This window comes from Plectropomus leopardus, chromosome 3, assembly GCF_026936395.1.
Source record: "Plectropomus leopardus strain MGB_pleo_1.0 chromosome 3, ASM2693639v1, whole genome shotgun sequence".
Classification (NCBI taxonomy): Eukaryota; Metazoa; Chordata; class Actinopteri; order Perciformes; family Serranidae; genus Plectropomus; species Plectropomus leopardus.
In genome coordinates this window covers 36,891,569-37,179,926 of record NC_142178.1, presented here as the reverse complement: position 1 = coordinate 37,179,926, position 288,358 = coordinate 36,891,569, and the positions used below count along the sequence as shown (strand labels likewise).

Genomic DNA, 288,358 nt, shown 5'->3' with positions numbered 1-288,358 from the left:
AGCAACAAACAGCACACAAACAAAGTCAGTGACTAGCTGGCGAGCACCTAGTGTTTTTCCACCACGCCCACTTGTGCATGACAAAGAGGCCGCTAACTGTCGAGATGATTGGCTGCCAGCTTACCGTGTAAAATGAGTGCTGGCTCAAAGAGGCGTCTAAGTGTTCATCTATAAAGTTCACTAGTACCAGTAGCCTTTAATCACTCTTTTGACATTGATATGAGCTATTTAAGCTGTCATATTTCACATAGACGGACCTTCAGTACATGGATGGATTACTGAACACCACTGCGCACAGGCCCAGAGGCCAAGACTGTCAGGGGACCCCTGGCCTTCACTTGCAAAATGTCACTCAAATAAACACCTACTGAACAGGAAGAGACACAAAATCACAGCAAAGAAATGCAAAGACGCACACAATAAATAAAATTCACACATAAAGCACAACTAACTGACACAGAGCAATGACAAGTAGACATAAAGTGACTGTTATGTGGCACAAAACGACCAGGAAAGACACAAAATTAGGGCCTGATGTCTGGCAGCCCAATTTCATCATACGTAAGTGGACAAGGTTTCATCTGAAGCGGGTTGGAAAAACGTAGCTTTTAGCAGCAGCAGATATTTCTTCAGGAGTTGGTGGAGACCAAAACAGAACTAAAAGAGAGTTAATATTTAATTTACATTGACTCCAATTGATGCTCATGTTTTTCCGTGACTCCTGGATGTATAAATAAATTATTGTTTGCTAACTTGTTAGCTGTGTCAACTTTACAAGGTCAAATGTTTGTGTGATGTTTAAATTCCTACTTTTTTGCACTTACGTTTACCGTTCTCTTTCTTTTTCAATCTTTTTTTGTGTCTAGTTTGATGGTGCATCAGAAATGTACGACAACGTCCTGAAGTACCTGAACATCGTGTTTACCACCTTCTTCTTCATGGAGTCACTCCTTAAGATCATCGCTTTCGGCCCTCTGGTAAGACGGAGAAAACATCCACAAACACGCAGCACTGTCACAAATATACACACACATTCCTCATCGAGGTTGACCCAGTCTATATGCTTCAGTGTTTCATCCTATTATTCATTTATAAAGCGGGTTATTTTGGTAGACAGATCTAGAGCATGTTCTTCCTGTCCCTGAAAAACCCAGAGCATACCGTGTCGCACAGCAGTCACGCTATCGGCCTCCTCCCAGCCTGTCTCCACGGTAACAACACCACCACTGGCCCGGGGCGTGTCCCTTCCCGGCCCCCGGGTGCAGTTGCGGAAAGTCGCGATTGGCTACTTTAACCGTCTTTTCATTGGGCTCTCACTTTTCTCTCGACAGAATTTCTTCAGAGACGCCTGGAACATTTTTGATTTTGTCTCCGTCCTTGGAAGCATCACAGACATTTTAGTGACAGAACTAGGGGTAAGTGCTCTGGACGAAATGATGGTTTCAGATGTCACATTGTGAAACAGGTTTGGAGGATTTACAGGAAAAAATCTCGCCCTATTGTCAATGTTTAAACCAGCCTTTTGATAGATCTTGGTTTTATTTTAGTGGTCACTTTTCAGTAAATAAACATTTTTGAATTAATTTAGAGGAGTCACATAATGGAATTGGAGTTGTGGAGTCATGATGTGACCCACTGTGTAGCTCTTTTTGGCTTAAAAAAAGCACAAAACTTGACACCTTCCCTCAATGTCAAACATTTAAAAAGTATGCCACGAATAAATATGCTCTTCATTTCCTGAATGAACTCATGCCCAGCGAGTGGACATTTGATTCCCCCAGATCCACAGATGCCAATTTGACAACATCCAATCAAGTTGCAGGAGAGAACCATGAAAAACTAATGTTATGTTACTTAGCAACAGTTTGAAAATATTATACTAAAGATAAATTGGTTTGCAGAGAAAAAGTGGTCAACAAAAAATGTATTGCAGTTTGCAAAACTGCAGGCTGAAATTTTTAGACCGAGACAAGACAACTTCCAACAAACAAGTTTAAACAAATAAGTACAAAGTTTAAAAATCCATCCTTTTTAAAAAAAACAACTGTGATGTTAAAATGACATCACATTTGAGGTGCAGAGTGCATAAAGAGCATTTAGGATTTGGTACTTGATTTGGGACTAGCCTGTTTTGACTTGAGACTTGAGTAGAAAGATTTGAGACTTGCTCCCATCTCTAAGTGCAATACTGATGTCAACCCAAATCCTACAAATCTTAAAATTCCTCTTTTTGTAGCAAAACCTGTCACACAACTTAATTGCTCCATTTAAAAAAATAGGCTTGGTTTAAAACATTTAAGAACACATTGTGCATCTGAAAAATAAAGATATTTAATATATATTTAATATTTAAGGTATATAACAGATTTCAATAAGCAAATTACAGCTGGTAGTTAAGTGTAACAGTCTGATATTTGGGGTTAAAGTTTAACTAATCACAGTCTGTGCCTTTAATTTACTGTTGTATTTAAACAGTCATGTTTATCTCAGTGTTAACTGTGGATTTGTTGTTTGTATGTCTATCAGTATGTCTGTTTTATTCTGTGCATATGAGCCTAATATGATTATAGATGCAAGACTCAATATTTGAGAAATTCTCTTGCAGCTTCAGCCCCTCTCTGTTGTGCAGTTTCTGTATATATTCATTATCTTACACCAAACAGCGATTTGAATTTTGTGTCTTTTTTCATATCTTCCTCTCATTCACACTGACTTGATTAGGACTATGTGTGGTAATTACTGCAAAACAACTGCATTTTGAGATGATTAAAGACGCCCTCTGGCCGTGTTGGAGGTGCTAAATTTACATCTGAGCTGTCTGAACAGACAGTAATTGGCATCAGTGGTGTTTTCAGCGGAGAACTGATCAGGCCAGACGTCCCATCGATTCTCTGTCAGCTTGTAGCAGCAAAATTGCTGGTTGAGCACGTCTGATCTTTGCACGTCAAGTAAAAGCTAGTCTTAGCATGGGCTAGTAAACATGTTGACGTTGGCAATGTTTTCACCCAATATCAGGCAGAAGTCATTACATTTCAATCTCCTGTCTCACATTGCCTCTAACTGATTTTTGTGGGAAGGGAGGATTCGTTTCTCCTGAAACAAATCCTGATACCAGACCAACATATACAACTAAATCTAATACATTTTTCCAGATACCAGAATTTTAAACATTAATACAGTGCTAAAAGCATAGAATAACATTTTTTTTTTTAAAAAAGGCGCTACTGTCTGTACTACTGCAAAATGATCAAAAAGTAGTTCTTGGGAAAATAATAGTGTGTGTGTGTGTGTGTGTGTGTTATTTTTAATTAACAACCTTCAGGTGCAGAAAAGTCAATGGACACATACCAATGCATGTGTAATTATGCTAATATCCATGCAGCCTTGGAATAAAAATCTGATCATAGATCTGGTTTTAGTTTTTTTTGTTTTGTTTTTTTTTCATTTTGGTTCATCCGAGCACAGTTTATCTTTTCTATTGCAGTTGTCATTTTTTAAATAACTTACAAAATTTAAATGCTGATTTACAGCTGTCTCTTTCCTCATGTGAGTCAGCGGGGAAAAAGCCACAACAAAAATTGGCGTCAAAGCCTTGTGGTTTCCTAGGGTCCAGTTTGACCTGTGACGGTGACTAACTGCTACAGAAATACTACACATCACTACTACTGCTGATACATGGTGTTAATCTCACAGAAAACATCCACAATTAATATAAGTTACTAGAGGTTGCCCGCTGACACTGATCTTGTGCAAAAAGGGATAAACTCTACAAATACAATATGTCAAAAAAATAAAATAAAATCTGACGATAAATGAACGGAGAAAAAATTCAGCAGTCAAAATAAAAGTATAAATATATGTGAGTTGAATGGGAGGAAATATTGCTAAAAAACTTTGGGGTTTCTCATTTAAATTAAATATACTTTTTTTAAAAAAAGCAAAATTAGATTGTAATACATCTAGAAAAGCAGGTGAAATAGAACCTCTGCATGGACCCATTTGGAACAAGTTTCTTACTATCTTATGCTCAAGTTAACCAAATAAGAAAGCGCTGCATGGTTTTAACGGCGCTGGCACCAAATAGGGGCTGAACACATCTCAGATCTCTCTCACTGTTGTTGTTGACTTGAAATTGTGTTTCACTGCCTTTTTAATGACACCCATAATGATTCCGTCTTCCTCTTCTATCTCTTTACATGCTTTCTTTAAACCTCTCTGCTTTGTTGGCGCCCTACGCCCCTCCCCCTCCCCCTCCTCCTCTGATAAAAATCCATCCAATCAAAATGCACTATGAAATCCTTCATCGTGTTCTCCATCCGTGCTGCGCCATGACATGTGGTGGTGGTGCTGTGATGATGATGATGATGATAATGATGGTGATGGTGTGCGTTTCGCCCCATGCCCCTGCCCAATAAAACACACGACCAACCCCACCTGCGCCCCTGCCCCCCCCCCCCCTTCCCACACACAAAAATGTCTCTCACCCACTTACAATGTACTTCAACTTACCCAAAAAAACAAAAAAAAAACTCCCTCCCCATTCATCTTTCTACATCTTGGCACATGTAGAATCTGGTTGGTTTGTAATTTATCTCTCAAAGCTTTCTGCTGCATCCTCATTGGTCATGCGTACCCCCGACCCATTCCTTACCCCGAGTCACCCGCTCCCCCATGACCAGTCTTCACCTTTGACCCCAGTGCATGCGCTTCATGGATGATGAACTTTCAACTTTTTGTACTCGATGACACAGAGAGGTTCATTATTAATTTAGAAGTACTTAGATGTATATTCAGCTCAATGGAAAGCTCTAGAAAACATGTATGATTTTGCACATGTATAATAAATTTACTTTTTCTACGATCTGTAAAATCAGAGTGTTTAAAGGAAAACGTCACCCCAAAATTATTATTTATCTGCTAATTAATCATCCTGTGTCACCCTGAATTTGAAAATAAAACTTTTGTTTTCTTACACGCCTTCATGTTGAACAAAGAATCCAAAACTGGAGAAAAATCTTCATGAATTTAGATGTGGAGTCTGTGTTTAACCCTTTTAAACCTGGGTTAACATCACTTTTCTTGTGCTGTGTTCAGACACCTTTCACTTGTATTTAACCCTTGGAAACCTGAGCAAATTGGTTTAAATTCTTTTGAAAACAACAATGAGCAACTTGCCAAGAAATGTCCTGCAAATTGCAAGAAATAAGTTGATTTAGAAAATTATTTTTAAAAAAGCTAAAAATTAAAAAATTATCCAGAAGATTCTATTATATTGATCATAATCATCAGTATATTTTGAATTATTTTACAGAATATTACTCTTCAAACACATTTTTTATACCTACATTTTTTCAATTTTTTTAAATTCATCAAGAATTTTCTCCATGTTTGGGTTCTCCTTCCCTATAGAGGCATGTACCAAAACCAAAATTTTCATCCCAAATTCAACATAACACAGGGTGAGTAGTTGATATACAAATGATCATTTTGGACGTGAAGTATTCCTTTAAGTTATTCCAAAGATCACATAATTTTTCATCCAGGTGGATTGGTTATTGAGAATAGGGTGTAAAAATGTTATCTGCTTATAAGCTGCCTGAGAAGGCAAACAAAATATCTGGCAGCAGTTTTGTACTCTACATTAGCCGTACTGGGATCTGATTCAAGTGTAGCTGAGCACTTGTTGCCATCTTTCAGCTGATATATCTGCCAGTGCAGCTGATCTCAAAGATCACATTTCATTAAAGAGATAGTTCAGGATTTTTTGAAGTGTAGTCAGCTTCAAAAATCCTGTACTGAATTTTACAATTAATTCATACTTTTTGCAACAGTATGAGGAAAAATGAGGATTTTTGTTATAATGACTAAATGAATAGCTCATGTTTACCAGGACTTGGTTCATGTAATTTTTTTTAACAGTCTGATGCAAACTGAAAAACTAAAATCTCTTTAGTGCAACTAAACACGTGAATGTGTGAATCGGAGCTTCGGATGTGCTCGGCCCCCACTGGCCCTCACTGGTCTGCATGTAGGCCAGTTCTTTCCTCAGAAAGTATGCTGCCATGCCAAACCATGCCTGCACTGAGGCTGCTCGCTAGTCCCTCCCTCCTTCCTCTCCCTCCTTTTTCCTCTTCATGCTCCTCCTCCAGCCTGGCCTGTCAACCACAAAAATGCCGGGGCCTCACCAGGGAGTTTGGCTGACACATGACATTATTCTCTATGTGACACTAAAAACCACAACAAGGAAAATCAGCAGGTTACTAGGCCGGATCCATGTGGACTTAGTGCATTTTCACACTTGGTCTAAACACCGAAGTCTACAGGTGTGTTTCCTCTCAGTTTTTTGGGGAGTTATTTGCACTGCAGGATGAAGAAAACCGTTGTGAAAGAAACGTGGCGATATCTTTGGTCGTGGCTCTGAAACAGCGGTCCGACGTCGCACAGTGAGAGGTTCAGTGATGGCTGGTGTTGCAGTCAAAGACAAACTGGGATAAAATTCTGACAGTGTCAGAAGTTTGGGATGACCGTGTCACTGTGTGACTGCTGTTACCACCTGAGCAACCAAAACAATCACGAAATGACGCATTGATCAGCGAGACTAGTGAATGCTAAATGCTTGTAAATGCACGTGGCAAAGTTGGCGTGCCAAGCTGCCGCTTTTCTTCAGCCACAACTGCATCCACATTCTCCTCATCCTCTGCCTCAGACTTTTTACAAAGCACACATAAAGGCCGCTATAACGTGGGCTTGTTTTGTTTGTTTACATTTTGCTCTTACCGCTACGGCAGCGTAGATGGATCACTCACGCCGACGACGTTTTGTTCTGGCACGCTGACGTTGATGGACGTAGGTTGCAGCCTACGATTTAGTAGGCGCTGTCATTGTCGAGTCTGCATAAATCAAACTTGATGTTTAATAGATCCATGTCGCAGAGTGCAGCTTGCACTGAAATTAGAAGATCGCTAAAATCTCAAAGTCTGTAGGAAGCTTAATCGAAAACGCACACCGAAGTCTCCAGACCTGAAAAAAAACAACCTCAATCCAAGTGTGAAAATGCTCAAAGTTTATCCGACTTTAATAAACAATGGCTGCTGTTCTCTGGAGATGAGAGAACAGATTTTTAAAAGAAAACTCCCCAAATTTTAAATAGTTAGGTGTCACAGACAACCCTATGCCATGCTCTTTGGGACACAGAGAAATGTGCGTGCGTGTGTGTGTGTGTGTGTGTGTGTGTGTGTGTGTGTGTGTGTGTGTGTGTGTGTGGTTGACAGGCACAGTGCACTGTGCTCCATCTTGTGTGGCCTGCTTGCCCCCCAGAGATCAGTGCATTTGGTTCTTTAAAAAAAAAAAAAAAAAGCGTTCTGCTGTACCAGATTGGATGATGACCTTTAGACTCTTTGAATTATGATTTTCTTTTTTTTCTTCTCTTTTTCCTTCTTTTGTCTTTTCTCTGTCTTTCTCCCATTTATACTTGTATCTGCTATAAGAGCCAATATGTTTGCAGTTGTTTTGTTGGGTTTGATTCCCCTCCCCCCTCTCTCTTTCTCTCTTTAACCTCTCTTTCTCCCGCTGTTGTTTTTGGTTTTTGTGTTTGGTCGAGGGAGGTTGTGCAGGTGTCGAGTGTTTGGTGGGACTGACTGTGTTCTCCGTCTGTGCTGTAGAATAACTTCATCAACTTGAGCTTCCTGAGGCTCTTCAGGGCAGCTCGTCTCATCAAGCTGCTGAGACAGGGAGAGACCATCCGCATCCTCCTGTGGACCTTCGTCCAGTCATTTAAGGTATTCAGCCCTTCGCAGATACACACATAATGTACATATAAATCACAATACACGTAACGGTTCTCACAGGCACTTGCTCTCTCTTCATCTTCTGTGCTAGGCTCTGCCATATGTGTGCCTGCTCATTGCCATGCTCTTCTTCATCTATGCCATCATCGGCATGCAGGTGAGTACTTCCTTTTTTGCATTATTTTGGGGGGATTTTATTGCCTTTATTGCAGTGCAGCTAGAGAGTGACAGGAAAGCCACCAGTCTCTAAAGGTGCTGCTCAACACCATATTCAGGATTACCCTGATAACAGTGAAAGTGCTCTTTTTTTTTGCTCTGTTGTCTTGGTCTCTGTTGTCTTGGAGCTGCAGGGTCACAGTACCTAGACTCTGTTATAAGTCTGAGATTTAGGAAACAGGATTAAGGACCTTTTGAAGACTGAATGCACGTGTGGTCTCTATACGCTGCTAACTGGCTGTTTGTTTTGTGTGTGAATTTTATTGCTTTTCACTGTTGCTGTCGTGTTGTTAGTCGACTCCTTTGAAAAAGAGATTCTGAATCTCAGTGAGACTTTTCCTGGTTAAATACAAGTTAAATTCAGTAATTTAAAAAATGGAAAGTCACCATAATCTACTTATTTTGGGTGTTTTTATTTTTATCATAATACACAACAACATTGTAAATTTATTTATGTTTATAGTTTATTTGATAGGGACAATGTGAATTAACGTGCACAACTTCCACATGTGCAAACAAGCTGATGTTTCACATATAGAGATTAAAGCTATTTCCAGTTTCTAACTCTTGTCACTAGTTGGGCTTCTAGTAAATAAAAAGAAGAAAAAAAAAGAGAAGATATCAACATTACATACAATAGTGTGCATACAATAACAGTTATGGCAAAAAGAAGACAAAAGGTATATATTAACATTAACATTACATAGAATCACAGCATACAGTTACAGTGAAAAAGACACAAATATCAAGTTTCACACTCTTACAACACTCAAGAATAAGACATTATGATATAATTAAAAATGCTCACATTCATGATTTTGCTTCAGCCAACCTTTAACACATTTGTATATCATCGCATCCCTAGTTTCATTGTAATCATTTTTCTCATTTGGGTTGTTTTTTCCCCCTTTATTTGTGCGTGAAGCTGTTTGGGAATTTGAAACTCGATGACAGTGAAGACAATGAAGAGAGTGCCATCACTGAGCACAATAACTTCAGAACCTTCATCATGGCCCTAATGCTGCTGTTCAGGTGAGTCTTTGAGCATCTGTTATACACATTTACTGCATCATATATGAGGCCTTTGTGAACATCATATATGATGTTCACAAAGGCCTCCTGTCTCTGAAAATGTGAAATTCTAACCCACAGAAGGAGTTTTTCATCTGTTAGCCTTTATTAATTGCATCACACACTGTCCACTTTTCATTTTTTTGACCTGTGACACTGAAATGCTTCCCCGTGTGTGCTCATTCTTCCGTTTTTTGCAATGTGTTTGTCCATCACGCAGGAGCGCTACGGGTGAGGCGTGGCATGACATCATGTTGTCCTGCCTGGGTGGTAAGGAGTGCGACGAGGAGTCGGGGAACACCGAACCCGAATGTGGCAGCACCTTTGCCTACACCTACTTTGTCTCCTTCATCTTCCTCTGCTCTTTTCTGGTGAGCAAAAAACTGTTCAATAATCAAAATGTGCTAATGTGTCTCTTCTATCAAATCCAATACCTTCTCACTGCAAGAGGGTATACACAAAAACCTGAAGTGAATAATGTTCCAGGAAGGATAACATGTTGTGTGGCCATTGGCACAGTTGTGTACTGTGTTTATGTGCACACTTTTTATCAATCTGATTTTCTCAAGATTTCAGGTCAACTTACATGAGATGTCCTCTAATACGATGTGGTTATGTAAACCGCATCTTATCCCAGCAGCTGAGTGACATGCACAAAAATGATGATTATAGCTGCTTGACAGGGCTGCCAACTCTTGAACATGAGACACACAATTGACACTTTTCACACACTCTCACGCCACAAGTGCATTTTCTCGCAGTGAAAAAGAAACTGATAAATTCTGACAGCAGTACAGCGCTCTCTCTCCTCCTCCTCTAGAGCACCCGGGCGCGGGTGAGTGAGTTGCTATGGTTACGGAGTGTCTTATCTGAATTTTTTTTTTTTTTACAAATGTACAGTTTATCTTGATAAAGAAAAAAACAACTGATTCTTTGTGTATCATCCTTTTGTACTTAATCAATATCTGTTTTATGTTATTTAAAAAAATGCACAATTCCAAATAAAAAAGGCAGTAGAAAACAAAATGAAAATGAAACTTCAGCCAAACAGCATATACACGACAACTCAGCATTTCTTCTTCTAAATTTATATCAACTCATATCAACTTTCAACTCATCTCAGCTGAGTTCAGAGGGATATTCGCTTTTTAGTTAAACTATATAAAACATAATTCTCAATACTGTATTTACATTTTGTCGTTCTAAATGTCCACAGTTTTGGTTTGGTCTGTTTATCACCAGTTCTGCTCTGTATACTGAGTCAGCTCTGAACACAGAAATGTTGATTTTTTTCATTATGAAGAAAAACCTCATCAAACCTATAGTTACTAAACAATGCATCTCTTGATCAAAGCCTAGTCATGTGCATGTAAACAAAGTGATTGATATCTCAGTTGTTCTCAATACTGACATTTGTATACAAAAAACTGTCAACATCTAAAAAAGTCACAAAAACAGTTCTCCAAACCCGCTCGAACATCTGTCTTAAACCTTACCAAGAAAAACGTTTGCAGTGAGCTTGTTTTCCTCGTCCTTGTTCCAGATGCTGAATCTGTTTGTGGCTGTCATCATGGACAACTTTGAGTACCTGACCAGAGACTCCTCTATCCTGGGGCCGCATCACCTGGACGAGTACGTAAGGATATGGGCTGAGTACGACGCTGCCGCCTGGTGAGTGACACACACACACACACACACACACACACACACACACACACACTGCAGAAGTCACACACACACAAGAAAAATAGAAGCAGAAACGCACACATGAAGGCAGCAAATACACAGACAGGCAAACTGCATCATAGACAGATGTGTAACTGAATTTTGCAAACCTGAGCGTGCCTACGTACATTTTATGCTGAATGTAAAGTAACTCTTAACCCCTGACTTTCTCTCCCGTCCCAAAACGGGGATAAAGACTGGAGTCATCCGAGAAGTGTAATCGTGAAACAGGATCTACGTCATGTGGTTAAAAATGGGTTGGTTAAAGCTGGCCTGTCTGAGCAAAGAGTTCTCCTTTCTCTCTCTATATATCTCTATCTCTTCCTCTTTCTATCTGAACTTTTCTTCCTTCTTTCTCAAATTGCACAATAAGTGCACAGTTGAGATGAATGTAACCCTCTCCTCTTCCTCCTCTGCCCTTTGTAATGAGTGTCGTAATGTGGGCATGCATGAGAGGAAGGTGTGTTACACCTCTGTTTCTCAGTGTAAATAAATGCTCTCTCCTCTTCTCCCTTTCCTTTTTCTTCCTCTCTATAATCTAATCTCCTCTCTCTCCGCTCTGTTAACTTCTCTCTGTGTTCTGAATGTTCCCTCAGCTAACCTCCCCTCCTTGTATTTTTCTTGCAGCGGGCGCATACATTATAAGGATATGTACAGTTTATTGCGAGTTATCTCCCCTCCCCTGGGCCTTGGCAAGAAATGCCCACATAGGGTGGCCTGCAAGGTTTGGACCAAACCCCTAAAGCACAAACTTAAATGCAACCTGCTCGCCTCTAAGAGACTGGAATGAATGTCGCTCTTTATCACTTTTAAAACAAATTCTTATCAACTTCAACTTTTTATTTCATTTGGTTTGGTTATTTTTCGTTTGCATTATTCAGTTGTTTTAATCTCATTTCACCATTGAATCATTTCTTTTTTGGGGGGGAGGGGGTGGGGTTCTGTTGTATATGCATTCTGAAATGACGATGAGAATGTTTGGGACAATGCAGAAATGCACACACACACTCTTGTACACTCTCTCACACACATACACCGACAGCGGTGTGTGAAGCATGAGGTGGTGCACTGCACTTGCTATTGTCTTCTGACTGAACGCTGGGAAAATGACACTGATGTGTTCACTTTTTAATTCAGTATTTTATATCAACACTAGAGTCTAGACTCCAATCAGCCATTGTCTTTTATTTCTGCTTGCTGTCTAATTTTGCCTGGGCAGAAAATGGTCGAGCAATGTGCATTGTTCTTGTTTGAGTTGGGGTGAGGGAGGCGGGGTTACTTTAGTACAGAGACTTATGCAGAGAGGGCTTGGTCTGATAACTGTCACCACCACGCTATCCGTCATGGCTGTTAGCTGGGCCAGTGTTTTCAAGCCGTGTGTCATCAAGGCTCAGGAGTCTGCAGGCTTTATTAATAGTCACACACACAAATAACTCCACATGTCAGAGGTATACTATGCAGGAATTATTGGTTACTGTTTAAAAGCAATATCGCCAGCTTTGTGAAAGTGAAAAACCAACCCCAGACTTAAGCTTTTCTTTGTATTATTGGTGTTTTTTCTGCACTGTGATTTTTGAAGCCTTTTCTTGAATGGGTGCTGCTTAGAGTCTGGCGCATGGTCGCTACCTTTTTATAAAGTCCTGACCTCACTTCCACACTTTGCCCTGCAACGTCCTGAACACAACAAAATAAGAAGAAAACTAGAATTACCGCCTCACGGTTACATGCCTCCAAATTAATTTAAGGTCTTCTTGAGATGAAGCATTCATGAGAATGAAACGGACAGAAGATCACATTGACTTTTGACCAGCAAAGTCTAATCAGTTCATCGTTGAGTCCAAGTGGACGTTTGTGTCAAATTTGAGGAAATTCCCTGAAGGCCTTGAGACAGACGCAAGGTAATAATGACCTTGATCTTTGAACAGTGGACGTTTTTGCCAAATTCAAGGAAATTCTCTTAGGTGTTCTTGAAATATCGCCTTCAGAAAAATGACTCCAATGCAAGGTAACAGTGACCTTGACCTTCTCACTACCAAAATGTAATCAGTTTATCATTGAGTCCAAGGGGACATTTGTGCCAAATCGGAAGAAATTCCTTGAAATGTTCTCGTAATATTATATAATATAATTCAAAAGAAAGCGACCTGGACAGTGACCTGGACATTAGACCTTCAATCACCAAAATATAGGCAGTTCATCGTTAAATGCAAGTGGACATTTGTGCCAAATTGAGAAAGTTCTCTCAAAGTATTCTTGAGATATTGCATTCATGAGAATAGGATGGATGGCTGATAGTGCAGGGTCTCTGCAGATAAATACACGCTATGCTCTTCTGTTAGGTGATAATAAGTGATGTTTGAGAGGGATTAATTTTTAGTTTTTACCTTTTTTTGGGTGGTTTGTTTAGGGGTGTTTTTTGTTTAATGCAAATCCTGCATAGTATACCTGTAAAGCAGGTGATATCAGCACTGGTTGTGTTTGGTTGGAATGAAAAACTACAGATTCCTGTGCCTCCATGGCACATGTATGTGAACCACTGAGCTAAGAAGACTCTAATATTTCAATTTAAATGTTAAAGCCAGTATGTGTGCCGAAAGTCTGAATCTTAAAGTCCTAAACGTAGTGGCTTTAAGGGTTCAAAAATCAAAACAAGTGTCTGGCCTGTTACAAGCTCTTCACAAAGAATGCACACAACAATGCAAAGGGCAATGCTCAGGGTGTTCGTTGTGCAATAAATTATGTCTTGAGTTCAAAATTTTCAAAAACAATGTTATTGAAGCAGCAATTATTATGTTATTTTCTGCAAAACAATTTCATCTTGCATTCCCAAACTTACACTGACCTACTTTATCTTTACAAGGAACTCTTTTGTGAAAAATAAAACCATCTGCTTTTCCTCTTTAGCCATTTTTATGATAAATACAGCCCCAGATCTCATTGCTTCCCCTTTGCGCATTTGTTATGTAAGCAGAGAGCTTGTGTAGCCCACATGCTTGTGTTGGCACACTTTGAGTGGAGAATGTAACAGGCCTCATGGTACCAGTTTACATTTACTGCTACCTGAAATATTCTGATGATATGGCCAAACCTGCTCTGTTTGCGGCTCTGGTGTATGGGGAAAGAAGGAAAGGGGCAGGGTGTGTGTGTGGTTTGGGGCACGAACTCTGGATATGAAAAGGTCATGTGTCCACCAGGTACCTCTTATTAACCTGCTGTGTCGACAGATGCTTGTGGGAAGAATCGTTGGTGCTGATTTACTTTTTTAGGTGCTGCAGTCTTTGGCATAGATATTAAAAGGATTAAAGGGTCAGTTCACCCAAATCATGAAAGCATCATATTTACAACTTCCCCCGGTGATATTTAGCCATACACATAGTTTCAGTTGTATACGCTGATGTTTTTTACCAATACGTCGCCGCATTTCCTATTAGCATAGTGCTACAAAAAGAAGTTCTCTGTTCGCTCTGTTTCCTGCTGGTATGTTGCCAAGAAAAGTGGCTGGTTTTTATACAGTCATTTCTGCCTTTCCAGTCGGGGTTATTGCAACAAAAAGCAGTTGTTTTTACCAAGATATTGTGGCGTTTCCCTCTGGGAAAGTTCTAATTATGTGACTGGATGACAGTGTGTTCATTAATCTTTACGCCCCTAGATTTATATCCCCCTTCATCAACTACATGAAACAAAGTAGCAGGTGCACTTTGAGACTTAAATATATCACTCTGCACTTGCTGTTGCACTTGAATGATTTGAGAATTTTACTTATAAAGCCCATTATCATAAATCACAATTTGCCACAGAGGGTTTTACATGCATACATCCCTCTGTCCTTAGAAGGAAAAATTTCCCAAAAAACCCTATGATGGGGAAAAAATGGTAAAAACCTCAGGAAGAGCGGCTGAGGAGGGATCCCTCTTCCAGGACGGACAGACATGCAATAGATGTAGTTAAAAAACAATTAAATTACAATAGATGACAATATGATATGAAAGAGAAAGAGGGAGAAAGGGGAACAGATAGAGAGGGAGGAAGAGAGAGGGGGAGAAGTGCACAGCAACAATAATGGTTACAATAAATGAACATATGACAAATTATAATAGACATAAAAATAATAAATGGGATTTATGAAGACATGTTTATGTAAGTGGTGGTGACAGTCATGTGTGTATATTAATAGTGGAGGCATGACGAATAATAACGGCAGTAGATGTTGGCTTCGAGTTGTATCACGGCATCAGTACAGCCAAGACACCACATCAGACAGGACCACAAACACAACCATGACCACGATCCAGGCTGAGCAGGAGGTAGGAACACAGCATCAGTTCAGCCACAACACAGGCGCAGCCAAAGGCAGGATCACAGCATCGGCACAACCATGAACACAATCCAGGAACAGAGACGAAGCATTCAGTGATGAGGGTGAACTGACTTCCTGAAAGCCAACACCTAGCTGTTAGCACTGTCATCGCCAGGGAGGGCTCCCACGAACATCTGGAGGCGCAGCTGTGAGCAGAGTTCCCCGGTGGACGCGCAGCCTCAGTAACAGACTGCATTGACTTGTCATTGTGACTCACTCCGATCTCTGCAGCGGTGCTTTTCTTTGCCTGCTAGAAGCCCCGCTGCCAGTTCTATCCGAGCGGCGAAAGAGGGCAAAGACCAAAAAAAAAATCCCAAATCCCCTTTTCACCTCGCATAGAACGGTATCTCAACAACTAACTAAACTAAATAACACCTCCTCCTCCAATCCTCCCCTCCTTCCCCAACCTTTCTCCCCCCTCCCTTCCTCTCCTCTCCCCTACTTTATGATAAACCAGACTAGAAGCCAAGTAACACACTCCCTCGTTCTCGCTCTTTCTCTTTCTTTCTCTCTTTCTCTCACCACAGCAACCACATATCCACAGCGATCAAAACAATAACCTCTGTGTATTTGTTTCCCCCCCTCTTCCTTTCCTTTGTCGGTTTCTTTCTTTTTTCTCCTCATGTCTCCTCCTCCAAACACACCTCTGTGTGTCCACGTCCTCCCCTTCCCTAACCATCGTCCTCCCTCTCCCTTCCCGTCATCATTTTCCTTTATTTCGTTTTCACGTCGTCCGTCTTTGTTTGTTCTGTGTGTGTGTGTTGACGTGTGGGTGAATGCATGTGATGTGTGTGTGTGTGTGTGTGTGTGTGTGTGTGTGTGTTTGTGGCCACCCCAGCGGCCGGATCAGTTACACAGACATGTATCAGATGCTAAGACACATGTGTCCGCCGCTAGGCCTCGGGAAGAGGTGTCCCGCCCGGGTCGCCTATAAGGTAGACTCGCCCCCCACCTTACCCCTCCAACCCCCTCAACCACCACCTCCTTCTCTCCCTCCCTTCTCCCATCACTCCTGTCTTCCTTCCTTCTCTGCTCCCATCTCCGTCCCCATCGGAGCCTCCCCATCGCTGGGGAGGAGAACCTCTCCTTTCTCTCATCTGCTGAGACCTCCCCGTCCCTTTCTTCCTTCTCCTCCTCCTCCTCCTCTCCTCCACCCCCCTCCTTCCCTCCTCCTCCTCCTCCCAGCGGTGTTCTCCTCATTGTCTGTTAGTGGTGGTTGTGGTGGTGGTGAGCGCTGTCCTCTCTTCTCTCTCTCCGACCGCGGGGATGGAGGGATGGGCTTTTGTCGTGCAGTGAAGTGAAGTGATAGTGGAGTGGTAGTCAATCCTCTTTCTTTTATTTCCTCCCGTCAGGCCGCAGGAGTAAGGGAACGGAGGAGGCTTTGCCAGTCCTTCTGCAACCTGCACGGACGCATGCACACACCAAAATCAAAAAAAAAAAACATAGAAAGATCCTAAAAAGATTTTCACCTTTCCTTAAAAAAAATTAAGGAACTTTTGAAAAGTAAGACAACTTTTGTTTTTATCATAATGACTCTTAACGTTTACATAAATGAAATATGATATTGGCTTGTACTCTAAGCCTGTCTCTAAAGCCTATTTTCTAAAACCATTGTTGAGACTTTGAAGTGATAAAAAGTTATATTTAAAAAAAACATGTATATATATATATATAAAACATTTTTCGACAACATTTTAAAAATATTTCAGAAATGTCATCCTTTAAGTTACAACCAGTTGCTTGAGTTCACTACTGATATTCTCTGTTGGCATATATATTGAATTATGTAAACACTGTTCTTTCAAAACAAGAAACTTAATTAATTTGATGTGAAAATCTCTAGTTTAAATGCAAACAGACTTAAAATGTGCAACTCTTTGCTTACGATGCGGGTACAGAAGGACCAGCAAGGGTGTCTGTCTTCAGTTCTCTGCGTCTCTTATTCCTGTGGATGGCACTATAGTGCACACACAAACATGCCCACATTTTTGTACCACACACAGAAACACTGTGCACATAACAATGATTATAATGCATAATGAAATGAGTAGGAAAAGTTCTGGCCCTTTTAGTTTTTTATCTATTTTTCAAGGTGATTTTTTTGATTCCCTAAGGAATTCGTCTTTGGCTCCTCTTTGTGCCTCAGACCACCAGGATTTAAGATTTGGGTCGAGCATTTCAGCATCTGCTGCCTCGTTGTCTTGTTGTTCACCTCTTTCTTTTCACCTCGGTAGAGCTCTACTCTGTCTACTCTCTCTTTCGTTCTCTTTCTTATTGACATCCAGATTCAGTATTGAAAAGCTGATGTGGGGCCATTGCAAAGAGCTCCTTTATTTTTTCTGATCATGTTTGTGGTGCCTTGAAGCTCTTAAAAGTAGTGACACAAAGGAAAATATCCTATAATTACCCATAAACAGTGTGAAATGTGTGCATCAGCTGTAAAGCTAATATACCTATACCAGTTGGACCTAGATTTCAAAAGCTGTTTCAAAGCTGTTTTGGGGATTGTTGTGGTCTGAAATGTCTGGTTTCAAGGCAGCTTTTCTAAAAACAAAAGCTGCTAATAATAATATTAAATAATATTCAATTAATAATTTTGATTAATTAAAGAAAATTAATTTTGATTTTATTATATCAAGCATTCATGATGAGCTGTTGCGGTTAGAAAATAGCACTGAAAGACTGGGCCCATGAACTGCTCTCCTGCTCTCTCTGCACGGTAAGCACGAGCTTACACAGCACAACATGATCACATCCTTAGTCTTCACATTTTGCAGCTAGGGCAGAAGCCTCGCAGCAGCCGCTAACATCCGTCACTGAGCTGTTAATCTCCCACTGACACCAAAATGGCTTCAGCGCTGTCATTTCACCTGTTATGCAAACAGTAAGCCCTGTCACCTTTGGTGACTTTGCCCCAGGCGGGAGCTCAAACTCCTGCAGCAGTGGTTTTATTATGAACAGAGACGGAGATAGATAAAGAGACTTTATTGTCCACTTCAGTGGAAATTTGTCTTTGGCTTCACTTAAAGATACATACAACACATAATTAAAACCAGTACAACATTTTAGCACACAAATGTACAATACACAAGAGACAATCTTGCAAAAAGGCAGTCGGAGTGATAATATATATAAATATAAATAAACAGTCAAAGAGAGCACAAAATATTAGTTCCCCCAATACAATTATCCTGTGTTCATCACCTGAATGGCATATGGAATAAAAGACTTCCTATAAATGTATCGACTGGTTTTTCAAGTGGCTGAGCGAATCAATATGCTGCATGCAGCTCTACAATGAAATCAAATTTTACCTGTTTCTAATACTCAAATTGCAGTAAAGTCGCAGTGTAAGGACAAAATTGCAAAGTCGCACAGCATTCACTGGGATTGGCCCACTTTGAGTAATCTTTTTTTTTTGTGCTATGGACAGATTTTGATTAGGTGCAAGCCTAACTGGCTCGTGATATTACGTGTATAATAATAAGTATTCTGAACTCTGCTGTCAACAAGACAACTTTGATCAAATATTGCATTTTTTTTAATTGATTCTGGATGTCAGTCTGCCATTTACTGTCTCTTTCTAGCTTTTCTCACTTTTGTCTTTTTCTCTCTTCTGTCTTCATGTCTGTCTTTTCTCCTAATTTCTGTCTCTTTTTTCCTACCTGTCAGTTTTCTCTCTCTGTCATTCTTCTGTCCTTCCTCCCCTGCATCCACTTGTTTGTCAGCAAACAGCATCCATCTTCATCCCTTCATATCATCCCTCTGTCCATCCGAGCCCGCTCTGTCTCTACCTCTCTCCTCTCTGTCTTCTTTCTCTCAAAATGTCAACCTGTATCCGCAGTGGTCCCCATCACATACTTCAGCCATCAAAGCCTTCCAGTATCCATTGATACAATTTCACAGAAAAAAGTCCATTAAAGGACATTTTGAGATAAAAAAATCCTCAATGTTTCTTGTCAGAACAGAGAGGGGAAGGTTAGACATCTTGGACATTTTTTTGACACTCTTAATGCTTAGGCAAAGTTCTCGATTTTTCCTTTACTGGACACTAGGCCTCACCCTTACTGGAAAAATTAGTTCTGATATCTGTGTATCGCTACTGACCTCTTCTCAGAAAACTGATGTCAGTGTTGTTTTTAGTCCTCGTCTTTTATCTCTTGTCTTGTTCTGTAATTTTCAGCCTCTCTCTTCTTTCTTTTCTATCTACACACACACACACACACACACACTCCTCTCTCTGTTATTTCCAAGTGACCCACGTTCTCTTTGATTCCTCTTCTCTTACTCTTTCAGTGTTTTCACGGTCTTCCTCTCCCTCCTCATTCTTCCCTTTTTATCTGTAACTACATCTCATGACCAAGCTTAGAGCCGCCTAGATTAACTCCACTAACCATGTCCCTAACATGTGTCCCCTTTTGATAGACCCCGTCCCCTTACCCTACACTACTACTACTAAAGTCTGGTTGGTCCAAAACAAAAACAGAAAGAACTTCAATCATCTCTTTTTGATCTTCTCTATAATTTTTTTTCTTCTTTCAGGGAATGCCACAACTCTAATCTTCTCTAACTCTGACACCCCCTTAAGACACTGCACCCGTTTGGCATTGAGAGAGATCTTGACTTGATATGAAACCATCGCTGTCCAATTTGACTTTGATTTAAAGGGAACCATGATTGCAAAAAAAATGTAGAGAGCAAAAAAAAAAAAAAGAAAAAAAGATGAGAAATAATCAGTAGGATCAATCCAGTTGGATTGAGGATACTCTCTTTGTGCGGATGCACGGCTACTTGTATTGTGAAAGTGGGTTTCGAGGGAAGTCGGGGGGGGGTTATTGGGCTGGGTAGGTGGGAAGAGTTGGGGCTTAGCTATTGGGAGTGAAGTAAAGGCATGTTGCATGCTTTGTGTGTCCGGGTTTGTGGGATTTTTCTAGGGGGGTGTTGTGTTGCATGCAGTCCTTGCACTCTCTGTCGCATGGCTATGGGCGACATTGAGCCTGCCTGCTGCCTGCCGAGCGCTGTGGATGTTGGCCGATGCCCTCCGCCTGCCGCACACTTGGCTTTGGGCATGCCTGACACTCGCACACACTCAGGAACACACGAGCATGTACACAAACCCCACCGCCATCGTACTACCGTGCTTGCCATCGTGAGTGCCCAACGCTCATGTTCGTAGGTAAATTCAATGGACGCCAACTGGTCAGGATAGGAACGGCAAGTGGTTCGAGTCGGCCCAGCTTGTTTCGTTCTATCCGCAGGTTTCTCCATTGGTTTTACCTGGTACTGTATAGACTTGTAAAGACAGGGAACCTCCTTACAGGTAGGGGGAGCTCTATAGCGGATGCCTAAGTTAAATAAAACTAAAGCAGTCTCCTGAAAAATAGCAGAATTACACCAGTGATACTGTTATTGTTCTCCAGTCGGCCTATTTTGTCTTCCAAGGACTCCAATTAAGCGCTCTTAATTGCAGTCTGTGAAAATAATTGTGTGTAAGTGGGCGGGGAGGGATGTTGGGGTTGGAGGTGTGGGGGGTGTGGGGTCGGTGTATGTGTACTGTTTCATATATATCTACATGTGTGTAACAACAGAGATGTGTAAATGCGCCAATGCATTCACACATTTAGGGAACATGGGCACAGGTTGGGTCGGAGGCCATTTCGGCTCCGATTGTTCTTCCTTGTGGTTCTCGGCTCTCACAGTTGCTTAGCAGCAGATGGCCCTCATTGGATAGCTGTGCTGTTTTGTAGAGTATCACTGGAAACACAGGAGACGCAGAGACTCGCCTATTCAGGTTTCTTTTTTTGGAAGCAAATGCTCTTGCACTTGCAAATGCATGTACAGCAGACTTAACACATCAATACTTGTCAGTCAATGTAGTACACATTTATTATCAAAGGACTTTTAAAGCTCAAGTGCCTCCAGTTGAAATTCATTGACTTATTTGGCTACATTAATCAGCACTGAAAGAATTATAGTGACACTTAGTCAGCTTTGCCTTAGCCCCTAATCTGTCTCGGGGACCAATAAATAAAACTGGACGAATCCAGTCCAACTCTAATTGGCTGTTGTCTATGGAGCTCTCTCAACCCCGCCCCCAACCCCTCGCCCCCTCCCCTTCCTGGAGGTTCAGGCACGCCACACTTTAGCAAGGACACACCCTTTCTCATCCTCTCATCCTGACTGGCTCTCCACAGAGGCTGCTGCGCATGGATCTGCCGGTTGCGGATGACAACACGGTGCATTTTAACTCCACTCTCATGGCTCTGATCAGGACAGCTCTGGATATAAAGATTGCCAAGGGTACGGCCCTAAAGTACTATCATCAGTTTGCTCTATCTGTCCATCTCAGTTACTCTGTCTGACATTTCTGGGTACTACTGGGTAATTTATGGGTTTGACTTTTTGCCTCTATATATCTGTCTGCTTCTCTGAATGACTGTACATAAAGATGGAGAACGTGTCTTTACTCCCTCCCACTGAACAAAGGTGAAGCCATAATAAACAGGATAGAGCCGCTGCTGTCTTGTGCTGGTGGCATCATTTGAAGTCTGGGCAATGGCTGCAACTTAAGCACATGCAAATAGACAAAACACAAGCAAGTTAAGAAAACATCTTCATTAACTTGAAGACACATCAGCAGCATTTGGAGAACACGCTGCAAATTAAACAACACAGTTAGAAAACATGCTACACAAAGGAAGGGTTTCCAGAGGACACTTATTAGTGATGCACACTTCCTGACATGCTTGTTTTGGTTGCAGTTTAGGACTTATGTTACTGGAGTTGGCTATCCATCAGTATTGTTGGAACATGAGATAAAGTGCAAGTTTTTTATTGCAGTCAAGCCAGCCTCAATATAAGAGCTGACTTCAAAATAAGAGCTTTGTTCCAGTGAAAAAGTCCTAAAAAAAAAAAAAAGAGCAAGAACAAACAAGGAAATGACCTAACAAAGAGCTGAAATAGTGATATATATATCTTCTGTAACATATAGTCATACAAAACATTTTTTTGGATTTTTTTCCAAAATTTTTCGGTATAATATTTGAATAATCCTCCCCTCTGTTTTAAAAATATTTTATGTACATTTCTTGTCACTTTTTACTAATTTCTTGAAATAATATGCTCAGGTTTCAAAGGGTAAAATAATTTGTGAGAAGGCGCCTGAATCGCTGATGGCGATCCAGGTTTCAAAGAGTGAATGTGTTGGCTGATTGGTGTACATCAGAGTGATGAAAACTATCTAAATTGACAAAAAAACCATCTTTGAAAAACAAAATGATTTCACATGGATTTTTTAGTTTCGCCCACCATGTCCGATCCTCTTAACGTGGATGGCGCAGAGTTTTTATCCTATAGTGCAGCCAGTCACCAAGGGGCGAACAAGATATTTTGGCTTCACTTTTGGGGAGCTGTCATGTTGTCTGTCTTTATTATACATCTATGGTTTCTCTTCTATAGATATTGGAAATGTAGATACCTCGTTGGCTACTACACCCAATGTTGGGGAGGTCAAGATCCACTAGTAAACAAATGCATGAGTATTTAGAGATGCAGATTTCACAACAAAATTGACTGTAACTTGCTTATGAACATTGGAAAGTGAACATGACAATGGTTACTTGTTTGAATTAATTTCAGTTATTGGAGGCAGTCTGATCAGCTCTATGACAAAACGTTGATCTTCTGAATAGCCTCAACACTTGTACATGCAGTCTCCAACTAATGAATAAGCAACATCCAGTAAACTTTATTTGTACAGCACCTTTCATACAAGAAATGCAGCCCAACATGCTTTACAAGAAAGAAATGACATGCACCAAGTGTGACGTACATTTATTCAAGTACAGTACTTTAGTACAGTTTTAAGATACTGGCACTTTACTTGAGTATTTGCATTTTCTGCTACTTTAAATTTCATGCAACTTCATTTAATGAAATGTTATACGTCAACATCAATTCAAACCAGTTACACTGTGTCTACATTTCTAATATCTATCTTCTCGTCAACAAGACTTTTCTAGATTATTGTAGCAAATATAACAAAACTGCCAATTCTGACACTAACAAACAATCTTTTTGTTCTGGGTGAATGTGTGCACGCATGAATGGCTAAATATGTTTCTTTTGGGATTTTGTGCCATGGTGCCTTCCGTTTGGTCTCGACCTCCTTTGCCCTGTGTTTATGTGTGGGGGGTGTTTGCGTATGTATGGATGTGTGCATGTTTGTGCAAATGTTCGATGGGTGTGTGGGTTTTTCGGGGGCCACCCAGGCGGTGCAGACAAGCACCAGATGGATGCAGAGCTGAGAAAGGAGATGATGGCCATTTGGCCAAACTTATCCCAGAAGACACTGGACCTGCTGGTTACACCGCACAAGGGTAAGTTACAGAAAATCACACATAGTGGTGTGTATGTGTCTACGATCACCAACTCACCAAGAGGACAGCTTCTACCAGCCAGTGTCATTCACTGCTTTGCATCTCCTGATCCGGCTACTACACTATAAACACACATACTGTACATACAATACATACATGCACCAGTGTAGATTCTGCACATCCATTTACGATTTTGTCGAGAATTGGAATAAAGAAACAAAAAAGTTGATTGAATTTTCATTAACGGAATAATTGTGAAAATTGTGTTGAGCAGCACATACACACAAATCTCAGTCTCTTAAATCATCCAGTTTGATAGCATTTGGAAAGTCGTTTAAGCTAGTGAAGCGCTAAACCGGAAGTCAGTTGCTCTGTCGGCGGAAGTTACCTGCTCGAGTACACTCGGCTGCTCTCAGCTGCCGGAAGTCTCTAGTGCGCATGCCTCATGGGCCCGTGAATCTGGGTATTTTACACCCGGAAAAAGAGCTTTTTTTGCTTCATGTGCCAATGAGCAGCTCTCATAGAAATGACCGAGGCCCCGCCTCCATGGCTGTATCCAGACTTCCTGTAATACTATAATAATAATAATCGATGTATTAAACAATCATGATTGCACAAAAGGAAGCAATCATCTCGTCATGATAGCTCAAGACGTAAACATTAATGGCGTCCTCACAAGCTGAGCTGTTCGCAGCAGTGTCACTTACCGTATAGTTCTGCGCTGTACCATACATGCACTGTAAGCACACAAGCACATACATGTACACAGACACATGTATCACATCACAGTGGACACAGTAGCACACACACCCAAACTGATCTTTTCACCCATTCAGACAGTCCTGGTATCAGGGGGTGCCTGCTATAGAAGATCCTCTATAGAAGTCTTTTCACTACAGGAAGAATTGAACAGCAAATTAACTAGTAATATAGATCTGAACTACTAAGTTTATATGAAATGATTGTGATTAATCACTTTTTTCAAGTAATTCTGTTTAGAATACAATTATTGAAATGATTAGAGTAAAGGCATATAAAATACTGTAATGATGCATGCTTAGCGAAAGCATCAAGTTGTTTGGCTAAATGCATGGCAGCCAATAAAAATATTACACACATAGGAATGAGATATGTGTGGTCATATCATATGTTAATGTCAGTTTAATGCTGGAAGACTTGTAGCCATGCCACTTTGGAAAGAGCCACTCATTCAGTAAGAACTTTATATGGATTTATTTGACAACCAAAACAAAGCTCAATATTTTTCTGATTTTTAAATGTTTACGTGTTTCACCCAAACTCTGGGGATACATGTCCAGAGTTTTTAGAAAAAAATTGAGCTCCTGTTTTCCAGGGATCATTTGACTGAGGTGTCCTTGTGTTTCTTAGTGAGGTGGCTACCTGGTCCTCAGCCTTAATGTTAAGGTTAAAGATTCAATATACAAAGTTTTGATACCTAGATGGTAGTTAGAGAATAGTAAGTTAGTAAGAGAATGTTAACTGATATTGTATGGGTACAGCATCTGCCTGTGAAAAGACTACTGGCTTTTTGTGTTAATGATTGTACAGTGTTGTATAATTGTATTTGTTTGTTGTACACCAGTGAGCGAGCTCAGTTCTGTTTCAGTTGAGACGTGATAACCACTTTTCCTTAAGAGCAACAAAAGAGCATATTCATTTCTTATACAATGAGTATTAACTGGTTATTTATATTGTGCAGTTTGTATACCTCATTTCGGCCCCCAAAATTGGCAATTTCAGTATTTTCTTGGAGGTAAATCAAGAATCGGTGTGCTGCACTTGCAGTGCTTAAAAATACATCGTCAGCAAACAAACAGACCTTTTCCTTTATCTTGCCTTGTTATACATATAGTTATAAAAACATTAGCTTTTTAACAGGATTGTTTGCTGCATGCGCTTTTTAGATTTTTAGAGCTGAGCTTCATGAATGAAAATTAACATAAGAGCGGTATCATCAATGCATTAAATCGGCATAAGCCCTGATTTGGAAACGTATCAACCAATGAGAATGAGGTTTTGAGAGTGCACACAAGCATGATAGTACGTGTGTTTGCATGCATACCACCGACCAAATATTCGGTGAATTTTCCACTCTTAAGACTGAAGCACCTGACCGAGGAATGAGCCTTTAGTGTAGATTCTTGATTTTTAAACTCCAGTGGGTTGTCATGAAACAGAATAGTGCAAACTGCTGGTGTACTCTGCATGTGATCGTGAATTTCTCTGTGTCAGTGATTTGTGTCTCGTCCCCCACTCCCATCCCCCCACGGCTCAGGGTCCCATCTCACTCGGGTCTAATCTTGCAGGGTAACTTGTCATTTTTTCAGCAGCCACAGACTTGACGGTGGGCAAAATCTACGCCGCCATGATGATCATGGAATACTACCGGCAGAGCAAGATGAAAAAGCTGCAGGCACTGCGAGAGGAACAGGTAGACTCCATCACAGAGAAATTCCCCGAAACGCAAAAAGTATTACTTTTCCTATTCCTCTTCCGCCTCCCTCTGGCCTTCCTTTTTTTTTATGCCACTTCCACAAGTCCTTGGATTGAATTTTGCATTTTCTATGAATTTAAAAGCATAAGAACCATGTCTTATACATTTAAATCATATTTAATCTCCCAGCTGCACTTCCAAACGAACCCCCTCCTCCTCGAGTTTTCTTTTCATCACCTGTTTCCCCAAACCTTACCTCCCTTTCAGCCTGCGCTATACCCTTTTATTAGCATGCTACCTGAAAATATGCGTCTTTTTTCCAGCCCCTTGTTGCTCCCTCGGCCAGCCTAATTCCTTCTGCTTGCTAACAGAGCTATTAAGATATTTTACTTCCTGTAGCCAGTTAGCAACATTTCCCTTTCCCGCTGCTTTCCTTGTTCTTTTCACCTTGAGCTGTTTGAACGTTGTGAGGAGGGTTACAAAGGTCCACCAGTTTACAACTGTTTTTCTTTGTTGTTGGTAATGTTCTGAGCAATGATGATGATGATGATGATGATGATGATGATGATGATGATGATGATGATGATACCACATGGCCTTACCTTTTGTTCCCCAGTGCTCTTCCCCTCTTGTCAATGAATGCCTTTGAGATGCACTCGCGCTCGCTGTCTCTGTATTTTCAGCCCACACTGCGGACGTGTGGAAACATCTCTCCACTCATGTAATACCTTCTGTTTGCTGAAGCAAGTCATCCAGTTGTATAAAGAATTGACTCTAAATTTGACGCAATACAACGCTGTCGTGGAATTGGGGCCAGCCTTGTCTATGTTGACTCAGACATATTTCTTAAAAGGGAATTTCCATTTTTCACAAAGGAGTGCTTTCGTGGATGGAGAGCATGTTAGTCTTTTTTCAAACAATGCAAATACAGTATGTGTTGGTATGTTCCTGAATGCAGCCATCCCATTGGACTGAATGGACAGGTCCACACAGGCTCTCTCAACATCAGCAGTACACAAGGACTTTAACCAGTCAGTGTGTCTGTCAGTGTGTCCCGCCATCTCTACAGTCTCACTTCATCGTCCTTCTCTCCTCCACTTTGTTTTTTTTTTTTGTTTGTACCATTTTAAAGGAAGAATCCACCCAAAATAACACTGTTATGAAAGTTTAATAGATCTTGGCGGTCATAGGTCTTAGGGTCAAGCTCTGTGTGACCTTGTCTGTCTTATTCTTGTGAATGCGATAGCTCAAGAACACCTTAACAGGTTTTTTTTTTCTTTTCAAATTTGGCACAAACATCCCCTTGGAGTCTACTATAAACTGATGAATATTTGGTGGACAAAGGTCAAGGTTACCATGGCCTTATGTCTGATTCTTGTGAACCTAATATCTAAATAGTAATTTGAGGGAACTTGTCATACTTAACATAAACAACCACTTTGACTCCATGATTAGGTTACTTTGGCCTTATATCATTATGAACACAACATATCAAGAGGGCCTTGAAGGCTATTTCCTCAGATTTGGCACAAATGTCCACTCGGAGTCAAGAATTACCTCATTTTAATTATGAGGTTATAGGTCAAGGTCACTGTGGTCTTATATATGTCCCACTGTGAACGTGATATCTCAAAGACACATTTAGGGATTTTTTTTTAAATTTGGCTCAAACAGTGTCTTCATATTTGGCACAAATGTACACTTGGACTCAAAGATTAACAGATTATAATGTGGTGGCCAAAAGTTAAAGGTCACTGTGACCTTACGCAACATGTCTTTTGCTATAACTCAAGAATCCATGCACTAGTTATGACATAATTTCACACAAATGTCTAACAGGATATAATGAAGAAATGAACTTGTGCGAACAAAAAGAGAGACATTTGGTCAGATACTTATATAATTTTGGGTTAGGGTAGGGTGTTTTTACAAACATGGATTCAATTCAAGTTTATTTATAAAGCCCATTATCACAAAACACAGTTTATATACTATAAATGTGAATTGCCTGGTGCGTGGAGGCGTGCAATAGCGAATAGCTTTATTTAGTTCTGTTCTAACCCCGACAACCAAAATCTGTAGAATATTGTGAGAATGCAGGCCATATTGATTTTGTTTTTTATGCACTGATGTATACTGCTAAAGGCTGCATATTAGTTTTGTAGTATTGTAGTATTAATACTACAATTGTAGTATTAATTGTACTATTAAATTTTAGATTTAAAATTTCTTCTAGACACCTCCCAAACTGGATGCAAAAAACAGACTTTAAAAACACGTAGGGACATAAGGAATGGAACACTTTTAGACTGCAAATTGGTCTCATTTAACAGTGTAAGAGAACCAGGGGGTGGATTTTTTCTTTAGACTCATTTTTTGTTCCCATCTCCTCCTCTTGTGCATTACTTCCTAGTTGCGTCTAAACCGTCCTTTTCAGTGTTTGTTGAACTGTTGTTGTGTCTCAAATATTTTGTCTGCTTTTGTATGTCATTCTCCTGTGTCTTTACTCTGTTTTGGAGTCTTTTGTCCCTCCTCCTGTCTTCCACGTCGTCTCTGTCCCCCTGATGCTGTCCCTTTATCCTTCCAGGAAGAGATGAGACCTTGACTCATCAAGCTATCCCTATTTGGGCAATCCACGTCGATTGTCTGCTCTAACCAAGACCCATTCTCTCCAGTCTGTGTGTTCATGAATCTGTCTGTTTGCCTGTCTGTCTGCCGTGGTGGTTGGTGGGATGTTGAGTGGAGGTTCCTGTGACCAGTGGCTCCGTATGTAATCAGTCAGTCCTGGGACCATTCATTGATACATATGCCACTGCTGAGACATACCCCATTGAAGCCGGCGTCCGTTAGGTGTTTGCTGTTCATGTTTTTGTCGTTATCATCTATGTATTATAGATATTATATATTTGCACCATGAATTTTTGCAGTAGAGCAAGCCAGAGCCAAACCAGACTGATCGGAGACGAACGTGAGCCATTTACCTCTGTGACACAGGAGGCGACAGCTGGAGAGAAACTCAAAATCTTTAAAGCTGTGGCGTTTACATTATATTTGAAAAAAAAAAGAGGAAATAGAAATTTGGAAGCAATTTAATGGTAACAGATACATTTAGAACATATTTAGGAAGCAACTGCAAAAAACCTCGATCACCACCTCACAAGCCTCTTGTTTATTGTTTCTAAAGATCTATTTGACTAGTAAAACTATGCCTTTCAATAATTTTGATGCGAATTGTTGCCAGACAAGCTTCCTGTCCAGCAGGTGAGCCTGATGTGTCAGAGGTTTGGACGTGTGTCTGTTTCTGAACCGGCCTCGATCCATCTGCACTCATTTAGCATTCAGCCTCTAGCTTCCAGGCTGTGCAGGGACATGACCGAGGCTGTAGCAGTCATGAACCGTCGCCTTTTAAGCCGCTCCCGAGAGGACTCCGTTACCCAGGATCCCCTGTGAGGAAAGCTGCCTGACCTCTGACCTGATGGAAGCTGTTTTTTAATCAGGCTCAGATGTCCTCTTCCAACAAAACGGCATATTACTCAAAAGATCTCGGCAGATGAAGGCTCACACAGATTATGACATGATGATTTTTGAGTAAAATGTCTTTTTTTTGATGATGTGTTTCATGGTAATCTGGTCCTTGACCTGTGATTTAAGAGCAATCTTACCTTAAATGCCAAAGGTACAAGTTCCCCTCTGACACAGAAATGAGATCAGCTTTCTGTCTCTGAACATCAGCCCAAACTGGTAAAAAAGAAAAAGTCAAAACGCCCATTCAGCGTGGTTAGCAGATCCCAGATCAGTCGTCTGTCAGGGAACTTTACCTTGGATACTCACAGCCATGTGTTTGCCGATGGCGCCCCCGTGTGCGTGCATGCTGCGAGTGCATCCTGTGTTTGTGTCCTGTGTCTGCCCCCTGAGTGTGCCTGATGCCAGCCTGCAGGCCATGTCATGTATCTCACACAGAACCGACCGCCATTAATGTTTCAGCGCATGGAGCCGCCCTCAGAGGGAGGGGGCACGGACGGCCAGGGGGGTCAAGGCCTCAACGGCCTCCCCAGCACCCAGCCTGACCTCAACAGCATGTGAGTACACCGGGCAGGGAGGGGACGTGTATGTAATGCAATATAACACATGAGGAATGAATACTTACACACACACGCACTTCCTATGCATGTATAATGTAAGCATGATATGTACACATAATATTACAATTTTTGCCTATTGGTCAGACTTTAAGGGGCTTCTCGCTTCTTTTTCAGGACAATATTCTGTAAATGTGACACCATATGTTGGAAAAGTAACTTGGCAAAGAAATGTTACTTTTGCATCAGCTCAACTCCTAAATCTGATAAAAATATTGGTTGTTTTTAGGTTTTGTAGATGCAGTGGTTTGTGCACGTTTCCCACTGCGTCTCAAGCTTATCTTTAGTTTAATTTCGTGCGTGCGTGTGCGCGCTTCTCTGCTGTCCATTTCGAAAAGCCTACTCAGTTGCGTGTGAGCATCAGTTACATTTCCTAAAATGTCTTTTGGAAATAGGACAAGTGCTGTTTATAATGTTAAAACTGAGCCACAAATGTACCCAAATATGTATGTATATGAGAGTGCAAAAGTGTGTGTGTGTGTGTGTGTGTGTGTGTGTGTGTGTGTGTGTGTGTGTGTGTGTGTTGTCCTCTGTGTGTATGTTAGTCAGTCAGAAAGATTTTTTGACAGTGATTTATTTTTGGCTTTAGGAATGGCGACATAATTTTAGCATATTAGGAATAAGAAATGAAGAAAAATCATTGCTGGCATCACAATAATCACAAATGTACTTAAATTTTTAATAAAGACCAGATTTTAAGAGATTATTTGGCATGTCAAAATTAATATACAAAGAGATATAACAATACTCTATTATACTATTTTTTTTTTTAAATTAAAACAGCCACTTGGTTGGTCAAAGACACCGTGCAGTAGCTAGTCCACAGTGAATTTCGTCATTTCTTCGATGTGTAATCCCTGACTCGTGTGTGTGTGTGTGGGTGCCAGACCTCCTGAGGGTGGCATGACTGAGAGCCAGTCGTGGGTGACGGCCAAAGCCCAGGAAATGTTCCAGAAGACGGGTAACTGGAGCCCCGACAGACCCTACCCTGACGATCTCCACGACAACCGTCACAACCCACAGGTAGGATGAGCACTGACACGTCATGTGATCGCCATGGTAACATACAGATTCAAGCCAAACCAGTTTCTCTCACACGAACAGTTTGTCTCAAACAACATCTTTTCCGTTCTGGTCCAGTAACAATAGCTGAGTGTTGTCTAAAATCAATACCATGTTGTGTTCAGCAGGTATTTTGTTTGCAAGAAGCATTAAAGATGCTGGTGGGATTTTGCTGTTGCAGTGCAGATATCGAAAACCTCTCTAAAGCATCTCACACAATCATAATAACTGATGTAATTAATTTAGGGGTAAATAATAACCTAACCGCCACCTGTTGCACTATCTGAAACTGGAAATTCACAAAAAATCCTCTTTATATCTCAGTTCCTTCACAAACTTGTTGGCATAAATTGCCATAATATTTTCTACTGTATTTAAGGCCGTAACACTTATTTGTCAATTAAAATTACTAACTGAATTTTAGTGATTTTCACGTCCATCCTTAAATAAAAGTTTAAATATTTTAAAGAGCTTTCTGTATTAGGGGTAGGTGGATCAATACAAAAATATTGATACTACAGATACTGTGTTTTAATTGTGTTGATCGATTTAATTTTCAATAGGATTGAAAAACCCAAAAAACAATTTTCTGTTGTCACGAACACATCTCGTGCATGCACTATTTACTTTTCTTATTGCTGTTGTCTTGCTGTGTGCACATAGACAAACATATGTGCCAACACACAGCAAAGTGTGCGACCTGACTAGTGTCGTCCAACACATAATTGCAGTAGGCGAGTTTCCATCAAGCCTCAAATCAAAATTCACCTGATGGAAACACGTCAGTTTTGAAAAAACTTCAGTTCATCATAAAAAAGTTGTATGCTCACGTAAGAGTTTATTTCAGGTGATTTGAAAAAGCCATATTTAGCAAAACTGTTTTAATACGTCATCATTAGCTGTAACTTAAGCAGACTGATTATTACCCTAAATGAAAGTACATAAACCGCTTTTAGTATTATAAAGTATCACTATCAGTGTCAGTATTGTTGATTTTACCCCTGTATTACTTCAGATCAAAACCTTTTTTTTTTTGGTATCACCCAACCTTATTCTATAATTTAGCAAGAGTCAGAGCTTCGATGCAAAAGCACAGCCTTTCTAAGTGGAAAAAAAGACAAAGTAAAGCCAGTGTTTTAAAGCCACTGACTGAGTGGAAAGTAGAAACCCATATTTCTGTGCCGCTTCAGGTAAGTACTTTACTTCACATTATCTTTCTGATTCATATCTGACCTGGATGGATGGGCGTTTTCGGGATAAAAGATGATCGATGAGAACCCACAGGAAAAAATGTGTTTCTAATTGGAGACTTTGGAGATAAAATCTTGAGGCTTTGTCAGACCTAAATCCTGTTTCCTGTCTCTGATATGAAGAGATTTGACATAGCTGCAGAGGAATTTAAGAGCTTCACCTCAGCGCCCTGTTCAAGTGTCCTCGTGAAAAAGATTGAGAACTATTAAATCTACTCCGTCATCCCTGACACCGACTTCTCAGCAACCTCCAGTGAATTCGTGTAGAGTTTAAATCTCTTCAGTATCTGAAGTGCTGGATGTTGCTGTAATTACTTCAGCCTACTTTTTCTATTTTTCTTTCGTCTTTCTACTCAAAGTCCACGTCTTCTCTCAGTCTCACCATCTTCCTGAGTTTTCCTGTTCGCTCTTCAGCCTCCTCTTGAGTCAAAGGCTAGGAGCCGGTAGATGTGTTTTGTGATGTACACCTTCTCCTCCTCACTGCCCCTTACTTTCACTTGTCTGTTGGGACGTCCCTTCTCCCCAGCCCCTCATCTCTCTCTTCAGCCCCATGACAAATGTATAAAGGCGTGTATGGATTTGGAATCGTGCCACAAACTCTTTGGAAAGAAAAGGCCAAAATTTTGTTGATTTTTGAGGCGTTTCTCTGCCCAAATTTTGGATTCTTTGGTCGAGAGATTCAAAAAAAGGTCCCAGTGTTCCCAAAGAAGCTTCTTCTAATGGTCAGAGCTGTACGTGCCCACAATCCCGTCTGACGACAGTCTGATGATAGTGTGTTAGGGTAGTCAATACACAACTCATTTCAATGTTGTGTAGTTTTTAACACAGAAAAAGCCCAGTCCACACTTCACATGATTATTTTTAAAAACTTTGCTTGGTTTGTATATGTTTTGGCCTTTCGTGGACATGCAGACTGCATTTTTGTTAAACTCTTCCAGGTTGAAGATTTTTGGCAATTCTGTTGTCAGTGTTGACGTGTGCTCATGCAAAACAAAGTTTTGGCTTGTGACGTCAAAGTTTGCACCGTTATTTCCTTTGTGATGCGTCACAGATAAGGTGGTATTCTGTGCATTGGTGGGTGTGACCAAAATAGTGCAAATGCGACTTTTTATATGTTTACATATAATTACACACAAGTATCTGCCAATACCGGTTTCTGATCCAATGCTTCTGTTTTACCAGATAGTACAGCTGCACTTTAAGCATATTAAAGTTATTAAAGTCAATCCGTAAAGTCAAATTAATCCTTCTACAGTGCGTTCATACAGTAATAAATTGCCTGCATCCTAACTGTTCTTCAGTTGTTTTATTTTTTGTGTTTTATTTTGTTTGTTTTACTGTCGGCAGTGAAACACAATGTGCCACAGATTACAGCAAAATGCAAGAGACATTCACACTGAGCCAAAATGAAACTAAATCTCATTACTCAGTCATAACAACAATAAATTAATGCGTTTTGCTGTCGTTAATGGTGCGTGTGGTGTTTCGCCACAGGAGGGGTTAAACCCCTGCTGTTACAAACAGAGCGGAGGAGAGACAGACAGCGGAGAGATAAGGACGGCTGCACTCGTTGCAGAAAGTTACACCTGTGTGACAGCTGATGTAAAACAAAGGATTGGATCAGGCTCTACGGAATGATAAGGCCAATCCCAGTCAGTTAAAAAAAAGCCTTGATCGGGCCCAATACCGATTTTTGAGATCGTATCAGCACATCTTGGTTAGGGTTATGTCATTGCCCGTTGGCTTTGCATGCTCTTGGCAGAACTTCAGTACTAGTTTTGCATTTTCATTTAGACAGACTGTTTTAAAAAACAACAAAAAACAGTGCACAGTTCGGACGGGATTTTTATTTTATTTTATTTTATTCTTAAGAATTCAGGATTGAAATCCCTGTTTTCAAAAATACCCATGTAGATGTGGACTAGGCCAAAGGCTGCAATAGTTCTGAAGTTGAAAATAAATTTGAAAAAAAGAGAAACTTATTGAATTTATTTCATGTTCCTTCCGCCTCAGTTAGCGCCGCCCTCGTTTAGTCAGTGACGCCTCCCTCTGTCAGAGCCCCCTCCCTCAGCAGACAGTGGTCACGCCCCCTCTCGTTGTGTTTTACAGACGGTAGAGATGAGGGAGATGGGGCGGGACGGGTACTCCGACACTGAGCCCTATCACCCAATGGATGGGCATGGGCGGACCCTCTCCATGCCCCGCCTCTCGGCAGACAACCAAGTGAGCACCTTCATCCCACCATCCTCACCACCACCATCATTCTCCATAATTTACCTGTTAGCAGTAAGGACCGTTGAAGTGAATCGAAAAAGTCTCCTTGCATCCTGAACACAGAAGAGAACTCTAAAATGAACCACACCCTTTTTATAAAAATAAATACCAAACAAATATGAACAGATATGTTTAAAAAAAATACATATTTATTGATTTGTTTAGGTATTTTCTGCCTGATTGATCAAATAATTTGATTTGATTTTTCATATTTTTAGAAACTAATATCTCTAAAATACTTTCAAGTACTTTTACGTTTGTTGGTTTTTTATTTTTTATTATTCATCATGGCTCTGGTTCTCTGCATGGGAAACATGGTTCACTTCTTACAAAATGTTTTGACCAGGATGCAAAGAAACAGTGAGACTTTTGTAAATTCACCTCCCTCTGTCCGGCCCTCCCCTCCCTCCCTTCTCACCACCACTCCTTCACCTCCTCCTCCCTCCCTCTAAGCTCACACTCATCCAGCGCCGACCCGCCGCAGAGCTCCTCTCTGGCCGCGCTTAAATTGGAGCAGCAAGCAAAATGGGTCGGAGTGCTGGATGAGTGTTTTAGATATGTACACAAATACATATCTAGAAGACATATATATTTATAGAATATCTCGTCACCTCCAGCTGTTCCCTTTTCCATTTCCATTATATCCTTGGTGTGTCTGTCCTGTGTAAACTGTGGCCAGAGTTAGTGTCTCACTTCAGAAATGAAAATGAGAAAATACTCGTTTGTTGTTATTCCATAAACTCATGTAAAACAAATGCAACCACATGGTGGCCAGAGGCACATAAACTTTAGTTTGCCAATTCTTTTTATTTTGAAATTGATATCAGCCGGGGCAACTGCATCACTGGCTCAAAGCGACACTTTTAAGACTTTTTGGATGTGAGTGAGACAGAGACAGGTGTGGTAGAAGCTAACATAGATGATTTTGTGCTTAGATCCAGTTTAACACTTTTTATAGGCTTATTAGCTTTGAAATTACTTTAAAATCACTGAATGAGAACAACAGCAGATTAGGAACAAACAAATTTTGAGTGTAAAATCCTGTTATGTGCACTCCAGGGGTTTCATATAAACAGTGTGGGAAACAGCAGTTGCACTGCACAGGGAGGAGCCTCACAGTGTGTTAATACACATTTGTTTAAAAAAATTGCCATTTGCTAGAAAAGCGCAACCCATATCTGTCATGGTATCCATTTTTCTTTTTCTTTGTAAAATAGACTAAAATGATATGTTTATTCTACATACGCTAGAAAAAGTATTCAAATAAATGACAATTTCTGACTTTTTGTGGTATTTTGGCCATTCACAGATGAATACTGTCGGGTAGTAATGTATGTTGATCTTGTTTAATCTCAAGTTTTTATTTGGTCGTGTACTGCACTGATGCACACTGACTTAGAAATCTGGTTTCAGAAATTTCTCCAGCAGGTTTGTCGGCTTTAGACAGCAAAAAGGCACTTGTAAAGCTTAACCCTTTGAAACCTGGATCCACATCCGTTTTCTTGTGCTGCATTCAGGTGCCTTTCACAAGTTATTTGACCCTTAAGGACTGAGCAGCTTGGTTTGATTTCTTTCAAAATCATAGGGAAAAAAGGCTCGGCAATTAAATGTCCTACAGATTGCAAAAGATTAGGAAAAGGTGACAAGAAAATAACATGTCCACTTCCCATATTTCACATCTGAGGGCCATTAGTTCAAAAAACATGCTTTATGTGCTGCTGCACATTGATTCCTGCTCTGCTCTGTTTTGTACTTGATCTATATATTCTTAAGTATTATTTTTTCACAATAATATAACAACAGAAATGTTTAAATATATATTCTGATGCACAGGAAAAATATTTTCCATGTGAAAGCCTCTGGCTGCAGTTGCGCACACACTCACACACACGTCCATCCCATACTCCGACATGTCACTGCATCCAGTCGTGTTGCTCTCACTCTGGTATGTTGGTTTTTGTATGAATATTTTGGGGATAAACTGAGGTGTGTGAAGAAAGTAGAGAAGGTGTCAGTAAACTCTCCACTCATTTTTAGTGTTTTAGGTTTCTAAGATAGGTGGGGTTGATAAAAGAGTATTTTGGAGAAAGAGTGTAAACTTTTCTTTTGTGAGTGTGGAGAGTTAATGATGTCTAACGATTAATATATATTATGATGGTACTTAGATTGTTTTACTTCGACTTACCTAGTCTTGCATTATCTTACTTCCTTGTCTTACTTAAATATACTTTACAGTATAAAAAAGGTTACAGTTCACAAGTTATATGATGCAAATAAAACACCCCAAGCACTTTTCACTCATTGTTTCATTTTTAGAGCACAGACTGTATAAAAGAAGTGAACATAGCCACGGCGATGTCACCCACTGAATTGTGGACTACTGTTTTAATGCCTCGTTTTGCATTTTGGCTCATGCCATCTTGTTTTTTTTGTTTTTTTTTGAGCCAAAAGTTACCATATTTGGATGAGAGGGCGGTGCATGGTTGAGGCAAATGGTGGATCTGACTGTGGATCAGCAAGCACTAGCTATCTTAAATATCAGTGTGCATGCATAAATGATATTAATTATGGTGTTAATTGGGATGGTAATTTTGGCAGATGAAAAGCTGTCTAAAAACAGTTATAGTGTATAGTGTACTGAAAAAAAGGAACAGCTAACTCCTTTAGGTACAATGAACAAGGTATTTTAGGCAACCAAAGTCTAAGCTTCCATTAGATATGACACACTATGAAAGTGTGTTTTAGTTTTTAGACCAAAGAGGGTCAACACCCAAAACGAGTGTACAGCTATTTAAATGTTCACAGTGCCGTGGTTACTCATTGCTGCGCCTTCATCCTGATTGACAGGTCACCCTGCTACTTAAGTATACTCTGCTTTATCTTGTGTTTTACTCTAAAGCCGGCATTCGCACCCAGGTCAAATGACTCTGCACGAAACACGGGTTTTTATTGCCTCCAACTCTGATTGGCATTGACGGAAACGCAACATCCGAGTAAATACGGTAATTTCAGCTCCATAACTGACAAGATGCAGTGATGCACCGTTGCTAATTACTGTCCCTCGCCTCCTGAGCCGCGCTAAAACACTGATCCAAATACATCTGCACCAAGTGTGAAAGAGAGACTGAATAACTAAGAGATATATAAAGAGAAGAAACCACTAAAAAGTTTTCAAAGACCTCTGTCCTTGCTGCTGTTTACTGTTCACCTGCTTTCCGGCCTGTCCCTGATGTCACACAGGCACACCAACAAAACAACCCACAAACACACACACAAAAGCTGACAGAAAGGCAGACTCATATGCAATGGTGGGGAGTTCACTGGCATTGGGAATGCAGTCTATTTACTGTATTCAGCGGGTTTGCTTGAAAAAAAACCTGTGTGCACATGTTAAATTTGGTGGGAAAGGGAGACCAGAATTGATAAGATTAATATCATGGTTAGAGAAGACTGAGATTGACATAATAAAACAAGAAAGAAGACGGTTCCTTTTTTTCCTTTTCTCTGTAAAATTTGACTTTGTTTTACAAACAGTAAAGTTGCCCCCTGCTGGCCATTAGAAAGAATGCAGGTTTAAGGCGCTTCAGCATTGGCTTCACTTTTAAGACCCGTAGGCTTCGTCCACTTCTTTTATACAGTCTGTAGTGCAGAGTCAGCACAACAAAAAATGTTTCCAAATATTCTCAGACTGCAGTTTAGCTATCACTCTTTGGATTCCTGTCTTTTTAAATGTTGAGCGGATAATCCGGACTCTTTACTGATCTTTATATTTTCATTTGATACTCCACGCTCATTAAAACAAACACAGCCTGTACCTGTAGTTTTGAACACTAGTGTTAATATAAGTAAATATAAACCAACATAAACACAAGTAGACTGCTGTGGGTGTGTAGAAAATGTCTGTGTGTGTGTTTCTGTGGGTGTTGTGTATACAGTATATATATGTGTGTGTGTGTGTGTGTGTGTGTGTGTGTGCACTGTTACTTACTGCCTTCTAACACTGCTCTGCCTTACAGAGAGCTCATGCTGTTTCGGTAAGTGTGTGTATGAGTGTGTGTGGATGGACATGCATCATATGTTGTCCTCTGTCCTCTCTCGCTCACTGGCACACCCACCTCGCTCTTATGTGTGTGCACTGGCCTCCTTTAAATTAACCGAGTTCTCTTTCTCTCTTTCTCCTTTCTCTCTGTCCCCCTTTATCACTTATTTATTCATTTTTTCATATTTTTTACCTCCGTACTGTCTTTTTCATTCTTCCTTTCATCTTCTACTCCCATTTTTACATGTCCTTCATCCCTCTCCCTCTGTTTTTCCCTCCAAAACATATTTATCCACTCAAAATAACCTCCTTATCCCCTCTTCTTATTTTCTTTATGCATTTATTCATTTCTGTCTCTCTGCCTCTTTTCTTTCGGTCCTGGCGGCTATGCTTTGTCGGGCCTTTGCTCTGTGCGTGTGTGTGTGTGCGTGCGTGCGTGTGTGTGTATGCTACACTGCTCTGCTCTACGTATCATCTCTGTGTTTGCCTGCTCTGCAGCGGAGGAGACACAGGCCTCGCGGAAATAACCTCAGTGTATGTACCTCTCTATCTCTCTCTCTTTCTCTCCCTCCTCTTTCTTCTGTCTCTCCTTCAGTCATTTTTCAAACTGGATCTGCACCAAAATGTAGTTTGCTGGTTGTTTTGCAAAGCAAGAGGCACCATATCAGTGGGGTTGAACTGCAGTTAGTGGTGATAGTTTGGCTGGTCAGGTGGTCTAAATTTTTTAATCTCTGAGACAATTTAGTATTACAGTCATTTCAATACTTTTTATGTTCTGCATTCTTTTATCAATCGCTATTCAACATTTGTGCATTCTTTTGATTTTTTTGACATCTGAGCAGGAAAGGCAAGTTGGGCGAGCAGTTTCCTCACCAGTCAGTCAGACTTCAGTGTTTGATGTGCACACACTTGCACAGCCCGTATGAGCTCAGGTTTTGTAAAACATTTCTCTTTGTGTTTTCAGTCATACCTCTTTTCCTGTGCACTTATAAAAAGTGTTGGATGTCTAGTAAAACCATAGACTGTAGAAAAGTGGACACAGCCATCATGATGTGGTTTTAAAGCCCAAGTTTGGCGTTTTGGCTGTCGGCATTTTAGTTTTTTGGTGCCTGTATCGATCGTATTTGAACGAGAGCGTGGAGCAAGAGAGGGTAAGCATTGCTATGCCTCTATTCTGAATGATAGGTTGCGATGGTAGCAGCATGTTGGTTACAAGGCAGCCACGCCCTGTCTATTTGACACCAAATGGGGTAATATTTTACAAAATGAAAATCATGCTGTATTAATGAAGACTTGTAATTAGAGATTGAGACCATAAATATTATTGTTATTGTATTTTATTGGATGTTATTTAATCATTGGGTCCACCAGGCACAAAGTGGCGCACATCGCTGCCCAACTGTCATTCCCAGTTTTATACCAACACAGTCATCATTTTCACAGTCAGCAACCACATTGGGTAAGCAGTAAATGTACTTGCAGCCATCTGTGTGATAAGGTGCATTGTTGGAATATATTGCTATTTGGAGGCAGCAGAAAACGATTGCACCATCGACAAACAAAAACCTGGTCTGCAGTATTTTTACATACACAGGGACGCATGGATAGGTTGCAGGTGGCTGAAATAATGAATCATTAATGAGGGAAATATTAACTATGATTTCTAAAATGTGAACATAGCAGAGAGCAGAGCAGAGATGCTGAGCAACAACACATTAAGAGAGACGCTGTGCACATTTACAAATAAGCAGCAGCCCAACTTCACTGATTATCTCAGAAGCTAAAAGTTTAGCTCTGTTTCCTCTGTCAGGTTTATGACTACAGTTTTTAGTTTTGCTGCTTAAATATCCTACAATGTTTTCTGCAGTGACATTACTGCTCTTACTGCGTTACTCTGAGCAGAAAACTGCTCCCAATTTGCCAAATAGCAGTTCAGCAGGTGCAGGCGTACCTGGCTTTTAAAGGGAATGGGAGATGACACTCTGGTTGGTTAAATTCATGTTACGTCAAAAACACGCACAGACTTGTGCACAATCTGACTTCCTTTTTCAACCAATGGAGTCACTCCCTGCTGGGCATTAGCAGGAATGCAGGTTTAAGGCACTAATGCATCAGCTTCACTTTTCCAACCTTCAGGTTATGTCCACGTATTTTAAACAATCTAGTGAAACACAAAGAGCACCTGACAAAAATGCGTGCAAACTCAGTTCTTTCCTGCAAGCATGTCTGCAGCCGTGCACATCCAGTATGTGTGAAGTCCTTTTAACACCAAATACTGGAAGGAATAAATGAGTTGACTTGCAAATGTTGAATTTGTGCTGTGTCACAGTTATTGCAGGAGACAAATGTTCATATTTTATGTGATCCTCCCTCTTCCCTTCAATCAAATATTTGCATATTACTTTTATGGTTTGCTGTTTTGACAGCCCGGATGTCATTTAACTGTAATTTTCTGCGACTAAAAACAGACACCATCTGCGCTGATGCAGTGAACCCCACCCACCTGGTGCTTCAAGCTCTTTAAAACCAACGGTGGCCTAACTGTCACAGCTCAGATCTACTTTGATCACCTCCTCCTTTTTCTATCTTTCCTGTCAGCTTTTCTTTGAGCTGTCCTCGTCTCTCCTTCTTTCTCTCTCTCTCTCCCGTGTCTGCTCATGTTGAGGTCGCTCTGCTCTCCATCGTTTGTTCTCTGTGATGAGTTTCAGTGGAGTTCTGCTTGTGTGCAGCGTGTGTGTGTGTTCCTGTAGGTGTGTGTGTGCTACATGTCTGTCGCATTGCTGCAGATCGGGTCAACAGTGTTTGATGAAAGCATGGACTGGCCTGCTGTGTGACTGTTGGCCTGTACGGGGGTTTGGCAGCGTGCCGGCATGTCATTAGTCGTGCATGATGTGGCAGAGCTGTGATGGAGAGGAAGTGTTGTACTGACAAGCAAAAGTGTTGCAAAAGTTAAAGGCGGACAGATAGAGAGTGGCCGTGTGTTACACGTCTTTCTTTCTTTAGTTGGATGACGTTTTTTGTAGTTTTTCAGCGTGTAATTTGTTACAACTTAGCGTGTAATGTAAAAATGAATTCAGACAACAGTTTGTGTCGACACACGTGTATATAATCATAACCTAAATCTGATATGTTCAGGAATGTCTTTTATACCTTTTTAATGTTAGACTGACTTTATTTCAAAATAACACAGCGAAACAGCAACTATCTGTCTGTAAAGTTTGTGCAAAGTCATACAAATGCGTGTCTCTAAAACCACACTTATTAGCAATAGTATTAGTATTAATATTCGTAGTAGAAGTAGTATTAACAAGCATTATAAGTTCCTTCTTCCTTTTTTCTTTCAAGTTGTTTCAACTGTCTGTTCATGCGTTAAGCGTGTTTTTATTTCTTAAGTCTCTCCTGCATGTTGAGTTGAGCATCTTGTATATAAAGTTATTTATAATTAATCCGTCTATCCATCCATCCATATTCTTCTGCTTTTCTGGAGTCGGGTCGCGGGGGCAGCAGTCTAAGCAGGGAAGCCCCTCCCCGCCCACTTCGTCCAGTTATTTATAATTAAGTTAATTAAAAATAATTAGACTGAAATGCTATTTGGGAGTCAAACTGCAGACTGAAAACACAGACAATTCAAGTAGTATGACAGCATAGTGGGGACATTAATATTCTGATAAATAACCTCAGTATTTCTGAGATTTAAGTCAAAAAGTAAAGGTATAAAAACTTAATAACCTAAATATTCTCTGATATCATGAAGACACAATTGTATAAGAAAAAGTGATTATAATCATCAAGATTACAAGAAAAAATTCTTGAAAAATCACAATAAAATCATACATCTAACTCAAAGTATAAAGCTGTAATGGTGCAACAATGGATTTCTAGATCTCTAGTTAATAATCTCTAGTTAATAATATGGCGTGGCGAGAAAGGCTGATTGATGCACAGAGGTTTCAATAAACACGCATGGTAGTTTAACAAACATATTTATTGATTGTTGTTGTGTTCCTACAGTGGCTCTAATACTTGATCTTAAAGAAGTCATTGATTACTTTTACAAAATCATGTGTAGAGCTCTAACACGTGGAACAGTGAGGCTTGTTGTCAACATTTTGGAAAGAAACATTTACGTGTCATTCCAAAATAAACGCCCAGAAAATCTGAAAAGTAACACGTCCTTTTCGGTGTGAGTGTGTGTTTACATATTAAGTGTGTGAACATGTGTGGTGCTGTGCTTCCAGCAACCCAGAGGGCGTGCATGGCTTGTGTAAGGCTGCTCGGAGTGTGTGTGTGTGTGTGTGTGTGCGTGCGTGCGTGCGTGCGTGCGTGCGTGCGTGCGTGCGTGCGTGCTGCAGCTGCTGTCAGGACGGTGAATCCTCTCTCGTGTTTGTCTGAGTCGTTGTCCGGCCTGCTGCTTGCAGACTGACGTGTGCTTTGTCATCAGGGTGATGTGAAGCTCTCTAAGGGGTTCAGAGTGTCAGCAGGGTCCCGTCCTGGTCACAAGAGCCTGATCATGAACCCAGCATGAAAATCAAGACTGGTTCCAGAAAAAAATGTGTAAATGGAGCGAGTTCCTTCATAAGATTAACTGTGGTTTACTGTTTACCTGCCATGTTATCTGTGGAGTGCCATGATGCAAAGACATGGCCAAAAACAGGTTAAAAATGAATAATATTTGATATAATAATATCAATATCAATATCATAATATAATAATATTTGATTTCTCTACATAAATGCACATACAGTACCAGTATAGACAAGGTTCCCACAGTCATGGAAAACCTGGAAAATTGTGTAATTTCACAATCAAAATCACATTTTTCAGGCCTGGAAAAGTCATAAAATGAGTAAAAAATTATTGGAAGTTCTGGAAAAATCTGGAATTTTTGTGTGTGTAATGAAATTTTTACAGTAATCTTTCATGGATAACCTCCCACATAATGTAACATAACGTCAAATTTACTTCCTGGCGCTGATGACGTAGAGTATCTATAATATTCGTTGATATTTGACAATATTTTGTTTACCATCACGTACATTTCTTCGTGTTCTTCTTGCATTCTGTCTCACGTATGCCAGCTAGCTGGAGTTTTGTCTAAATTTGATGTTTTTTAAAAATGTGTGGAAACCCTGGATATAATACACAGGACAGGGAGTTACTGTGATTTTTTTAAGGCCATCAGTGAATACCTCAATGCACTCGTCACCAAGACAAGTATAACAACATATTCTAAATTAGAAATTAAGGCCAACTGCATTGATCAAGAGAGTTGTGATTCTGGCTTTGATGTATCAGATATGATTTTAACATGTAAACCCTTCAAAAAAAATATTGTTGAAAAATAATAATCAGTTCTGAAGGATTTCTCTGTTGGGTTCATGCAGAGCGTTTTGACCCGGCTCGAAGATTGTGGAATATGAGTTTACCTTATCCACATGGCTGCCATATTTGATTTATCTCACAGTGTTTTACATTGTGTTGGACAGCAATACCTATATATATGTGTACATATATATATATATAACACACATCCCCTGGCACCCATCCTCTAATAATATGATAATGATAATAATGATAATAATGATAATTACAGCGCATGTTTCCTCGATCTTCAGGTGATTACAGGCCTGGATCGCATCCCTAAATGATGTCAGCAGTTTTCTCTGCTGTTTCACTTTGTGTCAGTTTATGTGTTAAAACTCGTTCTAATCTCCTCAAGTTTAAATTGAGATTATTATTTTTGTTTTTCCTTTTTTCGAATAAAGAACAAAAATCTGTTTATTTTGAATATTGGCAAAATAAATGCAGAAAAATAACACTAATGTCAAGGCCTTCGTGAGATCGCAGCTCTTCTTCGCTGGTTTGGTGATGTACAAACTTTGAACTCTAGATGGTAAAAAGCTTTCCAGCCTGAGTGATTTAAATGAAATCTGGCTGCCATTTGGAAAAGTGCAGTGGGTGCATGTGAGGCATGGTCTCTACAGCCCTCCTTCATGCTTGCTCTCTGTCTCTCTGCCCCTTCTCTTCTCTTCCTGTCGGTTCCCTGTTTATCTTGTCTGTTTCATCCCTCCACGTCTTGGTGAAGAAGCATGGTTTTACATGTGCTTGTTGAAGGCTTAGCAGGGATTTCAGGTGCTGTGGGTCGAGCTAGTTGAATGCAAAGACAGTGAGCTGATGTATGATTTAAAACGGGTCAGATTTATTTTAGATCAGATGGGTGGAGGTCGCCACACAGGACAACATGAAAAGCTTAAAATGTTCATATTATTGAAACAAAATGCAACCGAAAACCTGACTTGTCCTTGTGTGATTAACCCACCTGTCTGACCGTATTTTCATTCAGTTTGCACATAAACACACAGAAATGCACAATCTGACAATAGTGTCATACATTCATTAAAAGTCAGAAAAGTGTTTGTCGAGCGTCTCACAGCTGAGGATGGCTCCACCGGTCAGAATGCATTAAATCTCACTTTTTTTCCTTTTCCTCTCTTTCTTTCTTTCTTTCTTTCTCCCCCCTCCCACTTTTTTTAAATCTCTTTTCTCCTCATTTTATCACATCCTCTCCTTCCTTCTGTTCTCTGTCCCTCCTTTTTTCTGTATCTCTGCTCTCTCCTTCGTCCTCACAGACCATCACCGACACCAGTCCGATGCGTCGCTCCACCTCCAGCCTGGTCCACGGCCGTTCGGGCCGCGGCGTGCGGCTGGACGACTACTCCCTGGAGAGGGTGGTGTCTGAGGAGGGGAGGCACGGAGGAGGACGCAGACACAGGGACAGGAGTCACCGGGCCTCACAGCGCTCCCTGACCAGATACACCGACGCTGACACGGGTGAGTCGCTCAGAGTGGACGGCGACAGTCTGAACTGCTCTTAATGTCTACATTACACCTGACAAGCATTATGTGGCACAAACTGGCATCGAAAGGGTTAATATTCTGAAAAAAGAATTAATATTTGGTAGTTATGATCATGACTGTAGTTGGTTAAAAGATTTAACTCAGTGAAAGGTGAAAATGATACTAGTAAATAGTATTTTTATAGCAGTTTTAAGATATTTTTGTCCTCTAAGGTATCACAGTTTTTTTGTTGTTGTTGTTTTTTTGTACTTCACAAATAATTAAAAACGCATCAAATTCAGTGTTGTTTCTAACAGTTGACATTCCCAAGACTGTCAAAAACTGACAATAAAAATTCACCTTAGCATTTAGTTTACAATATATATATTTAAAATAAAAGCATCATATTTTTATGGAAGCTTTTTTTTGTCCATTGATGACACAAATTGAGGAAGGGGTTAAGATTTTCTTTCCCAAATCAGTGACTCGACAAAGCATTTGACTGATGATAAATGTTATGATTTCTTTTGAAATTAGACAGTGAAGTTTGAAACATTTATTGTAGCCACGATTTTAGACTTCCGTAAGTTTATAAAGCACACAGCAGCATTAGCTGCCTCGTAATGACGTAACGTTGTGGTATAGTTGCAGTTTATTGAGCTGAGAGAGCAGAGAAGTCATCATACTCACTACATTTTATGTGAGCCGAGTTTTTTCACAAAGTCCTTGAAACGAACATTGTCCACTTCATCACTGACTGCGGGTGCAAATTGCATGCTTCGGCCGTGAAACAAATGCAACAGCGCTGCCACAGTTAAACTCGAGATCCTCTTCATAAATTGGAAAGCTCTCTAATCTGATGGAGAGGACTCGCTCTGCTTCTCAGACTCGGTACTGATAATGGTGTTTGTGATTAGTTTTCTTTTATCCATATTTGGATCTTTGCATGGATTTTTTCTTCCTTTTTCTGTTTAATGTCAGTTTCTTTAGAAGCTGGGACCAGATTTCAGTTGTTTAAAAAGTCAAAAATGTGTTATTATCCTCTTACTTGTAGCTATCTATCAGTCAAGTGTTGGAGATATCGGCTGTAGAGATGTCTGCCTTCTCTCTAATTTAATGGGACGAGGTGGCACTCTGCTTCTGCTGCTTTACGTGCCAAAAAATACATTTCTAAAAGTCAACATCAAATCATGTCACTGTTACTCAAGATAACTATTTTCTTTGTACTGAACTACGCTCACCAAACAATTAGTCGATTAATTTACTAGTCATTCATCAACTACCAATCTTAGTAATAGATTAATTGTTTCTGTAATTTTACAAGTAAAAATTTCTGCTTTTTATTGTCATTTATGATTGTAAATGACAAGCTTTTGTTTTTTTGACTTTTGTTTTTGTTTGTTTATTTCATAGACTTGAAGATAAGTTGTGGAAATAATTAACAGATTATTCAGAATGAAAATAATCTTTAGTTGCAGCCCTAGCTCATGACAGCATGAATGAATAAATGAATGAACGAACTTTATTTAAAAAAGCATCTTTCATGCATAGACTGCAGCACAAAGTGCTTCACATTCAGCAGCAGAAACAAACACAGCGAAGAGTGAACGAAAGAAACGTACAACTGTACAACACTCGTTCATTAAAAACATCAGAGACAGTCATACAATAATAAACACACACAGCTGGAGTTATGGGCTATATTGAAAAAAAAAGATATGTTTGGGTTTTTTTAAAACTGCCCCCTGAGCCAACAAGTCCAATAGTTACAGGCTGAATATTTCACGATTTTCGGGCGTTGACGCTGTACGAAGCCTCCCCAGAGGTTTTTGTTGTGACCTTTTGAGCAGCTAAAAGAGCAGCAGCGGAAGATCTCAGGGTTCGTGAAGCATGACGTAAACATTAATGTGGAGACGTAGTGAACTGATACGGCTGACAGGTGTAGTTTGGGGGAAATAAAATAGTTCCTACATGAAACTGCTCACAACAAAGTCTGTGGATTATCTTGACTAACCTGATCATGATTTCTAGAAACAGACATCACTGTTGAGTTTTTCGTTATGGTGATTTTAGCACTAAATCTCCCACACTAACTCACACCAAAACTGAATTGTCCCTTTAAGCTTGTTTACAGTTTCATTAAAATCACTTGTGACCTGCTTTTCATTAAAAGGATCTTCTCTTCACTATCCACGTGTGGGGTTGTAATCTTAACTTCCTCACCTCAGGTAGCCCAAATCTTGACGACGTAACGAGTTTCCTTGTTTTTACAAATGTAAACTGAGACATCTCCTTGCTAGGCCTGGGCACAGACCTTAGCACCACCACGCAGTCGGGCGACCTTCCACCTAAGGAGCGCGAGCGGGACCGCGGCCGGACCAAGGACCGTCGCCACCACCATCACCACCACCACCATCACAGCTCCATGGATAAGGAGCGCTACGGCCCCGACAGGCACGACTACCCCCACAGGCATCCCCACGACCGCCACTGGTCCCGCTCACCCAGCGAGGGGCCTGATGGACGAGGACACAGACAGGTGGGCTCCACAGACACAGATTCCCAACACTGTCCAACACTGTCTTTCCTGCTCTGTCGTCTTAATTTCCATATATATAATTACATTATATATTTTACACAATGCATGGTTGGATAAAAGCCCTAATAGTCTCGAGGATGTTTTGTAGACTGTAAAAAAAAAAAAAAAAAAAAAAATTGTCGAAATGCCTTCAAATATTTGGTTGACTGAATTTGAGAAGAAAAGTTAAATTAAATTAAATTTAATCATCTAATAAACTTAGTGCACTTAAATCTGTTAGTTCCTGAGCTGTAGAATTTTATTATTTATTTATGTACAACTGAATTAAGATCAAGTTTGATTAAAAAAGTGTATTATTTTTTTATTATTGCAAAATTAACTCAATTTCAGCCAAATCAAATTCTGAGGGCAGCCCTGAAACTAACATTTTTAAGTCAAAAGAAAATTGTTTCTTTTTACACTGTCTTTCTTTTATGCTTTCTTCAATTCCATATAAGTAGATGACATTATATATTTTACAACAGAGATACTCAACTTGTTTTACTTGGCGGTTGCTTTTGCAAAGTGACAGGAGGCCAGTCGGAGCAGCCCCATACGTGTTTCTAGTATTTTAAATCATTTATAAGATTACAGGACATTTTTAGGATTTTAGGGTATTTCTAGGATTTTAGGACATTTACAGGATTTGAGGACATTTCTAGGATTTTAGGATGTTAGGGGCTTAGCTAGGACCTCTGTTGGGGGGTGCAGGGGATCCTCAACTGCCACTTTTTTAATAAACAAGCTCTGTTTTGATTATTTTATGGACTCTGGCATTTTATGTATACTAAAAATACAAATCTTTTTGTTTTTATAATGAATTGGGGAATGGTTGGGGGACATCCTGCACCCTATCAGGGACAAGATTTGGCCCCTTAGGCCATAAGTTGAGTATCACTGTTTTACATAATACAGGTTGGATAAAAGCCTAAATAGTTTTGAGGATGATCTGTGCTCTCAGGATGGACACTTAAGTGCTGATGGTACTTAACATCACACATTTCGTGACATTATTCTCACTCTTATTGTCTCAGTAGGCTGTCATAAGTCATCAAGTGAGCTGTTTTTGTCGTACGCTTGATACAACTTTTGAACCTGTACACCTGTTGGTAGGAGCTGAGCGCAGAGGTGAATTATTCGTTATTTGTATAGTGATATTGCCTTTTTGCACCCACAGCAACTGTTCTTTCATCCAGTAGGAGTTCACACAAAGTCCTACACCTACTTATGGATATCAATCTCTCTTTTTTCTGTTATGCTTTTTTCTTTATCACTCTCTCTGTCCATTTTTCTTCAATGTGACGTGTGGCTTCTTGGTGTCAATTTTTTGCCTCATCACTGTTTTGAATGATTTTCAATGGTGTTTATCAATCTATCTATCTATATATCTATCCATCTATCTATCTATCTGCCTGTCTATCTATCTATCTATATATCTATCCATCTATCTATCTATCTGCCTGTCTATCTATCTATCTATATATCTATCCATCTATCTATCTATCTATCTGTCTATCTATATATCTATCCATCTATCTATCTATCTATCTGTCTATCTATCTATCTATCTATCTGTCCACCACTCTGCTTTATTCTGGTCTTTGTTGTTGTTGTGGTGCGTTTTGATTTTCCTTGTTTACATTTTGCTGTAGGGCAGTAGTTCGGTGAGCGGCAGCCCGGTCCCCTCCACCTCGGGGACCAGCACTCCGAGGAGAGGCCGTCGCCAGCTGCCCCAGACCCCTGCCGTCCCCCGTCCACATGTCACCTACTCCCCCGCTGTCCGCAAGCCCAGCTACGGCCCCCCGGGGCCAGGCCGACTGCGCTCGCCCTCTCCCCGACACTTCTCCCCACCAGACCACGACAGAGGCTACCACCACAGACCCCCGTCACGCCAAGCTTCTCCCCACCACGGGGGCTCCTCCTCCCGGCACGGTTCGCCGCGCTCCCCTAGGCACCAGTCCCCGCGCTCGCCGCTCCACGGCTCACCCAGGTCCCCTCACCGAGGCCGCTGGAGCGGGCCTCCGCCTGGGGACAGCCTGGAGGGCGACGGGCCCTTCTACGAGCGTGACTACGAGTACGAGCGGCACCATGAGCCCCCCGCCTACGAGCAAAGCCTCTCCCACGGCAACCCACACCCACATGGGGGGAATCCTCACCCACACCCACGTTCACCTAGGACTGCCCGCCACGGGCCCCCTCCGCCCCCTCACCCGCATCCACGTAGGGTGCCCAATGGCTACCGCTCATCCTCACCCTCCCCACATCGGCGGGGGCCACCTGGGGTACCCCCTCATCCGCATCACCGCCCCCCACATGTCCGAGGGCCCCGCAAGGGCCTGCATGAACCTTATAGTGAGACGGACGAGGATGACTGGTGCTAGCAACCACAGGGAGCGAGGGATAAGGGCAGGAGAGGAGAAGAACAGCAGCTCCGGTGCTCTGGCCTTGGATATGTAGACTTTTAATAAAGCAGAGGTGATAAAAATGTTGCGTGGGGTTGGACGCCCTCCGAACCCTCTACCTTCACCCCTCGAACTCTAAATGAGAGGAAAGGGCAGAGGGGAGAGGGGTGAAGGTGCTGCAAATCACCTTTTTCAGATTTTGACTGATGAAATGAAAAAGAGACAGCCAAGACGACCAGGGCGAGGCCCGGGCACAGCTTACCTCTGCCTCTCTCAGTCTCAGAACTACACTTCCCAGAATTCTATGCTTGACCAGCGAGGCCAGGCTGCAGGAGGAAGAGAGAGGTGTGGGAACAAACAAAAAAAAAAAGCGAGGGAGGAGCATGTGAAACCGCCGGGGATGATCGCGGTTTATGAGGCCTATAAGAGCACTTCTCCCAGACTGTCGTGCGATTGGTTCGTTTGGTCAGATGCGTGTCATCTGTCGCTGATGTAAAAGCCTGAAAACGAGCTGATCACAGAGTCCAATGCTTTGACTCTGCTCCTCGAACAGATAAAGAAAAATAAATTAACAAAAAGCCAGGACCCCCTAACCCTTACATGCCAAGCTATGCCTCCAGAAAATCAAACTTGAACAATGAAGAACAAAATGAAACTTTACGTGACAAACAATGAAAAGAAAAAAAAGGGAGAACAACCACTTTATCTTTAACCTTTTTCCTTTCCAAGGGACAGAACCAGGAAGCTCCGCCTATACTGCAAAAACCAGCCAATCACAGCGCTGGCTGATATTTGATGAGTTTTATCATCTCTGTTTACTGTTAAAGACTCACTTAAAGCTGACGGAACTGGTGTGAAATCACTTCCTGTCTGGCGGTGGTGGTAGTGCAGGGGAGTGGGGGCACGTGGGGAGGGCTCAGATAACTAAGGAAGTCGGACACTTGGTCAAGCCCCTTCCTCCTCGGTTACTCAAGATGACCTGACAGGAAATGACATCACACGGTTGAATGGGGCGGAGGAGAGGAAAGGAGGGATGGGGAAAAAGACTAATTTCTTCAGTATTTCTTCTATCAATTACTTCTCCTTCTTGTTCTTCTTCGGACATTGGAGCTTGGTTCTTCTGTTGCATTCGCTCAGCCTCCTTTGATCTTTTTCGGAGTCCAAAATTTGATGGAAACCTGCATGATTGATTAAATACATACTAGAGAGGAAATCTAACTGGTGTGGGTGGGACCTGGGGGCTTTATAGGAAACTTTGCATTTAGGTTTACAAAAGAAGTTCTCTTCTTTCGGACTCTCTCTCTCTCTCTCTTACATCTCAAATGTAATTTTTAGTTTTTACCGGAAACAGGTTTTGACAGTCGGCTGTTTTGTTTGTCTCTGCCGATTTGGTTCAAAAGCTGCGTTTCTACGACCTGTTAAAAGACACTGCAGGATTAAAGTTTCCTGTTGTGCTTGAGAGACAAGAGGGAGAAAGAGCGGAAAGAAGCGGACTTCTACCACACTTGATTTATTATTGTTAATGATGATAGTCTTATGAATAATGATATCAATGTCAATGCAAAATGACGATGACAATGATGATGATACTGATGATTGATTGATGGAACTGTTGCTGTAGATTTGTTGTCATGTTATTTGGAGTATGCTATGTCCATCTTGTTTACATCCGTTATGTTTTTATCCCCTTCTCCCCCGTTCAATGACGTTTACCGGGTTCCTGATGCCTTCCTGCAACGTTTCGGGGCAACGATGGCTTGGGAATATTCACTTAGCAGCGTTGCGTGTTGTAACGCAACTCTTAAGATACACTCTCTGTTCAGAATGGTGGTCAGGGATGCTTCGGTACCTGACCTGTAATGATTCGTGGGGTCAGTGCTCTTGTCAACCCAAAGATCAAGAAGTCAGAGGATGGGGTAGACCAGATTATTGGAATGTGGAAGAGTTCGTCTGCATTTTACACTGCAGAGGTTTCAGACAAGCCTGTTTTACTGAGGTTAACCAAGAATTCTTCCACTTGCAGCCAAAAAACTACGAATCTCAATCTTCTCCCCCTGTCTGGCTCTGTAGTTTTGTAGTGCGATCGGTTGCCGGCAGTGACAGCACAGTATTGGTGGTACAGTGTTGGTGTCAGTCAGTATTAAATGGTGGTGTTCTCTTTTTTTTTTTTTGCCACCAGGGGGGGAAGTTATCAGCGCACATAATCCGCCCTGCCTTCCCCCTCTACAGGACAGCCTCCGGGCCACATTCTGTTTTGTAGACCTGGAGTGAGACCTTAGTTGCTTCTCAAAGTCAAGGATGCTTCCTCGGTACGATGGTTCCTTCCAAGTCTGGTCCTACAGAGGCTAGGCAAGACTACTTCATAGCTTTCAGTGAATTTACATTAGACCAGGTTGGCCAGTGCCCAGGTGTCATTGAAGAGGTTTGCTGTCAATTCTGGCAAATCATTTGAAAATAATTATGCCCGCTGAGGATACTCACATGCATCCTTGAAAATGCTCAGAAGGAAGGACTCTGTCCTCTGTAGAGTTTGAAGGATCCTTGAAATCAGAACAGTCCTTCAGCAGAATTCGATGATGTACTCCTAGAAAATCAGCCATCCTCCCTTGACTTTGAGATTGTCTCTTAGACCCTGTTTAGACCTGGTATTAGCATATGCTTTGGTGATCCAAATGCAAGTGGACAACCAAAAAAACATCACCATTTATGCCTGTCCCTCTCATGCGTCTTCAGCTGACCACTTATATTCAGAGTTCATTACTGCCCCACAAACAGGTGTTGCGTCCACACTTTTGCTAGCTGCTCTGTAGCATGCTTGCTACTTTGCAGTTGTGTCAGGACACCTGAAAATGCTGCTGTCAATATTAACAACGCGTCTCCTTTCATCGGGCAAAATGAGGGAAGGTCACGCAACACTTTGTCCAATTCGACATACACTGGGTAGGTTACAGAGCATTAGTGCGCTGTCACCAAAATAACCACCATGACCTGCACTAATGATGTTGTTCTTGTCAGAGATGCATCAGGACTTCTTTTGCATTTATCCTACAAAACATGTGGTCAAATGCGTCCCAGACCACCACAGCAAGTGGCTCAAGTGATCAGATGGGAAGTTTGTCTTGGTGGCTGTTTAGTATTTAGTGCTATCCAGTTATGATCAGATCACCCAAGATGCTGATGCCAGGTCTAAACAGCGTGCTATGTCTTTGTAAGATATATAGATGAGGTCCAGTCCTAGTCAGGAAACAAGGACATAGCCTGAGAGACGCCATATCTGTCCGTTTGTCGGCCTGTCCCTCTGTCTGCCTGTCTGTGCCAATGCTGACCCCCCACTCTCCAATCCCTTCTCTCAGGTCTGGATAACCAGAGAACAGTCACCAAAATCACAGATCCAATCATACGTGAGGTTGTAGCAAAGCTGAAACTTTCTCTGCCAAAACCCACTTCAGTATCCACCAACCTCTTTCCTCATCTTTCTTTTTCTGTCCATTTGCTTTGACATCTTTCAGCTTGCCAGAGAGACACAAAAAGGCATCACAGGACAGAAACACTTAGGACTAATAATTTCATCCTTATTGTTATGAGGGACAACAATTATTGAATATTCAATAACTCTAGGACAAGATGATAAAGCATAGATAAATATAGATGATAAACATATAAATCTAGATATGATACAGTAGATGTAGTTATAGATAACAGAGTATAATTAGAGTTTCAGATATTTATTTATTTTGCATACCGTTCATGCTCATGACACGGTAGACGATCTAGCTACTCTTGAGAAACCTCGCACTGTTCTCTTCGCAGTCGCAGAAGCCAGAAAACAAACCCCAGTCCACGTGTTTTGACTCTATGCAGACCTCATAAGCATCCTCATCGTATTATTTCGGAGGAGAAAACTGCAACGCTGTGGTACTGTAAAAGAACGAAACAGGAGCACGCAGAGCTGAGAAAATGTGAAGATCGACACCACGTTTGCACACGTCTCTTGACATCGCACACATACAGTGAAACCCCTTCCTTTCATTTGTCCCTCTCCCGGCTGATCCCTCCCCATCTTTCTCTCCTCTCCCGAAATGTGTTGCCTCCAGGCCTAGTAGTTGAGCATAGCGTAGTGAAGTGGGAATAGGGGGGGTTGTTTTTTGTTTGTTTGTTTGGCGGGAGACGAGGGGCGCAAACCCTTCTGCCAGCACCTCCCTATCAAGTGAGGTCACGGCAAGTGGGGAAGCTTCCCCAAAACCCCCTACAGAGCCACAGTGCCTTCTGTATCTGAGTCACATTTGTCACCCTCCATTCTCCTCGCCCTTTGCCGCTCTCGTCCACCCCCCCCTTACCCTCTGTAGTAATCAAGATCAACCACACTACGCCTTAAAAGTCGCGTCCCACCGGCTCCCATGCTAGCATATAAAAAGGGAGAGCGGTGATTTTGAGACTGGGCCATCGGTGAGGAAATAGCCAAGAGGCTAGCCTTGAAAAATCAATCAGTGTGTTAACATGTACATGAATAACCTGTTTATGAGGCTTATTCCGGTTATGGTTTTATTTGGGATATGGTGTTTAAATGAGCACAGAGAATTCAGGTAATTCATATTCCCTGTTTACAAGATAAATAGTAGTCCTGGGTACTGATTACTGCAGCGTTAATACAAGTTAATCTGACATTCTCATATCCTGTAACTGTAAAATAATTTGATTGTGGCTTAAAATGAATCCCCTCTCACTTTTAATGTATTTAGCACTATTAAATGCCAGCAGAGTTAGATCTTCATTTTGAACATAACAAAATATAATAAAAGCCAGAGAAAAAACACCAAAATGCCCATCAGACATTTTCAGAAAATATATGTAAATATTTCATGTCCGAAAAGAAGTAGGAGGAAGTGAATACTTACCATATCCCACCCACTTTTTTGGGGGGAGCAGTGATTGTGACTGGTGGGATAGAGTATAGTCATGATTGAGTTCACTGATTCTGAGTGGAGAGAAAATGTCTGCATGAGCAGCGCCTCCTTTAACCGCCTCTGTGGCATAGTCGAGCCATTCATGAGACTGTAGGAATAAACAGAACGAGCACCACTTCAGTGAGAGTTTCCAGTTTGGGTTTGCAGAAGTACCGTCAAGAAATCTGTGTATGCATCCGATGCCAAGAAGCCAACGTCCACACCACTGTCACCTGTGCTGGTGACCAAGGAAGTCGTCCAAAATTTTGTAGAACTTAAAAGTTGGTGGATCAGAGCAGCTTCTTTGGTTTTTATGTTTGGCCGCGTAGTGAAGTTTCTTCAGTATTTTCCACCATGACCTTAATTTTGGAATACTGTAACTTTCCCACTACAGACTCGAATGGGTCAGCATTGCCCGTCCAAACTACCCATAATATTTAACTTTTCATTACAGAAACACAAACTCTGTCTCCTCATTGCTCCAGAAGTGAAACGCTTTCGCTGCTGCCATTCCTATTACCATGTAACCAAGGCAGTCATAGACCTTGCATTCTCATAAACGTGATTATCCTGGTTTCTGTAAAACAGGATGTGGTGTTTACATGCTCAAACACATAAATGTTAATCAGCGGGTTATTCCTGTACATGCAAACACAATAACACATCCGGTATGGGCTTGATTGCTTAAAAATCCCATTCAAGCCTACAAAGAGTTTTTTTTTAGTTTTCAAAAATGAAAAGGGATCCACTCAGTTTGAATCACCGGTTTTACTTTATAAGCCTCAAATGGTTGGCGTATCGGATGCCTGCTACAAAGCTAGCCCTCTTGGCTTCACCTCCCTGTTCGGCGTGGCATTTTGTGTCCATCCCAGAAATGTTGTGGGTCCAGTTTCAAGCGGTGTAGTGAGCGGTTTACAGAGGTGCAAAGCTTACTTCTCAGGTCCCTCTAGAGTTAGGTAGCTAGTTAGACAACATAGGGAAGCTACAAAACAAGCAGGCCTCGGATTGAGTTATTGTATGGTTTTACCTGGCATGGCGTCAGACGTTGTAATATTGGCCCCCGTCCTCCTCCTCTCTCCTGTCACGAACCCACATTACACACTCTGACCCTCATCAGCAGCCTGCCGCCGCACCAACACCAACACACCGCCAAGCGTGTTGACCATAAACTGTTTATAAAGATGGATGACGTGTCCCCACTTACCCCCGCTATGCTTAAGTGAAGCCAAAATATCTGGGATACAGCAGCTGCCATCTTGACGTAATTCGGAGCTAGAGACTGCGCAGCATGTGGTTATGTTTAGGCAACAAACACCGAGTTATCAACAAATGCACATGCTGCCACGGATAGTTAGGTTTATGCAAAAGGGGCACATGGTATCTTCTCAGTTGGTGCTGCCCGTCCAAGAATCATGCCGGAGTGTCGTATCGTAACATCGCGACTAGTTCTGTCTGGCCGCTTTCTTAGCTGATGCCGCCCAGTGGCGTATTATGCGGATGCAAAAGTTGGCTTTTGGCGTTGCACTCTTAATGCCAAAAGCAATGTAAAAGCAGGGGTATTTTACAAGTTTTGAATGAGAATTAAATATACGGCCGCTGCCATTTGTGCTTGAGACGTCAATTGAAGACAGAGTCTCCGCAGTAGCGATCTCAGTGGCGGTGAAGTTCCTGCTTAAACGTTTGTCCAACCAATTATTAGCAGCACCACTGAATGCAAGTGCACAGGTTAGAAAACAGCTGTTAATCATGCTGGAAAATCTCAGTCAAACATCAGGGTGATGAGAACTACCAGTAGGGACAGAAACCATCTTTGGGAAAAATGTGTTTAGCGCGTACTTTGAGTTTTTAGTTTAGCCTTTGTCCCAATCTCTAATGTGGAGGGGGCGGGCTTTATGGCCTATGCTGCAGCCAGACACCAGGAGGCGATAGAGATGTTTTGGCTTCACTTTGGGGGAACTGTCGTGTCGTCCATCGTCATAAACCGTCTATGGTTTTGACAGACAGGCGGGAAACTTCCATTTTGGCTCCACGACACCACTCGCTTGTCCAGAATTGTAACAGCGGATCCAAAATGGCCGACACACAACACTGCCCTTGTGTGAAAGCATGTTGTGTGTGTGCTTTTCTGAGGACCATTCTTTGGGGGGGAAAAAGTGAACATTTCTTTGTTTTTGTGGTGTTTGGTTACTTTTAGAGGGTTGGGGGTATTCTAAGGTTTTTGCTAAGTCACCACGTCTCCGCACATCTGCTGTCCGTGTCTTCACCTCCGGCTTCTGTCACCCATCGGTCTCAACCTGTGACTAATCATTTCTTTTTCTTTTCCTCTTCGCTTTGGGACGAAGGAAAAACTAACACCTACCCATCCACCCAGTCGGCTGTGAAATTGTGTCAGTGGGTCAGTCGTGAGGCAACGTGTCGACAAAAACACGAATAAGGGCTCTCTTAAAAAAAAAAACTACACAGTGGGTTTTAATGTACAGTAGTGCTGCCAAAAGTTGTGCTTATGTAGCTGAAGCCACGCCGTGGTCTCCCCTTTGTACAGCACTAGATGTGTGCATGCGCGTGTGTGTGTAGGGGGGTCAAGAGCGAGGGAGGGAGGGAGGGGAGGGTGAAAAGGCAATGAGAGAGATTTTAATGTTGTAGGGGGTCCTGTTTGGGGTGGAGGTGGAGGGAGGATTTTGGGGAGGGTGGGCAGCAGCAGCAGCAGAGTTCGTAGTGATGTTAACACAATTTCACAATGGCACTGGACCACTTTTCGGGCTCATCTTCTTGCTCAGAAGCCATTTTGTCACCATCACAATGTCCACGCTTGGTCCCACTGTGAGGGGGGCGGGGCTACTGCTGCGACAGGGAGACATTTACTGTGTGTGTATGTGTGTTGGTGTGTGTGTCTGTGTGTGTGGGTGGGTGTTTTGAGTGATGTGTGAATGTGTTTAGGGCTGAAACTGATTATTTTCATTATTGATTAATTTGGCATTTTATTTTTTAGGATTAATCAATTAGTCATGTAGTCTATAAAAGTTCCAAAAATTGTTTTGAAAGTTCAAATTTTCATATATTTATATATTTTTAGTTGTTTTCGGAATCTGGGTGCATATTAGCTGTTGAGCTGAACCCTTTGCTTTTGCATACTTGGTTTCCATAAATTTTCAAGATCAAAATTTCAAAACTTCTCCTTGACTTTTAAAATAAAAAAATATATAATATAAAACCATAATAAAATGTAATGGCCGTTTTCAGTATATAACATGAACAGAGTGTTATGGTATAAATTACTCTAAATGTTAACAAATGTATGAAAACTAAACATTTTCAGTATCTAATAGTTAGTTATATTTGTTAAATAGTACTGTAACAATAATTTTAATTACACCCAACAAAGTTCCATGACTTTTCCAAAACTTTTAGATTTTTTTTTTTACGAATTCTGAGACTTCTCCAAAATCCTCAGTGATTTTTTACCAAGTCCATGACTTTCCACATTTTCAGACATTTTTACTAATTCCATGACTACTAAAAATTCACGATCAATAAACTATCTTATCCCTTTCATTAAGGGAAGATAAGATAGAATTTAGGAAATGTTTGTACCCAGGATGCATAATATGCACAGTATTTATTGGGATGTCAATTAAAATCAAATCAGAGTAAAACTAGAAAAAAACTTTTCAATAAAGATGCTTAAATGGGTTAAAAAGTGCAGAGTATGGTTAATTTTTGACAAGTTGCAAGCAATGAAAACACTGCACAGAAAGGTGTCCATGTAACTATATAACTATGAAACTGCTTTAATTAATGTTCATTAATTCCTCTGAATGTAAACAGATAAGTTATAATAAACTTCACGAGTTTTGAGAGTCCAGAAATCAAATGACAATCAAAAAGCCAAAGATATTTAATGATATTTAATAGAAAAAAAAGTAGGAAATCCTCTTTGAACCAGAAAATATTTGGCATTTTTTGGTTAACAAATGACTTTATCATCATGTTGGTTTTTTTTTAAATTTTCTATCAATTAATCGACTAATCGTTTCGGCACTAACGGTATGTGTGCGCATATAAGAGGAAGCTATGTGAGTGAGTGGACTTGCATGTATTTGTCAGTTTATTATGTGTGTGCGTGCGTGTGTGTGTGTGTTTGACTTCGTGTGTGTGTGTCCTGACACCATCAGCTACAGTAGGTCACCCTCAGTGCCTTACACTGTACAGGACACGATGATTTTCCTCCTCTGAGACAATCACAGCACACACGTGAGATTTTAAACGTCCTCATCGCCATCTTCATCCCGTTTCCTCCCTCCCTCACCCGCTCCTCACCCTCCTTCATCAAGTCGAGCCTGGACGGGCGAGGCGTGGAAGTGGAGGGGAGTCAGTAGATAACCATGTCCTTTCTCTCACCCATTCTCTCCTCTACCGTCTATTGTACATTTTGGCTGAGTAATTCTTGTGTATATAATCCATAAACTTTCTGAAAAACTCATCATCTGATGTTCTTTCTGTGTTTCATTCTTTCTTCTTCACATTGTCTTCTTGTCCTTTTCTTTCTCCTCATTCCTCATGTAATACTATCCGTAAACACAAGGTGGTGGGATTGAGCTTTCCCCGTGATCGCTCATTATGAACGGTGTACTGTATGTCTATGCATGCTGTAGGTTGAATGAGTTCATGCTTACGTGTGTGGGCGGGTGTGTGTTTTTTTTCTGTCTGCAGTCTGTGTGCGTCTTTGTGTGCGTCTTCAGCTCTTTGTGGAGTCCAGCATGGTTATCAGAGGTGAACTTCTTGATGATTTCTGCACATTAATGTAGAACTTATTCACTTGAATTAATAATTTGTTCTCTGATTTATTTATTTTTGTCCTGTTGGAACAATGTGTACAAACTATGTTCTTGCATAAACTACAGTATGTTTAAAGGCCCAGACACAAAAACTGACATCAAAGATCTAGTGGTGACGACAGGCGCCAAAAAATTAGCACCTAAACACACCACGAAGGCAACAGCCAATGGCCAACAACCATGTACATTTTGCACCTGCAACAGAGGAAATAATTCAACATACTAGCAGGTGGCGGTTGTTTGTTCTCAAAAAGAGAAACTGACAGGACAAATTAAAGAGGCTAATTATCCAAATAGCACGACAACACAACCTGATGTTGAAAGAACAAAGAATATTTATGGTGCGCTAACAATCTGGTGCCCTCCTGGCTTTTGTCGTTTGTTTGCTTTCCTCACTTCAGTTTCTCCTCTCATGCTCTGAGCCAAACTTCCAATCAGGCATCAGTCATTTCTCTCGCTATAATAATAAGGCCACATTAGATGAGGGTGGCATTAAAGAAAAAAGGAAAGGTCTTTCTTTTGGTGTAAAAAAAAAACTCTGAGTTTATTTGATAACATTGTGAGAATGAATCACGTGCACGTCGACTCGCAAAAACAACAGAAACACTGTCACATGCATGCCAGGCCAGAAGTTGGCAGTGTAACTTTGTAATGACACAACATAGAAGAACACCACAACTCCATGCACAAAGTGTGGCCGTGACGTCAAGAAGTTAAATTCCGAAAACGTAGTTGTCGTGTGAACGAAGTTTAACATTTCATGCAGGAACCATTGCCATGTAAATGGCCCCTAAATCATGACCCAGTTTAAAAGTGAATAGGTTAAAGATATAAGAAGCAAACTCTGTTCCATTTTCACTGGTCTCCATGCTGCTTTCTGCTGTTTACTAGCCACATGTTCTGGTGCACTTATTGGAGACATATTGCATGACAACCCGGAAAAAACCCCCAAAAATGCTCAGTCATCTACTTGCAATGAGAAAGGAGTCTATCGCCTTTATTGAGAGGGTTTTTCTGCATTAAAACAAATCTGTATGCAGCCTATGCAGTCATTTTGGTATGAAAAGCAGATTTGTCTGCAGTTTAGTGTTAAAACAACTTCGATGTAGCATCAAAAATGGTTGAGAGCGCATGAACAGAACTAATTGTCTAAATGTGAAAACTTGCTCATACTTTGATAGAATAAGTTAAGTATTTTTTTGTGCACCCGAAACACAGCTGCTAGCCTGACGCTAACACTCTGTTTCTTGCAAAAACGGTTAATTTCAAAGCTCAACTTAATAATGCGAGAAATGACTTACTCATTTTTGTGCACGTCATCAAAACTTTCATCGCTGATACTTGCTGGACTCTGTGCGTCCATGTGCTGGTTTACAGTAACTCCTCAGACACAAGGGTGAAGTGTCTCCTGCTGTCGCCATAGTAACCCCATGGTCCCTCTCACTTTTTTCATCCATCTCTCTCTTCTCCATGTGTTTCCATCACCATCAGCCCACCCAGTGGACACGAGTTGCTTCCGGAAGATCAGTCCTCACCTCTTGACGTCAGCGTCCCGGACGCTGGAGGCCGAGCTCTCCCAAAACATCTCGAGGTGACATAATATTTGGAATTTGTAGGGTCTTATTTTTTTAACCCTTTGTAGCACAGATTTGATTATTTTCCAACAATGAAAACATTCGTTATGTTTTTTTTGTGATTTGTCAGAGGAGAGTTTGGGGTCCTTGAACCAGAGAAAGTGACACATCTACAGATCATTGCAACAAAAATGGATACATTTTATTAATTTATCTTTTGTCCAAAAACAACCATTAGCTCCGTTTTTTGAACAAAATTTTGGTAACCTATCACTTGATGAAAGTTTAAATTGAGGTGTCAGAAGAAACTTGAGTTCAATCCCACCAACTTTAGCCAAAGATGAGTCTCTGGCTAACAATGATATAGGGTTCCCTTGGTCAGCTGTTTGATGCCTTTGATAATTCTGGGTAATATGGCAAGACCATCCAAACCTAAAAAAATGAAAAAGAAATGGCTCCAAACATGCTTGTTTGGAGCATAAAATGCAGCAAAACCCTTCTGAAATAATTAGATTAATGCGGAGCCGGCCCCCATCCAATTATGAAAAAATTACCCAGCTACAAAGGGTTAAATACAGTTTAAATGGATCCAAACATCAGAGGAATAAATGTTTTGTCGATGCAGAGATGCATTGGGGAAACTCTGAAGCAACTCCCGACCATCCATCTCATCACCACGCAAACCATCGCACACTCGACCCAGTAGAAACCGAACCAGTGCCACAGTAGAAAACCATACAGGATTCACTCAGCAAGTTGGGGAAAAAAGAGAAAAAAATAAACATACATGGCAATTTAAGATAAAAGAGAAGTATTTAATTACAGATTTGCATGTGCAATGTGCATGCCACTATGTGGGGTAACAAGTCAACTTCAGGAATTAAAAAAAATAAATATAAAGAAAAAAGTATATATATGTAAAAATATATATAGATAGATGTTTTTAAGAGCAATGTGTTTCTTTTTTCTTCTATTTTTAAAAACAAAAAAATAAAAAAAACCTGACAAAAAAATGAACAAAAATGAAAAAAAAAAAATCATCCTGATAAAAAAAAAATGGAAATGACTTTGGTGATGAAATCAAAGAATGTTTGTTTGTTATATTTGCCAGTTAAATCACGGGGGAAAAAACCGTGGGGGAGCAAGGATAGATAACACTTTAACTAACATTACAAAAAAAAAATTAAAAAAGATTTTAAAAAAAGGGGGAGAAGGAATACAAAACTTTTCCTCGATGAAAAACAATCCCTTTGAGAGTAAAGAGCTGCCTGAACCTGAATCTGGTGATGTTATTCCCGTTTATTCCGGCTATGAAATCCCTTCTTTCTCTCTCCCTCTCTCTTTCTCTCTTTCTCCGACCATCTCTTTCTCTCCCTCTGTTTCTTTCTCTATCTATCTCTGCTGTTTCTACCAGTGCATTTTGTAATTTCAAACAGAACTCTTCCTAAAGAACCTGAATAAACCAGAGAGAATGCATTCTACCCATCCTCTTGTCCGTGTTATTGATCCTGCACCCAAAAACTCAATGATTAAGTTTTCAGAGTCTGATTACAAGTGCTAAAGTATTTATTTCACCATTTCAAACTTGAGGAAATTGGCTTGATTTCTGTCAAAAACAAGCCAGTGAGCAACAGAAGAACTTACCTTAAAATTAGCACAAACAAAAGTAAGAAAATTACCAGAAAGTTAGAGGAAAAAACTTCATGTGCTTAAAAATTATGATAATTCTGTAACATAATTTTAAGTAATTATGATCAACTTATATATAATAAATATATATAATTAAAAAAAACATTAAAGACAGAGGGGGGAAAGAAGTAACATAAATATGTAATTGTATTTGTAAATATGGTTTTTGCCTAGTTTTTTTCAAAATAATTTTCTGAATCTACAAATTTCTTGCAATTTATGGAACAATTCTTATTAAGTTGCTTAATGCCTTTTTCCATGTTTTTAAAGAAATTGCACCCTTTTGCTCAGAGTTCAAAGGTTTAAATTTTGTTAAGGAGTATGATAAAAGCATAAGAAAAGTGATGTCGATCCAAGTTTTAAAGAGTTAAAGGCAAAGCCCAACATTTTGGAAAATAAGCAAGAGAAGAAAGATACTGCTCCTATTTTTTAAAAATTGTAAATATGATATTCCGAGTTTCTACTAGTTACCTGGCAAACTTGGGGTGATGACAGCTTTTTTTTACACTTCAGTTTTTGTGTGCATCAACTCAGCAAGATAATTTATGTTAATTTATGTTAATTAGTGAGTGTTAGAAGTGCTGTTTCCATTTTTACACCCCAGTTTTACTCCCAACGTGTCAGATATCGCTGCTTGGTCAGTGCCATTCACGCCTAAATATGATGATATCTCTCTGCTGCTGCTGATGTGGACAGTGTGTCCTTGTATGCCCTTTTTTTAAATAAAGCTTGAATAATAAAGGTAAGAACAGTAACAAAAAGCAAAGAATGAACAATGACACAAACATGCAACTTCAGGGGTTACGAGCAGTGAGATTAAGAAAATATAAATATATTAAAAGTATATATTAATATCAGATTAACACATTTGTCTTTGCAGCTTTTATACTTTGAGGAAGATGATGTTCCTGTTACACACATACTGTCCTTTTCAAAATAAACTTACAACACCTTGTATTTACATTTATAGACTTTCACCTTGGGCCCACTGTTCGCTTTCTCTTTAAATGCTGAGAAAAAAACAACATTTATTTTTTATAAACCTAACCACGTGCTTTTGTTGCACAAGAAAATAAATGTAAATACTGTTCTACCGACATTGTAAGTTTATTTTGAAAAAGACTATGCACGTAATGATCAGAAAGTGTACATTTCCTGTGAAAAGGGAAGTGTGTTTTGAAAAGATAATGCATTTGGACGTAAATTGACACTTTGTAACAGAGCGTCAGGAGGATACGTAAAGCGTCGTATTTTGACGTGAGCGGCACCGGTAAAGCGTCGGTATTTGACGCGTTGAGGGTTTGTGCTAAGCTAACCGCCTCCTGGCATCTTCATACTGAGCAGGAATTATTCTACTGAGGACAATTTGAAGTTTTTTGAGTATTTCCAGTTTATGCAGCTCTCTGCTGGGCCTCCCCTGCATTTCAGAGAGGAGGCTGCGTTACTCAGCAGGACACCAGAGGGGCCACGAGCCCACACTGTTATTTAGTCGTAAATGATTTGATTAGTAGTAAATTTGTGTAGGAATGTGCACCACGAGGAGCGATATCAACAAAGGTGAGTCATGCTTTACTTGCTAATCTTGTGGCCTTGGCTGTCTAGAAATCAGAGTTTGTCTTTTTGTTTTGCTCATGTTGTAAATAACCAAATTCATGTGCAACAGAGCTGCCTCAAACTAAATAACTGCAAAAACAAAGACCACGTTATGTTTTTCAGTTTAGGAATCTTGACTCTCTCCATGGTAGGAACTTGGATGTGATATACACAAAGTACTAATGACCAGACACATTCACAGGGAGATATTGTAGTTTTTACACAAACATGACACCTGTAGGTACTTTTTAAGCATTTTACACACAAAAGTAATTTATGATAAAGTCACAAAATATGATTCATTCTTACAGATTAAACGTGACCAGCACCTGAACCACCTACGACATCGAAAGAGCTGTTTACAGGTTAGTACTTTTACAGTTTATTTACATTTCAGTTGTTTCAAAGGAATATTTTTTTATTGCAGGAATTTTTGGTGTTTTTTTTTATTGTTGTCCCATCACTGCAGATTGCATAAATTACTCTTTTTGTTTGACAGCTTTGACAGCTTTCTGACATGCAGTGACGATGATAGCAGTATTATTTATCAATAATTGTTATTCAGCAGCGCAGTAGTGACAATAACAGTTAATGAATTCACACCCCAAGTGACAAAGAGCACCCAGTCACGTGCAGCAGGTTACGTCACAGTAAAAGAAAACTGCTTATCATTTAAAGTAGCACATTACGTGTAGAGGGATTAAACTTTAGAAATGCGATTTTATCTTTCATCAAACAAATCTCTATGTGATACAAGAACAAGCACAAAAAGAACAGAAATTGCTGTTAAATGCAGCTACACTTATAAAGCTGATCATGTATGACAGGATTATATTGTAGAAATGTCATAAGAAAAACTCCAGTCTCTAGTTAATAGAACAAACCCTTACATGTAATTGCAAATGATATTCTGATTTAATAATGGTAATTGGTTGTGCTAATACTGATATTAATTAACAACGGTTTAAGAATTAGATTCCTTATTTTTGCAGCTATAATGAGTAAAAGAAACATCTGATTAAGATGGTGACGTGAATTTTATTCAGAAGCTGTGAAGGGATTGACGCCTGTCACAGGTATTTATACCTTTGTGAGAAAATTGGCTTGATTTCTTTCTTTTTCTTCAAAACACGGGAGGAAGACAGTGACAAACTTGAGGAGAAACTACCCAAAAAATAAGTAAGAAATTACTGGAAAAAAAAGAAAATTACTTGAAAATAAGCAAAAAAACCTCAGAAACAAAAACAAACGAGGAAATTACTTGCAAAATTTGCCTAAAGAATAATGTATAGTAAAAATAACTAAATATATAATTATGATAATTATAAAGAGTTTTCTTGACATTTCCGCCCTGCTTTTATTATATGAATAAATCTCTAAATCTGCTAATTTCTTGCACTTTGGAGAACATCATTGCCTTTTACTCAGTGTTTTTTAATTCAAGCCGAATTGCTCACAGGTTTAAATACCTGTGAAAGGCGCCTGAGCAGCACGAAAAAAGTGATGTCGATCCAGGTTTCACGGGGTTAATGAAGCATCTCAAAACCTTTTATATGTGTAGTTTTTTTGTTTTTTAATCATCCTTAAAGCTGGTTATAATGTCCTGATTTTGAATGCAAAGGAATCTCAAATATCCTGACAGCCTGAAGGATGATTTTCTTTCATCAGTCCCTGAAAGAAATGAGATGAATGCAATCAGAGGCCTTTTTTGTTCTTTTTTAAAATCTAATAAACTTGTATCCTCCTCAGTCCGTTCTGCAGACGAGTGCATCTGTCTGAGAAGTGATGAATGAAACATTCGTTTCTACGGAGAGTTGAAAACGCTCAGAGGCAGCCGACTCATCGCAGGTGAGACGACCCTCAGAACACACCGCTCTGCTTCTCTCTCGCTTCTGTTTGAGAATTTAAAACGTGTTGAAATGAGACGCCCCCGTGCTGAGCATCCTCAGTCTGCTTTCCTCTTCATCCTCCTCCTCCTCTCAGTCTACGTCTGACACTACGTCACCAACGCGGGCTGTGGAAGACACACTTACACACACACACACACACACACACACAACCTTTTGCTGTGTCCTACACTTCCCCCCTCCTCCCTGTGTAGTCACGTTTTATTGACATCCCTCCTCCTTCTCTCTCTCCTCTTCCTCTCTTTGAACGCCTCACATCTTTCCTTCCACCTCCTCCCTGTCTGTCTGTCAGTCTGTCTCCCACCTCCACACACACACACACACACACACACACTCTCTCTCTGGATAGCACTCGACTGACACCTAAAGAGGCTGAAAACACAAGAACAATTATGTCCTGATTGGATTTTTGTGACAAGATGCAATTATCTGCAGGCGTTAAGGACGTTTTAAAACACTAAAAGCATCACCTCTGGCCATTAGCCTGCCTACTGCATCATGAGCACACACACACACACACACACACACACACACACACACACACACACACACACAAGGCCAGATGTATTGGAGAGCTCTGTCCTCCTGCAGCTGAGTCTTAAAATAGACTCCTCCTACACATTCTGTCGCCCGCCTGCCGGCATCAACGCATCACTTCCTGTCTCTGCTCTGTGCTGCTGCCACCTCACACACACACACACACACACACACACACACACACACACACACACACACACATTCTTACTCATTCACATTCATAGCTGGTCCTCTGCTGTAAAAAAACGCCTCAGTCAGCCACACAATAGGCGCTGTGAGAGGTATGAGGTCATGTGTTTGCAGCCTCTTGACATGTGATCATCGAATGACTCCACACACACACAGCACATAATGACTTCCTCTTCATTTCCACAGAAACACAGGAGCCACTTTGTAGCGAAGTTACAACAGAGCGTGACCTCCCGCTCCCACAAACAAACACTTGAGTTTGATCAGCGCGGGTTTTTGGAGGTTAAAATGGATTCTGATCTTTATGCATTTGAAGTAATAGACTGATATATTGTGGCAAATATCTAAACTATTTGTATGTAAGGTAACAACAGAAAACAGTTCTTTAATTAGTGGGCAAATAAATGTATCGTGATAATCACATTACCCCTGTGAAACCAGAGCAAATCAGCTCGATTTGTCTTACTTTCACAAGAAAGAACCAAAACTTAGCAAGAAATTGCTAAGAAGTTACAAGAAAATTACCTTTTAAAAAAAATGTAATATAGAATTAGATTTTTTTTCCAGTTTTCCGGACATTTCTTGCCAAGTTGCTCATTGCCTTTTCCCCATGTGTAAAAAGAAATCAAACCAATTTTCACGTGTTGCAGAGATTTAAATGCTGTTGAAAGGCGTCTGAACCACCATCAGGGATCTGCAGGTTCCCTAAATGACGTTGTTTCCTGCAGCGTTTTAACTTCACTCCTGCAGCACTTCAAGTGGACACAACAGGCTCCGTCTGGTTGTCTGCCAGCATATGATGACACCGCGAGCGTTTCTTTCCGGCTGTGTTCTAACTTGACTCGTCCGACAGCGTTTCTTGTACACACGAAAGGTGGCTTTTGGCGTCCCAATCTTACACCAAAAGCACTGTCAAAGCAGCTGTATTTTATGGGCTGGATTTACTTTTTCAGCCTCAAAGGTCGCTGATTAGGGTAAAATAGATGACGAGAAAAATATTTTGGATGGATGAATATTTCAGTCATTAGAAGATCTTTATATATTTAAGTCAAGAGTGATTTCTTCCTTAACTGCTGTCTGCATCATAACAGAACATTTAAAAAAGAGGATCTGTAAAGGCCCGATCACGTTCCATATTTTTACCTGTATCCCTCGTTTTTGAACTAATTTTAAGCATTTCAAATCATTTGTAGTCTCTCAATATATACAGTAGTCCATGCATATATAACTGTGTGTTCATACTTACATGTAATTCACTTTACCTGTGTAATGCAGGAATTAATTACATTTTAATTTAATTCTCATACAAATACACAGTCAGCCCACGATACAGCCGTCATAATGTGTGCACCGTGACACATATGATCAAAGAGTCTGTATTGGCCCCCGCACATCTGCGCACAGCTCCCTCGCTCTGATTGGTCCCACAGTTTATCTGCCTTCATCACAGGCGGCGGGAGCGCGCCGGTCGATGCATGCATGCATCCTGTGTGAAGACATTTCCTGTGCTGTTCTTTTTTTAGCTCTGAGCTGCTGGAGCTGGTCGTCACTGTGACTGTCGGGCCCCTGCACTCCGCATCTTAATCAGGCTGACACATATATGGCCATAACGGTGCAGGATTGGTCTGGGAAAGCATGCACCTATTATTTACTTTGCCGCTGTTGCCACAGTATTTTTTTTTAAAAATAGAAAAAGTATTTGTGCAGCAGGAAATGTTAGAGGATTGATGTTTTTACTCAGGAAATTCTGTATTATTCTCATTATCATAAAATCCCATCAGAAGACCAACAATGAACTAATCCTACTATCAAGAATTATGTGTTTCCAAAGCTTGATTTATCTTTTTGCTCTGTGTTATAGGGCTTCGCTACTGTCCAAAAATGATCATTACAAATACACTGTAGTTTATTCTAACTCAGTCTAACTTCTGCTGGTGGAAATTCATTTAAGGGAGACCCATTTTCAATTATGCCGAGCATGAACAAAACAATAAAGCAATCAACAAACAAACAAATTACAGTTGAAATAGAAATAATATCATACAAAACAATAATAGCTATGTAAATAGCTTAAACAGACACGTTATGGTGTAGAAGTAGTATTAAAACGCTCTTCTGCTCAATTAAAACAAGATCTGAAATAAGGTATTTGAACAGCCGTAATGATGGAAGAGCGTCCTGTTTTAAGTTCCTCTTCACATTATTCCATATTTAAGGTGCACTGAGGGTGACATTTTCCTAGTTCACTTCTGATTTAGGGAATTTAAAGCAACAACTTTGTGAGTTTAGAGTTAAAAGGGATGAAATATAGGGAGAAAACAAATGTTTCAAAGCTTTATAGATGAATAAAAACCAGTGCTGGTCCCGCCTCACCAGGACACTTAATGTAGATTAATCTGCAGTGGTAAATTACATACAGTCCACGCAGCTATATAAAAATGGGCTGCAGGCGGGCGTCTGCATAGGGGTCTTCTCAGACCTTTGTGGGCGAATAACGACCTTTGTAGTCCTGCAAAGAGGACACTGAAACTCAAAATTTTCCTTTAGTCTTGTTGACAGTTTACAGGTCAAATTGACTAAAAACATTTATTCTTAAGAAGTTACAAGGACAAAAAGAAGTACAGTGTTATAAAGCTGTAATAACTTTCATCCGTCAGTTCACTTAGATCCATTCAAACACCAAGTAACAAGGAGTGGAAGTTGAAAAGAGCAGAATCATTAGTCCGTGAAATTGTGTCCGACTCGCTTATTTGCTGTAGCAACAGCTTTTCTTTTTTTTTTCTTCAGTATGCATTAGAGCAGCAGTTTTTCTTGGAAGCGCTGCAAAATACTGTGGAATAAAAAGAACAACACAATCACAGCATCAGTGTCCTTGAAAGGAAGATTTGCACCTTTGGCTCCATTAAGGTCCGTCTCAGCGCAACATTAATGCAAGCCTGCGAATAGATACACAAAATAATACTACCAGAACCCCGTGTCCCCGAGCTACGAATTCTGTTTATCAAATAGGACATTTGATCCAGAATGAGTCTCTGTTAAAAATATGTTTGTTTCATTTGAGCACATGTGCTGTTCAAGGACATGTTGTATTCTTATTCAAGTACTGCGTGGAACATTATGTACCGCTGCTGCCGTGCCCGTCTGCGGATACCTCGCAGCTCCCCGACAAGCAGCCGGCGAGGCTCAGCTCTGAATCTCTCCAGAGCAGTTAAGTCGTAGATGTAATCGATCCAAATCAAGCGTTAATGTGACACATCTGAGGCTCCTTGAAAACAAATTTGGGGGTAGTTACATATCACAGGATGACCTAAATGTGGGGGGGGGGGTGATGATAGATGCTGATGACTCAATCGAAAAGATTTCTGCCTTTCAAAACTTACTTTCCCGCCTCTGCTCAAACTACTCAACAATGAAAGATGAAGCTGATTAATTGATATATGAACTCAGAAAAATACTGGCATTGTATGATTCTGCAAACCTCCGATTTGTAACATTTGTACGTTGTTTTTAAGCAGATATGTGGAAACTTAACGCTTCTTTACCTTCAACAGTGCCGTTGTTAACATTTGGTTATGTTTCAACCCCAAACCACCTGGTTATGGTTGGGAAAAGATCATGTTTTAGCTTAATATATCCACTATGGTTATGGATATCATAACTGGAAATGCTCCCTATGTCTCACTGTAAAACATCTAGATTTGTTGGCAAACTGTGGCTGGAAATCTTGCTGATGTGTTGCTTAAAAAAAAAGATCTCTCGGTGAAAACGCCTGTTTTCAATGGCACAGTCACAGCTGGGAATATCGCGGATTACTTTCTAAAAACCACTTCGTTTTGGCAAAAACAAAACTCCTGGAAATGCTGCCAATGTCTTACCAAAAACACATTTATTTGGTGGCACAATTGTGTTTGGAAATGTCTTCCATGTCTCAAAAAAACAGCAAGTTCTGGTGGCACAGTCACCACTGGAAATGCTACCGATATCTCAATAAAAACGCCTGCTTTCAGTAGCACAGTCACGGTTGGGAATGCCGCCGATGTCTCTCTTAAAAGCACCTAGTTTTGGCAGAAATACTGCTGGAAATGCTGCCAATGTCTTACCAAAAACATCCATTTTTTGTCTTGATAAAAAAGAAAAACAAAGTTCTAGTGGCATGATCACCACTGGAAATGTTGCCAATGTCTTGTGTAAAACACTATCAATAAAAATATTGCTTTTGGTGGCACAAGCCACAATTTGTTGAACAATGGTTTGCAGCTTGGCAATCGTGACATCCACAATCTCAGAATTGCATTGCTTTAGAAACATTCACTTAATCTAAATGAAATGTCCAAATGTAAAATAACTGGTTTGCAGAAACTTACAATGCCAACATTTTCTTCTGGCGACTGGGCTGGACACATTGATGAAATGACTGCTGAGGAGCAAAAACCATGCGTCATTCTCATTAAATTTTCAGTGCCAACTCAGTTCTCACCTCCGGCCACCCAAATTCTTTTTTTTTTTTTCCTGACCATCATTCATCCCTTTATCGTATGACTGATTCATTTCACTAAACTCATCTGCATATATAAGTGGCCTTGTCTTTGTTATCAAAACCAATTATGGTGCTTTTTAAAAGGACGCTGCGTGACTTAAGTCCTTGTTTTGTGAAATGATAAACACGATTACAGCGGGAAATCCTCTCGAGCTGAATAATTATTGCTGCTTAGAGAGGATTTATATATAATTTTAAAAATGAAAGCCCCCATATGACCCAGATTTTTTCATGAGAAGCCTGTGGTGTGGTGGACAGATCAGGGTCACTGTGATAAAACTCCTGTGGGGGTTTGTGTGTACATTCATATGCTGTGTGGATATTATTAACACAGCAGTGTGACGGTGCAGCTGTTCAGCCTCTGATCTATGAAAACAACATCTGTGGACAAACGAGTCATAACAACAACACAAAGTGTGTGACGTCAGCACTTCCCAACCTGGAATCCCCACAGAAAAATCTGAGTGGGTCTTTAGATGATTTAACCCTTTGAAACCTGAACAATTGTCTTGATTTCTGTCAAAAACATAGAAAAAAGGCAATGAGCAACTTAACAAATACTCGAATTTACCAAGAAATAACTAAAAAGTTATAAGAAAATCACCAGACCAAAAAAAAAAACCAATGTTGAGGTGAACTGTCCCTTTAAGGCATAAGAGAAGAAAGAAAAAAACCCATTTTGTTTTGTTTTTGACTTTAAAAAAAATCCTCATTTTTTATGTTTTGGATCACACACAAAATAATTTAAGTCAGAGCAGTTGGTCAATACATTGATGAGATAACCGACAGAAAATAAATGACAACTATTTTGATAAATGACTAATCATTTCAGGCATTTTTCAAGAAAATATAGCCTAGTAAAAAAAAAAATAGGGCAAGCATTTTCTGCTTTAAACCAGTCTTTGTTATAGTTAATTTTAAATGTTTTTGGGTTTTGGATTCTTGGTCGGACAAAACAAGACTTTTTGCGACATTTCATAGATTAAATAATCAATTGATTGATTAGAAAATAAATCTGCAGATCCATTGATAATAAAGAAATGGCACACATGATGAGGGTTTAACAAACCAGCCTCCGTTTACCTCCCTTATTCCAACCGCTCTATCACACAGCCTTATCAGCAGACAGCGTTTGTTCAGTTGCCATGGAGATGTTCTGTTGACACACAGGTTCATAGCAGCAGTTATGATGTCATCCATAGCTTTTGTAGGACATCTTGTCCGCTCTGGCCAGTGACCTTGAGCTGGGGTTGTTTTATGAAACTGTTATTTCCAAAGTAAAGAATGACGTTTTATTCTGGGGGATGATGAAGATGACGATGACGTTGACGATGAGGATGATGATGATGATGATGATGATGATGATGATGATGATGACGATGACAATGGTGATGATGGTGATTATGATATTGATGATGATGATGATGACGATGGTGATGATTGTGATTATGATGATGATAATGACGACGATGATGATGATAACGATGGTGACGACGATGACGATGATTACGATGACAATGGTGATGATGACGATGACGATGATGATGATTACGATGACAATGGTGATGATGATGATAATGACGATGATTACGATGACAATGGTGGTGATGATGACGATGACAGTGGTGGTGATGACGATGATTACGATGACAATGGTGGTGATGATGGTGATGATGACGATGACAGTGGTGGTGATGACGATGATGATAGTGATGGCTAGAATAGTGACAGCATCATCATTTTTAGTCCTTTATTTATATTACTTATCTTTCTTATTTTCAATGTTTTTTTTAAATAGTGATTTAACTTCAGTTCCATTTTTTTGCTTTGTACATACATACATTTGTTTAGGAAGTACCGAACATACGACTAGATAAATGAGACTGTTTTTTCTTGAGCTGCGTTAGAGTTTGTAAGCGGATGTTTTGACATGATTTTGCTGTTGTTCATCCCCAATAAATCAATCAATACCTTTGCAGTTTTCTGTGGAGGCATGTGAGAAAAACAAAGAGTTCTTCACAAATTAAAGGTATCACGTCGTGACTTATTGATTTACAAATGCTCGTTTTGTGGGTGAGGTGTTCCTTGAACATCCACCTCCCCGTGGACGCAGTGTAATTTGTTGAATTTGGCCGGCAGCTCTGTAGCTTGCTCTGCCGGTCGGTCGGTCCGTTGGTTGGTCCACATAAATTTCCCCACACTTTGGCAGCTGCAGCTTCTGCCCTCGGGGGCTGATACAGGCATGAAAGTCAAGTATGTGTCTGTGATGGTGTGTGTGTGTGTGTGTGTTTGTGTTCGTGCCAGTTGGCTAAAAGGACGGGGGGTGGCTTGGAAGTGGCCTGTTGCAAAAGGTGCATTGACTTTTATGTGGAAAGACTGATTGTAAGCGAAAGCAGTGGCTCTCAACCTTTTTTTTTTAAGTAAAGCTTCCTTAAAATGGAGATCACTGACCCCGTTTTGATAAGATTTTGGCTTCAGGGACTTTCGTCTGAAAATATTCTGGTTGTTATGTGTTTAGTAACAGCACTCTTATAGTTCAGCTACAGTTTAGTTGATGAACATGGAGGAAGTAAAACCTATGATCTTCATTTTTGGATATTCCCCTGAACTCCCCTAAGTATCCCCCACTGACCTTAAAGGACGGACGTTTAACTGTTAGTGCCACATTTTAAAAAGGTGCAACACACGTACTGCAGCCGTTGCAAATGTGTGCTTGTTAAAAGGATAGTTCAGATTTTTTTGGAGTTGGGTTGTATGTGGTATTTATCCATGGACAGTGTGTCACATGCAGCAGATGTCTTTATTGATCCCCGGGGGGAAACTGCAGTTATTTAGTTTGTGTTATTGTGTGACATTGATGAATGTGAATTAACCCTTTTAAATGCCAAAGTCACACAGTGACACAATGTTTATTATTTTGAGGTTTTTTATGTTTATTCCTCTTCTTTTTTTAGGTAATTTTTGTTAATTTATTTTTAAAGTTTGGGTTGTTTTTTTCTTTATTTTATTTTATTTTTTAAATAATTTGGATTCTTTTAAATTTTTTTAATTAGGATTATTATATCCTAATAAAATAATATATTATTTTATTTGATTATTTTGAGTTTGGGGTGTTTTATATGTATTATTAAAAATAATTTGTTTTTTTTTTAAAAAATCTGCATTGGGTTCTTTTACTTTAAAGTACATTTTCCTAAATACACTAACTTACTTTTACTTAAGTATCATTTTCAATGCTGGACTTTTACTTGTAACAGAGTACTTTCACAGTGTGGTATTAGTACTAAGTAAAGGATCTGACTGCTTGTTCCACTTCTGGTTTAATGTGAACAGTGTTGTTACAGCTGAGAGAAATGACGAGCACAGCGAAGCTGCAATAAATCTAGAGTTAGCCTTATAGGGAGACTGAAGAAACCATTGCAACTTTTTAGGGATGAAATCATCATCATTCCTCAGTTCTTCGTCATCTCTAAAGCATCATTTTTTCATTGTTTTCATTTTTTCCACTTCTTGACTCAGATGCTGCTTTATTGTGTAAAAGAAAAGAGGATGATGATGGTGTGGATGACTGGAATCTTAACACCAAACACAAGGATGATGATAAAAACCTGAGCAACCAGTACAACCAGACCAACACCGCTGGGTGTCAACTTCCAGTCATCTGGCAGGAAGCTGCTGCTGCTGCTTCTGATAATGATGATGACGATGATGAAGAGGTCCTCGGGGTGTAAACACAACCTGCTGCTCTCTGTGTTACTCGGCAGCGGTGTTCGGCCCCCAGCTGCTGCGACGGTGTTGCGTAACTCTTTTTTTATCCCTCTGTGAATCAGCGTCAGGTCATGTTGGGAGGGAAGGATGTGATTCAGAATTCTGAAATAATCCGCAGGAAGTGGTACGACCCCGGGAAGCTGCGTGTGTGTGTGTGTGTTTGTTTGTTTGTTTCAGTGTGCCTCACTGTAAGCATGAGATTAGCGGCGGCAGGCCAGACCGGCGCTGGGTTGTACCAACATCCTCCCTCTTATAAAGGATTGACCCTGTGAACTGTGGCCTAATATAGACCAATCGCTCTTTAAAGGGATCGTTTGGATTTTTTCTAGCGGGGTTGAGTGTGGTGCTTGTCCGTACTCAGTGTGTTGAATACAGTAGATGTCAGTCGGCATGCTCCAAATTTGGAGAAGCAGGCAGGAGTGTGACACAGAAGTTAAGCAACGTACTGCTGTGGATGGGGGGCAGCAGCAAAACAGATTTTTAAAAAAAAATAAAAATCAATATCAGTGTAAGTGTACGCCATATTGAGAGTATTTTAACTGTTTTACCTTTCCGTAAGATCGCCTGTACTGGTGGGAAACCCATTCACGGCTTCAGTTCTGAGCTCTCGTAAAAGCCGTCAGTCTAAAACAAAAACAGTCATTTCAGCTCGCTGAATACAGGAGCTGCTGGTCGACTATGGCCTCGATCAGATGAAACCTGAGCAAATTGACTTGATTTCTTCCAAAAACATGTGAAAAAGGAAATGTGCAATGAAAAAAGAACTGACCTAAAAATTAGTAAAATAAATAAATAAATTAATTAATTAATAATAAATAATAATAATAATAATAATAATAATAATAATAATGATAATAAAAAACACAAGAAAATAATTGTAAAATTAGTTAAAAGGAAAAATTATAATAATTTGTAACATCATTTTAAATATGCAATTATAACTATATGGTGTTTCCCCTCGCTATATTTCCCTTTTGTTGACTAATGAAAAATAAACATTTTTGTAATAAAATTTTAAATATACACTCGTAATAATTTTAAATATAGTTTTGTGTACATTTTTTTGTAATTAATTATTTTATTTCCTTTCTCAAGCTAATTTTCAGCTAATTTTATTGTCACCATTTACTAATTTTTTGCAATTTGCCGGACATTTCTTGCCAACCACGTTTTAAAAAGAAATCAGTATTAATCATCAGCCCTAAACTTTAACGTCAGAACAAAGACAGCAGGACAACTGAGTGCACTTTTTCACCATTTTATTAAAAATATTTACACCATTAAATTAATCACACGGATTTAAAAAAGCAGCTTGGAATGTGAGGTATTATTTTTTTCACATAACATTTCAGTGACACAAAACACTGGTTTTCCAACACCAGCCTGTTTTAACGCAAAGCACCATGTGAACAGTTTCCAGGAAAGTCCCCTATAGCAGTAGTATTGATTTGTCAAAGTCCACAGCAGCAGTTGAATGTGTGTCAGTCCAAAGTGTCCTCTGTCTCTCTGTGTTGGTGTAAAGGCAGGAAATTCCCTGAAGTCCGAGTTGTGTGTGTATCTTTTTTTTTGTGGTTTACCACTTCACTTCTCCTCTGACTGACTCATATCACTCTCTGCTGATTCACACATACACACACTTTGAGTCAGCGCCAGTCACTTGTTTGGACTCATTTTACTGACGGTGAATCACCGGGAAACAAAACCAGTTCCCCTTCAGTTTCTTCCTCAAACTTTCCGGCCTTGTATCTCCCCTCAGGCCTGCTTCTTCTCTTTTTTTCTGCTCTCTGTTTGGGGCTTCACAAGCCCGGCGGGCGCACTGGAGAGCTCGCACCATGGCCCCGGTAATCCCTCTGTCCCGGGACGACCGATGTAGGTCAGCTTCTTGGTGCGCAGAGAGGGGGGTCAAACCGCCCTTGTAGGTTAAGTTCAGAATCACTCCAAAGTCTCATTGGAGGCTATTTTCTCCCACCATCTGCTCAGAAGGCAGGTATAACCCGATTTAGAGACAAAGCAGTCAGGGACTCCCCGGCCCCGGCGCGACAGCTGCCCAGCGGGGCCGCATACCTCTCCTCCCCGGGCTCCAGCCTCGCCCTCTTGCTAGGAAGGAAGTCAGGCGCCGCCGACGCCTTGCCCCGGCGTTTCCTGGACTGCCGCGTCGGGCTCATGTTCTCTTTGTCCTCTGTGATCTCACCATCGCACCCTTCGTCCGCGCTCTCCGGGTCCTCCAGGGGCGGCTCGGTTGAGTTCAGAGCCGGCTCTGGCTCTGGCTGTGGCTCGGGCAGCGCGCTCTGATCACCCGGGCTGGAGCTCGTATCCATCGGCTCCTCTGATGTCGCCCCGCTTGGCCCCTCGCTCTCCCGGGAGGAGTGATAGATGTCCCGGGCGGACCTCATGACCAAGGAGAGCAGGAGGCTCCGGTGGAGTCTCAGTCCGCCTCTCTGGGTCCTGGATGCGTACAGCTTGCTTATCGACACCGCCAGTATCCGTCTGGCTTCGGCGTTCACTTCCATAGCGGCTGTGGCACTCATTGTTCTTTTTCTGTTCTTATGCGTAATTACGCACGGTTGTTTTGGCACTTTCACCAAAAAAGGCTCAACAAGCAGACGAGCTTTATCTGTCCTGAGTTAGACTTGTTAAGTTTCTAGTTTTGGTCTGTCTAAGCTCGGACCTCAGCTGTTCACCAGTTGTTGTACTCAGAGAAGTGAGAGAGTAGAAGTGGCAGGGTGGCGTTTTATTTCCTCTTTGACGTAACGTGGACTTCATTCCTCAGTAAGTGACAAACAGGCGCCGCCCACACCTGCTGTAGCTGCCGCGGGCGCACGCGCGCGCGCGCACACACACACACACACACACACACACACACACACACCATCTGTTCCGTCTACCGTTTTTCTCACGGTTGATGTCTTTTCATTATTTGATTTCTGCTGCAAGTCATTCTTAACACTGCTGCCTATTCGATAAAATGCTACAATCTTATATTTTTATGATAATTTCTCCGCCAATTTTAGCCTTTTCTTTCTTACAAACACGATGGAAGATGATAATTTCCTTTTCATTAGGGGTATGTATTTTGAAATCAAATCTTATTTTATGTACATATTACTGTAAATTACTTCTCATAGCCCATTAATAACATAAAATATCGCTCATATCAAGATAATTATAAGCAAAAGGGCAGGCAAAACGTTATTTATGGCACATTTGTATTTAGGATAGGCCTGCAGTTTCATAGAAATGCTTAAAGTAGGCTTATAAAATCATACACATGTAGTGGATCAGCAAAAAACAGTATCCTGTGGAGAAGGTAAATTCAATTTTCTATAATATTTCCTATAAATCAAGTGTTTTTAACGATTATTTTTCAACAAAATATAATTTAGGCCAATATAATAACTACTTTATTGTATGGTAAGGTCTCAGTGTAATGATGGATTTTTATTCATTTTTATTATAGGCTATATAGTCTGTTGTCTGTGTTTATGTAGTATGCTGGTATGCAATGGGCCATTTCGTCAATGAAGTCTTAAAATAATAATAATAATTATCATTGTAATAATTGTGATTATTATTATATGAAAAAACAACTATGATTGAGAAATTCTGTACAATTTGGTCAGATTTCTGTCTCAAAGTCGATCCTCACAATAACACCAGGACGCGGTGTTTCGGGAAGTGTTTTTGGTGGATGTTATAAAGTGACTGTGAATGTGAGAAGCAGCTCTGAGACGTGTGGAGTGAAATTATGACAGTCACTGTTTACATTCTGGTAAAAACTCCGCCGGCAGCAGTTCGAAGAATTTACGTGGGAGAAGGAAACGTGTCTCCAATTTCTCGGGAGTTTCTGCTCTCTCTCTCTCACACACACACACACACACACACACACACACACACACACATATACAAGATCACACACACTACGTCACTCACTCGCGCGCTCAGCCTCCATATATGGTCCATCCGGTAGTAAAGCCCCGTGGGGACGCGCACAGTGGAAAAGCCATGACGCGAACGCGCAACCGCAGCCCCCTCCCCCCTGCCTCTCTCCCTCCTCCCTCTCCTCGTGCCCGGGCACAGCGGTGATGGCGTCATCTCTGCACCATATATGGAGTTGTCACCGGTGTAAATTGGGTTACTTAAGCAGCCTCGCGGCTGAGGTCAAACGGCAGGCAGCTGTCAGTCCCGAGCACTGTGATGATGCCTTCACGTGCCGTGGGAAATGTAAACATTTTACACAAAACAAAGCGGTTATTCTGCAGCCAGACGTGACTATCGGCATTTGACGTCCTGTTAATGTGAAATATTTACACCATTAACTATTCATGTCCACATTTAATTAGAAAAGAAAAAATATAAACATAATTGGCTTTGTGCATTTTTTAGTTTTGCATGCTGATATAAACCCAACTTTAATTGATTTGCAATTTATCAGAAATATTATTTTTATATCATAATTTATCATGTTTTATTTTACTACTATTAATAATTATAATGATAGTTATTATTATTTATTGTTATTGTTGTTATTTATTTATTTATTACTAATGGTTCATTGATGCTCATAGTAAAGTCATTCATTCATTGTTCATTGTTTAAAGAGTCCACCGTAAGAACAACAATATGCTTCCTTTCATTAGTTTCCCTCTAGGTTCTATTTATTAATTATTATTATATTATATTATTTATTTATTTATTTATTTATCTATTTAGTTGTTTAGTTATTTATTATTAATTTGTTGTATATATTTATTTTAGCTGCTGCAATGCCACATTTGCCTCATGGGGATCTTAAGTGGCTTTTTTTTTGTAATTAAAGCAAAGGGGCAAAAGTGAAGTGAAGTGAGTGAGTGCTGGGAAGTCCATGCTACATTTTAAAATTCAAAGTAATAACATATGTGTTTCTTTTTACCTGTACAGCTAAAAATCAAACCCATCATAACAACTTAAGCTTGAATTAGAGATAGGAATTTCTCATTTTCTAAAAATTCTGAAATATATGAGTTTGCAGTTAAAAACAGCATAGGAAATTTTTAAAAATAACAAGTGCTGAGGACTTAAATCAGCCAGTTTCCATTTTCAAGGACAGTAAAATGATTCTATTTTGATCACAAACCTTTTTATCACCCACATGACTAACCACTCTGCTCGTTATACAAGTGTAACTCAATGCTGGAACTGTTCATTCAGTGTGTAATTTACACTTGTTATCAGTCACACTGGCAATATAGCAATCACGCCCCGAGTTGTCAGATGCTGTAAAAACACACACGCTGTAACCATGGAAACCGCTCCCATCACTTCTTTTCCTTCCCACATGACGTGAACGTGGCATCAGAAACACTAACACTATAATGGATACCAAATGTCTGAGCAGCAAGATGCTACGGCACGTTTGACAGCAGCAGTCGTGTTTAAAAAAGAAAAATACCTTATAATGAAGATTATTGATAAAAAAGAGTAACTTACTCACCAGAAATGTTTTGAAAAGTATCTTAATATGTTTTAACATGTAACACATTTAAAACAATCGATTCCAACCAGAACTTTTTACACATCTTTTAAAAACTAAATACAAAAACATTGCAATGCATTTTGATCTCATAAAAATGTTATAAAAGCAGAGATACTGAATACTTGGGCTTTAATCAAAAATGTCATTCTGGTCATGAGCAAAGCAGACAACCTCACACTTAAAGGAGAATTTATGCCCAACACTGTCTGCGCTCACTCTGCATTTGGCATTAACACCTGGAGACCTTTTACTAACATTTAAAGCAGTGAAAACTGAGAAAATTGGTTTGATTTATTTTAAAAAATACAATAGAAAAACATGATGACACTCTTGACAAGAAATGTCCCACAACCTGCAAAAAAATTGCAAAATGTGACCAAGAAATGACCTGAAAAGTAGCTGGAAGGATTATTAGATATCAAAAAAATAATAGAAAATATTCCAGAAAACTATATTTATTATTTTCTTATTATTTAAAATTATGTTACAGAGGGGAAAAATAAAAATAATGTCATTTTATTATTTATTTTAAGTTTTTACTGATTTCTTGCTAATTTTTTTGGGCCATTTCTTGTTAAATTGCTCGTCGCCCTCTTCCCATGTTTATCAAAGAGATAAAGCTAATTTGCTCAGGTTTCAAAGGGTTAAAGGAGAGCTTGTGGCATGAACTGATCTCTTGCTGCTGGTCTGTGTTGCAAGTCTTAAATCCAACTAAACCACAAACCACTTCAAACGCACGTTCGATGAGCGCTTCTATATGCCGAGCTGTTCATAAGCAAAGAAAACAGCCAAACATGACTTCAAGTCTGCACCCGACTGGTCGCTATGGTGACTGTGTTATGTGTGATTATACTTACGCTGCCTCTGCCAGAGGCCAAATGGGTGGTGGAGTGTGTGACTGTGTGCTAGGCGGTGTGTGTTTGTGTGTGCAGAGCGGAGGGTGGGGCCTGCTTTTTCTCTCCTGACCTACAGTATTTCTCTATAGCACAAACACTGGTTGGTAGGACGGGGAAATGACCTAGTTACCAAAATATGACACTTAAAGGCCGAGAGCATAGAGACTGTTGCTACAATTAACATTTTATAATGGTAAAGATGATCTGGTTTATTAACGCTTTAAAACCTGGATTGACGTCTCTTTTTTGTGCCACTTTTCACAGGCGTTTAAACTTTTAAACCCTGAGCAAATTGGTTTGATTTCTTTCTGAAACAGGAAAAAGGAAATCAATGTTTTACGAAACATTATTTATTCTAATATTGCAGTGCACTTTAAAGCACTTTGGCAATGCACTTTATCCTGTGAACTTATGCAACAATAAAGTGAATCTGAAATTAGTAAAAAAAAAAAAATAGAATTTAAAAAAAAAGCGTGGGAAAAATGTCCTAAAAACTATTTTTAAAATTAACAAACTTATATATTTAAAATTATGTTGCAGAACTTTTTTTTTTTAGAAAAGTGTTGTTTTGTTTTTTTCATTTACGTTACCCTTTTTCTTTTTCTTCTAATAATTATAATTTTATGTAATTTTTCTGGAATTTTATGTACTGATTTCATGCCATTTTTTTTAAAGTAGTTTATTCTGAAATTGCTCATTTCCTCCGTCCCATGTTTTTCTTTTTTAAGAAATCAAGCCAGTTTGCTCAGGTTTCAAAGGGTTAACAACTTGTGGCATTTGTGGAGTGTGTTATGACTACAGTGTGCTGGTTGGCAGTGTGTTAAATCTCTTTTCAAGAACCACAGCAGTGTGTTTGCAAGTTTTAACTCCTGAACTTCAGATCATATGGCTTTCATTTTTATGCTCGTCATTTTTCGATGCATTTTTAGATTTTTGGATGTGTTTCAATTTGCAAAAGGCTTTTGGTCTCCATTATACCAATAAAGTTTAAAATCGATTATAGATTTTAAAAAAAAACTATGTGAAATCAATCACAGTAAAACTGCTATAATCAATATCTCACATATATATACAGCTACTTACATGAAGTACTATCAAATCTTCATGTATATAGCTAAATATTTCTGCGTATATAAATATGTAGTTAGAGATAAAAAGGCAAAATTCCCTGGTTTCAGCTCCTCAGATGTACAGGATTTGATGCTTTTACTCGTCTCACACGAAAGTATCTGAATATTTTTGGAGTCTGAAGTATTGTTTTAACAGAAATAGACATTTAAAGATGTAACCTTGAAAAGTTAGAGCTTATAGGAGGCATAACGGTTAATCAATTAACTAAGTAAACAGTCAGATTTTAAAAAGTTATATAAAAAGTTATTTAGTCTGTAATCTATCAGTCTGTAAATGAGCAATAAATGTTTTTCACTGATTGACGGTGAAAAAAAGTTCCTTAGTTCCTTTTGTGCCTTCTTTACTTTTTGCAAATTGTCTAAAAATGCAAAATCACTGGTAACAAAGTTTAATGAATGAACATGTTTCGCAGGTTTTCAGAGTTAATACAGAAATGTGACACTGGCTGTCAGTATATTGCTTTTAAATTAGAACTATTTAGCAAATTTTAACGCTTTAATAAATATTTATTTAAAACAGTGAGAGTGTAGACTGGTGGTTAAAGTGGTTGGGCCTGTTTAACCCTTTGAAACTTGAACAACTTGTCTTGACTTCTTTCAAAAACATGGGAAGAAGACAATGAGCAGAAAAAGAAGAAATGACCCAAAAGATAGCTAGAAATTACTAAAAGGTACACGTAAAATTACATGAATATTGGTTAAAAAATGTAGAAATGATCATAATGATGATAAAACAAGGACGTTACCTGGAAAAAGTGTTTTAAAAAATTACAATAATTTTGTTTAAACATGTAATTATGATCATTATAAATATAGTTGTCCCTTGCTTTATTAAAAAACAATTCCAATGATTTACAATTTACAAAACGTTCATCACCAAGTTGCTCATTGCCTTTTTTCCCATGTTTTAATTATTTATTTTCAATTTGCTCAGGTTTCAAAGGCTTGAATATGAATGAAAGGCACCTGAAAGCAGCACAAGAAAAGTAATGTCACTCCAGGTGTCAAAGGGTTAATTGAGCTGCAGCTTTATGACACGCGACTTGATGTTTGTTGTGTTTTTCAGTTGCATCCTGGCATCGTTCGCTATCGTCATTAACGTCATGACGTGTATTTTCTCCTCTTCCTTCCATGTAACTTCAGCTGTAAACGAAAAACAGCAGCAAATCACCTTTTAAAGCAACATTTTTTTATACGTTATTCTGGACTGATGCATTACCATCAGCAGCAGCTACGATGAAATGAGGTCATCCTCACAAGTAGCACTTGAAGGCATCACGGGTCAGTGTGTCTATTTTTAGACCCAACATGACTGTTTCCTCCCGCCTGTTGACTTTCAGCCAGTTTCTTTTGTTATGCCAGAGCGACTCGCTTGACTTCAGACTTTGTTTTGTTCCGGCAGAGAAGATTTACCTGCAACATCACGGCGTTTTAAACTGATTCAGACTTTCCACTGAGGCAGATCTGCAGTCAGCTGAGCTGGACAGTCGATGAGCAGCACAGATATGCAGCAAATATAAATTATAACTAACTACTTTTGAGATTCAAAAAAATACCTTAATGTTTTCTCACAAGCATCTGTTTATACACAGGGTGATGTTTTAACCCTTAAACACCTGGATCAATATCAGTTTACAACTTTTTCTTGCATTTAAACCCCTGTAACCTGAGAAAAGTGGTGTGATTTCTTTCAGAAATGTGGGAAAAACATAATGAGCAACTTGACACAAAATGGCAGAAAAATACACACACACGCACAAAAAAAGGTGACAAGGAATTAGCTGGGGTGGGATTATTAGATATTATTAAAAATATTTTCATAATTTTCTTAATTAAAAATCTAAAGTTATGTTACAGAAGATGTAACAAATGTTTTTAGCACTTCTTTGAGGATACTTTATTGTTAAAGTTTTTTTGGTTGGCCTGTTTTGTTGGTTTTTTAAACTTTTTTTTTGTTGCTGATTTTCAGGTAATTTTCTTGTAAAGTCTTTCATATTTAAAAAAAAAAAAATCCAATTTGCTCAGGTTTAGGGTTAAATAAACCAAACTGCCCCTCGGGGACAATAAAGACTTTCCTGTCTTCCTTAAATATTTGTGTCTGATAGACATAAAAAAAAACCTGCAAAAGCTTGACTGATCCAAAAAGAGTTCACTTTAGATTTTCTCTTTGATTGTAGTTTATATTTGTCTGCATTATCATTTGGCTCTTATATTTATGTTGCCTCAACTTTCAGGTGGAAAAACATGTTCACCTGTATTTTAAAAGTCCAGTTTAAGTTGGACTAACACAATAATTTGACTTTTTCTAACCTGTAAACGTACAGAGTTCGATCCAGTTCAGAGAATCTTAGCATTTCATTTGGGTGGTTTGACATATTTACTGAACCCAAAGGAGCTCCAGAACATGAAGATGCAGCTGTCTGTTTTTTGTTGGGCTTTTTTTTTGGCCAGAGGAGAATTGATGCCAGATGTGGCAGCAACTCAAGAAACTGACACCAGCACTGGAGGAACTGAAGTTGAAAAAGGTTGAGGATGCTTTTTTTTTTTTTTTTGGTCAGAGGTTGAAGAGGTAGAAGTTAAGCTTTTTGGAGCAGACAGTGGCACCTCGCAAAACCAGCCCAAACGCTGTAACCATGGCAACTGACAACAGACTTTTGCTCTGTCAGCGTGCACACGTTCATTGGTAATTACTTAAAGTGTTATACTTTTTTGAGACAGTTATGTAGTTCATTTTTGACTGAGAGCAGAAAGTATTATTCCCTGTATATATTCCCTCTTTTACCGAGGAAATACCAGCCTCCTGCCAATGCTGTGACCTCCTGAATCCTCCTCAAGAATCAACTTTAAAGGCATAGGGGACAAACTTTTGTTTTGTCCCCCATGCCAAATTAACTAGCATTTCTAGTGAAGTCTAAGTGAGTTTTCATTTGATTTTACAGTTTAAAACAGCAACATGATGGCTCATTGTGGTAAAAGAGACTTGATTGTGCGCACGATTGTCCTTCCAGCAGTCCTGCAATATTCCCATAACCTGTCCCTTAATCGAGCCTGTGAAGCACTCTGGGCTGTATAATTGTATGAAAGGTGCCATAAATCAAATTTTCTTTTATTTTCTTTTATTTGACCAAAGAATTATTATTTTTAAAATTTTGTTTTTATTCATTAATCCTAGTAATTTTTGACCTCTTTAGTGTGTCTGTGTGTCAAGAGTGACGTTTTATAACTCTGGCTGTGAATTTTCACGGCACAGGAAGGCAGGAAGTGGACTGATGCAGGAGGGGAGGGGAGGAAACAGGATGAAGACAGGAAGGAAGGAGCTGGACAGGACGGGGTGGGATTGTAAGAAAAGTCCACAGGAATAGAGACAAATGGGTGGGACAGGAAGGAGAGCTGTAAAGAGATCATGCTTACATTTCAGGGGGATTTGCTGAGTATGCTTTTTTTTCCCTCTCCTCAGCAGCACTCTACATTGATTCAGCCAGAGGATCCATACTGATTCATTTTTAATGCAAGCTCTACATTTTCATTTCCTTTGATTGACAAACAGATCAAATAATTGTTCCAAGATCTGTTTTGAGGAAGGTTGAGAAATCCGAGCATCTACAGTAACATTTTGTTGGACAACTCATCATTTGAGGTTTGCAAAAAAAGGCCCAGACGCAACAATATTTAAATGTGCACAGCAACAGTTAAACACAGTACAAGACACAGAAATATATCACATAAAAAGACACAGAAATTATAAGAAAGATGATTTAAAAAAAGACATTTAACATTAAAATAAAAACTGTGATCTGAAACTTGATATGTAATGTACATTAGTGAAAGCACATATCATTCAAAAAAACGATATAGTTATATATCGTGCATGCAGGTTTTTGGTGCATTTAAGCATGAATGGATTACTGAACAGGACTACCAGGCACAAGGGCTCAAAGGGACTGGGGCCTCCCCGGCCTTCACCTGCAAAAGTCACTCAAATTAACACAGAGGGACCAGGAGGAATCTCAACGTAGCCACAAAGAGACACGGAAAGATCTAAAAGAGATGTAAAGAGATACAAATTAATTGCAGAAACAGACAAAACAACCTCAAAGAGACACAAAATGACTACAGAGAGACATAAAACAACCACAAGGAGACACAAATGATCTACAAAAACTGGCAAATCAACCTTAAAGAGACATAAAATGACTACACAATAAAAATAAAAATAAACAAAAGGTAACAAGGGCTTATTGAAGTCATGAAATTACCTCAATAAGAATAAAAATCACCTCAAACAGAATACAAAAACACACAAACTACCACAGACAAAGTGATTACAAAGAAAAAAAAGAATAAAATAAAAAGATACAAAAATGGCTACAAGGAGATGCAAAACCACCACAAAGTCTGCGTGTCTTGCATGCTTCTAGCAGAGGAGGTGGTGCCCTTTGCATATCTGTGTCCAGGGGCCCGCAGTCTCATCCACCCATGTGTTTAAGTGTCTTACTAATGAGTATCTTAACTACTGTTGTTAACTTTATTAACTAAACAATCTTTTACAGAAAAACAAAACTTTTTCAGAGCCTCCAGCTGCAACTGTTAATTATTGCCTGTTATTTTTCATATTTTGGACAGTTACTGTTTCCTAGGTCAAGAATAAACAGTCAAAATCAGGGTTAGGGCGACAGGCAAAGCCTGTAGTCTATTGTCTTTGTACTGCGCTAATTTAGTCTCATAGACTGCAAAGACAGAAATAGAGCGTATATTTTGGACAGTGAAAGATCGTTTTTCTTTTGAAGTTGACTAAAGAATCAATCATTAGGTCCATTTAGTAGTTTTGGACTTTTCTATCACATTATATCATCTACATCAGCAGATGAAGTTTGGCCAGTTTTCATAAAATTATACTTCAGATAAGATTGTGCATTTTTCTGTGTGTGTATTTTCTTTGAGGAAGACGCGGTTAACTGCGTCAAAAATGTTATTTTTTTCTTGCTTGTTTTGTTTTGTGAATATTTCACCACCATGATCAGATGCAGTTCATTGTTTTCTGTCTGAATAAACTCTGAGCCAAATTCCTGCAAACTCATACAGTGGTTGCGAAGACGTTACCATAGCAGCTAATATTATACAGATGTGTACCAGTAACCCCTTTTATGTCCCAGCCAGCCCGTTTCTTCAAACTTCCAGCCAGCTTTCCTCCTCCCTTTTTCTTCTGTGCCTACTGAAACCTAAATGTGATTGATGGAAGTTATGTAGACAAACTATTTTCCATTTTATTATATTTTTATTTATACGATGAAATGGGAAAGAAAATAAATACTGCAGTCAGTCAGTGGATGGTGTTGCTGTTTATATAATTAAAGTGTCGTACATACATAACTGTAAATGTGCTTAACAATCAAATAGCTGAATAAAGGACTGTTTGTTATTTATTTGGTGGGGGTTAAAAGGTAGAAGCATGTCAAATAATTATTTAAGCACTCGGGAGGGAGTTATGCTCTTTGTACTTGGCCTAGGAATGGCTGTAATTTGTATTTTTTTTTACTGGAATTTTTTTAAAGAAAATATGTTTGAGAGGTATGTTTTCTTTTTAAAAAAATAACTTAAATTACACTTTATTACACATTATGTAAGACATATGCTCCCATTAGATCTGAGCTGAAAATAGTTATTTTTCATCAAATCACTTAATTCTGTATTTATTGTTTAAAATTTTCCCAAAAATAAGTCATTTACACTAAAATCGGTGTTGTTTTTTACCAACTCTAAGATTTCTTGAACTTTACGCTTTAAAAAAGGAAAAATATTTTAAGTTTCGGGAGAGTCAAAAAGCTGAAATAGAAATTGAATCAAATGAAGGCAATCGGTGGCTGCTGTCGCTGTGTAGATAGTTCAAGTGTCATACATACATATTTATAAATGTATGTTTATAAATGTATAAACTATTTTTAAAGTTTCTTTATTGAAAACAAAATCATGACAAAAATGCACAAGATACATAGACTACAAGGACAAAACAAATAATTAAATAATACAAAAATGAAAGGACAAAAACTAAAAAAGCAAAAAAAACCTAAATTATTAAACCTAAATGTGAATGTAAATAATTACATTCACATTTCATACTGTCAGTTACACCACATTATAATTATTTAATAACCTAAATGTCTTAGCAGTTTTTTGTTCTTACCCGTCGCTGACAGGGTGCTATATTTTATTGCTTTAAGTCATTAACAAAGTGCAGGAATTTTCATTAAGCGACCAATTTTCCCAAATTAATGAGATATATTTATAACTATTAAGTATCTAAATAACTGTACACAAACGTCACAGGCTGGAGCGCTGTCTGCTCAGTGCGCATGCGTGTGGAGGTAAGCGGAAGTAAGCATCATGTCGATAGAAGACCCGTTTTTCGTCGTGAAGGGGTAAGAAATGTACAAATTAAGACCTAAAACTTCGCGTTATCTCGGGCTTACTCAAGCAGTGACACATTCTCAGCTTCATTCAACAGCGAGTTGGTGTTTGACTCGAAAACAAAGTTTACATTTGCGAAGTTTGGGCTAATGTTAGCTGTAGCTAGCTAGCATTAGCGCCACCAGCTTCGAGGTAACTGTTGTGTTTATGTTTGTTTAACAAGAGTCCGCAGTGAGAAATCTCTGAGATTTGTTTAGTTTCGTGCGGTTCTCTGTGAAAACAGCTTTGAGACTGTGCTGTCAGGCTGTTGAGAGACGCTGAGATGTTAGTGAAGGATGTGAAAATGTAGCTCGTGTGTTTGTTTTGGTGAAGCAGGGGCGTAGCAGCTGAGGGGAGTTCAGCCTGAAAAACAGCTGAGTGTGTGGGTGAAGGGTGAAGTCAGACAGCTAACGGTTTCTGTTTTGTTAATGTTTGTGTGTCCAGGGAGGTGCAGAAGGCCCTGTCTCGTGCTCGGGGCCTGTTTGATAGATGGGAGGAACTGCTGCAGGATGGGACACAGGTGAGTAACCATCTACCACCCCCACAATATCACTGCACAAATCAATATCTACCACTGCAACAATATCACTGCACAAATCAATATCTACCACTGCAACAATATCACTGCACAACTCAATATCTACCACTGCAACAATATCACTGCACAAATCAATATCTACCACTGCAACAATATCACTGCACAAATCACCATCTACCACTGCAACAATATCACTGTACAAGTCATAGGGTTGGTAGATTTTTGAAGCCACTAGCCACGATGACAGGTGGACAAAAGAGTTAATTTCCAACCCTGATAAGTCACCATCTACCACTTCAGCACTAGGCAGGTTTTTCATTAACCCTCAAATTGCGCAAATTCAAACAGAGAATATCAAATACTCCCATTTATCCCAGGAAAGGATTGCATGTGGTGGTATTTTAGGCTATTTGAAAAAGGCATATTATGTAAAACTGCGATGGAAACTTTTTTTTGCTTTTATAGGTCACATTATGCTATGGCTATGTGCTAGTCAGTAGGAACTGGCTCCCTCATGATGCAGCAGGCGTTACGAGAGCTGTTTTTACATCGCAAAACTCTTCAAAAGTTGAGCGGATCATCAGAAACTTTTTGAATTCACAATTCCTCTGTGAAATTGAGGACTGTCGCCCCCCAGAAATCCCTCATACGTGGCCACTCCCACGTATGAGGGATTGCCTTTTCATTATGGCTAGGATAACACACCTACGTCGCCATCGATTGGAAATAATGACGGCTAGTGTGGTGGCTGCAATAGAAATAAACCTGCTAATGTTTTGAACATCCATTGCCATGCTTCTTTTAATGTTATCGCCGGAGTTGCATAACATCATTGCCAAAAAAAAACAGACTGTACTGCAGCACCCCTTCCTCCCTCATGAGTAACAAATAATCCCCTAACTTCGGGAGGGAGGTCGGAGCGGCGACAAGGAGCGTGTGCAGAGCGCCAAGTCCAGTTGAAGTCCAACTGAGCTGTTTACATGACAGAATAGCTCGATTTCCAATTACATTATCTGAGCGTGTCAGTCTGGTTTTGAGAAATTCAATTTAGTCTGATTTCAGTCGGACTAACGTGTTAAAAGTCCAGTTTAACTGGTAGACCAGCAGCTCCTGTGTGCAGCAATGTTAAATCACTGTTTTTCTCAATGTAGTCTGGGTTAGCACGAAAGGTACATTAGCAATATAGCATACACTTATATTGATATAGTTTTTTTTATTTTTTAGGTGGCTTTATTACATTTTGTTGCTGGCCCCCATTAGAGATAGCTTAGTTTCCCTGTTGGACTCCAGCCTGATTTTTCAAACTGAGAGTGTGCCAGCTGACATCTGCTGTATATAATGTACTTTTTATACTCCACTTCAAAAGATCTGAACTTAATTTAACACATGCATCAAATACAGTTCTGTAGTTTGAGTGAAAATCTGCTCACAGAAGCAGAGCAGGATGATTATCCAGCAGATAACGAGTGTCTGTTGGTTTCTGCGGTCACAGGTGAGCCGTGATGAGCTGGACTGGAGCACCAATGAACTGAGGAACTGTCTGAGGGCCATAGACTGGGACCTGGAGGACCTCAGCGAGACCATCAGTATCCTTTAAACAGGAGAACCTCTTTTCCCTCATCCAAACAGCCCGTATCTTCACATGACCGACTGCAGTTTTAAAACACACAGACGCTTTGTGTCACTCTCACCCTCTTTCCCCACACTTATTCAGGAGATGTATTAACCTTCTAATGATCATTTTTACTTATGTAATAATCAAGTAAAGATCAGAAATATAAAAAGACCCTCACAGTGGGTAGGAAATGTCATAAAATATTGTTATAGGATGAGCAGGATCCTCAGGCAGAGGAGAGAACACAAGCTGCTCCCATTTAGTGGTTGTACCTCTTAGTGGGCTGTGACTCACGACTGGTTATTACGTTTTATATCAAAGGGTGCTGAATTTGTTCGATACGAGAGCAACTAACAAATAAGCGTGAACCATTTAAACTTAGGGTGAAATTACTTTTCTTGTACTGCTTTCAGATGCCTTTTACATGTATTTAAACCTTGAGCACTTAAGTGCGATTTCTTTCAAAACCATGAGAAAAAAGATGTTTGTAGATTTAGAAAGTTATTTAAAAAAAGATAAGGACAAATGTCTATGAAAAAAAGCTATGTTTATAATCATTAAATATTTAAAATGATATTGCATAAATATAATTTTCAGAGCTTTTTAAGGTAATTTCCTTGTTTGCTTGTTTTTTTTCTGGTTATGTTTTTTCTCAGATAATTTTCTGGAAATTTCTACATATTTCTTGGTCATTTTTTGGTCATTTCTCCTTCCCTTGCCCATTGCCGCCTTTCCGTATTTTTGACAGAAATCACGCCAGTATTTTCAGGTTTAAAAGGGTTAATAAATGATTGAATTGATTGTATTAGCTGTTTACACAATATTAGAAGTTTCTACCAAAACATAAACACCAATCAGTCATGAATCATATATTTTATGTTTGCTGTTTTTTCCACTCTGATGCCTTTTTTTTTTTTAACTCTGTTAAATTACCAGAGGAAGATAACATAAAAATACAGTTTGTGAATGTACATGACAGGTAAAGAGAGGTGGTCTGATTACATTTTTTTCAAATTTAGAAAATAGCAGCAGGGTTTAACCCATTGTTTCTTTTTCTTTTTTAACTCTTTCCCTGCCATTGATGAGATTTTCTGTCCATCAGTGTTTTCACTGTAGCCACTCTGCTCTCAGTCTCCGCCGGTGTCCGCTCGTTCTCCACCAGTGTCTCTGCCGGTGTCTGCTCCATTTTCATTGTCCGTCACTCTCTCCATCAGTGTCTCCGATTGTCAGCTCTGCTCTCATTCTCCGCCGGTGTGCGCTCCGTCAGTGTCTCCAAATGTCCGCTCTGCTGTCATTCTCCTCCGGTGTCCGGTCCACTTTCATTGTCCACTGGTGTCTCCGAATATCTGTTCTGCCGGTGTCCGCCATTGTTAATTCTCCGCCGGTGTCTGCTCCGCTTTCATTGTCCACTGGTGTCTCTGAATATCTGCTTGGCCGGTGTCCGCCGGTGTCCGCTCCACTGTCATTGCCTGTCGGTGTCTCCGCCAGTGTCCGCTCTGCTCTCATCTTTTTGTCTGCTATCATCCTCAGTGTCTCAGATTAGGCGATTACGTTATCCTAAAATCTTGCTGGGACTTGGTGGACACATGACAGACTACACATTGGTTCCAGTTGAGTCAGAGCTCACTTTTTTTTTTAACAGTGTGTGTGTGTGATGTCATCAGTAGGAGGGGTTAAGGACTGACTTCAAGGAAGAAGAATGTAAACAAACAGTGACGCTGTGCATGGCTGGCTGTTTTGTGTTTGTAAAAGCCTGAAAAGAGAAAGGAAAAATTCCTATGACCATACCTTTGTTATTTATTTATTTTTATTAAACAGAAAAAAACAGAACGTAGATTCAGTACTCAGATTCATATTTCACTGCGGCGTGTTTACAGTCGTGTGTGAAAGAGCGCTCTGTGTTCCTATTGTTGAAAGCCACAGATGTGAACGAACGTGTCATTAAAGGCAAAAAACGAAAAGCAAAAAAATTTTTATCAGACATGGTGTTAGTCTGAACTCGGCATATAGTGTTTACTGTCAAAGTCTTTTTATTTGTATTTTCTTTTTCAAACTGTTTTGAAAGTGCTGCAGAGTTTTAAAAGTAAAAATATGGAGGTCCATGGAGACACGTTGAGTCCTTAACCCTCCGGCTCAGGTATTGTGGAGTCGAATCCCGGGAAGTTTAGACTGGGTGACAATGAACTTCAGGAGAGGAGAGACTTTGTGGAGCGAACCAGGAACGCTGTCCAGGTACACTTCAACTCAAATTTAAGTCTTTAAAACCGTGTTTCTATCGTGTTGTTTTCTCAAATGTTCTCAAATAAAGTTTGATTTAACACAAACACAAAAGAAAAAACATGAGAACAAAACACAAGAAAAATTTTAAATAGGAAGAATATGCAACACAAGAAAAATTAATAAACAGTGGTTGAATTTTTTTAAAAAAAGAGTGCAAGACCCTAAATATATTAATGAAATAATTTTTTAAAGAGAAATTAAAGAAATGCCCTAACAGCTAATGCTCGGTCGCCTTCAGTCCTAAACTTTACGTCTGCACAGAACGTAAATGTTTTATTTTGAAAGGTGTTGCCAGTGGTAACAAGTGGCCTTGCTGGAAGGGAGATTAACACTAACATTGTCGGGGCGGCCTGTGTTGCGTCTGCTGTGTTTTGGCAACTAAAGTGTTTCTAATAAAGCTTACAGACTGTGCAGGTCAGTCAGACATCAGCAGCTCCCTCAGCTGAAGCTCAGTCAGGTGTGTGTTCTCACAGTTTTTTTTGTAAGGAGACATGTCATTGATTATCCATCAATACCTGTCAGCTCGTTTACCTGCACTGCAGCTGTGAAGCTCCCGATTTGGCAGAAGCGAATCAATGTCCACGCGGTGGGCACGACGGAAAATATGAGTCAGTTTCTAACACACGGGTCCTGCCGGCAAAGGTGGCGTCCTTAAAATAGACCTGTAGAGAACTGAGTCATCTGAGCAGAACAAAAGAGCTCTGCTGAGGGGGAACAGAAGGCTCCCTGATATTTTGATATGGCGACCGGTGATTCAGTCTCATTAATGAAGCCGTCGGCTCTGTGCCGTGCTTTTAAAGTGATTTTTTGCAGTGATTGTGACACATTGTGGACTGAGACACTTCAATTTTTTTCTTGTATGTGTGTGTGCAGGAGATGAAGGATCAGTTGTCCAGCCCGTCTGCTGTGGCTCAGGCAGAGAAGAAGAACAGAGAGGTTGGTTGATGTTTAAACACACATCAAGAGAACATACACAATACACACACTTAACTGGTTAAAATGTAATGAATGAAAGTAACAGTCTGAATTATGTCAATCTTAGCAATTTGAGGTTTTCAGGTATAAAAACTCTTCCTGAACCACTTGAAGTTTTTTCTTTTAAAAGTATTTTATAAACAACAGAACTAGATATCATGTGAAATTTCTCGAAAAAGTGCTAATTTGATGAGCTCCAGTATCAAATACTTGGGTTGTCATGGTGCCGTAATGGTCTAAGAGCAGGCGTGTCCAAAGTGCAGCACACGGGTCAGTTGAGGCCTGCAGACTGATTTTATTTATCACAGTGTACTATATCTGGCCCTCAGCACAATATTGGTTCATTAAGTAAGATCACTCTGAATTGTTTTTGTTCACCTCATAAAGACGGGACTGTCAGACAGTTTTTTTGACATGCACCAAGTATGCAGCTGGAACTTTTCACAAGCGGACAGGAAGCAAACAGACGTTTATCAAACAGCAGATATTTCCTGCGAGGTAGCAGACATGCAGCAAAGAAGCATAAAATCAACAGTGTGGGGTCTGCTGCTTTCAGGAGAGCTGGAAAGTGGGTTAATTTTTCAAAGAAAGATGAACACTTCGCATCATGAGAAAAACCTTATGATGCGAGCAGCATTATCTCATCTGGCCCCCGTTTAAAACAGTTTCAACACCCCTGCCATAGACTGTATAAAGTAATGGACAAAGCAACCGTGATATCACCATTTGGTTTGTAGACCCCTGTTTTAAAGCTTTTTCTTGACGAACTTGGATTTTTTTAACCCAAAAATGACCATATTTGGACAGAGGGGTTAGATGCCGAAACGTTAGCTGCAAGCTTGGTCAGTATTCTGCATTTACAGTCTGCGGTTAATTTTGCCAGCATACTTAAAACCATTCAAACAAATGTTCTCACCAGAAAAATGGAAAATCCATCTCCTAATCCTCCTCCTTTATAGATAACCAAAATATTACATTCAACTTTTTTTTTTTTAAGATTATTTTTTTGGCATTTTTGCCTTTATTAGATAGGACAGATCAATAGCGTGAAAGAGGGAGAAAAAGGGAATGACATGCAGCAATGACATGCTGCTTTATACACTCAGCCACCGGACGCCTCGATATTACATTTAACTTGAATAAAGTGCAAGCACACTGAAATAGCCACTGCTTCAGCCACATCTGTCCTCTGTGAATCTTTAGTTACACCATTGTTATGTTACCTAAGCAGTCTTGTCAACAAACGGCACCCACCTGTCACTCAAAGCAACCTGACCTTCATTATGCATGACTTATAACATTTAAATAACATTTAAATGGGTGTTATTTAAAGAAACCACCCCTGTACAGTTTTAATTAATGTTAAAATTAGCTACAGACACCAAAACCTTTTTTTGTATCAGGCTGTAAACATGTTTATTTCTGCTGTGAAGTTGGACATTTTAGCATGGGGGTCTGTGAGGACTGATGTGCTTCTGGAGCGAGCCTCATGTAAGAGCTGCTGTTTTTAGCACTTCGCACTGGCTTCATTTTTCAGCCTTTGGCGTTTTCCGCTTGACGCATAACTGCAATATCTCCGTTTCAAATCTGCACAGAGGCTCTGTGTCACTCCTCCCCTCCACGGTTCAAAGAAAAACCAGATGTCTTGTTTTCAGGAATTTTTTTTTCTTTGTTTATTTTAAGTCAACTCCTAGTTTTGACAGTTTGTCTGATTCAGTCAGAGCTTGTGTCAGCAGGTTGCTCTGACACATTTTTATGTGATATTAAAAAAAAGCACCGTCTCATGATTTGGAGAGTGTTGCAGTCAGTAGCAGCTGTAAAGCCTCAAACAAACCATCAAACTCACACTGTTCCATGCACAGGCCCACTTATGCAACTATGACACACTCTTTTTCCCTCTGACCCCGTTTCTTGTGTGTGTGTGTTTGTTCAGGCTTTGCTGACGTCTTCAGGCCAGGACAGGTCAACGGGACTGGAGGCTCATCTGGTGTCTGCAAACTCCAGATACATCCAGGAGCAACAGGAACAACAGCAGGTACAGAGGGGAGCAGAACATAGATATAATGTAGGGGATAAATAATATAGCAGATGCTAAGGAAGAGAGAGAAGGTAAGAGCAAAGAAAAGGATAAAAAAAAACAACATTTGATTAAGAAAAGGCAGGAAAGATGAAGTAAAGATGGAGAACAAGGGAATGGAAACAGGAGGAAGAGATTTTCATTAGTTTCATAGTTAATGTTTTAGTCGGTTAAAGAATTCGACTTAACAAGAGAAAATAAAGTCAGAGACGAGGATTTGTTTAAAGATGTATTACCTCCTCCTTTAAAGTCCCTCTGCACTGCTCAGTATTTCCCCGAGGGTGATCGCTTTGGCCCGAACACAACTAAACATTCACTCTACCACCTACCTACCGCAACACCAAAGTCTGTTTTTAAATGTAACATTTTAAAATTTGCTTGAATACTTAACACATGGTCCCTACAGCTTAAGGGAAGCTTGATTTAAGACTTTTTAATGCCAGTCTGAAAGAAATTTAAGACTAAATTGACTACAATTGGAAAAAAAATAAAATAAATAAATAAATTGCTCAGTTAGGGGCATTTTTCCCAAATATTTAAAACATGATTTAAAATATATATATATATATATATATATATATATATATATATATATATGTGTGTGTGTGTGTGTGTGTGTGTGTTTTTTGTGCGAGAGGTATTTGGCAAATTTTATATATTTTCACAAAATAATAATATTAGAAATATAAAATAAAAGATGTGCAGATTTTTTTTTTAAAATATAAAAATATATATATATATATATATATATATATTTTTTTTTACATGAATAACTTCAAAGCCCGATTAAAGATTCAAGGGAATCCTGTAACAAGTTTGCCTACCTTTCCAGATTTTTGTCAGTTACTTTTCAAAATGCATGTGAATCACTTGTCTTATCAGGATAAATTAGATCGTTGCACAGCACTTTTTAAAGAAAGCACAACATATCCCTTTCTTAAAGCTGCTGCTCCCATTATTTCCTTCTTCCAAAAGAACATCAGGTGCCACAATGAAGGCAAAACAGCGTCACAAATCTGTTTCAGCAGAATATTCTCGGTTCGAGCTCAGATAAAACACGAATCTGTGAATCATTCAGTACCGAGCTTACTGTAACCGGTCGTCTACCGAGTGAGTGATCTTCACTTCACCTGTGCAGCCGACTTTAGCAGTTTGAGAACAGACACAGCTGTCCTGCTTTATTGGACGTTTTCAAACCTCAGACTCATTCATTGACTCATAGCGGTGCACCGCAACTGTTCACAGCACCGGGCTGCTGCTGAATGAATTTAAAGGAATCTCTGTGGTTACTTTTATTATTGGCATTAAAAAATAAGGGTTTTTTTGGCCTGGCGAGGGTTCCTGCTGTGCAATTACAGGGGAATACGCACTGTTGCTGTTGTGTATTTTCAAACATTTGAAATTGTGTGACTTTTTTGCATTTGTAAAATGATAAACTCCCACATGAGAGCATCCTGACTGTCAGACTGAAGCTTGAACTTGTTAGTTTGTTTTTCTCGGGTCGTGTTAACAGACGACGAGGACGAAGATGATCAAAGGATCACATCGTAGGACTCCTGCTGAAGTCCTTTTTAAAGACGCAGCTGATGACATCCTTTTCTGCCTTACAAAGTATCACGCTGCGAATGACGTGAAAGAGGGTTAAATGCAGGTTTAAAGTTCAGTTTCATTGTCAGAGGATGTAGCTGTTGGTTTCTATTTCCTGTGGCGTTGAGTGACGAAAACGCTTCTTCACACATCCTGTGACACGCTGTGGCTTTACTGAGAACTGAATAAAAAAAGAAATGCTGTGCTCGTTCACACCTTTGATTCAGTGACAGAAGAGTTTATTTCTGCTCCTGTGGAGTCGTGTGTGTGTGTGCATGTGTGTGTTTGTGGTGGTGCAAATTCCAGTTTTATTAATCCAAAAATAGGCCTTAATTAAAACCATGTTTAGCTTGGAAAATACTGGTACGTTGAGATGACATTTTAGTTGTGAAATGATGCTTAACGCTGAGGATGAGGAGTAACTCTCTCTCTCTGTGTGTGTGTGTGTGTGTGTGTGTGTATAGCTGATCATGCAGGAGCAGGATGAGCAGCTGGAGTTGGTGTCGGGCAGCATCAGAGTCCTCAAAGACATGTCGGGACGCATCGGGGACGAGCTCGACGAGCAGGCTGTGTAAGTGTACACACACCTGCATAATTTTAGTCATGAAGTGAAGCTCAGATAATAAAGATGTTCAGGAGGATTGAAAATGTTTGAATCTGAAACAGTCAGTATTTCTCTGGTTAAGAAGACACAGACACATATTAATAATACTGAATCCTTCCCAAAATGAAGAAACAAAATCAACAAAAAAGTAGGCCTTCTTCTAATTTCTGCTTCATGTGTGAATTCAGTGAACTGTTCAGTCTTTTCTTTTTAGTGACTGTTTGGTGTCAGTCTCTCAGATAGCTGAAACAATGAGTCAGCTGATCAATAAGGCAGTTATATTGTCCTAAGACTTTTAGTTTTGAAGATTTGTGGCTTGTCTTACATGAGTTGTCGCTTTGGGCTTCAGGTAATTATTATTGTGGGTAAATTAAATTCTGTATATTTTTTTTGACACACGTTTATCAACCAAAACAATAAACTGATTATTCATGAAAATAATTTGCGGATAAATTAAGTATTAACTACTTAATTGATTTTTTTTTTTTAAAGAATTAATTACATAATAAATTCATTCAAGAAGTAAATATCAAGAACTTGTCTCATTACTATTAAAATAAATGTATTAAATCATCTTATTGAGAAAAAAAAATAATAATAATAATAATAACAATAATATTAATAATAATAATAGGAGTAGTAGTAGTATATTTAAAATTATTATTATTATTTTTTTTTATTAGATTGCAGACCCTATATTTCATATGCTTGATGAAAATATTGGACCTTAACCTCTGAAGGATTGCTGTGACACATTAATTAATTAAATCAATTTATATGAGTGCAGCCCGTTCCCTTAACTGGAGAATGAGTGTCTTTTCTTTAGTCCTTGACTTTACATTTGTAGCCTCATTATTGGGTCCATGAATACCAAAAGTATATCTGTTTCAGCCGGCACTTCAGCATTGTGGGACGTAATAAACGGTGTGGCCTTCAAGGCTGCCAGCAATCCTTCAGAAGTGTAGTCGTGTATTTCTGCATGTAGACCGCATTTAATTTCTCCTCTCATAATATCCCTTTGAGCTTTAAATGTCTGCAGCGGTCAAGGATACAAAAACTCGATCATAGCAGTTGGTTTTAGTGGCTAAATAGATTTAAAGTGCTCGAGTTCCTAATGATGGACACAAAATCTGAATTTTAAAAAGTAGAAAATGAGTGTGAGTGAAATGTTTTCACGGAGGTGTTTTTGCTGAAAGTGTTCGCACAGTGGTGTCGCTCTTTGATTTAGCGCTCCTCTCTGTGTTCAGCATGTTGGGGGATTTTGGAGACGAGATGGACCAGACGTCGTCCCGAATGGACTCGGTCCTAAAGAAGCTGGAGAAGGTGTCTCACATGACGAGCAGTAAGTTTTCACACACGGACAGTCACATTTTGGAAATCACTGCTAACTGAAGTGGTCGCCTTATTCCCATTTTGCAATTAGTTAAGCGAGAACATCGATGCTGCTTTCAGCCGTGTAGCCCGATTCAGCCGGTGAGCTGAGCTAAAGACTGGAAGCATGATGAGTTTGGCTCCGTTCAAGGTTAAAATATCAGCAAGAAATCACAAGAAAGCAGATGAGAGTATTTCCCAAAATGTCCAACTACCGTGTATCTATACTCATCACAGCAGGTTGATCCCCGAGTCGTTTACTCTCACTTCAAAACAGCAGCAAAAAAGCTCAGGACCAACTCACAGAAAAGCGAGCTGGTAAGGCAAAGCTGCGCCAATAACCCTGAAACTCCATTTCCCAGAAACCCCTTCTAGCAACTCTGAACTATGCTTTTTAAAGTAGCAGCACTCTCTAGTCAGTAGGTTCGTTCGAGGCTACCCAGTTCTGCGCGGGACCGATCATCGGCGATCGACGAGCAATGCATGCCGGTTAGATTTGTGTCGGAGCCGAGTCCGACCTGCTCTGACGTCATGAAAAAGCGGACGGCGATAACCTCGCGATTTCGAGGCGGCCGCAGGTGTTAGAGTGGCTCTCAGCTGATCAAACAGCTGATTGCTTCAGATGTTGACTTTCCAATACGACGTGTCGGATACACATTTTATTTTTGTTGAATTTCAGAGATTTGGAATTCATTTGTCTTATTTGAAGTTATTTTCTTTCTGTTAGCAGAGTAAATGTTGACTGATGGTGACGTGTTACGTCTATTGTATAATATTTTAATTATTTTAAAGCAAGACGGATAAAAAAGATTAAGGATTAAACCGCAGAGACTTGTGGTCAGTAGCCTGAGTGTGATGTGAGGATTCCTAAAATAACATCTGTCCAGATGTGAAGCCCTGACCATAGGCTGTCTGACTGATCTGAGAGCTGCTGTGATGGTTTTGATGTGTTGATGTAGTTTTCTGGGGCGACAGGTGCGCTCAGCTGATTTATATACAGCAACGAACGGATATAATGCTGATTTACATGAGAATTCATGTAAATGAAGGCTGAACCGTGAACACAAATGACCGATCGCCTGTATAATTTTTCTAAAGTTTTCACTGAGATCAATAATTGGAGACTGTAAACAGACTGATGGACGGATCTGATCAAATTTGAATGAACAGGAATCAAATCTACCAGGATGTGAGTGCGTCCGTGACGTCCTGCACAGACTGAAGGCTGCTGCAGGAGTCGGAAAACTGTCCGACTTGATCGCAGCTTTTTGTCACGCCCCCTGCGGCCGCCTGCTCTCGTCCGCTGTCCAGACGAGGCGAAACTCAGCTCAAACGAACCTATTGTCTCTATAATGTGAGTCACCACGATATATCATCCACCCCTACGCCCGTCCATCCTTTAGTCCCGCCCCGTCGGCTGTCCCTTTCACAGAGACACTGTTTTGGCACTGCTGTCACATCTGTCCCCGGCTTAAAAGCCGCCTCCCCATTCTGCGATCGCACCCGGCAAAGCGGCATAAAGGCACGATGTTTCCACCTGGAACAGGCGGTGAAAATAATGTTGTTTAGGGAAAAAAACAATCATATTATTTTTTAGAAAACAGACATTAGTCTCAGTCTGCATTAAAAACGTCTCCCTGCGGTTGTCTTCAGGTCGGAGACAGTGGTGCGCTATCGGCGTCCTGGTCGCCATCATGATCGTGGTCCTCATCCTCTTCTTCGCTCTCTGATGCCGGTGACCTCTGACCTCTCGACTGCATTCACCGACTCCTCCCTGTTAGGACGGACTGATGGATGGACAGACACAGGAAGAAGGACGTGTCTCCTGCTCCTCTACCCTCCCGTCCCTCCCCTTCCTTCAGACTGAGGAGAAAGCGGTGACCCGCAGAGAGAAGCGAGGATCCGCTCCTCCTCCTCTCTGCTTTTAATGATTCTAGTAGAAAAAAAGTCACTTCAGCAGCGGCGCTGAGCACAGGGGAAACCCGGCGGTGTTACGTAATTCACATTGGTGCATTTCAGTTATTTTTTGGAAATGATGGTACTCACTGGGAGAGGAGGCTGCTGCTGTCGGCTTACAAACGCAAATCTGCTGAAAAAGTTGACAATATTTTCATGTCTGTTACCAAGAACATCTGGAACATCTTCAGTTTCTCTTTTTCATCAAAACTTTTGAATCACGGTGAACAAACTTTATTTTGTAAGTAGTTTTAAAATGTTTTAGTTTTAAAAGTGCTTTCTAGAAATGCTTAAAGGACAGATTTTTCAAACGTTTTTTGGAGAGAAAATGTCACAAAGAAAAGCGATTGTGACATATTATACCTTCGAAATCTGAACGACATCAGTTTTCCTGTGCTGCGTCCTCACGCCTTTCACACACTGTACATTTAAAGCTTTGAACCCTGAGCGAATTGGTTTGATTTTTATTTTTTAAGATAAAAACATGGCTGAAAAGGTACTGCAACTTGGTAAGAAATGTCCCACAAATTGCAGGAATTTAGGAAAAGGTGACATGAAAATTACCTGACAAATTAGTTTCACCAAAAGAGAGAGAGAGGGAGAAATTATTAGAATTTAATTATTATAATTTTTAAAAAAATAGGGAAAAATGTCCAGAAATTTGTATTTATTATTGATACTTAAATAATTATGAACTATTTTACCTATATATTTTTTGTTTTTTATTATGTAACTATTAATTTGTCACCTTTTTTTCTTTTTTTCAAAATTTCAGGTAATTTTGGATTCATTTATTACTTCTCCCACTGTATGTGAAAGATATTAAGCCAAATTTGCTCAGATTTCCAAGCGTCAACCTGATTCCTTTAAGAGTTATCAGCCCCAAAAAAGTAGTTTCTAGGTACTGATACATTTGGATTCATTGACTGTAAAATCCAGAAAAACGGCCTGATTTGTGTTTCGAGCTGACAGGAGCAGCGTGGGAGGGAAGGGATGGAGATGCGGGCGGGTTTTTTCAGTGTTGCCTTAAATATATTTTTATAATTGTGAAATGTGCAGTATGTTTATGTGCCTACATGTGAATCCGGGTGGAAAATCACCATCGCTGAGTACGAGTCATCCGCTGAATCAGGAGGAACGAGCAGGTTTTCCCTCCTCGTCCGACATGACAGCAGCTGATTTCAGACTGCCAGAGGGGACGCGTTAGTCACGTCTGAAATCAGCTGCTGCTCTGTTTGTGGTCAAAACATAAACATGTCGACTCATAGTATGAGTGGGCAGGAAGCTGCCCGTCCCTGAGACAAGATGCTGGTTTCGCTCCGCAAGACACTTTGTCAGATTTCTTTGGCCAGCGGACAAAAAAATGTTCCTCCCTGATTGAGATGCGTGTCGTTGAGGTGAAATCAGGTCTGCAGCCAGCCGCCTTCGCGCCCCTGCAGGCGGTCCGGCACACGATTGGCTGAGGCTTTGTTACTCTCGCTGCGCGGTGAGAGGCAGCCCCGGCTCGGAGCGAATGGGTTCGCCTGATTTATTGAAAAGCTTTAGCTGATGAGAGGAGGAACAGTTGCTGGGCAGGATGTCTCCGCACGCCGCCCAGATTTAGGCCTACAGCTCCCTCTGCTGGAGCCTGTGGGTCACGTTATTTCTTTGTGTCATGTCAGGTAACACGACCCACGCAAGGGTGTGTTTCCGCGCTGTACAAATATGAAGTATGATGCTTTGAGTTATTGTGTATTTTCCTGTGCAAAAGCTTTCAGCAGAATTTCATTTGTAATCCCGTGTGATCCAGATCTTGGTTTCTCTCATGGTTTTCTCGCTCGGTCAGAGAGAATGATGGAGTTACGTGACATTTCTCTTTAGAGATATTTCTACTTGTTTTTCGCCAAAGAGGTCAAAGGTCAGAAGCAGGAGGATTTGATGCAGGTGGGGTTCAGGGATGTTTCATCGAGTCGCCTCACTGCCACAGCTCTTTAAATCTCAGTCTGAGTAATTGGCGTGTGCTTTTAATGTGCTTTTGCATATTCAAGCCCTCATTCCTGAAATGCTTCACTGTGGAAAATTAGCTGAAAACTCGGAAAATGGCTGCAAGCGTAAATGAAGCACTCCTGTGGTTTCCACTCCAGTTATGAGTCACTGTTAGAGCTCTGCACGCAGAGCAGACGCCGGTGCAGGTAAAGGCATCTTAAAACGAAAAGGATTTCTAATATGCATTGTTTTGTTTTGGGGTTTTTTTGGCAAATTAAAAGAAAACTGACCATTTGCATATTAATAACTCACACTGTGTTACTGTGAAGAAAACTTTGTTTTTCTGACATGCCTCTATGATGCACAAATAATCCAGAAACTGAGAAAATTCTTAATGACCTGAGGTCATAGGGGATTACTGCAAGACTATATCAAAACATCTGTTTTCAAACTGTCGTGCAGCTTGTGCAGTATAATCCAGGTCTCATAGTCGTACGCTCATCACTCCCCAAACTTATAGCACTTTGCAGCAGGGAACTGAACTCAAAGCTTAATTTTGCTCTTTCAAAGCCAGACTACGTTGACAGAAACAGTCATATTACCTGGCTGAACATGTCTGTAAACTGATGTCTTGATAAAAGTTTTGCTGTTGTTAATTGTAGATCCCGAAAAAGTGCTGCAAGGATGATAATTTTTAATAAAAAAAAGTTAACATCGCAGTGGTTCTTTCCACAAAAACGCTACGGGATTTTTCAATTTGAATTTGGATTATTGCAGAAAATAAGTTTCATGGCAAACAAACCTTCATGATACATTTTGTTTAGCTGGTTAATCTTCTCTAGTGTGTGTTTGCTTTTTTAAATTATTTGATTTTCTCTCCTCAAATTTGGACGTTTTTGAGGGGCTGTGAACGCAGAATTCTTAAATACAATATTCCTTAGCAGCAGTTTGTGCCGCGGAGTGGATGATCGATCCAGGCGGAGCCGATGCGTTTGCTGCACGTCGTTCCCCCTCTCTCTCCCACATTTCCTGTCAATCTATAGCGATCCTCTCATTAAAGGAAAAAACTCTCTAAAAAATGATCCTAAAAAAGTTTCACTTTGGCTGCACCTGGTGTTCTGCTGCTCCGTCTGTTTCCTGAGTACGCTCTGCTCTCCGACAGCATGGTGCAATTAATAACCGAATGGCATATACTGTTTCTTCTTTTTTTCTTCACATTTATCTTTTTTGGTTTTTCATTTTTTAACATACAACCATCTGAAAGAACATATCGCCCAGTTTTACATGATTAGGAGAACACCAAACGCAGCACGCAGCCTCAACAATACATCCCCTCCACCTCTGCCCCACACAATGGGAAGAAAAAAGACAAAAAACGTTCAGTTTCTTTGTAAAATTGCTACCAAAGTCAGTCACACAAATCCTCAGAGTTAACAAAAGACAGAACGGGGTCCCAAGTTTTGTTAAAATTATCAGGGTAACCTCCAGTATTATACCAATATATATATTCTAATAGTGCTCCTAACGAACTATTCCGCTTTAATAATATAAAAAAGGTTTGTAGCGGCAGATGTGCTGATCATGGCGGGCTGCCACAGACGAATAAATGTGTAGGAAACTGACTGACAACAATTCAAGAATTCTCTGTTTTGGGATTTTTTTGTTCACTGTGGAGGCATGCAAGATAGTTTTTTTAATGAATTTTACGTAACGCTGGGCGAGTGGTGGACGAACAAAAGGTCATTTGGGTGATGAGGTTGTTGCTTTTCTGTTAGTATTTTACAACATTTGCCGCATGATACTGTAACATCATATCTTAGTCTTGTTTTCAGATCTGGGTCTAAAGAAAAAGTCGTTTGAGGATTTCTAGTCTTTTTTTTTTTAATCTAGAATTGAATTGCACACACAAATGTGCATTTTATTGCATCTCGGCAGTAAAAATTGTAACAAAACTGACTACAGAAGCTGCTTTGCGGTTTTGCACACGATGCCAGCCCCTGTGACTTAAGTAAATAAGTTTCTTTAAAATAAATTTCACACTCTTTTTAAGGCCTAATTTAACCGCCACAAACAGCAGATCAACTTGTGAATAAGCTCCAATGCAGATTTTTAAAGTTAATTTTGTTGCACCCGTTTAAAAGCACACATATTATTATGTTTTTAACAGATTTATAAAGGATATTAAAACTTCAAGGCACATTTTTCAGAACTTAAGACTCGTCTTCTCCTGCCATCGCCTTGACTCGCTCCTTTTTTTTCTTTTTTTTTTTTTTTAAAAAAAGCTTTAACTCGTTGTTGTTAACTTTATTTTATTTTTCTAATGAAGCAAACTGCTGAAAAATAGAAAAATCTCCTTTAAAGTGCCAACGATCAGAATTTTATTTCAATACTTTGCGACATTAGGTTTTTTTAGTGCTGACTCTCACACACTACATAAGAGAATAAACGTTACGTGGCAGCTGTTGCCGCTTTGACAACAGAACCGAATGTGATTGTTTTCTTACCGGCAGCCGGAGATTTCTGAAATTGCTCGGTAGGTTTTGAGTTTCATTAAACTTGTTCAACATGAAGCGACTAAACGGCAGTGCTGATTTCTTAATCATGAGTGTTCCTCAGACTTGTTTCTCAGCTTTTTAAACATTAATAAATCTATGTTTAGACTTGTACTGCTGTGTTTGAATGGATGCAGAGTTTTATCCGCTCCCCTCTGTGATTTGTACTTAAGATAAAAGCTTCCACCGAACTGCAGATGTTACAAGAGCGACTTTTAATTGAGAGGCACTCTTCAAAATGGAAACATCATCACATCCTATCCTGAGAGCAGAGCCGTCACGTGAAATTACATTTAGTTTGGCTGTAATGAGCCGAGCGCGAGTCCCCGGTGGCTGCGTGAAGTGCAAGTAGCTCTGAAAAAATCAGAATAAAAAAAGCAGGCAGCAGTCAGGAGAGCGATGTGTTCACACGTGAAGCAGACGTCCTGTGAAACTCTGCAGGGGCGACGGACCGACACTTCAGCCGGTCAGGGTATTTTTGAACATAATTCAAACTAAAAGTCCAAATAGAACATTTTAATAGAGAAAATTATGGAAAAAAATCTATTATATTGTTTTTTTTCCTACACTACTAGGAATAATCAGGCCATAATTTAACTTAAAAAGAAAAAGGAAATTGGAAAAAAAAACCCAATTTGAAATATGAAATGTACTTTGAAAATGTGAAGAGACATTTTTTTTAAGTGACATTTAAAATGCAAAAGCTAAAATGGAAATTGTCAAACTGAAATCTTAAACTGTAAAGATAAAATTGACAATGGCAATAGTTTCATATTTAATGTTTCTATTTTCTTATTTCCATTGCCACTGTCGAAAACGTGATGTAAAAAGCCCTGAGCAACGTGGTAAGAAATGCTAAACATATTGCATCATTTTAGTAGATTTAGAAAACTATTTTTTCATTTTTTCAAACCATTTTAAGGAAAAATGTTCAGGAAAAAAAACAGCCATAGGAAAATATATTTATGATTATCATAATTACATATTTAAAATTATGTTACAGCGTTATATTATTTCAAGCACTTTTTCCAAGTCTTGTTTTCCTGTGTTGTTTTTTATTTTGTTGTTGTTTTTTATTTTATTTTTGTTTTTTCTTTTTTCTCTTTTTTTTGGATTTACTAATTTTCAAGTAATTTCCTTGTACTTTTTACTATTTTTTTGGTATTTTTGTGGTAATTTCTTTCATTGCACATTGCCTTCTTCCCATATTTTTGAAAAAAAAAAAAAGGCCGTCACGCGTTACAGAACGTCACGCTGCGGCTTATTAGTAATGCCAGGGCTTTTCCAGGCCTGGAAAAGAAACTGTAGAATTCCATGACTTTTCCAGGTCCTCCATGACTGTTGGAACAGTGTAAAATGAACATCTTCAGGTTTAAATTGTTGGTTTGACAAAACAAAACAAAAATAAACACATAAACAAGTCACAGTTGGCTTTTTTAAATTGTAATAAGCTTTTTTTTTTTTTTACTAGCAGCAGCCCTAAAAACACCTCGATGTTTTATCAAAACTTTAGGTTTTTAGATACATAAAGACGTCACGATTATCATTTTGAGTTTAAGTATCGGCCGTTGGACATTGGTGTCACCCACAGATTTTTTTAAGCATGTCACATTACTGCTCTCAGAATAGGATGTGATGATTCTGCACTTCAGCGCTGAGCTGCAGCAGCCAGTTTGCTCCTAAATTAGGGTGTAAAGTCGACACTTTGAGGCTGTGTGACTGCTGTTCAGCTTCTAGCTACATCAGCTACTACACTTGGTTTCACCGTGATTATTTGGGGTAAAACCAGGCTACTTTTGATGTGAAGCACATCGTAGAAAGATAGATTGATACTGAAATATATCAATAAATTAGGTCTTGCAGGATTACTGTGATGCAACTTCAGTTCAGTTAAAAACATGAAGGAATGAAATTCGTTATCCGGGTCCAGCAGCGTAAAGAAAAAATAATATTAGCTAAAAAATAGACCTTATAAATAGATAGTAATAAATAAGATGGACTGTTTTCTTGTATCTAACTCAATAAATAAGTCTGTGAACACACCTTAAAAATAAATATAACTGACTTTTTTTAATTAGTTTTTTTTTTAATTGTCTCTCTCACATACGCTCAGTGATGATTAGATGTTAAAGTGCTTTAAAAAAAAAAAGTACCTAAAATTCCAACCAGTTAATGCAAATCGCAAATATTCAGTTTCCTCACTTAAAGAAAAAAAAAAAATCAATGTTTGTGCACTCTGGTGTCACTAAATCCCTGCTCTTAATTCCAGCAATTGATGATTTACAACTACTTTAGGAGCACGTGTAACTTTTCAGATGTTAACATTATCACTTATCTCTGTGGTGCAGCCGTTTGGATTTAAATGATGCATAAATCAGAAGTTAGTCATGATTTCCATAACGACTGCTAAGTTTAAACTCACATACAGCTCCTGCAACAAGCGGCTGCGTTCACATTTTGCTTCGACATTCAATCCAAAATGATACAAAAGTAGTAAAACATAGTAATGCCACATTTCCACGACAAAACAAAACAAAGACGGTTTGGTTTTTGTGAGTGTAGATGTAGGATCTTACCTGTGCATCGGAATAATTTCTCTCATACTTACCTGAAAAAGAGGAATTTGTTGTTGAGAGGATGTTTTCAAAGTTAAAGTTCTCTGTGAAAACTGTAAAACAGCCTTTAAAGTGACTGAAGTAAGAAACATTATCAAAAACATAATAAGTTAAGGTAGTATGAAACAACACTCTTTCCGTGGTCCGGTATGATCAGTAGATTCTGGAGGCATGTTGACAAAAACTTAAATGTTGGAGTCAAACTGACATTATAGAGTAAGTTTTCTGACACTTTTCTACTCGTGCTACTTTAAATACTGTGTTTTAGTGTGTAAACAAAATGAAATGACAGCTAATAACACATGTGCGATGTCAGGTCTTTAACCCTTTAAAACGTCTTTTTTTTGTGTTGTTTTCGGACACCTTTAACAAATTTAAGCCATATGCATGAACACAGCCAAAATTATAGAGAAATGAAGAATGAAAAGTGCGTAAAATGCAGCAAACAGTCCCTCAGGGTTAAACATGATCCACTCATTCATTTTGCACAGTAAAAAAACACAGTAAAAAAAGACGCGACACAGCGATACGGTCAGTCCTGTTTGTTAAAAACCTTTTATTAAGATATTCAGATTTTTCCTCATTTTTAATCAGTCTGGTTTCTTTTTCTCTTTACAGTAGTTAATGTGCAATTATCGTTATTACTGGGTCACAGTTAGGAATTCACAAAGTTATTGGCACTTGGAACACATGGGGGAAACACTGGCATGTACACGGGGCGGAGCAGGGGGCGCGAGGGGCCGATTGGTTGGATGAGGGGGGGCGGGACGGGGCGGGGTAACACGGCAGGTTTGGGGTTAGGGTCGTGGTTGTGTGTGTGTGTTTGTGTGTGTGTGTGTGTGTGTGTGTGTGTGTCGGGTCGAGGTCGGGTATTTTCTTTGACATCTGAAGACGCTACTGCATTGTTTACGTTTCTTTTTTTTATCCGTTTTTTTTGTTTACCTCCAAAAGCTGTTATTTCACTTTTTCATTTTTCTGGGTTATGAAGAATAATAAAGAATAATACCTCATGCTGCGAGTGCACATCTAACAATCAAACTTCGATAGTGCTTCTATGTCATAATGTACAGTTTATATATTTATATATTTATAGTGGAAAAAAAATGAGAAAAAGAAAGCAGAGTATTTTTTCCCCCAACGACACCAGAGACAAGGAAGAGAAGGAATAAAAATAGTCATTCACGGTTGCTATGATCATATGTAAGCCCCCACCCCCGTTCTGAAGTATAATTCTGAGGTAAGACTGTGTTGACGTGGACTCTCGGCTTGTGTCCCGTTTCTGTAAAAACCCTGCGGCGTATGCATTCAAATGGTCCGGGAGCGCTCTGCTGAGGCTCTCGGGTTTGTTCCTGAAAAACAAAAAAGTATGTACCTGCTTTGTAACGGCAGCCACAGCAGTTCAGAAGCTGCTCGCAGCGCTGAGATATCTGTGGGCATTAAGGTCTGCTATGGCTGAGAGCTCCCGAGGTAAACTGGTACTTTTTTTTTTTTTAAAACTGCATCAGTGACACGAAGACGAGCTTCTGTATCTCAGAGGTTTGCCCGTTTTGTATTCATTTATACATATACAGTATATATATATATATTTATATATATTTATATTTGTGAGTGTGTGTGTTGTCTCTGGTGTGTGGGGATTTGGGAAAGAGCGAAGTAAATGTTTTCTGGATAGAAGACTACAGACCTGCAGAACGCAGGAAAAAAGAGACGCGCGGCGCTTGAGGAGCGCGAGGGGGAAAAGGTCGGGGCGAGGGGTCGATGAGGTCAGGCCGCAGCGTCCGAGGAAGATGAGGAGGAAGGCGGCTGAGCGGAGAGGAAGGGATGGAGAGGGAGAGATAAAAACGATGAGGATTCAACCTCAGGATCACAATCTTGATTTCTCGCATCCGTTTCCCTCGCTCCTCTGTTCTCAAGTTTAGCCAGTTTTTGCACACTTAACGACTCCTGACGTTCCTCCAGGTTTCCAGCAGGGTCCCTACGCAGGAAAAATACACCCTCTGTTTCCAAAGTTAATCTGGTATCAAGTTAAAAAATAACTTTTTTTTGTTGTATTCACATGCCTCCCTTGCATCACAAAATTAGCAGCCAGCTGGTGGCAGATATTTCCCTCAGGAGTTGGCAGTGACCAAAATCAGAGCTAAAAAAAATAAAAAAGGGTGAATATTGGGCTTTCATCAGGTGGCCAGGAACACGATGCCATGGGTTGGATGTGCCCCAAAAAATAAGCTAAAGCAGCTTTAATGGAAAGACACCAGAACTCTGTGTTTACTGTTAAATACTTTAAAAAGTGATTTCCAGCACCAGTTTTTAAATGTTTGAGGGTGGATATTTCCTGCTACATTTGTTTAAAAAGAGTGATGAGACCGTCAACTAGATCAAACAATTTTCCACACCGTAAATATGAGAGTTCAAGTCAAACCCCTGAAGCATTTGAAAGATTTAAAAGTTGAAAGGACATCAGATTTAGGGCTGGGTGTTGTTTAAAGAAGTTACCACACATGTAGGGTTGCCCCCGAAAGTTCGGAGAGCCTCCGTCGACTGCGATTGTGTTAAGGCGAGCAGTGCAAATTTTCAGTTCACAGCAAGTTAATACGAATTTGCGAGCCATCGTAACCTTGTTTACTATCTGATGCGAATGTCGCTATCGCACTGAAAATCGCAGGGAGTCCGTTAAAATTCAATATAGGAAAAATAAATGAATAGTCGAATACTAAACAGCCAAATCTGATTGAACGAACATAAATATTATAGTTCTTCATCTGCTTCACATGTTGATTGTCTATTTTTGAAGCTGAACCGTTCATTAGCTGTTATGCATTGCACCGCACTCTCGGAGCGCACAGCATACTGTCGTCACAGACGGAGCAGCGGAGAACTTAACCGTTGATTGCGCTTGTTCTAAAAGTTTGCTTTCCCTCACCTCTGCAGCAGCTGCTCCTCTCATCCATCAGCCTGATCAGCTGTGATTTGATCGACTGATAAGTTATCCACCCTGCGACACAAACTCCACAAACTGCTGCTGAGCAAAAATAATTTAAGAGTTCTGCTTGTGAATTTCGAGAGGGGACACAGAATAATATAAAGGACACAAACGTTTGCAGACACGAATAACGATACCCAGCCCTAATCGAAGCCATCTTTGCTTTTTTAGATTGATTTTGAAATCAGGCGTGAACATGTGCCTGATTATTAGCCGAAAGCTGTTAATGGAGGGAATTTCTGACGTTCTGTGCTTGTTTGAATTGACACAAAACCATTTGAGCATCAAATGCTTTCAGGGTAACGATACCGTTTTTGGCAATCTTTTGTAGGAACCCTGTTTGAATCAACTCCAACCTTCAACCCCTTCACTGGTACCCCCTCACCCACCAAAACTCTCCCTCCCCCACTCTGACCCCCTCTCCCACCCCCATGCAGAGGAGTTTGCACAGTCTTTGCTCCCACTTCCCACCTGGAGGGAGACAGGTCGATTGGGCACATCATCATCATCATCATCATCATCGTCATCGTCATTTTTACAGTAAACAACAAATGTCATAAAGAGAGTGAAGAGAAAACATACAAAATAAAAAAAGGGAATATAGTACAAAAGATAAAAACAACAAAAATAAGGAACTTACAAAAAGAACCCTCACATTACATCTCGATTCCCACCCACCCGCCCTCCCGAACGCACCAGCGTCCAAGCCAAAGAGAGGAAGTGACATAGTGAGCGTGCTCAGAAAGGTGCAGAGGGCTTTGGCTCTCCGGGACAGTTAAGCGCTCGCCCAAAGGTGCTTTTTTTTTAAAGATTATTCCACTCACTCTTGTCACTTTAGTTCCTCTCTGTGGTTGGCAGCCGGGACGGAGATCGGAGAGAAAAACAGAATGTGGATGGACGAGTCGAAGCACGAAAACAGCTGCGGCGCTCTTTTGTTTTGGAAGTCATGTCAGCAACTTTCAATCTACCGACAACTTTATTTGGCATCTTAAGCCCACGTGCGGTGGACGTTTTGGCGGGTTTGCGTCTTGTGTCGGATTTGTAAAATGAGCAGCAGAAGCCTCCGGCGGTCTGCTGTTAAGGTGCTCGGATGAATACAGTGATCGACTCTTTCGGTACAATCGTAGCTTGTGTAGGATCACTGCCTCTTGGGATGCCGCCCTCTGGTGGAGTCAGTAGGTACTGCAGCTGCTGAGCCCCCCCCCCCAATCTCGGCGCTGCAGTAGCTGTTTTTAGCCACCAGGTGGCGTCTAAACAATAAGAAACATTCAAGCAGCAATAGCTTATTCTTTGAGGAAAAGCTGGTTCGAGAACCAGGTCAAGTAAACGTACTTTGGGTCGATTTAAATGGAAGATTATGCTCAAATGTGTTTATCGTTACAAGACAACAGAGAGTAGGATTTTATCCATGAAGAGACTTTTTTAAACAGACATTCAGACTTGTAGCCTTAAATGATGTGAGCCCGCCAGTGTTTTATTCGCCTCGACTGACCGTCCATCCATCGGTCTGTCTGCTTTCTGCAGTCTCGATCCCGACAACAGCTGCAGTACAGTAAAAACCAAACATCTGGTCCAGCATTAAAACCTCGTCCCTCCCGTCCGCAGCACCTCAGTCATACAACAATGCAAAAATATGTGGTTCTCTTTCTCTAAACTATTTTACAGCTAACCATGTCTCCACTTCTCTTCTTTTTGTAATTTTCTTTTTACACAACTTGGCAACTACAGGTGTTAATGTCGAATGATTAGTAGCATCTGTCTTAAAATAACTTTCAAGGACTACAGTACACTAGCTCAAATGTAGAAAACAAACACAATGAAAAACCAAAAGAAAAAATTTGAAATGTGTACAAAGCTCTTCTAAAAGCGCGATCAAACTCGTATCGCTTTAAAAAAAAGAAAAGAAAGAAAAAGTCTGCTCTGGCCCCACTCAACCTTTAGTCATAAAACTGTGCTCAGACAAAGCTGCCCTACAAAAAGGCAAAAGGCCGCAACCTGTGATGACCTCTAAAAGGTCAAAGTTGGGTTCTAGATTTCATTAAAAAAAAGAAATTTTGTGATATACAGCCCGTGACTGTGGCCTGAACTGCTCAGGTTCTTGTTTCAGTTTTTGCTCTTTGTAGGGCAGACGAGTGTTCAAACCTCTTTATCTCTGCTTTCTCCACTCAGCAGCACTCAACTACCGGCTCGCAACATTTCCTCAAAATCAAAGAGGAAACAAAACAGACGCGGGCAGATTTCAAAGAAAATATCCCTTTTACTGTGCTCGCGGGATTACGCCAAATTTCTCTAAAAAACTCTGCGCCCGGTCGACATCCCGAGGCCTCAGGAGAACAGGCCAAACACCGACACACAGCAGAAACTTGGACAAAAAGCTTAGTGGATCTGCCGTAACCCTCAATAACCACAACATATACATTCTCTTTTTAAAATCTTGCAATGTGACAAAAATTACATCTCAAAAAGACTGTCGAAATTCTGCCTGTATAACAGATTAAAGCCCACGTTTAGACTGCGAAAACAACACTGAGGTCTTATTGTAATATTACAGTGGTTTCCTTACTCTGGCTTCACCACATGGGATTGTGAGTCGAATCTAAGGGGTCCCAAGATGACAAAACTAAATTCTGATACAAAAAAATGAGGGTGGCGATTATTTTCCATATTAATTATTATGCCCCGAATTTTTTTTGGTCTCCTTAATTCATTGCATGGTCTAGAAATTATGTAACCCCCCCCCTGAAAACAGTAAAGTTTTAACATTTGAAACCAAAAGTAATAAATTATCAAAATCCAATTAAATTTTTGTTGATCAAATAATCCTTTCAGCTCGAGTTTTAAATCTTGTGTCCTGATTTGACAGGCAAATAAGATGACACTTCAATTACGAGACTAAAATTACTCCAATTAGGTCAAATTTGCCTTGATTGCAGAGACTTAATCTTCTTTGACTTCCATGACTTTTCAAGGACATCTTACAATTTTTTTTAGTTCTACTTGCCCGGCCTTTTTCAAACATATCAGATTTTGAGATGCAGCGCCCAAATTAGTTGGAAGATATTTGTATGTCAGATAAAGGCGAAAATCTAATATTGTGCACCCCTACCTTTGATGGATTTCCTTTAGCTGATTTTGCATTGAGTAAGGGGTCACGACAGGCCCCCAGGAACTGCGCCGGGCTTTGAAGCCAATTTTTGGAATGGCCAAACCGTGGGATTACACTGTTTTTGTTGCCCTTTGGTCCAAACAAAAAATTTTCCCATTGACTTACATACGGAAAGTGACGTCTATACATTTTTTTTGAGCGTCACAACCCCTGCGAAATGATCTACTCGGTCCAGTAACGTTTTGAAAGTGAAGTGGAGCTGCTTGATTGAATTTATGTCAAATCATTGAAGTTAGAGGAGCGCTAAAGCGAAAGTTAGCTGTTCTGCAAGCTAAAGTTTCTTGTGTACCCACCATATGGGGCACACACTGAGCCACTTTCATAGACCTGAAGGATTCCTGCCTCCTATGCTGCATCCAGTTCTCGTTATACATCCATGGGTCACAAGCACAAAAGGTTTTGGGAACCACTGTACTACTAATCGTGATGTATGCCAAACTACCTCTTAAGATCAGTCTCCTGCCAACACAAAAATGCACTGTTTCTCTGACCTCCGATTATTGACTCCAGATGAAGATTTGCCCGGCGTTCAACACAAACACACACTGACACACAACAGCCGGGCACACACTGCCAACGAGGCCAAATCACCTCCGATCACATTATCACATTGCAGTGCTTAAAGAAGGACAGTGGGGTGAAACGTTCAGCCAAATGTTTTTCTGCACATAAAGGACTCTTTTTTTTTTCCTCCTCCTCCACTCTTTTACAGACATTTAGTGCAATTTTAACTTCAAAAAGCTCATCTTCCTTGTTCTTCGGAAAGTTTCAGAAGCTTTATTCTTTATCTGGATCGTCGTCCAATAAGTGGGCGCTTGCTTTGCCGAGGTCGTTTTGCGGAATTTGGGCAACTCTTTATTTATTCAGCCCACGACCCCACCCCTCTGCAAAATGCCACGCTACATAAATAAACAAGCAGCCAGGTATTTATCTTAGTGGCACGGGGCCAGAGAGAGACGATCACCACCTCCTCCTCCTCCTCCTCCTCCTCCTCCTCCTCTCTGTCATTAGCCTCCTCTCTCTCCTGTCTCTTTGTCTGGATTGTGGCTTCGCTCATGTGACGGCAGACTGCCGCAATGCCTCATCTGTCCTGGGAGAGATTCTTAACAAACATCTCCTCCTCAGGAAGAACAGCACCACCTCCTCCACCTACTCCTCCTCCTCTTCCTCTCATTGCTCAAGTCTAGCACGATAATAATTATTCTTTTAACCCCACTTGTTCACTTTGTTTAACAGTCTGGTCGATATTCGCCTCATGATTGCCTCACGTGTGGATGTTCAGCAGCCGGGGCGACACGGGGACAGATTCTTCGTCCATCGTCTGATTATTAAAAGGTGCATTAAAATCACACAGTGTCCCGTGAGAGAGGGAGAGGGAGAGGGAGAGAGGGAGGAGGGGTGGGCACTGGTCAGACGCACCTACACACCCATTCATCTGCATATTTGCATCCGAATAGCTCACATGTATGCATGCACACACACACATGCAGCAACATATTTGGCAGCCCCATCTGTTGTTGTAGACTGAAACACGCACACACACACACACACACATACACACACACACACACACACACACACACACACACACAGGGATGCAGATATACGGGTGAGAGTTTGGCAGGGATTTGCATGCTGTAAAGAAAATGGTGTCGACACAGAGATGAAGCAGCGGTGGATAGAAAATGATGGTTTACGTAATGAAGCAACAAGGGACCAACACTATTTAGCGCCTTCTTCGTGTGTGTGTGTGTGTGTGTGTGTGTGTGTGTGTGTGTGTGTGTGTGTGTGTGTGTGTGTGTGTGTGTGTGTGTGTGTGTGTGTGTGTGTGTGTGTATATGTGTGATGGAGAGAGGGAGGGAGACAGAATGTATACATAAAGAGAGATGTAAACAAAGAAATAGAAAACAGGCGAGGACAGCGAGGGAGGGAAGAAAAGGGACAATTGAGAGGGAAAAAAATCAAAAGTGATGATTTGGGGGGAAAGTGTCAGTGTCCTGGCTGCAGTTGTGCTGTCGTCCCGTGCAGGAGTACAGGACGTTCAGCCAGGCGGAGATATTTAGGGAGGGAAATCTGGAAAGAAGAGTCGAAAGAAGTGATCGTGATCTTTGTCTGATTTTACATTTCAGTGATTTTTTTAATGTAAAAAACCAAAACAAAACGCTTGTGCATGTACAGTAGAGGTGCTTCGGTGATGTGGCCGCAATAGATCTGCACCTTTGATACGGCACAGATGTACAGACTCTGTGCTGTGACTCTGCAGATGTGTGTGTGTGTGTGTGGTGTGTGTGTGTGTGTGTGTGTGAAAGGCAGAGGAAAAAAAAAGGTATGGCGCTCTCTGAGGCAGACAAAAACAAACAGCCACTCATCTCAACCTCTCTGCACATACCACCCACTCACACACACACACTCACTCACACACACACTCACACATACATATACAGACCTTGCAGAGCTGAGCACCCAAACCACCCACACACAGTGACAGACATGCGCAGTCGCCGCATGAAGCCAGACACACACGTATGCAGCACATAGATCGAGACGCAGACCCAGCCTGGCATAGGCATGCGCATTACACACACACACACACACACACACACACACACACACACACACACACACACACACACACACACTGTACCACTGTCAAAAGCTCTTTCGAGTGAGGAGGCAGACATTAACATGCCATAAATGGAGATGGAGGGAAGCGAGCATGGAGGAAAAAAAACATACATTAATATGCACACACACACACACACACACATTAAAAACACACCCACGCATTATGATCACCCACACAAAGCCTTTACAAACAGCTCCCAAACACACACACTTGCGTACACACCAGTATGCATGCATGCATTCACACCAAATCATCTGAGCGTCCCAGCCAACACCCCCCTCCCGTCCTCCCCCCCGCCTCTCCTCACTCGTCCCTCCTCTCCAGGGAGACTCAGACTGTCCTCTTCTTCCCTCTCTGTCTCTCTCTCTCAATTTTTTCCTCATTTAAGGCGGTGGTTTTTAACAAAGCATTGGAATAAAAAGATTTATCTTTTGTAAAGAAAAAAGGAAAACAAAACAGAAATGTGCAAACTGTCTTCACCGTCCTCCCTGTCCTCCTCCAATTTCTTTCTTTTTGTCTTTCTTTCTACCGTCCTTAGTTATTGAACTTGGTCAAGTCTCCACGGATCGTACCATGTGCTCCAGAATAGAGGGTGGGGCAGGGTGAGGAAAGAGTTACCTTCCACCACTGCAGGACCTTTAGGTGCTCGTCTCCGGACCAACGGTTCTTTGACTGATAGCCTTTTTCATTTTTTTTAAAAAGAAATAAAAAACTTGATATGCATGTAAATATATAAAAAAACAATTAGTCATGTAAACATCTTTCCTCAAAAGCCAGCTGTAAAAAGCAGACATTATTCGTTTTTTTAATAATAACACTGGTCTACAAAACTGTTTCAGCTCAAAGACAGGTTAGATGACGCCTCAAAGGCTTCTTTTTTGGTTCTTCTTCGGGGTGTTTTAACGTTTTCGCGCAGTTTCTGGGTGACGCTTAAGGGACAAGTTAATGGCAGACCCTTCACCTTGATGGTGTGTGTGTGTGTGTGTGTGTGTGTGTGTGTGTGTGTGTGTGTGTGTGTGTGTGTGTGTGTGTGTGTGTGTGTGTGTGGCAGTCCAATCATCAATATAAACAGCATTTCTGACACCACACTGGCAATAAGGTGCTTGTGATTTCTTCCCATTTAAAAGGAAAAAACACCAAAACAGGCTAAATTTACTTTAAAAATGAATGTGTCGATGTCTAGTTTATAACTCAACAAATTTCTCATACGTCAAGTCAAGATTATCACGCTCAATTTTTTTTTTATATAAACTGTTCGCGGTGGGAATTTTATAACAATCGAAGTTTGGTTCACCAATCCTGGCAGATATGCAAATTTACAAAAACACAAGAAATAGATAATAGATAAAAAAACACATTAAATGATATATTATGAATGTGGATGTAACAGCTGGATTGTCTTTCAAATTAAAACAACGCGTTCCCTGTTTAACTAAGCTGTTGACACCTTTGACACTCAAGGTAATCTGCTGCCCCCTACAGTCCACAAAGCACACTTCATCTCCAAAGTAATGCTGGAATATCTGCAGACCAATCACACTTGATGTCACCACCAGTTGCCACACGTTTTGCCCGAATCCACCAAACCTGACAGACAAACTTTAGGACAACAAACCGAACTGATAAGCCTTTGGCTGCTGGCCCACATTTCTGCAGGTCACAAAAACATCATATGACCACGATGCAGGATATGGGTCTGCTTTTTGTGAATTCCGAAATGTCTCCAAACTAGTAAAAAAATCAATTTTCCAAACTCTTAAACATCATTCATGACCTTCACAGGCACAAAATCTGTTTCCAATCTTATCGTTTTTGCCAAGACGCTGTCGGAAAATTCCCTCAGAGGGCTCCAGAGTGAAACTTTCTCTGTCATCTAATGCCACTCCATATTTTCTTTGTTTACATCACACTAAGTAACAGGAATGTATAAAAGACTTTTAATAGATGTCAATCCATTTTCAATGTACTTGCTTAAAACTAAAACAGCTGTTGGTACATAATCAATAATTTTTGAAAATTAAGTCACGCTGGATAGATAGCTATTACTAGCTGATTTTACCTAATAAAAATCCAATCGAAGAATCATGCTGTGAGGTAACTGATATTGACTCGATGCCGTCAATACCATCAGCAGATTATTTTTAGATCAGCTGAGCGCATAAATTGAGTTCCAGCATTTTTGACATCCTGGTACAAAATTAAAAAAATAAGTGAGATAATTAGAAAATCTGCAACTGGGACCTGACATGACAATTTAGAGACTTCACATCACTCCTCATCTGCTCCCAGTCTCGACTTGTCCACACTTTAACAGAACAAGTGCAAAAAAAAACCTGTGAGGTTTTTTTTTTCACTTTCGGTGTGAAGCAGCAAACTTCCTTTTTTGGCCTGGGTGTGATAAATACAAATCAGTTTACCACGGCCCAACAGCTTAAAAAAGGATTTAAAATTGCATCTGCCACTGATTACATGTGATACACAGTGAAACTATACTTACTGCTGTGTTGAATTTTAAACTTTAAACTAATTTGGGGGAGGAAGAAGGGCTGTAACAGCTGCTGTATGTGCTGAGCGTCACGGTACAGAGGTCACAGTTTGGTCCATGCAGATGCACGCAGAATACACTGTGTGTTGGGTGATGCAAATAACATGGAAACAATGTTCAAGGCGCCACGATTAAAACATCTGCGGCCCCGAATAAATATTTTATTTTTAAGATATGACTTTACTAATCCCACACAAAGGAAATTCACACATTTTGGAGTGACCGGTCATTAGGAGCGCTGTTGAAATATACATATTGTTAGGTCAGTCATTGCAGCACACTCTCGGAGCGCAGAGTGTACTCTGTGCACAGGCGGAGCAGCGGCACATGATGACGCATTAAAGGGGAAACTAAATAGTTAGTTCTGCTTGGTCTAAAAGTTTGCTTTCACTCACAGCAGCTCTCATTCATCGATCTGATCAGCAGAAATCAATCATTCACCCCTCAAGTCACAAACTGCTGCTGAGGAAAAAAGTACTTATTGAGAGCTCCACCTGCGCTACGTCCACAGAAAAAGTAAAAAAAAAAAAGGTTTAAAAGTTTTTAAAAAACAAAAGTTGCAGATTTCGTCGCTCTCATTCTGCAGGAAACACTGAGATACTTCTGCTTGTTTTTTTTTTTTTTTACCAGAGTACTAAACTGGCATCGAACCGAGGTATGAACCAAATCGTGACTTCTGGTTACTGGTACACCTCATGCACATAGTAAATGTTTAACATTTACAGTTGGCTAAATTCACGGTCATGTTATTCACACCGCTGCTTTCATTGGGCCTATGATGCTTCAGTTTCCAAACAGACAGATGTGAAAAAGATTGCCTTCATGTTGATTGTCTGAGAGATTTTATAATTAAAAGACGGAGACAGAGGTCAAACTGAAACTGTACTCTGGTGAAACGAGAATTTGAATATCCATTTAAAAAAACAAAATGGCATTGAGGAGCAAAATATCAGTGGCAATGAATCAAAAAGTTCACCTGCAGCCCCTGTATTCATATTCAAACTGAACAAGAGCAAAAAGCCCTTTGCGGGGTTTAGCTGATGACTGTATTCAGCTGTGTTCTGCATTCTGGAGGTCATTTTTTCAAAAGAGAAAAGATCTGTATTCTTGTTATCTTTTCTGAAAGCTACCGTTCAGCAAGTATCAAAGGCGAATATGACGGCAGTATTGCTTTCAGGGTTGTTTCTATGCCTACATTCTTCTTTGTTTTCCATTATTTAGCAGCTTTCTTTTTATAATTCTGAATATCTCACAAAGCCGGGAAACTGACTGTCAAACCGACAAACAAAACTTTCCACCACTGCAGAGACAGTTTTCCGTAATGTGGCCTCATTAAAATAAATTTCAGGTGAACGCTTACATGTGACGAAAAAACAAACAGCCTCTCAGCTCTGCTTCAGTGTAATTCCCCTTTAATTCCCATGCTGCTCTGGTGTACTGTAGCTGATGCGGCTGACAGCGCCCAAATGCGTATTAGCCTGCGTGTGTGTGTGTGTGTGTGTGTGTGTGCGCTCACCGCAGTGATGGGTGAATGAATCGACCAAGCGTGTGTGAAAACACACCGTCTGGCCCTCTCTCTCTCTCTCTCTCTCTCTCTGCTGCGGCACACACACAAAGCAGTGTGGCTGTTCAAACACACACCTACACACACACACACACACACACACACACACACACACACACACGGAGCCTTGCAATGTACCAATGCCTGAATTAGCACCTTTGTCCATGCCAGGCGAGCACGCATCCAGGCAGCAGAGCTGGAGGAAACTTGCTCTGTTAACTGGCGTGGCTGTGAATATTCGGAGGGGAAACAATTTAAACACGAGCTGAAAACAAAAGAACGTCACTGCTGAACACGCACACACACACACACACTCACACACACACACTCACACACACACACACACAAAACACACACGCAACTCGTTCCAAAGCTCACAGGCAGAAACTCGCTTTTGGATATTTGTTGACTTTCCATCAGACTTTTTTTTCTTAAAAAATGGGTGATAACCAGAGATAAAAATTGGATTTCAGCTTGTTATTTTTCTCTTTTTTTGTTGCATTTTTTAAATAAAACCACCCCCCGTCTCTTTCTGATACGTACAAAAACGTAGTTCGATTGTACTCATACCGCAGGAAATAACACAGTGCATTTATCACGCGCAAACTCTTTGACAATCATCGGTAACAAGTTTCCTCTCCCTAAGGAGGCTTGGCAAAAATCACACACATAAAAAGGAAAAATTAAGAATTTCTGAAAAAAAAAGTAAAACTGAAATGGTCTTTTTTTAACGTTTAAGGCAACATCCACATTAATACGTTTTCATTTTAAAACATTTTAGAACGAAAATGATCTCTGTACACGCGAGCGTTTTAGCACCATTTTAGAAAAACTCTATGTACTAAAATGCTGAAAACACATAATGTATGAATATTTACGTGTGTAAACAGGAAGCAAATTGTCTATGGTTGGTTGCTCAGTTTACAAAAAAGTAGGGCTGCCCCTTGAAAGTCAGGGATTCGTATCAGTCAGAGACCCCTCAGTCGGCTGAGATTACTTCAAGTCGAGCTTGTTGTTTTTGGGGTGTTTGTTGCTAGTCAGTGTCCCGTGCGGTGTACTTCTGGGGAGGTTTTCGACCCCAGATTTTGTTGCAAAGTGAGCGCTCTTGATGTTCACACTACTCTTTGGTACAGAGAGCTGCAGGCACACAGGCAGCGGCACAGAGGAGGAGAGGCTTTAAAGTTGTGATTTGACCGCTCAGATCAACTTAAAACCACACAGTGTCTGACTTTTGTGTGATATCTAGTGTCGGCAAAAATATGTTGCTGCAAATTGCCGATCTGACAGCGCAGTAGCTTGTTTAGTAAGATATTACAGGAACGCCACTGTCATGCTGTCTGTCAGTCCTGCTGAGCCCGTTAAAACTTGATACGAAAAAAAAAAACCGGATCATCGAATATTAGTATTGAAGAGCCAAATCTGATTGGATTGGCATAATTCTGAGTTGGGTACAGCCCTTAAAAAACAGATACAGAGATAGCGAAAAGTAAGACCAAAGATTTTTTTGCTTGGACCGTCAAAGAGGTAGCACTGCTACTAAAAGTAACATGTGTGTCAAGGTGGCAGAAACACATTAGTATCAGAGTGGTACCAGAAACATTAACTATCGTTGGATAAAGCCATGGTGAAGGGAAAGAATAACGTGACAGATCAGTCAGAGGCAGACATCGTGTCTGAACCATGGTTTTCAAAAGTCTCCGTTTTCGCTGGTCTGAACTAAAATGCAGTCCTGTAGTTTTCATCCTAAAATGGGGTATTGTGGATGCTAGGCGTAAAACGTAGAAACAGTTAGGATTTTAAAATGAAAACTTATTAGTGTGAATGTAATCTTAGGGTTAAAAATTGGGGAGGTTGAGGGGGAAATATTTTTAGTCAAGCAAATAGTTTTTTCCCGTCTACCGCCACACTGTCAGTCAGAAGAGCTCACCAGCAGCTCTCCGAATGCTGGCAGGTCAGTTTCCCAGCATGCTCTTGCAAGGGTTAAAGAGCAGGGCTGGTGGGGTCGGGCAGAGGTCGGGGAGATCATAAACCATGCCAATATACATATCAATATTCATTTCAACCCCTGACCTCATCAGTCCCACGCTCTCGGAGAAGCTTTCATCTGGTGATCAGATGAAATAAAGAAAAAAAATAAACAAATGTCAAAAAAAGGGCTCTGTACAAACTCACCCCACTGACTTACAACGCTGCGGTTCGGATGCTTCGCCACGCATACATTCAATATCAAAACAACAGTGTTACCGGAGTTTGGGGAAGGAAATATTCTCCAAACTGGATTGCCCCTCCCCCCACCCCCCAGCCCCAGGGAATGTCTGTGATTGATTTATGGTAAGAAAAGGGCCTTAGTGACAGTACACACTTTTAAAAACATAAAAAAAGGCTGAAACAATCAGGTTTTGAAAGGTTGCAGAGGAGCGAAGAGACGTGGGGGGGGGGACAAACTGTCGACCTCCTCCCTCTGCTACCTTTCTTTCTGTCTTTCTGTCTCTCACCAGAAAAAGAAAGGAGGAACAACCCAAAGTGAGGCATTCTGGGCCGTCGAGAGAGACAGAAACAAACGAAGGAGGGAAAGCAGAACAAACTGACCGAAAGAGGTGTAAAAAGAAGAAACAGATCCCCCCAAACACACGGCGGCGAGGGGAGGAGTGACAACTGTCATCACGACCACAGCGGCCACCATTCTCTACTCATCACCCCCCCAGAGAAATGCCATCCCTCCCTCCACCAAATCTGTCCATCTGTCCACTCATCTATCTGTCCGTACACTCACTCAAAACAAAGTGCTGCCGTCTCCTCCCGCCCCCTGGAGGGTGTCTGCTTGCGTGGCTCCGCCTCCTGCTTCGTTGTGGTTGGCGGCTGCTGCCGCTGCTGCCGCCACCGCTTCCAGGGAGGTGGGGTCGAAGGCTTGCTCCGCCCCGAGTGCGTCAGCCTCCATCTTCACGCTGTCGGCCAGGAAGGCGGAGTAGGCGTCGCTGTCAGCCATCAGCAGTTTAAGCTTGGGGATCCAGCTCTTGCGGACAACGCGACGCGCGTTGGTGCACATGTCGGCCGCGATGGCGTTCATCTCGCTCTCCTTGAAGCTCGGCGCGAAGTTCTGGCAGTAAACTGGAGGAAGGAAGAGGAAGAAAGAAACCACAAGACAAAAGAAGACAAAGATAGGATGGTGAGGAGTCTTAAAATGTAAATTTCAAAGATGTAACGGGAAACTCTGCATGCAGAGCTCCAAAATCTCAGAGATGTCACGCCCGGACCACGCTGCCTGCGTGAGCAGAGCATGTGCGTTGCAGGACCTGCTGATTTTAATTTTGGTGCCCACGTTAAAGGTTAAAGCAGCCACAATGCTGGCATCAGTAGTGCTGCTCTGCTGCGGAACAACCTCTTTTTATTGTGCGACACACGGTTTTCAGGAAAAAAAGACAATGAAAATGGTGTTTTGGTGGTCATACTGACTCTACACTCGGGCTGCACGATAACAGCTGCATGTCATTGATATCGACTGATATCGACTGAAACAGATTCCTTCAGTTGAGGCTTTCTGTTGTGAAATATTTGCAGGGCCTTGATGTTGACGATGCAGTGGCTTGCACGTCTCCATAAATTAGAGTTTGTGCTTTTTATTGCTGAAATCCAGTAGTTAAAGCATGCCGGTCTGCAGCAGCTCTGCAGCAACAGCGCTGTCAGTCTGAACACTGCAAGCACGAGCCGCAGCAGTTCAGTGAGGTAGCAATCACGTGCCGTTCACGCAGGCAGTGTGGGCTGGGAATAACCCACAGTAGTTACGGTGTAAAAACTATGTGTGTCTCTCTGTGACTTACATTTGACAGCATGCAGCACTCTGTTGTCCAGAGGTTTACGGCTGGGGTCGTTGGTTGAAGAGCGGATGCCGGTTCCACAGCTGTTAGCAAGAGTGCTCCTGAAAAACAGAAGAAACAAGGTACGCATAAAAACAATCTGATACAGTAATTTCAAGGGCAACTAAAAGACGTGTTTCCAAATCCAAACATTTGGTATGTGAAAAGCGTCTAACACTGACCTGTCAAAGAACGCAGCCAGCAGGCGTCTGAGCAGTACTTTGTGGCGGGTGCCGGCGCTGACGTGGCAGTTCATGAGCTGGGCGCGGGAGATGTACACAGAGGTGCCGCTGACCAGCTCCAGCTTCTCAGCTGGGTCGCCCTCTTCGTACATCTTTGGGTGGCAGCGGTTCCCGATCTGGCTGATGAGCTCAGCGGGCAGCGACGCCAGGTCCTGCCGGGACCGCGCCCCTCTGCCCCCTCGACCGCCGCCGGAATCAGGGGCCAAGTCCGGAAGAGCCTCAACCCGCTCCCCGACCACTGTGGAGGGAGGGCTGGGTATTAGTGTATCTCAGTTTATCAATATATACTAATTCTGAATATTTGAAATAATTTCAAAATACATCAGTTTCAGTGTTCATTTTTTGCAGTATCAATTCACCGCTGCGCGACACGATGAAATGATTTCATCCCTGAGTCTAAGTGGACGTTTGTGCCAAATTTGAAGAAATTCCTTCCAGGTGTCCCTGAGATATTGCGAGATGTACAGACAAACGGACAACCCGAAAACGTAAGGCCTCCGGCTGTAGCTGGGAAAATTTTAACCATTATATAAGTGATACAATTCACAAGTGTATGCTGAAAGGATTGTAGCACAGAGGTGATCCCACTCCACTTTTATTGGCCACCACTTTGACTCCATTCATGCATTACAGCCATTTAGTGCACCTTCTACAGTGTTTTTACTCTTACTTTGGTCATTTGAAAGAGAGTATAACTCCAGCAAGATATCTCAGTTTGAGGTCATTGGACACACGTGGATAAATTTATTACAACGTGCAAAGACAGCATTGGAGGCACTTTTACTTTGTCAAATCTCAGGGAGCCATTTTTATTTATTCATTCTTAATTCAAATTTTCATTTGACTTCACTAAAAAAAAGTTGCTGGAAACTTGCTGTAATTGATGCCGAAAGTTTCAGTTTTGATTCAAAATGTGTTGAAGGAATTTAAACAAAGTTTTGTGTTGGAGTTTGTTACATTCCCAATTCTAAATATTGACAGAAAAAAACTTCTATTGTAACTGCAAATCAGAATATCGGTTGCTGGTCTCATTAACTACTCATAAGTGGTATCTGTATCTGCCCTGAAAAAGCAATATCGGTCGACCCCTACTAGATCCCTCCTCCACTCCTCTGACACTCTGCCAAAGGCGCAAATTGATGCAAAACACGTCATCCGGCAGAGTTTCACGGCTCTCCTGGGCTGCTGTTCAAACTACACACTGTACTTCCAAATTTCGTATTGCCAGCCCCCCATGCTGCCACTGTGGACACAAAGTACAGAGATGGACCTAGAGACAGACCCACCCCCTCTCTTCTTCTCTAGGCAGGTTTCAATTAACGCTGAAATTAAAATTGGAAACATAAAATACGCTTCATGAAAACACGTCGATTTCTAAAAAACTCCCGTTTATCAAACAAGCTGAAACTGAATTATGCCCCAAAAGGAAAAAAATGTTTCTCATCAATTTTATCTAACAAAATCACATTATATATATATATATTTTTTAACTTAAATTATTTTTCTTGCAACAATTGTATACAGTGGACTGAAAAGTAATAGATTTTTTTTCCAGAGTAGTGCATACATTCATGACGTTTTCTGCTGTTGATTACAGAAAGCAATACATCTAAACTCCTCTTTTTGTTGTGTTTTTCTCTATTTAAATAGGAAAATATATCTTAAAAGTAAATAAAATAATATTATATGTATGTGAAAAAGAAATTGATGTTATTGTTCCAATAGACTACCAAAAGTTTAATTTGTACTGTTATTAAGTTCTATTTTAAAAAATCAATACTTGGCGCCCGATAACGATAACAATATTTCCAAACAAAATATTGCGATACTTCTCCCACACCACTAGTAGTTGTAGGTTTTTCCCCTCTTGAGTAAAAGTATCCTCTGTTTTCTCTGGTCATGTAGCACCAATTTCAAAAGTATTTGCGTCTTTCTTCCGCAGAGACAGCCTACATTTATTAAAAGACCATCTCTTCAGCACCTCTTTCAGTAATCTTTGGTTTGTATAACTATCAGCGCCCTGAATATTTAACACCAAACAACCATCTCATCGTCCTTTTGATTAAGTAAACTATAAACAATTCATAAGCTTTAGGCAGCATCCGCACCACAACCTCTCATTCTCCTCAGCATCCTCCACTCCTGAGAAGTTTGGATAAACAATCTCCACAGCGCTGCTACTTACAAACACTCTGCAGCAGGAGCTACACATCTGAAGACAAAAAACTTTAGATTTACACAAAAACACAGTAACCTTGAAATGAACTCGCGCTCTCAGTCTGATGTATTCGTCTGCTGGCGGAGCTTACCTGCCGCTCCGGCGTTCAGCATGCTGTACATGGTGTACATGTTGCAGATCTGTCTGTACTGCTCTTCGGCGCTCTCATCCGCCACGTCGTCCTCTTCCTCATCGTCGTGGTAGCTGATGGGCGAGTCGCTGGTGTACATGCTCAGTGTGCCCGGGCTGGTGCCTTCAGGGGTCCCGCCGTTGTTGTTATTGTTGTTGTGGTTACTGTTGACTCCGGTTCCTCCCATTGAAGTGGCGATGCCGCCGCTGCTGCCGCCGCCCACCATGGCAGTGTTGGCTGCAGGTCCGCGCCCAGAGGCATCCTGGTTAGTGTTGTTGGAGGAGGAGGATGAAGACGAGGAGGAAGAGTAGCGTGCGGCCTTCCTCATCCCACCCCCTCCGCCTCCTCCAGACCCCCCTCCGCTGTCACGGTTGCCCCCCTCCCAAAGCCGTTTGGCCACGGGGGTGCAGACCACCGAGTAGGGAGAGCCCTCCTGCTGAGGAGAGAGAAACACTGATTATTTATCTTCACGTCTTTAAAAAAGTATCAACAAACATAAACTAACAATTTTATCAGTAATAGTGCAGAGATTAATATCATTTACACAGCAACTTTCAGTGGCTAAAACTCTTTGAAACCTTAGAAAATGGCTATGTTTCTTCCAAAAAACACGAGGAAAAGGCAATAAGCAACTTAAGGAGAAATTAATGAAAAATTAGCAAGAAAATAGTAAAAGTTAAAAAATAAATAAATAAATAAAGGAGAAAAAAACAGAAAAAAACACAAATAAACAAGGAAATGACCTAAAAAAAGTGCTTAAAAATTACGATTTTGAAACATAACAAACATACCAACAAAAATTTAATTTCGATAATTAGAAATATAGTTTTCTGAAAAACACTTTTTCCCAGCTTTTAAAAAAGTCATTTTCTAAAAATCTAAAAAATCTTCCAATTTGTGGGACATTATTTTCCAATTTGCTTTGTTTTCAAAAGTTTAAATACCAGTGAAAGTTGTCTGAATATGTCACAAGTAGAAACACACTAACTGATGGGGCTTAATTACATATGAAACATTTTTGTCAGTGCAAGAATGATAAACAACGCTTTCAAATGCAAAGCTTTGGTACCAAACAGTTGAAACCCGATGCTACAGAAACATTCAAAAAGCACAGTTTCGATACTCAGCCGCACTTGTTGAGCCTCATATGGTATTTAAATTAGTCTAAATTAGCCTAATAAACTTCTCCCATTTCACTGGTTGCTGAAATATCAAATAACATATAAAAAATTCTGTTATAAAAGTCTGTAAATGTGAACAAATCTGTGTGACTCAAAAGCTGACTGAGCAGATAAGCTGGTGTTTAAATTTTCTCAAATTAATGTTGCTAACGTGTTACTTAACCCTTTAAAACCTGAGCAAAATGGCTTGAGTTATCAAGGAAATTATGCATATAGTTCCTGGAGATTTTCCACTAATTTTTTGATAGTACCTACAAATATTAATATCTAATCATTTCTTGCCAATTTTTTCAGGTTTCAGAGATTTAAATTCTATTGAAAACAAAAAAACTGATGTCTATTCGGGTGTTACACAGTTAAGCAAAAGATTAAGAACACCATTACCGTGGTTCTCAAATGCCATTGACACATTAGTCTATACATATGTTGCTTATTTATTTGTGTTACTGGATTTTCTAAAGCAAAACTTTAAGATGCTGATCACGTTGCTCTCACAGTGTCGGCTCTCCCTGTGCTGAAAGTGAGGACTGTAGCAGATACACTGATATGCAGATTAGCACCCGACATCACATGGCAACTATTTTTGCCAGATGCTTTTCTCTGAATCAAATGACAAGAAACTGGTTCCTCCACTTTCTCTGTAAACTGTATATTAAGTAGCCTGACTCAACACTTTTTAAATAATGATTTACAATCCTCTATTCACTGCGTGAATGAGTGAGCAGGTTTCAACCTGAAACTGAATTTAAAACTTGCAGAATATGTTAAATAAGTACACATGACACCAGGGCCGTGCAGAAACCTTTAAAGGGGCAGGTGCTTAAAGTTAAAAAGGAACACGTGAAACAAAATTTAAAAACACCATACACCAACTTAATTAACAGCATAGCCCTTTGAATTATAGCAACCCATATTCAAACAGAATGTAACAAGGAGTCTTACTACAAACCGCATCATACTGTCATTTTCCCCCTCAGAGGGGGGCGATGATAAATATGATGAAATTATTAATTTTATAATGTAAATTTAACTGACTTTCCCTTTAACACCTGAATCAACATCAGATCTCTTGTGCTGCATTCAGACACCTTTCAAAAACATTTAAACCTCTGAAACCTGAGAAATTTGGTTTGATTTATTTTAAAAACATTGCTGTGCTGAAATAGAAAAAAAAATAGAAAAACATTCCCAAAACTATAATTAGTTAACCGTTGAGTCAGAACGTTTGTGCCAGCTTTAAAGAAATTGCCTCTAGGCCTTCTTAAGCTCTCATGAGAATGCGACAAACACAAGGTCACAGTAACCCTAACCTTTTGACTGCCAAAATCTAATCAGTTCATTGTTGAATCATGTGTGGATGTTTGTGCCAAATTTGAAGAAAAAAACCTTGACCTGTTCTTGAGATATGGTGTTCACAAAAATGAGGCAGAAGAGGTCACTGTAAACTTGGCCTTTGACCTATGACCACCAAAATCTAAACAATTCATCACTGAGTCCAAGTGGATGTTTGTGTCAAATTTAAAGAAATTTCCTCAAGGACTTGAGATATTGTGTTGATGACAATGAGATGGACACAAGGTCACAGCGATTTTGACCATTGACCACCAAATTCTAATCAGTGCATTCTTGAATCCAAGTGAACGTTTGAGCCAAATTTAAGTGCATGACCTCAAGGCCTTCTTGAGATATCATACTCAAAAGAATGAGAGGGACGTAAGGTTTAAATTTGGAGACAAAAATCCCTAAAGGTGCTCTTGAGATCATGATCACAAGTATGAGACAGACAAGGTCAGAGTAACCTTTGACCTATAACCACCAAAATATAAACAATCATTGAGTCTGAGTGAACATTTGTGCCAAATTTAATGAAATCACCTCAAGACCCTCTTGAGATATCACAATCACGTGAATGAGACGGACACAAGGTTGCAATGATCTTGACCTTTGACCACCAAATTCTAATCAGTGAGTGGATGTTTGTGCCAAATCTGAAAAAATTCCCTTGAGTTGTTTTTGAGATATTGCATTCACAAGAATGAGGAAGATGAAGTCAGAATGACCTTGAACTTTGACCAATGACTGCCAAAATTGTTTATCATCGAGTCCATGTGGACATTTGTGACAAATTTAAGGAAATTCTCTTCAGGGGTTCTTGAGATATCACATTCATGAAAATGGGATGGACAGACGGACAACCCAAAGGCACCCTTGTCGAGGCATGAAAAGAAAACACTGGAAAACCATTCTACTGTGTGTATGAGGACAGTTTTATGTGACAATAAATGAAGTGAGACAAACTGTTTACTACAGCCTGAGCTCCTTTAACACCCACAGCTCATTAATATGGATGGTAATATGAAAAAAAAACAAAACACAAACCATACTCGCCTCTCAATAGTAAGGCTGTTCGAGACCTTCAGTTAAAGCTCTCATAAAGTGCTTGACTGCACAATATAAATGACGACCTCTGACTTCTGAAATGATTTATTTCTTTGCCCGGAAAACTTTCTGAAAACGGTCTTTTCCATATTTCAGAAATAACCTTCAGGTTATGATTTGTCAAAAACTTTAAATACATGGTGGTTTTCAAATAAGCTTTTCAGCTGCCATAACAACAAGAAGAGTTTTTTTTTTTTAAGCAGGAGCTACTTGGAGCGAGCTTTCCTTGAAAATCTATCAAAGCCTTTTCGAATCCCAAACTCAAAGAGACACCTACTCATGATGCCCTTTTTCAAATGACGTGAATAGCGATATTTTAGCATTTTTTCAGACTACTTTACATAATTCACAGATAAAAGGAGCTTAGATACTGTCAATTACCTTATCAATGTCAGACTTTTTTTGTTTCAGATGATCAGAGAGAGCCTACCTGCTGCTGAGGAGTGGGCTGAGGTGTGGACGCCGCCTGTTCTGTCTTCACCTTTGACACCAGGGGGAGGGGCGTCAGACAAGAGGCAGGCCTCCCCACTGCTGGGGCAACGACACCGACTCCCCCGCCCCCCATTGTTTGAGTGACAGGGCTCTGAGGCTCGGAGGGCGGAGTTTCCTCAGTGTGGAGACCCTGGGAGTCACAGCTTGGAGATGAGACCTGGAGGTGTGACGATATAAAGAAGGATGTAAGTTTAATTTAATTGATACCATTACTGGGACATCAACTCACAATTATTTTTATCATTGAGTAACCTGCCTGTTATTTTCTTGCATAATCATTTTATGTTACGATACAATGCAACTTTAATGTCAGTTAACTCTGGAATTAATTTTTCATCCTCAGACAGCAAGCAGGCCTCAGAAATTCACACACAAATTAGACAAAAAATTACATAAACAGTACATTCCCATAAAGAAAGTCCAAGCAGTCATGACCTTGAAACATGTCGTATAATATCCTCTGATTCAGATCTAAACTCTTTGACACCTGGATCGACATCAGTTTTCTTGAGCAGCGTTCAGACACCTTTCACAAGCTTTTTGACCCTTTGCAACCGGAGCAAACTTCAAAAACATGGAGAAAAAAAAGCAATGAACAACAACTTTGCAAGTAATTTCCCAAAACATTTTGAGAAATTAGTAAAAGGTGACAAAAAAATTACTGAAAAACTAGTTTGAAAAAGAGTGGAGACCTATTAGAAAATTATCTAAAAAAAGGGAAAAATATTCCAAAAAAGATCTATATAAGAATTTTATATTCAAAATTATGCTACAGAAAAGATGATAGAATATATGAAGTAAGCACTTTTTCTAGGTCATTTTGTTTCAGGTGATTTGTGACTATTTTGGTAATTTTTTGCAAATTTTTGGGCCATGTCTTGTTAAGTTGCTTGAAGCTTTCTCCCCGTGTTTTTGAAAGTAGTCAAACCAATTTGCTTCGATTTCAAAGGGTTATTTAGCAGCACACTGATGGATTTTGTCAATAAAATAGTGAGTCATTCCCTGTGTACTCATCACATCTTCGAATGGTATGTTTTATTTGTCCACAGTCCAAAAATCCGAAGCTACTCGATTTATTATCATATATAATAAAGAAAAGCGCCAAATTCTTATATTTAAATGAACACTGTTTAAGATTTAGGGGGATTTAATGGACACAACATAAAAAATCTAATCTTATTTTATGGGTGATTACAAACTAAATAAATCATACTTATTATGTTATATTCATTATGTTAAATCCTACACACTGTTTTCTTAAATTTCTGCTCGGTAATACTGAAGACAGTTATTCCTGCTTTTGTACAAAACCTACTGCTTTTACAATACTACAAGCTGGACAGACTTGTCGTATCAAATGTGAAGTTCCCAATATTCCTTGATAGCATGCCAAAGTGGCTGCTAGAGAAGCCAAACGCCAAAAAAAAAGAAATATTCTGATGAGACCAGCAAGCGAGTACCACATTAACTCTGTGTCTGGAGGTGTTAAGGGGTACTTTCAAGGAAATCAGTGTTTCCTCGTTAATATGTAGATTTATGCAGCAAGGCACTCCAAATCTAATCAGATCATCTGCTACTATAGAGGGTACCTGTAGTGTCAGTGTGATGCTTCAATTATTCTCGAGTCACGAGAACGTGTCTGCAAACACAGACGCCCCTATGCCAACATGATGCCACGCATAATGTCACACGCACAACAGGTGCCGCGGTGGCAGCATGTAAAAACGCCTATTTTATTCATGACTGGTTCATGATTACAAATCATACAAAGAAATGAGTTCTATTATTTAACTCTTAAATTATGTTTTCTGGATGCTTCATCGGCAGGTTACCTTGAGGAAAAACTCTGTGCCTTTCTCCATGATCTGTTGGATCTGGAGGAATCCAGCGGTGTACATGAGCAGGAACTGGTCCCCAACGTTCATGCTGAGGCGTCCTGTGTAGCAGAAGGCCAGGATCTGCTGGAAGCTCTGCGGCTGCACGGCCGGGGGCAGCTCCACCACCGAGCTCTTCCCCCCGGCGTTGAACAGATCCCGGAAGTAGGAGCTGCTGGCTGCCAGCACCGCGCGGTGCGCCTGAGGGGTAAACAGCGGGGAGAGGTAAGTGTAAAAATATGTTGAGTCTGATTGAAATCAATGTGATGTGAATATCTCATATCATGAAACACTGCTGATCCTGGTGAATTTTTAAAAATGTTTCTCCTGATACCAGGGTTTGCATTTAACGTGTGTGAGGTCAGGTTTTAATGTCTTGCTCAACCCTTTAATAGAGCACATGTTGGGTCCCTTTATCTTGATGAAAAATGTGTTGAATTTAATTCAACCTGATTGAGCCATCTCTACAATCTGGTTTAGGAATGTTACACTAGAAAAGTCCACTAGATGTCGCTGTGGCTTAAAACAGTCCGCATTTTCAGATCGCCTCCTTTAGGAAGTAACAAGAAAAATCATATTAGGGCTGTACGTGGTGGAATTTTTAAAGGGTAGGCATATTTTTTCAACACGTAAGGGTCAAAGCATTTTTAAAAATATGCTCTACCAAATAGTTGATTTATCTTTTTATGGTAAAGGTAGTGAAGCTAATGTAATTAAAATTGACTATTTGATTAAAAAAAACAAAACAACTTTTAATGATTCATTGTTAAATGATACATTTGATTTCATATGTATTATGTACGTTTGTTACTGTCTTAAGCCATGCTCAACCAAAGGGTTGAATTGGCTTTTTATGGTAAAGATAATTAAAAAAGGACGAATATTCAATGTTGTTAACACCATATATCAAATGTTATTGCATTATATATTTGATGAAAAAATATATATTAGTGTGATTTTCACCATTTCTGCAATGTTTTCAAAGAACTCGATAAATCTAGAATAAATACATGGAAATAATACTAGTATGGAAATACTACTTATTCCATGGTAAAAAAAAATGGATGTTGGTATATAAACATATTACAAGCATTATAACAGTGCAGGGTTTGTAATTTTTATTTTTTGATTTTCTGTTTTTAGGAACACCATAAAGTGACATCTCAACAGTTTGGTAGAGTCCTATATTTAAAAAAAACAACAACCAGAAAACATGGGGTCTGTTATTATGTTATTAAAAATTATTATTATTATTATTATTATTATTTTAAAAATACAAAGAAAACATTTCCATTGCTTTTTTCTTAGTGCAGACTTACAAGGATGAGGAGGTAGAAAGAAACCACAAACAACGTGTCAGTGAAAGACTGACTTCATCTCCACCATGTTTACAGCTTACAAAGCTTTGACAGAATGTATTTTAAACTGCATAGGAAAAAGTATTAGTATGGATCATATCAATTGTACCTAACTGAAAAGAAATCCTTTCCCCTTACAGTGAATCCTGAAAAACAGCCAAATTCCTAATTGCAGCATTATAAATTGAAACAGTATTGAACGGCGGCAAAGCCAAAGATTTATTCCCCCCAGTGAGAGAGGTGGCCGGGGGGAACTGCTCAGAAAATCTATTAGAAATTATTTAAAGCGGGACTCTGGCAGATTTTGACCCAGGTCATATTTCCCTGTCTCCCCGATTGATTTTGACCAAAAATCGTGTCGATATCTTCACTGTGGAGCTAATTACAACTCACTGCAGCCCTCACAAGCAATCCTCCAGGGCCAAAGAACAACTGAAAAAATGAACACAAAAACCCTGCACAAGCATGTCGGTGTAACACAGAAAGTGCATGCTTTAGGAAGAAAAATATCTGCTAAAATCATGAAAATTGTAGCACGATATTAGATTTTTTGCCGATATCTAACAACTCTTTTGGCCAATAACTGATACCGATATGGATACGTATATCCACTTTTCCCCCTCCTAATTTTAATGATCATCAAGTCTCTTATTTAGTGGAATTAACGTCACATTATTCATACTCTTTTCACGATGGCTCACCAGCAGATGGAGACATAAAATACAGTACTTTTCTATGTATGTGCAAAGTAAGAACAAATACTTAAACTTAGGGTTGAGGTTTTGTACATGTTCACTTAGTCAGTTAAAGCAAAAAAAGAAAAGTTTTGTGATATCGGTAGAAATCAGCTTGTGTCCGATTCCAATATTTCATTTCAATTCCAATATCTGCCAATACAGATGACATACCGATATTATCATTTATCCCTAGAAAATTTAAATTATTATTGATTCAAATTCTACTTCTGCAACCTTTTCTGTTTTGTTTCAAAGAAAAATAGTATTGAGAAAATTTTAAATATGATTTTGACTCTCAAGCTACATGCTCATATTCACCATACCGTACCGTGATATGGCCCAAAAATATGGTGGTAATATTTCAAGGCCATACCGCCCAGCCCGACTATATGTTGGCATTTGCTGAATAGGTAACAATTAAAAACAATTTTCGAACCTTAAAGGCATGTCCCTTGACGACCACGGAGACATCGCAGTAGAGGCCCTGCAGCCGCTGTTCGTTCAGACACTCCAGGATGTTGTTGCCAAAGTTAGGGATCGCCATCTGCAGCGTCTGAGCCATAACGCTCTGCCCAGCACCACAGGGTCTGCGGGAGGAAACACAAAGGTAGCAGTTAGAGCAGGGGTCAGCAACAGTATTTAGCATCGCACATAATGAGAGCATGGACGTCAATTACAAACCATGTTTGGTAGTCATAACATGAGCGTTTTTTTGTAGTATTTTTAGGGAGCAAGTATTTGATATGGCACGCGCATAAACACAGAAATTAGAATTGGCACTTCATGCCAACCCCTGAGTTAGAGTATTGACCTTTGAGCATTGAAAGGTTACAGAGAGAGGGATGATGGGATGTAAGACAGAAGAAAAGAGAGAAGAGGGAGATATCTGGAGGGAAAGGAGGACACTTAAAATCAAGGCTCAAAATATTTGTCTGTGTAAATGCACTGGTGCATATAACTTTTAAAATTACATGCACCAATTGTTTTTTTTTGACCTGCACCAAATATTTTTACTGCACCATTTTGTGTTTTTGTCCTTCTTTCTTTAAGGAATCCAACATTAACGGCTGTGACACTTTCTGTTTTTATGACAACTTGTTATATCTAATTTGAGCCGACTTTCCCTTTAGTTTTTCTAAAAAGCCGTACTGTAAAATAATTTAAAATTTGACACCCTAAAAAGACTCTGAAAAAAACTTTATGGAACATTTCATCATAACTCTGAAGGAAAGAAATAATCATTTAATTTATGGTAGTTTAGCAAATTAGGGCATTTTCAGTGTGTTACAGTACCCACACTTAAAAAAAAGAAATCAAAACTTTTCCATTACATGTCAAGGACCCTTTTTTGCCCTACTTGCTCATTTCCATCATTTCAGCTAGTTCGGATAAACAAAGGGAGACATGAAGAAACATATATGATGGTAAACAAACATCATCTGTAACTTTTACTAGAGCTCTGTTTCATCAACAGCTTCAAAAAATGAATTTGCCATAAAGTTACATTACATATAGGATTATCTACTGAATATTACTGCAACAATTTCCTGACACTTGAGCTTATTTTCTCTGCCTAGCAATATACAGTGAAACTACTCCAAAATGTACCAATTGTATATGTTCATATGAGCATTAAACCTAAAATAGAAAAAGGTTTTTATCAAATTAGGACCTATTTGGTGATGTTTCTGATTGACAAGACTTCACTCATATATGATGTGTAATAAATTACTGCTGTAATGTAAGTCTTTTTCATACAGTATCGACGTAAATAGATGTGCGTCAGTATCCCCGTAGCAGCTGCCTGACACGGTTTCACATGATGCTGCCTTTGCGCCATCAGTGTCCTGTTTTTGCGCTGCAACATCGTAAATTTGAGTTTCGTAGCTTGGGAAAATGGACGTGTGGCGTGAAAGCGTGTAAAATGTTAATTGCGTGAGTCTTGCTGTCAATGCATGAGAGTTGGGAGCCCTGCGCAAAAATATTTTCTGTACTGTTACATGTACCAGTGCATGTAGAGCTAAAAAATGACATGCACACTTAGATTTTACTTGCACTACCATGCATGTACACATTGACATTTGAGCCCTGTAAGGTAAGACATGATAGGGATGTACAGAATGAAGAGCAGGTGAGCACACCTGAGGAACGAGTTAATGGAAAGAATACAGAGCAGTGATGGACCAGATAAGGTAGAAGGACAGGAGAAGAGGAAATAAAGGAGTCATAAGACAAAAATAACATCGAAAAATGCTGAAAGATGTGCAAAAAAGACAGAAATGAGAAGGAGGAGAGACTTGAAATAAAGAAACAGGGTAAGCAAAGTGTGTGATGATTAATGAATTAAGTATTTGGTAAACAACTTTAACTCCAAACTCTAACTTCCAAATGAAAGAGAATTTTGGGCCACCAGCGACGGTTATATAAGCCATCTTTCTGTTTTTTTATAGCCTTGTTTCATTACATCTAATTCACAGTTAATAAACTGTTTGGTGGTTTTTGGCCTACTTTGTTATTTTCTCGTCGCTCCTTCTCAGTCAAAACACAGTCTCTTACATAACTCATCTATTTCACTCATCTTTTTCACCACTCGACAAAGAAGCCTGTGATCAAAAGTGGAGGAACTGTCTAACTTGTGACAAAAAAACAAACAAGGAGTCTGTCTCGGAAATCATTTTTGTCTCAAGACTGAAGGCGTCACTTTCGACTGGACCCTTTATTTTGGTTGATAAATGTGCATCTTATGCACAGAGCTACTGTAATGCTAGGTTTGATAGAGCAGAAGTAAACAGATGAGAACAAAGGGTGAGCCGCTCGTCTACTGAAAAAATACATTTTATACATAATCATGACCTCCACGTGATTGATGATGTACAAACCGTCCAAAAAAATGGTTGTGCAGTACTTGAACAGTAGTTCTGAGTATATAATGTTGAGTTTCTGCACTGGCTCCAACCCAAAACCAACCACTAATAGCAAACAATATGATAGTGATTACGCTCGTTTCTCCACTGGGAGGAAGGCTCACAGACGAGACCTAGTAACCTAAACAGCAGGCTGCTGCATCGCCTCCAGGTCTCCTCGTGAATGCAGGCGAGAACGTACACTGATGCTGCAGCCAAAGACCAAAAGGTCACAGAGAGGGCAAGTCAACAGATGTTTCATCATTTTTATAACTTTGATGTAACTCTCAACACTAATTCGAGGACTGTCTCAAGTCTTTGTGAGCTGCAGCGTCAGACTAACATCCTGCTGTCAGCTTGACTGACAGGAAAAAAAGCCAAACTTCATGATAATAAGAAAACGCTCATATGAAATCTCTTTAAAGCAACAGTTCACCCCAAAATCAAAAATATATATTTTTCCTCTTGCCTGTAGCACTACTTATCAGTCTAGATTGTTTTGGTGTGAGTTGCCAAGTGTTAGAGGTATCAGCCAGAGAGATGTCTGCTCTCTCTGAAATATATAATGGAAGTAGATGGCACTTACACACACACAAAAAGCGTTTGAAAAAGATAATCCACAGACTTTGTGGAGAGCACTTTCATGCAGGAACTACTTTCATTTTACAAAACTACTCCTGCCAATCGCAGCGTGCATTTACTCATAGACAAGCGGCTTGTGATAGAGCTGCAATAATTAATCGATTAATCAATTAGATCACCAGCTATTTTGATTATCCATAAATCACTTCAGTCTTTTTTTTTAAGCAACAAAGTCAAACACTTACTGGTTCCTGCTTTTTAAGTGTGAGAATGTCTCTTTTTTTCTGTCTTTTTTTGATAGATTTAAATTATTAATTGTGGAGATAGTTGGCAGAATATTAATAATTAATATTTTCTTTCAATTATCATACAGAAACTATTTTATCTGAACTTAACTACACCTGCCGACTGAATCACCATGTACACAGAAGTGTGCATTTACTGTTTGCTCCCCTAGCAGCAAAAATCAAGGTAACTTTGCGGCTCGGCTGAGGACGACACCATTAATGTCAAAAACAAGCCTCTCGTTAATGAGTAGATGCACACTTCTCTCTGTGTAGTGATACATCTGGCAGGTGTAGTTTGGTCAAAAGAAAAAATAGTTTCGAATGAAACTGCTCACAACAAGGTCTTGTGTGACCTGGTCGTGATTTGTGCAAAGAGACATCGCTTGTGAGCTTTTCAAATGTATTTTTGGCGTTTTGAGCATCACAAGCCGAGTTCCATTTAGTTCCATTATATTGGAGAGAAGTCATCTCTATAGCCAATATCTCCAACACGGCAAAATAATTTAGATTGATAAATAACACCACAAGTAAGGGGGAAAATATGTTTTTTTTTTATTTGGGGGTGAACTTTCCCTTTAAGTATGAAAGCTGTCTTGAATTGTATGATTTGTTTTTATTCAGTAACTGGGGTCACAGCTGACCGATGGCTCATGGGAGATTTTAGCTCACTGAGGGGTCATTTAGAAACTGAAAATAAACACTTGTCAATCTATTTCTCAATAAAACAGCTTCCCTGCTGACCACACATAAAGAGTTCATGTTAAAGAAAGATTATTTCTTCACCCTGCAAAAAAAACATCCATCAGCTACAGTATATACACAGCAAGTTGCTTCACCACTAAAGCTGCAATTGATGACTGTCATTATCAATTAAAATATCCATTATTCTATGACTCGGTGCCCAGAGCCCAAGATGTCCACTGCCAAGTCCTGACTTTGCCTGTAGAATTGTTAAAAACCCAAAGGGATTCAGTTTGTGGAACAAAACAATTGATTTTTCTCAATTAATTATCTGTTAATCAACTAATTCAATTTAACTTTGGCATTATTACATAAAACATAGTGCTGTGATTCCAAGATGTGCAGTGATTAACTGATTCATCCACCTTAATCATTTCAGCACTATTCACTACACAGTTACAGTCATTTAAAAGAATCCACATTCATTTACTTAAACTAGCCTACAGATAAAATATAACATCAGATACAATGGTTTAGTCAACAACACTGTGTTTGCACTTGAATAACATGCATGTTTCCCTTTTTAAGTTTGGGTCACTGGAGCATTTAGAAAAAATAGGTCACCTGAAAAAATGTGTAAAATCATCCATCCATCACACTGGACTGCGTGACAACAGCACCAAAAACAACTGCAACTTTCAGATTCCACCTCAAGTATAAGTACAGATCACCATGGCAGAAATATGATGTAGTAACTGATACTTTGTGCTTATGCAGTCAACGAAATTGTAGGCAGCCGAAAAAAGAGTGTAATAACAAATGCCGAGTAAGAAATGAGGCTGTATTGCCCGACACTGTACCTGGTGTTCAGTAAGAGAGGCAGACTGATCCCCGAGCCCTCTCTATTTTAATTTGAATAGGATATTTACTTCCAACTGGAAAATGTAAACACCATCCACTCACAGCACAATAGGCCTTACATAATATAAAAACAATTATTCCAAAGCACAACCTACTGAAGCCAACCATGGATACAACCCCAGAACAAAAACATCTTGACCACCAGCATCCAGATACTAACTCTTATCTCTGCACCAATCATTCACAAAAAAACCCTAAAGAATGTCTCTCTGTTCCTGTAACAGCTACCACCCAGATGTTACTAAACAGGGCTGGTTAAGCAGAAATACTCACTAAAAGACAACTTAAAAGACACTGTTAGTTTACACGGAGACAGATAGGGTGGCGTTTACACTCTGGAACCCAGTTTCAAAAGTTTGTGTTTTTAGGGCCCCGTAAACACATTTGCCATGTGAATGAAAAGGCCAAACCGCAACAAAAAAAATCAACGTTGATGCAAGAACCGTTGCCGTGTAAAATTATGTCTCTTTAATTCCTTTAAGTACCTTTAATTCTGAGCAGCGGGTCGGTATAACGGCGTGACATTCCCGCTCTGAAGACAAGACTAGAGTCTCTACTTACAACCTTACTTTACAACCTTACATTCAGTATAGATCATAAAAAACTAAAATATTTACTGATTGATCAAAGTCCACCTGAAAAACTTAAACATGCACGGTCTCTCTGAAAGTAAGATTGACAAAACAAGTCAATTATCTTTGACAGAGCACACTAACACTATAGACTCAGTATATGAGCATCTGATGGTGTATTTTGTCTTTAAATTTCTTCATCCAAGCTGCTCCTTGGCCAGCGATAAAAGACAGTGGTTGTAGTGGGAGGCTTCCAGGTGTGAATGTGAAGCTGGTTGCTGTAGCGTGCATGCTCAGCAAACCTTTCCCAGCTGATAAATACAGGTTGGAAAAAAAAGTGAGCTTAAGCAGTCTAGAGCTTCAGCTTAACGCCTACATAAGGGCAGCTCTGAGAATAAAAAGGCCATCAGCATTTCATCATAATTAAATTTTAAGTTAATAGCAACTCATTATTTTTGATAGATATAGGCATACTAAGTAGGGCAGTGGGCTATGAGAAACCGTAAAGCATGACTCTTTACAGCCCCAGTGCTACACATTTCAGTGCAAGTGTTTTAATTGTATAATTATTTATGAATAATTTTAAATTTTTGGATTAGGGCCTACACAGTTGAGGTTAAAATAACCATAACAACCCCGGTTATCTCTCAGTGTCTTGTTGGAATAAGATGCTTATTGCCTAAATGCAAATATTAGTACTAATTGTCTATTACAATATCATAATGCTTAATTAATTGGGCAGCCACATTCTGGACGAAAATCAATTAAGATTGCAGACTGCGTATTGGATAGGGAGCACTTTGTACAATTTGATGTGAATAACACCCCCGTCATATCAAAACACTATTAGCGCCTGAATGAATAAAATACAGTTTAGTTTTCCACAACTTATTTTGTTAGAATCAATAATGTTTTGACATAACTTCCTGGCCATTGTACTTTGACACATCATTGTGCCTTGACAGCTTGTGATATAAAGAAATCAATATGCATTATATTAATGTAATTACTGTTTAACTGAAGTGGCTCAGAGTGAGTTTTTCATTGGTGCATTTTGGGTCTCATCCAGGATTTGTTCCTATATTATTCATACTTTCATAAGTATATCATGGACTTTAAAGGATAGCTGAGTTTTTTAAATTGGGGTTGTATGGGGTACTTATCCATAGACAGTATATTTACATTAGATCAGTTGGCATGCACCCAGTCTAGAAAAGCAGGCTGGAGTCCAACAGGGAAGTTCAGCAAACTACAGCTGTGGAGGGGTCAGCAACAAAATGGATTTTAGCCACTTAAAAAAAAGTCCAACCTAAAAAAAAAGTGTCAGTCTAAGTGTACACTATATTAAGAGTATTTTAGCAACTTAACCTTAAAATCAAACAGTGGTTTCCAATGGTGAATGAAGCCGTTATATCACTCTCTTCAAAGCCAGACTTCATTGAGAAAAACAGTGATTTAACATTGCTGATCACAGGAGCTGCTGGTCTTCCACTGCCTTAACCCTTTGAATCCTGAGCAAACTGGTGCAGTTTATTTCAAAAACATGGGGGAAAAGGGCAAGGAGCAACTTGGTAAGAAATGTTACACAAATTGCAAGAAAATAGCAAATATAAATAATTTGAATTATTATAATTACATATTTAAAATTCTGTTACAAATGTATTCTAATATTTTCAAGCACTTTTTCAAAGTCTTGTTTGCCTTTTACATAATGGATGGAGGGGATTTATTTACTTATTTTTCTAAATTTCAGGTACTTTTCTTGTACTTTTTACTAATTACTTAGTAATCTCAATGCCATTTCTCCTGTTGTTGCTCATTGCCTTCTTCCTGTGTTTTTGAAAGAAATCAAGCCAATTTGCTCAGGGTTATAAAGGGTTAATTAGTCATTTTATTTGAGTTTTTGTGTGACTTTTGACATTTAAAAGAGTTAGTCAGTTTTCACCAAAGGCACAGAATAAAACAAACCTGATAGAAACAGTGGTGCTTAAGCAACTTCAGTGTTCAGAGAGCTAAAATTACTGTTATTGTCAATAGAGTTTGGTGACTGGAACCTAAACTCATTAACGGGTTTCCAGTCATTAAGGGCTGTCCACCAGGAAGGTAAAGCAGTAAAAATACTCTCAACGTAGTAGTGTAAGCCTAAACTGATGTTTTGGGGGGTTTTATTTGGTGGCTAGAATACATTTTGTTAGTGATCCCCATTCAAAGCTGTACATTGCTTAGCTTCTGTTTCAGTACTGCTGTCTGCTTCTCCAAACTGGGAGCACGCTGTCTGAAATCTACTGTATTTGATAAACTCATTATGAATAAGTACCTCATACAATCCCACTTCAAAAAATCTGAACTATTCCTTTAAAGGTAACGTGGATTTCTGTCAAATCAAAACCGGTTACATTAACTACATGTGCAGGGTTAAGATCAAAAGCTGCTGGTTTTGACCTCTGCACTGGCTTGGAAAATGTTAAGAATGCATGATTTACATTGTCTGCTCCCTAACATCTGCACTGCTCGTGGCCTTGAACGAGCAATTGAACCGACAAAGTGTCCCAGCGGAGCTTCTCAGCGACCAATAGCAGATGCCTGTGGTTGTTTCCAGGTGTAAATATGTGCAGTCACATGAATAATAAGCAGGCGGTTGCTAAGACAAAGCATTTGTGTGAAGAAAATCTCCCCTCAAAAATCAACGGGAAAATAGAAACACTGACAATTAGATCAGATAATCACAATACGGCACCAGCATTTGGGCTAAAAACTTTAAAGGTCCAGTGTGTAGGATTTAGGGGGATATATTGGCAGAAATGGAATATAATATAATAAGTCTGTGTTATTTAGTGTATAATCACCTGAAAATAAGAATTGTTGTGTTTTCATTACTTTATAATGAGCCGTTTACATAGTGAGCGAGTGCTAGTTTACGGAGATCCGCATGTTGTACCGCAATGTTTCTACAGTAGAAAGTGACCTTTGTAGATAATTTGGCTTCTGGTTAAACCTCCTGAACGTCTGGATCTTAAGTTATCGTGGAAGTGATACCCAAGTACATTAGAATTACATGGATGCTTGAGCTTAACTGCTTTATTTGTTTTTCGATTAGTTAAAATCACTGGGTCTGTTTGTTTTGGAAAGGAAGACCCCTCTAGAGATAATTCCGCTCATGGCAAAAACAGGTTTGCCACATTTCAAAACTTTTCCATGACTTTTTAAGGGACCCACAATAACCATTTTTGTTCTGGCGCCACTTGCGTAGCATTTTTCTAACATATCAGATGCCAGATCTGTTCAAACTTAATTTCAGCTAACATGCATGAAGGGAGAGTGGGGAACGCGTGCGGAGAAAATAAAGAAAAGTATTCGATGATTAACGAAACATCACACAATGACTTATATTGGGATAACGTTACATTATCAGCCACAGAAAATAAGTTTGCCGTTATGTTACATTTCGTGGAAGCTTATCCACAAAAGATTACAGTAACAATTTCATTACAATCAACAAAATTCCATGACTTTTCAAAAACTTTCAATGATTTTTATGGATTTAATGACTTTTCCAGGCCTGGAAAATGTGACTGTGAAATTCCATAACTTTTCCAGGTTTTCCATGATTGTAGGAACCCTGGAAAAGGGGTGTGCATGTTGTAGGCGAGCAGCCCATCCCTAAGATGTTAAACCATGGCAGACACACTGATTTGTAATGTGAAACTGCTTTATTTAGTGTTTATAGCTGTTTTAATCGCCTAAACCGTTTGTTTTAAAGAGGAGGAGACCTCTGTGGATAATTTGGCTCCTGAAAAAAAAACCCTGAATGATAAAAACTGAAGGATTTAGGGATGTCCTGATTGGATCGGATGGATGGGTATCGAGTCCAATCAATGCATTTTTTAATTGACCGGAATCGGTTATTCTGAGCACATGCCCCACGCGATCCTTTGTTTATGCCCGGCATCAGACGGCTGTTCACCTGAAGCTTCTGCACCACTTTAAGTGTTTTTGTTGTTCATTTTTAGTGAATCAGTTTCACTATAATAGTGTAATAAGCAAGAATTGTGACCGATGTTTATTTGTTGTGACTGGAAATGTTAAAGTCAAGTTGCAACGCTACTTTTAAATGGAATTGTGATTATATTACTCATCTAAGCATTCTGTGCTTTTATTACAATGCTACACTAAGTGGATTTGAGAGCGATATCTAAAAGACACGCTTCAGTTTGTTTACTTTGTTATATTGTTGAAAAAACAAATGCTGCACTAAGTGGATTTGTTATAAGAGCCATATATAAATAAGTTTAGAGTAATTACTTTGTTATTTTGTAAAAAATAAAATAGAAAAACAATTAGGAGCTGTTAGGATGCAGATATTTTTCTTGTATTGCATTACAGAGCTATTTAACTGTCAAGCATATTCACTGGATAGATTTTAATAACTTTAAGGATTTAAAGGAGTGTGCATTGTGCAGCTGTATTAACCAGGTAAATACAAGTACTGGATCAGGACTCTGTATCGGCTCAATACTCAATATCAAATGACTCACATCAGGATTTGGGGCAAAAAACTTGATAGGAATAAGTTTTGGATGGTTGCAAGCTGCATTTCACTGCTACATGCCACTAAATCCCCCTGAATTTTACACACTTCACATTTAAATTGAAGCCTAAAAGCAGACTTCTTACACCCAAGGGATTTGATTTCAACACACAGCGCAGCATTGATGTCAGCCAAGGACATCCTACCAGCCACCTTTTCCTCCGCGCAGGTCACAGAGGTCACAACAACTTCCAGGAAACATAAAGGGGAGTTAATTCACACCACTTGACCTTTGCCCTGCTGTCCCCATGTGCCCTATTATATGCTCCACTAACCTCTGCAGCACTAAAAGTTGCAGAGGACACACACAAACTCTTAGTTGACTTTATGCACATTAACCACATGCTCCAGCTAACAGCTCCCCTAAAAAAAAAAAAAAAAAAAAAAACTTGATCACTGCAGTCAGCTCATAATCAATCCAAGCTACTATTTGCACGCACACAAACAAACACGTGATATCAACATCAATCACGACTTAATCATATTCAGTTTCCTGGTTTAGGGAGGTTAAAGGTGGCCTGTTAGCAAGTAGCAAGCTAAAGCTAAGGCTAACACTGGCAATAGTAAAACACTTTATCTACACATAAAATCGCAAACATGCATTTAAATCACGTGGAGTAAATTCAAGCCTCATGTGGTTTTTAGTTTAAGGACATTTGAGGCTGAAAATGCTCCATTTGCCGACACTCGTGGGTGCCAAAATGCTATAGTGTAGCCTCCCCTGACTGGAGCTAAAACTTCAAAACCCGAAATTTATTTACTCACATTAATTATACATCAATTAATCTCACATGAAAGACTCGCAGAGCTGATGTCTCGCCGGTAGACGCCTCGGGAGGGAAAAGAGCCCGCCACCAGCGGGGCAGCAGGGCAGTCAGAGCGGGCAGGGAGCTCTCGGTGCCCCGCCGTGTGCCAGCCTCGATGCCCGGTAGGATTTGGGAGTCCTCGGCTGGCCCGGGCCGGTGTGTGCGTGCAGAGGGAGGGAGGGAGAGAGGAGGAGAGGGGAGGGAGGGGGCGGCAGCGGAAAAGGGACAAAAAAAGAGAGCTTCTTTATCTTGTATGCCAACCCGGGTTTCAACTCCCTTCAACAACACGCACACGTTTACCGTCCGAGGAAGCCGGGGCACGAAATAAGCCACAAAAATAGTCGAGAGAGGATGAAATATTCAGCAGTTTGTTCCCCCTCTTTCCGTGCCAGCAGCGCGGTGCGTTGTCCGTTTACACCGAGTTCCCTCCTCCTTCTCCGGCCGAACGGCAGCTACCGATACGGGACAGACACGTCCTCCCCCCTCTCTCTCTCTCCAAAATGTCGCTTATGATATATCACAGCAAATTAATTATATATTTATTTTTTTTAAAAATGGGTGCCACACGGGCTGCTCACTTGGCTGAACATTTTTTTATGCCACCGGAGAGGAGGTCTACAGCGGAGGGCGATACTCCTCCATCTTTAGCCGACATCAACAGGTCATCCCGGGACACAAATGCGCTGCAACTGTGGGCGAGACAGACGGATGGATCCGGCATGGCGAGAGGGGAAAGGAGGAGAGGAGGGGAAAAGGAAAGTAGGGGGTTGGCTGTAAAAAATCTTAACCCGTTTACGGACGGGACAATATTATAGTAAGCGACTGCGTTTTAAAAAATGTTTAAGAGGAGAAAATTAGTTTTGGGGAAAGTTCGGGAAGAAAGAAGAGCGCGAGAGGGGGGGATCATCAAGTCACTCACCGAGAGAGAGGAGAGGACAGCCCGCGGCGACGAATGAGTGAAGCCGGTGAAGTGGTTAAAGTTTGTCCCCCATGAGCCCATCCCCCACAGTAGCACAACTTTACCACCCAAAAAAAAAAACAATAAAATAACAATAGCTTCACTTAAACACACAGCCGCAGACCATACACCACCCCTCAATGCATCCAAATTCAAGAAAGCACCCCCCCGCGCGCGCGCGCGCACACACACACACACACACACACACACACACACACACACACACACACACACACGGATACACACAGTCCAGAGCTCTCACCGACCCGTCTCGCCGGCCGAGCCCGAACCGTTGTCCTCACTGACCCGCCGTGCTCAACTCACCCCCTCGGCTGCGATCCGCTGGAAAGTGTTTCAATGGAGGGCCAGCGCGGAATAAGCGGTCTAGTGTCTCCCTCCGCCTCGCTACAGGCAGCCATTCATTGTGACTGTATAAGCTGTGAACCCGCACACAATTCATGCATACACATACATACTACACGCACGCACCCGCACATGCAGGCGCAGGGGGAAGAGCGCAGAGCTATCGAGGAGGGGGACGCAGAGGAGCAGAGCGGGGATTTTTTTTGACTCTCCCAGGGGTTGCAGACAGATCGCAGAGCTACCGATCGGATAGACAGACAGACAGGTAGACAGACAGACAGATGGGGAGGCAGACAGTCGGTGTCGTCTCGGTACTTTTGCCAGTGCTGCAACGCGTTAACACTGCACCTTATGGACTGTATACCAATAATGAGTAGCCTATGTTAATGTGGTGGGCGAACTGGACTGCTTCCCATTGATGTATAAAACAGAAATAGTTACTATAGGTCTATTACCATACTTAAGCATCCCCCGTAAAACATTTTTTCCCAATTTAAACTATAGACTTAATAAAGCTTTGCAAGTGTAACAATGTAAGCAAATGTGACTTTACCTTGGTGGTTATAACAACAGACTTCATTAAATCCATACGTTTATTACCAAATCACTTTAATAGCATGGTTGAAAGGAAATTATTGGCTCACATCCAAATTGAATGTGTTTTCCTCAGCACTACTATAAATAACTTGGCACGTGAACGATAATTTGGGTGAGTTATGGCAGTAAAGTTGACTTTGATGCACGTGGAAATATTGTTTTTATCTAGTCAGTCTAAAAAAGAATGTTTATTTTGGACTATTATTGTTATTATTGGTGGTGGTGGTAGTATTGTTACAGTTATTTTATTTTTATTTATCATTATTCACAATAATTTGGATGAGTTACGGAAAAAAATTGACCTTAGAGCACATGAAATATGTTATAATAGTATTAATAACGATAATAATAGATTTGTTTACAATAATTTGGATTAGTTATGGCAGAAAAGCTGAAGTTTTATTGCACGTGGGAGTATTGTTTTTATCCAGTAAGTCTGAAAATAATGCTAAATTTTTTTTAAAAATTTTATTCTATTTTATTTAATTTGTCATGTATCTGTTTATGATATTTCTTTTTAGATCCTATTTTTCTATATTATTTTATTTTGAATCCATCCTAGAAATTATAATTTTAACGTCCATTTAATGTACCGAGTAACGTAACAAAACAGATCTTACAACCAGAAGTAATGAGATTACATTAGAGGGAGTAACGGATTACTGTCTTGAGCCCACGCGCCGCTGCAGGCAGGTAGACAGGCAGCGTCCCCAGCCGACCCGACTGTCTGAGCCCCACCCACCAGTCCACCCACTCAGCCCACTCTCTCTCACTACTCACCGGGCTGTCCTCTCCCTCGGGTGGTGGAACAACCGAGTCCCTCCTGACCGACACCGTCCAGGCGGGTGCCGCCGGTTCGATCCCGCTGTCTTGTGTGTGTGATAGTACGTCTAGACTCCGGGCAGGTGAGCCCTCCGGGGCCTCCAGGCGCTGCGCACAGTGAATACTAAACAGGATGAGACTGCATTCAGGCACGGCACTGCGCTCCCCGCTCCCTCTCTCTGTCATGCCAAATACTATTAACTCTATAATTCTCCTGTGTCAGATGTATAGCGCCACGCTCTCTGGGCATTTATTGTCACAGCGCCCCCATCCAGATGTTCAGGCTTGTGTGCATACAGTAGAGGCAGATTGTTTTTTTTTCTATTCTCACCCACATTCATCCATGTCCTATTTTATGGGGAAATGGGTGCAAACTGCTAAATAAAACAGCGTGGTGGTAGATGATGTGACAGTTAGTGTGAAATACTATATTGCTTTTCAGTGTAGGTCATGCATTTATCACAGAAATAGGCTGTTATTTGTGAATCGGTGGTGGAAGCATTCTCATCATGTAAATGTAGCAATATTGTTAAAAATATATATACTCAATCACATTAAGGTTGCAGCCAGGATTTTAGAAATACTCAGCCCCCAACACCCATACGACCACTCTCATTTTTTCAATTATTTGTATTTTTCTTTTTTAAGTAAGGGACTGTACTTTATTTATCAGAGTAGGGGGTGGCTGACGTGAAATTTATTTTATTTCATAATTTTATTTTATGGGGGAAAATACATGACCCTCCCTCCATCATAAATAACCGTGTTTCTAAGTTTCTGGCTATAATAGAGGGTGTGATTTTACAGGTTGTTTTTTTTTTTTTAACCCTTTGAGACCTTAGTGAATTGGCTTGATTTCTTTGAAAAAATTGGGCAGAAGGCAATGAGCAATGAAAGAAGAAAATACGCCAAAATTAGCAAGACATAAGTAAAAAGTACAAGAAAATTACCTGCAAATTTTTATAATATTAATAATAGTAACAACAATAATAATAATAATAATGTTACTACTAATAATAGTAATAATAGTAATAATAATAATACATACAGTCCAAATTGATCTCTCTGGACCAGTAAAACCATTGTGTAATAACATATAAATAACAACACCTCAAATGTTTTCTTTTCTTTTAGCGCAAATAGGCAGTCTACATTCCTAAAACATACAAAACAGACGATGAACAGCCTGAGATGTCTTTCTAAAAATAAATGCAATTTCAACAAGATGCCTCAGTTTTTCCACATTTAGTCTGTCTACATCTCAGTGTCATTATATGTGCATTTTTCCATACATTTCACTCCTGTGTAATAATGCTGCCATCACCACACCAAACTGAAATGGAGGAAGAAGCAGACAAAGTTATCCCCACCCTTACAAGCCAGTTACTAATAAAAACAGTTGTGGCAGTGCCTAAGCGATAGGATTCCACCAATGTTGTTTTAACCCTTTGGAACCTGGATCAACATGAGTTTTGTTTATGCCTTTCAGAGCATTTAAACCTCTGGGACCTGAGAATAGTGGTTTCTTTTGCAATCACTGGAAAAAGGCAATGGACAGCTTGTCGACAAAAAAATGAATCCTGAGGAGATGAGTCATCCAGTTTGCTAGATTGGGCTAGTTTTGACCCGCCATGCCACATCTTTGACACACCTGCTCTATATTTTCATAACTGATGCCGAAAATACGTCATATTTAACACACAATGAGCCTAAAAAGTAGGACTAGTTTGTAGTATTTAAGAGCAATTTCTTCATTGATAAAGCTTATAGTAAGGGCTGGCTCAGGCTTGCCTGGAACCAGCCCCTAGTGAGGCTGATATAGGTCTGCCAGGTGTTTACCTAGTGTAGTGTGAACAAGAGGACTTTTACTTTGCTCTAGTAAAATACATTTACATACAGAAAAGAAACAAAATGGTGCATAAAAATTAAATTGAGGGTTACAGTGCTCAAAATTTCCTAACAAAAGTGCCAAAGACCCCTGAACTCCCTTTTTCATATGCTTTTTGTGCATGTTTACTGTTTTGACTCTTGCTGTTTAATATTTCTTTTATATTAATATTTCTTATTTTTCTCACCTCTTGCCTGTCTGCAACTTATTACCATAGTTATGGTATCCAGTTTGGTATAATGGTTTTGTTTTGTTTTATTTTATATTATTTTATTATATATTTCTATATGTTGTTATGTTTAAAATTTCAGCACCCTGTACACCATGTGCATGTACACCACTCTGAGCTGCATTTTATGTATGAAAAGTGTTGTACAAATTATTTTTATTGTTATTATTATTATTATTGTTATTGTCCTTAAACTGCATCATACAGCCTAAATTCACTTTACAGCTCCTGTCTACAGCCTGAGCTGCTCAGCTCTGACCTGCACCGACCTTCTTTCCTCTGAGGCAGTTTTTATCCTCACATCATAGGTCTGGGGTATTTTGGTTAATCCATAGGCTATGTTTAGCCTTTTCATCTGAATGCATCACCAACTTCAGGCACGGTGAGATTAAATTAGATTATTCATGAAAGCGGCCTGATGTGTTTTCCAGTCTCCTCACATGTTCACTGCGGGGAAACTAGGCCAGCAGTGTGTGTGTGCAGCGGCTGACTGATCGACCCTCTCCCTCTTGTCCTCACGTTACACCGTCTCTGCCGGAGGGGCGGGCAGCGCGATCGCTTTTTTTACCCCTCTCTTGGCCGCGCGGGCTTCCGTAGGGACGCTAAAAACATGGCTGCTCACATGCGCTAACGTGAAAGTGAGCTGGAAACACACACCGACGAGGAAACAGTCACCATACAACCCCCCGCTTCGACTTTAAACTAAAACTCGCTGACAAATTTAGGAAAGCAGTGTCCGCCACGAGGGAGGCGCCACCGGTAAATCTGTTTACGTGGATTAGCATAGCTAGCAAACAAGCTAACAATTTAGCAGGTTAGAAGTAGCTTTACGCGTCATTTCTGTTTTGTTTAAAAGTTAAACTTTTCGTTTTGCCACTTTGGTCAAAGTTAAAACAGTTTGGCTTCAATTAATCGACATGTTGACTAACTGTTGTTTTATGGGAAGACGCGAAGCTAAAGCTACAGATCAGATTAGACCTATTTAATCCCTAGTTTGCCTCTATATGCTAGGGACTGTTCGTTATTTATGAGAGGAAAACTGGTGGTGGAAAACAGTGGAGGCATGCCAGATAATGTATGAAGCGCTGGGGCTTATAGGAGGGACATTTAACTTTAAATGGTTGTATTTTTCATTTGGTTTAACCCTTAGAAACCTGTAACGACGACAGCTTTCTAGTGCTGCTTTCAGACGCCGTTCACATGCATTTAAACCTTTGAAACTTGTGCAAATTGGATTGATTTATTTTCAAAACATGGCTAAAAGGTACTGAGCTACTTGGAAAGAAATGTCCCATAAACTACAAGAAATTAGGAAAAGGTGACCAAAAAAATGACCTGAAAATTAATTTTAAAAAAAGAGACAGGCACTATTAGAAGTTAGTAAAAATGTTTTAAAAAAACAGGGAAAATGTCCAGAAATGTATATTTCCATTTGTTGTTATTATTATAATAATATTTATTTATTGTTTTGTTACCTTTTTTAAAGCCCCCCCCCCCCCCCTTTTTTGACCTTTTACTTTTCTTTTTGTTCTAAATTTCATGTAATTTTCTTTTAAGTCATAGCCTGTAACCTCTTTCCATGTTTTTGAAAGAAATCAAGCCAATGTGCTCAGGTTTCAAAGGGTTAACCCCTAGGGCTTACATTAATGTTACACAGACTAGTATTGTTTTGCGCACAAAATGCACTTTTCAAAATTAAGCTTTAAAAAATATTATACAATAATTTTTTTACTGTCATTGAGTTAATATTTTACCAAACAGCAGTCCTAATCATAAATATGAAATTATATATATATATTATAGGGTTTATAATATAAACCCTATTACTTTATTTTTTTATTAATATTATTTTCTGCTTTCATTGTTTTCATTTCATTAGTCTATTTTTAAACATCAGTCCTAATTATAAATTTTATAAAATGTTATATTTTGTCACGATGCCACTATGTTTTAAACCCCCCCCCAAAAAACATGAAAGTAACTATTTTCAAAATACTACATGCTAACTAAATTATTATTATTTTTTGATTATTGCGGCCTGGGATATGTCAATTATTAGCAGCAAAATTGATCGTGACAGTGCATCTAGTGGAAATAGCTTGTATTTTCTCCATGTGCCAAATATGGTAAAAATGATGTTATCAGCTAGAAAATAGGAAAAATTGCAAAGTCTAAAGCAAAACTCCAGAATGACATCCAGAAATATAAAACATATGTTATTACAAATGTAGTACAATCTCTAGTGAAAACTATCAGCCTCAGTGTATATTTGTCACAATTCTATGATAATAAAAAATTGCAAAATTTAAAAATTAAATAAAAAGAAATTAGAAATCCTTGTCAAAAATTTTTGTTTTTTGTGTGGTAAAAAACAAATTGATTACTTTTCTTCTTTTTTAAAGTGTGAAATGTGAAACAGTGTTTCAGAAATTCAGTGTCATATGTGTTCTTCATTAGATTTAAAAACAACTGGACAAATTTACTCCAAACATTTTGTAGCATTCAGATGCGTCATCTGTCCTTTTTTTTCAGACCGTGTACCTCTATGCTGGTGCGGACAGCTCGCCTGTTTCCCGTCATCATCTCCCGTCGTCTGCACCTTCCCTGCACCCTTTCTGCCAGACAGACTCTTCTGTGGAGATTCGGCAGTGCTGCTGCTGCTGCTGCTGCTGCCAGCAGAGGACTGACATCCATGGAGCTCCTGAAAACTGCCCCAGAGGTTCCCGGCAGCAAGCCTCCTCAAACACCTGCCGCAGAAGATTCGAGCCTGGCACCAACGGACGCAGACAAGGAGCAGACGCCTTCTGTGGGACTGTTGCCCGGGGAGACGGTGGTCAAAGAGGGCAAGGCGTCCATCTTGTTTCCCAGTGCTAATGAGGTGTTTTACAACCCAGTCCAGGAGTTTAACAGAGATCTGACGTAAGCATAAACATCTTTGGTCTTTACCTCGAAGACAAATCGGTACTAAACACATTGAAACCCGGACTGCCGTCACATCAGTTTTCTTTGTGTTCTTGAGCTGTGTTCAGACGCCTTTCACAACTATTTAAACCTCCGAAACGTGAGCAAATCGGTTTGATGTCTTTCAGAAATATGGAGAAAAAAAGGCAAAAGCAATTTGGCATGAAATGTTAAGCAAATTGCAAAAAGAGATAGTAAAAGAAAATCATCAAACAGAAAATTTCAAGAAACGGTATTTATAATAATAATTATATATTTAGAATTAGGTTACAGAAAAAAGTATTCATTTACTATTATATATATATTTTTTTATCTTTTAGGCAATTTTTTTATACACCTTTTGTTGTTACTTTCAGGCAATTTTCTTTTTAATTTCTTGCAAATTTTTGGGTTACTTCTTGTTTAGTTTCACATTTTCATCTCCATATTTTTTGAAAGAAATCAAACTAGTTTTCTCAGGTTGCAAAGGCTTAACACTACAATCACGAGTCTCCTTTAGATCTAAGTAACGCAGTACAGTGAAGATAAATGTCATTTTACATGATTCAATAGTAAATTTCAGTATATTTATTTTTTATAGAGAAACAAATCTTTGGGAAGTCAACATTTTTCTTTCTGAGAACATGTTAGGTTGTAAAAACAGAGCTCATACCTCTGCCAAGTACAACGATTTATTATTTTATAACGATTTAGTAGAACCGTTAAAAAAAGTTCATAATAAATGCTAAATTTAGTGTAAAAGCAGCAGCCTGTTGAACAGCAATATTCTGTATAAGTGTACTAACATTAGCTTTAGCCACCATAAGCTGGTCAGGTCCATCATGTAAGCCTGAATTTGGCCTGAATGTATTGAATCGAGCAATAGTGTAAAAGTTTCATACTGCTGCTTGGCGGGAGACACCAGGGGGTCCACGATACAATATTATCACGATTCTCAATATTATTGCAGTTTGAAACCTTATGATATATAATGAGTATTTCTAAAGCATACATTACATTACATTCTGTTTTATTACCTTTCTTTCATCTGCAAATTTTGTCCCTGATAATATTAACGGCGCACAAATGGTTCCTCGCCTCTGAACGGTTGTCTTTGTGATTTTTGTAAATGCCATTAGGAGTAATATGCTAAGGCAGAGGAGCATGATTTTTTATCACAGATTATCTGCCTCATGTTTTACTGTCAAGATTTAGTGACAGTCATAAAAAATAACTTTTTGTCACACTTGCTAAAAAAGTTTCCTACTGGAGCTTAATGTCAGTTTAAAGGTCCTATGTGATGATTTAGGGGCATCTAGCGGTGAGGTTGCAGAAGTGAAACTTCTACTGTGATCGAAGTGTGTTTAAGAACTACGGTGGCCAGCGGGAAATCGCAAATGGCCCTATCCAGAGCCAGTGTTTGGTTTGTCCGTTCTGGGCTACTGTAGAAACAACAGGGCAGACTCATCTAGATCTAAGGTAACGAAAGACACAGCAACTTACTTTTAGGGAATTATGAACTAATGAAAACATAGTTATAGATACTGTATACAATTTAACGGAAAAGATGCCCCAAATCTACAAGCTTGACTTTTAATTCACGATGATATGCACAATGTCATCAGATTTTTGCAGGAAATCCAGACGGGAATACATTTTGCATTCACATCGCACAAGAACATAAATTGTCAGTGGCCTCATGGTGACGGCATGTGGACCAAAACCCAGCTAATCTTTAAGTATTTATCAAAATCTGTTTCTGAGTTTTTAAAAATATTTCGCAAAGGCAAGGCAGGTTTATTCATATAACGCATACATAAAACATCCAAAAGCATCGAGACAAAGTGCAAAAGAAACACATTATAAAAGGACATATAATTGCAGTTAAAAATGCCTTTAAAAAATTACCAAAGTATGTACAAAATACAAAAATAAGAGTTACAGTGCAGTGTAAGAAATTAATAAACTATTATAATAAACTACAAAACAGCAGACAAGACTGAACACCCAACAGGGTCGGTGGTAGAAAGCATTTACTGTCAGCAGGAGAAGACATTTTCATTCAGTCTCACATATCATATTTTTGATTCTGCAGCCATATTTTACTCCGCCGGCCCGGCCCTCCCTGATTTGAATTGCATGATCACAGTAGTGTTTTACACATTCACTCCATCACTCACAGCGTGCTGCTCATGCTTTGAATGTTTTATATTAAAACGCAGGGGCACATCTACCCCTCCAACACAAGAGCCTGCACCATAATATTGTGATTTTAAACCAGCGGCAGAGCAGATTAGTGTCTTAAATTTTGTGCAAAATTAAATACAAACTTGTGTTTTGGATGAAAGAAAATGTCATGATTATTTAGCAAGCTCTGTTATTTACCTCATCCTGATATATACAGTACATGTTTATATATAAGAAATGATTTTCTCTCCCTAGATGTGCTGTGATCACAGAGTTTGCCAGAGATCTGCTGGCTCAGCGTGGGGTGAAGGTGCTGGTGCCAGGAGAGAAGGAGCGGATGGTGGTCTCTCTGTCAGAGGAGACGAATGAGGCCGATGCACAGACGGAGGAGAAAAATGGAGCAGAGGAGCCAGCTGTTACTGCAACAGTGGGGGAGAAATGTGAGGTACGTAAGTCATGCATATAGCAATTTTCAGGCCTGGAAAAGTTTTTGAAAACTAAATGTTCTTTTTAGGTGGAATTTTGTTTTATTTGCTTGTATGATGTGATCAAGGACCGTCGAAATTTGAAAATCCAAGAATATGTTCTGTGTTTTGGTCTCTGGCTGTTATAAAGAGTGTAATTTTGGTGATTTTTAAGGAAACATGAGAGGTGGAGGGCAGGCACATCCAAAAGACTTTTACAGGTGCTGGATCAAAATATAAACCAAGGCAGGGGTCAAACAAAAGATCTGCACACTGTTTTGGAAGATCCCAATAAATTGTAATTGTGTAATGTTTCGATCGAACAGAGATCTTTATCACTCATTTAAAAAAAAAAAAGTTGAAAATACATAAGGAAGATCTCTGTTAGATTTTAACATTGCAGTTAAAATTTAGGGCCTGTATGTGTGGAAGGCATGGTTTCTTTAAAAATCACCACCCCCAAAAAGGCCAGATTTTTAAAAATAAAACGTGCCATTTAAAGTTGTAGTTCCCTCTCCCTAAAGTAAAAAAAACACAGATTCCTCCCCTGTTTTAAAAAAAAAACAAAAAAACTTGACATGCCTCCCTCTTTTTGCACCACCACCTCCCCTCTAATAAATAACAAACATTCCCTTAGTTATTTTTAAATATTCAGTTCTAATCCTGTTATGATTCATTATTGTTTAACATAATACACTTTTAAAAAAAGCTATAGTAATGAAAAATAATCGATTAGAAATATTGGTGGTTGTTTCAGAGTATGAATGGTCTTAAAAATTTGCCTCAGAGTCACGGAAAAGTCATGTAAATTTATTGGTAAAAATGTATATAAACCCTGTTTGTTGAATTTATTTAACAGTGCAATTAAAAATTAGCTAACTAGACATATGATAAACATAAATATGGAGCAAAACTGAAGATTAAAGGAAGTTAAGCCAGGCTGAAAATGAATAAATTATAATTTCCTTGACAAATTCAGCATTGTGAGTCTGTGCGTGTCGTTCTGCAGCTCGGAGCGAGGTACTCACACTGTCGAGGGTTAGTGGTTGGAGTCCCTCTGGGGTTTCCCTTTCTAAAAATACACACACTGATGCCAGCGTGAAGCAGTTTGGATAAGAGCTTCCATCAAATGACTTATGTTAATGTTGCAGCAGGTAATTTCACACTCTGGTGGCCCCAAGTGGTAGAGAGGTTATTAGATCAGTTTTTAAAAGTTTGAAGGATTTCATTATTCTTGAAATAATGCCATTAGATAGCAGTAAAGACGAGTTTTATCGTGTTGTTTAATGATTAGCCATTGTTTATGTGACTATCCGATTTGTTATGTGCCGTTTTAGTTTCAGTTCTCTTAAGTCTGTTAAAGATAAAAACATCCAGCCAGTGATTAGGGGTAAAAACGAATGTCATAGCTGAATATCTACAGCTTCTGAACCGCAAGAGCAACCACCAACAATCAGCTGCTGTTGGAAGCAGCACCGAAGGACTGTCTCTGCGAGCAGCTCTTCCCCTGCTCTCTCAGCCCTGTTAGCACGAGGCAACAGAACGGCAGCAGCGACTGACATCTGGTAGATAGTGAGCACGGAAAGGAGAGGCTGAGCGAGTCAATATGCTGTGTACAAGTCAACAATAAATTAGATTTGACCAGTTTTAATAGTCAAATCCAGTCATCCTGGATCAGCATCACTATTTTTGTGCTGCGTTAAGACACCTTCACAAGTATTAAACCTTCGAACATTGAGCAAATGGGCTTGTTCTCTTATGAAAATGCAGAAATAAAGGCAATGAGCTACTTGGCAAGAAGCGCTCGGTATATTGCAAAAAAAAAAAAAACAATGAAGAAAATTACTTTTAAGGGAAATTTTCCAAACTATATCTTAAATTATGTTAAGTATATATTCAAACATATTTTACATAATTATTTTAAAGAACATTTTCTCCAAGTCATTTTCTTGTGTGTTTGTGCTTTTTTCCTCCTATTTATTTAATTTTTTGCAATTTTTGGGGGGTCAAAGTTTTGGGTCAATTCTTTCTAGGTCACTCATTGCCTTCTTCTTGCCTTCAGAATGTGCAGAATTCATGGAGATTGGTTGAATTTGCATTAATTGCTGTGATCGCAACATCCAGGAGGGACTGAATAGTTGAATGTTGCTGTGCATTTAAACGTAGTCAGCGTTGTGTTTACGTGCTGTTTTCGCTGCCCTCGAGTGGCCAAAAATCAGCTCATGCAGCTTTAAGATTGTTCGCTTCGTTTCAGTCTGGTCTGCGCGTGCTGGAAGGTCTGGCGGCGTCCGGTTTGCGCTCGGTGCGTTTCGCGCTGGAAGTCCCGGGCCTACAGAGCGTCACCGCCAACGACTTCTCCACCAAGGCCGCGGCGCTGATCGCCAGGAACGCCCAGTACAACGGAGTGAGCCACCTGCTCCAGGCCAGCTGCAGGGACGCCAGGTACGATTACTCAGCACATTCAGGTTTCTTTGCTGCCGGCTGGTTATTTATCGGCCTCGCTGATCCGTCTGTTCCTCCTCCTCCTCCTCCTCTTGTGTTTATTCATTTCATCTCTCATCTTCATTCCTCTCCACTCTTCACCTCTGACCTCTTGTTCAGTTCATCCTCTGCTCCTCATCTCCTTCATTCATGTCCCTGTGCTTTCCTTCTTTTATCAACTCTTTTGTCCCTTTCTTTCATTTGCGCCGCTCTGCCTTTTCTTTCTTTGGCCTGCTCGTCTTCATGCCTCTCTTCTTATATCTTCTTCAGTCGTTTCTCCTCTTTCTTCTCTGAACTAATCCACTCTTCTTTTCTAACGGTCCTTGACTCATCTTGTTTCTGCTCCTCTTTTCTCCATCCCTCTCTGTTCCATTTTTAAATTACTTTCCGTGCTCATGGATCTGTCTAATATTTCTTTTCTCTCCTCTCCCTTTTTTTATTTTTTCTGAAGTATGCTGATGTATGAGATGCGAGGGAAGAAGGAGCGTTATGATGTAATCGATCTGGATCCCTACGGGAGCCCTGCTTCCTTCTTGGATGCCGCTGTGCAGGCTGTCAGTGAGGGAGGTGGGTCGTTCACTCCGTCAATAATTCAACCAACTTCTCTGCAAATCTTTCCTCTGTCTCTGGGCCTGCTTGAGTAATTTTGTGGTTTATTGTCATGCTCCAAATAAGAGCGTGATTGTCTGCTATTGTCATCTGTTAAAGTCTGATGTTAAATGCAACATACAGCGCAGAGCTTTATGCAGTCAGGATTTTAAAGGGTCTGGTGTGTTCCTGGCTTAGAACAGAGGAGAACATCCTGTCCCGGAGACTCGCAGTTTGCCCAAATTAAAGACCCCCTCCAATGAAAATAAAGTTTATTATTAATTTTTAACCCACTGAAAACTGAAGCAGTGTCCTTGTGTTGCTTTCAGATGCCTTTCACAAGTATTTTAACCTTTGAATTCAGAGCAAATTGTGATTTTTTTCTAAAACATGGGGGGAAAAGGCAATGAGTGACTTGGTAAAAAATGTTCTGCAAATTGAAAGAAACTAGAAAATTATTTTCAAAAAGCTAAAGAAAACGTTGAGGGGAAAAAGAAAAAAATAGAAAAACCCCAAATTGTCATAATTACATATTTAAAATGATGTTACAGAATTATTGGAAGGCGAGCAGGTAAAAACGAGCTGCAGCTGAAGGTTGGGTGGCGATAAAAGCGGGGGCTAATTTACGTATTTGTAGACTGAAGCATATTGAACTACACAATGGCGTGTGGTTACATCAAAGTTTTTTTAAGGCAAAAGGGATTTTTTATGGAAAAAATGTTTGGTTTTTAGAGTTTTTCTGACGTTTAATCACTTTTGGGAGACATACTTTAAGAAATCAGAAACAATGCAACCTGCTTCCTAAACAGTAGAGAGCATTTCGTCCAGGGTCAGCTGGACTCGCCAACATGTTTCACTGCTTCCTCTATGAAAAAAACTACATAAATGAAAACAAAAGAAAAATGATTACTGAGCAATCAGGTTGATAAATATGGGTGACATATCTGTGTAACAAAACTGGAAACTGTAATAAAAAAAAATCTCATTATATAAGATTGACCTCTGTGGTCTTTATGTATTAGTTTGATTTATTGATGGATTTAAAAAAAAAAGATAAATTACACTTCCTTTCTTTTTAAGATTAAAGCATGAAGCATGCCCATGATTATGTTTCCGTTATACTTTGCTCAATATATACTAATCCACCCCTGAAAGACGTTATTTTACTCCTTTTCTTTTTGGATTCAGTTGACATTCATTTGGTTTCACTCAGTGAGGGAGATGAGCTCAAATCACATTTTATGTTTCACGACTTTTCAAAAAAAATACATTAAATAAAGTTGACAGTTGAGTCAGAAGTAGGTCAGATCGTGTTTGTTTGGTTTTATCCCACTTGGGTCTCAAGATGAATTTGCTTTATGGGACAGCACAATGAATGACGTCCACATTTGACAGCTGATGTGACACCGTCTGAACGGCCCCGATTTAAAGAGCTCCACCCGCCGTGTGGGGCTCAAAACAAACACTAAGAGCTACTTTACTGTATGTGACCGGTGTGTTAAAGGAAGTCTTTTGTATTTTCTTGTCTTCATCTTTGCTGACTCACCGTCTATTTGCTTCTCTCCCTCAGGTCTGTTGTGTGTAACGTGTACAGACATGGCGGTGATGGCAGGAAACAGCGGGGAGACCTGCTACAGCAAATACGGTTCAGTCTCAATCAAAGCTAAATACTGCCATGAGATGGTGAGCGTGCGCGCACACACACACACACACACACACACACACACACACAGAGAAACCACATGCACGTTCATGCACAGACATGTCACTGTGTTTGAATTAAAAATAAATTAATGTCTTGATCTTTTCTGAAACAGTGCGTACAGTATGTGTGCGTGTGTGTGTGTGTGTGTGTGTGTCTTGCAGAAACACAGTAGATGTTGTCATGGATTCTGGCCTCAGGCTACAAGTTGGTGAACAGAGATTTCTGTGTGTGTTTCTTGAATTTCTTATACTTACCAGAAGACTTTTATTCACCCGGGTCGAAAGCACGAGGAAAAACCCTTTAAACTGATGACATTTTGCAGATTCTGGCGTCTGTTAAAGTTATAATCCTTGAGATTTCGGTCCTTGTTGAGCTGGTGACACCCGTGTTACTGGTGGTATAAGTGAGGGTGGTTTAATACGAGAGGAGTTCTGGGGGCAGCAAACACCTTTTGTGCAGGTAGTTTTTATGCCTCCGATTCAGCAAAAACCGTGTGTCCATTTGTCCGTCCCTAAGTAGAACACTTCGGGGGAATTTCTTCAAATTTGACGCAAATGTCCACTTGGACTCAATGATGACCTGACTAGATTTTGGTAGTCATAGGTCAAATGTTTCTGTGACCTTGTCTGTCTCTTGTAACTGCAATATCTCAAAAACACCTTGAGGAAAATTATTTAAATATGGCACAAACGTCCAATCAACCTTGATGAAATTATTTGATATTAGAGGTTAAAGGTCAAGTCACCTAGTCCACATAGACTCAGTAATGAACTCATTAGATTTTGGTCGTCAAAGGTCACTGTGACCTTGAAACATTCTCATTTTTGTGAACGCAATATCTCAAGAACACCTTGAGAGGATTTCTTCCTTTCTTCACTTGGACCCTAGACTTTCGATCAAAGGTAAAGGTCACTGTGATCTTGCGTCTGTCTCATTTTCGTTAATACAATATCTCAAAAAAACTTTCAGGGAGCGTCCTCAACCCTGTCACAAACGTCCACTTGGGCTCAAGAAAGGACTGATTAGAATTTGGTGGTCAAAGGTCAAGGTCACGGTGACCTTGTAAAACATATTTTTGTCTGTAATTCAGCAAGTCATATGCTAATTATGACAGAATTTCTCAAAAATATCTAGTAGGATAAAACGATGAAGTGATGACATTTTTTTAATCTTAAAGGTAAAAGATGAACTTCACTGTGACAATATAATATTCTCCAAAAACGCTTCTTTTGGATGCTATTCAACATCATGTCTCAGGAGCAGAAAGGGAGACATTTTTCCAGATAGTGAATTGATGTGTGTGCAGAGTCCATGTTTTCACAGAGGTGGATATGAAATAAAAGTGCAGCTTGATTGGTTCATGGATGCGTACGGCTGTGAGGCGGTAATTCTAGTTTAGACATACAACAGAAGAGAAAGTGATGCTTGTGTTTACAAAACAGCCAAACAAACTCATGTTGTTTTAATAAAGAAGTCGGTCAATAATTGCCCTTTTCATATCATGCCGTGAGCAGTGACGGTCTGATTTTATGCTGTGCACGGTCCGAGGAGTTTTTCACACAACAGCAGGGCAGAGTTAAGTTATTCACCTTGCTGAGGAGTCGGAGGTGTGAAGCCTGTTGCCTGCAGCTCTTCAGCTGCAGCTCACTGTGGCTGTTCCTTCTTGTTTCCTCCCTCCCTGCAAAGTTTAAAATGTTTTAAAAGTTCTGCATGCTTTTTCTTAACAAATAATAGCTTTATGTTAGTACAAGCTGAATGTATTTATGTCTTGCACACACAAATTGTTGTGATAAGCTGGACTTCAGTATGAGAAGAAGGATTTCATTATGAGCGAGACCAGGAGAATATTATCTTTACTCACATGGTTTATGTTTATTTAGTGCTTTAAATTGTGCAAAAAAAAAAAAGATCAGACTTTTCAGACATTTCCCACAATTCAAAAAAGGAATGTGTGTGTTTCTCTTTCGTTTTTACGCCCTGCAGGCTCTCCGTATCATCCTCCACAGTTTGGACCAGAGGGCCGGCGTGTACCAGCGATACATCCAGCCCCTGCTGTCCGTCAGCGTCGACTTTTACATCAGGGTCTTTGTACGAGTCTTCACAGGACAGGTCAAAGTCAAAAATTCAGCCAGGTACACACACACACATACACACATGCGCACACGCGCGCGCGCGCGCGCACACACACACACACACACACACACACAAAGGATATATGATGAAAGTTGAATGATCCTGAAACTAGGTCACTGCAGCAACAAATACTAAAAACAGAGGCAGCAGCAGAACTCTGTGAGATAAAGAAAATGAAAAATATTAAAAACATGTATAAAATGTAATTGTTATTATTTAGAAGAATTGTGAAGAGAAATGAGAATGAAGAGTGTTGTTACAGTTTAAAAACAGGTTGTACTGTTAGCGTGCCTGACTTTATATGTACATTTCGTAGTCTTCATGCTCACATACACACATGCTCGGTGGTTAAACACACAAACAAAACTATATTTAAATCTTTTTTTCCCCCCTGTGTTGCAGTAAACAGGCTCTGGTGTACAACTGCGTCGGCTGCGGGTCTTTTTACTTACAGAGAATGGGCAGGAGAACAAGCAACGGGAAACAGTAAGATGTCGAAAAACTGAATCTTTCTGCTGTTTTTTTATGTGAAATGAAAACTCATCTACAGTAGACTTTGCTTAAAATAAAAATGTGGCCTTTTTGCAGATGGTTTGAGACATCACAGATAAAATGTTACAGGGAAATATCAACATTTGCTCCTCAGAGTCTAAATTTGATGACTTCTTTTAAACTGCTGCTGCTTTTGCTCCATCAGCATATAGGCAGCTAAGTAACCTAAGAACAGTCTGACAGAATCACTATAGACTCTACTGTAAGAATATTTACATGTATTTCGGCTTTCTTGTTAATAAAGTTGTGAAAGCTGAGTTATGTCAGCGTGTGCAGTAAAGATAAAGCTGCTGTGATTTCAGTATGAAATATTCTGCTGCCACCGGACCTCCAGTTGGACCAGAGTGTGAGCACTGTGGACAGAGACATCAGGTGAGACACACACAACACTCACACATACACACACACCGTAACACATGATGTAAACTTGGATTGTTGTGTATTTACATTCACACATATACAGCTTGCTTATATGTTCTTTTTTATGGTTTTCTGTAAATTTGTTTTCAGAATTTGAAAGTTTTTAGGTTTCAGCTCTGAAAGCTTGTTGGTATTTATGACTGTGCAAACACACACACACCAGCTGAAGCGTGTGTGTGTCCTCTCTGTAGCTCGGGGGTCCGATCTGGGCGGAGCCCATCCACGACATGGCATTTGTCCAGAAGGTTTTGTCTGCCGTGTCGGGGAACCCGTCCAGATTTGGGACATCTAAACGCATTGAGGGCATGCTCAGCATGGTGACGGAGGTATTAATTTACCCTTTATGTACGCTCTCTTTATGTCTTTATCTTCTGTTATTGTAATGTAGGTGCGGTTTAATGTTTCAGGTAACTTCACTTTGTGAGAAAAATACATTCAAAAATAAAGTCTGACTTTTCACACTGTGATACGCTGTTTGTTTTAGGAGTTGGAAGATGTGCCTCTTTATTACACTGTGGACAGTCTGAGCAGCACGATACACTGCAATACTCCACCCCTGCTTCAGTTTAGGTAAACACACACACGCAAAAACGTATACAGTGTTGTAAACCAATTGTTAACCCTTAGGGACTGTTTGCCACATTTCACAGGCTTTTCATTCTTCAGTTTTGATAATTTTGGCTATGTTCATCCATAAAGCATAAATTTAGGCAAGATTGTGTGTTTTTGTTTAATCTTGGAATTTCCAGATTTCGCAGCTCCTACAATAAGTGTAAAATATACTGTGTGAACACAGTTGTTACATTTATACTCTTAACTGAAGAAAATGCACCAATCAAACCCATTCAAACTGCATTTTTTTTATCCCACAGCCATCAAAGTATAAAAACACGCATTGTGTTATTTCTGGGCGTCATTCTGGGCTTTTGCCTTTGCATTTGTCATTTTTACTATTTTCTGCCTGATGATGTCATTTTTACCATATTTGGCATATGGAGAAAATACATGCTATAATATTTCCACTAGGTGCTCTGTCACTATCAAAGCATTGACATATCCCAGGCTGTGATAATAAAAAAACCTACTTAGCATCTGACAATTGATTAATATTTGATATTTGTGATAAGGACTGATATTGGTTAAAAAATTTAACTTAATGAATGCAGAAAATAATATTAACATATAATATTTGAACTTGATTTTGAAAAATGCATTTTGTGCACAGAGCGATATGAGTGTGTGTGATATTAAACAGGCCCTAAGGGTTATTTTTTTTGATATTTAACATGTTAGAAATACTGTTATTGGTTAAATTAAACATTAGCGCAGAACAGAACCACGATATTTTTGGACTGTGGGTTTTTCTAAGTGTAAAAAATGTCTGAAAAAGAAAGAAATCTGGTCTATAAATAAGCTGCATGAATGAATGAGAGGACATGTCCCTCCATGTCTCTGCAGGTCTGCTCTCCTCCATGCTGGTCACAGGGTTTCCCTCTCTCACGCCTGTAAGAACGCCATCAAGACAGACGCTCCTCCTGCAGCCCTCTGGGACATCATGAGATGCTGGGTAAACCGCACTGAAAGTTTTTACCACAAACAGCAACTACAATAGCTATTTTTACAAAGTCTGAACCCTCCAGTCTGAATTTACCGCTGCCAGAGTCCATTCAGTCCATAAAAACATAATCTGAAGCGTCATTTTTACTCACGTGTGTGTTGGATTGGTCGTCGCCACAGGAGAAGGCCAATCCTGTGAAGAGGGAGAAGCTGTCAGAGACGAGCCCCGCCTTCAAGATCCTCTCCACTGAGCCCAGGTGAGACCACAGACTCAGACCAGTTCATCAGGCCCACAGCATCAGAGGAATGGTACTCGCTGAGAATGCATACATGCATCATACGATTTTCTCCTAAAATTACAAAGCAGAGATTAATCTGCAACTTGTGACACCTGTTTTCGTAGCTCAGAAGCCTGTTTCACTGTGAGGGAGGACGCCAACCCTCAGTCCCGTAAACGCCACCTGACCCGCTTCCAGGAGAACCCGCAGGCCTTCTGGGGACCCAAAGCTCGAGCCAAAGCCGGGTGACCAACACAGCCTCCATATTCCCAGGACACACACACACACACACACACACACACACACACACACACACACACACACACACACACGTACAACAAGCAGACATCATTTTGAGGCAGATCACAGATAAAACACCTTTTTTAATGTGTTAAAACGAGACTGCAGCTGCAATTCTAGAAAATGTCTTAAACTTTGATCACTGAAACTGCAAGCCCCAAATCATAAAATTTGTCTGAAAATGAGAAATAATTAGCAGTAAATGTTTGAAAAGTGATGCACCAAAGCATTACAATTTAGATGTCAAGCTGAAATCACAAAGGAAAATGTATTTCACAGTTTATAGTTATGTACCTGAACACAGATCAAAGCACATCCAAAAGTATGTTCATGGATTTTTAACAGACTAATAGACACCAGAAGTAAACACTTGAACTACTGCTAGTTTGGTATTTTAGAAAATAAAGCTGTGAATTCAGGTTAATTCGCTCCTTGCACATGTTGTTTCTCCATATCATTTTTTTCTCCTTCACACCTTCATCTTATTCCATTTTACTGCATCTTCTTCTCCTTCCTCGTTCCCTCCATCCCTCTCTAACCTTTTGTTCTCTCCTCTCTCTCCTCCAGTGGCGGTATCGCCGCTGACCTGCAGGACAAGAGGAAGAAGTGCCAGAACAAGAGAAAAAACCACATCACAGACTCCTCTGAGCTCAAGAACTTTCCCTGCAAGAGGTTCAGACAGGTCAGTCCACCTGCAGGCAGCTGCGCACATCACGTCACGTTTATTTTACACAAGTATCCACGAGAAGAATTATCTTCAGCCTCTGAGGGAGAGGAATCTGAAAACGTGCCACAGCGCTGCTCTTCCTAAACATAGCCTGAGAATCCGGATTAGGATCTCTGACGTCTTTATGCCTTTATTTTCTCCTAAATTAACTTATCCTGAAGTTAATTCGCTGCAGTTTACTTTCTGCGTAACAAAAGCTGTTTCCTTGGAAATAACAACCCAGTGTTTTGTTTTATTTGTAGAAAAGCGTTTTTTCCTGGAAAAGTCAAACCTGACTCATTTCTTTCCTCGAACAGCAGTGGAAGACACATGAAGACTTTGTTGCTTCATACCTGAAATGATCCCATCGCTTCTGTGCTGGAGGATAAAACTGTAATGACACCAGACTTCATTCAGTACTTCTGAATTATTCAGAAGTCCTCACTTCCACTCTAGGAAAAAAAAAAAGCCTCTGCCTACAGGGTGCACTGTTCAGAGCCGCTGTAGTCAGTCAGCTGTTGGTTGAATCAACACAGTTTTATGTATCGATGATAAAAAAGTGGAAAGTTGCTTTAAACACACGATATGTAGCAGAACACCATGTTCGTTTCTTTTACCTTTATCACTGTTGCTTCTTATGATGTCGTATTTCCCTGAAAAGTCCCAAACAATGTAAGTTTTTACAAAGACTTGACGAGTTTTAAAGCTGTTGGTTCAGATTTTCTGTCATCCAGATCAGGCGATTTTAGGTGCTATACCATCAGCAACTGGACTTTCAAAAAAACTCAAAAACTGACACTTTACTCTGACTGCAGAATTTTTTTTTGGAACTACTATAGTATGAACTTTTAAAAAATAAATAAATAAATAATAAAAAATAAAAATGATATACTATACTACATTATGACTATTTTTATTTTAAAGATTACATACTATACCATCACATATGATATAAATGTGACACACTACACTGACTGTTTTTTAATTCAGAAATGATCACATACTATACCATGACTTTTGTTTTAAATTAAAAGATTATGGCATACTATACTATGACCTAATGTTTAAAAATCTCTGATTTACTATGCTATGACCTTTTAATTTAAAAAAATGGCATATTGTACTATGACTTTTTTAATTAAAAAAAAAACCTTTTTTAATTTAAAGTATGGCATACTATACTTTGATTTTTTAAATTAAAAAGTATTTTTTAAAATAAAAACGATATGACTTTTTTATAAAAGGAAATTATGATATCCTATACCACGTCATTTTTTTAAATAAAAAATGTGACATGCTAAACTATGACTTTTTTAAAGTAAAAAATGTGACTTATATTATGACTTTTTTCATTAAACATTATGACAATACAAAATACAATATACAAAATTATGACACACCATGACTTTTTGTATAGAAAAACAGTATGACATTCTTTACTATGACTTTATTAAATAAAACAATTATGACATACTGTACTAAATCTTTTAAAATATAAAATTCAATACCAGCTGCAGCAATGTATAACATGTATTTTTTATGATACAGGGATTATTGCCATTCGTCAGGACTTTTTCTGCATGTTCAGCATTTTATATTTTGTCATAAATTTGGACATTTATGTTATGAGAACAGTAAAAGCAGCCCAGCATCATTTCAGCTCATGTTTTTTTATGAAAATATTGGCAGCAAAGTCTCAGAATTACAGACAGAGACATTTTTTAACACTAATTACCCTCTCAAAGTCTTCATTTCCTGGGTGGGAAATGAAACCGTAGAATCGTGCTGGTGAATTAGTCGTCTCCATCAGCTGCTTTGGCAGGAGGCCACTCACTGTTGGTTTTCGGCCAGAGAACTGGAGCACTTTCACCCTCCGCAGCCAAAATATTCCTTCGGCTATTTGACATAATGTCAACCTGTCTGAGTATTGTTATTTATGTTTTTATTGTGTGTTTTTCAGGGAACATGCACACACGGAGAAAAATGCTGCTACTCCCACGACCCGGAGCCGACCAACGAAGAGAAAATGGAATGACTCTCTTAAGTTAATTTTACGGTTTTTAAAAAAAATAAATTTATTTCTGCAGTTTGCATGGCCCAGTGCAGCCTGGATGAAGTGTGTGTGATGAACTACAATCAGACTGTATTTGGAAAGAGACTAAAAAGCTAAATACTGTCATCACACAAAACATGTTTTATTCAGTTGTAATGCTGGAGCTTTTTTGTTTTAGGATGTTTTGTTATTTGACTGTTTCAGTCCAATAAAGTCCTCACGCTGACTATAACCCTTTGAAACCTGGAGCATCATCACTTTTCTTGGGCTGCTTTCAGACGCCTCACACAAGTATTGATCTTTGAACCCCGAGCAAATTTGTGTGATTTGTTTTTTACAAAACACAGGAAAAAGGCAATGAACTACTTAGAAAAGATCAATGAAAGAGCAAGAAATGAGTAGATGTAGAAAATTGTTTTTTAAATTGAGGGGAAAAATGTACATCAGTGAAAGAAAAAAGGGAAATTGTTAAAATTCTAATAGATATTTGAAATTAGCTATCAGAATTATTATAATTTTTAAGCACTTTCCCCGGATCATTTCTTTGTTTTTTTGGGATCATTTATTCTTTCATTGCATATTTGACCATTTTCCATGTTTTTGAAACAAATAAAGCCAGTTTGCTCAGGTCAGCCCCCTCCTGTTCACACTGTACACTGCACTCAGACATCAGGAGAACTCTATCGTGAAGTACGCGGACGACGCCACCATCATCGGCGGTATTACACAGAGAACAACCTACAGCTCAACATCAGTCAAACCAAGGAGCTGATTGTTGATTTTAGAAAGGAGGCAGACACACACCCCTGTGTACATCAGTGGAGCTGAGGTGGAGCAGGTGAACAGCTGAAGGCTCCTTGGAATTACTATCACTGAGAAAAGCACAGAAAAGGCTCTACCGCCTACAGAAACTTAGGAAGGCTAAACTCCAGAGCAAGATCCTGGTTTACTTCCACAGAGGAGCGATAGAAAGCACACTGACTGCAAACATCATCATGGTTCGTGCACGGCCCAGGACAGGAAGCTCTACAGCCGGTTATTAAAACTGCCCAGAACATCACTGGTTCCCATCGACGGAGCATCAGCGATCTCGGTGAAGTGAGGTGTCTGCACAGAGCCCAAAGGATACTGAAAGACAGCAGCCACAGTCTGTTCACCCTGCTGCCATCTGGATACAGAAGTATCTGCTGCCGAACCACCAGACTGCAGAGCAGCTTCTTTTCCCAGACTGTGAGAGTCCTCAACTAACTCCTTCGACACCAAAAAGATGTTGCAGGATTTAGGATCACCTTCAATTTCATTTCTTCTTAAACCACATTTGAGAAAAATGACAGTAAATCTACCTTGTACCTTAACTGTTTTCTTCTGTTCTTCCTCAGGTAACTTTCATCAGACGGATTTGGTGAGTTTTTTTTTTTTGTTTTTTGTGTGTCACCAGGGTGCTCTTATCAAATCTTAAATGTCTGAAAAACAGACATTTAATAATGCCTTTAATAATGCTTTTACCTGTTTAAATCACCTGATGTTTGTTTTAGAGACGAAAAGACCTCTGCAGATTACTAAACAAATAACCCTGACTGAAATCCGATGGGTAGCAGTTTTAGTTTAGTTTTTCAGCAGTTTTAGTTTCGGCAACATGAAGAAGATTGACTAAAATCTTAATTTTGCACATGTAAAAGTCCTTTTTATTTTTGGCTGCTAGTTAAGTTAACTTAGTTGTAAAATTGGGTATACCTGTCTGGTGTTTAAATGAAACCAGTTGGAACATTTTACCAACTTCAAACTTCAAAACCTTTTATCGATTTTGAGGCGACTTTGATGGATGTGTAGCTGTAAAAATAACGTACAGATTAACACAAAGTAAGAATGATAAGACTTTATTATCAGCTGCTTGATGATCAGTATAAAATCATGTCCAAACTATATACATATTGGCAGAAATACAAAGGTCACACTTATTGCACAGTCAGGCAGTCAGTACAAGTTGGCACCATTGTTTTTGTGTTTGATTGGAAGAAAATTATTCTAAAAAAGTCAGTTTTAGGGCTAAAAAAAAGTTGCAGGGTCACTTTTGAGGGATGTGGTGCTATTCATGTGTGCAGTACAAAAGGCAGCTTCAGCAAATTCTGTGCATTCTGTCTGAAAAGAGTCATGTGCTGTCCGTCAGTGTCACTAATTGGCAAATAACGGTGCCTTTGTTTCTTTTTGGACGGCCACGAGGAAAACACACTCGCTTTCTTGGTTTTCAGAAATTCAAACTCACAGCAGGCTTTCCAAAAACATCTTCAGATCCGGTTTATATTGTTGTTCCAAGTAGAGCAAACCGGATCTTGACATGTTTGTGGAATCACGGCTCAGGCACGTCTGGCCCCGGGGCTGATTTAGTCTCGTGGGCAGAAATCAAGTCATGAGCGAACAGCCTCCTTTTCTTTAGTAAACAGAAACCCTTTTAAAACTTTCTCGTAAATTTTCTAAGTGGTGTAAAATTGTAAAATTGTCCTCGCTTGATCGAGTCAAACACAAGCGAGAGGCCACGGGAACTTAAATTGATTAAAATCGCATCCCAAATTAGTCGTCAAGGCGAGGTGTCTGATGGCTATCTGAGGCTGACTCTGAGCAGGAAGGTTCGGATCTCCATCGGCCTCAAGGTCACATCCCATACGGAGCGCTCTTGGAAATTCTTCAGCAGGGGCCTCTCTTCTGCAACACAGACACAGCACGTGAAAAATAACAAAAAGAGACATTATTTCTACGATAGCAAACAGCAAAGTGAAACAAATTAATTCAACCTCTTAGAAAATGAGCCTTGCTGAGCTGCTAAAACACCCCGCAGTTTACTATCAAAGCTCCGAACCACAACAATGCGTTTATGACTCATTATATTTCACCGCCTGCTTGATTGGTCCCTGCAGGGAAATAGTCTTTATCGTTAAGTTGACTGTAATGGAGCAGTGATTACCACCCTGGAAGAATTCAGACGTGTCTTTCTGCGTTCACCCTCCTCTCCTCCATCTACAGCTGAAACTCAACACGATCCTCAGCCAGCAGCCGAGCGCTCCGTCCGTCACCGCAGCGCAGCGGCGGCGGCTTCCTGCCAGAGCGCTGACACACGAGACGCTTTCACCAACATTCGGCTGTCCGGTTGTCATCTTTGGTGAGTCGAGTGCTTTTTTTTTTAACACAGATTCTCCAACAGGGGTTAGAGGTCGAGGTTAGAGCTACAGCAAGGTGTCGCACATTTCCTGTAAAGTTTACGCTTTTATTTTATTTTTTAAGGCCTTCTATACCATGATTTTTTTTGACCTACTACACCAGGGTGGGCAAGCCGTGGCTCTGGAGCCACATGCAGCTCGTTAGCCCCTCTCCAGTGGCTCCTGTGTCTCTGACGAAAAATGATGTGGAAATGAATAGCGATCATTCAATTTTATTATTGTTTTAGGCCTAAATTACTCTTGCATTTTTTTCAATTGCAAAAATATGTAGCCTGTACACCGAATATGAAAATGTATTAGCATTTCATAACTAAAATATGCGTCATGTTTCTGTGACCTTCTGGTGCTTTTTTTGACCGTGGTGGGCGGTCCTGAATCACGAAAGAGAGGCTAACATCGCACAGAGAGATCTGTTCATTTTTACCAGCAACGCTGCAAAGTTCATGTAACAAAAAATAATAAATAGTGCTAAAACACATGAGTGAATGCTCATATAGACCCATAAATAATATTGATGGGCTAATTTTGACTAAATGTGTTGTTTTACCTTCATTTTAAGTATCAAATATGTTTTGTGGCTCTAGACAGATTTTTAATTTTTTTTTGGCCAAAAATTGCTCTTTTTAAAGTAAAGGTTGTTGACCACCGTACTATACTATAATATTTCTCCACTCTTATTTTGACATGCTTTTTACAATTTTTTTTTAATGTACTATACTGTGACTTTGTTGACATGCTTTCACTTTTTTCGACGTACTTCACTATGACTTTGTCTTACGTGATACGCATGACCTTGTGATTGGCTATACTATGTAATTTTTCGTTATACTACATTATAACTTTTTCGACATACTATTCAATGACATATTTAGACTATACAGACTTTTTTCTGATAAACTATACTATGACATTCTATGCTATTACATACTACTATACTATAATTACTATAATACTATATTTTTATATGGTATACTGAGACATTTTCCCACAAAATTTAGAATTTTTTGACATGCTATACTATGACTTTTGAAAAACTACACTTATTTTTTGCAAGTTTTTTGAATACTGAATAATTTTTTTTCCCTCTTGAGTCGACATACAATACTCTGATTTTTTTCCCCAAATTTCTGATACACCATACGATTGATATTACTGTACTCTGATTAATTTTCCTATTTTTTTGACATACTATATTATGACTGTTTTTGTCTTGTTTAGACATACTATACTATGTCTTTTTCCTGAATTTTTATGACATATAATATGACTACATTTCCTCTTTTTTGACATTTTTGGCCGTTCGGCATAGAATGTTGCAAAAACGGCTAAAAACATCCTAATATAGCATGCCAAAAAAAAGAATGAAAATGCAATACAATAGTATGATAATGTCAAAAATGACATGTACCAAAGACAGCTAAAAAAAACGGAAAAACATGACATGAAACAGTGTGTCCAGACACGCCACAGCATGAAATGCACAAAAATAGGCCCAAAACACCCGAAGATGGCAGGTCGAAAAAACAACCGAAAATGCAATACTACGGCATGGCATCCAAATTTCTGGACATGCCATATTGTGTTGTTTTTGGCAGTTTTTACAACTTTATATGCTATAGTGTTTTTAGACACGCTATTTAATGCCATTTAATGTTTTTGTCTGTTTTTGTAACTGTCTTTGCTATTGCGTGTTTTGGCACGCTATTTAATGCAGTTTTAAGCTGTTTTCAGCTGTTTTTTGGACATGTCATTTTTTCATATTTTTGCCATACTATAGCCTTGCTTTTTGGGTCACTTTTTCCGACATGACCGTATTATGTTGTTTTTGTCCGTTTTTGCAACTGTCGTTGCTATAGCGTGTCTCGGCACGCTATTTAATGCCATTTTCAACTATTTTCAGCTGTTTTTTGGACATGACATTTTTTGACATTTTTGCCATACTATAGCCTTGCTTTTTGGGTCATTTTTTCGACATGCCATTTTATGTTGTTTTTGTCCGTTTTTGCAACTGTCTTTGCTATGGCGTGTCTTGGCACGCTATTTAATGCAGTTTTAAGCTGTTTTCAGCTGTTTTTTGGACATGTCATTTTTTGTCATTTTTGCCATACTATAGCCTTGCTTTTTGGGTCACTTTTTCCGACATGACCGTATTATGTTGTTTTTGTCAGTTTTTGCAACTGTCGTTGCTATAGCGAGTCTCGGCACGCTATTTAATGCCATTTTCAACTATTTTCAGCTGTTTTTTGGACATGTCATTTTTTGAGATTTTTGCCATACTATAGCCTTGCTTTTTGGGTCACTTTTTCTGACATGACCGTATTATGTTGTTTTTGTCCGTTTTTGCAACTGTCGTTGCTATAGCGAGTCTCGGCACGCTATTTAATGCCATTTTCAACTATTTTCAGCTGTTTTTTGGACATGACATTTTTTGACATTTTTGCCATACTATAGCCTTGCTTTTTGGGTCACTTTTTCCGACATGACCGTATTATGATGTTTTTGTCCGTTTTTGTAACTGTCTTTGCTATAGCGTGTTTTGGCACGCTATTTAATGCCATTTTCAACTATTTTCAGCTGTTTTTTGGACATGTCATTTTTTGTCATTTTTGCCATACTATAGCCTTGCTTTTTGGGTCATTTTTTCGACATGCCATTTTATGATGTTTTTGTCCGTTTTTGCAACTGTCTTTGCTATGGCGTCTTTTGGCACGCTATTTAATGCAGTTTTAAGCTGTTTTCAGCTGTTTTTTGGACATGTCATTTTTTGTCATTTTTGCCATACTATAGCCTTGCTTTTCGGGTCACTTTTTCCGACATGCCATTTTATGATGTTTTTGTCCGTTTTTGCAACTGTCTTTGCTATGGCGTCTTTTGGCACGCTATTTAATGCAGTTTTAAGCTGTTTTCAGCTGTTTTTTGGACATGTCATTTTTGCCATACTATAGCCTTGCTTTTTGGGTCATTTTTTCGACATGCCATTTTATGTTGTTTTTGTCCGTTTTTGCAACTGTCGTTGCTATAGCGAGTCTCGGCACGCTATTTAATGCCATTTTCAACTATTTTCAGCTGTTTTTTGGACATGTCATTTTTTGACATTTTTGCCATACTATAGCCTTGCTTTTTGGGTCATTTTTTCGACATGCCATTTTATGATGTTTTTGTCCGTTTTTGCAACTGTCTTTGCTATGGCGTGTCTTGGCACGCTATTTAATGCAGTTTTAAGCTGTTTTCAGCTGTTTTTTGGACATGTCATTTTTTGTCATTTTTGCCATACTATAGCCTTGCTTTTTGGGTCACTTTTTCCGACATGCCATATTATGATGTTTTTGTCCGTTTGTGCAACTTTGTGTGCTATGGCGTGTCTCGGCACGCTATTTAATGCCATTTTCAACTATTTTCAGCTGTTTTTTGGACATGTCATTTTTTCATATTTTTGCCATACTATAGCCTTGCTTTTTGGGTCACTTTTTCCGACATGACCGTATTATGTTGTTTTTGTCCGTTTTTGCAACTGTCGTTGCTATAGCGAGTCTCGGCACGCTATTTAATGCCATTTTCAACTATTTTCAGCTGTTTTTTGGACATGTCATTTTTTGAGATTTTTGCCATACTATAGCCTTGCTTTTTGGGTCATTTTTTCGACATGCCATTTTATGATGTTTTTGTCCGTTTTTGTAACTGTCTTTGCTATGGTGTGTTTTGGCATGCTATTTAATGCAGTTTTAAGCTGTTTTCAGCTGTTTTTTGGACATGTCATTTTTTGTCATTTTTGCCATACTATAGCCTTGCTTTTTGGGTCACTTTTTCCGACATGACCGTATTATGTTGTTTTTGTCCGTTTTTGCAACTGTCGTTGCTATAGCGAGTCTCGGCACGCTATTTAATGCCATTTTCAACTATTTTCAGCTGTTTTTTGGACATGTCATTTTTTGTCATTTTTGTCATACTATAGCCTTGCTTTTTGGGTCATTTTTTCGACATGCCATTTTATGATGTTTTTGTCCGTTTTTGCAACTGTCTTTGCTATGGCGTGTCTTGGCACGCTATTTAATGCAGTTTTAAGCTGTTTTCAGCTGTTTTTTGGACATGTCATTTTTTGTCATTTTTGCCATACTATAGCCTTGCTTTTTGGGTCACTTTTTCCGACATGACCGTATTATGATGTTTTTGTCCGTTTTTGCAACTGTCGTTGCTATAGCGAGTCTTGGCACGCTATTTAATGCCATTTTCAACTATTTTCAGCTTTTTTGTGGACATGTCATTTTTTGTCATTTTTGCCATACTATAGCCTTGCTTTTTGGGTCATTTTTTCGACCTGCAATTTTATGTTGTTTTTGTCCGTTTTTTAACTGTCTTTGCTATGGCGTGTCTTGGCACGCTATTTAACGCAGTTTTAAGCTGTTTTCAGCTGTTTTTTGGACATGTCATTTTTTGTCATTTTTGCCATACTATAGCCTTGCTTTTTGGGTCATTTTTTCGACATGCCATTTTATGTTGTTTTTGTCCGTTTTTGTAACTGTCTTTGCTATGGTGTGTTTTGGCATGCTATTTAATGCAGTTTTAAGCTGTTTTCAGCTGTTTTTTGGACATGTCATTTTTTGACATTTTTGCCATACTATAGCCTTGCTTTTTGGGTCACTTTTTCTGACATGCCATTTTATGTTGTTTTTGTCCGTTTTTGCATCTGTCTTTGCTATGGCGTGTCTCGGCACGCTATTTAATGCCATTTTCAACTATTTTCAGCTTTTTTGTGGACATGTCATTTTTTATCATTTTTGCCATACTATAGCCTTGCTTTTTGGGTCATTTTTTCGACATGCCATTTTATGTTGTTTTTGTCCGTTTTTGCAACTGTCTTTGCTATGGCGTGTTTTGGCATGCTATTTAATGCCATTTTCAACTATTTTCAGCTGTTTTTTGGACATGTCATTTTTTGACATTTTTGCCATACTATAGCCTTGCTTTTTGGGTCACTTTTTCTGACATGACCGTTTTATGTTGTTTTTGTCCGTTTTTGCAACTGTCGTTGCTATAGCGAGTCTCGGCACGCTATTTAATGCCATTTTCAACTATTTTCAGCTGTTTTTTGGACATGTCATTTTTTGAGATTTTTGCCATACTATAGCCTTGCTTTTCGGGTCATTTTTTCGACATGCCATTTTATGATGTTTTTGTCCGTTTTTGCAACTGTCTTTGCTATGGCGTCTTTTGGCACGCTATTTAATGCAGTTTTAAGCTGTTTTCAGCTGTTTTTTGGACATGTCATTTTTTGACATTTTTGCCATACTATAGCCTTGCTTTTTGGGTCATTTTTTCGACATGCCATTTTATGTTGTTTTTGTCCGTTTTTGTAACTGTCTTTGCTATGGCGTGTTTTGGCATGCTATTTAATGCAGTTTTAAGCTGTTTTCAGCTGTTTTTTGGACATGACATTTTTTGACATTTTTGCCATACTATAGCCTTGCTTTTCGGGTCACTTTTTCGACATGCCATTTTATTATGTTTTTGTCAGGTTTTTTTAACTGTCTATGCTATGGCGTGTCTTGGCACGCTATTTAATGCAGTTTTAAGCTGTTTTCAGCTGTTTTTTGGACATGACATTTTTTGACATATTTGCCATACTATAGCCTTGCTTTTTGGGTCATTTTTTCGACATGCCATTTTATGTTGTTTTTGTCCGTTTTTGCAACTGTCTTTGCTATGGTGTGTCTTGGCACGCTATTTAATGCAGTTTTAAGCTGTTTTCAGCTGTTTTTTGGACATGTCATTTTTTGAGATTTTTGCCATACTATAGCCTTGCTTTTTGGGTCATTTTTTCGACATGCCATTTTATGTTGTTTTTGTCCGTTTTTGCAACTGTCTTTGCTATGGCGTGTCTCGGCACGCTATTTAATGCCATTTTCAACTATTTTCAGCTGTTTTTTGGACATGTCATTTTTTTATATTTTTGCCATACTATAGCCTTGCTTTTCGGGTCACTTTTTCCGACATGACCGTATTATGATGTTTTTGTCTGTTTTTGCAACTGTCGTTGCTATAGCGAGTCTCGGCACGCTATTTAATGCCATTTTCAACTATTTTCAGCTGTTTTTTGGACATGTCATTTTTTGACATTTTTGCCATACTATAGCCTTGCTTTTTGGGTCATTTTTTCGACATGCCATTTTATGATGTTTTTGTCCGTTTTTGCAACTGTCTTTGCTATGGCGTCTTTTGGCACGCTATTTAATGCAGTTTTAAGCTGTTTTCAGCTGTTTTTTGGACATGTCATTTTTTGACATTTTTGCCATACTATAGCCTTGCTTTTTGGGTCATTTTTTCGACCTGCAATTTTATGTTGTTTTTGTTTGTTTTTGCAACTGTCGTTGCTATAGCGAGTCTCGGCACGCTATTTAATGCCATTTTCAACTATTTTCAGCTGTTTTTTGGACATGTCATTTTTTGACATTTTTGCCATACTATAGCCTTGCTTTTTGGGTCATTTTTTCGACATGCCATTTTATGTTGTTTTTGTCCGTTTTTTAACTGTCTTTGCTATGGCGTGTCTTGGCATGCTATTTAATGCAGTTTTAAGCTGTTTTCAGCTGTTTTTTGGACATGTCATTTTTTGACATTTTTGCCATACTATAGCCTTGCTTTTCGGGTCATTTTTTCGACATGCCATTTTATGTTGTTTTTGTCCGTTTTTGCAACTGTCTTTGCTATGGCGTGTCTTGGCACGCTATTTAATGCAGTTTTAAGCTGTTTTCAGCTGTTTTTTGGACATGACATTTTTTGACATATTTGCCATACTATAGCCTTGCTTTTTGGGTCATTTTTTCGACATGCCATTTTATGTTGTTTTTGTCCGTTTTTGCAACTGTCTTTGCTATGGCATGTCTTGGCACGCTATTTAATGCCATTTTCAACTATTTTCAGCTTTTTTGTGGACATGTCATTTTTTGTCATTTTTGCCATACTATAGCCTTGCTTTTTGGGTCATTTTTTCGACCTGCAATTTTATGTTGTTTTTGTCCGTTTTTGCAACTGTCTTTGCTATGGCGTGTCTTGGCACGCTATTTAATGCAGTTTTAAGCTGTTTTCAGCTGTTTTTTGGACATGTCATTTTTTGTCATTCTTGCCATACTATAGCCTTGCTTTTTGGGTCATTTTTTCGACATGCAATTTTATGTTGTTTTTGTCTGTTTTTGCAACTGTCGTTGCTATGGCGAGTCTCGGCACGCTATTTAATGCAGTTTTAAGCTGTTTTCAGCTGTTTTTTGGACATGTCATTTTTTGTCATTTTTGCCATACTATAGCCTTGCTTTTGGGTCATTTTTTCGACCTGCCATTTTATGTTGTTTTTGTCCGTTTCAGCAACTGTCTTTACTATGGCGTGTTTTGGCATGCTATTTAATGCAGTTTTAAGCTGTTTTCAGCTGTTTTTTGGAAAAGTCATTTTTTGACATTTTTGCCATACTATAGCCTTGCTTTTTAGTCATTTGTTAGTCATTTGTTTGACATGCTGTATGTCGGTGTTTTTGTTTTTGTTTTGTTTTTTGCAAAATTCTATGCTATGACGCATGTGGGCACGTTTTTTAATGCTGTTTTCAGCTGTTTTGGGACATGTCATATTTTTACGTTTTGGCCATACTTTTGCCTTGCTTTTTTGTTCATTTTTTCTATCTGTTATTTCATGGTGGTTTTCGCCATTTTTTTTTAACATTCTATACTAGCCTAGCTAGACATGCTACTTATAGTGTTTCTGGCTGTTTTCCTGTGCTCTCTTTCTCAATCTGTCTCCCTTTCTCTCTTTCTCTGTGTGTGTACGTGTGTGTTTCTTTCCTCCAGGTGCTTCAAATCAAGAGAGGGATACAAAACCTGGCACTAATGATGCTTCATTCACGGCTGACGCAGAAACAGAATCAACAGGGACAGCAGGGCGATGGCGATGGTCTTGGTTCGTAATCCTAAATTCGGATTGGAGGTCACCGGCAGCCCTGTTTTCAGCTTTTTGTTGTTTGCCCTGTTTGGTTTGTTGGTGTTTTTGTTCAGGGGGATGAGCTGGGTCCATTAGCCGTGGTTGGACCAGCGATTCCCCATTTTCTTTGTTTGTTTTGGCCACTTTGGTTTAATTGATTGTTGTTTAAGTTATTGTAAATAAACAGGTTGTCTTGCTCCTTGATGCTTGTGGCCTTCTTTTATATGTTCGGCCGCGCACTGACCTACCACAATGTTGCAAAAACTGCCCAAAATACCATAATATAGCATGTCGAAAAAATGACCCAAAAGGCAAGGCTGTAGTATGGCAAAAATGACAAAAAATGACATGTCCAAAAAAAAGCTGAAAACAGCTTAAAACTGCATTGAATATCACGCCAAGACACGCCATAGCAAAGACAGTTGCAAAAACGGACAAAAACAACATAAAATGGCATGTCGAAAAAAATGACCCAAAAAGCAAGGCTATAGTATGGCAAAAATATCAAAAAATGTCATTTCCAAAAAACAGCTGAAAATGGTTGAAAATGGCTTTAAATAGCGTGCCGAGACACGCCATAGCAAAGACAGTTGCAAAAACGGACAAAAACATCATAAAATGGCATGTCGAAAAAAATGACCCAAAAAGCAAGGCTATAGTATGGCAAAAATGTCAAAAATGTCATTTCCAAAAAACAGCTGAAAATGGTTGAAAATGGCTTTAAATAGCGTGCCGAGACACACCATAGCAAAGACCGTTGCAAAAATGGACAAAAAAATCATAATATGACATGTCGAAAAAATGACCCAAAAAGCAAGGCTATAGTATGGCAAAAATATCAAAAAATGACATGTCCCAAAAACAGCTGAAAATGAATGAAAATGGCATTAAAAAGCATGCCTGAACACGCTATAGCATACAAAGTTGCACAAACGGACAAAAACAACATAATATGGCATGTCGAAAAAATGACCCAAAAAGCAAGGCTATAGTATGGCAAAAATGACAAAAAATGACATGTCCAAAAAAAAGCTGAAAACAGCTTAAAACTGCATTGAATATCACGCCAAGACACGCCATAGCAAAGACAGTTGCAAAAACGGACAAAAACATCATAAAATGGCATGTCGAAAAAAATGACCCAAAAAGCAAGGCTATAGTATGGCAAAAATGTCAAAAAATGTCATTTCCAAAAAACAGCTGAAAATGGTTGAAAATGGCTTTAAATAGCGTGCCGAGACACGCCATAGCAAAGACAGTTGCAAAAACGGACAAAAACATCATAAAATGGCATGTCGAAAAAAATGACCCAAAAAGCAAGGCTATAGTATGGCAAAAATGTCAAAAATGTCATTTCCAAAAAAAAGCTGAAAATGGTTGAAAATGGCTATAAATAGCGTGCCGAGACACACCATAGCAAAGACCGCTGCAAAATGGACAAAAAAATCATAATATGACATGTCGAAAAAATGACCTGAAAAGCAAGGCTATAGTATGGCAAAAATGTCAAAAAATGACATGTCCAAAAAACAGCTGAAAGTAGTTGAAAATAGCATTAAATAGCATGCCGAGACACGCCATAGCAAAGACATTTGCTAAAAACGGCCAAAAACACCATAAAATGGCATGTCGGAAAAAGTGACCCAAAAAGCAAGGCTATAGTATGGCAAAAATGTCAAAAAATGTCATTTCCAAAAAACAGCTGAAAATGGTTGAAAATGGCTTTAAATAGCGTGCCGAGACACGCCATAGCAAAGACAGTTGCAAAAACGGACAAAAACATCATAAAATGGCATGTCGAAAAAAATGACCCAAAAAGCAAGGCTATAGTATGGCAAAAATATCAAAAAATGACATGTCCCAAAAACAGCTGAAAATGAATGAAAATGGCATTAAAAAGCATGCCTGAACACGCTATAGCATACAAAGTTGCACAAACGGACAAAAACAACATAAAATGGCATGTCGAAAAAATGACCCGAAAAGCAAGGCTATAGTATGGCAAAAATGTCAAAAAATGACATGTCCAAAAACAGCTGAAAGTAGTTGAAAAAAGCATTAAAAAGCATGCCGAGACACGCTATAGCAAAGACATTTGCTAAAAACGGACAAAAACACCATAATATGGCATGTCGAAAAAATGACCCAAAAAGCAAGGCTATAGTATGGCAAAAATGTCAAAAAATGTCATTTCCAAAAAACAGCTGAAAATGGTTGAAAATGGCTTTAAATAGCGTGCCGAGACACGCCATAGCAAAGACAGTTGCAAAAACGGACAAAACATCATAAAATGGCATGTCGAAAAAATGACCCAAAAAGCAAGGCTATAGTATGGCAAAATGTCAAAAATGTCATTTCCAAAAAACAGCAGAAAATGGTTGAAAATGGCTTTAAATAGCGTGCCGAGACACACCATAGCAAAGACAGTTGCAAAAATGGACAAAAAAATCATAATATGACATGTCGAAAAAAATGACCCAAAAAGCAAGGCTATAGTATGGCAAAAATATCAAAAAATGACATGTTCCAAAAACAGCTGAAAATGAATGAAAATGGCATTAAAAAGCATGCCTGAACACGCTATAGCATACAAAGTTGCACAAACGGACAAAAACAACATAAAATGGCATGTCGAAAAAATGACCCGAAAAGCAAGACTATAGTATGGCAAAAATGTCAAAAAATGACATGTCCAAAAAACAGCTGAAAGTAGTTGAAAATAGCATTAAATAGCATGCCGAGACACGCTATAGCAAAGACATTTGCTAAAAACGGCCAAAAACACCATAAAATGGCATGTCGAAAAAAATGACCCAAAAAGCAAGGCTATAGTATGGCAAAAATGTCAAAAATGTCATTTCCAAAAAACAGCAGAAAATGGTTGAAAATGGCTTTAAATAGCGTGCCGAGACAAACCATAGCAAAGACCGTTGCAAAATGGACAAAAAATCATAATATGACATGTCGAAAAATGACCCAAAAAGCAAGGCTATAGTATGGCAAAAATATCAAAAAATGACATGTCCAAAAAACAGCTGAAAGTAGTTGAAAATAGCATTAAATAGCATGCCGAGACACGCCATAGCAAAGACATTTGCTAAAAACGGCCAAAACACCATATAAAATGGCATGTCGAAAAAGTGACCCAAAAAGCAAGGCTATAGTATGGCAAAATGTCAAAAATGACATGTCCAAAAAACAGCTGAAAGTAGTTGAAAATGGCATTAAATAGCGTGCAGAGACTCGCTATAGCAACAACAGTTGCAAAAATGGACAAAAACATCATAAAATGGCATGTCGAAAAAATGACCCAAAAAGCAAGGCTATAGTATGGCAAAAATATCAAAAAATGACATGTCCCAAAAACAGCTGAAAATGAATGAAAATGGCATTAAAAAGCATGCCTGAACACTCTATAGCATACAAAGTTGCACAAACGGACAAAAACAACATAAAATGGCATGTCGAAAAAATGACCCGAAAAGCAAGGCTATAGTATGGCAAAAATGTCAAAAAATGACATGTCCAAAAAACAGCTGAAAGTAGTTGAAAATAGCATTAAATAGCATGCCGAGACACGCTTATAGCAAAGACATTTGCTAAAACGGAAAAAAACACCATAATATGGCATGTCGAAAAAATGACCCAAAAAGCAAGGCTATAGTATGGCAAAAATGTCAAAAAATGTCATTTCCAAAAAACAGCTGAAAATGGTTGAAAATGGCTTTAAATAGCGTGCCGAGACACACCATAGCAAAGACATTTGCTAAAAACGGACAAAAACACCATAATATGGCATGTCGAAAAAAGTGACCCGAAAAGCAAGGCTATAGTATGGCAAAATGTCAAAAATGACATGTCCAAAAAAACAGCTGAAAGTAGTTGAAAATAGCATTAAATAGCATGCCGAGACACGCTATAGCAAAGACATTTGCTAAAAACGGACAAAAACACCATAATATGGCATGTCGAAAAAATGACCCAAAAAGCAAGGCTATAGTATGGCAAAAATGTCAAAAAATGTCATTTCCAAAAAAGAGCTGAAAATGGTTGAAAATGGCTTTAAATAGCGTGCCAAGACACGCCATAGCAAAGACAGTTGCAAAAACGGACAAAAACATCATAATATGGCATGTCGAAAAAATGACCCAAAAGCAAGGCTATAGTATGGCAAAATGTCAAAATGTCATTTCCAAAAAACAGCTGAAAATGGTTGAAAATGGCTTTAAATAGCGTGCCGAGACACACCATAGCAAAGACCGTTGCAAAAATGGACAAAAAAATCATAATATGACATGTCGAAAAAAATGACCCAAAAAGCAAGGCTATAGTATGGCAAAAATGTCAAAAAATGTCATTTCCAAAAAACAGCTGAAAATGGTTGAAAATGGCTTTAAATAGCGTGCCGAGACACGCCATAGCAAAGACATTTGCTAAAAACGGACAAAAACACCATAATATGGCATGTCGAAAAAATGACCCGAAAAGCAAGGCTATAGTATGGCAAAAATGTCAAAAAATGACATGTCCAAAAAACAGCTGAAAGTAGTTGAAAATAGCATTAAATAGCATGCCGAGACACGCTATAGCAAAGACATTTGCTAAAAACGGACAAAAACACCATAATATGGCATGTCGAAAAAATGACCCAAAAAGCAAGGCTATAGTATGGCAAAAATGTCAAAAAATGTCATTTCCAAAAAACAGCTGAAAATGGTTGAAAATGGCTTTAAATAGCGTGCCGAGACACGCCATAGCAAAGACAGTTGCAAAAACGGACAAAAACATCATAATATGGCATGTCGAAAAAAATGACCCAAAAAGCAAGGCTATAGTATGGCAAAAATGTCAAAAATGTCATTTCCAAAAAACAGCTGAAAATGGTTGAAAATGGCTTTAAATAGCGTGCCGAGACACACCATAGCAAAGACCGTTGCAAAAATGGACAAAAAAATCATAATATGACATGTCGAAAAAATGACCCAAAAGCAAAGGCTATAGTATGGCAAAAATATCAAAAAATGACATGTCCCAAAAACAGCTGAAAATGAATGAAAATGACAATAAAAAGCATGCCTGAACATGCTATAGCATACAAAGTTGCACAAACGGACAAAAACAACATAAAATGGCATGTCGAAAAAATGACCTGAAAAGCAAGGCTATAGTATGGCAAAAATGTCAAAAAATGACATGTCCAAAAACAGCTGAAAGTAGTTGAAAATAGCATTAAATAGCATGCCGAGACACGCTTATAGCAAAGACATTTGCTAAAACGGACAAAAAACACCATAATATGGCATGTCGAAAAAATGACCCAAAAAGCAAGGCTATAGTATGGCAAAATGTCAAAATGTCATTTCCAAAAAACAGCTGAAAATGGTTGAAAATGGCTTTAAATAGCGTGCCGAGACACACCATAGCAAAGACATTTGCTAAAAACGGACAAAAACACCATAATATGGCATGTCGAAAAAAATGACCCGAAAAGCAAGGCTATAGTATGGCAAAAATGTCAAAAAATGACATGTCCAAAAAACAGCTGAAAGTAGTTGAAAATAGCATTAAATAGCATGCCGAGACACGCTATAGCAAAGACATTTGCTAAAAACGGACAAAAACACCATAATATGGCATGTCGAAAAAATGACCCAAAAAGCAAGGCTATAGTATGGCCAAAATGTCAAAAATGTCATTTCCAAAAAGAGCTGAAAATGGTTGAAAATGGCTTTAAATAGCGTGCAAGACACGCCATAGCAAAGACAGTTGCAAAACGGACAAAAACAACATAAAATGGCATGTCGAAAAAAATGACCCAAAAAGCAAGGCTATAGTATGGCAAAAATATCAAAAAATGTCATTTCCAAAAACAGCTGAAAATGGTTGAAAATGGCTTTAAATAGCGTGCCGAGACACACCATAGCAAAGACCGTTGCAAAAATGGACAAAAAAATCATAATATGACATGTCGAAAAAAATGACCCAAAAAGCAAGGCTATAGTATGGCAAAAATGTCAAAAAATGTCATTTCCAAAAAACAGCTGAAAATGGTTGAAAATGGCTTTAAATAGCGTGCCGAGACACGCCATAGCAAAGACATTTGCTAAAAACGGACAAAAACACCATAATATGGCATGTCGAAAAAAATGACCCGAAAAGCAAGGCTATAGTATGGCAAAAATGTCAAAAAATGACATGTCCAAAAAACAGCTGAAAGTAGTTGAAAATAGCATTAAATAGCATGCCGAGACACGCTATAGCAAAGACATTTGCTAAAAACGGACAAAAACACCATAATATGGCATGTCGAAAAAATGACCCAAAAAGCAAGGCTATAGTATGGCAAAAATGTCAAAAAATGTCATTTCCAAAAAACAGCTGAAAATGGTTGAAAATGGCTTTAAATAGCGTGCCGAGACACGCCATAGCAAAGACAGTTGCAAAAACGGACAAAAACATCATAATATGGCATGTCGAAAAAATGACCCAAAAAGCAAGGCTATAGTATGGCAAAAATGTCAAAAAATGTCATTTCAAAAACAGCTGAAAAGGGTTGAAAATGGCTTTAAATAGCGTGCCGAGACACACCATAGCAAAGACCGTTGCAAAAATGGACAAAAAAATCATAATATGACATGTCGAAAAAAATGACCCAAAAAGCAAGGCTATAGTATGGCAAAAATATCAAAAAATGACATGTCCCAAAAACAGCTGAAAATGAATGAAAATGACATTAAAAAGCATGCCTGAACATGCTATAGCATACAAAGTTGCACAAACGGACAAAAACAACATAAAATGGCATGTCGAAAAAATGACCCGAAAAGCAAGGCTATAGTATGGCAAAAATGTCAAAAAATGACATGTCCAAAAAACAGCTGAAAGTAGTTGAAAATAGCATTAAATAGCATGCCGAGACACGCTATAGCAAAGACATTTGCTAAAAACGGACAAAAACACCATAATATGGCATGTCGAAAAAATGACCCGAAAAGCAAGGCTATAGTATGGCAAAAATGTCAAAAAATGACATGTCCAAAAAACAGCTGAAAGTAGTTGAAAATAGCATTAAATAGCATGCCGAGACACGCTATAGCAAAGACATTTGCTAAAAACGGCCAAAAACACCATAAAATGGCATGTCGAAAAAAATGACCCAAAAAGCAAGGCTATAGTATGGCAAAAATGTCAAAAAATGACATGTCCAAAAAACAGCTGAAAGTAGTTGAAAATAGCATTAAATAGCATGCCGAGACACGCTATAGCAAAGACATTTGCTAAAAACGGACAAAAACACCATAATATGGCATGTCGAAAAAATGACCCAAAAAGCAAGGCTATAGTATGGCAAAAATGTCAAAAAATGTCATTTCCAAAAAACAGCTGAAAATGGTTGAAAATGGCTTTAAATAGCGTGCCGAGACACACCATAGCAAAGACAGTTGCAAAAACGGACAAAAACATCATAAAATGGCATGTCGAAAAAAATGACCCAAAAAGCAAGGCTATAGTATGGCAAAAATGTCAAAAATGTCATTTCCAAAAAACAGCTGAAAATGGTTGAAAATGGCTTTAAATAGCGTGCCGAGACACACCATAGCAAAGACCGTTGCAAAAATGGACAAAAAAATCATAATATGACATGTCGAAAAAAATGACCCAAAAAGCAAGGCTATAGTATGGCAAAAATATCAAAAAATGACATGTCCCAAAAACAGCTGAAAATGAATGAAAATGACATTAAAAAGCATGCCTGAACACGCTATAGCATACAAAGTTGCACAAACGGACAAAAACAACATCAAATGGCATGTCTAAAAAAATGACCCGAAAAGCAAGGCTATAGTATGGCAAAATGTCAAAAATGACATGTCCAAAAACAGCTGAAAGTAGTTGAAAAAAGCATTAAATAGCATGCCGAGACACGCTATAGCAAAGACATTTGCTAAAAACGGACAAAAACACCATAATATGGCATGTCGAAAAAATGACCCGAAAAGCAAGGCTATAGTATGGCAAAAATGTCAAAAAATGACATGTCCAAAAAACAGCTGAAAGTAGTTGAAAATAGCATTAAATAGCATGCCGAGACACGCTATAGCAAAGACATTTGCTAAAACGCCAAAAACACCATAAAATGGCATGTCGAAAAAATGACCCAAAAGCAAGGCTATAGTATGGCAAAATGTCAAAAATGTCATTTCCAAAAAACAGCTGAAAATGGTTGAAAATGGCTTTAAATAGCGTGCGAGACACACCATAGCAAAGACCGTTGCAAAAATGGACAAAAAATCATAATATGACATGTCGAAAAAATGACCCAAAAGCAAGGCTATAGTATGGCAAAAATATCAAAAATGACATGTCCCAAAAACAGCTGAAAATGAATGAAAATGACATTAAAAAGCATGCCTGAACACGCTTATAGCATACAAAGTTGCACAAACGGACAAAACAACATCAAATGGCATGTCGAAAAAATGACCAAAAAGCAAGGCTATAGTATGGCAAAATGTCAAAAATGACATGTCCAAAAAACAGCTGAAAGTAGTTGAAAATAGCATTAAATAGCATGCCGAGACACGCTATAGCAAAGACATTTGCTAAAAACGGACAAAAACACCATAATATGGCATGTCGAAAAAATGACCCGAAAAGCAAGGCTATAGTATGGCAAAAATGTCAAAAATGACATGTCCAAAAACAGCTGAAAGTAGTTGAAAATAGCATTAAATAGCATGCCGAGACACGCTTATAGCAAAGACATTTGCTAAAACGGCCAAAAACACCATAAAATGGCATGTCGAAAAAATGACCCAAAAAGCAAGGCTATAGTATGGCAAAATGTCAAAATGTCATTTCCAAAAAACAGCAGAAAATGGTTGAAAATGGCTTTAAATAGCGTGCGAGACACACCATAGCAAAGACCGTTGCAAAATGGACAAAAAATCATAATATGACATGTCGAAAAATGACCCAAAAAGCAAGGCTATAGTATGGCAAAATATCAAAAATGACATGTCCAAAAAACAGCTGAAAGTAGTTGAAAATAGCATTAAATAGCATGCCGAGACACGCTATAGCAAAGACATTTGCTAAAAACGGACAAAAACACCATAATATGGCATGTCGAAAAAATGACCCAAAAAGCAAGGCTATAGTATGGCAAAAATGTCAAAAAATGACATGTCCAAAAAACAGCTGAAAGTAGTTGAAAATAGCATTAAATAGCATGCCGAGACACGCTATAGCAAAGACAGTTGCAAAAACGGACAAAAACAACATAAAATGGCATGTCGAAAAAAATGACCCGAAAAGTAAGGCTATAGTATGGCAAAAATGTGAAAAAATGACATGTCCAAAAAACAGCTGAAAACAGCTTAAAACTGCATTAAATAGCGTGCCAAGACACGCCATAGCAAAGACATTTGCTAAAAACGGACAAAAACATCATAATTTGGCATGCCGAAAAAATGACCAAAAAAGCAAGGCTATAGTATGGCAAAAATGTCAAAAAATGACATGTCCCAAAAACAGCTGAAAATGAATGAAAATGGCATTAAAAAGCATGCCGAGACACGCTATAGCATACAAAGTTGCACAAACGGACAAAAACAACATAAAATGGCATGTCGAAAAAAATGACCCGAAAAGCAAGGCAATAGTATGGCAAAAATGTCAAAAAATGACATGTCCAAAAAAAAAAGCTGAAAACAGCTTAAAATGGCATTAAATAGCGTGCCGAGACTCGCTATAGCAACGACAGTTGCAAAAATGGACAAAAACATCATATGGCATGTCGAAAAATTACCCAAAAAGCAAGGCTATAGTATGGCAAAAATGTCAAAAAATGTCATGTCCCAAAAACAGCTGAAAACAGCTTAAAACTGGATTAAAAAGTGTGCCGAGACATACCATAGCAAAGACATTTGCTAAAAACGGCCAAAAACATCATAAAAGGTCATGTCTAAAAAGTGACCCGAAAAGCAAGGCTATAGTATGGCAAAAATGTGAAAAAATGTCATGTCCAAAAAACAGCTGAAAGTAGTTGAAAACAGCATTAAATAGCATGCCGAGACACGCTATAGCAAAGACATTTGCTAAAAACGGCCAAAACACCATATAAAAGGTCATGTCAAAAAGTGACCAAAAAGCAAGGCTATAGTATGGCAAAATGTCAAAAAATGTCATGTCCCAAAAACAGCTGAAAATAGTTAAAAATGGCATTAAATAGCGTGCCAAGACACGCCATAGAAAAGACATTTGCTAAAAACGGACAAAAACATCATAATATGGCATGCCGAAACAATGACCCAAAAATCAAGGCTATAGTATGGCAAAAATGTCAAAAAATGACATGTCCCAAAAACAGCTGAAAATAAATGAAAATGGTATTAAATAGCGTGCCTGAACACGCAATAGCATTCAAAGTTGCACAAACGGACAAAAACAACATAAAATGGCATGTCGAAAAAATGACCCAAAAAGCAAGGCTATAGTATGGCAAAAATGTCAAAAAATGTCATGTCCAAAAAACAGCTGTAAACAGCTGAAAACTGCATTAAATAGCATGCCAAGACACGCCATAGCAAAGACATTTGCTAAAAACGGACAAAAACATCATAATATGGCATGTCGAAAAATTACCCAAAAAGCAAGGCTATAGTATGGCAGAAATGTCAAAAATGACATGTCCAAAAGCAGCTGAAAGTAGTTGAAAATAGCATTAAATAGCATGCCGAGACACGCCATAGCAAAGACATTTGCTAAAAATGGACAAAAACATCATAATATGGCATGTCGAAAAAGTGACCCGAAAAGCAAGGCTATTGTATGGCAAAAATGTCAAAAAATGACATGTCCAAAAAGCAGCTGAAAGTAGTTGAAAATAGCATTAAATAGCATGCCGAGACACGGCATAGCAAAGACAGTTGCAAAAACAGACAAAAACACCATAAAAAGTCATGTCAAAAAAATGACCCAAAAAGCAAGGCTATAGTATGGCAAAAATGTCAAAAAATGACATGTCCCAAAAACAGCTGAAAACAGCTTAAAACTGCATTAAATAGCGTGCCAAGACATGCCATAGCAAAGACATTTGCTAAAAACAGACAAAAACATCATAATATGGCATGTCGAAACAATGACCCAAAAAGCAAGGCTATAGTATGGCAAAAATGTCAAAAAATGACATGTCCAAAAAAAAAGCTGAAAACAGCTTAAAATTGCATTAAAAAACGTGCCAAGACACGCCATAGCAAAGACAATTGCAAAAACGGACAAAAACAACATAAAATGGCGTGTCAAAAAAATGGCATGTCAAAAAAATGACCCGAAAAGCAAGGCTATAGTATGGCAAAAATGTGAAAAAATGACATGTCCCAAAAACAGCTGAAAATAGTTAAAATGGCATTAAATAGCGTGCCGAGACACGCCATAGCAAAGACATTTGCTAAAAACGGACAAAAACATCATAATATGGCATGTCGAAAAAGTGACCCGAAAAGCAAGGCTATAGTATGGCAAAAATGTCAAAAAATGACATGTCCAAAAAACAGCTGAAAGTAGTTGAAAATAGCATTAAATAGCATGCCGAGACACGCTATAGCAAAGACATTTGCTAAAAACGGCCAAAAACACCATAAAATGGCATGTCGAAAAAAATGACCCAAAAAGCAAGGCTATAGTATGGCAAAAATGTCAAAAATGTCATTTCCAAAAAACAGCAGAAAATGGTTGAAAATGGCTTTAAATAGCGTGCCGAGACACACCATAGCAAAGACCGTTGCAAAAATGGACAAAAAAATCATAATATGACATGTCGAAAAAATGACCCAAAAAGCAAGGCTATAGTATGGCAAAATATCAAAAATGACATGTCCAAAAACAGCTGAAAGTAGTTGAAAATAGCATTAAATAGCATGCCGAGACACGCTATAGCAAAGACATTTGCTAAAAACGGACAAAAACACCATAATATGGCATGTCGAAAAAATGACCCAAAAAGCAAGGCTATAGTATGGCAAAAATGTCAAAAAATGACATGTCCAAAAAACAGCTGAAAGTAGTTGAAAATAGCATTAAATAGCATGCCGAGACACGCTATAGCAAAGACAGTTGCAAAAACGGACAAAAACAACATAAAATGGCATGTCGAAAAAAATGACCCGAAAAGTAAGGCTATAGTATGGCAAAAATGTGAAAAAATGACATGTCCAAAAAACAGCTGAAAACAGCTTAAAACTGCATTAAATAGCGTGCCAAGACACGCCATAGCAAAGACATTTGCTAAAAACGGACAAAAACATCATAATTTGGCATGCCGAAAAAATGACCAAAAAAGCAAGGCTATAGTATGGCAAAAATGTCAAAAAATGACATGTCCCAAAAACAGCTGAAAATGAATGAAAATGGCATTAAAAAGCATGCCGAGACACGCTATAGCATACAAAGTTGCACAAACGGACAAAAACAACATAAAATGGCATGTCGAAAAAAATGACCCGAAAAGCAAGGCAATAGTATGGCAAAAATGTCAAAAAATGACATGTCCAAAAAAAAAAGCTGAAAACAGCTTAAAATGGCATTAAATAGCGTGCCGAGACTCGCTATAGCAACGACAGTTGCAAAAATGGACAAAAACATCATATGGCATGTCGAAAAATTACCCAAAAAGCAAGGCTATAGTATGGCAAAAATGTCAAAAAATGTCATGTCCCAAAAACAGCTGAAAACAGCTTAAAACTGGATTAAAAAGTGTGCCGAGACATACCATAGCAAAGACATTTGCTAAAAACGGCCAAAAACATCATAAAAGGTCATGTCTAAAAAGTGACCCGAAAAGCAAGGCTATAGTATGGCAAAAATGTGAAAAAATGTCATGTCCAAAAAACAGCTGAAAGTAGTTGAAAACAGCATTAAATAGCATGCCGAGACACGCTATAGCAAAGACATTTGCTAAAAACGGCCAAAAACACCATAAAAGGTCATGTCAAAAAAGTGACCCGAAAAGCAAGGCTATAGTATGGCAAAAATCTCAAAAATGTCATTTCCAAAAAACAGCTGAAAATGGTTGAAAATGGCTTTAAATAGCGTGCCGAGACACACCATAGCAAAGACCGTTGCAAAAATGGACAAAAAAATCATAATATGACATGTCGAAAAAATGACCTGAAAAGCAAGGCTATAGTATGGCAAAAATGTCAAAAAATGACATGTCCAAAAAACAGCTGAAAGTAGTTGAAAATAGCATTAAATAGCATGCCGAGACACGCCATAGCAAAGACATTTGCTAAAAACGGCCAAAAACACCATAAAATGGCATGTCGGAAAAAGTGACCCAAAAAGCAAGGCTATAGTATGGCAAAAATGTCAAAAAATGTCATTTCCAAAAAACAGCTGAAAATGGTTGAAAATGGCTTTAAATAGCGTGCCGAGACACGCCATAGCAAAGACAGTTGCAAAAACGGACAAAAACATCATAAAATGGCATGTCGAAAAAAATGACCCAAAAAGCAAGGCTATAGTATGGCAAAAATATCAAAAAATGACATGTCCCAAAAACAGCTGAAAATGAATGAAAATGGCATTAAAAAGCATGCCTGAACACGCTATAGCATACAAAGTTGCACAAACGGACAAAAACAACATAAAATGGCATGTCGAAAAAATGACCCGAAAAGCAAGGCTATAGTATGGCAAAAATGTCAAAAAATGACATGTCCAAAAAACAGCTGAAAGTAGTTGAAAATAGCATTAAATAGCATGCCGAGACACGCTATAGCAAAGACATTTGCTAAAAACGGACAAAAACACCATAATATGGCATGTCGAAAAAATGACCCAAAAAGCAAGGCTATAGTATGGCAAAAATGTCAAAAAATGTCATTTCCAAAAAACAGCTGAAAATGGTTGAAAATGGCTTTAAATAGCGTGCCGAGACACGCCATAGCAAAGACAGTTGCAAAAACGGACAAAAACATCATAAAATGGCATGTCGAAAAAAATGACCCAAAAAGCAAGGCTATAGTATGGCAAAAATGTCAAAAATGTCATTTCCAAAAAACAGCTGAAAATGGTTGAAAATGGCTTTAAATAGCGTGCCGAGACACACCATAGCAAAGACAGTTGCAAAAATGGACAAAAAAATCATAATATGACATGTCGAAAAAAATGACCCAAAAAGCAAGGCTATAGTATGGCAGAAATGTCAAAAAATGTCATGTCCCAAAAACAGCTGAAAATAAATGAAAATGGCATTAAACAGTATGCCTGAACACGCCATAGCATACAAAGTTGCACAAACAGACAAAAACAACATAAAATGGCATGTCGAAAAAATGACCCGAAAAGCAAGGCTATAGTATGGCAAAAATGTCAAAAAATGACATGTCCAAAAAACAGCTGAAAGTAGTTGAAAATAGCATTAAATAGCATGCCGAGACACGCTATAGCAAAGACATTTGCTAAAAACGGCCAAAAACACCATAAAATGGCATGTCGAAAAAAATGACCCAAAAAGCAAGGCTATAGTATGGCAAAAATGTCAAAAATGTCATTTCCAAAAAACAGCAGAAAATGGTTGAAAATGGCTTTAAATAGCGTGCCGAGACACGCCATAGCAAAGACAGTTGCAAAAACGGACAAAAACATCATAAAATGGCATGTCGAAAAAAATGACCCAAAAAGCAAGGCTATAGTATGGCAAAAATATCAAAAAATGACATGTCCCAAAAACAGCTGAAAATGAATGAAAATGGCATTAAAAAGCATGCCTGAACACTCTATAGCATACAAAGTTGCACAAACGGACAAAAACAACATAAAATGGCATGTCGAAAAAAATGACCAAAAGCAAGGCTATAGTATGGCAAAATGTCAAAAATGACATGTCCAAAAACAGCTGAAAGTAGTTGAAAATAGCATTAAATAGCATGCCGAGACACGCTATAGCAAAGACATTTGCTAAAAACGGACAAAAACACCATAATATGGCATGTCGAAAAAATGACCCAAAAAGCAAGGCTATAGTATGGCAAAAATGTCAAAAAATGTCATTTCCAAAAAACAGCTGAAAATGGTTGAAAATGGCTTTAAATAGCGTGCCGAGACACACCATAGCAAAGACATTTGCTAAAAACGGACAAAAACACCATAATATGGCATGTCGAAAAAAATGACCCGAAAAGCAAGGCTATAGTATGGCAAAAATGTCAAAAAATGACATGTCCAAAAAACAGCTGAAAGTAGTTGAAAATAGCATTAAATAGCATGCCGAGACACGCTATAGCAAAGACATTTGCTAAAACGGACAAAAACACCATAATATGGCATGTCGAAAAAAATGACCCAAAAAGCAAGGCTATAGTATGGCAAAAATGTCAAAAAATGTCATTTCCAAAAAAGAGCTGAAAATGGTTGAAAATGGCTTTAAATAGCGTGCCAAGACACGCCATAGCAAAGACAGTTGCAAAAACGGACAAAAACATCATAATATGGCATGTCGAAAAAAATGACCCAAAAAGCAAGGCTATAGTATGGCAAAAATGTCAAAAATGTCATTTCCAAAAAACAGCTGAAAATGGTTGAAAATGGCTTTAAATAGCGTGCCGAGACACACCATAGCAAAGACCGTTGCAAAAATGGACAAAAAAATCATAATATGACATGTCGAAAAAATGACCCAAAAAGCAAGGCTATAGTATGGCAAAAATGTCAAAAAATGTCATTTCCAAAAAACAGCTGAAAATGGTTGAAAATGGCTTTAAATAGCGTGCGAGACACGCCATAGCAAAGACATTTGCTAAAACGGACAAAAACACCATAATATGGCATGTCGAAAAAAATGACCCGAAAAGCAAGGCTATAGTATGGCAAAAATGTCAAAAAATGACATGTCCAAAAAACAGCTGAAAGTAGTTGAAAATAGCATTAAATAGCATGCCGAGACACGCTATAGCAAAGACATTTGCTAAAAACGGACAAAAACACCATAAAGAGGCATGTCGAAAAAATGACCCAAAAAGCAAGGCTATAGTATGGCAAAAATGTCAAAAAATGTCATTTCCAAAAAACAGCTGAAAATGGTTGAAAATGGCTTTAAATAGCGTGCCGAGACACGCCATAGCAAAGACAGTTGCAAAAACGGACAAAAACATCATAATATGGCATGTCGAAAAAAATGACCCAAAAAGCAAGGCTATAGTATGGCAAAAATGTGAAAAAATGTCATTTCCAAAAAACAGCTGAAAATGGTTGAAAATGGCTTTAAATAGCGTGCCGAGACACGCCATAGCAAAGACCGTTGCAAAAATGGACAAAAAAATCATAATATGACATGTCGAAAAAAATGACCCAAAAAGCAAGGCTATAGTATGGCAAAAATATCAAAAAATGACATGTCCCAAAAACAGCTGAAAATGAATGAAAATGGCATTAAAAAGCATGCCTGAACACGCTATAGCATACAAAGTTGCACAAACGGACAAAAACAACATAAAATGGCATGTCGAAAAAATGACCTGAAAAGCAAGGCTATAGTATGGCAAAAATGTCAAAAAATGACATGTCCAAAAAACAGCTGAAAGTAGTTGAAAATAGCATTAAATAGCATGCCGAGACACGCTATAGCAAAGACATTTGCTAAAACGGACAAAAACATCATAAAATGACATGTCGAAAAAAATGACCCAAAAAGCAAGGCTATAGTATGGCAAAAATGTCAAAAAATGTCATTTCCAAAAAACAGCTGAAAATGGTTGAAAATGGCTTTAAATAGCGTGCCGAGACACACCATAGCAAAGACATTTGCTAAAAACGGACAAAAACACCATAATATGGCATGTCGAAAAAAATGACCCGAAAAGCAAGGCTATAGTATGGCAAAATGTCAAAAATGACATGTCCAAAAAACAGCTGAAAGTAGTTGAAAATAGCATTAAATAGCATGCCGAGACACGCTATAGCAAAGACATTTGCTAAAAACGGACAAAAACACCATAATATGGCATGTCGAAAAAATGACCCAAAAAGCAAGGCTATAGTATGGCAAAAATGTCAAAAAATGTCATTTCCAAAAAAGAGCTGAAAATGGTTGAAAATGGCTTTAAATAGCGTGCCAAGACACGCCATAGCAAAGACAGTTGCAAAAACGGACAAAAACATCATAATATGGCATGTCGAAAAAAATGACCCAAAAAGCAAGGCTATAGTATGGCAAAAATGTCAAAAATGTCATTTCCAAAAAACAGCTGAAAATGGTTGAAAATGGCTTTAAATAGCGTGCCGAGACACACCATAGCAAAGACCGTTGCAAAAATGGACAAAAAAATCATAATATGACATGTCGAAAAAATGACCCAAAAAGCAAGGCTATAGTATGGCAAAAATGTCAAAAAATGTCATTTCCAAAAAACAGCTGAAAATGGTTGAAAATGGCTTTAAATAGCGTGCCGAGACACGCCATAGCAAAGACATTTGCTAAAAACGGACAAAAACACCATAATATGGCATGTCGAAAAAAATGACCCGAAAAGCAAGGCTATAGTATGGCAAAATGTCAAAAATGACATGTCCAAAAACAGCTGAAAATAGTTGAAAATAGCATTAAATAGCATGCCGAGACACGCTATAGCAAAGACATTTGCTAAAAACGGACAAAAACACCATAATATGGCATGTCGAAAAAATGACCCGAAAAGCAAGGCTATAGTATGGCAAAAATGTCAAAAATGTCATTTCCAAAAAACAGCTGAAAATGGTTGAAAATGGCTTTAAATAGCGTGCCGAGACACGCCATAGCAAAGACAGTTGCAAAAACGGACAAAAACATCATAATATGGCATGTCGAAAAAAATGACCCAAAAAGCAAGGCTATAGTATGGCAAAAATGTCAAAAATGTCATTTCCAAAAAACAGCTGAAAATGGTTGAAAATGGCTTTAAATAGCGTGCCGAGACACACCATAGCAAAGACCGTTGCAAAAATGGACAAAAAAATCATAATATGACATGTCGAAAAAAATGACCCAAAAAGCAAGGCTATAGTATGGCAAAAATATCAAAAAATGACATGTCCCAAAAACAGCTGAAAATGAATGAAAATGACATTAAAAAGCATGCCTGAACATGCTATAGCATACAAAGTTGCACAAACGGACAAAACAACATAAAATGGCATGTCGAAAAAATGACCTGAAAAGCAAGGCTATAGTATGGCAAAATGACAAAAAATGACATGTCCAAAAAACAGCTGAAAGTAGTTGAAAATAGCATTAAATAGCATGCCGAGACACGCTATAGCAAAGACATTTGCTAAAAACGGACAAAAACACCATAATATGGCATGTCGAAAAAATGACCCGAAAAGCAAGGCTATAGTATGGCAAAAATGTCAAAAAATGACATGTCCAAAAAACAGCTGAAAGTAGTTGAAAATAGCATTAAATAGCATGCCGAGACACGCTATAGCAAAGACATTTGCTAAAAACGGCCAAAAACACCATAAAATGGCATGTCGAAAAAAATGACCCAAAAAGCAAGGCTATAGTATGGCAAAAATGTCAAAAAATGACATGTCCAAAAAACAGCTGAAAGTAGTTGAAAATAGCATTAAATAGCATGCCGAGACACGCTATAGCAAAGACATTTGCTAAAACGGACAAAACACCATAATATGGCATGTCGAAAAATGACCCAAAAAGCAAGGCTATAGTATGGCAAAAATGTCAAAAATGTCATTTCCAAAAAACAGCTGAAAATGGTTGAAAATGGCTTTAAATAGCGTGCCGAGACACACCATAGCAAAGACAGTTGCAAAAACGGACAAAAACATCATAAAATGGCATGTCGAAAAAAATGACCCAAAAAGCAAGGCTATAGTATGGCAAAAATGTCAAAAATGTCATTTCCAAAAAACAGCTGAAAATGGTTGAAAATGGCTTTAAATAGCGTGCCGAGACACACCATAGCAAAGACCGTTGCAAAATGGACAAAAATCATAATATGACATGTCGAAAAAAATGACCCAAAAAGCAAGGCTATAGTATGGCAAAATATCAAAAATGACATGTCCCAAAACAGCTGAAAATGAATGAAAAGGACATTAAAAAGCATGCCTGAACACGCTATAGCATACAAAGTTGCACAAACGGACAAAAACAACATCAAATGGCATGTCGAAAAAATGACCCGAAAAGCAAGGCTATAGTATGGCAAAAATGTCAAAAAATGACATGTCCAAAAAACAGCTGAAAGTAGTTGAAAATAGCATTAAATAGCATGCCGAGACACGCTATAGCAAAGACATTTGCTAAAAACGGACAAAAACACCATAATATGGCATGTCGAAAAAATGACCAAAAGCAAGGCTATAGTATGGCAAAATGTCAAAAATGACATGTCCAAAAAACAGCTGAAAGTAGTTGAAAATAGCATTAAATAGCATGCCGAGACACGCTATAGCAAAGACATTTGCTAAAAACGGCCAAAAACACCATAAAATGGCATGTCGAAAAAAATGACCCAAAAAGCAAGGCTATAGTATGGCAAAAATGTCAAAAAATGTCATTTCCAAAAAACAGCTGAAAATGGTTGAAAATGGCTTTAAATAGCGTGCCGAGACACGCCATAGCAAAGACAGTTGCAAAAACGGACAAAAACATCATAAAATGGCATGTCGAAAAAAATGACCCAAAAAGCAAGGCTATAGTATGGCAAAAATGTCAAAAATGTCATTTCCAAAAAACAGCTGAAAATGATTGAAAATGGCTTTAAATAGCGTGCCGAGACACACCATAGCAAAGACCGTTGCAAAAATGGACAAAAAAATCATAATATGACATGTCGAAAAAATGACCCAAAAAGCAAGGCTATAGTATGGCAAAAATATCAAAAAATGACATGTCCCAAAAACAGCTGAAAATGAATGAAAATGACATTAAAAAGCATGCCTGAACACGCTATAGCATACAAAGTTGCACAAACGGACAAAAACAACATCAAATGGCATGTCGAAAAAATGACCCGAAAAGCAAGGCTATAGTATGGCAAAAATGTCAAAAAATGACATGTCCAAAAAACAGCTGAAAGTAGTTGAAAATAGCATTAAATAGCATGCCGAGACACGCTATAGCAAAGACATTTGCTAAAAACGGACAAAAACACCATAATACGGTCATGTCGAAAAAATGACCCAAAAAGCAAGGCTATAGTATGGCAAAAATGACAAAAAATGACATGTCCAAAAAAAAGCTGAAAACAGCTTAAAACTGCATTGAATATCACGCCAAGACACGCCATAGCAAAGACAGTTGCAAAAACGGACAAAAACATCATAAAATGGCATGTCGAAAAAAATGACCCAAAAAGCAAGGCTATAGTATGGCAAAAATGTGAAAAAATGTCATTTCCAAAAAACAGCTGAAAATGGTTGAAAATGGCTTTAAATAGCGTGCCGAGACACGCCATAGCAAAGACAGTTGCAAAAACAGACAAAAACATCATAAAATGGCATGTCGAAAAAAATGACCCAAAAAGCAAGGCTATAGTATGGCAAAAATGTCATTTCCAAAAAACAGCTGAAAATGATTGAAAATGGCTTTAAATAGCGTGCCGAGACACACCATAGCAAAGACCGTTGCAAAAATGGACAAAAAAATCATAATATGACATGTCGAAAAAATGACCCAAAAAGCAAGGCTATAGTATGGCAAAAATGTCAAAAAATGACATGTCCAAAAAACAGCTGAAAGTAGTTGAAAATAGCATTAAATAGCATGCCGAGACACGCTATAGCAAAGACATTTGCTAAAAACGGCCAAAAACACCATAAAATGGCATGTCGAAAAAAATGACCCAAAAAGCAAGGCTATAGTATGGCAAAAATGTCAAAAAATGTCATTTCCAAAAAACAGCTGAAAATGGTTGAAAATGGCTTTAAATAAGCGTGCGAGAGACACGCCATAGCAAAGACAGTTGCAAAAACAGACAAAAACATCATAAAATGGCATGTCGAAAAAAATGACCCAAAAAGCAAGGCTATAGTATGGCAAAAATATCAAAAAATGACATGTCCCAAAAACAGCTGAAAATGAATGAAAATGGCATTAAAAAGCATGCCTGAACACGCTATAGCATACAAAGTTGCACAAACGGACAAAAACAACATAAAATGGCATGTCGAAAAAATGACCCGAAAAGCAAGGCTATAGTATGGCAAAAATGTCAAAAAATGACATGTCCAAAAAACAGCTGAAAACAGCTTAAAACTGCATTGAATATCACGCCAAGACACGCCATAGCAAAGACAGTTGCAAAAACGGACAAAAACATCATAAAATGGCATGTCGAAAAAAATGACCCAAAAAGCAAGGCTATAGTATGGCAAAAATGTCAAAAAATGTCATTTCCAAAAAACAGCTGAAAATGGTCAAAAATGGCTTTAAATAGCGTGCCGAGACACGCCATAGCAAAGACCGTTGCAAAAATGGACAAAAAAATCATAATATGACATGTCGAAAAAATGACCCAAAAAGCAAGGCTATAGTATGGCAAAAATATCAAAAAATGACATGTCCAAAAAACAGCTGAAAGTAGTTGAAAATAGCATTAAATAGCATGCCGAGACACGCTATAGCAAAGACAATTGCAAAACGGACAAAACACCATAATATGACATGTCGAAAAAATGACCCAAAAAGCAAGGCTATAGTATGGCAAAAATGTCAAAAAATGACATGTCCAAAAAACAGCTGAAAGTAGTTGAAAATAGCATTAAATAGCATGCCGAGACACGCTATAGCAAAGACATTTGCTAAAAACGGCCAAAAACACCATAAAATGGCATGTCGAAAAAAATGACCCGAAAAGTAAGGCTATAGTATGGCAAAATGTGAAAAATGACATGTCCAAAAACAGCTGAAAACAGCTTAAAACTGCATTAAATAGCGTGCCAAGACACGCCATAGCAAAGACATTTGCTAAAAACGGACAAAAACATCATAATTTGGCATGCCGAAAAAATGACCAAAAAAGCAAGGCTATAGTATGGCAAAAATGTCAAAAAATGACATGTCCCAAAAACAGCTGAAAATGAATGAAAATGGCATTAAAAAGCATGCCGAGACACGCTATAGCATACAAAGTTGCACAAACGGACAAAAACAACATAAAATGGCATGTCGAAAAAAATGACCCGAAAAGCAAGGCAATAGTATGGCAAAAATGTCAAAAAATGACATGTCCAAAAAAAAAAGCTGAAAATGAATGAAAATGGCATTAAATAGCGTGCCTGAGACTCGCTATAGCAACGACAGTTGCAAAATGGACAAAACAACATCATATGGCATGTCGAAAAAATTACCCAAAAGCAAGGCTATAGTATGGCAAAATGTCAAAAATGTCATGTCCCAAAAACAGCTGAAAACAGCTTAAAACTGGATTAAAAGTGTGCCGAGACATACCATAGCAAAGACATTTGCTAAAAACGGACAAAAAACATCATAAAAGGTCATGTCTAAAAAGTGACCCGAAAAGCAAGGCTATAGTATGGCAAAAATGTGAAAAAATGTCATGTCCAAAAAACAGCTGAAAGTAGTTGAAAACAGCATTAAATAGCATGCCGAGACACGCTATAGCAAAGACATTTGCTAAAAACGGCCAAAAACACCATAAAAGGTCATGTCAAAAAAGTGACCCGAAAAGCAAGGCTATAGTATGGCAAAAATGTCAAAAAATGTCATGTCCCAAAAACAGCTGAAAATAGTTAAAAATGGCATTAAATAGCGTGCCAAGACACGCCATAGAAAAGACATTTGCTAAAAACGGACAAAAACATCATAATATGGCATGCCGAAACAATGACCCAAAAATCAAGGCTATAGTATGGCAAAAATGTCAAAAAATGACATGTCCCAAAAACAGCTGAAAATAAATGAAAATGGTATTAAATAGCGTGCCTGAACACGCAATAGCATTCAAAGTTGCACAAACGGACAAAAACAACATAAAATGGCATGTCGAAAAAATGACCCAAAAAGCAAGGCTATATTATGGCAAAATGTCAAAAATGTCATGTTCAAAAACAGCTGTAAACAGCTGAAAACTGCATTAAATAGCATGCCAAGACACGCCATAGCAAAGACATTTGCTAAAAACGGACAAAAACATCATAATATGGCATGTCGAAAAAGTGACCCGAAAAGCAAGGCTATAGTATGGCAAAAATGTCAAAAAATGACATGTCCAAAAAGCAGCTGAAAGTAGTTGAAAATAGCATTAAATAGCATGCCGAGACACGCCATAGCAAAGACATTTGCTAAAAATGGACAAAAACATCATAATATGGCATGTCGAAAAAGTGACCCGAAAAGCAAGGCTATTGTATGGCAAAAATGTCAAAAAATGACATGTCCAAAAAGCAGCTGAAAGTAGTTGAAAATAGCATTAAATAGCATGCCGAGACACGGCATAGCAAAGACAGTTGCAAAAACAGACAAAAACACCATAAAAAGTCATGTCAAAAAAATGACCCAAAAAGCAAGGCTATAGTATGGCAAAAATGTCAAAAAATGACATGTCCCAAAAACAGCTGAAAACAGCTTAAAACTGCATTAAATAGCGTGCCTAAGACATGCCATAGCAAAGACATTTGCTAAAACAGACAAAAACATCATAATATGGCATGCCGAAACAATGACCCAAAAAGCAAGGCTATAGTATGGCAAAAATGTCAAAAAATGACATGTCCAAAAAAAAAGCTGAAAACAGCTTAAAATTGCATTAAAAAAACGTGCCAAGACACGCCATAGCAAAGACAGTTGCAAAAACAGACAAAAACGTCATAAAATGGCGTGTCAAAAAAATGGCATGTCAAAAAAATGACCCGAAAAGCAAGGCTATAGTATGGCAAAAATGTGAAAAAATGACATGTCCCAAAAACAGCTGAAAATAGTTAAAATGGCATTAAATAGCGTGCCGAGACACGCCATAGCAAAGACATTTGCTAAAAACGGACAAAAACATCATAATATGGCATGTCGAAAAAGTGACCCGAAAAGCAAGGCTATAGTATGGCAAAATGTCAAAATGACATGTCCAAAAAACAGCTGAAAGTAGTTGAAAATAGCATTAAATAGCATGCCGAGACACGCTATAGCAAAGACATTTGCTAAAAACGGCCAAAAACACCATAAAATGGCATGTCGAAAAAATGACCCAAAAAGCAAGGCTATAGTATGGCAAAATGTCAAAATGTCATTTCCAAAAAACAGCAGAAAATGGTTGAAAATGGCTTTAAATAGCGTGAAGACACACCATAGCAAAGAAATTTGCAAAAATGGACAAAAAAATCATAATATGACATGTCGAAAAAATGACCCAAAAAGCAAGGCTATAGTATGGCAAAAATATCAAAAAATGACATGTCCAAAAAACAGCTGAAAGTAGTTGAAAATAGCATTAAATAGCATGCCGAGACACGCTATAGCAAAGACATTTGCTAAAAACGGACAAAAACACCATAATATGGCATGTCGAAAAAAATGACCCGAAAAGTAAGGCTATAGTATGGCAAAAATGTGAAAAAATGACATGTCCAAAAAACAGCTGAAAACAGCTTAAAACTGCATTAAAAAGTGTGCCGAGACACGCCATAGCAAAGACATTTGCTAAAAACGGACAAAAACATCATAATTTGGCATGCCGAAAAAATGACCAAAAAAGCAAGGCTATAGTATGGCAAAAATGTCAAAAAATGACATGTCCAAAAAACAGCTGAAAGTAATTGAAAATAGCATTAAATAGCATGCCGAGACACGCCATAGCATACAAAGTTGCACAAGCGGAAAAAAACAACATAAAATGGCATGTCGAAAAAGTGACCCGAAAAGCAAGGCTATAGTATGGCAAAAATGTCAAAAAATGACATGTCCAAAAAAAAAAGCTGAAAACAGCTTAAAATGGCATTAAATAGCGTGCCGAGACTCGCTATAGCAACGACAGTTGCAAAAATGGACAAAAACATCATATGGCATGTCGAAAAATTACCCAAAAAGCAAGGCTATAGTATGGCAAAAATGTCAAAAAATGTCATGTCCCAAAAACAGCTGAAAACAGCTTAAAACTGGATTTAAAAAGTGTGCCGAGACATACCATAGCAAAGACATTTGCTAAAAACGGCCAAAAACATCATAAAAGGTCATGTCTAAAAAGTGACCCGAAAAGCAAGGCTATAGTATGGCAAAAATGTGAAAAAATGTCATGTCCAAAAAACAGCTGAAAGTAGTTGAAAACAGCATTAAATAGCATGCCGAGACACGCTATAGCAAAGACATTTGCTAAAAACGGCCAAAAACATCATAAAAGGTCATGTCTAAAAAGTGACCCGAAAAGCAAGGCTATAGTATGGCAAAAATGTCAAAAAATGACATGTCCCAAAAACAGCTGAAAATAGTTAAAAATGACATTAAATAGCGTGCCGAGACACGCCATAGCAAAGACATTTGCTAAAAACGGACAAAAACATCATAATATGGCATGTCGAAAAAGTGACCCGAAAAGCAAGGCTATAGTATGGCAAAAATGTGAAAAAATGACATGTCCAAAAAAAAGCTGAAAACAGCTTAAAACTACATTAAATAGCGTGCCGAGACACGCCATAGCAAAGACAATTGCAAAAACGGACAAAAACAACATAAAATAGCATGTCGAAAAAATGACCCAAAAAGCAAGGCTATAGTATGGCAAAAATGTCAAAAAATGTCATTTCCAAAAAACAGCTGAAAATGGTTGAAAATGGCTTTAAATAGCGTGCCGAGACACACCATAGCAAAGACAGTTACAAAAACGGACAAAAATATCATAAAATGGCATGTCGAAAAAATGACCTAAAAAGCAAGGCTATAGTATGGCAAAAATATAAAAAAAATGACATGTCCAAAAAACAGCTAAAAACAGCTCAAACCTTTTTTATATTGGTGTTTCATAAATGAAGTTATTTTCGGTAATTTACGGTTGGTTAAAAAAGCGTAAAGAACTGATACCCAGCACTGCTCCAGCAAGAAGCTTTGAATCTGGAATCATTTGTGCTCAATCATTATTCCACCAGTCAAAATTTACTTTCAGCATGTTCAGAGATACTGTCGTAAAGTTAACGACAGGTGACTCTACCTGTTTGTGGTGTCCAGTGAAAACGTGTCATCTCATCTTTCCACTGATTGGCTGACAGGTTCAGTTCAGACACGCCCAGCACCTCCAGAGTGGAGAACAGCTTCTACATGGACAAAAAAGAAAACAGGGTGATAGTATTAGCCAAAATAGTAAAGTAGTAATGATATACATCAGTGATACTCAACTTATGACCTGCAGGCCAAAATTTGGCCCCCGTTATGTTATTCTACATGTCTCAATATCCTAGAAATTTTCTTAAATCCTTGTACCATCCTTAAATCCTACAAACATCCTGAAGTCCATAAAATGTTCTAAAATCCTTGGAATGTCCTAAAATCCTATAACCATCCTTAAGTCCTAAAAATGTCCTGAAATCCTATAAATGTCCTAAAATCCAAGAAAAGTCCTTAAGTCTCTTGTCATATTGAATGTGGCCCCAAAGCAAAGCAAACTGAGTATTCCTAAAATACACATTAATCTAAGAAAAACTTTGCAGTCATAGTTCTAGTAATCATTTCAGCATTAGTCTTCATCATGACTGTATTTAGGTTTTTGAATGACTCACCTGCAGGTTGACAGTGACGGGCTGAGAGTTCACTTTGCTCTCCCAGCTCTGGAACTGATGCTCCAGTCTGAGCAGCACAGAGTCTTTGTCCCATTGTGTCAGTGTGAGCAGGTGGACAGCAGGGGGCAGCGCAGCCTGCAGCCCAGAGAACTACAGACAGACACACAGACAGACAGAGGAAGACCGAGGACGCCGTTACTGCAGCCAAACTGGCCACTGACACCTTTCAGCTGATTAAAACATTTCAAAGCTGCACTGAGGTTGCCTGTTTTGTGTTTGATCTGTGTGAGAAATGTTATGTAATAATTACGTGGCATAGTTTCTCCTTTATCACAAATAACAACCCACTTCCATCACTACGATCAATAACAACGCTATTCAAAAAAAACAAAAAAACACCTGAAAGGGACTCTAATTTGCATAATAGCATCATTTATTTATTTATTTGTGATGCATTTCACTCTGTAAATACAAATTTGGTTATTTGTGTCAATTTGGCATTACTGCTTAGTCTTCAAATTGTAATCACTTATACAATCTTTATTTTCATCATTTTTCTTTTTTTTATGAATGATTATAGTTACTTAAAACAGGAGGTATCTCCATAATCCATTTTTAGCATTTAACCTTTCCCGCACAATGTTTAAACTTTTTAATTTAATTTTTTTTTGTGTATGTGCAAATAAAAGCAAAGTCAAATAAAGTCAAGTACAATAAAATAAATAAATAATGAAATATGTGTCTCTGATTATTACCAGCTCTGAAAACATGTCAGTTAAATGAGAGCTTAAAACAACAGCAGCTCAGCCTGCTCTCCTGAGATTTTGTGAAACATCTTTTTGCATTACATGCAAACATGTAAAAAATAGGACAGAATGAGTGCATACACACACGCATACACATGACCCAAATAGATAATAGACTGACCTAGAGGAGAAATAACTCTACTTTGCCAAAAGATTAGTGTTACAGACTGTACTTTATTTATCAGAGGAAGGGGTGGCCGGCTGGTGTGTCACTTTTTTTTTGGTTTTGTTTTGTTTCCTTGACCGTCGTCATGTATGTGGCCAATTCTTGACATGACCTCCAATATAGCATCAACATGCTCACTCACCTCTAGACGAGTGTTTGGCTGCAGATCTCCATCAGTGAACGTCAGCAGCGGCTGCAGTACCACCTCCTGGGCCAGAGGGCGGTGTGCGTCAGCAGCGCTGGGCGGGCGCTCGAGGGAGAGCAGGAGGCGGCCTCGGACCACCAGCCCCTCTGGGAAGATGTCAGAGGTCTCGTTGAGAGGTTCGGCAACGCCGCGAACATCATCGTACAGCAGCCGGCGGTGGAGCTGAAGGGGAGGTGGGGGGTCAGGAGGGAGAGTGTGTGTCAGGTAAAACACCTGAAAGGATCAGGCTGCAGTGTGAAGCAGGACTGACAGGTGTCTGTTTGTGTGCATGTGTGTGCGTGTGTGTGTCTCACCATGATCTCCAGAGAGCCGTTGTGGATGCTGCCTCCTCCTTGAGAGCGATCCGTCACCACAGTGAGTTGGTCCTCATCATCCTAAAAACATTCAGAGTTACACATGAGTATGATGAGGAGCAAAGTGAAGCAAAGGGATGAAAATACCACACAGAAAGAGAGGAACATAAAACTATCTTTCATGAGAAAATCCCAAATATTTAGAGAGAAGAGCACTGTAATAAGTTTTCACCAGGGTCTTTGGTAAAAGGTGGATTATTTCAGACACACACACACACACACACACACACACACACACACACACACACCTTGATGAAAGCGCGGGAGTTGATAGGATAGTAGTTTCCAGCGATGGGCTCTGACTGCCTGAGTTTCCAAGTGGGTCGGAAATCTTTCCTTTAGGACAAAACAACAATACACACACAGCGTTTAGAGCTCTTCACACAGTCACTCCACACTACATTATTGTTTTTCTTAAATCAAATTCAAATTTGTCAATCTTGGTATGCTTTTTAGTCTAGAAAGTGTTTACTAACAGTTTCCTCTAGCCAAATGTAAAGTTACATCCAGTTTATGTTTAACTTTTTTTTTTTTAATCTCTTGAGCTTACTTCCTCTGCAGCACCTCTCTGCCGTTGGAATCAGTGTAGAAATATTCAGCTGTTTTGATGCTCGTGTCCAGACGAGTGATCACCTCCTTCCCAAGGTCATCACTAATGAAAACACAGAGAATTTCAGCAGCGTAAAATAATATTCAAACTCCCTAAAAATGCAGCCCATAAAGTAGGGGTCTGGAAATATGCAGTGTGATTCTCTTTTGAAACATTTCTGTCTTGCTGGAAAGGTAAAACTAAATTTGCAACACAGGATCATATGTAACAATTCTGTGAAACCGGGCTGTACGTTCACTGAAATGTAAGAGGCGTAACACGAGCATCTTGCATATGTTTTAAACTAGACTACATCTTAACTTTTGGTGAGGATGGTTGAGCTTGAGCAAACACAGGATGATATCCAACCGTCACCCCCTGGTGGAAAAACTGGGTTAAGAAAGCATTTTGGCTTCTATGATATTGAACGGAAAAAAGATGTGGACAAGAGCCATACCATATGCAGCTAAATTAAAGTGTTTTTTTTTTTTATTATGATACATTACGATTATGCTGTTTTAAAAGTAGTAAGTTGTCACAAAGTGTGAAACAAAACTGAACAAAATATAGAATGAGAACATTTTGATGCATCGAAAGCCTAGAGATCTCCACCCCTAATATGAAGATACTAATAAATTGCAATTTTCATGCATATTCCTGCAAACTATCACGTATACAGTAAAGCTCTACATGTCAAACACACTCACTCGATGGGCAGCGGTCCGACGGTCCACTCCAGCTCCAGAGCTCTGCTGTCACTGTACAGACGAACCACCTGAGACACCCAGGGAGCAAACCACTGCCTCACTTCCTGCACCACAGAAGTCTACGGGGAAGATGGATAAATTATAAATAAATAACACGTTTAATATTCAACAAACATATACATCTAAAGATTGCCATATAGTGTGTGAAAAGAAATATTTTGCATATTTTTAGAAGTCTATGTTTTTAGGACTGAAGTCCATCTGAAGTATTCTCTTTCTGAGATTCTGGGTTTAATAAAATAAACTCAAAACCCACCTTTTCAAAAAATACCTGTCTGCCACTGCCTCCCCAGATCTGAACTGCCAAATCCTCTGAATTTTGCTTTTGTATTGTGTTTTCGTATTTGTATCTGCTCTGTTCATGTATTTTTATTCTCTATTTTGCATTCATATTTGTTTTTCTTTTTGCATTTCATGTAAAGCATCTTTGTGTACCTATAAACGCGCCATATAAATCCTATCTATTATCATTATTTTATCATTATTCAATAACTAGATTTTGGCATCTCGAGTGTTATCTGATATAAACAGATGTAACACAACAGCCTATTATTCTTAAATAAACTGAGTAAAAAGATGTCAAAATAAAGCTACACAAAGAATTTAACTAACTGAATTTTTTGGCGTTTTTGCCTTTAACTGAGAGGACAGCACATGTGTGAAAGGGGGAGGGGGGGTAACATGCAGTAAAGGGCCGAGGCTGGAATCGAACCCCCGGCGACTACAGCGAGGACACAGTCTCTTTAAATGGGGTGCTTGCACTATCCACTGAACCACCAGGCACCCCTAAATATCTTTTTTTAAATGAAAGCCAACATTTACGTTTAGAATAAACAAAGTAAAATAAAGAAATCAGTGTCATATAATGAATGTAGCTGTGATGCTGCTCGCTCTCGACCTGAAAGCTCTCCGTTTTGGCCGTCTTGCTGATGATGAAAGGTGTGGAGGAGTTGGGTCTGAAGATGTAGGCGCCTGACGGCTGGATACTCAGCAGGTTGTTACCGTCACTGGCGTTGTACCTTGACATAGAACACACACATTAAAAAACAAATCAAGCAGCAAAAGTGGAAAACAGGACGCTATCTGCAGGTGGAGAGACACTAACCAGTAGAAATTCTGAGTCAGTTTGATGGTCTGTTTAGTCTCCAGGTTGCTGAGGCTGCTCAGGAGGCCGGTGTCGGGGTCAAAGGTCACTTTTAGGAACTGGAGCGTGTGAAAACACAAATAGAGGATACAAATGTACTTTGTCATGGATGAAGTAAGGCTTAAAAAATAAATACAGGAAAAATAAACATGAGTTAAGTTCATGGGATTAATCACTCTCTAAAGGAAAATTCATCAATGCAATGATGTCTAATATGTAACAGCTGTGAAAAAATAAAATCATATTTGTTTTAAACATGTCTCTGTTATGAATTTTGTAATTATTGACAACACTTTTCGTCTGCATGTGGTCAACTTGTTTCGTAATAAAATGTCGTACAATTATGATTTTATCATTTATTATTATTATAATTATTATTATTATTATTATTATTTGGTAATTAATTTTACCTATTATCTTTTCTTTTTTAAATTCTTCTTATTATTTTATTATTCAGAAATTAATTTGACCTTTTATTGTTATTATTAGTAGTATTAGTATTATTTAGTAATTACTTTTAGCTATTATTATTATTATAATGATTTTTTTTAAATATTTGATCTCTTTACTCTTTTATTGTAAATCTGTATCCTTTATTATGTTTTTTTAACATTTTATTGCTGTGTTTAGCACTGCACTGCCTCGTTGTGTGAAATGTGCTTTACAAATAAAGCCGCCTTGCAGTGAATGTAGTTTTGGAAGTAATAATGAAACCACTGCATCCATATAACACCGTGTGACTTTGAGCTATCACAATCTTTAAAAAAAGTGTGCGATGATGCTGTGGTGAGACCTTGTTCGCGATGGTGGTGGGCGCGCGGCGCTCTGTGGCGGCAGGTGGAGGCCCGTCCTGAAGCAGCGACACAGAGTAGGTGGAGAAGCCCAGAGGAGGAGCCTGCACCTGGAACACCAGCTCATTGACGGCGAAGCCTCGGTTTCTCCTCACGTCCCGGGTGGCCGCGGACACCGGAACCACCTGGAACAGAGACACAGAGAAGCTGCCATTTTTAATTTTTTGTTTCATATTTTTACTGCAAAAAGGGGCCAAAAATGCTTAACAGAAACACACTCAGTGGTGGCAGGATTATAGTTTACAGGAAAATCTGAACTCTGCAGGTTCTGAGCTATTTTATGACATCCTGACAATCAATCAGATAATATGTTTGACTATTACAGATTATAGGCATTCATAATAAATGTAAATTATGCTATTGCCACAGAAGAATTCCACCTGTAATAAATGATTGTGCTATGTTTCAAAAAAATCATATAAAGTGCATTTCCTTAACATCAAATTAAAAAACATTATTCAATTCTAACAAGTTGCTATAAAAACTTAATAATCCACTCTGACTCATTATCAAACAAAAGAGTCCATGCAAACTGGATTAAACTGTATTAGAGCTGCAACAACTTATCAATTAGATGTCAACTACTGAATTAATCACAAACTAATTTGATTATTGATTGATAAGTTTAAGCCATTGTTTTAAAGAAAAAGTCAAAACTCTCTAATTCCGGCTTAATAAATTTGATTTTTTTTCTGGTTTCTTCACTCGTCAAAGACAGTAAACTGAATATCTTTGGGCTTTGGCCAAAACAAGGCATTTGAGGACAACAATTTGGGCTTGGGGAAACACTGACTGGTATTTTTCACAATTTTCTGACATTTTATACACAAAAACACTAAATGATTAATCGAGAAAATAATCGACAAGGTGAATAATCGCTAGTTAAAGCCCTCGAAAAAAGTTGTCTTTGTCATGTCACTGCAAAGTTTGTTGTTGATCACCTCATACTTAATGCTGAGACACACACACACACACACACACACACACACACACACACACACACACACACACACACACACACACACACACACACACACACACACACACACACACACACACACTTACCTGACAGTCCACTGATTTGCCTTCAGCATCTGATACGTCGTATGCGGTCCCGTTCACCGGCAGCCTGACCGGCCAAGTGACGGGGCGAGCGAGAGGATTGTACACATTGACTGAGAACTAAGAGAGAGAGAGAGAGGTTGAGCATTGTTAAATAACAATCTTGATTTTTGTTAATACGTTTACAATATCTGAACCCATCAGTTATCGTCTAACCACGATACAGCAACACAGACATGCAGAATCTATTTATAGAGATCGTTAATATTTATACAAGATATGATTCTTCTTAACCTCTTAATATAATAATCCCTCTTCTTTTTCTTTTTCTTTTGCTTCTGCTTTGTTTTCCTTGTTTGTTTAAATCTGTTTTATTAGGGTTCTTAGGCTTGGTTTAAATGTATTATTACTACTGATTTGTCATACTTTTCTGTGCTCATTTACCGTGAACAGCAAGGTGGGAGATAAATGCCAAATTACCGAATGCACAGCGGGAAGTGGTATTGCAAATAAATGGGTACTTAATAGTGTTGAAAACAGACATAAAAGTTACAGACAGACAAAATATCACAAAAATACAAACACCTAAATAACAATATAAAACACAAAAAGAACACACAATAAAGTTACCACAAGGTAGGACTAAAAGTATGTTAACATACGCTATAAGTAAAATATGATATAACAAGACAATTTAAAGTCCAGTTCGATTTTAAGTGTGTGTGTCACCTTCTTGCTGGACTCAGTGAGAGGACACACACTGATGTTGAGGTTGTCACAGAAGATTCGCTCAGCAGATGAGCCACTCAGGGCAGCCAGACTGTTACTGACAAGAACCTGAAAAAGGAAAAATCGAAGTCAAAACTCAGAAATATCAGGTGCATTAATGTCCTCCGATATCAAAGAAAAAAATGTTAAAAAGTGGTTCCAGCTAACAATTGGCTTGCTAAAAAGTTACACTCTGCATTTGGAGCTGATCCAAACAAACAGTTTTTAATATGTTCTTTTGCATAAAAAATACAAAGACTCTACTGGACACACAGCACCGCAGTATCTCAGAATATGAGTAAATGAACACACAGGATTATGTTGAGCATCGTGATGCCGTGTGAAGCTAAAAAAATACCTGACAGTGTTGCCAGCCGCCAGCCAGCCGCCTGGCGTAGTCGTTTGCTACGTGTTGCTTCTCTGTGCCCGACACCGCGTCATGGTGCTGAGCCACCGCCATGGCTTTCTCTGAAAAGAGCACAAACTGTCAGTCCTCTCTCTGGTCTCAAGTCAGATTTATTAACCCTTCGGGGCGCATGTTAATATTTCAGACAATTGTATTGCTCTGCACACAAAATGTGCTTCTCAAAAATATTTATAACATAACATAAATATTAAAAATATTTTTTTTAATTTTACATTCATTGACTTAATGTTTTAACCAACATCATTCCTAATCATAAATATCAAATATTGATTAGTTTTCAGAATTTTAACCTTTTAAATGACAGGTTTTTGTCATGGTGTCACTATGTTTTTAAATGAAAAAAAAAACCCCACAAAAAATGAATTATTTTCAATAAACTAAATGCAAAGAACATTTTTTGTTATTATCAAAGCCTGGGATATGTCCGTGACCAGCAGCAACATTGAATCTAGTGGAAATTGCATGTATTTTCTCCATATGCCAAATATAGTAAAAAAAAAAGACATAATCAGGTGGAAAATACTAAAGTAAGTGACACCCAAAAATAATACAATGCATGTTTTCATGCCTTGATGGCTGTGGGAATTGCAGTTTGAATGGGTTTCAATGGCGCATTTTTTGCACTTAACATTATGAATGTAACAATTTTCTCCACGCAGTGTATTTAAGACTTATTGTAGGAGCTGAGGTGGAAATTCCAAGATTAAACAAAAATACACTATCTTGTCAAAATTTATGCCAAAAGCACATGAAGTGCACCAAATACTCCCTGAGGTTTAATATTTAAACCACTGTGACCGAGAGAACTATGACGGGATTATACGTATGTGGTGAATTAATCAGCCATTGATGATTGATGATGATGGTGTATATGTGAGCACAAGATGAAAGCTTCCTTCCCAAAAAACCTTATACCATTAATGATTTTTTAAAAAATCTTTTTACAGTAAGAAGCAATAAAAACAAAATCTCACTCATGGTCAGACTGTCGCCCTTGCCAAAGGGTCCATTCCTGGAGACCGGACCCCCGAGTATCTCCAGCTGGTTACACGTCTGGAACAAAACAAAGCGGCAGTTACGAGAGTCCTTCAACAGAGGACAGGTGGAGTAATATGATGCTGTTCAGCAGACAACATTAGTATAGTGATCTGCTAACTAATGCCATCAACAGGTCAAAATGGGAAAAACAGAAATAAAGTTTGGTGTGATGCAGTTGTCTTAACCCTTTGAAACCTGGATCAACATCACTGTTCTTCTGCTGTACTTAGACACTTTTCACAAGTATTTATACCTTTGAACTCTTATTAAATTGGTTTAAATTATTTAAAAAAAACATGAAAAAGGCTAATAGCAACATGGCAAAATGTCTTGCAAACTGAAAGAAACTAGTATTTTTAGAAAATTATTAAAAAAAAATAACAGGCTTGAGAAAAAAATCCAGAAAATGATATTTATAATGAAAATGTTAAGACAGAATTGATATTTTATAAAGTACCCCCCCGCCCGCCCAAGTCATTCTCTTGCTTGTTCTTTCTTTTATCTGTTCTTTTTTTCTATTTATGACAATGTCCATGTAATTTTCTTGCACTTTTTACTAATTTGTTGCAATTTTTTGGATAATTTCTTCAAAAGTTGCTCATTGCCTTCTTCTAACGTTTTCAAAAGAAACAAAGCCAGTCTGCTCAGGTTTCAAATGACTAAAAGGAAACTTTAACTTCCTGCCTTCTCTGCACAGACTGATAAGCATCAGGACGAGGACGGCCGGGTTTTGAAACAGCACTTAAACTCTTAAATTATTAATGTGCTGCTATTATTCCTGTCTGTGCACAATGATATACATCATAGTTGGTTGTAGGAAAGCTTGTTTAATTATTTATTATAATGACTGTAAGTACTTTTATGTTGATGAAAAAAATACTTAAAATTGAAAAAACATTATATGTTGTGTAACATATTTTAATATATAATTATTATAATACTAAATATAGTTTCTGGACTTTTTCCCATTAAAAAAAAGATATTTCTTTCTCTCTTTCCTGTTTTAAGATCAATTTTCAAGTTGTTTTCTTGTCACATTTTACCATGGTTTTGCAGTTTGTTCAGTGACTTTTCCCCATGTTTCTGAGGAGAATTTGAACATATTTACGTTTAAGCATGAATTCAGACAGCTTAATACAAGTCAGATTTAAGTCTTTTTAAGACATTTTAATGCCACTTGCAATTAAATTTAAGCCAATTTTACCGTAATCAAAATTGAAGGAGAAAAAACACATCAACAGACTCAAGGGTAAGGACAATTTTACCCAAATGTTTAACAAAAAGCATGACCTTTTTGATCAAGTTAAAAAGTCAGACTATTTACTTCAAATTCTGGGAGCATAAAGAAAAAAAAATTCTTTACATCCTGATCTGCATTTTGTTAATGCAAGGGGCATTCTGTAATTTTTTTAAAAAAGATATAATTTATTTTTAGATTTTTTTAATGCAAAAACTGAAGAAAATGACTAATAATATCCCAGTTCCTATGTTATAGAATTTTTAAGACTTTTGAAATATTGATTTAAGACATTTAAAATTCCAATTAAGGCCTTTTTTTTTTTAGATGATTTAAAGCTGCGGAAAGGATCTGCGGGAACCCTGCAAGGTGTCTGAATGCAACAGAAAAAGTACTGATGCTGATCCAGGTTTCGAAGGGATGAGTCCAGTTTGACAGAGCAGAGCAGAACTTGACAAGTGGAGTCACACATGTTTTTAAATGGCCTCTCTTGATGACATTTTCACTGTCCAGAGCAGAGTGAAGCAGCTTCCCATATGTGCTTCTTCATGCTCTGTCAGCTTCCCTTGTGAAGAATGTAATTGGATTTTGGCTTTACATAAAAATGATCCTGAGTTTGGACTCTAAGAGTGAACCTCAAACTACCTGCAGGTTGCTGTTGCTGATCCTCTCGTAACGCTTCAGCGCCGGTCGGCTGGTAAAGTAGCCGGTCCAGAAATCATGAGCGTCGTCTGCATAGGGGAAGAAATCATCCGTCTTCAAAGCCCTGGGATGAAAAGAGGATGAAGTCGGAGGAAAATATACAGAAGACGTCTCGTCATGCTGTAATTACGGATATAACTTTGGCACAGTTACTCCAAAAAGCTAATTCAAAGCTCATAGTACCAGGTGAAGTTCGCTCTGTGCAGCTCCTGGAGGTAGCAGGACGGGGTAGAATAGAGCACGTTGACTTTGACGCCATTTGCCTGCTGGGCGTTGACATAGTGGATCAGCTTGTCCAGGTTCTTGTACCACATGTTGGCGTTCTCATACTGGAAGTCCGAGCCCATAGTCATGATAATGTGATTGGTTTTATACACCGTAGCCTGAGAAAAAGAAAAGAAAATATTTATATATAAATTTTATCAGCATTTTTATGATCATATCACCAAATCAGAATTTAAAAATGTGTTTTGCTAATGCCATCCATCCATCCATTTTCTTCTGCTTATCCGGAGTCGGGTCGTGGAGGAAGCAGCCTAAGCAGGGAAGCCCAGACCTCCCTCTCCCCGGCCACTTCGTCCAGCTCTTCTTGGGGGATCCCGAGGCGCTCCCAGGCCAGTCGAGAGACATAGTCCCTCCAGCGTGTCCTGGGTCTACCCCCGGGCCTCCTACCGGTGGGACTTGCCCTGAACACCTCACCAGGGAGGCGTGCTGGAGGCATCCTAATTAGATGCCCGAGCCACCTCATCTGGCTCTTCTCAACACGGAGGAGCAGCGGCTCTACTCCGAGCTCCTCCCGGATGGCCGAGCTTCTCACCCTATCTCTAAGGGAGAGCCCAGCCACCCTTCGGAGGAAGCTCATTTCGGCCGCTTGTACCTGCGATCTTGTTCGTTCTGTCACTACCCAAAGCTCGTGACCATAGGTGAGGGTAGGAACGAAGATCGACCGGTAAATCGAGAGCTTTGCCTTTCGGCTCAGCTCCCTCTTCACCACGACAGATCGGTGCAGAGTCCGCATTACGGCAGACACTGCACCGATCCGCCTGTCGATCTCTCACTCCATCCTTCCCTCACTTTGAACAAGACCCCGAGGTACTTAAACTCCTCCACTTGGGGCAGGATCTCATCCCCGATCTGGAGGGGGCACTCCACCCTTTTCTGGCTGAGAACCATGGCCTCAGATTTGGAGGTGCTGATTCTATATGTATGAAAGGTGCTATACCAACAAAATATCCTTTTTTTTTTAGTACTTATAATTGCGTACAGTAAGCTTGTCATTAGTCATCATATTCTTTACAGTTGAGCGATATGGTGCGTTTAAGTTATTGTGTATGTGTGTGTGTGTGTCTTACCTGATTGTTGGCGATGGCGAGGAAGCGCCTCACCACGTCATCGACATTATAGTCCTCCAGGTCAGGGTCATCTCTGATTGGTGCGTCATCACAGGACTGGTCCCAGCAGAAGCCATCTGGAGGATTGTACCCGTTGGGAAGGATCCCTGTTAGGTGGTGGAGGCAAAGGGCAAAGGTTAAACTACAAAAGTAGAACTACCACCTCACGTAGTATAGCTCCACAAAGCGGTTAAGTTGTAGTTTACATCTGTGTCTGTCCTGACTCCTGTGTAGCCATGACAGGTGACTATGTGTCAAATATGGATGTTGCTTATTTTAAAACATCAACGCTTCACACACACATTTTCAGCCCGGAAGCACAGAAGATCTCTACAATCAGCACAGTTTCAAGATTAGAGTCACATATTCAGCGTCTGATCAGATATGAGCTTTCCTTTTCCTGAGTTATGACATAAGTAACAGCAAGAAAAGTTTTTGCTAAATAATATGATAAAACAGTGAAATTGAGCTTTAGGGTATAAAATGTCATTGATCTTTTTCTTTTTCACAATTATAATATGAATGTTTGTAATACTTTTGACCACCCAAATCTAATTTGCTCATCATTGAATACAAGTTGACATTTGTGCCAAATTTGGGGAAATTCCCCCAAGGCCTTCTTGAGATATCGGTGTTTATGAGAATGAGATGGAAACAAGGTCACATTAACCTTGACCTTTGACCATCGAAATCTAAACAGGTCATTGTTGAGTCCATATTGGCGTTTGTGCCAAATTTCAGGAAATTCCTCCTAAGAGAATGAGAAAAACCAGGTCACAGTAATCTTGACCTCTTACCACCAAAATCTAACAAGTTCATCCTTGAGCCCAAGTGGACGTTTGTGCCAAAAGTTAAAAAAAACTCCATCAAGACGGTACGTACATACAAATGGACAACCCGAGAACATAATGCCTCTGCACATGGCTATCATCCATGAAGATGCATGAGAACAACCCGTTCCAGTCATGCACCAATGTGAAAACATTTATGATTTGAGTGAAATGAGCCTTTAAGGAGGAGTAAATGTGTATGTGTGGGAGTTTTGTTACCTGTGAAGAGATCAGCCATGGGCGGTGTGAGGCTGTCAGACGCCCTCCACAGGAGCTCCTGCTCCTTCGTTCCCCTCCTGCGAGCCCGGTCCTGGTAGTCCAGACGACCAAAGAAAAAGCCGTCGTACCCCATCTGGAACAAAACACACCGGAAACAGTTGGTCTAAAGCTCAGAGATAAAAGTTTAACTGGAGAGCTGCAGGTTTGAAGTCATGTTGCGACAGCATGTGTTTGAAATGAATTGGGTTTCATTTGGGGAAATAAACGTATTTGTTTTCTAGTTTAAGGTCAAACGAAAAGATTGATACTAAATATAAAACTACAGCAAGCAGCTGTTTAGCTTAGCTTAGCATAAAATCTGAAAAAAAGGGGAACAGCTGGCCTGGCTCCGTCTACAGGCAACAAAACTCACCTACCAGCATCATTAAAGCTCACCAATTATCATATTACATTTACTACTTTAAGTGTTCCTGAAATCTCCGCTGGTTGCCTGGAAACCCCAAATTGACAAAATCACAGTCTGAAATCCTATCTTATCTAAGTTCAGGATGACATTTAGTTTTTTTTAGTATCACAGAGACGTGTTTTCTACTGCATGTAGTAAAAATAAAGATCTTATTTTAGGATATGAATTCAGCTATTACAGAACCCAAAGTAGGAATCCTAAATTAATAGATCATAGATCCTATCCTAAATTCAAAATAACTGCTAAAAATGGGACCCAAAGACTCCACAAAATCACCCAGTTAAGAAATGCTCCAGCACATAATCCTCCCCTAAAACCACGACTTTTTCTTATCTAATTCTCTGCAGGACAGTGATGTTTATTTCTTAAAATGCTGAACTATCCTTTAAGATGAATTACCTGCGCAAACATGGAGGCGTGTTCTCGGGCGTGGCCAAAGGGGTCGATGTGCCAGGCGACACGGGGGCGACCACAAGGCCCAAAAGTCTCATTGAGGAACCTCAGGCCCATGGTCATCTGGTCGATGACGGCGCTGTAGTGGGTGGTGGCCTCGTCACTCATACACCAGCCGCCGTTCACAAACTCCAGACGGCCTGAAGGAAAGAGAGAGGTGTTAATTCAGGTTATGAAACCCCTCCAGTTTAAATATAAATGTACAATGTTGACTTATTTACCTTCATTAACCAGCTGTTTGACGGTCTGCTGCATGCTGGAGCTCTGCTGTTTCCACCAGCGGTAGAAGAACGCCGTCTCCACGTAGATGAACCTCCTGTCAGGATTCTTCAGCAGCTGATCCACCACCGAGTCCAGGATGTACTGCACCCCCGCGTGCTGGATGTCGTTACGATCTACTCACAGATTAAACACACATACAAAAACACGTATAGATTGAGGACAGAAAGTGATTTTTAACATAGATTTCCAACTTCGAGAAGGCGTATGAAAAAATATCCATCAGATTTTTTACTGTTGTAAAACTTCTGCAACTATTTACTCAAAACATTTGTGAAAGTTTCCTTTTGAAGTTGAAGTAAAGAACAGTGAAAGATGCTTTCATGTCAAAAACAAAATTAAGAAACACTCTGCAAAATCTTTTTACAACATTTTCTAAATGTTGTATCCTTCAAATACCTGACTGTGCTCAGAAACTCAGTTGTTAAAGCTGGTGCACCGTGCACAGAGGCTACTGTATGTCCTCGCCACGGCGGCCACGGGTTTGACTCCAGCCTTGGCCCTATCTATTCACGGCCAAAAGCCCCCATATAATTATCTATGAAAAATTAAAAACTGTGTGCTTATACTTCAATGTCATGTTGCAAAAATAAATGAAAAGTGGATGAAAACTAAAATTCATGCATTGTCCACACATTCATGCGGTACATTTTATCTATTCATAGAAAGTGCAACTTATCTCTGCTTGCATAACCACACAGGTCAAGAACAGATGATGGTCACCTGCAGAACACACGGCCACTTCCACTGTAAAAAGACATGTGATGCACTAAAACTATAAAACTGTTTTGCAGAATCTGCTTGTGAAGAAAGCAGCTGGACTCATCAACAAGACCCCTGCACTGACTGCAACGCAGGGACGACCAAGTTTAAAAAACAACAAAATTGGACTTTCCACTTTTTTCACGTGATTATACAATAAGGAAAACATAGATATTACTGTATATTATACTACGTTTGCCAATATATCCCCCTTAATCCTACACACTGGACCTTTAAGACACATCAAGTGCTTGTGTTAATGTGTGATGGATACACGACTGGATTGATTTTAGCCATAATCAGGGTGGCACAGTGGAGGTTAGCACTGTTGCCTCACAGCAAAAAACTCCTGGGTTTGTGTCCCCGGATGACCTAAGTCTGTTTGCATGTTTTCCCCGTGTCTGTGTGGGTTTCCTCCGTGTGCTCCAGTTTCTAGCAAAAACACGTCTGTTAGGTTAACACACCTGTCCGTACTCCTGACCAAATTGTGGCAGAAAATTAGAAGTCGGTATCCGAGTGCTGCACCCTGCTCAGTGCTCCTTAGAGGAAGAGTAAAATGCAGAGGATAATTCTGCTGTAAAATGCACATGTGAAAATAAAAAAAGTCTTATTTTTTTATTTGTAAAGCTGCAGCACTCTTTTAAAAACTTAGCACTGAGCTCCAGAAGTTTGTTGCTCTCTTGGAGACGACTGATGAGCCAAACTCGGCAGATCTGTACTGTGTTGCAGCGTCTGACGGTCCTCCTCGTTGTCCCATCTGAGTGACATGAACTCTTCCGATGTCTATTGATCACTCTGACAATTAAACTAGCAACAGCAAAATGCACAAGGATTTCAAAGGTCAGGAGATTACACTTCTGAGAGATGTTACACTGACATTTACTTTAGCCAGAACTTTGTCCAGTGACTGAAATATTTGTAAAGTTTTTTTAGTGGAGCAAGTGTTGTTTTCCAGCTCCTCATTTATTGATATTCACCAAAACACCAAGAAAAATCTGTTGCAATCCTTGCAAAACTACAAAACCCCATTCTGAAGACCACTGCCAAAAGTCATACGGCAGATGATAAAATGGTTATAATAATAATAATAATAAAAAACTTTATTTATTCTTACAAGAAATGCAGCCCAACATGCTTTACAAGAAAAAAATTAAATGCACTAGGTGTTTCATGTGAAAAGACTTAAAGACATAATAAAACCAGCATGTAAAAATTAAATCAGAATAGAATACATAAAATGTATCTTCAAATGGATAAAATCCACTTGATAATATGAGTAAAAGTAAGCTAAAATAAGGATAAAAATGTAGTGCACAGAATGCTTAACATAAAATGGAAAATAAAATAAACAAAATAAAACTGACTGAAAATATTAATAAAATAAGCATAAAAACAGTATATAAAATGCATAAAATCAAGGACAATACAACATCTTATAGATGTGCAGCAGTACGCATATGTTTTTTGTTTTCTTTTAAAAACATTTACCGAGCTGGCTTCTCTGATATCTATAGGCTACATCTCGAGCCACGAGGAGTCTAAAATGGCATATTCTGAACTTCATACTCACTATGTGTAAATAAACAGCAGAACAAATCTTTTTGGAAGCTCTGAGCTAAAATAAAAATTATTAATCCAATCATTGTAATGAAACATTATCTATTTGAATAAATGGAATTTATACATTTTAAAATGTTTCTCAAATATAAAATTTATTTTTCCTTGCACTGGCCAACAATAGACAAGAGTGTCTCGACCACGAGTAAAATTTTCTCTTAACTTAGAGAAGAGCAAAATAAGAAAACACTGGTGAATCCCCAAAATCAATAGGTGCTAACAAAATAAGAACAAAACATAAATATGAGCAAAAATAAGAGAAAATGTGTTAATATACTGAGTCCTGCATGACGCCGCTTGTTACTTATAATGTTCTTTCTGACTGTAAATAAAAATGTAGCTTCCTCTTTCTTAAAAAGTTCAAAGGGGTAGGAACATGCATGTGATGGACGTGTATTTGAGAGTGTGTGTGTGTGTGTGTGTGTGTGTGTGTCAGACTGACCTCCATAGTAGTACTGGTCAACAGTCTTGAGCCAGCCGACGTCATCATGTGTGTGAGGGACCAGGTGGACATTCAGCATGTTGGGCTTGGTGGCATGACATGACTGCACACACACACACACACACACACACACACACTAATGAAGGATACATCTACAGCTCTGCACTAACACACTCTACTGTTGAGAAAGTCGGAAGAAAAAAAAAGTTAGAAATATAAGAAGAAATAAAGCCTCTTTTTGATGTTTATTCTCAGAATAATGTAATTTCTACAAACAAACTCACAAAACAAAAAGGCGAGGGAGTGAAATTGAAAGTAACAGGAAACAAAACCTTCAGTTTTAGCAAACTACTGCTGTCAAACAACTAACCCCCCAGAAATGTGAAAACAGTGACCGCAGCTGACCTCGTATCCGCAGGTGACAGCCGGTTTCGTCTCCTGGTCGAGAGGAAAACTTAAAACTCCACCGAGAGTGAAGAGCAGAGCCACAGCCAGCTGCTGCCTCACCGCCATGTTGGGAAGTGAAGCTCACATCATATGACATCTGTTTACGTTTGCCGAGGTCACGTGACAAGACTTCCACAGAGGCAGCAGTGGGAGGTTAGTTCCCTCAGTACAGACTCTCAGGCAGAGCCGACAGCAAAACAAAAACCCTAAAAAAATACACATACAAATACAAACTCTGAGCAAAAGAGTTTGATTTCTTTGGAAAATACTTGAACCAAAGGCAGTGAGCAACTTGATAACAAATGTCCCACAAATAACAATAAATAATCACCACGTGACAATTAGTTTAATTCCATTAGTTTTAAAAGAGAAAGGTGTTTTAGAAAATTATCCATATTATCCTATATTTATGATTACTAAAATGTATAATTAAAATTATGCTACAGAAAAAAAAGTCAAATATATACATATTGTTTTTATCTTAAGCATTTTTTAGACTATTTTCTCTCTTTTTTGGCTTTTATTTTGTTTTTTTTTTCAGGTAATTTTATCTCAGTTTCTCAAAAGAAATATTGAAACAGTGACGGTAAAGAATAGAAAAAATGGAGATTATTTTTGAGGCAAAAGATTTTCTCATTTAAAAATGGATGATCTGAGTTGATTTTCCATGAATATACATCAAATTATCATCCAATTAAAACTAATGGAAAGAATAAAGATATAAAAACATTTCAGTAATAAATACAGCCTTAACTGCAGAATGAAAGACATCTTTGAAAATTATAGCAATAAAAACACAAATGAGGTGAAGTTATTTTTGTGGAAAAAAAAAACATAACAAAAGAAATAAACAAACAAAAAATAAAATATGAGAAACTGTAAGAACTACAACTAATCACTGGATAAATGCTGCCATAACTTCGACTTCATTAGTGCATAACAAACTCCTCTTGTATAAATAAATCCTTGTTTCTGTGTACTCATTTTTCCAGTTCACAATATAAAATATTTTCAGACTGATCATTCAGACCTTCATGGATCAGTTTATTGCGAGCCAAGGTGGAATGAACTCGTCCTGTAAAAAGCAACACTTAGACAATAACAACATATTTTACAGTCACGTCAAGGAACTGAAGCACATACAGTAAACAGGTGGAGAAAAGACTAAAAGTTAAAGATTTACAGACCAGCAGTGTATTTTACAGTTTTACAGTGTGTGGAATAATGCACTTCACGGCAAAAAAAGGTTTTTTTACTTTGGACTGACTAGAATTGCATGTGTGGTATAGTGTTGCATATGTAATAACTTTAAGGTTTTCTGATATGTGTAATACATTTTCTGTTAGTGTTTTAATGAAGCTCGTAATATTTATGACCAGTTTTTGAACATGCCTTCGGAAAATGTTTCCCGAAACAAAGTAAATAATTCGATTCTATGTGCCTGTTTGATGTTTTTGCATCTTTGGAATGAAAACAGTGGATTTTTTTCTATTTGACAAACAGTTTAAAGGCCTCACACAGTGCTCGGTCAAGTTATAATCACAATTCTCTGGAATAGCACCATCAAGAAACAACAATGCAGCATTGAAAAAAATAAAAATAAATGTCACGATTCAAGAAAATCTGTAGTGCGGCATCCATTCAGATGGACGACGAGGTCACCTGCGCTCTTGGAAAACATGCTATAATTGATGCTGCATGTCCTGTAAAAAGCTACAATCAAAGTAGAAACAGTGGCAGACTTAAGTTAAAATTTTCAAGTTCTTATCCTGATATGTTTTTTCCTATCTGATGTTTTCTTATTTAAAGTTGCAGCTCATATATATATATATATATATATATATATATATATATATATATATATATATATATATATATATATATATATAACCTTATATATATAACCTTAACTCAGTGGATTGGAGGTAATAATAAGATTGGACTTGATTAGATATGATTGTATATGAAATGATAATAGGGTTGGAAGCATGCAAAGTTAATTCTGCATAAAATGACAGTAAGTGTATTTTAAAATCATTCACTTCGGGCCATTTCAGTATCAATGTGAGTAGCATCCATTTCTTTCCATGATTTAAAAAAAAACAAACTTTGGACATGCTAAGACTTTTTTCAGGCTGCAACAGTTATAAAAAAGCCAGCATAATCCCGGAGGGACTCGTCATTATTAACACCTGTGCTTTTCCTACTATGTCATGTTGTTATATGAAGTTGTGAGGTGTGCCCTCCAGTAATCCAAAGAGATTATTTTACATTCAGTGGGTTTTTTTTTTAAAAAGAGGAGACTATGCAGAGAGACGTTTAGGAAAAAGAAAAGATTCCTGACTGTGATGCTCCTTCCTGATGTTGTTGCTTCTACACCATTGACCTCCATTAAGTTGATTCAGTATTAGGTTGTGTTTCCGTTGCCTCCCTCATGGGGGCAGATGAGCAGCGTGGAGTCCAGGTCGAGGCGAAAGGCCGGGTACAGCGGCTGAGCGAACGAGCAACGAAAGGTGTGAAGGAGCACCACCGTGTCCGACACGCTGTAGAAGGACAGCGCTCCTTTCTGCCGCTCCAGGAACACGCCGATTCTGGGGCAGGGCGGTGCAGCCACCGTGGTCTTACGGTTGTCGTGCCAGGCAGCGTATCCGGCGTGAGTACACCTCAGCCGCCAGGAGTTCTCGTTGCGCCCCAGCAGGCAGGGCTTACCGCCACCTTTCCGTCCGATACCTCGATAGGTGACACCAATGTCAACCCATCCCCCGCCCCTCCACTCCAGCTCCCAGTAGCTGGCACCACCAAACTGGCCCTCCCTGCACAAGACCTGGGCCACAGAATCAAAGCGCTGCTGGTGAGGGGGGTAAGACTGGGGCTCCTCGCCACAGTGGGCACCCTGGGGCCCCTGCAGGAGAACCAGAGTGGGGTGTGCTGTATCAGGGTCCAACGACAGACGACATGAAACTGAAGGGAAGAAAACCAAAAGAGAAAAGATCAAGAGGCAGCTCCAAGTGACCGCAGAGTTCTCCAGGCCGATGCAAAAGTCCTGGTTCCCAGTAATCAAGATTTTAATATATCAGGGGGAAACACTACATAAAGCCTCGGGCTTTAGTACTCATTACTGACATTTTTTTGTTATTTTTAGCCACATAAGCAGCATGGCCCTGGGGATGGTAATTCTGGTCTGTCCCTATTTAAGGGTTTGCACACATTTTTACCATTAAATTTACCATTTAATCATCGCCAGAAACTGTAAAAACAGAAATTATTGTTGGATTTTAAATTTCTGACAGTCCTTTGACATATCATGTGTTATTATACAGATTTGTGAAAGAGATTTCCACAACCTTTCCAAAACCTTTCTTTCCAAAAAAAATTCCAGGCCTGGAAATAGCTATTTACAAATTCCCCAGGTTTTTCATAAGCATAAGAAGTCTTAAGTTTATGACCACATGCCTGCAAAACTCAACATGTTTGCTCTGCATGTTTGTGATGATCCAGGCATCAAAATCCCTGACCACAAAGATATTTATCTTTGCTCCAAATTTTTTTCCCCAACTTCCACAGTTGAGTGGGTCACAGTCTGACCAACAGATGTGTTATGTTGACATTTGGCACAGAGGGGATAAATAACACACATAACTTTAATCCTCCTCGGAACAAATAAATTATTGATGCCTAACAAGGTGACGGCACGCTGTCATCCTGTCAGCAGGCTTGTTTCTGTCGAGACGACGTGCTGCTTTTAATGACGGACCTGGATGTCATAAATACAGTATGATTGCTATGCATTATTGATGAGGATCCAGACTGGGCTCTCAGATTCCCCAGCAGGACTCTCATTATCTGGTGAGCTCGAAGCATGGAGAGAAGAAAGAGGAAAGAAGGGAGGATGACAGGGAGACAGATGGGGAATGACATGCAAGGTGGTCAAACTGAATGGGTGCATCAGAGGGGGAGAGGAGAAAGGATGCAGCGAGGAAGGGAGGGAGAAACAAAGAGAGGTGATGACGAGTTTGAGACGCAGAGGAGATGGAAGACAGACTTGGTACTTACACCTGAGGAAAGCTGCCCTCATCCTCTGATCAGCCGGCTGCAGAGACAGCGAGGACAGAGGGAACGACACCGGCACTGCTGAGAGGACACACATGAGAGAAAGACACAGAGGAACTGTTTTTAATTCTTTTGTCCACATCATGGAAAGAATGAATGAATGGCAAAGAGGGAGAGTCAGTAACAAAAGCCAGGAGGTGAAGTAAGTGAGAAAAAGGTGAAGACAGAGAGCATGAGTGTATGACAGCGAATCACGGGTGTTGCAGATAAAAAAGAACAAAAATACAAAGCCGGGGGAGGGAGGTATTATTCGGAGAGAAAAAAAGAGATTAAAGCTGTAAAATTTACGACTAAAAAGTCATGTGACGTAGTATGAACAGCGATTAAGCACACTTTCTGAGAGTGAGGTCATATAATCTGAGAAAAATATTTCTGAGAAGAAAAAAATGTTGAATTACAAAAAAAAAAATTCACATCTAGAAAGACATGTTACACAGTATAAAGAGTGATTGAGTCCGCTTTCTTTAATCAAAGTCGAAAAAACACTTGGACATTCGCTGAAATAAAAAAAAAATTGTACATTTTCTAAGATGTAAGTGTTGAATTATGTAAAAAAAAACAACTCATTCACAAGTTCAGGTAAAATACACTGACAACAACATTGAGATGCTGAATGACTGTTATTGGAGTGTCCAATCAAGATGTCCTGTTATAGTTCAAAAATGGACGTTGTGCCATGGGTGTCAACATGAAGGGACATATTCAGCTATTCTGCTAAAGTTTATGTACACAATGTGCCGTCAGCAGCTTCACACACCCTAAATACTGAAAGTAATAAGTCAACTAAGTCTAAAAATGAAAAGCAAATGTCAACTCACCTGTGCTTCAATTTATTTATCCATCACAATTTGTCCATTTGTGTACTTTTTTCTAGGAATACTGTCTCCCTCCCGTTTCCCCATTTCATTTTATTTTTTCCATTTTTCTTATATTTTGTACAACGGCCCTAATACGCTGTCTTATAAGTGAGACAGAGATGATAAAATAAAAAAAAACAAAACAAAAAACACACACATGCAAAATATGAATGAATGGCAATAAAGGAAGGAACAAGCACAGTAACAGCCAGAAAAGCCAAACAGAAAGAGAAGTGCCTAGAAAATAACAATGCCATAAATCCATAAATCCAATACACTCCGCAAGAAAGCAAATAAGCGTGTTTCCCAACAATGGCGGACTACTCCTTTAAGGTTAATAGATTGGCTAAATGAGCCTGTTGAATAGTTAGCATGCTAAAAAGAAAAACTGAAAAAAACTGGTGTTTGTGTGAGTTTAAGGGTTAATTCACCAAAAATTACAGACAAAAATCCCACATTTTTGCACTTACCCCCGCCGGTATGTTGCCCTGCAGATAGTGTTGAATGTGTTTGCTGCGGTTTGGAGTTCTCCGCACTGCCACCTCCCCAATACAATAGATACGAATGGCATTTGATATATTTTCAAAGAAACTCAACAATGCAAAAAATATCAAACCCAAATGCAATGTTCCAGTTAGTTTGTAAAATCCAAAGATGTAGCTGTGGACAGTTTTCATTGTCTGTAAAATACTCCCATAAAACTAATTTGGTATACTAATACTTTGCAAAAACTTAAAACTTTACAAAATGACTACTTGTATATTAATCACTCATGCTGTGTTACGCTGAGTTATAGACTGTATATAAAGATGGAGGACATGACAGCTCCCTCACAGTGAAGCCCAAACATCTTGATTGTCCTCTGGTGGCCGGCTGCAGTATAGGTCATAAAGCATGGGACATAGGCCAAACTAAAAACTTAAAGCACATGCCAAATAAATTTTTCCCAAATACGGTTTGTCATTTTCTGTAGTTCTTATCATGCTGATAAATGTTCAAGTGATTGTTTTTCTTATAAGTTTGGTTTTTATGAGTTATTTAATTCCATAAAAAGGGGATTTCCATACTTAGATATTATCAAAGAAGGGAGAAAATGTCCAGAAAACTGTAATTATAATTCTCTAAATTATATAACTAAAATTATGCTACAGAAAAAAAAAATAAATATATATATATATATGCATTTTTTTTAGCACTTGTGGGGTGCTAGGTACATTTTTGGGTTTTTCTTTGTTTGTACCTTTTTTTCCTATTTTTTTTGGTAATTTTCTTGTAACGTTTCACCAATTTCTTGATATTTGCGGGGCCATGTTTTGCTGACCTGTTTGTTGCCCTCTTTACGTGTTTTTGGAAGAAATCAAAATATGGTGGCATGCAAGAAAACGTTTTCCACAATGATTCAATGCAACACGGGGGTGAGCAACTGATATAAAAATCATTTTGTGTGTAAAATATTCCTTTGAGCTTGAACAGTTGGACTGAGTTTGATTGCTTCCACTTGTGCTGAACTGATTAGAACGGAGCAGAGCTGGATTTGAGCCAGAGTGTGTTGTATCAGACATCACCCTGTCCTCTCCAGCATGAATAATTGACGCGTCCATTGTCTCTCGCAGTGTTAAATGTCATGTCAAAACCTTCAGCCTGGTAAAAATGGGTCACCTCAGACCTGACACTGTCACAGAGGGTGTGTGTGTCTGTGTTTGTGTATCATGTTTCTTACCTTTCACACACTCTGCACTGGAGACGTAGTTCTCGTTAACTGGAAGAAAAACAGGATCATAGTATGAAAATGTGAGTGAGAGCGCACATTTGGCATTTTGGATACATCAATCTGGTTTATGTATGCTGAATGTGCAGAGTTTAAATGCTCAGTGAGCTGGTGTCTGCATGTTCTGAGTATTTACTACATTCATTAGCATTCACATCACGTATCACATCATCCTCAGTGGCCGTCCTCCTGTACCTGCGCGGCTGATCTTCTCCACCTCCTCCCTGCAGACCTCCTCCATGCGGCTGCGGAGGTGGCACAGCGCTCTCCTGGCGCCGCTGAACCCCTCTGTGGGCAGGCTGAGGGCTCTAGAGTGCCGACCAGTGGCGAGAGGGACGCATAGCAGAGGAGCCGCCTGGGTCGATACACATAGAGAGAGAGAGTGGAAAATACAGCCTGCTGCAGCATCCACGCCCCGCCCTCCCTCCTTAATTCCTTGTACAATCGAATTTGAAAATAGCACTCAAGCGGATGTTTTTTTTTTTCCACTGGTCACTGCTGACTCATTCTCTCCTCCCATCCACTCTGAATCCTCCATCCTGCATCTGCAGGCTAATCTCTCTGGACAGTGTGCACTTTAGTGACTTCTTACGGCCGCCAGGATGCATTAGATGTGATGGATGAATATTAATGCAGGAGTTACTGATGTGCATTGTTGGAGGACGTATGATTCTCATCCTCTGGAAACTAGATGCTGATTTAGTTAGCAGAGGACGAGGCATGAGACACATTTTACAAACAATCTTCTTTTATTTTTGGTGTATATTTTGAATTTGCATTTTTGTTCATTGTTATCTGTCTGTAACTTTTGTTGCTGCCTGTCTTGGCCATGACACTACTGAAAAAGATTTTTTTTTTTCTGGTTAAAGGTTAAATAAATAAAGTAAACAGAGACTTGATGAAAGTTCAGACTCCAATAATCATTTAACAAAAAAATGAACAGAAGTTGCTTAATAGCATCTGTGGGGTATTTCTACGGTGACTTGAGTTGGGTGGATTTCCGGTTTTGTCCGTCTGTACGAAGTTAAACCGGTTTGATTTCTGCAAACCACCTGAACCGGCATTTTTCATTATGTCATGTTCTGCAAGTAGCCAAAGTCACAGCGCTATATTCAATTCACGTTGCATTAGTAATAAGCAATATGACAACACTGAGTTTCTGTTAATACAAGAATGCTCTATATGATCTAACTTTTGTTATTATCAAATGCTATTAAAATATAGACAGCTTTTTTAAAGAGGTTAACAAGCCAATAAGGTTGGTTTCATCTTTTTTTACACTTTAAACAAGGTAAATCTTAATTTGACAAAAAAGTAAGTAAGTTCAATATGTCCCTCTGAATGTAGCAATGTTTAAGTGTCTACAAGCATAAAATGGAAATCACATAAAAGTACCTCAAAATTGTAAAAGGTGTCTTAAAAGCTGCACAAGAAAAGTAATGTCGCTCCTGGTTTCAAAGGGTTAATTACAGCATTTGAGTAAATGCACCAGTTTCCTCAACTTAAGTGTTACTTCTTTTAGGAGAGAAAACCTCAGAGAGCATCAGTGTCCTGATGTGTGCTGCTTACTTGATGTAGCTTGATTCATTTAGACATGCATTTTCCCTCCATCCTCCTTTTTTTCAACTCTTAAGTCATTGTCGTTTGTGGGTCTGTCCTCTATTTTCCCCCTTTGCATCCTCCGTATCCTCCCTCTTTTATCTCCGCCTCACCTGTAAGAAATGGGCGTTGTCCTCCGTTTGCAGAAGCTGACTGATCTCCTCGTCTCTCCTCCTCAGCTCCTCCAGGTCTTTCTCCAGCAACTCAATGTCCCGTTCGGCCCTCCCAACCACCGCTCGCTCCTTCGCCTCCAGCCTCGCTCGTACCTGCAGCACACAAGTACGCATTAAAGTACTGTACAGTGCCATGAATGGATGTAACAATCAACTGTTCTGAACCACAGAAATGATACAGAAAAGTTCAGTTTCTATTAACTATCAATCCGTGTATTGAACGTATCTGAGCACCTCGAGTCATTTTTACTAAAAAGAACGATTATTTTGTCAGTGTTTAACTACTATAGTTCTCATTTATCTCTTCAGAGCTTTTTAAGTTTACTACTAGTGATACTGCTGCCCTAACAGTGTAAAATCTGACAAGTTGATTTAACCTATAATAATCTTGGAAAGTGTTTTCCTTGGAAAAGGAGAGTAAAGTCTGACTTAACTTGATCATGACAAAGAGGATTTGGCCAATGGGGAAGTTTGGAGATCTGCAAGTTCTGTTTTCCTCATGTTTAAAAAATTTCAATATATGAATGACTAGTTTGCAACCAGCAGACTCCAGATTTAAAGCTAACTTCAGTAACTTTAGTAAACTTGGTTTACTGGCATTTAAAGGATTAGAATTCTGAAAATTAATGAATATTTGATAATTACGATTAGGAGTGATGTTGGTTGAAACATTAACTAAATGAAAGTAAAAAATAATATCAACGTGTAATATCTTTTTAAACTTGATTTTGAAAAGTGAATTTTGTGCAGCGAACGATGTGAGTGGGTGTAATATTAAAGCGGGCCCTAAGGATTAATAGTTATATTTACTTACATTTTTCACAGAAAGTAAAATCCACTTGTCAGATGTTACAGTGTATCACCCCACCTGCTACATTGATTGGTAACCTTACAGCTGATACTTCGCTCTTCCTCACCTCTGCTTTGGTTTTCTCCAGGCGGAGCGCCATGTCTGCAAACAGAGCTTCACTGTCCTCCAAAACAGCCGACGCTGACACCTGAAACACACACACACACACACACACACACACACACACACACACACACACACACACAGTAGAACAACAAGAGTGGTTAAAGTAGAACAATGTAAATACTTAAAGACCTACCAAGCAACCAATTCAAATTCTAGAAAACTGTCACTTTCTAAGAAACGGTGAATCTTTAATGGCAACTTCATCTGCCAAAGAAAAAATTCCAACCAGTTAAGTACCACTGCCTCTCTTACTTTATCTTGCCAATAAAACGTCAGTTTTAAATTGTAGAAAAAATTCATGAAGTACTTTTAACCATTAAAGGTTACATAGCTTAAAAATATCCTTAATTCTTCAGTCTGTAGGACGAGAACGGCCATACTAAAAACGGAAAAGCCTTTTTAAAAAATCTGCATTCATATGATAACAACATGAGAACAATCCTTGTGTACGTGGATCTGCAAAAACAACTAAAAACGCTGTAGTATGAATGCCAGGCCAGTATATTGTGGTGTAACTTTGTAAAGACATGGCATAGAAGAACGCCACGTGCATGTGCGCAGTGCGGTTGCGACATCACCGTTCTCACAGGACCCGTGCATTGCCAGTTTACACAGCGACAGACGGGGTTGCGATGTCTTTGTCCTGGGAACGAAAGGCTTAAACCACAACAGTTTAACATTTCATCCAAGAACCGTTGCCGTATGAACGACATTAAAAAAATTCAAAATCATCATTTTCATTTTCACTGAACAGGGCCAGAATGCATTTTTTCATGCATTGCTACATGAATAAGTACAAGAGTAAAACAAAAACATAACACTAAGATTTTTTGGGGATTTTGAAGATCAAGTGTTTATGATTTAGTGGCAAAAGTAAAAAAATGAAAACACAAATGGCTCTAAAAACTGAAAAACCTCAAAACCATCCTGCAACCGTACAACCAAATAAACCTCCACCACCTAATCAGTGGACAAGATGAAAACATGATATTCCAACATTTGATATAAGGCCAAATTCAGTCTAAAGTGATCTAATTCAACATTTTTCCAAGAAGCCGCGAGCTGGTAGATGCAGACGATGCTCAGGAGGACGTCAAAGAAAAAGGCTTTCCTGGAAGACCGAGGGAGTGGCATAGAAACTGGAACTTAAATTAGCTTTGCAATGGAAACTGATACAACAGCTCCTGTGAGGCAAAGTGTTTGTGTGTTTGTGTGTGTGTGTGTGTGTGTGTGTGTGTGTGTGTGTGTGTATGAGAGAGAGATAGAGGGAGGAGAGTGTGTGTGAACCTGATGTCACAGAGGAGGATGTGTGTGTTGTGTAAATGTCAACGCAAGTCTATTTATGTTACCATTTATCTCATGTGCTTTACATAGCACACACTGCAGTATATGCTGTATCATGAGAAGGCTGCACACACGGGCATGAACCACTTTGCTTCATGTTCAGATCACAATCATTGATCGAAATAATGAATCCATCCATGGAAGCAAAATACACAAACTGCACTTGGAGAGTAAACTGTTACGTACTACACCTAATTAACCTATCACATATAATAAGTTATAATAACTGACAAAAATCTAACTTTTACTGAGATTTGTTGAAAAAAGAATGAATGATAAATGATCAGAAAGTTTACTTGTGGATGATAAGCGCTTGATTAATAACAAACCTTAATCCTGCATAGAAGTTTGAATTATTTAACAGAATGCCTAAAATATATGAAATATTGGATGTGTGGCAAATGATAAAACTGTCCTGTCAAATAAAAGCAAAAGAAAGGATAAATAAATAAATAAAATAAAAAAGAAAAATCTGAAATAAGTTAAAATAAAATAATTGATGCTGATTCTAAAATACCCAAAATTTGAAGTGGAGTCTGGCAAAACTGACTCAGTCCCTCAGACCCTGATTATCTCATAGACCATGATTTAGTGTGCATAATGACTGCGTATGAGCATGTTTTGCCTCCTTTGATGCAAACAATGTATTCATTGGTCTTCTTGTTGTCTGTCTCAGAGCTCAGTTAACTGGATTACAAAAAATAAAATAAAATCTGTTAACAGAGCTTCCACAAAGAGTAGAGATGAGAGAAGGGGACAACACGTGAACCCATTTTCCCATGTTCACATTGGCTTCCTGTCTCCTTAAGAATTGATTTTACAATCTAATTACTGGTTTAAAAGGCTCTCAGTCGACTGTCTCCGGGACATCGAACTCTACAGCGTTAAATGCATCAACAGTTGAGACAAAGAAAGTACCGAGACGCTGCCTCCTCTTCAGGATCAAAACCGCAGCTGAAACTGCGTGCAGCGAAAGATTTGCTGCGCAGTTTCTGTTCATTCCTTTGAGAAACTATTTTAAGATTCGCCTCTTTAATCGACCGAAACTCGCTGAAACATAATGTATTTGTTTAAATGTTTTTATATCCAATTTGATGTTAAGCAATTTATCAAAGGAGCTATACGAAAACAGTTCATCATTTATTATTGATCAATTATTGCAACTATGAAGAAAAAGCTAAGAGGAAGAGAGGTCATTGTGTGTGTGTGTGTGTGTGTGTGTGTGTGTGTGTGTGTGTAGAGTTTCGGGGGGGAAACGTCTCACTCAATATTCGGAACATCTGCATTTGTCCCTCCCAATAAACTTCTATTTTAAGGAAATTAAAGACATTTCCAACGTAAATTGATGCAGAAAATTTCACTACAATGGAGGAAATTAAGTGTTTGCTGTGCCCCCCAATGTTGAAAAAAACCCAAAAACTACACTTTTGCGAGTGTGTGTATGTGCGCGCGCGCGCGTGTGTGTGTGGGTCACCTTGAGGGACTCCAAGCTTTGCTGAAACTCCTCCAGCTCTCTCTCTCCGCTCCGTGTCCTCCCCTGAATGATCCTCTGAGACTCCTGGAGCTGCAGCTGACACACACACACACACACACACACACACACACACACACACACACAGAGTAATTATCAAACAATTATACCATTCAGATATTGGTGAGGAGCATCTTCACTACAATCTCTCTTTTTAGTTATCGTTTAAGTTATTTTTTTTTGCCTTTTTTGATTGTTTTTTTGATTTGATTGATTGGACAGCTATCGCATGAAAGGGGGAGAGAGGGGATGACATGCAGCATCGAGGCCGGAATCGAACCCGTGGCCGCTACGGCGAGAACACAGCCTCTGTACACGGGGCGCCCGCTGCACCAACGGAGCCCCTGAGTGCCCCGATCACTATTTTCTCTTAAATAAAAGTTTGTCATAAGTGAAAACTGCAGTGATTTTGTTTTGCACTTCAGGAGTTTTATTAATTCAAAGTTTGTTTCATGGTTGAAGAACATAATTATTAAAAACACTTTCAGTACAATTTGTATTTATCTGTTTTTTTAGGTTTGTTTTTTTTAGTTTTAGTTTCTTTAGGTGCTGATGCTGCTAATTTTGCTTTCGTCGTGTCCTTTCTGAGTTTTTTTTTGTTTGTATGCTTGTTTGTTCATATTTATTGTATTTATATGTATTGTACTCCTTGTTAGGTACTTGTAAATAACAATAACACTTGGGGAAACTGAAGCGTGGTAAAAAGTTTTGCAACCTAATAACTGCGTCTCGTATGATTTTTATTGCTTCTGCTGCCGTTTGACTTGATGTGGACTTTGTCTGTTTTAAGTGGCCTCAGAACGAAATACACTTTAACCCAATTTATTTGAGATAATGAGACAACAAAGACAACAAAGTCACTGCTGTCTGACCAGTAAAGGTGAAATTACTCTTCCAGTATGATTTCTTCAAATCAAATGACGATTGAAATTTGTTTGGTTTCCGTTATTTGGGCCCTTTAGGCAGAGCTCATTGGAGCAAATTCTGCCTGTTCTGATGTCTTTAGTTAAATAAAACTTTACTTTGATGGAGCAGTATATAAGATTTAGGGGCGATTTAGTGGCATCTTGCAGGAAGCTTTGCAGATTGCGATCAGGTGTATTATCTGCAGAGGTCTCTTCCTCTCCAACACGATGATTAAACCAACAAAAACACTGAATAAAGCAGTGACACATACAAAATAAAAAAATTATAATAATAACATTTTAAAAAAGTGTTTTTCCGATGCTACTCATTACAGAGGGGCTGCTAATTACATTGGCTGAGTAAAAAATGCGATTAGCCCTTTCTGGAGCCAGCCAGTACATTTAGATGCACAGTTTAGACGAGCTTACATCTCGATCAGGCCATTTAATTGGACTACTGTCTTTGTCCAAGTCTACAAGCACCGGGGCAGAATCCGTTTTTGACTGAAGTATGTCCGACTCCTCAGTGGCAGGTGGAGATATGCCCTCTTTCAGCTAGCTGAAATAAACCTTCATTATTTATACAGTCTATGACATAGACCTCATCACAATCACAACTGTTTATTCACAATAACTTTGGGACAGAAAAGTGCTGCATCATGTACATATAATCAAACTTCACTAAGCAAACTCTGCCTTCACTGATTAGTTTTAAGCCACCTAAAAAAAACCCCAATATCAGTTCAAGTGTACGATATTTTCGAATAGTTTCACTGTTAACCCTTGCCGTGTGACAGCCTTTAATGATGGGGATTTGAAGCAGTTATATCAAAAACAGCAAACTCGCCTGAACGGCGAAGCTGCTGTTCTCCCGCTGCCTCTATCAGCTGTTACTGAAGGTAAAGAGGAGCAAATATTCAAATATAGTGTACACTTAAACTGATATTGATGTTTTTTGTTTTATAAGTGGCTAAAGTATGTTTTGCCACAGCAGTACATACTTAGTGTACTTAGCTTTGTGCCAGTGTTGTGGTACAGTGCTTTATTTTTCAGATGTTGAGTTAATGGAAGTATATCGTGCCGATAATGCTTGTTCATTGGACTGACATGTTTACATGTATTTGAAAAGTCCAGGTTTAGTTAGTTTTAGTTTTGGACTAACACAATAACTCGACAACATGATGTAGCACCTGCCTTCACTACACAGTAGTTGGAAACTAATGAAGTTAGTGTGATCAACAGATTATTGCCAATTACTGAGGCCGATATTTGATTTTTTGCCGATTATCTGTGTCCTTGTTTAATTTTAATGATTGCCAATAAAATTAATTAATTAAAAAGTGCAAATAAAATGTCAGCATGGGAGGAACTTTTACTTTGTAAGACCTCAGGGAACTATTTTTTGAAATTGATTTTTTACTTTATATTTTCACTTGACTTTATACAAACAAGTTGCTGGGAACTTTCTGTATAAGATGTTTAAAGTTTCTCTTTATATTAAACATTCGTCAAAGGCATTTGAACTAAGTTTTGTGTTGGAATTTGTTATAATACAAAATTCTCAATTTGACAGAAAGATTTTAAATTTTATTGTAAATGCATATCGATTTCAAACATTGCTTATCGGTCTAATTAACTACCAATAATCGGTATCCGTATTTTCCTGAAAAAAATAGACCCCCTCGTCTATGAGTCTTCAATTTCTAGAATATATTTTGAAACCTCGAGTGTGTGTCTGTACCTGTCTCCTGGCTCTTTGGGCGTCCACACTGTGCACCTCCTCCTGGTCCGCCTCGCACAGCAGGCAGTCCCCGCTCCACTCCACCGCGGCCTCCGCCTCGGAGCCGCTCCCCGCGGGTTCCAGCCCCAGGCGGTGCTGAGCGCACAGCCGCTCCGCCAGACACTCCACCGCGGCCACCAGCTTGTGCCGCCGCAGCGTGCCGACGTCCCGGTGCGGCAGGACGTGGAGCTCGCAGAAGGACGCCAGACAAACCAGGCACGACTTGACCGCCCTCAGCTTGCTCTCCACCGGGCAGAAGTCGCACGGCACCTCCCCGACTCCCCCGAGGTAGAGCTCCGGAGGAGTCGCGACCATTTCGCTCAGCTTGAGTTTGTCAACGACCTCCGCGAGCACCGTGTTCCTCCGCAGCACCGGCCGCGGGCTGAAGGTCTCCCGGCACTGCGGGCAGCTGAACTGGCCCGAGTCCGCCTGGTCCCAGTAGTTGTTGATGCACGACATGCAGTAGGTGTGTCCGCAGGGGGTGGACACCGGGTCCTTCAGGATGTCCAGGCAGACTGGACACCTGAACTGGCTCTCCGTCACCGAGATGTTCGCCTGGGCCATGTCCGCTGGGATGTGGTTTGACCTCGGATGGCTTCTGGTCCGCCCGTTGACTCCGCTCCTGTTGCTGGAGGAGCTTTTCCTGACTCCCGGTGTGTTGTTGTGAAGCGGAGGGGAGGGGCCCGGCCCTTCCGCAATGTCACCCAGCTGATCATCGTGCTGAATTTAGCCTCGGCTTTGTCTTACAGGTACCAGAAACATTAAAGGACCAGTCGCTTAAATGTATTTTTATTTATTTATTGTTTATTTATTTGTATTTATTTTGTTTATAATAATAATAATAATAATAATAATAATAATAATAATAATAATGTAAATTCAGAAAAAAAACCACTTTAAATATTTTTCTTTCTGAAGTGAATTCATTACGCTTACCTATTCATGTGACCTAAGTCCCATGTTATCAACTTTATATGTTTTTTATGTTGTAAATAATAGACTTATGTAATAAAAACATCCATCTGATTTCAATTCATTTGTCATTTTTTGTGAATTTATTTAGATATTTTAGAACTGACTTTCTTCCTCCATTTTTAATTTATTTTTTATACATATTTTTTTAAAGTTGTCTTTTTGAATCTGTTACTATACTTTTTGTGTTGATGTGTGTTGTGTCTGTTTTGCTTTGGGATTTGATATTGTTTGTTCTTTTTTTATTGTATTGAGGTTGTTTTTAGTATATTCATATTGTTTTAGTACATATATTACTGCCTTTTTAATTTGCACAGAAATCGAATGCACTACAATGAGCTGCTGAGGAACATTTCATTTCATTTTGTGTATGCAAATACTCACTGAAATGACAGTAAAATGAATCTTGAAATCTTATTTTTCTAATAAAGTTCATCTAGTTTATCACTGCACCAATGTGTAAGATGTGTTAACTAGGCTACATAATTTTTGGTTCATGCATTTACTGCTTTTATTCTTTGAATCGTATTTACTCATATTTTGGGTGGCTATTGTTATTTTTGTTTTGTAATGGTTTCTCTTCTATATAATCATACTTTAAATTTTGTCTGGCTTCAGTTCGGCATCATTGTTTGGCTCTTATTGTTATGTTACCTCTGCAAGAAACCCTTGTTTCTGTTTCTGGGTGCTATGGAAATAAAGTTATTATTATTATTACATCTATAAGCACTGTTTTCATACACAGTATTCTTGTCGTTGCACATGAAATCCAGTTGTTGGTATGTCAAAGAATAAGCCAGCTGTTAATAGCAGGTTGAGAGCCTCACTGTGATATTGTGAGAATGTAAAGATGAATACGGTCTGAGAATATGCAAAAGTCTATATCGCCCTCTTCTGACCACAGCACAAATTACTTCTCACTGCAGTAAAGAATACTGTAAAACCTCCAGCATCTCTCCAGCAATTTACTTTATGTATTAAGTCTCTCAACCTCTTATGGGCCACAGTCTTTCATATCCAAACAATACTGAAATTTCATTAATTATTTCTGCCTTATGCATATATGTTATTCTGAACCGGATTTCTCATGTAAATGGTCTGACTGAATCAATAACTGTGGGGATTTTACTGTCATGTGCACATTTTGTAGTGTGAAGCTGAATTTAAATAAGACATCTGGATAGAATATCTCAAACAGAAATGCTATAATTACTACTTCTGTAACAGTGGACTAATAATAAAAGGTTTCACTTGAAATCATCACATTTTGATGGTTTTCAAGATGAGAGATACAGCTGCCATCGTCCTATTTTCTATATTACTGGGATTTAACGTAAATTTTGTGGCTCCCCTTAGAGGTCCAGTGTGTAGATCTTAGAGTGCAACTGTAAAGGACCAGTTCTCCCAAATTTCAAAGCTAGCAAGCAAGGCTTTATTTATATATAGCATATAACATTTAATTCCAAATGGAAGCACAATGTGCTGCATTAAGTGCGAGGTGCAGGTAGAAAACAAAGCCATAAAACTGACCATAAAAGCAAATCAAATCCATTAAAATCAAAAATAAAAACTCATCAATTAATAATTACAATATAGAATAAACCAGTTAGAATATATAAGGATGTGATTTAGAACTTATAAATACATTGTTAGAATAAAATAAAATAATAATACTAAAAACAGACCATTAAAAGATAATAAGTACATATGAATTATATGAATAAACAAACTAAAAACACAATAAAATAAGATAAACAGACTAATAAAATATGATAAAACATGAGTAAAAAAAATAGACTACATAAAAAACTTTCTTTTTTTTTTTTAATATATTTTTAAAATCTTTTTTCATTATCAATTCACAAAATCTGCTTTGTTTTTTTTCATTTATGAAATAATTATCTCAAAATTATGAGAAATACATTTTATGAAAAAAAAATCTTTTTTCATTTTTCTAAAGTAATGGGATAATAATTTTGATAATTAATTATTGACAAAAGGGAATATTTAAGATTATTACCTCATTAGTTCAGAGAAACAAAAGCAGTTCTACATCTATGCAGTCGTCTTCCACTGAGTTCACCATGTTGTTTTTACACAAGTTGAGAACGGCCAAAACAAAAAAACACTGGCTTTTTAGTGTTTTTTGGTTGGCCACCTTAGTTTTTCCTACATGTAATCTGCAAGCTCACCACTAGATGCCACTAAAGCTGATACACCAGACCTCTAAAGCTACACGTGTTTGTGTCATTTTGTAGAGAAAAATGGAAAGACCTGGGCTTGTACTGCACAGAGAGGGTCTAATGAAAGCCATGTTGCATGATGGGAAGGCGTAGAAATAGGTTTTTGGAGCGTGACATCTTGACAAGTTATAAAAATTTGACACGTTCCTTTTCAGCAAAACTTATGACTTTTAACGAACATCTCGCTGGTTGCTCTTCTTGCTTTTATGCTCCTATTTATGACTTTTAAGTATGCTTTTATTTTGTTTTTTTTATTGATTTATTTATTATTTGATTGTTTTTTATCTGATATTTTGGTTGTTTTTTAATCAGTTTTTATACTAATCATTTTACCATGTAGCACCTTGAGATTTGTTTCAAATGTAAAGTGCACAACAAAGAAAATCTATTAATATTATTATTTTAAAAAATCTTTATCTCTGAGGCACCAATTACAAAAAAAAAAAAATCAGTTTCTCGCATGTCCCCCAAAAGTTTGATAAATAGTTTATGGACTTCTAAAACACCTGCCAAATAAGTGCTTAAAGTTTTTAGTGCTTGTCCCAATAAACTGACAATTTACATAACTTCAGTCATTCCTGATGAATGTTATGTGAGTTGTTCGTTCTCTGCTGTCGTCTCTGATGTTTCTGTCATTCAGACTCTGTGACTTTAATTTCATCAAGAGTTCAGCAGGAGATTGAAGGTTAAGAGGGGGATTTTCAGGTACTTAATCTTTGCTCTGACCAAGCCATATCACTCACACACACACCCACACACACACACACACACACACACACAGTACCTGCCTGTGGAGTTAAGTGGTTTCCTCTGTGAGGTTTAGTTTGTCAGTGGGTCTCAGGATTAGTGCTGCATGTCACTTCAAATGCACCGAAACTTTTATCAGATTAGTATGTACGTTACACACATACAGTAATAACACCTCACAAAGGGTCCTAGGTATTTTAGAAATGTCCTGCTTCACACTTTAACACAGCCATTAACCCCTTGAAACCTGAGCAAATTGGCTTGATTTCTTTTTAAAACATGAGAAGAAGGCAATGAGCAGTGAAAGAAGAAATTACACAAAAATCGGAAAGAAATTAGAAAAAAAGAACAAGAAAATTATCAGAAAAATAAAAAAAACAAAACCAAAAAAACAACAACCCAACAACAACAACAGAGGAAAACAAGACTTGGGCAATGTGCTTAAAAAATATAATTCTGTAACATAATTTAAAATTATTAAATTAAATAACAACAATTATAGGTTTGATTAATACGATTTTATACATTTCTTAACATTTTTCATTTTCCCCTAGACATTTTTTACCCAGCTTTTTAAGAACAATAATTTTCTACACCCAAATCTAAAATGTAATAAAAATATACCTTAGATATATAAGAAAAAGAGGTGGATGACGTGACTTGAAAGAAGAGCTTAAAATTATTATATTAAAATTATTAAAATTAAAATTAAAATTATAATATTTCTGTAACATAAATCTAAATATGTATTTTCAGTAACTAGGAATAAAGTTTTATCCTGACTTTTTGTCTTTTTTTCCCCGGACATTGTTTCCCAGATTTAATAAGAAAATCTATTAACTTTAAATGTCCTGAACTCCTGGAAATGTCCTAAAATCAAAGAAACATCCTGGAATTCCAGAAAAATCCTAAAATCCTGGAAACGCCCTAAAATTCTAGAATTTCCTGAAGTTCTAAAAATGACCTGAAATTGCAGAAATGTCCGAAAGTCGTAGAAATGTCCTAAAATTAAGATTTACAGTGTTAAACTGTAGTTTGGTAGAACTGTACATTAGTGTTTGAATTTGGCCGTATTTTACAGCGATTTTTTGCAGTGTGATTTTTAAAGTTTAAACGTATTTTTGCTTATTAGACAGTGATGAAAGGCAGTAAACTCTCCTGCAGCTCTTGATCTTTTGACTTCCACACTTGTGTATCTGTCAAGTTTCTCCAATCCCAGCTCTTGAGTGGCGTCCAAGTCTCTGTCTCACTCGGAGCTCAGAGCAGGCGGAGCGACAAAGCCCTGAAAGGGGGTCTGGTCCCTCGACTCCCCTGGCCCTTTGTTCAAAGTGGGGCTGTGATGTTCTCGCTGTTTTAGAAAGAACCCTTTTCAGCTAGGCCGTAAGGCGATCCTGGGCCTTTCCTAGCCAGGGTGTGCCCCAGGCGTCTCTGGTTTACCTGCGGGACTGGGATGGGTGGGGCGGGGTGGGCTGGTCCTCTCTGGGCCAGGTAGTTGTGAGGAAGGTGGAGAAGAGGAAGGCAGCTGGTCAGTGAGAGAGGGAGCTAGAGAAAGGAGGGGAGGGATGGAGGGATGGATGTAAGGCGAGAACGCTGAGAAAGGACAAACAAACAAAGGTGGCGATGAGGGTCTGAGGTGAATTAATTGTATCAAGCTCTTTCTCTCTTTGGTGGCGGTCTCCAGAGACAGCAGCACAGGGAACAGTAGACAAAGGATACAGTATTGGACTACTGAAGACCAGATTAGAGAGACCTGCAGCTCTTTAAGAGTCAACCGCAGGGGCGTTAATATAGACAGTGCAGGCAGGGGCCCACGGGGTGACGCGGGGCCGTAGACAAAATGTTGTCCAGAAAACAGGCCTCGTGAGAATTTCAGATTGACACCAATATGCCTCTGTTTAAAGGAGAACTCACATTAAGTCAAAAATGGTGCAATAACTTTACATGAAATTGCCTTTTTATTAAAAAAATAAATGAAATCAGTTTTTTTTAGGTTGCATCTTTCATGCCATTATGCAGCCTGAAGTGCTCTACAGAGCAGGATTTAAATAGCACAGAAAAGGTAACCGGTAAATAGCGATTACAACAATAAACAATAAAATGTTTAAAATAGATAAAAGACCAAATAACACAAGGAATAAAAAAAATAGTCAGGAGCAATCTGACTGAAGTTCCAAACTTGTAAAATACAGCCAATATTATAGAGCTTTTTATTTTTTATTTATTTATTTTTTTACACAGCCTAATACAAAAATATTTTTCTTTTGATTATATAACTGTGAGGTGTCACCTCAGCTGCGGGCTAATCATTTGTGTATTGATTACTGATGTTTGTTTACTTCCGTGCCCCTGGCCTCCTGTCATTTTGCAAAGTGGCCCCCGAGCAAAGTGACCTGATTAACCCTGGCTTTCGTCTACTCCAGTTATCACAAGTTGCAAACTTCTTCAAGTTGTGTTTAACCAAAGAGTGATGTTGCCTTTTTAAATTGTTGCTTTTTAATATATATTTTTAAAGAATCCTGAAGAGATAAAAGAAAAAAGTAAAGATGGGAGAAAGGTTTCTTGCGTCCCAGGTTTGGAAGTGCTGATATATATGAAGAGCTGACAACAATTCAAAAAATGAGAATCAATCACAAACCATACACCAGACAACTTACCACAGCCCGCTGAGCCTGGTGTCATCTGCACACTCGGCCAGAAACAGTAAACCACAGCCAAACACTCCGGCTTCTTCCTTCCTCTTCAGCACTCTGAGCTACCGATACAGAGCTTCTGGGAGTTTCAGCCTGATCCAAAAACACACAAAAGTGCTTGATATCAGCTTTTAAAAGCAGGACTTTGCAAATAGAATTTTTAAATCCAAAACACAAGAACATGCTATTTAAATGTGTATTTTTTATTTCAATTTCATTACATTAATTTTAGTATTAATTTTACACTGATAAAAAACCCTTTAAAAGCATAACTATTGCAAGGCAGAGGTAAGAGAATCATGTCAGCAAACAGTAGGCTTCATTTTGTTTTTCTAACAGCAGCCATCTCATTTTGAAACTGTCAGGATGCAAACCACAACGGTTTGAGTCATGTGGATGATGCACTGAGGGTGAAGTTTCATAAACAGTTTCAAAGGAGGTTTAAAAGGGTTAAAAGAATTGGAGCAGGCGCAGTTAGCTCCAAATTGCTTCCTCAAATATACTATTTATTTCTATATTCAAGTGCAAGTTCAAAGGTTTGAACAGGAAGTATGCCATAAATCTCTCTGTTGCAGTTTATTTTGAAATCTATACTGGGAAGTCCCATCATGTGATTCTTTGCAGCTTGACAGTGGTGACAATGGGTGGGCAGAACGGTGACAAAGTCAAATATATGTGAGTGGCAGCCGCTTTTACGCACAAAATGAGAGGAAATCAGCGTTTTCTTGCAGCTGTGGCCTCTATAAAACAGTTGAAATTGTAAGAAGTTATTGAAATTATTAAATTATTCTGAGAAAGAGTCATGTAAACTATTTGGTAATTAATGAGGAACAACTGTGATTATGAAGAAGGAAGCCGGAGAGGTGATGGAGGAACCGTTACGAAATTAGACCAAAACAAACGAACATTAAGATTTCATACAAAGGGACAAAGAAGGTGGTTTTCATGCTTTCTGGATTTTAAATAACTTTTTTGTCGACGATGCAGAAGAGATGGATACGTCGGAAGTTGCCCGTCTTGGTTTTCACCTTTTTCATCATTCTGTATGTGGATTTCCAATTACGCACCAGCAGCCTTCCCAAACTCAGCGTGGATCAGTCACCGGTTGGGTTTGTTTACGCACTCCGGCGGGATCTATCCCTGGCTAAGGACGCACAGAACCCGGTTGGAAATAACAGCGGGCACGGAGGGCAGCCGGCCTCTGATGGTACAGGTGCACATGTCACCGAGCCGAAACTGAAGCTCGAGGACATCTTCATCGCTGTGAAAACCACCGGGAGGTTCCACGAGACGCGTCTTGCGCTCCTTTTGGAGACGTGGATCTCCAGAACCAAAGCGCATGTGAGTGTGTGAAGTGTCTGTTTTGTTTTTGGCTGCTCTGGAAAGTCTAACATTTATATGCCATATTAACTGCTGCTGCTTTCACCTAAAGTACCAAAGCACCAAAAATACATATGTATATGTTAAAGCCAAACTGTCTCTGTTAATATATTTATTTCTATATAACTTTCTCTGTTATATGATTATATATATATATTTTTTTAAAGAGAAGACATGTGCTGTACACCTGATGATGAAATGAAAACATTCACTTCCTTCCTGATTTGAAGCTGCAGGTCTGATGATCTGATGATGACTAGGCTGATTAAAGTTAACCCTTTGACATCTGGCCAAATTGTCTAGATTTCTTCCAAAAACTTGGGAGGAGGGCAATGAAGAATTTCACAAGAAATGGCTCAAAAATTGACAAAAAAATAATAAAAAGAACACAAAAAAGAGAAAATTTCCTCAAGACAAAACATAATGAGAGGTATTAGAAACAAGCTTTATTCGTTTCCTGCAGCCTGTTGAAACCTTTGGTGTCAGTCTAAAAAAGCACAGTTTTCACTGTTAACATTTCAGAGCTGCAGGGATGTAGCCAGTATTATCAGAAAAGAAAATGTAAGTCATCACTGTTTAAGGGTTTTGTTTGGTTTAAAGGAACAGTGTGTAAGATTTAGGGGGATTAAGAGGCTCCTAGCAGTGAGGATTGCACATTACAATTTGGACGGAGACCCGCTCTGTATGTAGAAATATACCGTAAATTACTCATTTTAGTTAATAAAACCTGACAGTTCTTATTTTTAGGTGATTATACATTGAAGAAAACATACCTTTTTTATATTATATTCCATTTCTGCTAGTATATCCCCCTGAATCCTACACACTGGACTTAGACACACAGAAAAAAAAGTGTTTTAAAGCCTTGTCTTTAGAATATCTGTTATTTTTCCATTAGTCCACTTGAAATTGTTTTATCACAGGTCACCCAAAGATTTTGATCCCACAGGAGTTCTAGTATTGAGTGCTGAATTTCAGGCAGCAGTTTTTTTCTCTCCGTCTTCTCTTTCAGTGTAGTCATTGTTGAAGTCAGAGGTGCTTTATTCACTCACTGCAGGCTGGCTGGCATTTTTGCCTTGTACTCTCATTTTGTGTCTCTCTGAGATATATTTGTGTCATTTGAGTGTCTCATTGTAGTTTCTTTGCATCTCTTTTTGGTCTTTTTGAGTGTCTGACAGTATTGATAAACAGACACAGCATGTGACGTATTCAGTGAGGAGCAGTGGTAGCTGTATTTAATTTAAATACACATATATTTTTGAATGAATGCACTTGACTTAATTTAATTACATGCTGTCGTTCATGAAACAGAGGTCATTTCCTTTTTTGAAATAAGCAAAACAGATGACCTTGAGAGGAAGTGTTCATCTTTTACCTTCTCGTTTTTTGCCTCAGTGTAGAAAGACTTTTCAGAGAAAGTGCTGACTTAAAGAAAAGGCATGATTTTAAGAGGACGGTGCAATTCTTCCTTCTAAGTGCAAACACAAAACACAAGACTGTTTTTGTCTTTGCTTTGAGCGATAATCTCATTCATTAGAGAACATATACACATTCAAAAAAAACCTGACCGGCTATACACAAGAACACACAAAGATGCAAGCGTAGATGAAGTAATACAAGAAAACACACACACACACACACACACACACACACACACACACACACACACACACGCATTCTCACAGGAAGCTGTGCAGGCAGGTTGTCTGGACTGAGGGGAAGCAGCCGCTGTGTAGCAACTCTGTTAACAATACTGAAACGGAAGCTGGTCATAGAACAGGAAGTGGAGAGGCAGATTGCAGAACAGAACAAACTTAATCTTACCCTCACCCACACCCCACACACACACACACACACTCACAAACATACACACACATCACAAGGCTTTGTCCATCTCACAGGGTGAAAAGCATTTCTAACCAGCTCTGCAGTTGCTATAGGGACGAGAATCACCAGAGGTCCAACAACACACTATTATCACAATACTGAAGTCACAATACAATATTATTACGATTTTAAACAGTTTGTGATATGTTGAGTATTGCGACTGATATTGCGATTTATTACATTTTCTGTGGAGTTGCATATTAATCTTTAAAGACAATATTTACACCAGATTTTTGACAAATAGTCATCAGTAATGTGAATTGAATTACTAAGTGGGTAAAGACAAGTAACACAACAGCCAGAACAGTTTGGTAGTTTTTTTTAACCCTTTATAGGGCATCCATTGAAATACTTGGAAATTCAAAATTTCAACCCTAGACTGTTATTGGAGGATATTACAATTTATTACTTTTGTGACATTTTTATGTTGCAAATCAAGGTCAATGAAGTTGCCATGTATGGTTCTTTGGTGGTCTAGGGTAAAAATAATCCAAAAAGTGTATGTATAAAAAGTTTAAGAAAAACACATATAAACTTAACAGTGTTTTATTTGGATTTTCAAATATAACAAATATTAAATATTAATAAAAAAGTCTTGGCAGCAAGTATGGTGTATCATAAATGAGAAGGCAAACCAAACTTAAAACAACAACAGTTAAAAACCAAAAAAAAGTAGAGGTGAAAAACAGTTGTTACAGTAAATACAATGTACAGAAATCTTGAAGATTAATGGGGCTGCAACACTTAATATTCTTATTTCCAATTGCCCCGACCCCACTCCCATATTTGGTTTTATTGGTCTTTATCAACATTTTGTCTCCTTGAAGTTTTTAGCTGTGAGTCACAGCTGTTAGTGATGGAAACTGAAAAACAACTGCGTACGGGGAAAGCACCTGTGACTGAAGTCGCCCTCATGAAGTGGAGTGATAATGCCCACACACAAAACAGAAAGAACAACTGAAGCTGATGGGATTGTATTTACTTTTGCAACTATTTGGTCATAAGTTAAATTGGACTAAATGAAATTTAGTGATGAGGGTTTATCCTCTGGGAACAGCCAATGTTCGTGCAAAAGTAAGTGCAATTGTATCTTGCAGATGTTGATATTTAGGATAAGTGAATGCTTTGACCTGGTGGTGGCATGAGAGAAAAAGTCAGAGGATCAATAAATTCATCCCCTGGGCACCATGAATGTCTGTATGCAATTTTATAACAACCCAGTTATTGAGATACTTCAGTCTGAAACAAAGTGGTGGGCCGACTCACTTAAAAAAATATTTTAGTTCAGTATCAACTGTAGTGGATTCATGAGTTTCCATTTTTAAGCACTTGGCCGCATCCCAAAAACGTTCTCTCCTGGCTGTGTTTTCTAATGAAATGTTGCTTGACGTTAATGTTGAAAAGTTGTGGTGTTTAGCCTCAGAGGAGCAATATAAAGTTTTTATAAAACTTTCCCACCGAACCTTTAATGCGTGAAATAGAATCTTGTGATTGTCCTTGGCTTGAATTCCCTGAGCAACTGGATAAATCTACATTGATAAAGTGATGAAATAATACCATGATTTTCGCTCTTGGCTCAATTACTCCGGCACCTCGAAAAGCCTCTGCGGGACACAGTGAAGGTCCAAATACAAGATTTGAATGCCAGATTCCCATCACGCAGCCAAGAAATCTGGGAAGTATTGATCAAAAACCTTAGCCAGATATATTGCAGCCATTTTGTGCCACGGGGCAGTGCAAATCTTACTTAATGGCCCTTTAACAGCGAGCTGAGATTAATGTACGTCTGCCTGACCTCAGTGAAACGTCCTCTCAGATTCTGTTTACGACACTCTCCATGCTCACAGTCTGCCATTTTTGTTCCTCAGACCAGGCGCACTGATCTTGGTGCAGGTAGTTCAGTTTGAGTTATGACCAGACGAGATGAAACAGTGATGATGGACCTTTAGGTTTTACTGGTGTGGATGATGGTCGTGTTTATATTGGTGATAGTGGTGAAGAGCACTGATCAGGTATCTCATTACTCCTCCTGCTGCAGCGATGGAGGGATGAGAGGGAAGGATGGACAAAGGCAGAAGTAGATGAGTATTAAGAGCTGATGGATGAAATAATGCAGCCTTCATTTTAGAGTGCAGCAGAGGGAATATTATGGAGATGAGTCACTTTAATGTGGACACACACAGCGAAGAACACTCACCACAAACACACGGTTTTATGATTTAGTTGATGAATTTCTGTTGAGTAATTGTCATCAACGGAGCAAAGCCAGAGTGACAAAGTCATGAGATATGGCTTAAACCTTTGAAACCTTGATCAACATCAATTTTCTTTTGCTGCACAAATCTTTCACATATTTAAAGCTTTGAGCCCTGAGCAAATTGGTTTGAATTCTTTTGAAAACATGGGGAAAAAAGGCCATTAGCAACCTGGCAAGAAATGTCCTGTAAGTTACAAAAGAAATTGTAGATTTCTAATTTTTTTTGGGAAAATGACATTTTTGGTGTTGCATATATTCAGTATATATTATTGCTATCCATTCCTCAATTTTACCATATCCTCATGACAGCCTTTTTCCTTCTAAACATCCTTTTGAAGAAGTGGGGACTGGCCTCACTCTCCAGGTCTTAAAACCCCGAACCTCACAACGATAGGAGAACAAAAACATTCACACACATCTGGATGAAACAGCAGCTCTGTCGCCCTCTACTGGAGGGCTGCAAGACAATTTACAGCCACATTTCAATTTCTCTTCTCTGTCTCCAGTCCTCTCTCTGAACTCTTGACCATCTAAAGTTGATGTAAAGGGGAATATGTCTGTGATTCATATAAAATAACAGGCCTCTTGCTTTTTTTTTTTTTAAAGGTATCCTTTGAATATATTTTTACTAATCTGATCATGTAATCCACGGATTACAGTCATTAGCTGCAGCTTCCCGTCAGGCAGTCTGGAAAGCTTCTTCCTCACTGTCTCTTATTCATGCTGTCTATGCACACACACTCGCGTGCACTTGCACACACAAAAATGTTTATCATGCATTCAGTGCCTCTCTGTGGTGAGAATTTCAGTTTCACACCCTGAGCGCTTCACACTCTAACTAGACTATCTCCGCTTTTGCTATCTTTATCTCTTTGAAAGACGCACACACAGACACACACACGCACGCACGCACACACACACACACACACACACACACACACACACACACACACACACACAATTCACTATACATACATACAGTATTTTGGGTATTATAGTATTAACAGTACAAGATTGGAAATATTTATGCTGCATCAGTTCTATTTTGTCTATTATTATTATGCTGCCATCATTTTAAATGTAACGCCTTCATGTACACTTTCCCTTCATACTTTCTCTTTGAATATTTTTATGTAACATTTCCACATGAGCAATTTTTCTCTCTGTTTTGACCTCGCCTCTAGGTGCTGTCTGAATCTGGATTTTGTTTCTAGATGGGTGTGTAAGCATGAAATATTAATCTGAGGGTGTCACAAAAAAAAACCAAAACCAAAAACAGCATAAGCAGGAACTGACTGCATTTAAATTCTAACTTTTGTAATATTCAAGGTTAGGGCTGGGCAATATGGAAAAAAGTCTCACGACCCACCTCTACCTCTTAAACAAATTTCAGGTAAATTTAAGCACATTGTGCTGATAATAGGCCAACCTCTCCTGACTGAAGGACTTTGACTTCAACTTCTGTGCTATTAATCATTTAATTTGTGAATTTTAAACTTTTGAGTTGGCCTACTTCTCCTATAGCTACCAACAGCCTGCCAACATTCCCAGTTAGAGAAAGGGTGAAAATAAGATCATGTGCTTGTGGCCCCAGGCCCCCAAAACATTACATCTGCCCCTGGTAATAATAACGAGAGCTCATGCGTCCTGGTGTTTCTAAATAATCCATCCAAAGTCTGATTAAACCTGAAACTAACCAAAAGAAATCTGTAGAAGTCTAAAGAAGTCACTTTCCACCTCTGCAAATGTGATGTTTCAGACACTTTGGTGCTTTAGGGAGAAGCTGCGCTCTGTTTGTCTGTCTCACTGCGCTGCTGTCGGACCATCAGCTGTTTGAGCCGTGACGATGAAATGCTGTGGCTGTCAAACACTCTATTCTAGAGTCAAAGTCGTTCACTGCATTTGGTTCGTCGCGCTATTCTTTTTATCACTGGCTGTTCGTGTTGTCTGTCAAAACATAGCTGGAATGCGTTCTATTGATATTCTATCAACTACATCTCATATTTCAACCGAGGAAAAGTTATATTGCGACTGATATCGTTATATCGCCCAGCCCTATTCGAGGTCATATAGTGTATATTTGCTCCATTATCTTTTTTTCTTCTTGTTAATCTTAATATTTCTTAATGTACTTAATGTCATCCCTGTTGTGTTGTGGCCACTTATACAGAGTTCATTCAAAATACTTTAAAATGTGTGCTTGAAACACTTTTAGTATTCTTGTATTCTAGCAAAAACTCAGAAAGACACATTAAAACGTTTCCAGGAGTTGAATAAAACATGAGTTACGGTTTATGTTTATCTTATCTAACGGGTGATTTGCCCTGCTCTGAGGTTATTTAGTGCCTGCCTGGCAAAGGAAGTCAAACACACCGCGTGGTTCAGCCTGAGGGGCTGCGGAGATGGAGTGTGACGCAAAGGTTGCCTGTTTAAATCCCCTGGTGCAAACCTCCTCAGTGTCAGTGACTCATGAACCACACAGATTTTTTTTTTTTTTAAATCTTTCATTGGAAGAGTCTGCTACATGAAACGGAGGCAAGATTCTAACTGGGTGTGGAAAATTTTAAAACATTGGTGTATATTTGAGGAATTGTTGGTGATTTTGCATTTGAGAAAGAAAAAGAAAAAAAAGAAAACTATTTCCAACAACTTCCAACGAAGTTCATTCATTCAGAAATGTTCCCCAGTTAGCCAAAAAAAAAAGAAAAAAAAATTGTATATAACAATAATATTGTTTTAATTTAATATTTAATATCTTTACAGAATTACTTTAATTTTTGAAGCAGGGCCTTTTAGGTTTTTTCCATTTTTTTACTGTACTGTTTTTATCTGTTTGTTGATTTGTTTTTGTTTTTGGTACTTTTTGCTTATTTATTTATTTATTTTTATTAATTAATTCACTTCATTCTTCTGAAGTGGCTCATTGCCTTCTTAAAAAAGAAGCTGATTTTCCCAGGTTTTAAAGGATTAAAATGGCATTTCATTTGGTGTAGATTTCATTATGCCTTGTTAAGGATTCAAAACCCAAATTGACAACTTGAGCGCCAAAACTTGAGACCTAAAACAATAACTGCAAAACAATAACTTGGTCTCACCTCTAATTTCTTCAACTATGTACATTTCTTACTTTCAGAAGTCATGGAATGCAGCTTTTTCTCTTTGGACTTCACAACCTGTAAACTTTAGCTTTTTAAATTTTTTTTACGTAAAAGAGTAAAAATAAAATGTAATCTGCTGCCTGGGAGCTTTAATCACTGTTTTTCCAATTTTACACCACCAGAGCTCAGTGTTGCACTAAACATCTATCAGGTTGAATGACTAAAAAAAGGCTGTGAGTGTGTGTGAATCGAGACTTATTTGACTCATATATCTGCCAAAGAACAAATTGACTCTGCCATGTAGTGCTCCAAGGACCATTTTGGATCATAAATGTGTGTGTTAGTGTGCACTGTGTGTGTGTTCTGTGTCTGTGCACGATAACTAATTTTTGTCAGGTCACAGTGGGGAACCTTGTTTTTGTCACATCGAATTTGTTCCTTTCAAAATGATATTGATCCCGTGTGTGTTTTTTGTGTCTTAATGACAGTGCTTTGAGGACATGCAGTAAGAAGACAAATATAATCAAGGCTGGTGTCGTTAAATCCCTTTACTTCTCTGTTTTCTTTCTGTCTAGACTTTCATTTTCACAGACACGGAGGATGAGGATTTACGTTCAGAAGGTAAGAAGTAAATAAGTCTCAAATTTAGATTAAGGTATGTATAAAGTATGGCCAAAAGTATATGGACAGAGGTGTGGCCTGGGGCTGTTCTTTAAGGTTAGGGCAAGTTCCCTTAACCCTGTAAGAACTGGACACCTTTCAAAAGCCTTTAAACTTCTTAAACTTGAGAAAAGTGGTTTGATTTCTTTTTAATAATGGGGGGAAACTTAGGTAGCAGCTTGGCAAGATATTTCCTATGAATTCCCATAAAATTTGAATTTATTTTGTGGGGGTCATTTCCTCTTTTGTTACCCATTTCTTTATTCCCATAAAAATAAATAAACAAATAAAACTCTTGAGACACCTTTTTTCCTTCATTCTCTTCCTCTCTTCCTCACTTTTCTTCTCTCTCTCATCCTCACAGTCTCCCATTTCTCCTTGGCCCCCTCTCTCTCTTTCTTTCCTTGGTTCAATTCCTAACCCCCCTCTTTGTCAGCAAATTGTATGAACTCTACTACCATCTTTTGCAGTAAACCTATTTTACACATTCTAAGCAAGTATCTTGTTAATTATCTGATTAGTGTAGTATATAACATAATTGTCAATATCTACAGTTTAATCATGTAGGAAACCTTTAAAACAGAGAAAATCCAGTTGAATATATCAAAATCTCTCTGTCTGTGTATCTCTGTGTCTCTGTGTCTGTGTCCAGGTTACAACATGGTGGTAACAGGCTGCCAGTCTGACCACAGCCAGCAGGCTCTGTCCTGCAAGATGTCTGCCGAGTACGATGGCTTCATGACCTCAGACAAGAGGTGAGATGAATTAAGGTCCGTCTATCACCCTGCCCACACTGGATTTAAAGATCGGATTAAGATTGCAAACTTTAATGATCACCGTGGGGAAAACCGGGCTGTCGCAGCAGCAGGTGGTGAAAGGAGAAATCAAAGGAGTAAATAATCTTTTAGGGTTGCGTAAGCACATATACACAAATATATAGATTTATTAAAGGAATAGTTGTTAAAATCCTTTGTTTTTCCTTTTGTCACTGTCTTTGTTGTTGCTGCATGCACAGTTTCCCAGAGGTCACTCTTCATTTTAACAGTGTGGGCATGACAGACGTCTTTTTCTGTGTTCAGAATGCCTTCTCTCTCCTTACAAATTACTTTCACCTAATACCAGATGCAGAAAGTGAATGACCACTACATTAAAATACTGGAAAATTTAGGAAGGAATGAGATGTTTCTCAGAAGTTAGAGGTGGAGACCAAAACTAGAGCTACAAGGAGAAAAATATTGGCCAGATGGACAAAAACACATCTGCAAATAACAGTGTTTCTCTGTATCAGCTAGATTGTAAACTGGCTGCTGTTCACCAACAAGTCTGCCCATGCTAACCACAATGGTGGTATTTAGTTCGTCCATTTCAATTGGTGTTAGTAATGATTTTTGGTATCATAGACGTGGGTTAAAAGGCTACTAGGTTACACTAGTCTGTTCAGAAAGCTGTTATCATGCATTAAACACCCATTGGCATTGGGAGCAGTTTCATTAGGTTTGCCTTTTACTTTTGACAGATTTATACCAAAGAATATAAATTGTTGAGCATCTCTACCATGAAACTGTCCATTGGTTTGTTATCTCACATTTTGAAACCCTGAGTTTGGCATTTCGACAGTGGCCATCTGGCATTTTAGGAGCCAGAAGTGACCCTATTTGGATGACTGGCTGGCACTGTGGAGAAGATATTGGCGGATCTGACTAAGAAGCCAAGGATGCTATAGGCTGACAGACTGTCACTCTACGCAGCAAAGGGTTGTGGGTTGCAATCGAACCTGTGACCCCTGCAGCGAGGACATAACATTTATACATGTGTGTCTGTTCTACCTGGTGCACTCCTGGGCACCCAGACTTTCTTTATCTTTATACTGCTATTATGTCGGCTGACCTCCTCTGTCAGCACATTACAAAAAACATGTCCATTTACTTTGCTGAAAACATCATTTTGAACATAGTACTCGCCGTCGCAGGACCCTACTAACCCACAATACTGATATCGACCACCAGCGGACATTTGATCGAGTAAAACCATTCGAACCACTTGATATGTTAATGTGTTAAAACTTGGCTCTGCTGACCTCAAGTGGCCAATTAAATCACTGTAGTTTTAACCAATTTTTTGGAGCAATGATAAAAATGGCAGCAAAAGGAAAGCAGTATTTCGAGAAGGCTTCATCATGTTTTAGATCATACACTGTGAGTGTTTTTTTTGAATTAATTTCAACTCACGACACCACTTGAGGCTGCCACACAGCGTACTGGGCAATGTGGTGTTGATATTAGGTCACATTTTTAATTTGTGTAAAATACAATGAGGCTCAACAGCTTGTGTTTGGTGTGTGACTAAGTCTCCGACTGCTGTCCTGACATTAAGATGGCAGAGAAAATGAACGAGCATTTCAGTTTGCTTCCAGGACCCACTTAGTTATTTGGACTGAGAGGGAAGTGAGTCTGTTTGGTTTGGAAAGAAGCCGTACGTGTTGTTGGGCAGCCATTAGGATGGCGGGGGAAACAAAACAACACTTCCGTTTTGTACCAGCAGCTTTGTCATTTGGACTGCGATGTTGCAGTAAAAGTCTGTTTGGTTTGGAACAAGGCTTCGACATCATGTCCAACCATTCAGGTGGAAACCAAACAGCTTTATCAGTCACAGACTAACAGTGGATTTCATGTTGTGAGGACAACAGGAAATTTGCTAGAACAAAAGACAGAAGTGCTGTTCTGTTTCCTGTGTTTTTTCTTTTACTTTCACTCTTTGAAACCATGTGAAGAAGGCATTTAGCAACTTAAAAAGAAATCACCCAAAAAATAGCAAGAAAATGATAAAAAGTTAAGAAAAAGGAGATGACAATTTAGAAAAATAAATTAAAATGACCTATTCGATTCTCAAGCCTTTTAAGCTCATTTCAGGTCATTTTCTTTCACTTTTTATTGATTTCTTTGCAATTTGCAAGACATTCAGGGTGATGCCTTTATTTTAAATTTGCTCATGTTTCAAAGGTTTCAATGCTTGTGAAAAGTGTCTGAATGCAGCTGAAGAAAATGAACCCATGTTTCAAAGGATTAAAACAGATTGTTATATTTTAATGGCGTCGTCTCCTCTGTCCCTTCCTGTGTGGCTCCTCAGGTGGTTTTGCCATGTGGACGATGATAACTATGTGAACCCGGAGGCACTCCTCTCCCTGCTATCGGCCTTTCCCCAGAACAGTGACATCTACGTGGGAAAACCGAGCCTGGACAAACCCATCACTGCACATGAACTGCTGGAGGGCAATGCAACGGTACCGTATCACAATATTTATTAAGCGTAACCTTAACAGGTGCATGTAGATTTCTTGGCAGATTTAATTTCTTTTTAGACTGAAGCCAGGCAGAGCTATGCCACGTACATGTTGAGGTTATCACTTCAGGACATCAAATAAACTTTGCTTTTCTCTATGTGGTGATATGGTTGGCATATGTAATTGCAACACATTCTCACCCCATGTCGTCACATATTGCCGCTTTGCAGTGGACCTCCGTGTCTACATATTACGCTCTTGGTATCTTTCTGTGTCTGCTTAATGTGTTCTGTGATGCTGCCACTGCAATGTCAACACAAGCACATGGTGGGATTACTCTGCACGTGGTTATGTGGCAACAAGGGCATGGATGCTGAAATACAGGCAAAAGAGGCATATGGTAAAATGTAGAAAAAAAACATCACATTCAGATAGGAAGTGAACACCAGACTCCCACATCAAAGTCTGGGGTTTGTTGGACCCATCGCCCTCCCCTTCCACCTGCCCTTTAGGGACCTTTGTGCTCTCTATATCACGTTGTGACCGGCGTTACAATCTGGCAGTGGAGTATCATGCGGATGTGAAAAGTGCCGTCCAGCCATCTGGCGTTGTATAATTACACTGCGAACGGCTCTGTCTTTAAAATCACTTCTTAAAATTCATTTTTATAGACCTGCTTCTACGTGATGTCGTCTAATTATTCAATATTCGTACTTTACTTTCATGTCGCTTGTGTTCAATAGCGCTGTGTCTCTTTGTTGTTGTATCACCGTGAGTGTATCCCATCTCTGCTTTTGCTTTGTCAAGCACTTTGTAAACTCTGTTTTTAAAGGTGCTATATAAATAAAGTTATTATTATTATTATCATCATGCGAGCATGAAAGGCGGCCTTTGGCGTCAGGATCTTACACATTTACGCTGCAAAAGCGGCACATTTGACAACTTCTAAATGTGAATAGGCTGTTAGTTCAGTAGAAAGAAAATAGTTCCTCCATGAAAGTGCTCACAACAAGGTCTGTGGATTATCTTGAGTACCCGGGTTATGATTTCTGGAAAGAGACATTTCTGTTGATTTTTTTTGAACACCACAAGCTGAATGCCATCTGGTTCCATTATATTGAAGAGAAGGCAGTCAACTCTACAGCCTGTATCTCCAACACGCTGCTACTCACACCCAGACAAACTACACTGATAAAGAGCACCACGGATAACAGGAAAAATATGGGTTTTTGTTTTTTGAATGAACTGTCCCTCAGTCTCATCCAGTAACATGCCTGCATATCAACTAAAAAGAAAAACTAGATTTTTTTTCTACATGTGGAGGTATATTAAATGTGACAAAATGGAGAAATAGCTGACAGAAAAGTGATCTTGTCATTGTTCCATCATCATCAGCACTTACAGACTGCGTGCTTCCTCAGACTTAAATAGGCCGTCAGACAACCAGCACTGGCCAATCAGGAGACAGGTGGGAAGAGGCACAAGGTGTCTTGCATGAACTCATCAGTTAGCTCATTGTGGTCACAGGACTTACAAGGATACCAGGCAAATAATTGCCTCAGTGTTTCCCTGGAGCATTTTTTTAACTTGGCAGTATTATAAAGGCCTCTGAAGCAGCGTTTGCACCGCAGCACACTGAAACTCCTCTGAAACCCACACTGGATTTAATTGACCGATAACTCTGTACGGCAGGGTGACCCCCGGAGATACATTACTTTATTTAACTCCACAGATTTATTTTAACTCGCTGTCCTGCCCTCTGAGATACTTTACATCCCATCATTCTAGTTTTTCTTCCACCCATTTTTCTTTAAAAGGGCACAAGAAATACACAGCGTAATCATTCATCACATTTAAAACATGCTGTAGTTCAAAGGTCAAAGGACATTTTTATGGACACTTTGAGAAATAATCTCAACCTTTACTTGCTGGCAAGTTTACGTTTGTCAGCTGTTTCTCATGAAATACGCTTCTGTTTCTGTTGCATCAAAACACATCAGCTGCAAGAAACACCCATCAATTCTTTACCATGCAAATCTCAAAGTTCCTTTACTGCCCAGTGAATCATAATCTCCATCTGCATAAAAATTCAAACCTCATTAAATCTCTTACGTTCTGCGCTGTATGTGGTGAACTGATATGATTGTGGTGATTTTTAATCATTTAAAGCTCCACCATTTCACTCTGTGGAAAATAAATTGAATAGAAATGAGAGCAACTGTATGTTTTCCTCTCATGTTCTTTCGTTGTGAAAATAAGGAACAAGCACTGAAACAATCAAAACGTCTCTGCACTCTGCTCATAAAACTGAGCATATCTTAAAATCTTAATCATGTGCACAGTTCAAATAACTTATGGAGAGGTAAGAAATATTTAGTTCTTGTTTCTACATTTAGAAATCGTCTGGATTGACATGTTTTGTATAGTCATGAGGTAAAAATTAATGAAAAAACATACAATTTCTTTAAAAAAAAAAATTTAATTTATGACACTTTCAATACTTGTATGAAAAAGTATGGTTTATTGATTTTATAAACTTTTGGTTTAGGTTGTACAGACTTCCGACTCCAAGAAATGAAATCACAATAAGCAGAAATACCATTGGTGGAGCACTTATTAAGGTTGATTAAATAACATCTTAAACTTCCAGATAGACTGTGCCATCTGTGGCTCTGCAGTTTAAGTAAATGTTATCATAACAGATGGGAATGATGGCCAAAACTGCAAAAAATGAGACCCACATTGTGAATGTTTTTGGTCTCCCGAGTCCCTCTCCTGCTTTTGTCTTTTTAACCATTGCTCCTCGTTCCATGTCTCATTTTTCTTTTCCTCTCTCTTCGATGCTCTGTGGCTCCACCGAGGACACTAATGAACTGTAAAACAAAGCTGAGGTCTCCCTTCATTGGTTTTGTGCCAAGATGCAGCCCAGCCAGGTTAACCACCACCGCTCAAAATCCATACTTTCCGAATCTATACTCACTCTTTCTATTTTCACTCTCATCTGTGCTGACGAGTCGCTGTCAGGGATGCATATATGTATGTGTATAAGTGGAGGAAAAATACAGCTTTTGTTCATGTGGGAAGGATTTTCGGACACAAGTGGATCAATAGGTGATTAGTGTCTTGTACGAGATATTGATTGGTGATAACGCACACACACACACACACACACACACACACACACACACACACACACACACACAATAAGGAGGACTCCTCACGGTTTAGCGTTTGTCAAACTGAAAAAGGTCAATAGTTTGTTTTTGGAATACACACACAGCTATTCACAGGTGTGTGTGTGTGTGTGTTTGTGGTGTCACTGAGTTCACATGCCTACAGTCGAATTAATGCTATTATTGAGTTAAAGAGCATCCTGATTCCAGAAAGCTCTCTGAAAAGCATGTCATCCCGTCTCTCTCTCTCTCCCTGCCCTCTTCAACACTCTCTCTCATTTCTTGGAGTGAGTCTCTCCGTCTCCCTCGTGTCATATTCTCCACTCTGATTGCACCCATTTACACTGAAAAATAGATTTTTATTTATCTTTGCTTCCTCGCTCTTCTCCTCTCTCTCTCCTCCCTTTCTTCTGTTCCCGTTGCTCTCTTTCCCTTTTCTCAATTCTTCCTATTTTTCATCATCTCCAATCCCTCGCCGGGGTTGGATGGGTGAAACAAAAACGAATGTCGAGCTCCCTCTCCGTCTCCTCCTCTCGTTTTCTTATATCTTGCCGACTATCTTTTTCGATTTCCTGTCACCATTGTGAGGATGAGAGGTGGATGAGAAAAGAAAGGAGAGAGATAGAAAGAAAAGAACTTTACAGTAAAACAAAAAAGAAGAGAAATTTAAAGAGAAGGAGCCAAAGGAAATAAATGGTAGAAAAGGGAATTAAAGGAAAGCAAAGAAATGGCCTTTGACACCAAAAGGAAGGAAATAGAAGATAAAGATCTGTAGGAATGAAAAGAATAAGGAAGAAATTAAAAGGAAGAGGATCATTAGCAAAGGAGGTGCAGAAAAAAAGGCAGAAAATGTGAAAAGAAAGAACATATGGAAATGCTAAGACTTAAGACACGGAAAAAGAGAGGAAAGGAAATGAATGTAAGGAGAAAAATGAAAAGTGTAAAAAAAAAAGGAAAATGTATTGAGAAGAAGCAAACAGAAGAAATGAACAGATAATTGAAAGAAAGACTATAAAGTAGAAGGAAATGTTTGAACAGGATGAAGAGAATGAAAGGGAAGGAAATTAAGGCAGAAGATTCACAGAGAAAGCAAAGTAAAGGAAAGAAAATAGAGAGTAATTATTCTGTATTGACAGTCTGGCTATAAACTTCTCATTTGACCTTGTCACACCCACCTTAATAGGTCGTCACATGTTGCCGCTTTGGACTACATATTACACTCCCCGAATTCTTCTGCGTCTGCTGTTTACGTTTTGGGATGCCACTTCCATGATGTCAACACAAGCACATGGTTGGATTACGCTGCACGTGGTTATGTTTAGACAACACAAGCACATGGCAACTAACTTTATAAATGTACTCAAACTGCAATAGAAGGCTTCCCACTGAACTGACAACATCCGTCTTCAAAACAATCAATTGCAAGCGTAGGGACACGCAGCTTAGTTTGGCGATGACGACAGGACTTAGGTATGTTTTGTATCATGCATCATAAGTGCAAAAACGGCAACGTGAAACCAGAACTAACCCGATAAAATGTACACAAAACATAATTCCTAATTCAGACTTTGGTTCATACTTTCAGGTGTGAGAAGACGTTAACACACCCAAACTGTTTTTACTGCTGGAAATAAAAAAACAAAAACAGCATCTGCTTGAGAAATGACAGAGAGTTAGCAGATAAAGACATGCAATTCATATCAGGTGGAGAAGAACAAACAATCAATACAAGTCTGGAGGGAAACCAGATAGGAGGGGGAAAGAAAAGTATTACACTTTATTGTTTTGGGTCAACGAGAAAGGCGCTTTTTCTCTTCTGTTTTTCTTATCTATCACAGACGTTTGTTTGTCAGAGTGAAGATACTGCGTCAGTTTGTCCTAATATTCCTAATATCCCTGTGTATATTTTTATACATTTGTGCACACTGATTTTTCTTTGTATATTTTGCATTTTTTAGGATTTGTTTTTGTATTCTCAAATGAAAATACTGGCTGATGACACTGTAGATGTGTATGTGTCTGTATTTGTGACTGCAGGTGTGTGTTTTTTAAGTGTGACTCACAAGAGGATAAACAGAAAGAAATTCTTGTCAAGCAAAAGAATTGTAGGAAGAAGTTGTACATTTGAAGGTCAGAGAGACTGAATGCCTCACACTCACTACAAGAATTCTGATCCCTTTTTTGCTGAACGTAATTTACACCCTAACGACATCACAGAATGAAACTTTAAGAGCAGTAATGCTGCTTACAGACTGACAATAGCACTGGATCAAAAGGTTTCAAGCTGCGTTGGTGTAAAAAGGGTTGCTACAGGAGCAGGTGGTAAAATGAAATACGATCCAAGAGGACTTTGATGGTTGTGCAGATACCAAAATACTGCACAAGGCCGAAGATAAACTTACATTTTAACAACACATTCAGGTAGACAACCGGCTTCTTTGTGAACAGAATTGATTACATATTTGCCCATGTGCTACACGTGCTACTGGATTCTTCTAGAGGGCACGCCAGGGAACTTAGACGATACAGAACTTTGCAGAACTTTACAACTTTGCAGAACTTTGAGGATAAGCTTATCGAGTGACACTCGATAAGGTTACCATGTTGTTAATCGTGGTAGAAGAAGCAACATTAAAGGCTTTTGTTGTTTTTTTTTTCATGCAAAATTGGTGCACATTTCAAAATAAACACAACCTCACGTTTTCAATCACACTGAATCTTTCGTCAGTCATTAAAAGTTTCGTAACAGGTTCAATTTTCTGCATCTGTCAAAAATCAAAAGAGAGTTGCTTTACCATGAAACCATAAAGACAATGGAGTGCACATTTCATTTTCATTACTCGGATAGCTAACTTTTAGCAGGCCAGATAGTAATATTTAGGTGGATGACGATGAGGAGGATTTGGACCTCACACAGACAGAAAGTGAGGAGACAGAGAGGAGGACAGTTCAGGCCTTTCAGGTAGCCAAATGCAAAACACATGAAGAGAGGTGACAGTCTGATAGGTACCTCCCGTGGCGAGGAGTAAAGAAAGAAATATGTCCTATTATTTTGTTGCGTTATTATGAATTTTCACAACTAATACAACAATAAAATGCATCAGACTTAATGTGCACGGTTTCTCTGTTTTTTTTTTTTTTCAAACAAACTGCATCCAAAAAAATGACTTAGTGTGCAAAGGCCCTTAAATCAAGCACACTGGGACAACTGGCAAGTATATTTCTCTCGTGATGCCAATGTGAAATTACGGGTGTAGTCTATTAGCTTGTCTTCTGCCATTGCTGTTGCTGCTGACATGCGTTACTGACCTCTGATTCTGTCAAATTTAATTTAATTTAATTTAATTTAATTTTTATTTATTTGCACCATTGAAAACAGTAACAGAAACCAGGTCATAAAGAATACAGAAAACAGTATGACTTATAGAAATACCTCACTGAAGGTGATACAATACTACCCCACACTACACCACACTACCCCTAAAAATACTCCTTCCCCTCATGTGTGTAACTTGTGAATGCGTAGGGTTAATTTTGAGATCATGTACGACTATTGATCAAAACAGACACAGACAGCCATCATGTGCACACAAAGGCGTATTTTAAAAGCAAGTCTATCTCCAGCTTAGCAGTTAAACACATCAGGCACTGTTTTGTACTTCTGAAAAGTTTGTCACTGTTTGCTTGTGTTTGATTTGGTCTCACAGTGTGTATCTGTGAAATACAATGTCAGGACCAAACTTTCGCTTTAACTCTCTGGCCTTTGTCTGTGCATCTATGGCAACGCAATGCTGCTTTCATTAAAATAACGATCAAGCTGTGTTTTCTTTTTGTGAGTTTTCCAATAGTTTGGTCATTAAAAGAGTGGGGATTTTGTTTAAAAGCAACAGTATGACTGACAGCAGCTGCATATATGCATCTGTAAATATCTGTGTGTGTGTTTGGTCACTCAGAGGGAGGTGCGCTTCTGGTTCGCTACAGGAGGAGCAGGATTCTGTCTGAGTCGACGGCTGGCGGAGAAGATGGCGCCATGGGCGAGGTATTTATGAACTGATGCACATGTGTATGCAGCGTCCTCATAGGGTCCAAATAATAAAATATTTTCTAATATTTCAGTGTTTTTGCTCTTGTTGATAAAGGAGTATTCTCAAATACTTCATATCCCTAAAATCTATACAACCTAAGCTTAAAGGTTATTCAATTCAATAAAGCCAAATAATTGTGTCATAAAAAAATAAAATACAAAAATCTGACATTTTTTTCATCAGATTTTACAAAAAAATATTGATCCAAAAGATTTTTTAATGTAGATAGATAAATCATTATTTTTATCACATTTTTATCAGCAGAGTGAAAAAGTGTTGATGGATTCATTATTAATTCCTCAGGCACCACGGTGTGTTTTTGCACTACAGGTACGGTGGTGAAAAAATGTCATTTCTTGCTTACAACATCATTTAACGGAAGACAGAGGCCTTAGCTTTCTGTTGTAAAAAGAATAAAGGCTCTTGTTAATATTTAATAATTTTAATATGTTAATATTTATAACACTTTCACATTCACACAACAATTTCAAAACAGTCCCTTTCCCCGGCCGCATCAACGAGCAGCATAACTTTGAGCAGAAAAATAAAGCTGACTAAATGTTCACAGTGATGAATCACCAGTCTAAAGTAAGTTTCAGTTCTCTGCAAGTTTGTGTTTATACTGCTCTCAAAGAGCTGAGACTAATGGCTGCCCAGGGCGAGAAGGTAGGGAATCAATCTGAGAATTTACGGTTGTTCTTTGGAAAAGGTCAGCAGTAAAATACATGCAACGGATAGTTAATGGGCCCAAACATGCAAAAGCTGCAGCACTATCCTATTACATTTAAAGTTAGGCAGTTTTATAGTTTTTATTTTGGAGAATTTCTCTCCTCATAAGCAGAAAAATTAGAATTTAAAGGCACAATCTGTGAAAATACAATTTTTGTCTTGAGTCATCTGTATTCTGTTGAGTGTAAACCTGCAGTAATCATTGTGTGGGTTTTTGTATGTGTGTCTTTCAGCGGCTCAAGGTTCGAGCAGACGTCAGCAACGATCCGTCTCCCTGACGACTGTACGGTGGGTTTCATCGTAGAGAAGAGGCTCGGCATCTCCATGGTTCACTGTCCTTTATTTCACTCCCACCTGGAAAACCTGCTGCTCATCAGCCACAGAAGCATCCCACACCAGGTAGTGATACACACACAACCACACACACACACACACACACGGATATTCATGCAAATACACTTCTTCTGACAGCTGTGTGTGTGTGTGTGTGTGTGTGTGTGTGTGTGTGTGTGTGTGTGTGTGTGTGTGTGTGTGTGTGTGTGTGTGTTTTCTCTCCTTACTGCAGGTGACTCTGAGCTACGGGATGTTTGAGAACAAGATGAACAGCATTGAGGTGAAAGGAAGCTTCTCTAAGGAGGAAGACCCCTCCAGGTTTGTCTGTATGAATGAATGAATGAACCTTTATTTTGAACATGTAAAAAAGAAGAAAACATAAAACAAAAAATAAAAGAAAAACACACAAATAAAAGCAAACATGCCTTGCAGCCAAGTGCAATGAACAAAAACAAAAAGATAAAGAAAGAAGGGCTATACAAACCTATACATCAATCTCAGTAAACAAATACTCAAGACACTTAAACTTAAAGATCACATGTTCAGAAAGAAGTAGGAAGAAAGAGCTTCATGTACTCATGAATCAGGAGATAAAAGCAACATATCTGTGTACACATTATCATCAATTTATGATAATTGTGGAGGACGTCTGTGATTTTAATCCCATGCAAATAAGCTAATTTCTTCCATGTGAATCAGCATCTCTGTGATTTGCTGGTTTTAAATTGGTTATCAAGGGGAAATTACCATTATACTATATATTTATATTTTATACAGGTAAGAGTTGTTTTCTTATTCTGGACAAAAGTGTTGCAGAGATTGAAAAAAGCCTTTTATGTGGACCAAAAATAGATGTAGCCACATTCCAAATCTTAAACCTTGTAATCAAGAAATTAAATATAAAGTGCATGTTAGCAATAAATATTTAAGTTAATAGTTCATTTTCATGCTTGTTTACCACAAGCTGCTTTGCTCTAAAAACCTCCAGCACTTTGGGTTTGGTGCTCTGATGATCCGACCTGAAGACGTGACGCTCCTGGAGCTCCACTTCATGTTCTCTCTTCAGCCGGAGATAAAAGCAATTTGATGTAACACAACAGATGTGTTTGTCTTTCCCAGTTTTCCCCATCCTCAGCTGCAAGAACAACACAAACGCTCCACAGTGAGCTCTTTCCATTTGTTTCCATCCGCTGGTGCCGCACAGAGTTACACTCAACATCACTGCAACCTTTAAAGAGCGAGTTAGATGCTCATCTGCCTGTGCAAACAACGCTGGCTAGGCTTTTAAACAGAGCCTTTTTTAAAAATATATTATCTTTTGTTTATGCAGGTGTATTTGTGGAAATTAAATTTGTTTATCCAAAGGAAACCAGGTGAATAATGTATCATCCATGTTGCCAGATCTGAATTTGCATCTATTTGTGTCTTTGCATTGAATTTGTAAGTAATATTACCATGTGTAAAACGCTTGTCCACATTTGGTGTGAATGTGCCACAATAATGATAAAAGAAAATGTTAAGAAATATTACATATGGAGACATAAAAGTGGCAGGTGTGCCAAAAAAATACATATCTCACAGTGACAAGAAATCTCTTAAAACTCAACCAAAACTGAAACAATATCTACAAGTTAAGTTCCAAGAAGTCGATATAGTAAAACTCGATGTAACATCTCATGGCCAGGAAAGCAGAATTTATTCAAGAAAAACTAATAATTTGTTTTGTCTATGACTTAGTTTCCACCAACTTTAATCTAAAAACTTTTTAACAAATTTGGTAACTCCAGACAAACAAATAGCAAAAACATCATCTCCTTGCCAGAGGTAAAAATTAGAAGGAAGCATAAATATTCCAGCGTTATGATATTAATGTATGACATCTTCTTTAGATGCCCCTGCCAGACTATTTTTAGCTGCTTAAGCTTTCTCTCTCCTTTTATAGCAGATCATCTGTATCAGTGCTGTCGCAGTCTCCACCGGCTGCTGATGGAGGACGATACAAAGTCACAGATAACTTAATGTCCCCTTTCACACACACAGCAAACCGACAGACCCCACAGCTCACTGTGCAGGCTGCTGAACAGAAAATAAAACAGGTCTACTGTTACTGAAATGCAGTCGTGTTGGTATTCGAGTTTCGAGGGTCACTGCAGACTCTGACCCGGAAAGCTGCTCTGTCAGTGAGTACAAGCAGAGTTAAGTTGTTTTTATAACACATATCTTGGCGAGGGCATTATATTCAAATTTTAGTACTTTCCTGTTTATATAAACTAATCCTTAATGTGTGTAATAAAGAACTGTAAGACATCCTTGCAGCCTTTGGGGTTTAACCCCTTGAAACGTGAGCAAATTGGCTTTATCTCTTTTAAACACATGGGTCACATCACAAACGTGTAAAATTGTTTCTGTAATAATCAGAAGACAATGAGCAACTTCACAAGGAACTACACAAAATTAGCATGGAATTAGTAAAAAGTTACCTGAAACTAAAAGAAACATGGTAAAAGGCAAAGCAAACAAAAAATAAATAAAGAAAAAGCCTTTTTAGATTTTTTTGTAATTAGCTTTAAATATATAATTATAATTAAATAATTATTTTCTAATATTTTCTCTTTCTCTCTCTCTTACTCTCTCTCTTCTGTCTTTTTATACTCATTTTTCAGTTAATTTTCTCATCAGCTATTCATACAATTTGAGGGATATTTCTTACCAAGTTGCCAGTTGCCATGTTTCAAACCAATTTGCTCAGGTTTTACAGGCTTAAATGCTAGTGAAAGGTGCACAAATGTAACAAAAGAAACTGTTGGGAAACCAGGTTTCAAAGGGTTAAGACACTGCCTTTGTTATTATGTCCTTGCTTAATGCTATTTGGGTACCTTTGCTGCAACTCATTCCCTCAATTCTCTCCACCTTTACATTTTCATGTACAAATAAAAAGCAAAAATGTCAGAAAATTAAAAACAAACAAACAAATCAAAACAAAAAAAACCCTCAAAAGATTGCAACTTTTGCACAGTACTGTTTCTTCTCCCTTATACCCATTTTCCCCCAAAATTAGTGCATGTATGTGAGATTTTTAAACACAAGTCAACCTGTTAAGAATATGGTATTGACTCCTTTCCTTAACTAGCATGCAACATTTATTTATTTATCTATTTTACTGGTGACGTCATGTACAGGCTGGAAAACAGGTAAGTAAACACTAGAGAGCAGCATGGAGGTCTGTGAAAATGTTATGGTGGTCATGTCTTTATATATCTGTTACATATTTGATTTTCTTTCAAACTCTGTGCCGCCTAATTTGGAACAATATTTAAGCGCTGCTTGGACGGAGACGTACAGTATTTTGTGGTGGCCTGTCGATGCATCCAACTAAAGACAGGAAGTATGATAACAATTGGAGCAAAGGATGTCATCAGGCAAACACATATTTCTGCAAGCAGAAATCCACTGAAATTTAATTCCATCTGAATATTTTTTGTTCCTGCACGAAAGTCCTTATTTGCTAGTAAGCATTCAAAAAAACCCACAAAATTTAGTGTGTTTTCAGGGTTGTAAGCAAATTTTCCAGATGTAAAGTGGCTTTTTAAGTATTCCAAACATTACAAACACTGAGAAAGTTTTCAAATCAAACGTGCCTCTGAGTTATTATTCATCATTTCTGTTCTCTGCAGGTTTAAGACTGTCCACTGCATCCTGTATCCTTTCACCAGCTGGTGTCCTTGAACTCCTCGTGGAAAACTACAACTTAAAAACACAAATGAGACAAGACTGGTAATCCTGCTGGATGAAGAACTTTTCCTGGATATTTTCTGAGGTCAGAGGAAACTGATGGATTTAATTTGATGGAATAATACGAGACGCAGACACCAGAACTGGAAAATCAAAAAAAGGTGCTTCGGACAACAGAGGACTCAACAATAACAGTCTGGGTCCTCGGCACTTGCTTATAATAAACCCAGCTAGCAGGGAACCTTCCCACATCATTGGCTAACGTTACCTACAAGTTGCAATCATGTTTTAAAGAAAACATTTTAATCTTCGAAGTACTTTTTAAGGATGTTTATAATTTCAAATAATGTCCCTATATGGTCAAATGCTGACTAAGACGCAACATTCGGGGGATGTTTTGGTGATGTTGAGAGGTGACAGATCCTAGAATGTTCTTTCATAAAACATTTCACATGTTACATGAAAACAAAAGAACATTTTCAAAGCGACATTCAGAAAATGTTATTTTAAAAATTGAAAATGTAATGTAATGTGATGTTAACCCAAAAAGAACATTCTGGGAACTAAAAGAAAACTTGCCGCTGAAAACGCTACCAAAACATTGCATCGTACCATTATCATAACATTTTTAGAACCAAAACTTGCTAGCTGGGTGGACACTTGTGGACTCAGAAAAAAAGATTTTAACAAAATCTTGACTTTGAGCTGAGTAAAGATATTCCTTTCGTCTTTGTGTTACAAACACAGATACATGAAAAAAAAAGATGACTTTTTGCGTCTGTACTACTGAACATTTTTGTTTGGAGGATTTTATCTGTGTGACCGAAGCACTTAAAACAGGGCAGCACTGACTGGAACTTCATGAAGTTGTTTTATGGACAAAAAGTAAACATGAAATTGTACATTTAAAAAAAAAAATTTAAACCAGTGTCTTGATTAAATTTAGATTTGTATTTTTTTTTGTTTTGCCTTTTCTTTATGATCATTAACCATATACTTTTTCAGTAATGAATGTAGCTACCTCGACATCACCCATTGGTTTGTGGACTGTTCTTCTGAAGCCCTGATTTGGCATTCCAGTCATCGCCATCTTACTTTCTGGAGCCAGAAATCACAGAAAAACTATCACATCCAGCTGGGAAGTGAACACTGGACTCCCACATTAAAGTCCAGGGTTTGTTTGATGTATTCACCGCACCTCCTGTCCACCCTTTAGGGACCTTCATGCTCCTTATATTACGTAGATCCCAGCAGCGTTTCAACCTGACACCATCCAGTGGCGTGTCATTCAGACTTGACAAGTTCCATCTGGCCGTGTTCACAACTGAGACCCCGCTGTCTGTGTGTCATGCTGCTGTTGCAGTTGGCATTCAGCTGTCCACCATTGTATAATAACACTGCAGACGAGTCTGTCCGGCTGCATCCTCAGCTGAAACTGTCGAGCGGTGTATCATGTGTTTGTAAAAAGTGGCTTTTGGTGTCTCGATCTTATGCCAAAAGTATTGCAAAAGCCGCAGTATTTGATGACTTTGGAGTGAGAGCTTGCTGAAGGTTGCTGCTTATCATAAACTGCTAAAATTTTAAGCCGATGATGATTTAAATGACATAAAGTCTTTACATACAGAGCCTTTATTACCTTCAGTTGGTGCTGAGGTTGAAGTTGGTGGATTTATTTTAGTTTTTTATTGATTTATTGTGTGTGTGTGTGTGTGTGTGTGTGTGTGTGTGTGTGTGTAAGTGTATGTGAAGGGGAACATGTCCTTGTGCCCATGAAGTCTGCACACAATGAACCACACTGACCCACATCTCCCTCCTTATCCAAACCTGCCATCCTCCCTCCCTCCTTTTTCTCACTTCCTCCCTTCTCTCCTCCTCCCCTCCATCTGTCTCTGTGTTTACTCAGTCTTGTCCACAATCGCTGTGCCGGCTCGTCCAAGGCCGTGGAAGAACGTAAAATGAACCTCCACTCATCCCGTTTGCCTTGGCTGCATTCATGTTTCACCTCAAACAAAAAAAAACGAAAAAAAAACAAAAAACAACAAGAACAAAGCGTGAAAAGTCCCACCTGACACGCCTGAAACCTGCTCCCCGCCATGCCAAATCTTGGCAGGGTCACTATGTTCTGTGCCAACAGGGTCTGAATTGACTTTAGGGAACCTGCTTGTCACCATGGCGAGAAAAAAACAACTCACATTTGCAGGCAAAATCTCATCGCGCGGGACAGATCGAGTCCAGGACGAGAATACAAATCTCACAATGAAATGCTCAGAATCAAATGATAGTGTGCGAACAGGAGGCAGAGGCCGCGTGCAGGGAGATGACACCGCGCTGCTGGCGGCCCGCAGGTAGTTTGTTTGCTGTGAATAGAGATGTGATGAATACAAATATGCTGCTGAAAGATTCTGGGGCTGACCTTGTGTGAAGTGGATGGAAAGTGGTTGAGAATGTGCGGGAATGACTGTGTGGCCCTGACACATCTCCATGAGAATATTGAGACCCATCGTGTAAAGTAAATAACACGGCGGCTTGAATGCGAACCGACGCTTCACTGCGGATGTGACATCAATTCACTGCAATGGTAATAGAACAAACTTTTCTTTATATTCATACTCTTCATTGTGGAAAGACAGATGTTGAACAGTGTTTGGGAGACGTGGGGCCAATGGAGATTTGTTTCACGAGTGTTTTACAGGCTGTGTGGAACATTTCAATCTGAAGTGCTTTACACAACCATTGATGCATGTAAAAGACATGCAAAGACATAACAATCTGTCATTTCAATTTAGTAAACACCAAAGTTGTGGACCAAACGACCAACCGACATGGCCTTACTAGAGCCAAGCTGCCATAATTTTCACTTTATCAACCGTTGAAATTCTGCAGCAGAAATGGTCTGCCACTGTCTACATTGGTATTTTTGCTTATTGTCACGTCAGTTTTTTGAGTATCTTCAAATGCTTCATTTCCCTAAAGTCTGTACAACCTAAGCTAAAAGGTTATGTAGGTCAATAAACCATAATAATTACAAAAGTATTGACATTGTGTCATTAACCTTTTGAAAACAGACCTCCTCCTTGTTTGCATGATCCTGTTTAAATAGATCTAAAATTAAAGCCATAATAGCTAGAGCATTAAATCTTTTTGCAGCAGAAACATAAGAATTCTGTCCTCTCTGTCATCACGTTCTGACCTTATGTTATCTTACATTACGTGCGTGGCAAAAGTAGAATTTCGGGCCAATATTTCCTTGTAATGGCCGCAGGTTCTCATAATCCTGTATTGCCCTACAATAAAAACAGTAATAGCTCGAGCATCCATTCTTTCAACAACAGAAATCTAACTCCTCTGTCTTCTGATATATGATGCTACACACAAGAAATTAAGTCATTACACCACGGTACCTGCACTGCATTGCACTGGTTCAGTCGTAATTACAGCATCTAGTTTGAACCATTTTTAGCATTTTGACCAAAAATACACTAGTTTGGAAGCTGAAAAGCTGGTTCCCAGCTGTAACCAAAATACAGGTTTTTGCCGTCAGTGGGCTTCTTTTATTGTACAGGTTTGAGAGAGGGGCAACAGTAGCAAAAGCACTTTCTTTTTTTAACTGCTAGCCGCTAACTTTGTCTTATTTGCCATTTGGCGGTGGGCAGATAGTGTGCTGTGGACTTATCAGAGCATGTATTTCTGGCAGGTTGCCATATCAAAGCCTCCAGGTGTACTGGTCACAATATGTAACTCACATGTGTGAAATTGTTTCTGTAATAATCAGAGCAGCCTCATGAAAGGAGGAAACATGTTTGAAAGTTATTTTGGGTGTTTTTAATGACTTCAGAGCCCTTCAAAAACTAATCTGGAAGCTTTTCACCTCTTTTTGCACACTGCAACTTTAAGGCAGGCCCTGTTTCTGACTGATCTGATTATGATCAATTTAGTTCATACACTTGAATGGCAATTAAATTTGTGTATGTGTTATAATGTGATTAGTTGAGTGTTAACAGAATTACATCTCCCAGTAATGAGCAGGGAACCCATATGTGCACCAGTGTGTTGAGTTCCCCACGTTTAATACTCTTTCACTGAACAGTGGATCTTTGCTTTCAATTTGACTTTGCAAGTTAACGAATTTTTTGTTAATTTGTTTTTGTTTAACATTAAACAAGTCTCAGATTGAATTTTCTTTAGCAAGGAAGACCTGGATAAGACAAGACAAGTTGCATACAAAACAATAAAAAACAGTACAGAGAGCAAAAGTAAACAAAAACACAAGAAAAAACCCCAACAAAAGACAAAAACAAAACCCGAAACTTACACCAAATGCATTTTCCAATGGAGCTATTACAACAGTCTTAAAATGAGCTATTGTTGGCTGTCTGACGTGGAATAATCAGTCTTTATCAGTGTTTTAAAGTCGGATATGTGAGCTCTGGAAACCAAGATCTAGCACGGTGACTAAATATTTTTTTAGGTCTCTTATCTTGGGAAGTTAATTAGCTCATTATTTTGGGGACACAAACCAGTTTCTTGTGATCTTGACTTCATTCAATTATGCTCTCGAGATAAGACATTGCTTTATTTGTTTGTTTCTGTGATTGTTTTCTGTATTATGTATTTCATTTATTTGTTATGTGATACGCCAAATTCATAATTCTGGTGCTAAATAAGGAGGAAGAGTGATGGAAAATCGGTTTGGCTGGACACAGGCGTCTTGACCTGACTGGCTGTAATCACATCTGTGTAACCAAAAATGTTGTGCTCTCAGTTCTGTTTGTTGTTTTATTTGTTTGTTTGTTAGTAATCAGGATATAAGTGAAAGTAAAACAAAGGTGGATGATTCTTTCAAAGTAAAAACCTTCAAACATGATGGCAAAAAAGGTTGAGGGGCGTAAAGTCTTATAGAGACTAAAAATGTTCTGCTCGTATCCTTTTACAGCACCTATGGTAACATCTTATAATGAACCTGGCAATGATTTATGGATATTAATCTAGCAAAAGCTGCAATCTTCCACATTGCACCTTTAATGACTTGAAGAGCCTGTGACATACTGTGCATACACATCTTGCATATTCATTTGTACCAGCAGGAAGGGTGTTTTATCCAAGTGTGTGAAAATTATACTCCTGCATCCTCCTCCCCTGTGTTTTTTGTCTGAGTCCCTCGTACGGTAGAGTTATGACCTCAGCTGTCCATAAACGGGACTAACTGTGGTAGCAGAGGACCAGGTCAATTGGAGGCAGAGTGTTACAGCTGTCAGAGGAACGCGCTCTCTCATCTCCTCTGTCCGTCACATTAAATCGGCAGGGCCTTGTAAAGGACAGCCGGGCAGAAAGAGCGCTCGCGAAGAATGAAATGATGGAGGAGGCTCTGAGGAGGGCAAAGGAGTGAGAGGTTTATGTCCAGAACCAAGAAAGAAATGTAAAGAATGCAGAAATTTCCCATTGACAGGTTAGTGGTATTTATCAACAGAAGTGTAGTTTAACACATTACTGTATAATCACCTGACAATACGTGGTGTTTCTGTTACGTTAGAATGAGCCATTCATATCGTCACAGGGAGAGGTTCCTCTTCAGTGGAGCCTGTCTTGTTGCACTGTTTCCACAGTAGCCCAGAATGTACAAACTGGCCCCTGAGAAGGCCTTTTGCATTTCTACCTTAAAACAATTGTGTGTTAACCGTAGGCAGGTCTGACAGCCCGTTCTCCTTCTGAACTCGTCAAATAGTGCCGTAAATAGTCTGCTCATCACTGAAGATGAGAGCGTGCTCAGACTGAACTGGTGGCATTATTATTATATGCCGGTGGATGGCTGGACGGCACCAGGCGCATCCACATGCAGCATGCATGGCTGGCGACACTTGAGAATGCGGCCGGATAGAAAGAGTCTTGTGAAATGCAGAAGGACAGCATCTGGAATTAACGCTGCCAGTAACAATGTGATATAAGGTGTGTGAGTGTACTTAGCGTGGGTAGTTGGGGAGGTGGATAAACAAATGTCTTTCATGTAGTAGTCTGGAGTTTGCGTCCCATGAAGATGTTTTTTTTCTTCACCTCACCGTGTGCCTCTTTTACTTAAACCTAACCACCTGTGACCGTGTTGCCTAATCCTAACAATCATGACAGTCCACGCTGGTTGCTACGTGCTCATGTTGTGTAAGCATGAGGACCGTACTGAGTCATACCACCATGTGCATTTGTTTACATCACAGTAACGGCATCCAAGAGCGTAAAAACAGCAGACGGATACCTAAAACGATCAAAAAAGTGTCAAGTTGTTTTAATATGTTGGATATGTTTGTTCAAGTCAAGTCAAGACAATTTTATTTATAGAGCCCATTATCACAAAACATGGTGTGCCTCAGCGGGCTTTACAGTGTACGACAGTACAGTGTAAAGTACAGTGTTCAGGGATTTCTGGTCAGTAACGGGAAACAAGGCCGTGGTCATTTGTGTTTAAATGATAAAATATGTGTGAAATATGTTAAGAAAAAAATCATTTATCATTTTGATTCACCTGAACTTCACCTGATTCAACATCTACTGAAGTAATATCTGTGATAGTAGAGCAAATCTAGATTCAGTTTATTTATTTATTTAACTTGAAAGCAACAACAAACCCTCCAAAAGCATCAAACATTAAAGACTTTCAGAGACAGATTCTCTTCATCTGCCCTCCTGCTTTATTCAGTCTCTCAGCTCTGCTTTCTGTCTTATTCAAAGAAGCTTTATTGACGGGAATGTCAAATACTAGCAATATTGCAAATATACGATCTGTTTGTATGCCGCATCTGTCTTTTGACTGCCTGCACGTCTCCCTCATTTCTTTTTTTTGTCTTCCATCCTCAGCCTCCTGCTATTAAAATCTCTTGTGATTTCTCAACGTCAGTCTCTTTTCTCTCCATCTCTCTCCCTCTGTCTTATCTCATCGCTTCTCCTCTCAAGTTTTGTTTCATGTTTCTGTCTTTTGTTTTCAGCCTCAGTTGTTTTATCGCTCACCATGTTGCTGCCTCATCCTTCCATATCTCTGCTTATTATTTCTCCTTCATGCACTGAAGTTAATAGAAAGACGTGAGGTGTAGCAGGTGTGACGGCTGACAGGTGTGTTTGTGTGTCAGAGGGCAGATGTGCACATGTGGGAATAGATGTGAAAAACTTGTGTACTGCTTCTCAGTTATGGATTTTAGTGAAAAAAAAGTTACAGCTTACATTGGTATGTGTTTTCTTTTTTCCATTTTCTTTACATTATGAGCTAAAATTTGTGCTTTGTTTTGTTTGTTTTTGTTTTGTGTTCAAAACTCGAGGCTGCCGATGATGCGTTGGCTGTGGTCGACCAATTACTCTATACTTACTTCACTCATCAGCCCACTTTCACTGAAAAAATGACCACATAGGTCCACTGTACAAGCAGCTTATTATGACCTACATTTATGTTTAGTGTAAGGTGCTGCCCTTTAGTGACCGTGATAATTTCTATAAGAGAAGAGAAGGAATGATATGACGTGCCATAAAAAGTCTCAACATATTCTCATCCCAAGTGTTCACATATTTTCACTTTGCAATAAATTTCCACGTCTACATATTATGCTCTAGGTATCCTTCTGTGTCTGCTCTTACCCTCCCAGGATGCTGCCACCATGATGTCAACACAAGCACATGGTGGGATTATGCTGCACGTGGTTATGTTAAGACAACAAAATCACAGGGCAACCAATGCCAGGGCCTCAACAAATACGTGTGCTATGGATTACACAACAAGGGTGGTGGAACATGGTAAGGTGTAGAAAAAACATAACAGAAAAACAGAAAAAAACTTATCCCATCACAGTCAGATGGGAAGCGAACACCGGACTTCTGCATGAAAGTCTAGGGTTTGTTTGATCCATCCACCACCCATCCTGTCCACCCTATAGGGACCTCCGTGCTCCTTAAATTACATCAATACTGCAAGTGTTTTGAACCTGACGCCGTCCAGCAGCACATCATTCAAATGTGTCAAGTTCTCTGCAGCTGTGCTCTCAACTGATGCCTTCCATCTGCGTATCATGCTGTCATGCAGGTGCCATTTGGTGGTGTATAGTAACATCGTGTAGACACGAAAAGTGGGTTTTTGCATCTGGATCTTATGCTAAAAGCACTGCAAAAACTTAATCAAAACTACTTTTTTGGTTTGGTCTGTCTGATCCATAATATGTCAGCAACATATTACAGATATCCATCCCCCTTCTCACTGTTCCTTCATATGAAAATGACTGTGATTTGCCTCGTTTGCTTTGGCCACAAGTGAGAATGGCTCACCTGTGGCAGAAGCAAACAAGTCCACTTATGTTAAAATATCTGCCTACATCAACAAATCTGAGGTTGAAAAATGATGGGCCATATCAGTAAACTGTGCCTCTGATAACCAGTAGTACAATTCCACAAACATTTTGAATTATAGATAAGTGTGAAATGGAGGAAAAAATGGCAATCTTCTAGAGCCACTGTATTAAAAAAAAGCAGACAGAGCAGCTTTCAGTCCACCGCTCAGATAAAAGCATTTCAGGCATGTACAATGCAACAAGGACCACATGGAAATACATGGTTCTCTTTGAGTGATCAACACATGAAGATGCTGCTTTGACAAAAACAAAAAAGGGAATATGGAGTGATGTAGGACGAGAGAGATCAAAAGAAACTGTCCCAATTCGTGGCCGGGATCCTTTGAAGTTCACATTTCTAGATCAAATATGTCATAATGGGTCAACAAGGCCTGCCCTATTTGAAAGGATCCAATAAAAATTTCCAAGAAATGCATCTTTTTTTGCCCTAGGACAATGAAAGTGGTGTTGGCAGCTAATGAACAAAGATATGAAGTAGAAGTACTTAACCTTGGCGCTTTTCTTTGGCTTTCTGAGGCCTTTCACGATGCCATAATTATTGATAAAAAGCAAAGCAACACCTGTGAGAGAGTGGAAAAGAGAGAAGAAAAAGATTGGGGGTGAAGGTGGAAGCAGGGAAGGATGGTTCAGTTGGGAAATGGAGCAAAGTCCCATAGACAGATGGCGAGGGGCGCTGGGAGAATTCATCCTCCCATTATGAAAACACCACAAAGCACGAAACTCCAGCTGTGAGCGGCACCCAGCGTACCGCCGGCAGCCACCAAGAGGCAGCAGCCTGCCAACAAACACCCGCTAATGAATGGAAACGCTCCATTCAGAGGCACGGGGAATGTAGATGGGTAGCAGCACGGCCTCGTCTGCATTACATGCTCGTCTGCATTACATGCTCGTCTGCATTATTAAGCGGTCACGGTGAGTTTCCGTGTGATCTGTGGGTTGGATAGATTCACAGACTGATCACCAGTGACGGGTGGGAAATGGAGGGAGTGGATTTCTAGAGATTTCTTCGGTGGCTCTGGTGGAAATGAGGGAGGGGAGGGGAGGCAACAAGGTGAAGAGTGACAGAAACAGAGTCATGCAGAAAAATGGAAAAATAACACAAGGAGAGAAATCATAAGGGTGGAAAAGAAAGAATAAAGGGGTTAGCAGGGAGGCAGGAAAGGAACGAAAGGTGGAAAAAGAGAAAATAAGATTTGATTAAAGAGAATATAGAGAATTTCATAGACAAGATAGGATAAATTCTACCATCCAAGCCCTCTCAGGTCGGTCTTGTTTGTCTAAATTTGTTCCAAGTACATTCAGTTTCACAGTAGGTCTCTGCTTCCTCCCTACAATTACTGTTTACATGTCATGTCAATCTGGCCTCTCCTTTCCATAAAAACCAACTGGAGAAGACGGGTCAAGCTGTGATTTTGTGTTCGTACTGTACAGTATGTGTCCTCTCCCCACATTTAGCATTGAGAGGCAGGCGGAGTATTCAACAACCGAGCCAATTTCAGATTCCATTTTAGCCCAAATTAATCCAGGAGCAGGAGAGTCTAATACAAAACACTCAGATTCTGCTGGATTTTCAAGGATTAGCCTCTCGGCTGGTGATTTGCTCCGGCAGCTTCTACAAAAGTGGTGCTCGACCAGGAGAGCTAAAGTTACAGTGAAATGAAAGCAATACTCAACATAAGATTGGAGACATAACGATATCTTGATTCATATTTAAAGAGCCTATTTTAATTTGACCACTTGAACTTCACTTGTTTTTTTAGAATAACCTGCATGTATTTTTTCTCTCTTTTCTTTTTATAACTGCAAACATAGATGCAGCTAAACTTTCAACTGTTGTTAGGTTGTCATCAGCCCCTAATGGTAAATAAAGCAATGAAAACAGATATTATTATTAATTTTCCATCCTAGCTTTGATGACAGTATGTCCATGTTTTTTCATCATAAATACTTTATATTCTGTATCTATGACACATTCTCATCCTAACTTGTCAAATATCACTGCGTGATCAATACTGTTCACATCTGCAGGTTATTTTCCAGCATCTGTTGTTTATGTTCTGGAAGTATCGATTTATGCATTGTGTCTTTTCAGAATACTCTTCTGTTTTCACAGTAAATGTACAGTTCCTGCTTGTTTTTCAAGTATTCAATGTCGGTAAAAGCTCTTGCATTTTTACATCTATTTCCTTGTGTAACAAAAGCATGTGCTTACTTTAGAAAAACGCATCATGGTTTGGCTCAACACTCATTAAGAAAGCAACCACTTAGCTCCCAGATGAATGTTCGGGGTCTGATGGACCCATCCACCTCCCCGCCAACACAGCTATAGGGACTTTCCAGCTCCTTATATTACATAGTTACTGGCAGTTTTTCAAAATGATGCCCTCCAGCCACGTATCCAGCCTGTTCTCACTCTGAGGTAGTCAAACACTGTCACTTTGTCACTGGTTTTGGCATTAGATACAGATGCCAAAAGCCACCTTTCATAGTAGAACGATGCGCCACCAGGCGGTGTTAGTACACTGACCAAGAAGCAGTTTACGACGAGATGGGAATGAAAATGGGCTGGTGTCTACTGTTGTTTAAAATTTCTTGCTTCTGCACTTTGCTACCATAGACTGTTAAAATAATGTACATAGCCACTCATTTTAAGACTTTGGGTCAGCATTTCGGTCATCACCATCTTGTTTTTTTGGAACTAGAAGTGACCGCATTTGTGCACAAGCTTTGGAGCCGTGAAGGAGTGAGGGGTGGGTATGACGTATAGACTGTGGTGATGCCCTGCAGAGAGCCTTTCACTCAAATTGTAACTTTAAGCCTTAATAAAATGTAAACAGGTAATATAAATAAAAATTCACCTCCTGTACGGTTGTCATGAACGGGAAAACTAGACCAAACCTATTTTTATACCAGGCTGTGAACACATTTATTTCAGCTGTAAAGTTTTAACATGGGGGTCTAAGGGGATTGAAGTGCTCTTGGAGCCAGCCTCAAGTGGCAATTAAAAGAACTGCAGTTCTGAGACTTCCACATTGGCTTTATTTGTGCAGCCAGAGAGGGTGCCACTTGTTTACTACTTAACTTTTGGAAGACATCATTTGGCTCAGCACACTCATGTTTGTTGGCACTCTGAGCTAAAAACACACAACGCTCAGAGGATTTGGAAACAACAACAGAAAGGAACCGGCAGTGTGCTGGTGACAGCTGCTGGTGAACACAATCTTAGTAATTATTATTTGAGTGTGCTGAGTTAAAATCTGTTTGTGGTAGACAGAGAGGGTCATGTATTATGGTTAGGTTTTCCAAATTTACACAGTCAATAAGCAGGGAAAGAAAAATATTGTTCATGATTTTTATGTTGTGACGACCTATTTAAGTCAGATACACTGACACAAAAGGTCGGCAGACTGGCATTTTTTTATAATACTTTTATATATATTGTGTCTTGCACACATATTGACTATCTGTAGATGTTGCCATGCAAATATCGGGCATCAACACAACATCAGATGCTTGGAAAGATGACAGAGAGCACTGGATTGTAAATTCAGAATCGCTTCTTTTCCTGATGCAAGATGCTCTGACAGAGAGTAGGGAAGCGGTGAGGCTTCCCATCGCAGATGCTGAGATCTGATCTGAGACCGCTCCAATTATAAAGGACACTTGAGGGTGTAGGGAGCCAGCCCTGCTGGATTTATCTTGCAGCTGAAGCACACAGTTTGATGAAGTGTGTTTTCACTTGCATACTGCTCTTTTTGAGCGCTTGTTTGTGCCACATTTCCTAGAGAATAGCTGTATGTATGGAAGTACCTAAAATGCATTTGTCTCTGAGCTAGTGAAAAAGATCAGTTAACACACAGACTGCAGCAGTTTTTGATTTTCAAAAGGATTTTCTCCTATTTATTCAAATAAAAACATATGTCATCAGAATAAGTTGAAAGATACCTTAATCACATAAAAACTCCATCTTTAATAAGATAAAAAGAAACAGTCCTAATATCCAAATCTCAAAATCTAGCACTCTACTATGAGCAAACTCTTAAAATTTATGGGCCAGTACAGGGTGCTTGGCACTACTTTTGGTTTGCATCCATGCTTACTACAGCAACTCTCATTTGGGTGTGTTTAATCGGTACAAAAACAGGAAAATGTGCAGCTTTTGAGCAGGTCTGCGGGTGTTGGCCAGGCGTGGTGACGGCCTGCAGCTCGTTGTCATTATGATCTTGTGAAATACCACCACTTTGACAGTAATTTCAGCATAAGATTGCAACGCCAAATGGCACCTTTTGCATCCGTATGTGCCACTGGACGGCGTTTAATAATAACATGGCTGGATAGAAAAGCAGTCACGCTGTTATTATACACCAGTGGGAGGCTTAAGGATACCTACAGTGTAATATGTGGATATGGAAGTGTACTGCAGAGTGAGAATATGTGACGACTAAGGAAATTGGAAATTGGAAATTCAGTTGTGGCTTTTTTTAGTGTAAGATTTTAAGTGGCCTTTCTTAAAACCCCTATGAAAAATGTATGGGGCAGCAGTGCCTGCCTTATGCTAAGCTAATTTAACCTGGCTGTGGCTTCATACTGACATGTCAAAATATTTTTTTACATGGTCAAGAATAAACAATATCTGAGCATAGTAATTGTGCAGAAAGAACATTTACATGAAACATTTTCATAAGAGATAAGAAATGGTCCAAAAGGCTAAACTTTGTTTTAAAATGGGTCGGTTTATTCAGATCTGTTTATCTGACATATTAGTGTGTATGTGTTAACAGTAGCACAATAAAAACGCACATGTAAATGCATGTCGATCTATATCCACAAGTCTCTGCTGTGGAGAGGGAGATGGTGGTTGTGAGCTTCTTTCTGAAGCACTACTCCGCTAAATAAAAGGAACCACAGAGACATGACTTCATACAGTACAACCGGCAGTGATATGAACATGCATGAGCACACACATACTTGCAAACAGGCTGGCAGGTGGTGGAGCAGCGAATCAGGGAGGCATGAAGACACACACACACACACACACACACACACACACAGAGAAACCCCTCTTCTCCCCTTACACATTCACACACACAGCTTTCCTCTCCTCTCACAGAATCCTCACCATCTCTGCAGATCGCTTTGCATCCTCTGCTCCCTTAATCGCTCTTGACATTTTTTCGTTTTCCCGCGGGGCAAATGCTCCATTCCAGCCCCGCAGATGCCAACGTCATCCTCGGACATCCCGGCTACTCGGCTCTTAACGCTCTGCAGTTTGCTCACGTTCCTGTTGCTGGGGCGACGATGCATCTGGCCAGGCCGGTTGTGCGCCTGTGGGAAAAGGTTCTGAGGATCGGCCTGGGATGACTAATGGAGTTTAGGGTCAGGCAGGTCCGTAGCCACCCTGCCTGCTGTCCGCCCTGTTGGGAGACACTCTATTAAGGAGTCGCTCTGTTTCCATGGAAGAAGAAATCTTATTCCAGAGGTCACCTGCCAAAAAATAATGTTAGAAGAAACAATTTGCTGCCGCCTGTGAGAGGCAATAAGTTTATTGCCCCATAGTTCACAATAATATACTATATCTGACAGATGTATATGGTTGTTTATCAATACCATCACAAGTGATTAAATTTACTTCACAGCCTTAATTTTCTTTTTGAACAGAAACTCGACCAGACTGTTTACACTCTTATGGGTCTCTTCCACTGGTTTCATGTTTTCACAGATTTATTACAAAGCACAGAAACTTGATTTCACAACTAACTCTTTGCATTTTTCCAAAATATTGTATGTCACTGAAAACCATGGATACATTACATTCATATGGTATTATGCAGTAGGTGTAGGTGCAAACTCCACTTGGTTATGGTTCGGACAATATCATGTTTTGGTTAAAAAATCCAATGTCTGGTGGCACAAAAGCCACTGGACACACCATGACAGATGACTAAAAGAGATCTGCAATCAGTGGCACAAAAGCTGCTGGAAAAACAGTGATGGGTTGCTACAAACACCCATAATTGTGGTTATAAAAGTTATTGATGGCCATGGCCACCGGGTCTCAAACAGTGGTCTGCAGCTCGGCAGCTGTCTTACCTCCTACTTCTAATGACAAAGTTGGCTGTATGTCATTTTGAAATGTTGATACAAGATGTATGAAATGTAAAAATTCAACCTATCCATGGTTTTCAGAAATGTAATCAGACAGTTTCTTTGAGCAACTGGGCTGCATTTTTTTGCACTTTTAGAAGAACGTGAAGAACTAAGGGAAACCTTATATTTTCTACTGAGTAGAAATCAATAGAAGAAAGTGAGAGCAGCCCACAATAGACTTATATAAGTGCTTGGAGCAGTGTTTAGCACATCTTTCCTTCTTCAGTATAAAAGTTTCAGTTGTTTGTTTGTTTGTTGCCTGTTTGGTAACAACAGTCAGTGTTTGTTTCTTTTAAACATAACTTTAGCCGTTTCCTGCCTGAATTCAATGGTGATTATTGTAACCATAACAATGTCATGACGTTTTTTTTTGTTTTT

At 39.1% G+C, this 288,358-nt stretch overlaps 8 protein-coding genes and 1 long non-coding RNA gene across 30 annotated transcripts in view; 5 read left to right on the top strand and 4 right to left on the bottom strand.

The window, feature by feature from the left end:
• The window catches only part of LOC121942442 (calcium voltage-gated channel subunit alpha1 Ab), a 180,269-nt gene extending 116,866 nt beyond the window's left edge, over positions 1 to 63,403 (top strand). For 2 of the 12 annotated variants that reach the window (XM_088074934.1, XM_088074916.1), the window contains exons 31-48: positions 867 to 977; positions 1,332 to 1,415; positions 7,662 to 7,778; positions 7,879 to 7,944; positions 8,929 to 9,035; positions 9,295 to 9,445; positions 10,618 to 10,745; positions 11,427 to 11,523; positions 21,351 to 21,456; positions 23,427 to 23,534; positions 25,886 to 25,986; positions 29,950 to 30,068; positions 31,016 to 31,151; positions 34,550 to 34,663; positions 39,252 to 39,287; positions 45,383 to 45,584; positions 47,891 to 48,129; positions 49,821 to 63,403. In XM_088074934.1, the coding sequence (XP_087931060.1) occupies positions 867 to 977; positions 1,332 to 1,415; positions 7,662 to 7,778; positions 7,879 to 7,944; positions 8,929 to 9,035; positions 9,295 to 9,445; positions 10,618 to 10,745; positions 11,427 to 11,523; positions 21,351 to 21,456; positions 23,427 to 23,534; positions 25,886 to 25,986; positions 29,950 to 30,068; positions 31,016 to 31,151; positions 34,550 to 34,663; positions 39,252 to 39,287; positions 45,383 to 45,584; positions 47,891 to 48,129; positions 49,821 to 50,549 (2,751 nt within the window). In that variant the 3' untranslated portion in view covers positions 50,550 to 63,403. Of the gene's footprint in view, positions 1 to 866; positions 978 to 1,331; positions 1,416 to 7,661; positions 7,779 to 7,878; positions 7,945 to 8,928; positions 9,036 to 9,294; positions 9,446 to 10,617; positions 10,746 to 11,426; positions 11,524 to 21,350; positions 21,457 to 23,426; positions 23,535 to 25,882; positions 25,987 to 29,949; positions 30,069 to 31,015; positions 31,152 to 34,549; positions 34,664 to 39,251; positions 39,288 to 45,382; positions 45,585 to 47,890; positions 48,130 to 49,820 lie in introns of all 12 variants that reach the window. The other 10 variants (XM_088074918.1, XM_088074915.1, XM_088074933.1 and 7 more) reach the window with 8 other exon arrangements.
• A 1,425-nt stretch (positions 63,404 to 64,828) lies between these two features.
• stx10 (syntaxin 10) lies at positions 64,829 to 107,758 on the top strand. 2 transcript variants are annotated; one of them, XM_088074914.1, is made up of 11 exons: positions 64,829 to 65,168; positions 65,516 to 65,569; positions 66,954 to 67,052; positions 90,569 to 90,644; positions 92,155 to 92,248; positions 94,415 to 94,509; positions 95,431 to 95,493; positions 97,466 to 97,567; positions 99,661 to 99,767; positions 101,048 to 101,142; positions 102,825 to 107,758. In XM_088074914.1, the coding sequence occupies exons 3-11, from the start codon at positions 66,994 to 66,996 to the stop codon at positions 102,899 to 102,901; spliced, it is 768 nt and encodes a 255-aa protein (XP_087931040.1). In that variant the 5' UTR covers positions 64,829 to 65,168; positions 65,516 to 65,569; positions 66,954 to 66,993; the 3' UTR covers positions 102,902 to 107,758. The 2 variants fall into 2 exon arrangements, with proteins under 2 accessions (XP_087931040.1, XP_042341484.1); XM_042485550.2 differs by lacking the exons at positions 64,829 to 65,168; positions 65,516 to 65,569; positions 66,954 to 67,052 and adding an exon at positions 90,006 to 90,096.
• ier2b (immediate early response 2b) lies at positions 77,385 to 78,855 on the bottom strand. Its single transcript, XM_042515858.2, has one exon. It carries the CDS (start codon positions 78,668 to 78,670, stop codon positions 78,119 to 78,121), a length of 552 nt encoding a protein of 183 aa, XP_042371792.1. The 5' UTR covers positions 78,671 to 78,855; the 3' UTR covers positions 77,385 to 78,118.
• A 3,028-nt stretch (positions 107,759 to 110,786) lies between the features above and the next one.
• Positions 110,787 to 151,863, bottom strand: nacc1b (nucleus accumbens associated 1, BEN and BTB (POZ) domain containing b). 6 transcript variants are annotated; one of them, XM_088074905.1, is made up of 9 exons: positions 150,288 to 150,409; positions 148,991 to 149,148; positions 138,102 to 138,252; positions 135,529 to 135,771; positions 133,635 to 133,853; positions 129,546 to 130,020; positions 127,177 to 127,474; positions 126,959 to 127,056; positions 110,787 to 126,248 (listed from the first exon to the last, which is right to left on the bottom strand). In XM_088074905.1, exons 3-9 carry the CDS (start codon positions 138,225 to 138,227, stop codon positions 125,914 to 125,916), a joined length of 1,794 nt encoding a protein of 597 aa, XP_087931031.1. In that variant the 5' UTR covers positions 138,228 to 138,252; positions 148,991 to 149,148; positions 150,288 to 150,409; the 3' UTR covers positions 110,787 to 125,913. The 6 variants fall into 6 exon arrangements, with proteins under 6 accessions (XP_087931031.1, XP_087931039.1, XP_087931022.1 ...); XM_088074913.1 differs by lacking the exons at positions 148,991 to 149,148; positions 150,288 to 150,409 and adding an exon at positions 151,704 to 151,863; XM_088074896.1 differs by lacking the exon at positions 148,991 to 149,148 and having other exon boundaries at positions 129,546 to 130,017; positions 150,288 to 150,786.
• LOC148190052 (uncharacterized) lies at positions 126,171 to 135,664 on the top strand. Its single transcript, XR_015775969.1, has 4 exons — positions 126,171 to 126,306; positions 126,968 to 127,077; positions 133,616 to 133,881; positions 135,524 to 135,664. It is a non-coding gene; the product is annotated as an uncharacterized LOC148190052 (long non-coding RNA).
• trmt1 (tRNA methyltransferase 1) lies at positions 135,665 to 172,468 on the top strand. 2 transcript variants are annotated; one of them, XM_042485109.2, is made up of 16 exons: positions 135,665 to 135,795; positions 156,395 to 156,781; positions 159,245 to 159,434; positions 161,708 to 161,895; positions 162,386 to 162,501; positions 164,093 to 164,205; positions 166,211 to 166,359; positions 166,763 to 166,846; positions 167,215 to 167,284; positions 167,524 to 167,658; positions 167,817 to 167,902; positions 168,791 to 168,899; positions 169,070 to 169,146; positions 169,293 to 169,412; positions 170,035 to 170,149; positions 172,134 to 172,468. In XM_042485109.2, exons 2-16 carry the CDS (start codon positions 156,408 to 156,410, stop codon positions 172,206 to 172,208), a joined length of 2,001 nt encoding a protein of 666 aa, XP_042341043.2. In that variant the 5' UTR covers positions 135,665 to 135,795; positions 156,395 to 156,407; the 3' UTR covers positions 172,209 to 172,468. The 2 variants fall into 2 exon arrangements, with proteins under 2 accessions (XP_042341043.2, XP_042341042.2); XM_042485108.2 differs by lacking the exon at positions 135,665 to 135,795 and adding an exon at positions 154,440 to 154,621.
• Positions 172,469 to 174,087: 1,619 nt separating this feature from the next.
• On the bottom strand, positions 174,088 to 227,259 carry man2b1 (mannosidase, alpha, class 2B, member 1). The gene is made up of 23 exons (XM_088074838.1): positions 227,108 to 227,259; positions 226,703 to 226,805; positions 223,824 to 223,997; positions 223,549 to 223,742; positions 222,684 to 222,816; positions 221,596 to 221,741; positions 220,427 to 220,626; positions 220,187 to 220,307; positions 218,241 to 218,319; positions 217,198 to 217,307; positions 216,801 to 216,908; positions 216,075 to 216,191; positions 214,952 to 215,134; positions 214,120 to 214,217; positions 213,913 to 214,033; positions 212,955 to 213,073; positions 212,209 to 212,310; positions 211,907 to 211,994; positions 211,599 to 211,679; positions 211,243 to 211,467; positions 210,129 to 210,278; positions 209,564 to 209,666; positions 174,088 to 174,926 (listed from the first exon to the last, which is right to left on the bottom strand). The coding sequence occupies exons 1-23, from the start codon at positions 227,213 to 227,215 to the stop codon at positions 174,823 to 174,825; spliced, it is 2,967 nt and encodes a 988-aa protein (XP_087930964.1). The 5' UTR covers positions 227,216 to 227,259; the 3' UTR covers positions 174,088 to 174,822.
• Positions 227,260 to 228,172: 913 nt separating this feature from the next.
• On the bottom strand, positions 228,173 to 242,985 carry LOC121963773 (E3 ubiquitin/ISG15 ligase TRIM25-like). Of its 4 annotated transcripts, none has more exons than XM_088074845.1 (9): positions 242,154 to 242,985; positions 239,451 to 239,546; positions 236,574 to 236,654; positions 235,597 to 235,749; positions 234,080 to 234,239; positions 233,837 to 233,875; positions 232,587 to 232,658; positions 231,203 to 231,280; positions 228,173 to 230,110 (listed from the first exon to the last, which is right to left on the bottom strand). In XM_088074845.1, exons 1-9 carry the CDS (start codon positions 242,754 to 242,756, stop codon positions 229,557 to 229,559), a joined length of 1,836 nt encoding a protein of 611 aa, XP_087930971.1. In that variant the 5' UTR covers positions 242,757 to 242,985; the 3' UTR covers positions 228,173 to 229,556. The 4 variants fall into 4 exon arrangements, with proteins under 4 accessions (XP_087930971.1, XP_087930977.1, XP_087930982.1 ...); XM_088074851.1 differs by having other exon boundaries at positions 231,203 to 231,277; XM_088074856.1 differs by lacking the exon at positions 232,587 to 232,658.
• Positions 242,986 to 249,466: 6,481 nt separating this feature from the next.
• On the top strand, positions 249,467 to 274,411 carry mfng (MFNG O-fucosylpeptide 3-beta-N-acetylglucosaminyltransferase). Its single transcript, XM_088074830.1, has 8 exons — positions 249,467 to 250,185; positions 258,042 to 258,087; positions 258,779 to 258,881; positions 261,253 to 261,406; positions 268,533 to 268,618; positions 269,627 to 269,792; positions 269,959 to 270,044; positions 273,401 to 274,411. Exons 1-8 carry the CDS (start codon positions 249,826 to 249,828, stop codon positions 273,450 to 273,452), a joined length of 1,053 nt encoding a protein of 350 aa, XP_087930956.1. The 5' UTR covers positions 249,467 to 249,825; the 3' UTR covers positions 273,453 to 274,411.
• The last annotated feature ends 13,947 nt before the right edge of the window (positions 274,412 to 288,358 follow it).

Coding starts and splice junctions, on each gene's coding strand:
- stx10 (XM_088074914.1), top strand. CDS start 66,994: ATGAAACATTCGTTTCTACGGAGAGTTGAAAACGCTCAGAGGCAGCCG. Junction 92,249..94,414: donor GGACCTCAGCGAGACCATCA/GTATCCTTTAAA, acceptor CCTCCGGCTCAG/GTATTGTGGAGTCGAATCCC. Junction 99,768..101,047: donor GAGCTCGACGAGCAGGCTGT/GTAAGTGTACAC, acceptor CTCTGTGTTCAG/CATGTTGGGGGATTTTGGAG.
- ier2b (XM_042515858.2), bottom strand. CDS start 78,670: ATGAGTGCCACAGCCGCTATGGAAGTGAACGCCGAAGCCAGACGGATA.
- nacc1b (XM_088074891.1), bottom strand. CDS start 150,382: ATGGCTGCCTGTAGCGAGGCGGAGGGAGACACTAGACCGCTTATTCCG. Junction 138,253..150,287: donor AGCGGATCGCAGCCGAGGGG/GTGAGTTGAGCA, acceptor TTCCTCCCGCAG/ACCCTGTGGTGCTGGGCAGA. Junction 135,772..138,101: donor TCAAGGGACATGCCTTTAAG/GTTCGAAAATTG, acceptor TTTACCCCTCAG/GCGCACCGCGCGGTGCTGGC.
- trmt1 (XM_042485109.2), top strand. CDS start 156,408: ATGCTGGTGCGGACAGCTCGCCTGTTTCCCGTCATCATCTCCCGTCGT. Junction 156,782..159,244: donor GAGTTTAACAGAGATCTGAC/GTAAGCATAAAC, acceptor TTCTCTCCCTAG/ATGTGCTGTGATCACAGAGT. Junction 166,847..167,214: donor AGAACAAGCAACGGGAAACA/GTAAGATGTCGA, acceptor CTGTGATTTCAG/TATGAAATATTCTGCTGCCA.
- man2b1 (XM_088074838.1), bottom strand. CDS start 227,215: ATGGCGGTGAGGCAGCAGCTGGCTGTGGCTCTGCTCTTCACTCTCGGT. Junction 226,806..227,107: donor CTGTCACCTGCGGATACGAG/GTCAGCTGCGGT, acceptor GTGTGTGTGCAG/TCATGTCATGCCACCAAGCC. Junction 223,743..223,823: donor CAAACAGCTGGTTAATGAAG/GTAAATAAGTCA, acceptor TCTTTCCTTCAG/GCCGTCTGGAGTTTGTGAAC.
- LOC121963773 (XM_088074845.1), bottom strand. CDS start 242,756: ATGGCCCAGGCGAACATCTCGGTGACGGAGAGCCAGTTCAGGTGTCCA. Junction 236,655..239,450: donor AAAGCTTGGAGTCCCTCAAG/GTGACCCACACA, acceptor TGTGTGTTTCAG/GTGTCAGCGTCGGCTGTTTT. Junction 231,281..232,586: donor AGGGCAACATACCGGCGGGG/GTAAGTGCAAAA, acceptor GTGTCCTCTCAG/CAGTGCCGGTGTCGTTCCCT.
- mfng (XM_088074830.1), top strand. CDS start 249,826: ATGCAGAAGAGATGGATACGTCGGAAGTTGCCCGTCTTGGTTTTCACC. Junction 250,186..258,041: donor TCTCCAGAACCAAAGCGCAT/GTGAGTGTGTGA, acceptor CTTTCTGTCTAG/ACTTTCATTTTCACAGACAC. Junction 270,045..273,400: donor AAGGAGGAAGACCCCTCCAG/GTTTGTCTGTAT, acceptor TGTTCTCTGCAG/GTTTAAGACTGTCCACTGCA.